Source organism: Clarias gariepinus, chromosome 21, assembly GCF_024256425.1.
Source record: "Clarias gariepinus isolate MV-2021 ecotype Netherlands chromosome 21, CGAR_prim_01v2, whole genome shotgun sequence".
Classification (NCBI taxonomy): domain Eukaryota; kingdom Metazoa; phylum Chordata; class Actinopteri; order Siluriformes; family Clariidae; genus Clarias; species Clarias gariepinus.
In genome coordinates this window covers 21,872,728-22,128,321 of record NC_071120.1, presented here as the reverse complement: position 1 = coordinate 22,128,321, position 255,594 = coordinate 21,872,728, and the positions used below count along the sequence as shown (strand labels likewise).

Sequence of the window (255,594 nt, the reverse complement as noted above, 5' to 3'; positions counted from 1 at the left end):
CCGCGCTCGGCGGTACCGTTTGGCTTTGTGCGTTTGCTGGCTTTTACTGTTAAGTGGCGCTATATAACTACAGACTGACGCCTCATGCCTTAGTTCATTCTCTGCTGGATTAATGAGACACAGAGTTTTAGAACTGCACGTAGTAGCGGATAAAATCAAGTAAAACATTGTAGTTAAACAAATTTATAATCACAGAACTAAAATGACGATACGAATGTAGAATTTAAATTAAATTAAATCTTATTAGGATCAAATTTAAACGAAAATAAATGTTAATACAGTGAGCCTTTGGATTTTATCACGTGTAATTAGAAAAGACGCGTGTAGGGTTTTGTGTCCTCTTATATCTTGTGTTCTTTAAATTTATAGTAGATTTATTAACTAAAATAAATGACCATAAAGATTATAACATTGTCAGGACGTTCTACTGCGTCAGCTGATGTCGGTCATTCAGCCCCGCTTGTGTTTGTGCGTTATTATAAGAATGAAATGCAGTAGACTGTTATGATCTGTAACGGATTCGACCCATGTTGCACGGGCGGCACCATAAAGCACGGACACGAGGCGAGGTCTTACGGGAAAAGGGTAATTTATTTAGGTAAAATGGAGAAGGAAAGTGTTGAAGGAGGGAGAAAGGAAAGAATGGGATAAAGGTTGTGCATGTGCAGTTCCGGGGGCTGTGCCACACTGGCATGCGGGCACACAGCTGACGATAAGTGTTGGTGCGAGTGGCAGAACTGAGCACGCGGAGGCAGCGCTCCTGCACGCTCCCTCGTGACGGCGCTTCTCCCGCTGTCGATGGCCGGCGCGAGTTCTCGCTGACGCAAAAACCTAACCACACTTTTCCTCTTCGGCAGCGGGGCTGCGAGGGCGGGCACGGTGCGGGAGTGAAGATGCCGCGGGAGCTCGCGCAGATCTTTCTCGCGGAGATCAAAGGGCGGAATTCTAGTGTCCTTGTTTAAAGCGCCTGGGGCGCGTCACATCTCCCCACTGACATGCTTCTTTCATATTCTCCATTACATCACGTACTTCCCAGACCTCAGACAAACCTCCGCGCCTTACTTTTATAATGCGGAGCAAGCCCGAGATCATATTAACGTTAATTATCGCCAGCCGGCACAAATAGGCGGCTCCCGTCCCTTTGCCGCCTATTCAGGGAGCCTACGGAGTGAGGGAGTAGTTATAGTAGATTTGGGCGTACACCCATCACACGCGCACGCCGTGGCAGATCATCATAATTGTCTTTAACTTGTATTTCATAAGGTTTTCCGAGTGGTGGTACAGCGCAACGGGGGTCATTATTTACTATTAAACATTAAACGAATTTACAAAACTTTATGCGTGCGATTAAGCGCTGATTCTACGTAGAAAAGTAAAGAAGAGGATCCTGATGCTCAACATTCCGGAGACCAAACCCCATTTAAATTAAATTAACAAATATTGCATGTAAATAACAATAGCCCACGTTTAAAAAAGCATTTTTATTTAGATTATAAAAAAATAATCCTGCATCTGTTTTAGGTGTTCCAGCTGCCACTGTTCTAAAATTCAAATTAAATCAAATCTTATTAGGATCAAATTTAAGCACAATAAATGTTAACACAGTGAGCCTTTTGATTTTATCACTTGTAATTAGAAAAAAAGCGTGTATGGATTTGTGTCATCTTATTTCTTGTGTTCTCTAAATTTATAGTAGATTTATTAACTGAAATAAATGACCATAAAATTAAAACAGTGTTAGGACGTTCTACTGCGTCAGCAGATGTCGGTCTTTCAGCCCCGCTTGTGTTTTTGCGTTATTATAAGAATGAAATGCAGTAGACTGTTATGATTTGTAAAACGGGTTCGACCCATGTTACTCAAACAACTCAGTTCAGGTGTAAGTAAATGGATAGAAAGTAAATGTCTGTGCTGTTTGGGGGACGGACGTGCTAATGATTTGGTCGGCTCTGTGTGTGTGTGTGTGAGAGAGAGAGAGGGGTGTCGCGGTCGTTTTCAGTGAAACAAAGGCTCAGCTGAAAAATGTTAGGCACATCAGTCACTTAACCCCCAATAAAAGGTATTTGAGTGTTATGATAGTTGTAATATAACAGATGCGCAATACTATGCAAGAATACTAAACCTAAACCAGGCACGGAGATTAATGAACCAATATAGCCCCCATACCCGTTTAAAAAAAAAAAAAAAAAAGAATATTATTGTGTATAGACTGATTAAAAACAATGCAATTTATGCTATCATAAGGAAAATAACAAGTTCTTCCATTCCAATGATTAAAAAAGGTAACAATGTCAACTTTAGAATCTAGAATCCAGGAGATTAAAATTACACAAATTTAAATCACTGAAAGTCTCCAGAAGAGCCTCAGATTCAAGAGGTTTTTAAAGTGGGGAGAAGTGCATTTCAGTTCCTCTGAATGTATAGGTGAGAACAGCCGATTCACACCTGGGGAGGGTGAATAATTTGTATTTGAATGTTGTCTGGCATTGTAAAGCACTATAGTGACACTAAAAGAACAACCCAGGATTAATAGGAATTCTTATACTGCATAAACATTATTTAGCACAAAAAAATTCCTCGCGCTCGGGAAAACTATGCGTGCGGTTGAGCGCTGGTTAGACTATAGGAAATTAAATCGGAGGGTTTTTATTTAGACTATTAAAAAAATAACCTGCGTCTATTTTTAGGCGTGCCAGCTGCCACTTTTTAGTTAGAAGTTTTCAATACAAAGCTTATAATGCCCACATGACATGACGGAATAAGGCACGGCTGGTGATGATTGGGGTTTGTTGGGTTACAGTGGATTTTACTACGCGGTGTGAGTGCAATGGCCATCCGTCTGCTCGCGCTGACTCTGCTCTCCGCGGATGGACGTACCGCCCCCCTCCCACCTCTCGCTCCTTTGAAGTCCACGGGGCGCGTTCCATTTGCCCTGCTTGCATGCCGCACTTCCGCGTTGTTGCACGCGCGCTGCATACACAGAGCGTAGTAAAATCCACTGTAGCCCAACAAACCCCGAGTATTTTATAGCGCGGGGTGCAAGCCCGGGCAACGATAGCAACGATAGCTCACCAGTCATGTGTAATTCTGCGGTCCCGCTGCTTCGCATGTCTGAAGGGGAGGCCGCCTAACTAGTGAGCGAGGAGCGATATTGATTTGGGCGCACGCCGTGACAGGCTGAAAAAACTGCTGTCAGATTAATGTGCAAAAACTATATAATAAAACTATATAAGACTACATGCCTTTATAAGACTTAACTTTTATTTAAGCGCACTCACAATAACGAAAAAACGTTGTGATTTTGTAAGTGTTGTAAGCTGTGCTGCTCTGTATTGTTTTTGGTGAACTTGAGCGCGTCAGAAAATGAACGCAAACGTTTTTTTTTAATGGTCAGAGTCAGTCTGCTTGCTGTTTTCCCGACGCGTTCATAATCATTAGTCTACTTCTGCCGGTGCGCTCTGGAAAACTCCATGCATGCAGCTGAGCGCTGATTAAAACTATGGAGTAAATTAAAGAGGAGAATCACGATGCCGAGTCGAAGTCCTGAGCCCAAACCTCATTTAAATTAAATTAACAAATATTATAAGTAAAAAAAACAATAGTTTATAAATTCTTTCCGACATGAGTTGGTCCGGTGTTATGCGCAGAGCGCCGGGAGATTTCCTGAAGCTCAGAATTCACTGGGCATGTTTTCTAAATAGCCGCTATCTTTAATAACTGATGGAGGTTTTGAGCTGTATACACACGCATTCCTGCCTAAACAACTCTTAAAACTACACCTGTAACACAATAAACAGTAATATTTCAAACATTCTGCAGGCTGATATTTGGAGAAAGGAAAGAATAATGAATAAACCAGTTGTTGGGTCAAAATAACCCAACCAGGTGTTCATTTGTAAACTACATCTCATATGAGCCAACATGAGCAACCCAACAATGTGTTTAAAGTACCTGAAATAATCCAGAACTTAAATAACAATAAACAGATACAGAGATACGCTGTCACTGTTGTATTTACGGCAACGAGCGAAAATGTCACTTTGCGCCACCTGGCGGCCATTTTACGAATAACTTTGAAATGCAGCTGATTTATTTTGGCCGCTGACGTTTTTACGCGGCGGTGAGCGCGACGGTAATAACCATTCCAATTGATCAACTACTGTATGTTTGATTATCTTGTATAGTGAGAAGACACTGCTTGTTTTGGTAAATAAAAAGCATTGTGTCTCATTGGAACTTGGGGTCCATGATTCACATCGCCTTGTCAAACCTCTACAACCCACAAAAGGGATAACCTTGTATCAAGAACATAAGAAGGCCGCAATTTGTCCCACAGAGTGCCGCTGAATACTGCAAGCACATTTTAGAATTTAAATAAATGTGTTGTGCTTCACAGAATATCCGCCAGATGGCGCATGGAAGGACTTTATCTAAAAGCCAGACCAAATTACTCCTTCATTGCTTTCAGTTCAGGCTGTTAAAATGCGTATACTGTAGATACATAGGTCACATTTTAAAAGTATCTGATAAATTACAAACTGCATGTAATGTAAAATATAAATAAAACGATATTAAACACAAATATATGATATGGTAGTATGGACACTGAAAGAGCACAACTATTAATTTATTGTGTATATTTAACTTCATTCAGTTGTTTTAAGTTATATGAAAAATAACGTGCCAACCGGTTAATAATTATTTCCTGTTAAAATTAAAAATTGCCCATGCGTGCCTGCAAAAGGCGTAGTGCAACAACGAATTGTGTACAGTATAATAATGTAGTGTTTTTACCGCTAGAAGGATCTTGGAGAGACGAGTTGGCTTGATTGCTGCCCAATGCAATGGCTGGGAGAACTTTATTCATCACAGTCACAATACAGCATGGGAAACACATTCACTCGAGAACATGACCTAATTCAGCCTTAGCATGAACCGGAGCACATTCAACAGGTCACACACATTTAACACGCACAAACATGGCCGAAGCCACTAGCCCAAACAACCTTCCCCAACAGGGTGAACACATAGAAACCCCCCCGCAAGGCATGATGGTCGTCAGGCGCTGCCCCGCCTACACCACACTGCCTCCACCCGAGCTGTGACCGTCCCCAGTCACTATGACTCTCTCAGTCTCGGAGACGTGAAGGCGGTCGGCACTGGTGTTGTGAACGCCGGAGTCCTTTTGAGGCAGTCTGCAAACGCGCTCGCAAGAACGGTTGCGGGAGACGGCTTCCCCTTAGCGCCCCCCAGAGCTAGTTTAATGGCTGCTGGGGTACGCTGTCCCTCAGGCCTGAGAACGTTGCAATGGCAGTCCTGAGGTCCCGTGCCTCGGCATCGCCGCGAGACCTTGGAGACTTGTTCGTTGTTTAACTGTGACGGGTAGCCCTGTCCCCGGCAAATGTCATGAAATATCTATTCATAATAATTGTTTATAATAATGTTTTATTTATGTTTAATATATGTTCATAATAATGAAATGAGATGTCCTAAATCGTGCTTTAAAATTTCTCATACAAAATTTGTTATATAGTTTGTACTGTCTTGGACAGAACAATGAAAGACACGGCAATGCCTTGGTTTAAATTGTCTTAAAATGTATCTAATTTCCTGATAGTAGCCTATCTGTTAGTCTATCTGTTGGTGTTACCCATGTGAATGTCATAATATGTCAAAAACAACATACATGAATGAAGAAATCTATATTTTAAAGTAAATATTCTTATATGCAGTTTTTGCTTTGAGGATGCTGATGGAAAATACAGAGAAGGTAATAGGGAATTGCATTGTGTCTTTAGAGAAAGCGTATGACAGGGTGCTGAGAGAGAAGCTGTGGTGTAGGTGTGACAGAAGAGTTCAAGGTGGAGGTGGGATACATCAAGGATCGGTTCTGAGCCCCTACTTATTTGATATGGCGATGGACAGGATGACATATGAGGTTAGACAGGAGTCTCCATGAACAATGATGTTTGTAAATGACATTGTGTTTTGTAGCAATAATACATGTGTGTGAATGAGAAGAACTTAAGTGGAACGGTAAGGCTACAGGGAGCAGAGGTAAAAAAAGGGGCAGGACTTTAAGTACTGGCGGAGAGGCGAGTACAGGCAGGTTGGAATGGGTGGAAAAAAGTGTCAGGTGTGTTATGTGACAAAAGAGTATCATCGAGAGTGAAAGAAAAGGGGTTCAAGACAGTAGTAAGACCAGCGATGCTTTATGGCTTAGAGACAGGGCACTAAAGAAAAGACAGGAGACATTGTTGGATGTAACAGAGATGAAGATGTTGAGGTTCTTTTTGGGAGTGACAAGAATAGATAGGATCAAGAATGAGTTAATTAGGGGGACAACCCATGTTAGATGTTTTGGAGATCCCCCTGGACGAATGAGCCCTGATTCCTAGAGTTGAAGTGTGACCACGCGCCTCGTAGGCTAGGTCAATAGCATCTCTCTTGAAAGAAGTAACTATAAGAAAAACCATCTTAAGGGTCAGAAGCCAAACAGGCGCTGACTCTAGGGGTTTGGAAGGGGTGTCTGCTTTGTTGCATGAAGAGACAAGTCTGTGGCTCGGCGTAATTCCAAGAATGCCCTTTTCCTAAGAGCCCCGCCAGTGCTCAAGTCTTTCAGCAGGTCGGCCTGGTAAGCCTGCCAAACCGCCATGGTGTGCAGTGCAGCACCAGCTTGACCTGCTGCCTGAAAAGCTTTTCCCCCCAGGGAAGATGAAAGTCTACACGGTTGGAAGGAAGTGTCGGCTTTTTCAGAGGGGATGATGTCCCAGATAGAAGCATCTCTTCTATCTGGGGCATCATCATATAACCCCGCGTTTCCGCATGAACGATATTTGAATAAATCAAGGTCGATGGCACGAAAACACGGAATGAATATGGCTTGTTCTATGAAAGGGTTAACCCGTCATGGAGGTCGCTAAAGAAGGGGAGAGAGCGTCGTTGAGGCTCTGCCCCAGCCACCTGACAGAAACGTGTTGTCTAATTTCGAGTGCTTTCGGTTTAAATTTCTATCTCCGCGGACACGAGAGAGGATGACTCTTCTGTCTATTCACAAGAAGCGCTGAAGCACGCTTGAGAAGTGGACGGAAAATTTTCCCGATCCGGCTAGAGCGTGAGAGAAAGGAGGGGAGACTCCAGATCTGATCTACGCCAGATCTACGCGTGATCCTCAGGAATGCGCCGCAGCTCGGGGCTTCTCTTTAAACAAGGCGAGCTGCGTGCTAAGCACTTTAATTGAGAGAAGGTCACAAGTTTTCCCCAAACACTCGAAGCACGAAGTGTGGAGATCACCCTCTAAAAGAGGTTTATCACACGGAGGGACGCATCTAGCCTGAAACTCTGCCATATTGGTGAGTTAAACACTTTCTTAATTTTGCTCGTTCACACACACACACACAAACAAACACAACAAAGCAGTCCTTAAGACAAAAAGAACTGAGGAATGTTTCCGGTTTACTCCTATTTATAACTGGCAGGTGCACTTCATCAGATGACGTCACCTGACCGAGGTTTTCTAAGCCAAAATTTGGCATGTTTGATACACACATCCTTCACAACCGGCAACACAAAAGATGTTCCCATAGCGTTTTCAGGCAGCATCGAGTGTAGCTTTTAAAAGGGAACTGAACTACTGCTCATCCCATGTGATTCAGCCCCCAGTTAGGATCTTATGAGCTCCAAGGACAACAATTGGATTACTTTTCTAGTCACTGCTCACAGCCTTGGGGTAACTCTGGACAACCACCTGTCATTTTCCCCACACATAGCTAACCTTACTTAGCCTTGTTGATTTGTTCTTTACAACATCAAAAGAATTCATTCTTCTTTCTCCACACAGGCATCTCAGGTGCTTATTCAGTCTCTTGTTATTTCACGACTGGACTACTGCAACTCACTCCTGGCAAATCTGCCTCTGTGCATCATACATCTCATGCAGCTGATCCATAATGTAGCTGCTAATCTTATTTTTAATCTTCCCAAATTCTCCCACACCACCCCACTTCTCTGCTCCCTGCACTGACTTACTATAGCTGCCCGCATTACATTTTAAAATATTAATGCTTGCATATAAAGGTTAAAATGGCCTTGCACCCACTTACTTCAAAATTTAAATCACACCCTGTGCTGCACCACATTCCCTATGATCCTGCCATCTGGTCCTACCATCTCTCAGGGATCAAGGAAGACATGCATCTAGACTCTTTCTGGTTTCGCACCTAGGTGATGGAATTAACTTCCTCTAGATGTCCATACAGCTGAATCACTGGCAATCAAGCAATAATTAAAGACCTATCTGTTTTTTAGATATATGGGTTAATCCCAAATAAAAATAAATAAATAAACATTCCCAACAATATTTGACAGATGCTACGTAGTTAGTAACATAGTAACCAGTATAAGGATTTATTTAATGGCATACAGTAAGTGTCAAATTTTTCTGGATAAAAACATCTGCCAAATGCCCAAATGTAAAACTCGTAATTAACCAGGTGTGCGCAGTCCTCTATAACTTGGGAACATGGTTGGTAACCTGTAGAACAGTCTCAATTAATTGACCAACTCATTTTAACTTTAGATTTTGTCCCAGTTGAAATCAACACAGTTGAGAACCTCTGGAGGTTTGTGGAATGTCTTCTTTGAAGTGTTCAAGCAACTTATTCCAGCCATTTAGCCCGGTTTTAATTAAACCTTTTGACCATTTCATCCAGTTTAAATTGATTAATTACATTTATTTAACCCCCAATAATTCATACAGTTTGCGACATGACACTTTCATGTCAATAGGTTGTGACATTAAAGTAGTGCCCTGATCAGTTAACTTCTTCAGGATCCCGATTTGGGAGATAACTCAAAAGAATACTTCTGTATAACTGCTGAGATGTTGCAAGGTGGCACTGCTACTAGATATTTTACTAGTCCACTAAAACAATACCACCATGTACTTCATTTAATGGCCTCACAAGGATAAAGCCAATTATTTTAATTGGAGACCTCGATTAAAGCACTTTCCTGAAACTTTTTGGTTTTACTGGTTCCTGACTTGGTTTGATACAACCTACTCATTCTTAATAACATGACATTATAGAAAAATACGACATAACATTGAACTGGATTTGCTGATTAGTAATTATTTTTTAACTTGGTGAAAGGTATTCCTCAGGTTCCTTTTGCTTAATTGCTGCCACAAAAAATTTCAGAGGAAAATCCCCACAAGGAAGGGCATTAAACTTCCTGCCCTCTGTGTTCCCCAGAAGCACAGTTGACATCAATGGCAATGGCATTATCTCCTAATTACTGTATCTCAAATACTCATCGTCCTTTTGATCCATCCTACGGTGATTGCAATTCAGCTGCTGCAACTCAGTAAGCTGCACAAAGGCCTTGGGATCATCTGTGAGATCATCTGTAAAATCATCTTGGAATATGTCTATCAGGGAAAAGAAAATCCACTGATGGAAAAACGTGCTCATTTAGTATATTTAGGTAGTCAGCTGGCATAATTTTTGGGGGCACATAGACCTAAACTAAATCAACCCCAGATCATAACATTACCCTCGCAGGCTTGTAGGGTAGGCACTAGGCATGATGGACGCATCACTCAATTAACTAATTTTATCCTGATCTGCCCATCACTCTCTTGAACAGGCTAAATCTTCCAATGCTCAGTAGTCTAGTCTTTATGCTCTTTAGCTAATTGAAGCCCTTTATTTAAGTAGCTTTACTGATAAATGTTTTCCCTAAGGCTACACAGCTGTTTAATTCAAATCCCTTGAGTTCTATTTTAATTGTCCATGTGGAAATAATGTTATTTTCCATATTAAACATCTATTTTCACAAATTGTTTAATTGTTTAAATGATCTCCGGTCATGATTATTCAAATTTTTTTTCAACCATATTATATCCTTCTAGGTTTGAATGATTAGACAGTTGGACAGTTCTTAACCCAATTTTACATTAGTTTCTGCAATCAGTTTTTTTTTTTTTTTTTTGCTTGATGCAGGTCAATAATTTGACAGGTTTTTGGTGATAGCCTAGCAACACATCTTGAGTTTGTTGACTGAAAGATGTCATGCTCTTATATACTTAAATCCAGCTCATATTTCAGATGGACTTTGGCAGTTCTCGACATCACAGACCACCACAATTTACTCAAAATAATACTCTTCTATTTAAATATGTCACTGTGCTGGCAAAAGCTGTACGCTAAATGTATGATGCATTAAAGCTTACAAAAATTTGATAGAAACATGTATGAATTACATGTTAGAAACAAGTCACATTTGTACTCACTAATTTGACACACACTAAGCATCTATCGATACTTAACATTTAAATCCCATTCACAAGGATCTTTTTTTCCCAAGTTTGGTCCATTTCTGAAGCTATAACACTTGCACATGTGATATAAAACATATCGATGTAAGCACGTGTGCCATCAATATGATACGATATTTTGCAAATATTTTGCAGTAATAAGCTATGTACTGTAAGTGCAGTTTCATGTATTTTTTGCAGAATAAATAAAACAGTCTATAGCAACATTTACAATAGCATTGATCACTGACATTTTATACAATCAATATGGAAAGAAGTTAAGAATGAGTAGAAGAAATTAAAAAAAACAAATAAATGAGCAATTCTGTCTCACCAGTATTGGCAATTTCACATGATCTGCTTTTATGCAGGAACAGACATTTACAATACAATATCAGTATATTAACCAAGTAACAGTAAAATCACATAGACATGCTGTAGGAATTAAGATATGATATGTAAAAGTTATAATGTAAAAAAACATGGATAAAATATTGTATGTATGTATGTATGTATGTATGTATAATGTATACATTTGCAAAACTTAAAAAATTTGTTAGTTGTGCAGGCAAAAGCAATGTTTAGGGTGTAAAGATACTTAAAGTCAGTGATGAAAAACAGTTCAAAAGGAAGACACGCAAACCCCTTGAAGTTACAAAAATAACAGTTGCCTGCACTAAGCAAAATTAAAATGAATAAAAAAATTTAATACAGCAAGTCACTGTCAGCCAGCAAGAATCTTTCTCAAACCTCTATATCACGAAAGGACTAAGCATCTTCTGTTCCAGCTGTTTCCTGTCGTACAGCCCGGGCAGAAAAGGCGTAGAGAAAGGGGTTCACGCAACTGTTAACGAAAGTCAGAGCTGCCATAATTTTTACTACAGAGGCTGCAGATTTTAACAGACTGTCATTCCCATGCAGCACAGCAGCGATGAGCACAATGTTTGAGATTTGTAATGGGATCCAAAAAATGAAGAAACATGCAACAATTCTGATCACCAGCTTTGTCAATGAGCGACTGTTAAAAAAAGCTGTGTTATTAACTCCCCGGTAAAGATGGACGTAGAAGTAAGTCAGTGTGGTGAAAAAAAACACAAATAGTACAATCTCCCAGATCAAAGTAGCTACTTTTTCAGCATTATTCCGATAGTGTGGAATGCACTGAAGCTGTCTATTTTTGTCTTTAATGATGCGCTGTACAAGAACATAGCAAGATAATACTCCACTTAGGATCCAAAGACTACTTAAAAGAAACTTCTTTCCTTTTTTGCCAAGCTTGTTCCATTTCTCAGGATGTAGCACTTGTATGTATCGCTGCACACTCATCAAAATCATACACAGTGAGCTACAGTAGACACAGAGGTATACCAAATAGGAGAGCAGTTTACACAGGACCAAGCCAAAGACCCAACCATGCAGAAATGCCCAAATCCAAAGTGGCACAGAAAGCAGAGTGAGCAGATCTGATATGGCCAGGCTTAGCATCAGCCTCGGGGTGAAACTGCCTCCCTTCAGCCATCCAGTAAGATGTATAATTGCTGCTATGTTAGCAGGGACTCCCAGTATGAAACAAATTCCCAGTATACTACTCCTGATCAGGTATTCAGCTGAGACAGGAGTGGTGAGTGAACTGTTGGATAAGTTGAACTGCTGCATGGTTAGAAACATCTGCTGTATAGCTGGGTGTAGGTGACAGTATATGTGGCTTCTTTGCGGAAGTGATCTGTGGCTACACCTCTGTAGTTAAATATAGCATTACAGGCACCAGAGCTACACTGACGTAATTGAAATCTAATAAGGCATTAACCAGTACAGACTGGCTTCAGTTGATATTATATCTATTTAACTTTTAAAAGTGTTGTCAATGTCACTTAATACTACTATAAATTAATTACAATATTAACAAGAATCAAATAATTCATGGTTTATGCACCTATCAACTGTATTACCACACAAAATCTTATGCCCAGAATGGTGCCACCAGGGCAGGAACATGACCCTGCAAAACCTTTTGCACCAGGATATTGACAGCGGATCCTTTGGGTGCTGTGGGTTGTGCAGTGGGGCACCTGACTTGATTTGTTCAGTGTAGCCCATATGTGCTCGATCGGATTAGGATTGGGGGAATTTATAGACCAGGTCGGCAGGATGGAGCCCTTCGTCTGCTGAGCCCATGACAGCAGGCTGTGGTAAACTGGGTGTTCTGGTGTCTTTCTCTTTTGAGCATTGGATTTTCTGTAGAATTAGACTGGATTGGCTGGCCTTTGTTCCTGCAGGAAAAGTTGTCCTTGGGCTTGTGCCCTAGTACTCTCAGGATGTACGTAGCTGCTATTTCAGCCTGCCATGTTCCGACTGATGGGGTAACGGTGGGAAAGCACCCTTTAGTTGCCCGTTTCATTTGTGGAGCTAAACAGTTGAGGCCACCCACTAGAGCCACTGTCCCGTCATGGGATTTATCTGTCGTGCTCGAAGGTCCAATTGACACCTCTTTCGAACCTTTAGAGTCAGCGCCTGTCAGGTTTCTGACCCTTAAGATGGTTTTTCTGATGGCCATTACCTCTCTGAAGAGAGTTGGAGATCTGCACGCCTTGTCAGTCTCCCCATCCTGCCTAGACTTTGCCCCTGGGCTAGTCAGGGCCATTCTGCATCCTCACCAGAACTATCTTCGAAAGTTCCATTCTCAACCATGCACCCTGTTGTTCTTGAAGCCTTCTGTCCTCCGCCTTTTACAGCTCCGGAGCAGGAGAGACTTCACTTACTGTGTCCAGTACGTGCTCTTCAGATTTACGTCCACCGCACCTGCCAGTGGCGTAAGTCAGAGCAGCTCTTTATATACTACACAGACTCTGTCACACTGGATGACGGATACTATTGCCCTCTCCTATGAGGCACGTGCGCTCACTTCGCCTCTAGGAATTAGGGCTCATTCAACCAGGGGGATTGCCTCATCTATCGCTCTGGCGAGAGGCATTCCCCTGCAGCAAGTGTGCGACGTGGCAGGTTGGTCCTCTCCGAACACATTTGTTAGATTTTATAGCCTGGATGTGCCTGCTACTCCGGGCTCACGGGTCCTCGAGTCAGCTTGCCAGAGATAGTTCTGAGATCTCCTCTGTCCTTGTGCGCACACGCTACACAACCAGGGGCTCCAGACACTTGCAGTGCGGCGGCGTTGGTATTCTCGTTCCCATAGCGTTTACATGCAGCATCGAGTGTAGCCTTTGAAAGGGAATGTCTCAGGTAACTTTGCTGTAACCCTGTTCCCAGAAAAGGCGGTAACGAGATGCTGCACTCCAATGCCGCACTGCCCACGTGACCGGATGTCCCTTTAGACAAAATCTCTTAGAAGATGGAAAGATAGTCCTCTCTCTACCAAGTTTGTTAGAGTGTAACAACATTCCTGACAATAGAGCAGAGATTCCCCACACCTAAAGCTGCTCTCCATCACTCACATCTAAAGCCTATAGCGTCATTCATACCAGAACTAGTGCCAGATGTTCCAATCATGATTCTTCTGGGTCGTGACATTATCAGAGTACATAAAGTACGCAGACAGGTAAATGGTCCTCATGACGCTCCTTATGCACAAAAGCTTGACCTGGGATGGGTAATAGTTGGCAAGGTTTGTCTGACTGGTCTCCACAAATTTACATTTGCCAGCACATTCATCACTAACACAAAAAAACAACGCCCTTCCATCTTTGATTCCTGTCCATATGTTTTTCCTGTAAAGTAGAAAAGCAGTAATGGTCAGAGAAAGAACAAGGGAATGTGTTCTATGGAACAACTTGTCCATAATCAAAAGAAGATCATTTTGGCCAAGAAGAGTTTAGGGTTACATGTGATGATAACAAAGTGGCTCCATCTATTAATGACTTGTCGTTCCTTCAGATTATGGAAGAAGAGCTGGAGAAAGACAAAAGCAACAGCTGGGTAGTTCCATTGCCTTTCAAAACTCCAAGGAGCAGACTTCCTAACAACAGATGTCAAGCCATGAGACGTAGTCTAGAGCGAAACCCAGAAATGAAACAGCACTTTTTTACATTCATGAGCCAAGTCTTTCATAACAATCATGCGAAAGATGCTTCCCCTCTGAAGGAAGGAGAAGAGCGCTGGTATTTGCCCCTCTTTGGGCTATATTACCCAAAAAAACCCAGGAAGAAAAGAGTGGTTTTTGACTCCAGTGCTCACCATGAGGATGTCTCACTGAATGATGTTCTTTTATCGGGCCCAGACATGAACAACACCCTTCTAGGGGTGCTAATGCGATTCCGCAAGGAAGCAGTGGCCATAATAGCTGACACTGAACAAATGTTCTATTGTTTCTTAGTAAAGGCAATTTACAAAGGTTCCTGTGGTTTCGCAATAATGATCCATCTGCAGACATTATTGAGTATCGCATACAAGTTTATGTATTTGGCAACAGTCCTTCCCCTGCTGTTGCCATTTATTGTCTCCGACAATCTGTCAAAAAGGGGCACCTGGATGTTAAGTATTTAACATGTGAACCGTGACTTTTATGTCGACAATGGATTGAAGTATCTTCCTACAGCAAAGAAAGCAGTAGACCTGCTCAAAAACACACAGAGGACACTCGCAGGTTCCAACTTACGGCTTCACAAGATAGCTTCAAACAGCACAGAAGTGCTAAAGGCCTTCCTATCTTAAGATCACGCCGGTGATCTTAAAGATTTGGATCTTGGCTCTGACATGCTTCCAATACAGCGTAGTCTTAGACTGAATTGGTGTCTGAAATCTGACACATTTTTTTTAAAATAGATACTGAACCAAAACCCTTTACTCGTTGGGGTGTTCTATCCACCGTCAATAGCATCTTTGATCCCCTTGGCTTTGTTGCCCCAGTCACAAGCCAGGGCAAATCGATTGTAAGAGAGCTTAATAACCAAAATGATGACTGGGATGCCCCTCTTCCCAAAGTAATAAAGGAAAGATGGGACATGTGGCGACATTCACTTAAGGCTTTAAGTAATCTCCACATTCCGAGATGCTACACAAATAGATCACCTTGAACAGCTACAAAAAGGGAGCTGATCCTCTTTTCTGATGCGTCAACAAAAGCAATAGCTGCAGTTGCCTACCTTAAATTGACAGATTTGTGTGGAATCAGTCATGTTGGGTTTATCATGGGTAAGGCAAAACTCAGCTCAGAGCAAACAGTCCCCCGTCTAGAGTTGTGTGCTGCAGTTTTGGCAGCATTTTTAATAGATGTTTTCGGCCCATGGACTGTGATGGCACGAAAAACTAGAGGTGGTCATGCACAAAGCAAAAGGTGGGCAGTAATGTTCACTTGTCTGAGTGTGGGAGCGGAGCACATTGAGCTTATTGAGTCTTTAGATACATCTAGCTTTATTAATGCATTGCAGTGTTTTCTTGCCATTCAAGGGCCTGTGTGGCTCATCCGCTCAGACAGTAGAACCAATTTTGTCAGTGCTTGCAGGGAGCTCAAGATTTCTTCCAACAGTGACAATACCTCTGTTAACAAGTTCCTTTTGGACCAGGGTTGTGTCTGGCAGTTTAACCCGCCTCATGCGTCTTACATGGGTGGGTCCTGGGAGAGAATGATTTGTCTTTCTAGAAGGATACTGGATGCAATGTTTCGGCAGCATGGGCCTTCACCACTGACACATGAGATGCTCTCTACCTTAATGGCAGAAGTTGCTGCTATAATTAATTCCAGACCTCTTGTCCCAGTGTCATCTAACCCAAATGATCCATTCATACTAACACCCAATGCACTCTTAACCCAAAAGGTCACAATTGCTCCTGTCCCAGCAGGTGATTCGGTCAATACTCTTCATAACTGACAGTGGCGCGGAGTACAACACTTGGCACAAACCTTTTGGGACAAATAGAAAAAGCAGTATCTATCACTTCTGCAACCAAAAAGAAAGTGGACCTCAAGTAAGCCTAATCTTGAACCAGGAAGTGTTGTGCTTTTGAAGGATGAACATCAAAAAAGGAATGAATGGCCAATAGGAAGTGTCACCCAAGTCTTTTCAAGCAAGGACGACAAGGTCCGAATGGTAAAAGTCAAGGTCTTTAAAAAGGATGATCCTAAGTTTTTCATACGGCATATTGCTAAGACAATCCTTCTCACTCTAGAGAAACTTGACTAGGTCAGTTCAAATTATCTGTGGGTAGTGGCATCTTATCTACGCCAGACGGGGAGTGTGATGGAACAAGTTTAATGTGAAAAGATTTTATGTTGTGTTTAATTTGATGAGGGTTTTAAATGTTCATTAAGTACAAACAATTAATGGTAGAATTTTTCTTATTGATTTTATTAATGGGTTACAACCCGATCTGGTGGCAAGTTCAGCGTTACTTTTAAACCGCTTTTTCAGGTGTTTATGTGATTCAGGAAAAAAAAAAGAAAGTGTTTCATGGGGGCATCGAGAACTATGGCTCTCTTAATCTCCGTGCATCTTTGTAATCTTTAACATTGCAACAGCATCGCTCGTACGTTTTACTTTATTTACAATAATGTTCATTATATTTGTGTATAAATTTTATCTGTTGTGGTTAAAGTTAATTGATTAGCCATTCTAATTAAGCTGTAGTATTGGCCACGTTGTGTGTTGGCATCACATAGCTGTGCTGTATATTTGAATATAGAAAGGATGGTTGTTTCCAAGTATGATGTAAGGTTATGACTGTTAATTTGTTTCTGGACATTATTATTTAATGTGTTCATTTATTTATTTGTAGTTTTACTCCATACCCAAGACTATTAAACCTGTGCACAATCAAACTTCTTGTCTTCAGTTTTGTGTGAGGGAGAGGAGTTTATCTGACTGTCAATACGAACACCAAAGCTTTGTTTAGGACATTACAATTTCTTTTTTTTTTCGTTTGATTTAAAGAGAACTTTTTTGTTATTTTTGGGTTTTTATATATTCCTTTTGGTTTGGATTAATTTGGATGCATTTTTTTAATTGTATTATGGAATAATTTGTTGTGTTGTTTTGGTCCACCTTAGGCACTGTTGGGCCGGGAGGCTAGCTAGCTAGCTTCAAGTACTGATGGTGGTATAATCATGTGGAGTGCAGTGCTGTTTGGATTCATGTTTCACCTTGTGTTTTTTTTTTTTGTGTTTCTTTATTTTGTGTAGTATACAGAGTGCCCTGTGTGAACTGTATTGTGCTTGATTGTGACTTGATACTTGGCACTGAGTAATTTAATTATTTATTGTGAGAACTGAAATAAAGTTTTGTACATTTCCACGTGTCTCTATGGGTTACTTCCCCGTTTAATTTCGGGGTGGCATAATTGGTTGTAAAATAGTTTACATCATTTCCCCTTCCCTCAACATTGCCACATTTGGTTCTTTTGAGTGAAGTGTGGTTTAATGCATTCTTTGCTGAATACATAAAACTTGATAACTGATATTTTAGACAATCAACATGGAATGAAGGATAGAATGAATAATTTTTTTAAAACAATTGTTTCTCAATGATATCGGCAAATTAAGATTAACTGCTTTTATGCAGAAACACTTACACATTTATAATACCATTTATTACAGTATTATTATTATTATTATTATTATTATTATTATTATTATTTATTCAAGTAACAGTAAAACTACATAAACATAGGAAGTAAGTTGATGTATAAAGGTTATAGTGTAGAAAATATACAGTAGGTCAGATGTATGTATGTATGTACATACTGTTTTATCCTGCAAAATTTACACTTTTACATTTTTATGCTAATTGTTATGTTGATTGGAAATGTAATCATAGGTCCTGTGGTTGGTAGGCAAAAACTATTTAGTTAAAACAGTAGTAGTTAAAAGAGTAGTTAAAAATGGGGAAGTAATACGAAACCTGTATACATGTTACGAATACAACAATAATAATAATAGTCTACACTAATATGTTAAAATGATATGCAATTCCATTTAAAATGCAGAAAGTCACTGGCAGTCAGCAAGAATCTCTCTCAAACCTGAAACCTTAAAATTATGAAAGGACTAAGCATTTTCTGTTCCTGCTGTTTGCTGTCGTAGAGCCCGAGCAGAGAAGGCATACAGAAAGGGGTTGACACAACTGTTAATGAAAGTCAGAGCTGCCATAATTTTTCCTGCAGATTCAACAGATTGTAACAGACTTTCATTCCTAAGTAACACAGCGGTGACAATCACAATGTTGGAGATTTGTAACGGGATCCAAAAAATAAAGAAACATGCAACAATTCTGGTCACCAGCTTTGTTAATGAGCGACTGCTAAAGAAAGCTGTGTTATTAACTCCCCGGTAAAGATGAAAGTAGAAGTAAGTCAGTGTTGGAAACATAAGTAAGAATAGTATAATCTCCCAGATTAAAGTACCCACTCTTTCCACATCATTCCTATAGTGTAGACTGCACTGAAGCTGTCCTCTTTCATCCTTGCTTACGATGCGCTGTACAAGACCATAGCAAGAGAATATTCCACTTAGGATCCAAATAGCACTCAAAAGAATTATCTTTCCCTTTCTGCCAAGCTTGTTCCATTTGTCAGGATGCAGCACTTGTATGTATCGTTGTACACTCATCAAAACCACACACAGTGTGCTACAGTAGACACAGAAGTACACAAAGTAGGAGAGAAGCTTACACAGGACCACGCCAAAAGCCCAACCATGTAGATAAGCCCAGATCCAAACTGGCAGAGAAAGCAGAGTGAGCAGATCTGATATGGCCAGGCTTAGCATCAGTCTCGGGGTGAAACTGCCTTCCTTCAGCCATCCAGTGAGACGTATTATTACCATTATGTTAGCAGGGACTCCCAGTATGAAGAAAACTGCCATCACGCTACCTCTGATCAGGTATTCAGCTGAGACAGGAGTTGTAAGTGAACTGTTTGATAAGTTGAACTGCTGCATGGTTAGACGTACTTGCTGTATAGCTGGATGTAAGGATATACCATCTTTTAAGCAGAAGTTACAGTATATGTGGTAACCTCTGTAGTTAAATATAGTTTTACTGGCATCAGAGCTACACTTACTTGCAAAACACTGTAATATAGCATTACTGGCACTAGAGCTACACTTCTAACTGTATTCATTTGAAATGATCTCTTTAACCTTTAATTAATGTCAATTAACATTAATTTAATTCCAGGGATTTAATCATTCATGGTTTATGCACCTATCAGCCTTAACAGAAGAAACCAAAATGGTTTAGGTTTCCTTGTGGCACCGGGGTGGAACTGGCCCCTCAGGGCAAGCCTCCATAAGACCTGGGTTGTGCTGTGGTGTCTGGGATAAGAATATTGGCAGCAGATGGTTTTGGTGCTGTGAGGTCCGGGGTTGGTCTCCGTGGATCAGACTTGTTTGTTGTGACATGGATGCTTGGATGCTTAATTTGATTGGGATCTGGGCAGTTTGCAAGCTCTGCCTGTATCCTTAGGCCCTCTTAATGGAAAGCATTGAATTTTTGTCAGCGATCTGTGTTATGGCCTTTCTGGGGAATCGGACTAGATAGGATGACCTTTGCTCCATGCAGGAATGGGTGAGCCTTGGGTGCCCATAATCCTATCATCAGTTTACTGATAGGGTTTAATATGATGTTGGCTCACCCTTTGCAGCTATACTGTAAATATATTTTGTAATATTTACAGTATATGCATATAACCTGATGAATGGAACTTCCAATTTACTTTTTCAAAATTATTTGGACATTTGTACATTCTTAGGGTCGCGTGTGTGTTATAGCATAGATGACCCTATGTACACTGTGACAAATAAATGGTAGTCTTGTAAAAAGTAGGTAATTTCTGCATTAATAGCCTATTTTTGGAAGCTTGATCTGTGGAGGTTTTTGCTCCAAGCAAGTTGCTAAGGGATGTTGTTTTAGTACAACATTAGAGCAAAAATAGACATGAAAACTCTTTTCAGTGACAAGAGTACAGCTGCTATCTCAAAGTGCTAATTAATTTAGTTTTTTCCAGTTTTATCATTATTTCATAACTGAATAGCCAAATAATCCATCACAAGACAGTAGCTAATCCATTTAGTAGCAGGCGATCCATTAGCAAAGAATGAATGCAAGAAGGGCAAGAAATAAAAAAATGAAAAGAAAGACTAACTACATAACTAGTTTAAATCATGTAAAAACACATTACTAAATGAAAAACAAAGAGGATGTGGTTTGAGGTAAGAATAGGGAGTCAGCATGTAACACATAATTTCTTAAGATCATCACCCACCTCCACATGTTCCACACAAACACACAAATAATATGTACTTCTTTAATAAACTAGAAATGAAGCAATTTAATTGTAACAAGCCAGTGCGACCAATACAACCATACATCCCGTTCCAAACACCAAGGGGAGTAACATAGAGATGGCTCCAATTTATTGCCATAACAGATTCTCCTTTCCCAATCCTACAGACAGGGTGTTGTTTACACCATTCATTGCACACTGTGGATATGATATTATACATAGTACTCTAAGGTTTATGCACAGCTACTTGGCCATGGAAACCAATTTCATGAAACCCTTGACAAAGAGTTGACTTGTGCTGACTATGCCTCCAGGAGCAGCTTGAAACTTAAGAGTTCCCACCAAGGACACGTGATGCCTACACAAACTTTTGGCATGTATGGTTCCGAAAGAAATAATTAGCACAAAATATTTCATTAATCTGTTGATCATATATGCACTATAGGGGAACAAACTATAGACCATTACTGTTGTTCTTACAAAATTGATTCTTTGATTCATGTCATCGTACCTTTCCATTACCCATATTTTCATTAGTAGAAATTTGACTATCTTTCCTATCTTTATATCATATTATTTTAAAAACTAAACTGCAATAATAAACAGAATTATGTGCAAATCATTTCCAGATGTAATGGTGACAAAAACCAAACTGGGTACTTGCGAAGATTCCATCTAGCTGCTGATCAGACTTGCTGTCTTGGTGGGACAAGTTGCAAACCATTAGTTCTTACAAAACTGTTTCAGTTTGTTAATTTAAAAGAAAATCCTTTGATTTAATGCTCAACACATAACACAATATCTCAACTAGCATGAAGCATCAGGCTTTATCTTGCACATCAAGAAAACACATTGTTATTTGTTTATATCCTTTAAGCGTAGTGACAATGATTGACTTGCACTTGCATAGTATGTTACAAAGATATTTGAAAGTCACACAACTTCACTAAACTCTTACAGATCTCTACATGATGTAGGAATTAAGCATCTTCTTTTGTATCCTTGTGTTGTTGTACATGTAGAGCCCGAGCAGAAAAGGCATAAAGGAAGGGATTCACACAGCTATTAATAAAAATCAACGCTGTAGTAATATTCTCAACAGATTCTGCAGATTTTATAAAACTGTTATTCGTCAACAACATAGTGATGATCACAATGTTGGAGATTTGAAACGGGATCCAAAAAATAAAGAAACATGCCACAATTCTAATTACCAGTTTTGTCAATGAGCGACTGCTGAAGAAAGCTGAGTTATTAACTCCCTGGTAAAGATGAAAGTAGAAGTAAGTCAGTGTGGGGAACAAAAGTACAAATAGTATAATCTCCCAGGTTAAAGTACCCACTCTTTCCACATCATTCCTATAGTCTAGACTGCACTGAAGCCGTCCTACATTGTTTTGGCTTACAGTGCGCTGTACGGGAGCATAGCAAGATAATACTCCACTTAGGATCCACATACCACCCAAAAGGATCTTCTTTCCTTTTCTGCCAAGCTTGTTCCATTTATCAGGATGCAGCACTTGTGTGTATCGCTGGGCACTCATCAAAATTACACACAGTATGCTGCAGTAGACACCTAAGCTTTGCAAATAAAAGAGAAGCTTACACAGGACTAAGCCAAAGATCCAGTCATTCAGAAGAGACCAAATCCACACCGGCAGAGAAAGCAGCGAGAGCAGATCTGATATGGCCAGGCTTAGCATCAGCCTCGGAGTGAAACTGCCTTCCTTTAGCCATCCAGCAAGACGTATAATTACTGCTATGTTAGCAGGGACTCCCAGTATGAAGCAAACTGCCATCACACTACTGGCAATCAGGTATTCAGTTGAGACAGTGAGTGAGCCGTTTGATGAGTTGTTGTGCTCCATTCTTGAATGCTGTGGTTGAGCTGTAAGGAAATTCGAGCTAATAAACCAAGCAGAAGTACAGTATAAGTATATGTGGTGTCTGTTGTAAGAAATGGTGGCATTTGTTTGTCAAAATGAAAAGATGTTTCCTGGATGTCATGGTACAGTAGTAATAAGTCATCCAAGGTATTGTGCAGTGCTTCATGCGTCTATTTAGGATTTATCAATGTGTCAATGTTAAGTTCAAATTAGAGTAAATTATTGCTTGATCACCAAACTTTGGTTACATAGGCAGTACTGGAACACAAAATTGCTTGGAAACTGGTAAAATTAGAACCTGCCATATTTACTGGACAAGTCTTCAGGTATCAGCATCTCAGCTGGGATCATCCACTTCCTAAAGATCGAAGGAACCTAACGCAAACATAATAACGCTAAATATAGGTTAATTATATGAGGTTCATGTTGTTTCAGTAATTTTTTTAAGGAGACTGAATTTTATTAGAGACTGATTTCTCTCTGCTCTTTTTTTCTAGTAAGGTAACCCCAGGAAGAAGACACTGTCTCTCCAGACACTGTCTTTCCATGAAGTGATGAATTTAGGCAATGTGGGAAAATCCAACATGGTAATGCCTGTTTCATGTGATATTAACAGTCCAAGCTCATACACTCATATGTATAAAAGATTTACTTATTGGTCGATACTACACTATATGGCCAAAAATATGTAGGCACATGACCATTTATACATATAGTTGGCCATATGTATTTGGCAAACAAATCCCATTTTAATACCATGGGCATAACATCTTGCTACCACAAGAGGTGATCCTTGTTAGGTAGTTGGTGAAGTACTTTTGTTTGGCCTGGGTCCACCATAACCTTGTCCCAGATGTCTCTTTAAAATTATACAGCATTTATTTCTGTACATATTTTTGTGCACAATATATCACATTTAGGGCTTGGATCTCCTGTACAGGTCTCATTCCTCTCATGCCTAAAGTACCATCAAACATATTTGCATAACTCTAACTCTATGATGAAAGTTAACATGCCAGTAAGTTTTGGTTCAGTTACAAAAGTTCAGGTACACCGGTAGCATTGGAGGACAAAGGCCTTGCAGCTCGAGGGTTAAGGGTCTGATGCACACCTTAGTTCTGTGTTCATGGAGTTTGAATGTTCTTTCCCTGCTTGGTGGGTTTCCTCCAGGTACCCCAGTTTCCTCCTACCTCTCAAAGGCATGCATATTAGACTAACTAGTGTTTCCAAATTCCCAGTAGTGTGAGTGTGATGGAATGGCACCCTGTCCAGTGTGTACTATACCCTGCCTTATGCCCCAAGTTCTTTGGAAAAGGCTGCAGGCCTCTTAACCCTAATTAAGAGTTCTTTTCTAATCACCCAGTGGAAACAACTGTTAGTCATGTAGCAACTGTAGCAGGCTCAAAGGGAAGTTATGTGATGCAATCCCTGCAATAACATCATGTTTTTGGAGCACTTGTTGACGTCTTAGATCCAAGTGAATGACCATACAGTACTACAAGGATAACGCATTGGTGAAAAGTTACAAAGTAAAAAACATAGCTTTTTTCTGTCGTGCACATGAAATGAGCAAGAAATGAGCTTTTCATGTAAGGCAAGAAAAATGCAGTGTTCATCTCCTCTTGAACTCAGAAAGAGAAGAAGTCCTCCTGTTCTACGACTGTTCAGCTAACCTCAAGCAAACCTCATTTAAATCGAGTTTATTTCCGAGCTGGATGCTTGAACAAGGCCCTTTACCCACAACTGTTCAGTCATATAAATGAGATAAAAAATGTCACTCTGGATAAGGATGTAGGTCACATAATGTAGATGCAAACTTTTGATTCTGAAAGAAATCAGGCAAGCAACCTGGTTATGTTCCTTTGCTGTTAAACAGTACAGCCTCAAAGGTACCACGAAGTTGATTGAAGCTGAAGTAAGGGGAAAGGAAAAGGAAGAAATAAAATAAGGAAATAAAGAAACAATTTTTGTCACTGATATTGGCAAATTAACCACACCCGCTTTTATTGAAATGATACAGAAAATATCAGTTTGGTATGACTTATCACATCTTGTATGTTTTCATTTGTAAAGCATAAATGAGTATCTTTAAAGTGAAAAAAAGTAAACAGAGTTGTGTGCAGTTATTTTTATATAGGTAGAAAAAAATTTAAAAAATAATTATCAGATGTGAAATTTACAGTGACAAACCATAGTCCAAAAAAAAAGGAAGTAAGAATTTGTTGTTTGTGTTTTGAAAATTTAAGCATTTAAGCATCAAAACGAATTTTTCCACTCAAATCTTAACAAAATCACTTTCACTTACTTATTCACTTACTCACTCACTCATCGTTTATACTGCTTACTCTTTACAGGGTCACGGGAAGCCTGGATCTTATCCCAGTGGACTTTATGCACAAGGCAGAATACACGCTAGACAGGGTACCAATCCATCACAATAAGTATGCATACAGTGCACTCACTCACACCCTACTGACTTTGGGAACCACAAAAACTGGAATACCCGGAAGAAACCCAAGAAGCATGGGGAGAAAATGAAAGGCACAAGGCCATAGTGTTAACCAGTATGCTAACGTGCATATAGTATAGTGTTTGCATGGCATACTGTATAGTATTTTGGTTTTATTATTATGTTAGCATATTTTTGAGTCCATTTACTTAAAACATATTTACTCATTTTACTAACTTGCTAATAACACCCAAAACTCACATACGATAAAATGATAGGCCCAGGAGAGTGAGGTGCTTTCTCACATCAGATTATGGTGAGAAGATAGTCAACCTTGGCCCAGATTAGAAAACACGAACAATAAACAAGGGGCAAAACACGAATAACGAACAAGGGGCTTTCTCAAAGGTGCTTCCCATTAAGGAGACATACTGCTGGTCAAGGATAGAGATGCAGGGCAATAAATGGGCTTTTGTGTAGCGCTCATTATCTCTTATCAGAAGGTGGATAACACCACAACAAACTCCTGGCAAATGCAAAATGCAGTTTAATGCACTGCATGTATACAATACATACATACAGATGCATTGGAGAAAACATACCACACAAATTTGGTATATTAACACAAATTTAATAATTATAACAAACAAAGATATATAAGAGATGCATTAGACTTAATACTGTATACTGTAATACAGACGATGAGCATACAAATGGATGAGCACCAGAAAATAAAAGCTTAGTAAACAAGTCAGCGAAGAGACGTGTTGCCTCTAAGCAAAAACTCAGTGTGGGGAATATGGATAGTAGAAATTTAATAGCAAAGAAGAGATGTACTAGTACATACTAGTACTAGAGCTTGTGAGAGGAAAGGGAATAGAGCAGATCAGCCTGTGTGTGTTAGTGTTATGAGTATGTAAGGAAACAGAGCAGAACATACCCATTGTGCTCCTCACTGTGGGAACACACCTGCTGATGAAGTAATGGCTGATAAAGATATAAGGGGTACGTGTGATGGGAATTTTTATTTAATTTGTAATTAAAAAATGTGTTTAAGTACCTTTTCAGACTGTTAGTTCTTACAAAACTGTTCCAGTTTGTTGATTCAAGGGGAAATCCTAGTAAAAAAGAATTGCCACAATATTTCAACCAGTATAGGGTACCAGAATTTATTCTATATTAACATCATATTAACATTATCCAAACTGTGTTATATGTTTGACACAACAAAACTCCCTCAAGCCTCAACATAGAACAGAATCAGTTTCTGCTCTTCCTGTGTGTTGCTCTATCAGTACAGGAAGGGGTTTGAACCTATTTTAATGCAAAGCAGAGTTATTTTGTAACCAGTTTCTAGTGAAGTGATCTTCACACATTTCCAGGCAACACAACAAGCAGAAAACGATACACAGTGGTACGCTGACTCACTAAGATGAGAACATGTGGAAGACACACAAAGTCTAAACGTACTTTTTCACCATCAGTCTCACCAGATAGCACGCTATATGTACTGTAGAGTTAAATATAAAGCGTATATGCACTCACATGGCCACTTAAACACATAAACATAACCTGTAGACATGCTCATTCGAGGAGTTACCCAGTCAGTCAAATGTGGCAAAAGTGCAATATATAAAATCAGGTCAAGAGATTCAATTAATATTCACATCAAACATCAGAATCGGGTATGGTATGATCTTGGTGACCTTAACTTCGGCATGGTTGTTGATTAAAGGGATGAATTGAGTAGTTCAGGAATTGATGAGGGGTAGCTCAGTGGTTAAGGCATTGGACTACGGTTCGGAAGATCCCAAGTTCAAACCCCACAACCACCAAGTTGCCACTGTTCGGCCCTTGAGCAAGGCCCTTATCAACTGCTCAGATGTGTAATAAAATAAAAATGTTAGTCGCTCTGGATAAGAGCGTCTGCCAAATGCCTAAATGTAATGTAAATGATGATCTAACAGGACTTTATGTAGAATGATGCAAAAAAAATGCAATGAAGACTAGTTTGTGGGAGGAAACAGACAAGAAGAATTCAGACAAGAACAACCAGACAGATTCAAGTTGACAAGAATGCTATGGTAACTCATTTAATAACTCTTTACAATGATGGTGAGCAGAAAAGCATTACAGAATGCACATCATGTCAAATCCTCAGGTAGATGGCCTACAACAAGTTCCACTCCTTTCAACCAAGAAATCTGAAGCTACATTAGATAAAACACTAGACAGTTGATGTTTAGATGCAGTCAGGTTAAAATAATACATTTTATGCAGGCATCACTTTGTTAAGTTTATAACACTTTAATTTAACCTTATTTAAAATTCTGTCCTGGTTTTCACTGTCCACTTAACCAGTATTAGCTCATTTGTTTTTCAGACAGCCGCAGGAGAAAAAATTAAACTCGAATGCCAGAGCCCACTCACCTTCCTGCACAGGGGGCTTTTTAATTTCTAACCATTAAACAAAGAAATATATAAAAACTATAAATTGTATGTGCCATAAAAATTTCATTAGCAATGAAGTATGTACACTCTCTAAAAGCAGCAAGTTATTATTAGTCTTTTTTTTTTTTGAGTGGGGGTATCCATTGCCAAATATACAGTATTTTGCAAGTTCCATTAACAAAGTGGAATGTGAAACAAATCTTTAACCTTCCTCAAGTGTCCTAATGGTGATGAGCTCCCCTTAAATGTATTAAAATGATTTCCTTATCTGCTTTAAGTAAAGGTGGTTGAAGTTTAATGATCACAGGAACTTTATGAGACTAGGAAATGATTACATGGGAGGTGAGACGGACAGAAGGATATGGAGAAAAAAAAAGCATTACTGATGAGGCAAGAGTTAATGAAACAGAAAAAAAAAGTGAGAGCAAGAATGATTCGATGGCAGGTAATGTGGAGGTGTTTAATCAGATTGGTGAGACCCATTACATTGAATCAGGTTTCAGCCTTGATAATGCTGTGGTTGATTAGTATGTTGCTCTGATTTTAACTTGCTCTGAAAATACAATATTCCCAAAAACAGCAACCCCATTTTAATCTCTCATCTGAATGCTGAAAAGAAAAAAAACAACCACCATGTTAATACCTATTAGGTCTTCGCATTTGCTTGTTTATATATTGTATGGATCCAGTCTAGATTGCAACTTAACCCAACGCAGTTCTGGATAATGGAAAGACTGTACGTAGTGGCGAAATGTAAAGTTTCAGAAGAACCAGCAACAAAAAAAAAAAAACAATCCTTAAAAACAATGTTCACTCAGAAAGACATTTACCACACACTACTTTTACAAGTACATTTATGCATTTGGCATGTAATACCTAAGAAACAGATCAGGTCATTAGTCTTTGCTTAAAGATTATCAGTGATGCTCTATAAGAACATCTAAAGGAAGTTCATTCCATCACCTAAGTGCCAGAACAGAAAATAGTCTAGATGCATGCCTCGCTCGATCCCTGGGAGATCATGAGACCAGTCGTGCAGAAGAATTATATGGAACCTGGTGCAGTGCTGGGTGTAATAAGCAGTGTTGTACAAAGTGTACAAAGTAACGTTTTAGAGTACTTGAATTACTTTTTTGATGTAACGAGTAATCTAACGCGTTAGGTCCGCGATTTAAGTACTCAGTTATTTTTTCAAAAATGTAATCCGTTATTCAGACAATTTATGTAATCCGTGAGCCAGACAGCAATCATTCCCAATCTATTAGTGTGTGTGTGAAAGTCGTCCCACAAGCCCCGACCCCAATAACCCGCCCCTCTCTGTTATTCCTCTGTTAAACGCGCGGAAAGATGGAAACCTAATTACAGCGGCAAAACTCGCTGTAAATCATGATAAACCTTAATTAGGGCCACCGCGCAAAACTGCGCAAAATTATTAGTAGTTAACAGATTATGGAACAAACTTCGCGGAGTGATGATGGTAGAATAATTATGAAGGTCTTGACTAAAACAACATGCATGAGGAATCACAAAGGAGTTTTCATTTTCTGCCATGGAAAAGTACCTCAACACTGGTGATAAGTGCTTTGAGGTAAATGGGTGAGGGGCTGTTAAATCTAATGCGGGCAGCACTACTGTACTTCTCTGTCACAAGATCAATACTCGTGCAAATTATGAATTTAACAAATTAGTATTTCTATTTGTACATTTACTAGACACTATCCGATAGATATACAAAGAAATCAAATAGCCAAATTACCTCAAATATTGAAACACATGCGTGACTCAGACAAACATTCCATGTGCTACTATTCTTAAGCACCGACAGTTGAATGTGCCTGACATTAAAAAAAAACACAGTAGAGTGAGTGAGTAGAAAAGTGTGAGAAAATGCCAAACTGATAAGACCAGACAAAAATCTGTCACATTCCTGTATGCTTGACAAGCTGTGTGACTAGTCAGTAGTGACATTAAAGGTAGGAATTTTGAGTTTAAGAATAAGTAGTGCCATTTCATCTCAGACCAAACTCATGGCACAATCTATGGGTCACCTAGACTCATACATTCTTTGTTTGCTGCTTCAAGGGGCTGTCAGCTACCAGAGGCAATGGAGGGGAAAAAACAGTAGTATTTCAGATAGTAAGAGAAGCAGGCTAAATGTAGGAAACTACAGTATGCGGCAAAATATACAGTACTGAAATAAAAAGATGAACAATATTACCTTGTTGTCACCTGTGGGTTTATTTCTCCTAAAAAAAAACTAACATACACACTAATAGCGTGTTGATTTATCACGGTATGCATGATGTAAACGTTTAAAGCGTGTGTGTTCACGCAGATTCTCAAACATATCCAGGAACAAGGGTTGCTTTAGACTCCTGCAAAAGGAGAAGATTTGCAAAAGTAATGTTAATATAGTACACTACCAGAGTGGTGAAACTTTGAAATTCTAAAAAATTCAATAGTGGCATACTTGAGTCACTTGGTGCCTTCTCTCAGAATTCCTCTGCCACCTTTTTCAAATTTGGTCCCCAATCACCACCACTTCCATTCTACTCAACTAAGAATACTTTTTCTTCCATCAAGAGACCCTAGTGGGAACAAGTGCGGCTGGAGCTACTGTATGGCTTATCAACAAACACACATGTGCGTTCGAAATGCATGAGTTTCAGTACAGTACATCTTGGTGCATACCGTATTCGTATTGTATTCGGATATCTATGCATTTTAGTAATTTGTCCTGAAAAAGTGTAATATGGATACATTTTCTGTCTTACATATTTTGTCAATACCATTACAATGTAAAGCACCAGTCACCTTTTATCCAACTGTTATTTTTAAAGGTAATTGAGGGCAACAGTGGCTTGGTAGTTAAGTTGTTAGACTGGAGACCAGGAGGTCCTTGGTCTGAGCCCCGACATCGCTGGTTCACCACTCTATCACCCTTGAGCAAGGTCCCTCAGCCCCAAGTGCTCAGACACAATTGGCCGTCGAGCCTGGCAGCCTGACCCTGTAAATAACTGCCACCAACACAGTGGATCTGTTGCTCAATGTGCCGGATGGCATGTCCATCCATCCATTAGGAAATAAGGTAACAACAACAACAGTTGTTTGGGAACCTCATTTTAAGACATGAAGGTCAGCTGCTCTGGAATAGTTCTTACAAGAACAGTATTGTCAAGGGCATTTGCAAATCAATCAAGCATCATGATGAATCTGGCTCTCATGAAGACCTTCCCAGGAAAGCAAGACCAAAAGTTACCTCTGCTGCAGAGACGTTGTTCATTTAGCCTCAAAAGTTATCAATGAACAGCATCTCAGATTAGAGATGTTATAAAGCCTTTACAGAGCATCAGTAGCAGACATCTCAATATCAATTGTTCAAAGGAGATTCTTGCATATTTTGAATGTCTTCGGCATTTAAAAAAAAAAAAAAATTATTATTAGAAGGTGTGTCTAAACCTTGACTGGTAGTGTAGCCCAAAAAGTTTAACCTGTAAAAGTTTGTTAATTAAAGTGATCTTTGCTATTACTTATTCACTAGTCAACAAAAATACTTGTTGACTAGTAAAAGAAAAAAAAATCCTAGATTTAGGGAATCAAGAAATAGTTTTTTTTTTGTTTTGTTTTTTTTTCAAAAGACAAATGTGATACTGAGAATCTGTACAAATTGCTTGATTTCTAATAACCTTTTCTTCTTTATTTACCTGAAGTATGTTGCTAAAAGATTCAATTCTTTTTTAGGCAGATTTGCAGTATAAATTCAGCCATGCCACTCTCCACTTTCTCTGATGTGATATTTTTAAAAACTTGCTGATGAGGATGAATGTGCGGCTTCCTGTTAGTTGCTGATGGGGTTGTTATAAGTGTGTATTTAGTTTCCTGTGGTCAGATTAACTGCTTCAGAAAAGAAACCCTTTAGGTGTCATTTGTCACTTTTTCTGAGCACAATCTTTGCCCTGATGTGAACTTGTGGTTGTCTGTTGATTGTTTGGGGGGTTAGGGTTAGGTTTGCAGGGCACACACACGTACACACATGAATCAGGCAATTTGGGAACACCCATTAGTCTAACCAGCATGTTTTACAGGGAGGAAATCGGAGTACATGGAGGAAACCCACCGAGCACAGGGAGAACATAACTCCATGCATCTAAGGTGGGAATCGAACCCGAAACCTGGAGGTGCAAGGCAACAGTGCTAACCACTAAGCCACCATGCCGCTTTTATTATTATTATTATTATTGTTGTTGTTGTTGTTTATATTTTTTAATCGTCACAAACAAGCTTTACAAAAATCTACATATTAATTTAAATACCTATAAAGCAAGCAAACTGTGACGGTGGCAAAAACAAAGTGTACTGAATGTGTTGAAGCACATTTAGTCTGAGTATATTGTGAATCAGAGTCCTAGAATGAGCACAGAACAGGTTGCAATTCTATTGTATTCAGTTGAAATTATCCACAGAAGCACGGGTCAGCCTTGGGGTTATAAGTGTTTTCTGCATTTTAAATATTTTGTGGTTTGATAAAGCCCTTTCAGGATATCATCAATTACAATTTTAGATTAGCCTTTAGGTATTGCAAAAGCTGAGTCATGTTTTCAATCTTTTGATACACTTCAAAAACAAGCATGATTGTCCTCAGTGTAGAAAAGAAGCTAGAAGCTAATAAGCTCTTAGAAAATAATAGAGATATAACCACCTGGAGGCAGAATGCAATTTCGCAGAATGACCTACCGATATATATTTATTAACAGAAATAACAGATCAGTCTGCACGCAACTTCCTGGAGGCTGCATGAAACTGTGTGTGTGTGTGTGTGTGCATGCGTGCTTGCGTGCTTGTGTGTGTTATAGGTTTCACATGTTCCCCAAGCTGTTTTTAGAAACCTCCGTGAACGGTGACGCATGAGAGACACATCACAGCCCACCTTTCATCAAAAAATATCATTTTCTAAAAATAAGCTGGAGGCCTGCAGCGATGTTCTGAGACTACCTGTGATCTCTTTAAAGCTCTCATTCTTTGTGGATGCAGGTGGTGAAGGAGCGCTTGAAGGTCATGGCGATATTCTTGATAACCTACGTCAAGGCTGAGAACACTAGTGAGACGACTGGGTAAGGGGTCTATCATAACCTGCTGTAGAAATAGCTATACTTTATTATTTAAAGGCTGAAATACTTAAGAAAGCGCGATTTGCTTGGTATTAAAAGCGAGCAGAACAGACGAGGGAAATGTAACCGGAAAAAATAAATCTCATAAGAATGCGAGACGTTGATTTAAGCAGTTGTTCCGCCTGCAAAAGAACAGAGTTTTTATTTTTATATAGGTCAGGTTCGAACAATATCAAAATTGATTTGGACGGAGGTAGGTGAGTAAGTGTGTGTGTGAGTGTGTGTCTGTTACTTGCTCTGGCTGAGTCCAAGGAAATTGTAGAAGGTCAAAAAGCTACTGGAAACCAATTACTTTGGAAATTATGAGGAAATTTATCAAAATCCTATGGCACGTGTCAGCACAGTCTTCGAAAGTAATGCAGATCTAATTTACAGAACTGCCTGTTCCAATAAAGCAATATCGTAGAGCAAGCCATGGAGCAAATACTGTATGTAAAGACATTATGTGCTATAAATAAGAAAAACACTATTTTACGGCTTAGGGAACAGAAAGAACACAAAACACCTAACGTAAGTCATTTTCTTGATTTAAGTGAAACTATTATAGGATTTAAAAAAGGTGTCCCAGCAATTGATCATTACTCAATCCCATGAGCAGGTAACTAACCATAGCCAATGCACCTACTAGTACGTGTTTGTAAAGTGAGAGAAAACCAAAAAAGAAGCCCACATGTACACGGGGGAAACAATATTGTAAGTCCACATAGTAACCCAGTCTTAGGATGTCTCTGGAGCTGTAAGGAGGCCACAGTCATTTACTATTTTTATTTTTATAGTAAGAGTGGAGGATGTAGTCTGAAAGATTTTTGTCCTTTGAATAGGGTTGGAAGATGTTGAGTGCTACTACTTTCTGCTTTAATTTACTAGCTTGCTTGCCTAGTTTTCTTTTTTTCATATGCATCATCCATCCATCCATACATACATACATACATCCATACATACATACATACATACAGTACATGCGTACATACAGTACATCCTTTTATCCAACCATAAGTCCATCCTATTTTTTCCAATTCCATCCATTCATCCATCCATCCATTTCATCCCATCCCATCCTGTCCCTTTTTGCATCTGTCATTTCATCCATCCAAACATTCATTTCCATCCTAATTATTTTCCATTCATCCTGTTCTATGCATGCAACAATTTCCTACCAACCCATCCAATCTCAATCCTATGAGCCATCCCATCTTACCCAAATTTTAATCCATCTACCTCCAGGAAGTGTTTTAGTCTGCTAAAGGCCACCATGAGCATGTGTGTTGGGAGTGTTGGGAGTGTTACCCAACGCCTGAACTGTTTATTTGTCATGAATAATCTGCCAACAAACCAAAAACAGTTCTGGGATAAATGTGCATATTAATGAAATCTTTTTTTTTTCTTTTTCTTAATGAACTTAAACTGCTTTATTAACCAGACAACCTGATCTTCATGTCATTTTACAAGAAATAGTTGCTGGTGCCTAATCATGTTCATTGACTTAGTGAGATCTTATCCTTTCCCAGAGGAGAAGGAATGTAATTAAATTACATGGGTTCAACAAGATGACCTTAATTTTTTTATTATCCGGCAACATCTTTTCATATTCTCCTCACTACATCTAGTCATGTTCTTGAACTATATGCTCTAACTTAGCTTTCCAAAACTCACATAGTCTATGCATTCTTTCATTTTTTTCTCATTTTCTCAACTCCAAGTCTATCCATCCATTATCTACTGTATACCATGTCCTCCTGTGAAGGGTCACAGCAAGCCTAGAGCATATCCCAGAGGCATACTGTATAAGCATATTGTGGCGTGGGCGGGGCGGTGGCTGACGACCAGCATGCCTTGCGGGGATGTCGGTGTGTGTTCACCATGATGGGGAAAGGTGTTTGGGTTGGTGGCTTCGGCCCTGTTTGTGTGTGTAGGGTGTGACGTGTGAAATGAGCTCCAGTTCAAGCTAGGCGTAAAAACGCTACATTGGTGTCAGAAGTGGGATGGAGAATAACGGGTTCGAGCGCACAAAGGAGGACCTTCTAAAAAGTCCAAGCGGGCCGCCGAGTAGCGGAGCGACTACTCGCGCAGAAGAAGCGTTTTCCTGGCGGAGCTAGCGCGAGCACACCACGTCAACCAACGCGGAGCGGGAAGCAGAAAATCCCGGCGCTGGATCTCGGGGCGGAGGCTGGCGCTACGCAAGAGCCGGAGCAAGATACAGCTCCGTGCGCTGTTAGCCGGCAAAGCGAACTGCCGCTGCGCGAGGCCGAGCGCGCTGAGCCCATATTGGCGGCACATCGCGGCGGAAGAGCCGAGCGACCGCCTGCAGCTCAGTGGCGCTCGGTTCGTGAACCTAGCCGGGGACAGGGCTACCCGTCGCGGCTAGGCAACGAGCAGCTCTCCGACGTTTCGCGGCGAGGCGACGGCGCGGGTGACCGTAAGGAGGCGCTGCGCGAGGTCGAGCGCGCTGAGCCCATAATGGCGGCACATCACGGCGAAAGAGCCGAGCGACCGCCCGCAGCTCAGTGGCGCTTGGTAGGTGAACCTAGCCGGGGACAGGGCTACCCGTCGCGGCTAGGCCTCGACACCGCTTCCGAGATTCCGCGACGACGCCGAGGCCAGGGACCGCCAGACTACCACTGCAATGTTCTCAGGCCTGAGGGACAGCCGGACTACCGCTTTCACGTTCTCAGGCCTGAGGGACAGCGTACACCAGCAGCCGCTAACCTAGCGCCGGGTGGACGGTTGGGGAGCCCCGCGGGGCTTTACATCGACTGTGTGCCGGACGGCGTCTTACTGCGGGCGCTCGTGGACACCGGCTCCACTGTTTCCCACGGGTTGTGGAACTGTAAACCGCTCATCGCCAGGCAGAAGGGGCGAATGAGCGTGGACACTCACGGCCAGCTCGGCTCTCCGATGTCATCTACCGGGAGCGTTTGACAGGGCGGGCACGAGTTTTGCCCCACCGGGACCGTCTTGCGCCTCCACAGCCGCACGCCGGGGAACCATCGAACTCTGGAGGCCGGACCGCCTCAGGACTACATTCGCGTTCACCCCTCACCTGCCAAAGGACGCCGGCGTTCCCACCGCCAGCGCCGACCGCCTCCACGCCTCCGAAACGGAGTTCGTCATGGTGACCAGGGACGGTCACAGCTCGGGTGGGGGCAGTGTGGCGTGGGCGGGGCGGTGGCTGACGACCAGCATGCCTTGCGGGGATGTCGGTGTGTGTTCACCATGATGGGAAAGGTGTTTGGGTTGGTGGCTTCGGCCCTGTTTGTGTGTGTAGGGTGTGACGTGTGAAATGTGCTCCAGTTCAAGCTAGTGCTGAATTGGATGTAGGCGCCTGAGTGAAGGTGCTGCTCATGCCTTACATGCTGTGTGCTTAATAAAGTACTCCCAGCCATTGCATTGGGTAGCAAATAAGCTCACTCGTCTCTCCAGCATTCTTCCCGGCGTAAAAACGCTACAATATCTTATTATTTTTGCCCCTGTCAATTATGAAGAACTTAATCTGTACATGTGCACTTTTGAAAAAAAAAAATAAATCCCCAAAACCTTATGTTGTTTCAATTGCAAAGCCAGCCTTCTACAGCCTGCAAACAGGTTTAAAATCCATTCTCCATAAGTATACAAAATACAACACCCGGGACATGGGAAAATAACCAGGGAGGTTGGATGGGGTTAGGGGCGCTGGTGATATAACAAACCATTATTTATAGAGTAGATTATTTATATAGCTTGGCTATGAACAATGATTTCCTCACCATTATCACTTTTGCTCTGTCTTGAACTTGCATCACCATATAAACAATTGTTATAATGTCTATTTTTTTTTAGGTTGTCCTTTTTGCAAGCCACTTTTTGTTCTTACTCTAGAAATCATAATAATTTAAAATAAGGGAATTATTATCAGATCAGCTGTTATAGAAATTCAATCAACACCCTCTATCCAGTCCAACAGGGCTCTGATCTTTTAGGATCGAAATTTATTATTCACATTGGTTTCCTAAGATGAGCAAGTGTCTGAGCTGATCTTTTTGAAGGTCAGGTTTGTTTGCCAAGTGCTTGTAGATGCACAGGGGGAGAAAAATCAAGCAGAGGTGGCAACAGGATGCAGGATTTTACAATGAAAGCTTGATTTAGCTATTTTTACTTAATTTGGCTCATGGCGCGTACCTTTTTGCCCCTGTCACGTCACTCTCAGCCGTCAGTCAAAAGTGCCACCTCCTGGGTTTTAATTAACTCGCTCCAGGAAAATAGGATTAATAATTACCTATCTAAAGTGCCCCAGTGCCCTCACTGCATGCCAGTACACCAGGGCACAATTATCAGCCATGACTGGGGACCCCAGTCATTTCCCCACCTCATTTAAAAGTGCAGTTTATTAAAAACAACTCATGTATAAACAAGTGACAAATTAAAGAAAAAACTAACATAACATGTGGCCACCACAAGCCATTAGTCACAGCTTCAGTTCTCTGGAATAAACACTTAAGGAATAAACATAAAAAATATATATTTAATCCTTCCTCAGTTGGGGCTTTGATGATGATGCAGAAGAGAGTTGTCTAACAAATTACTGTAAAATCTCACAAGAGTGTTCACTCGGGTTGAAATCCGAGTGTGAAACCACAGCATGTTAGGCGTTCAAGTCAAAAAGTCAAAAAGTTGCAGTTTCTGAAATATTCCTATATCTAATACAAGAACCATGCCATGATAAACAGCTACAGTAATAAAATAAATAAACCATGATTTTAGAAAGGATTTCAGTCCTATTTATACCATATTAGTGTTTAATAGCATTCATAGAATTCTGAAAAGACTTACTATAAATAAATAAAAAATTCTGAATGTACAGTACATTTAATTTTACAAAAAAAAAAGTGCAAAGATAATTGAATCTTATAGTCCCCCCAAGCCTAAGATAATACATCTGAGTCCTGTGTAATGCAGATCAGTGCAGTCACCTATTTGTCCTTTGCACCTTGCACGTGAAAAAACATGAGCAATTACTCAAAGTGTCAGCTGGCTCTGACGTAGGATGGTGCTACTACACAGGGCACCGAGGGAATTCACTTTTAACCGTACCCTGTCCTACATACCTGAGCTTGGTGTGGTTGCCCTAGAAAAAAAAAAGGGAGGCTGACAGAAGCAGGAAGTGGAGCAAGGGTAGATAGGGACTGGGTGTGATTAAGGTAATACAGGAGTGTGCAGTAGGGAAAAAATGTAAGAGGAAGGTTATGATGAGAAATGAATAACTTTGCAGAGGCGAGAAATGGCTCACTTTCTTTCTCAAGTGATGAAATTTAATCTATAAATGTAATAAAGAAAATGTAGTTATATGATATTAGACACCATGCACCAGATAGAGACATCATCCACAATGCTTTATGTCAACGTGTCAAGTGTTTATTTTTACATCCAAACACGTTTGTGCCATTCGTTGTCTCCCTCTTGTCGATCTCTATTCATGTCTGGCTCCTGCACCATATTGATCTGGATCTTAAGCTGACAGTTTATGTTCCAGTTCCTGACAGACATCTGCCCTAAACTCATTTCTTTAAATGCTCAGCTATTCTTTCATGGGTTAAAAGCATCTTCCACAGAGATTTCATCCACATCAGTGGCCACATTCAGCACTCAGTGTTTGTTGTCCTACATTCCAACATTCTTGAAAACAGCCTTTTTTTTTCCCCTCAGTGGTTTGATCTTCCATCCACATGAGAACACCACCACTAAAAAGGTTCCTCAGGTGGCTAAGGCTCTAGGTTGTTGATTTGGGGATATACGGATCCAGGATCAAACCCTGCCATTGTAAGAATGGCAGGTTTCATGGTAAAAAAAAAATGGGAGGTTTGTGTCAGGAAGGTCATCTGGAATAAAAGCTGTGCCAAGTTGCGTATGGATGGTCCGCCGTGACGACCCCTTAATGTAAACAGCTGAAAAATGAGTTGTTGTAATTGTAAGTTTAATTATAGTGTAAAGTGTGTATAGTGTATAGTTGATCCTTAACCGTACGTAGAGTTTCAGTTGCACCACAGGCACCTATGGTACTGTAGCGCATGAAAAACGTCATAGTGTAAAACAATCTCACAAAGAGTGATATTTTTTCACCTTCACCAGCCAATCAGAAACAAAGCCCCACACAGACAGGAAAAAGCACATCCAAAACCAGGATTACTGTAATATCCATCTTATCTTTCGGTGTTATACCAAAGGGTTTCAGGTCAAATAGGTCAAACAGGAACTGAAATGAAGAAATGAAACTGATTTAGCATATACAGGAGACAAGTGCAGGACATGATGAGACACTTAGCGGTTGTAAAACGTTTTATCATACGTCTATGATTGACGATTACAGCCGAGGTGGTTCGGAGCCGACTGCAGTCGTTCCCATGAACATGCAGCTAGTGGAATGCCTGGTCCTTAAAACTCAACAGACAACTTGTCGCCAACTTCCGGAAAAGGTGTATCTGTCTGTGGGAACCGTACACACAATGATTCATGAATATTACTTGCACATTACAGAAATTCGTCTGGGAGTTACTTTCACATCCCCTGTATAGTCCTTACCTCGCTTCAAGCCATTTCTACTATACTGTACATGTATGGGCCATAAAAGGAGTTTCTAGGAGGTTAACACTGGAATAGGTGCATTAGTGTAACAGAGGATTATATAGAGAAATAAATGTAGTTCTACTCTCATAAATGTGTTTTGTTATTCCACACAATCAAAAGTAAAAAAAATAATAATAATAATAATAAATCCTTCTCAACAGTGAATTCCCCAAAGACTCTAGTTATTAACCAAGTGAACCAGTGTAAGGATATATGTACAGTAAAGATGGAAACTAGAGGGTCTGCTTAATTCCTAAATGAAAAGTCCCAGTTTCACTTGAATGCCTCCCAAATTATATTATAACTGTAGATAAATAAATTAAAAAAGGATAGTGCTTTACAATAAATTAGAGACTTGTATTTTACATGGTTACACTTCTGTTAGATGATGTGGCTTTGAGTCTCATGTCTCAGTTACATGTTATAACTCAAGGCTACTATGTAAATTTTTCATATTTAACATCATTCGTAAACATAAACAACTTGTCAATGATTAAATATACAGGTCACAGCATCACATTAATCTTTGGGGAAAAAAAGCATAAAACTGTATTTAAAATTGGACGTGTTGGTTTCAGGGTTTGTATTCGTCTAATGATTGATTTCTCTCATTTGACCTCTGCTTTTCTCACCCTGACCTCTTGAGCTTTCCCTGGAGCCTTCAATCAGTCAAATGCTGTGCTGTGGAGCGTTGTCTCGGGTGAGTAAGTAGTCATCCTCCTGGCCTGGAAAATTTAAAAGGAAAAGGAAGAGAATATAAGAGAAAATATAAGAAAAGAATGATAGGAGGTGATTAGAAGGTTGTTGTCTAGAATGCTTCTAAATGGATGACTGAAAAGCCTTTTGAACACAAGTAAAACTGCCTAATTATCTTTACATGCCAGAAGACTTAAGTACTTTTTAAAAGGAATAAGATTTTCACTTTCAGCAGACAACATATGGTTCTGTCTGATTCGAATGTGATACAGTAAGTTACATACTGTATATAGGATGGTTTGCACAATATAGGCATTGTTGTCGGACCAAAGAAAAATCTCTATGATTAGTAAATGCTTGTTACAAGTAATAAGGTAGAATAAGTTGAACTTGAATAGTAAATTATTGTGAACAGGTTGACAGCAGAACATGATAAACAGCATTTTTGGACTATTACTCATTTTGGCAAATTCTGATACAATACGTTGTTTAGAACAAAATCATTCATATATAACGGTATTTTATGATGTTGCTTTAAACTTCCATTTTTTAAAACTAAGCACAACATAAAGCTGCTTGATTTCCGAGCAAAAGTCTGCACATTGTGACAAACCAATCACTTTGCTTCTTTCCATCACTTGACCAGGGAAGCAAAGTTGCTTCTTGGGCAAAACAGTTGATGTTGTAAATTAAATGTGTTCAATGTTTTTTTGGAAAATGGTGAACCAAAGAAAAGGACTTTGACATTTCACTACTGTCACTGTAACCAAACTAGCAATTCGGTGGTTGCTCTTTGTTGGTCACACCATACTGTGTGTAAACCATTTGTCTTAAATCCAAATTGATGTGCATTTAAGGACATTGCGATAGGTCTTGGTGGGTATACATTTTCTTGCTCTGCATACCAACCGACCATATAGTTTGTCACCTGCAATACAAGTAAAATGTAAGTCATGTGGGGCAAATTTCACAACCATTATTCTGTGCAAAAATGCATTCCAAAGGTCAGATAAAACTCATATGAAGCTTCTGCCCACGTAGCTAAATCGAGTTAATTTCTCTCAAAGTTACAGTGTATTAGTAAAAATGCAACTCACTTCTAGCCATACAGCTAGTTTTAGTTTGCCATATGGCTAATACCAGTTAGTTCAGTGAAAAGAAAATAGTTACATTTGTACTAAATACACTATATTTAATGTATTAATGACACACTTGTAATTCCTAGATTCCATTATAATATTCCGCTCTAGCCTTAACAACTTTAACCGCTATACAATACAGTATAAGTACATATGTAAGCATTATGAAAACACCTGGAGTTACAAAGCCTTCTCCTAGACAATCTGGTCTCTCACTGGAGGTACATATTTCATGCAATCTCTGTCTTCTTTCAGCTCCTCCACAGTATCCAACTTGACCTATCTTGGTGGTCCCTGTGGGCCTGAGCTCTGTGTGCTCTCACTTAGTTCATTGAAATGAAAAAACCTGAGAACATCCAGACATACTCTAAAAAATGTCTGGGGAACGGTTTTGTATCGAGCAATGGATTTCAGACCTGGTGAAATATTCTTCCTCAGTCACAATCGCTGCTTATATTAATTGCATCGCTGTGCCACGTAAAAACATCAACTCAACTCAACTTTATTTGTATAGCACTTTAACAACAAGAATGCCCCAAAGTAATAATAAAAATGAAACGTTTATAAAATAATAAAAAAGAGGAACATAATTAAAATCACATCACACACATATCTAAGCAAAACAATATGTAAAATCAATATCTCATGTCGGTTTAAATGCCAGAGAAAACATGTAAGTTTATCAACGTTTATCTGATGATTTGAGAGACCTGGGTGGGGCCATAGGGCTGGAGCAGGTCCGAGAGGTAGGGAGAAGCAAGGCCATGTATACATTTAAACGTGACCAAGAGAATTTTACAATTAATTCGGTACTGTACCTGGAGCCAATGAAGAGAAGCCAGAACTGGAGAGATATGTTCTCTTTTACGCGTAGATGTTAATAGTCGAGCAGCAGAGTTTTGGATCAGCTGTAGCCGATGTAATGCTGTCTGAGAAACCCCAAAATACATAGCATTACAATAATCATTGTGACTGGTGATGAAGGCGTGGATGGCTATTTTGAACAGCCCAAAGGACAAAAAAGGTTTAAGTTTTGTCAATTGCCTTAACTGAAAGAAACTGGACCGAACCACAGCACTTATCTGTTTGTCAAATTTAAGGCCATGATCAAATATAACCCCTATATTTGACGCTGTAGGTTTCACATACTTCTCCAAATCTCCAAAAATCCAGAGGTGGAACTTTACCCCTGGCACCAGGACCAAATACCAAAACCTCCGTCTTTTTATCATTAAAATAAAAAACAATTTGGGCTAACCATGCCTTTATATCATCTAGACATGATAACAGCGCCTTGACAGAGTAGCCTTCCTTCTGTTTTAACGGGAGATAAATTTGACTGTCATCTGCATAGCAGTGAATTTCTCAGAATATAGCCGAGCGGCAACAAATACAACGAGAAAAGAAGGGGTCCAAGGATAGGCCCTTGTGGGACCCCATATGTAAGACGAGCCTTCAAGAGGAAGGCACTATCTGTTCTCTTATACGGAACATACACTCACCTAAAGGATTATTAGAAACACTATATTAATACGGTGTTTGACCCCCTTTCGCCTTCAGAACTGCCTTAATTCTAGGTGGTATTTATTCAACTGAAAGGTGCTGAAAGCATTCTTTAGAAATGTTGGCCCATATTAATAGGATAGCATCTTGCAGTTGATGGAGATTTGTGGGATGCACATTCAGGGCACAAAGCTCCCATTCCACCACATCCCAAAGATGCTTTATTGGTTTAAGATCTGGTTACTGTGGGGGCCATTTTAGTACAGTGAACTGGTTGTCATGTTGAGCTTTGTGACATGGTGCATTATCCTGCTGGAAGTAGCCATCAGGGGATGGGTACATGGTGGTCATAAAGGGATGGACATGGTCAGAAACAGTGCTCAGGTAGCCCATGGCATTTAAACAATGCCCAATTGGCACTAAGAAGCCTAAAGTGTGCCGAGAAAACATCCACCAGCCTGCACAGTGGTAACAAGGCATGATGGATCCATGTTCTCATTCTGTTTACGCCAAATTCTGACTCTACCATTTGAATGTCTCATCAGAAATTGAGACTCATCAGACCAGGCAACATTTTTCCAGTCTTCAACTGTCAACAATTTTGGTGAGCTCGTGCAAATTGTAGCCTCTTTTTCCTATTTGTAGTGGAGATGAGTGGTACCCGGTGGGGTCTTCTGCTGTAGCCCATACGGCTTCACAAATGCTTTGCTGCATACCTCGGTTGTAACGAGTGGTTATTTCAGTCAAAATTGCTCTTCTATCAGCTTGAATCAGTCGGCCAATTCTCCTCTGACCTCTAGAATCAACAAGGCATTTTCGCCCACAGGACTGCTGCATACTGGATGTTTTTCCCTTTTTACACCATTTTTTGTAGACCCCAGTAACTGAGCAGATTGTGAAATACTCAGACCGGCCCGTCTGGCACCAACAACCATGCTACGCTCAAAATTGTTTAAATCACTTTTCTTCCCCATTCTGACACTTAGTTTGGAGTTCAGGAGATTGTCTTAACCAGGACCACACCCCTAAATGCACTGAAGCAACTGCCATGTGATTGGTTAATTCAATAATTGCATTAATGAGAAATTGAACAGGTGTTCCTAATAATCCTTTAGGTGACTGTATATGAGCTCTTAGATAATCTCAAATGACCAATGATGAATTTTACCACCTGCTGAGTATTAAGCATAATTGCATGACTAGCCTTTCTTTTCTTTTCTTTTTTTTGATACTTGAGTAAATTTGAAAGAGAGGACTTTAGAACATTTACTTAAATACAGAATTAAATAGAGGGCTTCTGGTTTTAATTGAGTAATATTTTTAGTGATACCGCAGCTAAAGCGTTTGTTGTATGAAGTGCACCAAGTCATCATAGATAAAGCTTATTGATAGCGAGCCCTCGAGTTCTCCAGACTCTAGTAAAAACACCACTTTAAAAAGACACTCCCAATTAATAGCACCACTAAAAGGGTCATTACAATATGTCCTAGAGCTTTTGAACTTTAAGGCCATAAATTTAGTAAAAGCTGTAGGGTGTGTGTGTCTAAACTGATTAAGATCAGGCTTAGATAATGCATCTTCAGTCATGGAGAAAAGGCTTAAGTAAAACTCCATCACTGTCGAAAAAGACTAATTGCACATTGATTCACATTTACAAAGCATGCTGGTGGCACAGAAAACCACTCCACTTGCGGTGATGTGTGAAACAATGCTTGCTACCCTCTTTTCCGCACTGTGCCTTTGTGAACTGATATTGAGTAGTGTTTTTGTAAGGTTTAACAACACACAGGGACATTATGTACCACGCAATATATTAGCGCAAAACATAACATTTACCGTCCCAGAAGTACATTAATGTTAAGATTATTGCACAAAGCAATACAAGCTTTAACGTTTAATGATATGTTATGAGGCTTTTGGGTAAGTAACAAGCACCGGTGACTCATGTTCCCTGGTTAGTCATGCTGTGGATGTGTGCTCTGTGCAGTCCTTACTGTTCTGCTGAACTCATACTAGAGCTCCAGGGCTTTTAGTTTCTGCTGTCTCTGCTTCACCAACTACTCACTCTTGGCTTTCTAAAAGAGCAGCCGTCCCCAGGTGGCTTTCGGAGATGCCAGACATTTCTCCTACTCCTGTAATGATTAGGATTACTGTTACTATGACCACCACACATGGATTATTTCGGTCCAAAATGCAATGCACTTCAATCATTGGGTCAACAGACTGAGTCAACAGTCTTAATAGCTGTTTATTGAGGATGCATGATTAGGTCAGCTTAGAGACTCTCCAAAGGTTAGCCAGGTTATTGATCAGTTTGATCACACAACTGGAGGACTGTTATTTCTCTGGAGAACCTTTCAATCAGGATTTTAAGAACTTTGTAATTCAAGTTAAAGCTTCAAATGAACTTGCACAATTTAATTAATTAACAGCTGATGATGACAAGATAATAAGAATAATTCATTATTTAATGCAGTCAACTTGCTATACAGGGATCAATTATCACCATGAAGTCATTTTCGGCATCGAGTCAAAAAGTGCCTGTATGATTGCTGTACAGAAGATGGTTTCTTGACTCTTACTGCCTTCTTTACCATTGTCCAACAGTTTGCTACCGGGTTTAGGTCTGAAGAAGACCCAGGCCATGGCTCTGGAAGCTGAATTCCATCATAGAACTAATTAGTGAAATCACCTGTTTTCATGCACAAGAAGAACTGTATGCCATATACTGTTTTAATACTATTAGCCAGTATTAAGTGTTAAGAATTAAGGCAATGAAAGTGAGGGTTTATTGAAGATTAATATATGTATTCTTCGAAAACTGCTTATAACTGCTGTAGTGTAATAACAATACAATAACTTGTTTTGTTACCTGTGGTGGGTATAAATAAATAGAAAGTTTTGCTATCCAATAAATCATAATAATAATAATAATAATAATAATAATAATAATAATCCAATAGCATGTCCTGCTGTATTTTATTCCTTACTGTATATATCTACATATTGTTTATCTTTTTCTGGACTACAGCAGGATTTCTCTGCTCAGCTACAAAATAACTTCCTTTTTTCCCCTCAGTGCCACAAAATACACACTGTTCATCCTGCCTTTCATCGTGTTCGTTCATGTCTTTTCTGGTCCCTTTAAAATATAAAGAAATTCTTTACATCACCTTTGGTTCTGCTCACCTCCTGTGAAGTGCTGTTCACTTTCATAATATGCATGGTGCTTTGCTTCTCTCCTTCTTCTAGCCAGCAAAGCCTCCAAGTCCCATTCTTTTTGCGCCTGTGTTACATTCTGTTCTTTCTCCATGACATGCTGGTCTATCATCAGCATCTTCTCCATTTGCATCAAACAAGACTGCAAAAGAAGAAGCAGAGTCATGGAAAGCAAGTCGTTGTTTTTATATTATAAGTTGACTAGGCTTGACGTCTATGAGGGGTTGTTCAGGTCAAAACGGGACTTTTGTTTCCGTGTGCAGAATAAAAGAACACAGTTATGTTTTTTAGTTCTTTATTTATTTATAATTACAGTTCCTGTAAGTTTTATTTGTTAATGATTGCTTGTACATTGTACAATGGTGGCTAAAAGAGTCTCATCACCATACTGCTTTAGTAAATCTGTCAAATTTGACTGTTACAGTGGTGTTTTTCAAAAGAGCTAAGGCATGATGTACCATCCAGGTCAGTTGTGAAGCTTTCCCAGTTCCTGTGCCATGTCCGTCACCTACAAAAACAGAAGATTACACAAGTGTATACTATTTATACTGAATGTTTCCTCAGCTCTTCAAATGATTACCACAGATCCTTTAGATGAGACAATTATTTTAAGCACACTAGCCTGCTACAGATGTTCATGCAGCCTGAGGTTGTATTTTTGTATTTTTAAATCTTTTAGATTTTTCAAGTTAATTTTCTTAAAGGATGTTCATCACATGGCTCACCCTCTGGCATTAATAAACAAATACAAAACGCTGATGTTTAAATGAAAGTATGTACCATCTTATGGTGGAATAGGATGATAATAGTACAGAATAAAAATCCCATAGAGTTTAAATTAAATAAAGAGTAAATTCAGGAATTTTAATATTTTGTTTAGTGCAAAAGATAAAAAAAGGATATTTTTACAAAAATTTATAAAGAAATAAAATACACAAACACACAAGTTTTTAAAAGAACACTTTTAATGTTTTTTCTTCATGGAGCCAATTCCCACCCATCTCTCTATTAGGCCATTCTCCTATTAAGGTGACAATTTCCCAGCAAGGAGGAGAAAAGACTAGCACGTGCTTCCTCCAGCATGACAAGACACCAGCTGACCCCATCTTTTCAAACTGCTGCTCACGCAACATTGGGGACGTCCAAGCACACTCGAAGGACATCGCTATCTGCCCGCTCTGCTTGTGTGAGCTCACACAGCCCCAGAATGGCTAATGCCAACATGATTTATGTGAGCGTGTACCCAATCTTCTCTCTAGACTCTTGGCTTAAATAACTTTCCAGATCTGAGAAAAAAAAAGTAATTTATGGCATCTTGCAGTTATAAAACAGATTTGTAAATTTGTAACAGTCAGAAGGTACATGTAAAAAAGACTGAGTAAATTAGTACAACCCAAAGTTGGTCAGTCTAAAAAAAGAGATTTGAAATCATGGCTCGAAAGGCTATAAGGATATACACTCACAGGTCACTTTATTAGTTATACCTGTTCAACTGCTTGTTGACATAAATATCCAATCAGTCAATCACATCCCATCAATAATGTATTTAGGGACGTAGCTAGGTCAAGATGATCTGCTAAAGTTTAAACGCATCAAGAAAGGTGATTTTAGTGACTTGGTTGTTGGTACCAGATGGGCTGATTTAAGTATTTCCAAACCTGCTGATCTACTGGTATTTTCATACATAACCATATCTAGGGTTGATGGAGAATGTTCTGAAAAAGAGGAAATATCCAATAAGTGGCAGTTCTCCAGGTAAAAATGATATGTTGATGCCAGAGATCAGGAGGGAATGGACCGAGCTAACAGAAAGACAACAGTATCTCCAATAAGATCTTGTTACAACCAAGATATGCTGAAGAGCATCTCTGGATACAAACATGTCAAACTTTAAAGCAGATTGGCTACAGCAACAGCAGATCAAACAGGGTGCCACACTGTAAAAAACTACCTATAGAATCTACCCAAAAAATGTGAGGTAACAATTTGCATTTAATTTGTTTGGGTACATTTCACCTCATATTTTTCGTAAAAAGTACCAAAATAAATTAGCTATAACATGCCAATTAAAAATTAGGTAAAGCCTACTCATTGCATCACATGATGAATTACTTACTAAAATTAAGTAACATTATGTTTATGCAATGAGTAGGCTTTACCTATTTTAAATTGGCATGTTATAGCTAATTTATTTTGGTACTTTTTACGAAAAATATGAGGTGAAATGTACCCAAACAAATTAAATGCAAATTGTTACCTCACATTTTTTGGGTAGATTCTATAGGTAGTTTATGACTAACTAGCCATAATTTTATCAGAAAAGTTTAACTTCATTTAAAAAGTTCACCCGACACAGTAGATTATGATTATATATATTTTTTTTTTATTAAATAATCAAATAACAAAGAATCGAGGTCCAAAACTATATTTTATAAAAATAGCAGAATAAGAGAATAACACTGAATAACCGTACTTGTGTAACTGTCCCCAACATAAAGCAAGGAAGCACTCTATTCCATTCAGTGTGGAGTTTAGCTGAGTTTACCTAAACAGTCAAAGGCAGACAAATGCACCTCATGCAGACAAATGAGTCCAATTCATATGGCAGGAAAATCCAAATCCTACGGACAGACACATGCACACTTGTATAAACATTTAAAGTTGTAGTATGTCATTTAACATAGGATTATAACAATTCTTTATTATTAACACATATATGGCATTGACCTAATTATAGCTCATAAAAGCACATCTTAAAGTCAGTTATATTCATGTTACAAAAGGAAAATGTTGTGTGACTACCCTAATTTTAAGTAGTTTGTATCAAACGTTTTCATTTTAATGAAGAAATGGATTAAAGACATAATTTAGAAAACAAGTGTTCTAAATTTCAACACTATGTTAAACTTAATATCAACAACACCACTGTTAGCATCATATACTGGACAATTGTAGTTTTAATTTATGCACGCTTGCTGAAGTAAAAATTTAACTACAATTAAGTTAATATGTCTATCATTTTTCCAACACAAAAATAACATTTGTTTGAGTGACAAACATTCTTAAACACAACTTTAATATCAGGCAAGTGCATATTTTAAATGCTGTAGCTAAAGCTTAACTCCAAACTGGTAAAACAAACTTCTTGTTTTACCAGCAAAAAACACAAATACTTATATTTAAACGTTATCTTTCTGTAATTAAAGTTATTTCTATCTTTTTCGTTAACTTTATCTGTTGGCCTAGACTTTGGATAAGACATCCAGTAGTTAGCTATAAGAGTTGGCTATCTTACTAGCTAATGTTTCAGTAACTTAAAACGGATTGTGCTTTATTACTTTACAGGCATAAAATACGAGACAATATTATATTCCCGGTAAAACGTTTGAAATTGTGTTGTTTTTTTTTTGTACCACCAATACCTAACTAATGCGGGGAAAAATACTTTTTCTCCTGTACATTAACATTAGCTAAGCTAGCTTGTTATGACAAATGTTTGCCTAAACAAAGCTACAAATGTGAACTTCTCATCGAACATACAACAATGACCACAAATCTTATAAAAGATAAGAATAAATGTTACCCTTTGCTTTCATAATATGATAATTAGACAGTATGTCACAAACCTATCTTACCTTCAGCCCAGAAGCTTGAAAAATGAACATGTGCCTTAAATAGCTCATGCTTACAACAGAGCCAATGTTTTGGGGTATATATTACAATGTTTTTTTAGGTTGCAGTTATTACTATAAATAATTAGGTACTGTGGGTGAATTTTACTCATTATTATATAAATAAACTTGATGACAAAAATAATAGGTAAATGGTAGACTATTTGCAAGGGTAGTATTTACCACCCACCAAAATCATTTTTTACAGTGCAGTCTTGTCAAATAAGAATAGCTGAGGCTACAATTCACATGAACTCACCAAAACTGAATAAAAAACGGTTTGAAAAATATTGCCTGGTCTGATGAGTCTCAATTTCTGCTGCAAAATTTGAAAGGTAGAAATTTGCCATAAACAACATCAATGGTTTAGGCTGGTGGTGGCGTAATGAAGTAAAGGAAGGTTGTTGTATTGTTGCTGACCACATCGATCCATTTATGACCTACAGGATAGATAGTATACCATGCCAAATCAAAGCTTATCCCAAACTGGTTACTTGAACATAACAATGACCTTACTGTACTCAAATGGCCTCCATAGTCACCAGATTGTAACAAATCTGCAGAAACGTTGAGATGCTATTGTGTAAATATGTGCAACAAATAATTAGGGCGGTTTCAAAGACAATAAGTACTATCAAGGTGTATCTAATAAAAAGGCACTTGTTAAATAGTTAGTGATCAGTGTTGCTCAGTTCACATGGCACTGGTGTTAATGTAAAGGTGGCACAGTGGTGCATATGCTTGCATGGCCACCTCAAAGACATTTATACAAGTAAAGCTTATCTCTATTAATATCATAACATACACTGTTTATGCATTTTAAATAATGATAAAGGAAGGCACAAATTCTTTTGTCAATTAACATTTTTCTTGATTTTGCCCAAAGAGTGCATAAACCTTTTTTTCTTGACTGTACACAGTGTGAATCATTATAATGAATGTGCAAACAAGCATAGCGGATCTTTGGCAGCAGGCAGCTGTGGTTTGTAAAAATGAAACATTACGGAATGTACAGTACAGCCAGTTGGATCAGAAGAAATCTGCTGGCAACATGTACTAAAACTAAAAACCTTTTGGCAATTGGCAGCTGTGATGAAGGTGGGAATAGAGTTTGGGGTGAAGCTAAGTTCGCACACCAACTGTGCTGAGCTTTAGCACTGCAAACATTAGCAGCCCTCTGGGTTAAACTGTTTCTGTCCATGGCACTAACATCCGAGCTAAACTTCCTCTGTCCATGGTACTGAAATCAATTTGAGTTTACACACACTACCACTCAAAATACTGAAGGCATCCAAAATATGCAATAATCTCCTTTGAACAGGTGATATTGAGATGTATCTGCTAATCATCATCTGTAAAGCCTTTATAATGGCTCTAATGTGTGGTGCTCTTTGTTAACTAAGTAATTTTTGAGGTTGGTAACTTTAAATGAACTTCTCCTATTCCGGTCTATTTTGGTCTTGCTTTCCTGGGATGGTCTTCATGAGAGCCAGTTTCATCATGGTGCTTGATGGGTTTTGCTAATGAAAAAAATGACAATACTGTAAACTTTGCAAGAACTATTCCAGAAAGACTGACCTTCGTGTCTTTAAATAACAACTGACTGTTTGACCTATTTCCATTTGTGGTATTTTATATTTTTGAAATCCAGAGTATTGTTGTAGAATGTAGAAAATAAATCACTAAATACAAAAAGTTAAATACAAGGAGATCCCAAACTTTTGAGTGATTCCGGTTGACCTGAGCCCAGAGTGCAATGTCAGCAAGCATAGTCACTAAAACAAGTTCAATGGTGTTGTGCATGTGCACATAAAGATATTCATGGGCATGAAGCTGTAAAGCAAACGTATAGAAAACCTGTCACCAGTTAAAACACTTCCTTTCTTTAGTTGCTGTGTGTCACAATCACCAGAATCTACACTTATTTCACATTGACAGCCACTATAATGGAGAGCAAAAATGACGTTTGATTTTGCACTTCATTGATTCACAGTAGTTATATTACTCATTTACTCATTTTAGTATTGACGAATACTAAAAAAAACAACCTGTTTTCATTCATGGTCGGAAAAATAGTATTGATGCATTCCTAACTGCATTCAACAACCTCAAACAAGATACGGAAAAATCCAGCGTATTGTTTGTGTATTTTAATAATTTTTTAATTGTCAGGTCACATTAGTTTGAAGTAGTTCAACAGAACCATATATCTGAAATAAAATGCCCTGTATTAACAACAGAGTTGGATCCAGGTAGATGATATAGCATTCCTCATGTGATAAATAATACAGAAACAGTCTTCATTATCATGAATGTAAGTCACACACTACATTATTAAATTACAATCAATACCTACAGGCTCAATAAACAAACAAACACAAAGAGCTAAAATATACAAAAATTGCATTGATTGGCTTGCATTATAAATACAACCAGAAATGAGAAACCAGAGCACAAAGGCTTGTGCAATATGTACCTGTGTGTACAGCAGCTTATCCAGAAGTAACATGTTTAGAATTAAGGGAATACACAAGAGTTTATCAGCCTAATCGGTATCCACTGGATCTGTACAGTATGTGCAACCACCACGGAAAAGGAATTGAATTCAACACATTTGCCTGTATGAGAAAAACAAGACAAAAGGCTTGTTTCGTGCAAAACTCACTTAGAATGGAAGACTAATTGCTCAAGCTGATCTACTCTAAAATTAGTTCTTGAAAAGGAGAACATGGAAGCCTAAACACAGAGGTAGCTTAAGTGGTAGATTAAGATGTTGGATTTACTGATCAGAAGGTCAATAATCTGCCACAATTGGGCCTTTAATCCTCAACTGATTAGATGTATAATGAGACAAGCGTAAGTTGCTCTGGATAAGGGCATCTGCTTATAGCCATAAATATAGATTTGAACAAAAGTTAAACTTTTGTTTTTTAATCATTTTTTCTTGTTTTCAGTGCAGAGAATTGTGTTGATTTTTTTTATTGCCTCTACTAACAGCACATACTGTATGCTACAGAGAAGTTGGATAGAGAATAGGATGAAAATTGCTGGAGTATCCCTTTGATCTATAGAAGGCACACAGTTCCAAAACTGAAGGTATTGGCTTACGTAACATAACCACAGTGGTGTGAGGTATTTGAAGTGGTAACAGCGCCACCTGCTGACTAATATACGTAATTGTGTGATTTGCCTTCCCTTTATAGAACATTCAATTATGTAGCAGGTGTTTAAAATCAGAAGTGGAGATGCTTTCAGACAGTCAGGAGAATAACAAAGTACTTTTGTTCAAGTAGAAATATAAATGGAGGACTTTGAATTTTACCTGAGTAATATTTTAGCTGGGATTTGTACACTTTTCACACCACTGCTCAAGATGCTTTGAATACTGAAAGAATTACATTACCTTCCTTTTTTCTTTGTAAAAGTAAATAAATTGACCATATGTCCTTCTTCGATTTAACAAATGTTAAACCTAAAGGTACGTACAAAATTCAGTGATATATCCCTCAGGGTCAGGGTCTAAACCTCAGGATACTAATTTGATTCATAAGGCAACAAGTTGATATTTCACAATACAATTCAATACAAATCTATTATGATATGAATTTGATTCATAAGGCAATAACTAATACTCAACCATAACCCTGAATCTGCTACAATATGATAAGATGTAATTGACAAAGCAAGTATTTGATATTTAATGACACTACAATACCCCTGAACCGTCTATTATGGTTCATAAGGCAATTATCTACGGTTTCTGACAAGACCACTGATTCTGCTAAACTGCAATAAAATTACTTCCATAATCCAACAACTCAGTATTTGATAATACTGCTGAATATGTTTTACAACGTAATATGACTATGATTAATGAAACAACAATTCAATATTTGAAAACTGAATCTGCTAACATACGATTCTTAGAAGGATCAGCTGAATTTCTGATGATACTGTTGAATCTGCTGTGACATGATCCAGTTTGATTTAGCTGCCTCTGATCAATATTTAACCAAATAACACAGCTAGACTTACTGTCCAGCTGTGATTTTCACAAACCTCACAAGCAAGAGGTCATATAACAGTATTTGGGATACAGGCAGATCCCCTTAAAAGCCTATTTATATCAGTTTAAAACCATCCATTATTTTTTAGACACCGTCAATAATAATCATGTAGAATCAATAATGTTCAGTTTATAATCAGTTTCTTAATAGATTTCAATCATTGCCTTTTCAATCAATGCGTTCACATTCAGGTCATGTGATCATTACACCCTTTAGTGTCCTCACTCTCTTCTTCAATGCGCATCATGGCTTGTGTGATTGGCGTTGCGCTGCCGCCTTCTTCTTCTCACCGGTTTCATTTCTTCATCCTGTGTTAAATCTCAGATTGTTAAAAGAAAAAAAAAAAAAATCTTTTAACAATCCAGACTTTACTCAAGTCGTCTTACCGAATCGGCGGTGTCACCCGTCTCGTCTGTATTCTCATCCTCTTCCTCCGTGTGCTCGTGCTCACTGCTGGCGTTGGAGATGTCGAAATCGGACAGCATCCTGTCCTCATCGTAGTCCGTGTGATATTCAGATTCATCTGTGTGATTCAGAGGCTGGGGTGAGGACAATGTGTGGAAATAACGTACAATGGAAAGTACGCTCTAAATACAGTTCTCACCATCCATGATGGCCTGCTTCACCGGCTCTATCCGGGACACGATCTCAGCCAGGTCGGTGAACGAGGCATTCGGACAGGTCACCACCTGAAACACAGGTCAGGGACTTTATTCATTCTTTACTTATCTTTAGTAAGGAAACAAATGATTGGGTTAAGAGCAATCATTTCAGAACAACTCCACGTATAACTCAATGAAGGGTTATCAAGAATTCCTGCGTGGTGTTTAATGTGCAAAAATCTTCTAATCTAATTACATAATGTCAATCTAATGTCAATATTGCCAAAAGTATTCGCTCGCCCGCCTTCACATGCATATGAACCTTGGTAACATTCCATTCTTAATCCATAGTGTTATGGAGTTGCAGCTACAACAGCTTCAACTCTTCTGGGAAGGATTTGCACAAGGTTTAGGAGTTTGTTTATGGGAATATTTTTCCAGAAGTGCATTTGTGAGGTCAGACACTGATGTTGAACGAGAAGTCCTGACTAGCAGTCTCCACTCTAATTAATCCCAAAGATGTTCTATCGGGTTGAGCTCAGAACTCTCTGCGCTGTGCAGGCCGGTCAAGTTCTTCCACACCAAACTTGCTTATCCATGTATTTATGGACCTTGCTTTGTGCACTGGTGCGCAGTCATGTGAAACTGGTGTGGGGCTGTTCTTCAGGAGTTAGATCCGGCCCCATACTTACAGTGGAAGGAACTCTTAATGCTTCAGCATACCAAAACATTTTGGACAATTTCATGATCCCAACTTTGGGGGAACGGCCCCTTCCTGTTCCAACATGACTGAACATCAGTGCCTCACAAATGCGCTTCTGGAACATCATATTAAACCATATTGATTAAGAATTAGATGTTACCCAGGTTTATATGTATGTTAAGGCAGGCGAGGGAATACTTTTGGTAGTAAAGTATAGGTGGCCAAAAGTATTAGGACAACACATCTTTTTGACTTTATGCTCAGACGGATCCAGCAGGTACCAATCGCTGTAAAGAATTTCGTTGTATCGAATAACAAATTATTCTCATTATCATGTCATTATTAAAAACATTTTTATATGTTATTAAAACACTGAATTTCACTTTTGTCTTAATACTTTTGGTCCCCACTGAACAGGAAAGTCCAAAAATCAGGACTACCAAATCTTTAATATTATTATTATAATGATGATGATGATTATTATTATTGTTATTGTGACAAATTAAATAATCTTGTTGTTTTTTTAAATAACAAAATTGAACAATAATTCTTATGACTGTTCAGTGGTCAACGCATCTGTGTTGTATAGTAATTTATACCACAGCATGGCTGAGTTCATGATTACTGAATAACAGCTCGGCTCAGACAGCAGTTCTGACTGAACCAGGAACAATAGGTTAATATTAATGTCCTCATTCTGATATGCTATTGTTTCTATGGTAACAGCTCAACACTGGGACTTGTATAGTGATTGCTCCACATAATTTAAAACCAACAATAAACAGATTTGAGAGAAAAAGCATGGTTTAAAAAGGCAATCTTGTGAGGGTTTAACGTTTTAACCGTTTAAATATGGAAAGAGTTTTCATAAAGGAGTGTTTTGTAATAGTCACACTGCTTTGCCTGCATGTGAGGGGAGTTGACACTTTGCAGTTCAAGTAAAATGGCAAGCTAGTTTTTTGTTTTTGTGAGAGCGAGAACATGAGAGAGAGAGAGAGAGAGAGAAAATGAGTTAGCAAGCAAGAGTTAGATAAAAAGAAGGACAGACAGACAGACATGCATGTATATCTGTGTGTGTGTGTGTGTGTGTGGTGTGTGTATGAGAAAGAGAGACGGAGAGAGACTGGTGAGGGAAAGACAGTTGACTGTAACATTCGTGAGAAACAAACTTTGAACACACACACTGCAGTGGTATAAGTGGAACAACATACCAGCCGTGTGGTTAAATAAAAATAATGCACATTGGAGTCGTGCCACATCATCACACCCCCAGGCAGCATTAATTCTGTATAACTGCGTGGTGTGTCGTGTTATCCCTTATTTAATAATATATTAACACTCAATAAAGACACTTCTTAGTACTGGACTTTGAACCCCTCTCCATCTAAAGCTCCTTAGTGAGACTTGATCTTCCACTCACGTTGGTGCCCTTGCTTTTGTGGAACTCCTCCTGGTGTCGATCTTTCAGCATTTTCTCCACCACGCCACTGCGGCACCACAGGTCAAACACCGTCTTCCCGTGCTGATAGCCCACATCCTGCCGAGACAGAGTAAGACAGAGACTCTTCGAATAAGTCATTAGCAAGCATGGATTCAGCCTGGCTGGTAAGGATAGCTAAGCTAATGTTAGATTACATCTTAAAGTTATCACTACATGCAAAATAAACCTCATCAGTTAATACATTTTTAATTGGGTGAATTCTTTATGGCAATTAATCGATTAATGAATAATCTTCAATATTCTTTAGGTTAGGCATTTTCTCCTTCTCTGTTTAATAGCCAGCTAATGATGTACTGGAGGTTTAGTGTACATGAAGAGAAAGAATAGTAGATCTGGATTTGTAAGACGTAATGTCCTATGCCACCATTAAAGGGATACTTTGAGATTTTAAATTTTTCAAGCCCGTCTTAAATCAAATTTAAGGTGCATACAAGTACATTAAAAAAGACCTTGATCATTATTAATTTTCCTGCTTCGGACACCGGCTGTGAAAGTTGTCACCCGAAACGCGAGTAAAATTTAGGTAAATGGGGCCAATGGGGCGGTCAAAAACGCATTCTTTTTATTATGTTCAGCATTCAAAAAATGATGGTGTGTTCAGTACAAAATAGTTCCGGTTAGCCATACAGCTAGTTCCCAGGAGAGAAAAGATTTCAATTTGTACTAAATATCATATGACTTTAAAATGCACTAGTTCCATTTATCACAATAGGACTGCAGAAGCTTCATGAGTCTCAGCTGAACTTTTTTTTTTTTTGCACATAACATGAGTTGTGCAATTCGGCTCCGACTATTAAAATTGAGCAGAGCAGGAAAATGACCCAATCCTGTAGTAATGTCCTTTTGTGCACATCAATTCTGATTGAGGACAGACAACCAACAAATCACAATCATTCCTTTAAGAGTGTGTTCATTAGTAATTTTTAAATGTCCACGTCAATTAACCTCAGGTACATTTTAAAATTGATGGTGACTGGTGGATTAACCTTCGATCATAATCTGTCATCCACTCAAAATATAGGCATGCATTACAGATCTCTATACTTAAGTTTCCTCACAGATTGTACCTTATCACATATCCTCACGCCGTTCAAATGAATTCCTGGTTACAAAGGTCAAATAGGCGAGGAAAGGTTACTCACAGCGATCTCGTCGAACTTGCCGAAGTCCAGAGTTCCGTAGCGGTCGATAGCAGGCCGGATGTACTCGCAGTAGTCGCTGTCTTTTACCAATTCCAGCTGACGCACGCAGCACACGTACGCCAGCCGCGTCTGGATCTCTGCCATGTTCAGCACCTGCAGGGTCATTCATCATGGTTACAAATTGCATGCAATAAGGTAGCACATTTTTCATATTACTGTACGCACCGTGCCTTCAGGCCAGAGTGAAAATATATATATATATAACAAAGCAATAAAGGCAGAGTTTGCTTTTAATGTGAAAATTTAAACCAGATGGTAATTTTAGCTTCAGGAAAAAAATATATATTTTCACTACTACATTCAAATGGTGCTGGCTTGTTCCTGATGTAGGCCCGACACTGCATTATTTATTCCACCAGCTTCCTCCAGGAGCCTAACCTTCACTTTCTCTGCTAGAGGGTTCAGACGTTTCCATAGCAGCCACCACCCGGATAGAGAGTCTCCGTAGTTGGTCAGGTTGGTCTCATCCTGACTGCCCACGTCAATCGCAATCACTACTTTGGCACCCATCGAGCGAGCTACGTCAGCTGGGAAACACAGGAACATGCAGGATTTATGCAGTACATCATAAACCCACAGCTATTAAAACACACATGACAGCTAAATACCATCCTACCAGGCAGGTTATTGATATAACCACCATCCATGAGTAAATGTCCATCTTTTGGGTCACATAGTGGAGGCAAGTAGCCCGAGAGGGACATGCTGGCACGCACGTACCTCCACAGAGAGCCTAGTTAAAAAAAGAATGAAAATTTTAAATGAACATTCGGTTCATCGACAGCCCACAGAAGGACAGGAATAGAAAAACAGAAAAATCTGGCGCTGACCGTCAGTGTGCACTCTCATAGCAGAGGCGGTGATATCTGTAGTGATGTTAAAGTATGGAATCCAGAGGTCCTGTCAGAGGGGAAAAAAACACATACACACAGAAGCTTTAAAAAAATTTAATATGGGCAAACGAATAATGATTACATAGCTGCATGACTAATCCCAGCTCCGATAACGAGCTGATGAGATTTCTCACAAGAAAAATCCAATCAAGATGCCGAAACAGGAGAGAGACCACGAGAACGCTCACAGGACATCAATATCTTTCAAACTCAGCCAGCACGAAGATGCAAAAACAAATGTTATTACAGTCCTTTGTGATATAATTAACATTATAATACTGTAAAGCATGTACAAATCACTTAGTGAGCTATTTAACAAGCTCACTAATATCACTCAATCATTGTCCACATGACTTTATCCTGTATACAGGGTCACGGGGGGTCTGGAGCCTATCCCAAAAGACTTGGGGCACAAGGATACACCGTAGATACACCCTGGATGGGGTGCCAATCCATCACAGAGCACACACATACTCAAACGCTCATTCACACACTACGGGTGATTTGAAAATTGGAACTACACAGACCTCGAGGCGGGAATCGAACCCAGAACCTGGAGGTGCAAGGCGACAGTGATAACGGTTAAGCCACCGTGCCGCCCTCACTAAAATCATGGGCCAGAAAATGTAAACTCAAGAATTAAATATGGAAACTACTTAGGCTAAATATTTGTGTAATGAAAGGCCTCAGTCTTAAGACTTTTCTTTGTTAGTAAACTTGAATTTACAGCTGTACTTCTGACTTTTGTGAAGAATCCTTGCAAAAATATACATTTTTTTATTACCATATCAAGAATTAGACACATTTTAATACATTTAATGTGGAGCATCCACGATTAGGCCTTGTTTAGACTGCTAGCCAACACAAATCTCATTTGGTACATCCAGATCGGTTTAGGATCAGATCACAGTCATGTAGTCTGAACAGTAATATACACAAAAAATTTACACCCTAAATACTAAGGTAGTTTAAAGATGCATCTAAGTCTGGATCAGGCTTCAACCTATCCATCATTCACACCTTGCAACAAGTCTTACAACTAAATTATTGCTTATTGTGTATACAGTATGTATACACATTACAGACAAATTTCATATTTTTAAATTTGTCATTTATTAATTTTAAATTACATTGTTGTAGAAAGTTAATCTGCGATGTTTTACGACTTTTTTCTGCTTTTGGCCCTATTACTGCTAAGCATGTAAAAACCGTGTCCTTGAATATTCCATGAGGCTAATTTCACCGTTCTTCAAGAAGAGTAGCTGGCTTAACCACACTATGGAAATGGAGTACAGTAGTCCCTGGACAGAGGGAGATGCATCAGGACAGCCAAAGCTTGAGGCAATGACCAGAACAAGGGCAATGCATGAGGGAACGTCGTGCTGCACGAGAGCCTCTGCGGCGTCACTACAGCAACCGATCCAGATACTGTAGGTCGACGTTGTGTCAGATTTGGGGCGTCCATACTGATTTAATAACAGTGTGGACGGTCAGTCCTAATGACCAGACGTGTGAAAAGATCTGATCTGCCTGCGGTCTGAACAAGGCCTTAGTACTTACAGTAGATCTATTAATCCCAAAGGAAACTGCAGTTATTATATCCTAATAAAGTGACTAACCAGTAATTTTCCCTCAGTGATTTGATGGAACTACAGTCAGGGCTGCTGTTACAGAAGATAAATAAACACCTCTGACCAATGAGAAACGAAATGTGAATTCAACAGTGGCATTGTATAAGATTACCTTAACCCCTGTGTCCTCATTTTAGGACATCACATCACATCCTCTATCCTAGACTGTGGCTATATCCTTAGAAACTCCTCATATAAGGACGATGAGGTTAAAAATCTTTTGCTAAACTTCTCGTAGCTTGAAAGCCTTGATCAAGGTACTAATGAGCAGAAACAGCGAGGAGAAGTTAGAAGGCACACGACGCTTAATTGCTGCGCTCAGGATACAGGAACAAACCTCAAAAGTAATAAAGCTCAAAATAAATACAATACACAAAGGTAGTCATTATTATGGTAGTATTTTCTGATCGCAACTGACTAGTAGCATTTATTTATTTAAATTCTGGTAAAGTACATTACTTGAAAAAGTCTTGAGCCACCTATCATTTCTTCATATTAAATTACATTAAATGATGTAGATTCAATTAAAGAAATGGAAACAAACGGCTTACTGTGACAGGCTGTAACATGCCTATGATACCATCTAAAAACTGGCTGTTTATGTAACAACCTCAGCAGCGACCTCATTTCCCCTCTCGTCTGTTCCAAGCACTCGGCATTCAGCAGTCAAAAACATTCCACTGAAACTGTTCAGGTACTCTGGACTGAAAATGAGGGCTGATAATCTTGGAGTTTTTAGTTAAATACATAAAAAAGAAAAAAAGAATTTGTCCTCTTATTTATATATTTTATATATATCTTTTACATCAGTTTCAGTTTTAAATTTCAATTTTTATTGTTTCACTGTCATATGCACATTAAAGAAACATGTTTCCCCAAACAATGAAATTCTTCCTTTGCTTTGCCCAATAAATGCCACAAAAAATACAATAATAAAACAGAATATAATAAAATAAATATATAAAAAAGAATGTTTGAAAAAACGTGCATAAAAAATAAATAAATAAATGTACATTAAACAGTTTTAAAAATGCAGAATATGAAAATATGAAAAATATAAAAATATATACTGTAAACAGTTAACAGAGTGTGCAAATTCCACAGTCTGTAATATGTTTGAGTAAGTCTGCAGTGTGTGTGCAACCTGCAATGGGTATGCAAATTGTGCAAATGATTGTTTAAGAGCAGTGTTGGGGGATGTTACTTATTAAAATAACTAATTACATTACAAAATTACTGTCATTAAAAAGTAATCAGCTACATTACATCGTTACTTTCTGATAAAAGTAATGTAGGGACTAACAGGCCACCTCGAAGGGAGCCGCTGAACGAAGAAGAGACAGTCCACGACATCAGCAACTAAGGAAAGAAACGGTTACACGTCTCCAACAGAGGTGGTGTAAATCCCCATGCAATCCCTTTGCACAAGAGAGAAGCAGTTTCACAACTTCAACCAAACGGTGTAGATCCCTTTGAATAAGGAAGTTTTACAACCCCCTGGCAGTTGCTGACCCCCCCAGAATGCGTTTCCTCAGGGCCCCAGAACAGAGAACATACAACGCTTTAGGGACACGTACAAATATACAAATATAAAATTATATATGTGTGCATATAGAATGTATGATGTCTTTGTGTCGTGTTCAACATGTTTTTTTTAAACTTAAGCAGTGTAATTAACAGGTATAACCCTTGCTATAGATAAAGGTATGAATGGATATGCAAGACATGGGATGTTTGGTATCAAATAAAAGCTCTGTTTATTTAACGTTGATGTGCATGAAATCTTAGTCATATGAACCAAACTCATGATAAGACACTTTACCTAAATTACTAAAACTCCACTGAGATGGCCTCCTACGTGACAGACCAAACCACAGGTTAAATGTATGCACGAAAAGGAGGAACCATGTGGGCGTGGCTACGCCTACAACCACCTCTGATTGGGGTGATTGCCGTGAGATTAAAAACCTAAAGTCTGAGCAACACATTAGGTTCAACAAAAACCGAGATTCGTCATGGGCATCTGAAGGTAACCAGCAAGCTCGACCTTCTGCCCCTGGGGGCGCAAGACCGCCTCTGCAGGCCCCATCCACTGTTCTAGAACTCTCAACGAGACTTCGTGCCAGAACTCCACTTTCTTCATTGCAAGTCCCGCAATGAAGAAACCCTCAGAAGAAGTTCCAGAGCGCTGCCATCGGTAACCAGGCAACCAACGTCTCACCGAAGGGCTTTCCCGAAAAACGTCAGCTCAACAACCGCGCATCAACCAATCAGCCATGCCGTGATTCCCTTCGCTGGAGGCGAACCACCGGAAGAGAACGAAACGTAACGCAAGTAAAGAAACAAAGCTTCATACCTTGCTGAAAATTGGTGCTCGATTCATAACTAAACAGTAAGATTAAACCCAAGGCTCTGCTCTTTTGGTGACTCAGGTCTAGTAAACTACTATTACTAAAAGAACTCCATGATCCCTCTGAACTGTTTGTGTGTGTGTGTGCGTGTGTGTAATTAAGTAGCGTAGTTTCATGTATCGTAGATTAGTCAGATAAATTCCTGTTTCCCAATAAAGAACTGTAGTCTTACCTTGTCTGCGTTACCTTGCTCATAAATTGGTTAATACCTGATTATGTGTTATTATCGTCGGCTGCGACATAAACAAAATTGGTAAAATACACTAAATCGTGCTAAACGCTGGACGGATAGATGATTAAGTGTATGAATTTATAACTGTATAAATTTTGTTCAGTTCAATCAAATTAACCCGAATCGTTAAAGATTCGATTTACCTCTGACCCAGGGTTGAAACCCTACAGTAACTCGTTTGAGTACTTTTCCATTGCAGAAAATGAAAACTCTTTTGTGATTCCTCATGCATGTTGTTTTAGTCAAGATCTTCATAATTATTCTATCATCATCACTCAGTGAAGTTTGGCTCATAATCTGTTAATTATTAATACCCCTATCTCACCTACGTAAGTACGGTTCATCATGATTCACCGCGGGTTTTGGCGCTGTAATTACGTTTCCATCTTTCCGCGCCTCGCTGAAGCTCGCAGACCTTGCAAAACTTCGCGGAACGTTGGGCGGTCACATCGCAGTGGCTCACGGTGAATAACACAGGGGGCCGGGTTATCAGAGGCCGGGCTTGTAGGACCACTTTCACACACGCACACTAACGGAATCACTGCTGTATGGCTCACAGATTACATAGATTTTCTAAATAACGGATTACATTTTTGAAAAACTAACTAAATAACTGAGTACTTAAATGGTAATGGTAATTGTTACTATTTAATATTTTTTATATTTGAATTAAATAATACTGCAGAATGATTATTTTCTCCATATGAAAAGACTTTTTTTTTTAAAGGACAGAGCTCAGCTCAGAGAAAGCCATACTTAGCATCTTCTAAACATAAATCAAAGACAGACCTTGATCTACAGCACCATTTCCCACCTCAATTTGTCTGTCCTTGAACAACCCACTGATGCTGGAGTTAAACGATGCTCCGGTAAACATTGAGGTCACTGGGTATGTCAGGTCCAGAATCTTCTTAAACATCTTCCCAAAGTCCTGGAAAGCAGACGAGAAAGGATTCATTAAAAAACAAGATGGTTTAAATCAGTATTGCTGAAACGTGTAGTTTGTAGTTCTCACCAAGGCCCATTCGCGTGCTCTGACTTTCATCCGGCTGTAGCTCCTCTCCTCGGCAAACAGCGCCCCCATCAGGGAGCCGACGGAAGTGCCGCCGACCAGATCGACAGGGATCCCTGCTTCACACAGAGCCCGGATGACGCCCACCTGTGAACAGCCTCTGTAAGGTGGAGAAGGCAGATCAGCTGAAAGGAGTCATAATATTGCAACGATAACACGCTCAGCTGGTTACTCATAGATCACATCATAGCTAATGACCGAAGCTTAAAGTGTAACCTTTATATCATCTGTAACTATACCCACCTTTAAACATATCCAGAATCTGACAGGTAAAAAGAACAGACAAACACACACTATCAGGAAAAGTTAAACACACATGCATATAGAAATAGGTTGCAAAACTACACATAGGGCAGAAAGTTAAAAAAAAAAAATATTTCATTGGTCAAGATGACTATTTCTTCCTCCTGTGTGCACAGCAACAGCTTCTCATCATTAGCATTCCCTCCACTTTTTTTTTTTTTTTTTTTACTGACCAAAGAGACCACGGTTCTGCCCACTTGTTTTCTGTTGACTCACAAGTCTGTACCTCTGGGAATTCACAGGTCAAAGATTACATGAATAAAATTGGCACGAAGCGAAACCGGTTTGAGAAGCGAATACGGAGTCTTTCACGTCCCACGTCCTTTCCGCGCGGCTATTCTGCTTGGGGAAAACATTTTCTTGTGTTTTTCTTTTTATTTCCACAACTGAATTCAAATTTTGGCATTTTAACCTTTACCTCTACTACAGTATACCTGTTCAGCATGTTTGCAATAAGTGGTTGCACAGTAATTGCATGAATGCTGAACAGCTGAACAGGTATACTGTAGTAGAGGTAAAAAAAAAAAAAAAAATGCAAAAATTTGAAAAGCATCTCAGAACCTTGAGGTTTGATGGAAAGCAGTGCAACCTGGTGAGTCCGTATCCGCTGTTATAGCTCATAAGACTTACAGGTTTGACCCGTTTTGTTCTCTGAGATGCTTTTCTACTCTGCGTGGTTGTAAATAGTGGTTATTTACGTTACTGTAACCTTCTTGTCCTGACATTGCTCTCTGACCTTTGATCAATAAGTCATTTCCTCAGGCAGAGCCAACACCTGCTGGTGTCTTTCTCTCTCTCTTTTTATTTTATTTATTACACCATTACGTGCAAACTGTAGAGACTGTTCTGTCCCAGGTGAAAAAAAAATCCCAGGAGATCAGCAGTTGTAAATCGTATCTAGTTATGGCCAAATATCGGCACCTCTGAATTTAATTTGTGTTCTATACGACACGGGGCGTATGGCAAAGCTCAAATTAAAAGCATAACGAGACTAGTGGGAGGGATATCCTGAAAAGTCATGACATGAATATGATGGTGCTGGGAGCAGGTGCTGAGCGGGTGAGCAGAAATGAAGACATGACGTGTGTGTGTGTGTGTGTGGTACCTAGCACCTCCTCCCCCGAGCACCAGGGCTATAGCGTTGCCTGTCAGCGCTCGAGCCAGGCGAGAGAAATCAGAGTGGCGGTCTGGGGGCTTCTCAAACACACGCTGATACAGCTCTCTCTGAAAAAAGATGAAAACACAAGATGAAAAAGTGCAATCAAATGGTTTTGCTGGCATTGCATGAGATTCGCAAATAAATTAATGGTCAGATTAGCATAAACCAGCTGAGAGTCTCAGATCAGGGTCTAGCATTAGCAGTGAGAGTGTTGGCTTTGGCACCAGTTTGGGCAGGCTCCGGCGGCTGAAAACCCTGCGAGGGCATGACAGGTGCAGGTGTCTGGAGATCCAGCTGCGCATGTTGAGCCACTCGGCTGTTCCTCGAGGTGGAGGTCCGTCCTCCCGATGCAGGAGCACCAGCTGCTTCTGAGCCCGGACCGCACTGCCCTCCAACATCTGCTCCAGCTGCAGCCGACAAACAGATACGTGTAAATGTTCGTAAGATCAGTGCTATTGAATTCTGGGTACTGATTGTTCAATATCTGAGGTGTTTATTCACTTCCTATAACAGCAACTCGGACAGGAGTCGTGTGTTATATGTTATTGTTTTTATAGAAATAACTTGATGGACTACAAAGTTCATTTAAAACGTGAAGGTAATTTTCTCCAGCATCAGTTCCTTTTCTGTTTGAAAATTGTTACAACTCTTGACACTTTTCATAAGGAGATGTGTAATAATAAAGATGGATTTTGATTTCTATTCTCGCGGTGGTAAAATGTTGCCATTCCTCTATAATCCTGCAGTTGGTATCCTGTTAACTATTCACACACTAGCAGGCAACACAGCATCTTGTGGTAAAAGCAACTTATTTGCTAATAACCTACTAAACTGGGATAGTATACAAATCAAATCAAATCAGTAATACAAATCGAATCAGCTCCTAGGTATCACTACATCATATCATAGCGAGTGGTGCTTGGTGATTCTTATTCCTAGGTATAAACCTTTCGTTTTTCTGAAGGAGTCTCCAGTGTCAGCACTGTAAGTTTGCGACATGAGAACTTCTTCAGGACAGAGTTTATTGGTAAAATGACAAGCTTAAAATCAAGAGGGAATTCCCTTTTTACAGCTGCTGTTGCGTAAGTGATAACAAGGACTATACCTTGTTTTATAAACCTCCTGCAACGTTAATGGGCAGATATTTTTCACTTTTTACTCAGATATTCAGGCGAGTCCCCAATGTGTGTATACAAACAAATAACATGAGGAAAAATACTTTATGATGTTTCCATTTTTGTACTGGCCAATTGGATTTTCCCTCTAATGTGACCTCATATAAGGAAAAATGGATTTTTGAAAAATGTTGTGCTATTCTTTATTCAATTTATAAATCATACATAATCAAAATTACAATATATATATTTCACAAATTTCAGCGGTAGACACAAAGTAAAACAGTTCTAAGTATGCTGTAACTGTAAAAGAATCTTACTACTTAGTACTTAGTCTGCTCTGTGCCAGTCACACCACCCCACTGTTGATTATTTGCCTTTCACAGCTTGTGCTCAAGTGTTCTTAACTCCCAGCAATGCTGCAATCACAGTCTTTCTGATTTTGAGGATATTTTTCACACTTAACACAAATACACAAGTCTGCACCAAGACACACACCTCATGCCTTTGTCTTAATAATGCTGGAACTTCTTTACCCTGTCACTCTACAATTTTAATAATTTTCCTGCAATGCTCCAAAGTGTAATTAAGACTTAAAAAAAAAAAAAAAAAAAAAAAAAGGTCTTTGACACAAATTACAGATCTCAAGATATCAAGAAATCTCAGAAGTTCGGCTCCAGCTGTACTCCCTGTCTGTGATTTCCCCTATTTAGACATCAAGTTAGAAAGGCAAAGTGTCTACTGCGGTGTGAGGGAAATCATATTACAATTATACAAATGACCTGGTTTATTATGGCCAGGTCTAATAGCACACTTCAGCAATTAGACCTGGCCATAATAAACCTGATCTAATTGCTAACGTGTTCTATTTAGAGAACTGACAGTGAATGTTAATTGTGTGTGCATTGTGTGCCTAATGAACATTCATTGTCAGGTCTCTAAATAGAACATTTTAGCAATTAGATCTGGTTTCTTATGGCCAGGGTTAATTTCTAACTTGTTCTATTTGGAAACTGACAGTGAATGTTTATCGGGCACACAATGCACACACAATGGGTCTCATGTATCAGTCTTTTAATCAAGATTCTATTTAGTTCTGCAAGCACGAATAAACAAAAAAATAGGTAATTTATTGCGTGTGTTTAAAAATGCCAATTACCTGGAAATTAGCATGTGTGTTTATGACAAGGCTGATTTATAATTAGTGACGCTCACAAATGTCCATAAAGGCAAGCTAAAAACTACAAATTGATGACTACAAGGTAAAACATTTTTTGACATGTGCAAAGCGGTTCTTCCTACTGTGAGCAGGCATTTAATCCACCAAAAATAGAACAGAAGAAGAAGTATTTTTTTCCAACTTTCAGGTCGATCTTTTCTGACAAATGCTACCTTCTGCATTATGATTGGTTACAAGCACACAGTCTCATCTATGATTGGTAAGATGTAAAAAACAAATCAGTGCCCCTTTCCATAGCCAAAGACAGAGTGGATGAAAGTCAGTAAAGTAAGTGTTCCGACTAAAGTGGTTACTCTTTTACTCACTCATCTTCTATACCGCTTTATCCTGTATTCAGTGTCTTAGGGCACGAGGCAGGGTACACCCTGGAGAGGGTGCCAATCCATTGCAGGGCGCGCGCACAAACACACACACACACACACACACACACACACACACGCACTCATTCAAACACTATGGGCAATTTGAAAACGGCAATTAGCCTAATCTGCAGTTCTTCGAACTGTTGGAGGAAACCAGAGTACCCAGAGGAAACCCACCAAGCACAGGGAAAACATGCAAACTCCATGCACACAGAGATGGGAATCGAGTCTGGTTGGAAAATCGAACCTGCACCCTGGAGGTGCAAGGCGACGGTGTTAACCACTACAGCACTGAGGTGGTTACATGATGGTCAACAATAATATGGTATAGGTAAACCAGTGGCGGCTGCTCTAGGACTACAAGGGAAGCTCCGCTTCCTCTACTATGCTTCGCTCATATATGCACTGTCGTATTTATATTGGTTTTAATAAAAGTGCGCTAGAACGCGTTCAACTTTATGACTAGCTCGTTCAGAATCAGGTATTTATTGTAGATTGTTTGACACGATTTTTTTGTCATACATTTCTGTGCAGCACAGCGTGTTAAACCCTCCTGAAGCCCAGCTTCACTTGAGCTCTATGGACAAGCACAGAGGAGCTTTTTTCACTGCAGAAAAGCTGGCTTCTCTGGGAGTGAATGGAGCAGTGGGCGGGCCAAGACGCTGGGCTGCTGCATGATGATTAGAGGAGCTGTTTAAAGGGCGGAACCCTTTTTTTGATTGAAAACATGTCATAAGTATACATCAGCGCTACATAGACTTAAGTTCAGTCCCATGCGGATTTGCAGGTGAAGTGGTACGACGAACTGTTGCACTATGTATTGTTCGATGGTTATATAAACCATTTTTGTTTGTACAAATCATTCTTTAAATAAAAAAAAAAACATATTATAGCGTTCTTGACGCTTTGACATATTATAGCGTTCTTGGTCTTTTCAGCTCTCCTGGTATGACAAGGTGAACTGGCTGTCTGGAAGTGCTGTGACAAAGAAAATGTACTGTTGGCCATGCCTCTTGACGAAACCTTCTCAGGGAAAGGGAATGTGTTTGGTCAAACGTGTGTTTTGGGGATCTGGGATATATATATATATATAAATAAATCAATTAAGCATCAAGTGCAGTGTACTGTATATGCACTTTGTATATGCGCTATAAAGTGCGAGTACCTCTCCTACAGTGGGCTCCTGCTCTCCCAGGCCCACAATAAGGATACAATCAGCCTGACGTATACAGCGCTGAGTCCACGGTGTCAGCGTGCTGTCAGATTGGTACACAACAATCCTGTGGATGTCCTCCTGCTGACCCAGCCAACTGGACAGCCGATACTCGTGAACACTGGACATAAGACAGGACAGAACAAGTCACAAAGTAATTTGAAAAAAAAAAGGGCTGTCCTACATAGACATTTGATAAATAACCAGGCTGACCTGTCAAGTGCTGCGGCACCCAAGCGCTGTTTGATGATGTCACTAGTCAGGAGTAAAGTAGGGCCTGGGACATAGATGAGACCATGAACATACCCTTATCCTTACAAGCACCATTACAAATGTGAAAACAGGATGGACACATGCATGTGAGATGAAGTTACCAATAGCACTGAGAGCGTGCTGCAGCTCCAGAGCAAAGGATGTCATAGGCACATCTTCAGAAACAGGCAGGATGGACACAGTAGACAGGTTGGAGACGGGATTACCTGCATCCCACTTACTGCCAGAGGAGGGCAGGCCCAGGCCATGAGCTAGGGGTAAGAGGTACAGTCAGGAAAGGAAAAAGAATAAGAGAAGAATAATACAATAAAATATTAGTTGTTATTAGTTTATGGATATTTAGTGATGTATTTCACTACCATATATCAATTATAATTACAGGTAGTCCCCAACTTATCAACAAGTTCCGTTTGTAAGTCGGATTTGTTCTTATGTCTGACAAACTGAGTCTTTTGTGCCAATGACACAAATATACAATGTAAAGCATAGCAATCCGCTTGATTAAATCACACACACACACGCACACACACACACACACACACACACACACACACACACACACACACACACATACACACATGCATACCATATACCAGACTTTCAACATTTTATACATTCAGTTACACAAAATATTGTATATAATTCTAAATATTACTAGTTGGTGGCCTTCCACGATTTGTTCATGTAAAACTATAGTCCATATGCGTCGTATATGTGGAAATTCGTAACTCGGATGTTCATAAGTTGGGGACTACCTGTATTAGAAATAGTAGTGATAGCAGTAGAATAAGTATGAGTAGCACAGCGGGCATTTAAAGGGAAAATACCAAAAGGGCAAAAGTGACAGTTTGGGTCTAATGAAACAGATCACAGCAATGTATTCCAATGTCATGAGGGACACACACAGTAACAGTTTACCTGAAAGAAAAGTCTAAAAACTCCTAAGTAAAAATGTTTACTGTTCTGAGATCTGTAATATGTGCTGTACAGTAAAAAGATGATTACTTACATGCATATCATCACAATGAAGTGAATTAGCCATATGAACTGAGACATAATGACTTTAATCTAAATGACGTTAGTGTTGATAATATTTCCATACTTATATTTAATTTATGAAATAATTATATAAAACAATAGTGTTAGTATTAAGGAAATCATCTCTCACATATTATGGCTAATTAACTTCATTGTACTGCTACAATTTACGCTATTTGCTATGTAAACAAACACGTGCACACGGGTGCGCGCACACACACAGGCACATACATATACTAGGGTTGGGGTTATTTTCAATACTGTAAGAATCATGCCAATTCAAAAGGCTGATAAGTTAAAAAAAGCGGTTGGGCCCTAAAAATTACAGTTCATTATTTGATCATAAATACACTCAAATATCAAACATCTGTGACACAAGTTCACGCTTATTACATCATAGCAACAATACAACATAACATATAACTATATAATAACAGTATTAGCAACAGCATTAGTAGAAGTAAAAATAGTAGTAATAATAGTAACAGTAGGAATAAAAAATAGTAGTGCTAACAGTAAGTCCTCTACATACGAACATCTTTCGAAGATAGGAACATGCCTACACGCATGTTTAATCACAGAAGTTAGATCACATGTGCAACGTGCATCCTAGGATGTCTGGAAGCAAATGCAAAGCAGTGGCGATGAAGTTTGCGCTGCTACAAAGCGCCAAGCAATAACAATGGAGACAAAAGTGCAAATAATTGAAAGAATTGAGCAAGGTGAAAAGATGGCTCGTCCATTTAATGTGAATCGTTTAACCACCAGCAGGATTCTAAAGAACAAGATCATGGATCATGTCAGTTTTATACTGTGTATAGCCAATTGTGTTGATAATCCTAGTACATAGACAATGTTTGTTGGACTTACGAACAAATTGGTCTTATGAACAAACTCTCGAAAAAGAACCAGTTCATATGTCATTGAATTATTGTATTAGACGTAGCAGCAGCAGAAGTACTAACAGTAGTCGTAGATAGAAACATCCTGATATATTGAATGTGATACATTAAGTTACAATATATTAACAATTAAATTGATAAACTTGTTTCATCAATAATACAGCATGTTTTCAGACTAAAGTGAAAGGTAAAATACACCTGTTACTCCCTGCAGTTCCTTACACACCTGATAACGGTGCATTGACTTGTTGCATATTTCCCAGGATCTTCTGGCCGAGCAGGTGAATCAGTCTAGTCACAACCTGTTTAAAAAGAAAAGAACAGCACGGTAAATAAAGCTTTGTACGGATTTCCCTGTGTCTGAGATCACCGCGTTATTACTGCTGTTGCTGGAACCTGAGGGTATTGTCTTTTGATGGAGATCAGCGCTCCTTCAGGGAGCTTGGCCAGCTCGGAGTCCCTCACTGCGTGAACTGTGGTGGCTCGGTTCATGTGGGTCAGCGCTTCCACCTAGGAAGGTATTCAGACAGTCATAAGGCTCGGTGGCACGGTATTAGCTTCTTTAATGATTACCAGCAAGATGACTCTTACCACGCCGATGAGGTCGCCTCTACCGTACTCTCCAGCCAGCTCTTTCTTCTTGTCCTCCCTCATGATGACGGAGCGCAGACGACCGCTCAGCACGATAAAGGTGCTGTCTGACTTGTCACCCTGCCTGAAAGGAATAGTTAATCAATAGTTAATAGATAGTGATGTCAAAAGCAAACAAAACAGATAAGGAAAAAAATGTGGCTTTGTAAGTTCGGTCATCATTTCATACTCCTGGGCAGTTTATTCTGATTTATTGAGAGCCAGATAGATAAAGCTTATTACAGTTGAGTGAATAAACAGAGAGAGAGAGTGTACCTATAGACGGCCCGTCCAGCCTCCACCGCCATCCAGTCGATCGCAAAATCAATCTGTCTGACGAAGGGTGAGACTCTGCGCACCACTGTGTGAGCCACGTTCAACACCACCTGTGGCTCCTCACGCATGATCCTGTGTGCGTCAAACATCCAACAATCCATAACACACACTTTATAAAAAAGGACAGATTATTTTTTTTTAGCCAATCCACCTGTGAGACAACCCGGGATGTGACCTGCAAATGTAAAACAAACAACAAGCATTGCACTGCGGTATTTATTCTAGTAAATTCAATTCTGCCATTGTAAACCAAATGCTGTTTAACACGAAACATAAAATGTCAGCTCAATGTAAAAGTCTAAACTCTCAGTAATTCTTCACCTATACTGCTATCCATCTGAATGTGTTTGTCAGATGCAGCCATATGACCTCCAGGAAAAATCAATGGATGACATTTTTCTTATATTAATCACCCGTGACCTTTGGCAGAACAGTTGAAACCAATATCTCCTGAACTATTACTCACATCAGCACGTCACTGCATGTTAATATCTCCCAGGAAGATACCTAGCGGGCGTCTTATTTATGAGTGACTCACTATCTGGTTCCAGGAGTGTATCATTGGTAGAAAGGTCTCCTGGTGGTAAACAAAGAGCCTAAAGATGTCATTTAAAAATTGGTTGCTTTGGGCTAATTTCTCCAAAGATTCTCACTTCTACCAAGATGTCGATCCTTGTTGTGATGAATTTAAAAGGCTTCCATCATTTATCTACAGGGGTTGATGAATAAAACTGAAACATCTGGTTTTAGACCACAATAATTCATTAGTATTGTGTAGGGCCTCCTTTTGCGGCCAATACAGCATCAATTTGTCTTGGGAATGACAGGTACAAGTCCTGCACAGTGGCCAGAGGGATTTTGAGCCATTCTTCTTGCAGAATAGTGGCCAGGTCACTACTGGTGGAGAAAAACATTTCCTGACTCGCTCCTCCAAAACACCCCAAAGTGGCTCAATAATATTTAGATCTGGTGACTGTGCAGGCCATGGGAGATGTTCAACTTCACTTTCATGTTTATCAAAATACTCTGTCCCAATCCTGCTGTGTGTATTAGTGCATTATTAAGCAATTTCCTGCGGGATCAAAAAAGTTTTCTGATTCTGATTATCATCCTGATACACGGCACCGCCTTCAGGATACAATGTTTAAACCATTGGGTGCACATGATCCCCCAGAATGGTTCGGTACTCCTTGGCAGTGACGCGCCCATCTAGCACAAGTAATGGGCCTAGGGAATGCAATGATATTCCAGCCCAAACCATCACCGATCCACCTCCATGATTCACTCTGGGAATGTAACAGTCTTTTTAACAGTTTTTTGGATACAATCCGGTTTAGCACCCGGACATCTCTTTCAAACAGCTTCCTCTTGCGTCCACAGTTACTCCTATTGGATGTGGTTTGTCCTTCTTGACGGTATGCTGACATTACCCTGGATACCGTGGCTCTTGATACATCACAAAGACTTGCTGCCTTGGTCACAGATGCACCAGCGAGACGCGCACCAACAATTTGTCCTCTTTCAAACTCTGATATGTCACCCATAATGTTGCCTGCATTGCAATATTTTAAGCAAATCTGTGCTATTATTTTGCTTAAAAATTAAACCTTCACACTCTGCTCTTACTGGTGGATTGTGCAATCAATGAAGATTGGCCACCGGGCTGGTCAAATTTAGCCATGAAACCTCCAACACTAATTTGGCCAGTGTTTTAGTTTTTTAGTCCAACTCCTGTATATTGGACATGCCCTTATTTGGAAAAATGTTGGAGAAATGTCCTTCAAACCCTGTCTCATATGTTGAATTACGATCTGGAACCGAATCCCCAGTTGCCCTTTTAGGCATCACTGGATGGATGCAGGTGATCTGCATCATCAAAATGGGGAGCCCAGAAAACTCCATTGTCTGTATACACCTATCTTACACTTTTAAATTACAGATGTAACCTTTAAACTCGGAACACAGCCCTATATATCGATAGGAAAACATTCAAGACAAATGTATAAATCCATAAAACCTTAGCAGACAGCCTGGATTTCGTTAGGGGGGTCTAATTACAGGTTTGGATGCATGCTGTTGCCATGGAGAAATCTTTAAATACCTCCAGAATTATTTCATGCACAAGCGCTTTTTACAATATAAGTGACAGGTTGGAGACAGAAGTGTAAAAACCATGGCTAATTTTCCCAAAGATAAGATGTTATCATATAGGGCGCTAGCAGAGATATATGCAAAAGTGGGTTAATGTATATATGTGTGTGGTTACTTACTCATAAAAGTGTGTTTTAGAGATGGACAGGAAGCTGCAGTCACGAAGAGCACGCACGCTGAAGATGAGTGGCTCTCCGGTGAGCACGGCCAGGTGACCCACCAGCTCACCCGGGTGAGTCACGAACAGACACGAGTCCTCATCTCTGTCGATCATCCGCTGGTATACGTGCAGCGTGCCAGAGATCACAAACTGCATGCTCACGTCCTGACATATGAGAAACGCAAATTCACAGAGTGTGAAATGTTACAAAGCCAAATGTCTGACTCGAAAATTAAAGCCGTCCAGATATGGAACAACGAGCAGCCCCAAAGTGTATACTATAAACCACATATTTCACCAAAGGAGTCTGTATTTCAGTACATCCCAATATTATATTAATTAATACCGACGAAGGGGTGTTTAAGTCAAACTGGGACTTTTGATGAAACCTGTTGTGAATAAAGGCGTAAATCAGAGCGACATTCACAGAAGTAAAGTGATGAGACTCTTAGCTGCAGTAAAACATTTGACCATCCCGGACACTCACACTGTAGCGCCTGATCCTTGAAAACTGACAGATTATTTGTCGCCTACTTGCACAAGAGATGCACTGTCTGTGAGAAATGTACACGCCATCATTCACCAACACTTCTTGCACACTACAGGAACTAAGCTGGGAGTTATTGCCACATCCCCCATATAGTCCTGACCTCACACCAAACCCATATCCACATTCTTGGGCCATTAAAGGAGTTCCTGGGAGGCCAGGCTTTCAGATGTAAAACAGGCAATTTCATCATACTAAGAAAACTTTCTACCTTGATGGAATCCAAGCATTAGTGAAGCACTGGGATAAGTGGATTAGTGTAGCAGGGGGTTATATAGAGAAATAAAATAGTTTTTATTCTCATAACTGTGTTCTGTTGTTCTTTACAATAACAAGGCCCTTTATGACTTGAACATCACTTGTCTAATTATAAAGTTAAATTTTATAACATCTATAACAGGTAATAAGTAGAGGTAATTGCCATGCAATAAACGTTCAAAGAATCTACAGGAAAATCTAATAATTCAGATGTGAATTGTTTATTAAAATCGATGACATTTTAATAAGAACAATCAGAATGAATCATAATCATTGGCAGCAGTTGATCTTCTGTTTAGAATATCATTACACACCTGGTCTCCTTGGCTTGCTACCACACTTCCAGCCTTTACTTGTCTCAGAGTTACTCTGCCTTCCAGAAGACTTGGGTCCTGGAGGACGAAGGCAAATAAAATCAATATTATTATTATAAAGCCTCTGGCATGATGACTCCACACTCACAGGACTGTATTTGTTTAATTCTCCCATGCATGACGAAGCCGTGCCTGGAGCTGAATGATCTTCAGCAGGTCTTTCTTGGCAGCCTGGAAGATAGCGTTGACTTTGTTGTGGTGGACGTGGCCAGACTGCCCCCCGGTGTCAGAGTAGAGGTACACGGCAGAGGGAGCAGGCTGCATGGTCACGGTCTTCTTCAAAATTGACTTAACAACATAGTACAGAAAGATCACTTTAATGAAAACACATTTATAAATTGTGTAAAGTTGTGAGGCTGTAAATGATATATGTACCAGTACCTTATATGGGTTCGAAGAGAGTTCAGGTTTCTGGACAGTCACTTCCTCAAAGGAAGCATTAAAATCGCTGTCCCCTCCTGAAGAAAGGACACAACAACATTCTAAAGAATGATATGTTTACACTCGGATTAACAGCATTAGTCATGTTGACCACTGCCACATTTTCACATACAATAAAACTGTAAAGTTGGTATAAATATTTGCAAAAAAATTAGGGGGAAGTAATATGAGTAATCAAGATGGTTTTTGGAATTTTTGTCTGTTTGTTTGTGCATGCATCACGTAAAAACTACTGAACGAATTTTAATGGGGTTTTCACAGATGTATTTGGCTGAGCTTAAGGTAACACATAGGCTTTGTTTCATCGCAATCAGCCCACATGAAGAGAAGATATCCTACTTGATTTGAAATTAAAATGGAAAATGCCCTTATGTAAAAAATCATTAACCTTGAAAAAAAATTAGTTAATTACAAAATTCAACAGCGATGTACATGGTTTAATACACGCTTCAGAGTGCAATTGAAATTTACTTAATATACGCGATCTTCATTCCGCGCACTTCATGATAACACGTAAAAAAAAAAATTATTTATTCCAAAATTAAAGAGATGGCGCTGTACATTTTTAATAAACGTGCTTATGAGTGTGTGATTAAATTCCATGCGAACAAAGTCGTGGGCACATCTTAAAACGTTTTAAAATAAGACAGGAAATATTTGCTCATCAGTTATGTTGACTGGTTTTGTCTTTTATCAGGTTTATTTATTCGTAAATCAAGAGAAAAGTAAATCAGTAACTATGTTCGAAAACCAAGTCAAATGTAGAACTATTTCAAAAGTTCACTCACTAATTTTTCCATTCGTGCTGTTGGCTTAGGGTCTGAGGTGGGAGGTGACTGAGTACATTTACTTTGCTACTGTACTTAAGTACATATTTAACGTATCTGCACTTTACTTGAGCAGTTTTATTATCTACTTATTTATCTTTTTACTTTTACTTTACTCAAAAGTACTTTGAATTTTAATTAGGACTTCTACTTTAACTTGAGTAATATTTGCCCTAAAGAATCTCTACTTTTACTGAAGTACAGGACTTGCCCACTTCCGGCCCAGGTGGCAATCAACCTACCTGAAAATGAGCTTTCTATGGGAGTAGACATGGAACGGGATTTCCTGAACGCTGCCGAGGAACTGTGCTCCATCGGCCTGGGTCTCCCATCACCTGAAAAGTCCAGATTCAAAATTACACATTATTTAACTGAGGCTTGGGCCATTCCTAGATGTGGCACTTCCTGGGATTTTCTGTCGGATAAGAAAAAAGTAAGATTTACCAAAACTACAGACTTCTACGTTTCACAGTTCTGAATAAGACATTCTAACTGATGTGAAGAAGCAACAGACAAAAAAATTTAAAACATTAGATGGATAGATTGATATTATCATTTGTTCATATTGCATTTACATTTAGGCATTTGGCAGATGCTCTTATCCAGAGCGACTTACAAAAAGTGCTTTAAAGGTTACATCTTTACATCTTTAATATTGGACATTTAATTGCCCCTATGGAAAAATCTGTTTTTTATGTTACACAATACCTGAATAGTAAAAACACTAACCTCTAAAATTACGATATATAACACAACTGTAAGACATGGTGATACAAACCACAATAACGTTATGGTATAGAATGTTATAGAAAGTAAAAAGTAAAAAAAATTTAAAAAGGCAAAAAAGTTATATAAGACTAACAAACTCCAGATCACTAATTCACCCATTGTCTCCATTCATTCATACATTTACTTATTCTCTTTAAGCTTTATTCTGGTTAGGGTTAACAAACCCTGCTCTAAGCACCTGCCCGTCACAGGGCACCAGTTTTAATAAACTTCTAAAGTAAAAACAATGCTCTAGAGAAAATGGTATTGTTAGGTGGCATGACTTGACATATAATACATTTTTGATACCTTTCCACAAAACAATAAGGAAAAAATTGCTCCTGGCTGGCTCGCCTTGCTTTTCACTTTTAAGCATATTTGCACTGCACAAGACACTTTTAATATGTGGATTGCACAACCCTGGGCATTACCATTCTTTTATTACCATTAATTCTAACTCCATTCCACAAAAAAATTACATAAATATATACCTACTCGTACAGCTGCTCTTATTGTTCCATATTTCTTCATATATTTTCTATATTGTGTATTTTTGTTGTACAGTTATTTTATTTTTAACTTTAATTTTTATATTTTATTTTATTCTTTCCTAGTTAAATTTTTCCTTTATTTTAATTTTCATATTTATTTTCTATTCCTATTCATAGTCTTTTATTTTTAGGTCACGAGCAGTTGTCTAAGCATTTTACTGCATATCGTACTGTGTATGACTGTGTATGACTGTGTATGTGACAAATAAAATTTGAATTTGAATTTGAGAAAACAAACCTGCATCCTTTTGATTCTCTGTGCTTCCCTGAAAAAGATTCTCAGCTGTAGTTTCCTCTCCGGGGTTTGAGTGTCTGCGATGGCTTCGGCCAGGACTTCCGTCACCCAGCACCCTGGCTACGTTCTCCAAAGGAACGGCCTGACTCACCTGAGACACACATTACACATCTGAGTGTTAGATAGTAAAGATGCTGACCTTTTACCAACAAGCATAGCAGGTTGTTAAAAAGTCAGAAAAAAAACATAATTAATTAAAATGTTTTTGCTATAACTTTCGGTTTAGCATGTTTTCGCATGCATGTCGAGTGTAACAGTAAGGCCCTGACCGTGTTAAACAGCTCGGTGGTCAGACCCAGATAGTTGTGCAAGGCAAGAAAGGTCACTCTCTGCAGACGCACCATCATGATCTGCACAATAAGAATCAACAAACAACATACAGTAAAAAAGCTGTTTAATAAATGACTTTAAATGCATTTTGCTTAATAGATATCTGAATTAGAGCGCCACTGTTTAATTACCGAGTATTATCCATTTAAGCTTTACTTACTTTAATGACTATTGGTACATTTTTAACAAAAGAAATCTTCTAAATGAAACTATCTACTAGTTCTTAGAAATATGAAAATATGTTATTCCTCAATCAAGTCAATTAACCTTCAGCACAAGTTACAGCCTCACTATGGGAGTTCCTCAGGGGTTAGTTGGAGGTCCATCCTTTTTCTCATTGTATACTATATTACTGCTTAGCGATTGGTTGATAAACCTTTAAATATGTCTTTAAATCTTCTGAACATCTTCTGTACCACTCTATCCCGGTCACGGTCATGGTATATCCTAGAAGGGACATACTCTGAATAAGATGCCAAAGCATCATGCACGCAAAAATCACATTCACCTCTCAGACGTTAGGGTTAAGATTTCCCCTTTTGCTATGTTTTTGTAAGTGGGAGAAACAAAAAGAACCCCACAGAGGGAGGGCAGAAGAGGAACCTATGAAACCTGTAGTGCAGATCAAACCAGAGGCTCTAGAGCTGTTGAGTGGCAAAGCGACACACTATACCACAACACCATCCTTAACCAAAAAATTAAACAGCATTTCATTTGCTGTGCGAAATAATCAGTACCTGAATGACTCGGACCAGAGTTTCGGGATATTTCTCAAACACTGACTGAAAGGCTGAAGCAGGGAGACGGAGTATGGTGGATGGAGCCGCAGCACGGGCTGACACGGTCTTATACGGGGCTGGATATCCCTATACAGGACAAACACATGGCATGAAGCATCATAGTAGTAGTTCAAAGAGTAGTCTTATTGAGTCGACTAAAATATATGAGCGAGTTCTGAAGAATCTTACAGTGATGACGTCCAGGATACTAAGCAGACTGTGAACACTGTCACCAGGGAAAACATGCTTTACCACCAGCTCCGTGCCATCCTGAGAGGAAAGAGGTAAACATCTTAGGGCAAAATGCCAACATTCGTCACTGTATGCTTATTTACCTAGAAGTGTAAGTGTTTATAGGCCTTGTCTAAAGTTTCATACTAGGGATGTACACGAAGTATAGGGAACCAATGCTCAATAGTTTATTTCTAACCCATTACAAATGTTCTTATAGAATGAAATAATCAGAGTATCTAATAATAAGAGTATCTTAAATCAAAATTGAGCTGCAGATATTACAATAAGTCCTGGTTATAAGGTTATTAGTTTTTCTGCTCTGGTCACTGACAGCGAAATATGTCAAATAAAACACGCGTACAAAAGGCCAAAACATGGTATTGGTGCTAAAAATTGTCTTACCTAGGTGAGTTTTCAGATAAGAAGACATAACATAATTTTTCATAATATTTAATGCTTCTTAACCCCTGATCCATGTATTGTTTTTTGTATATATGCATGCACATTTTAAATTTTATCAGATAATAAGAAACACATTTGCTTAATATAATTTTATGCCCTTTTATGTCCGTAGCGTCCGGAACTTTTTTAAATTAAAAATTTTTAAAGATCTTAACTGTCGTTTAAATAAAACTCGGGCAATTTGGATTTTATGTGAAGTGAAGTGTATTATTCTAAAATGCAAAATTGTTAAGATATTGCAACATGAATTTGACATGGGTACAGATTTTTTACGCTTTTACCAAAAAACTATTTAAGCAACAATTTTTACAGGTTGGATGCTTCCAAAAGCGTTGCAAATTTTTTTTCTCAATACTTGTAAATTAATAATTAGCATTTTAAATGCTAAATTTAAAGGGAAACAATAAATGGCCATTTTTATGGCACGTAAAAAAATCATCTCTCCAAAACAGCTGAAGTTAGCAAGGTGAAATCTTTAGAGAAGCAAGATTGGTCACTTCCATGTTACATACATTTCAGACATTTTTTTTTCGATTTTCTCTATTATATGTAAAGCATAAACAAATTAAATCAGCACCAACACTGTGTTTTAGCCAAAACTATTTTTTTCCCCGGAACATAGCCTTATGATTAAAATAAAGTTACATTTGTATTAAATACAATGTAACTTTAAAAATTACCAACCCAATTTAGCTCAGCGGGACTGCAAAAGCTTAAAAAGCTGAACTTTAGAATGCATTTTTGCATGGAACGAGAGTTGTGGAATTTGACCCCGATTATTTACGTTGGTAATCGTGTTCCAAATTTGACATAGTCGGCGTGGAAAGCAGAAAAATTTATAAAGACCAAGGCTCAATGTAAATTACTTATCTGTACAAGTTAGTTTTAAGATGAACTTGAGAAAACAGATAAAATCCCTTTAAGTTGTTCAGTATATCCATGTTTTAACTTCTATCACTTGTTTTTTTTGTGAAAAATGGTGTTAGTTCTTTGAACTTATAGTTTTTCATATCTTAATATACCTCAAACTCTCTGAGGGATGCACACACACATAGATGGTAAATGATCACAGTAAAAGACTCTCACATGACCCAGTACTTACGATCTGATTAACACAGAGGTCCAGTCGGCCGTTCTGCACCACAAAGATGCTGTCGTCTGTGTCTCCAGGTCGGAAAAGTCCTTCTCCCTGCTGCAGCTCCACAAACACCATGTGACGGCACAACTCCAGGAACAGGGGCTTCTCAAAGTGACCAAGAACCCTGAGCACAGCAGAGGACCACAAACAACACAGCTTTACTAAGACGAGGCGAGGAATTTGAGTTTCTTTAAAGGCAGCTGAGGTTACACTGCCAGGCTGGTCACTGGAAATTCTGGAATTCACTTTAAAAAAATGACCAGTTTACAAATACAGATTTGGCAATTAGAAAACTATTATAATTCTTGGAAAGTCTCCAAGGGAACCGACCTGACGTTCTTTAGCATGTACAGGACCTCAGAAGGCAGGCGGGAATTCTGAACGTCAAACTCGGTCAAATCTGCCTCCAGAACCGACGGAGGTGGCTCTTTGGGCTCGAGAGTCGGAGGCTCCCGTCGAAAACGCAATATCCTTACGTGACAAAATGAAGGAAGCAAGTATGACAAAGTATGTCGTAAATTGTCTAATAGTAATAACTAATAATAACTCTACGGCAGCTGGTAGGGTTTATGTACTTGCGGGCAATTGAAAGAACTTTGGGCCTCTTTCTGGTTCGTTTTTGAGACACCGGACCTGTGTTACCCGGGGAGGACAACGTCTTCACCTAAAGCAGAAAAACGACCCATTTGTGTACGACAAGGTCAAATTATTAGAGTTTAAAACACACAGTGTTGGTTGTTAACGAGGATTTAGGAGATATGATAAAACTGTATAAAAGGATGTATTAGAAAAACATCAACTCTCACTTCACGTGACACAATTTTTAAAAGGAAAGCATGTATCAGTTGTTGGTATTCAGAACTATTCCTCCTTTTCCTTGTCAAAAATGACGCTCGTTCAAGTCAAACCGGGACTTGATATGCTTTGTTAATGAGGGTGTAAAACTGATTAATATTTACAGAAGATTTCAAGCACAGTACTTTGATGAGACTCTTAGCCATGGTAATACATTTGAATGGTGCAAGAACTTCCGTGGACGACGATCACTGCTGAGGTGGCCCGGGGCCCACTGCCGTTGTTCATGTGAACTTTCAGCATAAGTGGAACGCCTGATCCTTGAAAATCAAACGGGGAACTGTACAAACAATCATTCACCAACACCACTTGAACATTACAGGAAGTCGGCTGGGAGTTGTAGCTACATCCCTGTACAGTCATGACCTCGCTCCAACCCATTTCCAAATGTTTGGATCATTAAAGGAGTTCCTGGGGGGCCAGCGTTTCAGACCTGGCTCTGGCATACTGAGAAAACCTTCTACCAGGATGGTATCCAAGCACTAGCGATACACTAGGATAAGCGCATTAGTGTAGCAGGGGATTATATAGAGAAATAAAGTGAATCTGCGTTATTAAAAGTCCCGGTTTGATTTGAACGCCCTTCATGCTTTCGATTTTTACATGCTGAATCAAAACTCTTTAAATAGACAGTTTGTATACTACTTTAATATTGTAATTGCACTTTTTATAGCACCATTTCTGTACTTTAAACCTGCAAGTATTTTAAATGATAGAAAATATACTTTCGACATATCAGGCAGATAAAAAATTCACAAAAATATAAGTCCTTATTAGAGGCAATGTCTCCAAGAAGGTGTACCTTTCTCATGATTTTTCGCCCGTAAAACATGACTTTATCCCTTTTTCTGAAGCGATACTTGGGGGCTTCGTTTTGCTCCTCTGTAAAACAGTGAAACAGGTATCCGCAGCAGGTAAACTAAAACATTTATTGGTACAATCGGACATTGTAAATGTCTCCCCATAACAGACACTATTAGGAAAGAGTTGCCAAGACTATTGCTATAAAGGGGTTTCATAAATCCTGTAACAGTACGAAGATAAACAGAACATATGAGCAGCTGCTCAACTTTATGTACAGACTTATTACTGAGTAATAAACGCTTAAGATTAAAGATCGGCAAACGTACTTGCTTTGTATCTTCTGTACAGCAGAAATATGACAACACTAATGAGTGAGACAGCAGCTGCCACTCCGATCAGCACACCAGTCCACTGAAACATCAGAAACATACAGCGGGACATCACACGCTGTCAATTTCAAACAGCTGACAGTGATTTCAATCAATGTGACGTCTTACCATACTGGTGTGCATCTGTTCCTGCATGAAGTGCAGCAGCCGAGCCCTAATCTCATCTCTGGAGGGCAGAACCGCCTAATGAACAGAACCCTCAGTGTTATCAGAGCCATAAAAGAAAACACACACATTCGCTTGAAAGTAAACATTAGTAAGATATTACTTTATGTACTGGGGAAAGAAAACAGAGTCTGTTTATGGGAAATTTACTAATTAAAATCTAGGGCTTATTGTTATGTAAGGAATAAAAATATTGCGGTATGGATTCGGAAATTAATCAGTGATGAGGTGGTACATAAGGGACTATGACGAGAAATCTTCTAAAGAGCACTTTTAAGAAGAAAACTGGAGTTTGAAGATAAGCCCCCTTTGTTTGGTGTTTTTAGATCTTTTTGTCAGGTGTCACTATGGTATCCTCAAGTATAGTCACAAGCATTTCATAAGCGTCAAGGGCTTTTATTGACAACTACTATACGTTTATGCAAAGTCAATATTTGCAGTGTTGATCTTTTTTTTTCCCCCAAGACCTTTGCAATTCCCCCTGGCATGCTGTCAATCAACTTCTCCCAACCATCCAAGACCAGTTTGGTGACGAACAATGTATGATGGAGCGTCTTGCCATAAAGCAAAAAGTGATAATTAAGCGGCTCCCGGAACACAACTCCAAAATGTTGGATCCATGATCGAGAATCTACCCAAGCCTCAATCCCATTGGTTAATCCTCAGGACAAACAAAAACCCACAAACTCCAAGCATTGATTATGCAAGAATAGGCTGCCATCAGTCAAGATGTGGCCCAGAAGTTGATTGACAGCATGCCAAGGCGAATTGTCCTCAAACAGAAGGGTCAATACTGAAAATATTGACTCTTTGCATGAACTTAATGTAATTGTCAATAAACCCTCTGACACGTATGCAATGCTTGTAATTATATTCCAGACAGCTCTTCAAAAAGATCTAAAAACAACAAAGCAGCAGACTTTATAAAAATTTATCTTTGTGTCATTCTCAAAATTTTGACCACTGCTGTACTCCTGGAGATTCCCAGAACTCTCCAATCCTCACCTCAATCTTTCCAGTCTCGTCTAAAGCTACCATATTATTGGACAAGTATATTATTTCCGTTAATTATTCACAAAAACATCTAAATACATTTCCCACGTAATGACCTCTCAGCACTAGCAGAGTCACTCCTCAAAGTCCCAGAGCTCTCCTGGTTTTCTCCAGTCTCATGGATGCAGGAAAGTTCTCTGCTGTGTGCCTGTTAACCTCCTATGCAGCATTAGGGTCGTTCTCTTCTGCCCCATTTAGGATCTCGCCAAGCTCTCCTCATGGTCACAGGCCTCTGGTTTTACTACACCTGGCCTCTCCTCATTCCGACCCGAACGCTCCTCATTCTCACCGTTTGCAATACCATGAGATCGACGGATGTTCCTCTCGTCACCAGACACTCACCAAGAACTCCTTGTTCTAGTCAAAGCTCTCATCAAATCCTGACATTCACTTCTTATAGGCCACAGAATCATATTTTTTTCCTCCAAAATTACTCTCTATGAGATTTATTATGGATTCCTGTATTCATGAAAGAGGCTTTATCACAACAAAGATGGGAAGTTTTCTATAAAAGTGCACCCTGGAGTACTTCATTTCACTTGTACCACAGTGATTTACAAGTGTTTTTTTTTTTTTTTAAGTTTTTTTTTTAAAGACTAACTACTTCTTCTTTCAGATGGACCATGTGCCTCCATCTAACTATTTTCTCTCATACATCATTCCTTTGTCAATCCAACCTCTTGCATGTTCTCCCTCATCACACCCATGAACCTCCTCTTGGGCCTTCCTTATTTCCTACTGCCTGGCAGCTCAATCTCTAATCTATTCTCCTCCTGATATGCTCATTTCCCCTCTCTCACTAACACTACACTGACTAACATCATGTTTTTGTAGGAACACTATAGACACCATTACAAAGTAACCTTAAAGTCTTCCTTTTCAGAAGGCAACTGCCCCATTAACTGCCCTTAGACTTCCATTGTAACTGAGTTTTGAGTTTTCTAGTCTTTTTTGAATAATTGCTAAACACATTAGAAGCAAAAAAATTAAAACCTACAATAGAGCATAATTTTACCTTCCCAGGTTCTGTGAAGGAGTGTAATAAATTTAAATATAAAGTGAAAAATTCTTACTGGATAAATACTGCAACTCTCTTCTTCTTTCCCGTCCATCACTATCAAGGAAAGAAGATTGAATTCAGTGTGCACGTTATATATATATATATATATATATATATATATATATATATATATATTTAGTGAACATATATTTAGTAAAAAAAATAATAATAATAAAAAAAAATTGTATTGGGGCTGTTAAATGTTCCTAAGAGGCTTGCATAAGTATTTACCCCTTAAATACCCTGTTTTTCCACATTTAACTGTTTCAGGGGTATTTCTTTAAAGTTCATCTACTGTATACACATTTAAAATGAATTTGACAATTTGTCATGAATCTTTACACATTAATGAAACAACGGCCCATAATAGTTAATTGACTAAATTACAAAAAAGCGACGTCAAGCGGTTGCACGGTATCTATTTTAAAATCTACAGTAAAAACCAGATCTACTGTACGTTTAATAGAGAAAGTCAGAACATTTCTACATGCACACACAAGCAATAGAGGCCGCGGTACAATCCCCTGGACGCAGTGTTATGATCCGGGGTTGCTTCAGTTGGTCAGGTCTAGACTTTTTAAAGAGATTATTAGGTCAGCTATTGTCCCGAATGTACTGAATGACCAAGTTATCACATCTATACAGTAGCACAACCTATTCCAGGATTTGAACAAGAGTGAAAGAAGTGTTCTTGAAGCATAAGAAAACTATTTTCTCACATGAACTTGACACCACATTGTGTACTATAATCAAAGGTTTTTTGTTTTGTTTTTCTGGGCTAGGAAGTGTATATCGAATCTGATCCAATACTGATGAGGTCTCTTAGGCCACTGTCTGATCGTTGAACCGCATTAAAGTTTGGATAAAGAAACTTAGAATACAACATATTAGAGACGGGAGAATTTTTTTTATTCAGTTATAAACCATGACTCTTTTGTGTGGTGGTTCACGTTTCACCACACTGACTCCAATGACCTGAATTGGCTGGTTTGCATTGGTTCGATTGACCGAGACCAACGATGGCCGATTAGAAACTTCAGACTGGCGCAACATAAAGGTATTTTTATCGTGTTACATGATTAAAAATCATGCACGTTAAAAAGCATCCGATCTGCCTTTCTCTCCAAATTCTAAGCGATTTAGTCTCAAACCCACTCAATTCACAAGCTTACACCAGTCTCAAAACACTAACCTTTGAAGTTGAGTTTTAAGACTTCCGTTTCTTTATAATCCTCGGCATACTTTTAACTATTTTCATTCCGTGTGGTAGTGAAGGGTTAATAGCTAGGTTTGTTTAGAAATAATAATTATGGCAGATGACAGAGATACGTCCTGATCAGTTAGATGTTAAACTTTTGCATTTGAATTTAGTTGGTATTGTTTAAATGCTGCACTCGTGAGAAAGCTAATGATATAATTTTACGTAAACTTTAAGGGTTTAAAATTTTACTACAATTGGGGGAAATCTAATATCGAATCGGGAGATTTATAAAATAGTGATACTTATAAAATCGCATTTTATAATTTTAATCAAATCAGCACTGAGGTATTGTGATAATATGGTATCAGTTGCTGACTGGTGATTCCCATCACCATAACATACAGTATTTTGTACTAAACATCAACCTAAAAATTGTAGATTCAATAAATGACAAGGACCTGAAACACTTTTTTTTTATTTTTTTTATAATTAAATATTTTTTAAACAGCTCAATGTTCAACACCTCATTACTGAAAGAGGATGTCAGTCCTCCATGATCTGGCCTGTTTATGTTGAGTGTAAGAGGACCCTCAGAACTACAGTGTGTGTGTGTGTGTGTGTGGGTGTTTGTTTGTTTCAGGGGTCAAAGTGATGTCAAACAAACTCGACCTTGTAAGAACAGACTACAGGACAGCTCAGATGTTTAGCACACACACACACCTTGTAACTTTGTGATGTGTTTATTAACATGACACACAAACACATAACCACATAAACATGCCCCGCACGCGCTCACAACACACCCTAAAACAAAAAGCACGAGCAACAACAAATACACTGCAGTATTGTAGAAATCACTAGCATTCGAGTTGCACATCAATTTCCGAAAACAGCATTAAAATCTATAAAAGATTTAAACAGATTACTTACTGAACACTGTTTCCAAACCCCCCACCCTCCCTTACTGCAATCAAAGCACGCTGTAAGATTTGTTATTTTCTTTTTCCCCAACCGTTTCCATCAAATCCCGTCCCCTCTTAAACGATTGGTTACTACTTCAAAAATGCAGCTTTTAACTGGCTAACAGCGTTGGTGTATAATCTAACAACCAATCAACGTGTAGAAGGCGGGACTTGCCAGAATATAGGTGGGGAAAAATCTTAGTATGCGATGTTTCGATTCGGTTGTTAAAAAGACATTTTAACCAATCAGCAGCGAGCTCTTTGGAAGACCAAGGAAAGAAAAAAGCCCTTTCCGGAAGTGTAAACAGCAAAGCATCGTTTAGGATACACGCTTTTCAAGGTGAGTGTGGTGCAAAATTTACCATAATGCGATATTTTGCGTATTATTTTTTTATTTTAATTGTGTTTTTATTTACGTAACGTTTGCATGCTCATTTATGGCGCGTGGAAGGATTGGTGTTAAAGATTTATGGTCTTTTTGCACGCTAACATGCTAAGTCATTACATGTCTCGCGAGAAAGGTACAGGGTGTATTTATGAAATTATTCTGAATTAAAAATTGCTTAAGGCAAAACTGAACAGGTGATTAAATTCAGTTTCTTCTGTAATATATGAGTTAATATGTGAAGAAAATGTCTGTGAATGCAGACATTTTTGTTCTGAATTATTATTATTTTTTTTTAATAGTCTATAATGGATAACCATGCTCAGAGATTTACTATCTGAAGTACCTGTCGTTGATGGGAAAAGAGTTTGTAGAAATAGTTTGAAGGATTAATTTAAAAATAAGCTGATCAGCTTTAATCATTGATATTATTATTATTATTATTATTATTATTATTGTGGTTGAAGGCCACACACATGTCTGCCTGCCACAAAGATGAACCACTTAATTAAAAAAAAAAAATGTAATTTTACTATATTACCATATTACCATTATATGGTATTTGTTTCCACTGGATTGTTGAGTAAATGTTATAAAATTGTACAAAGTGCATCTATTCAGGAGACTATTTTATCTTATTACAATTAAGCCTTGGTTATGTTAAGTTGTACTTCTTTCATCATCAGCCAAATACACTCTCTGTTCGGTAATTGGAGAGTGATTCACGAATGAGAAATCAAAAAGTGGATCAGATAAAGATAAGTTTTGTAAACTTAAACGACTCAAGCGCGTTAAAACCTCACTTATACCAGTTCAGCGGTGAAAATATTAACTAATCCCAGTAAAAATAAGTGTAAATCCCAGTCAAAATATACACATTTCTAATATCTATTGGTGCAGGTAGATATTAGTGCACGTTGTTTATTAGGAGCTTATTTTAAAGTATATTATTAAATTTAGAACATAAACTGGTTATAACATCGCTTTTACTCAACATTTTGATTTCACTTAAGGTGCAGGTTAAACTTTAGGCAGATATCTAAGTACTGCAAAAGATTTATTAAATTATGTCCAGGTAGTTCGTGTGATGCTGTGACAAAATCTGGCTGATGTACAGACAGAATTTTTCGGAGACTGGTTTAAGGTTCTCCAATGTATGAAACATTGCTCTGACCAATGTACAGACAAAACATTTATATTTATATAGATACGTTGTCATTCTGTTGAGTGGGTGGAGCTTAACTGCTTTCTAATTCTAGATTTAAAAATCATGAAAGCATCTTTTCATTACATTTACAGAATTTGTGTTAATAATTAATAATGTGTTGTCTCCCAAACCCCAGGTACAGCTGGGGAGGTGAATAAAGAAAATGGGGCTGCTTTCAGCCCTGACCCGAGCACTGGTCCGGGGAGCAGACCGCACGGCCGAGTTCACCAGCAAACGCGGCCCCAGGACCTTCTACAAAAGCCGAGGAGCCATGCCAGCCGGAGTGCTCACCTCCAGCAGGAAGTTCATCCCCATACGGGAAATGACCCCCGAGTTCGTAGTGCCCAATCTGGAGGGTTTTAAGCTGAAGGCGTACGTGTCGTACCGGAGCCCGCCGGGGACAGAGCAGCCAGTCACTGCTGAGAGCCTCTTCAACCAGGTTGTAGCGCCGCAAATCCAGAGAGACTTCGAAGCTGGAACGTTTGACCCACAGCAGCTGGAAAAATACGGCTTGGAGAAGACGCAGGACGGGAAGCTGTTCAAATTGTTTCCCAAAAACTATGTACGTTAAATGTATCGCAGCAGTGATGAATGGACTGTGATGGAAACGTGCTTTGGAGTTTATGTATTGAACCACAATTTGTATATTAAAAATAAATTTGATTTCATAATGCAGATCATAATTCGAGATTGGTGCTTGTCCAATAAATAAACATGGCAGTTTTCCCATAGGCCCCTTACAGGTGACAACCAGTAGCTTCATCACTAGAAAATCTGAGAAGAGCTTGCAAGGAGAGTGGAAAAAAAAATCCCATTTACAACCATACTTACAAAATCACCTTGCAAAATATTCTTTTGTCACCAAAACAGCTCTGAACCATCAAGGCATAAACTCTATGAGACATCTGAAGGTGTTCTGTGGTGTCTGGCACTAAATTGTTAGCAGCAGATTATTTTAAGTTCTGTAAGTTGTTACAGTAGTTTGGGCTTTCATGGATCATACTTGATTATTCAGCATGTTGCATGGATGCTTGATCATATTGAGATATAGGGAGTTTGAAGGCCAAGTTAACACCTTGAACACCTTGAGTACAGGGTACTTGGCCATGTTAAGTGCGATTCCAAACCTCGGAGCGAAAGAGCTCAATTCGAAGGAAACTGTAAAAGTTGAGTATGGGTTTTCACTTTACTGAAAGTGGACATAAAAAAATTCCCATCAATCATTGTGCCTCACTGTGGTGTGAAAAGAAAAAAAAAGGAAGAAAAGGGATTATATATTTAACGTTATAGAGGAAGACATATTAATATGACACAATAATTGAACTTACTTATTAATCCGAACTACTATATAGGGTGTTAATCTGTAAAAAAAATATATATATATATTTCTCCATACATCTTGTTCATTAATAAAATGATTTTTTTTTCACATTTATACACCTTTCAATAGTATACATTTTTTAATGGTATGTTTTTAGTTTAAATAAATATTGTGACATATCTACAGCAGCAGGTATCCGAGGTGTTAATGTTAATATTATAATATTATAAAGAAGGACGTAACGTCTGTGCACAGGGAGTTCAGTTAAGTGTGATTTTAAATCGCATGGAGTTCAAAGGGAACTGCGAACATTGTAGGGAACAAATAAACAACAGATATTCACTTTACTGGAAATGGGAATAAAAAAATTCCCATCAGTCATTGCATCTCGCTGGAGCGTAAAAAAAATGGAGCTTGAAAAAGGATTTATACATTTATTATCCAGAATGACGTCATATTAAAAGTTTACATTTTACTTAAATCAGGAAATCCTTAGTATTATATAGGCTAGTAATCAGTAAAAAAAAAAAAACTGTACACCTTTAATTAATTATATTTAATCAATAATTTATTTATCAGTTATACACGTTTCAACAGTATGTTTTATAATGTTATCAGATTTTGTTTCAATAATTATTCAATAATTAATGTCTGTAGTGCAAAATTTTCAAGGCTGCAGCCACAGGTATCCGGGGAGCTTATGTTACCATGGTAACGCACAGAGGAAGTGACGTCAGCGCTGGTGACTTCTCAGGGTGTTCCAAATGGTGGAATTTTGTCAAGAGAAGTTCCCTGCACTGACATTCCCCGCAAACTTTGCAGGGAGTAGGGAGCAGCACCCTGTGAAGTACACTTCGAAATGGAACGCAGCTATAATTTTGTGAAGGGAAGGTCCCTCCACTGATATTCCCTGCAGAAGGTGTAGGATGCAGCGTTTGAAGCATCATGTGGAGTGAAATGCAGGAATCTCATTTAATAATGTATGGAGAGATAAAAATGGCACTAATAAAAAGTGGAATCCACTAACACTGAAAAACACAAGATACACATGCAGTGTATATATTTGTCATTTATTGATATTTGTACAAATTATACACGTTTTTTTTCTTGTGCATAGCTGATATAAAAGTATGTAAATCTTCCCTGTGGCAGAAAAGAATCTTTCGACCAAAAAGATCTTTTGACCCAACCTAAAAAAGACCCATCTTTGTATTTTTATTAGCTCCCAGAACACCGTTTGTTCTTCCAGTTAGTCGCGTATCCATCCAAAGAAGAACATTTAAGAAGACGGAGTAGGTCCGGTCTCTCCTGATTGCGTCTCGGTCTCTGGACTCCAGTCCCATCTCCAAACGTGCAGCATGTGGTCGTAGAAGGAGCAGGACGCCAGCAGGCAGGATAAAGATGTAGAGTCGTCTCCGATGCTGGGAACAGGAGGTGGAGCCGAGACCACGGTGGTGCTATCGGGGACGTAGCGTCCGCACTCGTCCTCCATTGAGGTGTCGAAGCTGTTAGTTGGGGATTCGTACTGGATCCTGAGGTGGCCTTTGTGTGAGGTGGGTTCAGCCAGGTTGACGGGTGCTGGTGTCGGTTCTGTAGGAGGCGGAGGGGCGCTCAGGGGGAGCCGCGACCAGTCAGCGCCGTATGCTAACGAATTGTGGAGGATGTAGGACGCCAGGATAGAGCATGGACTTTCGTTTACGTCTGGAGAGATAAGAACAAAGTACACGTAAAACTGGGGAATACGACTTTTTCTATTTTCAATAGAATTGACTTGATACCATGTTTCCTGTCTTTAGTAAAAGCCTGTTTTAATGTTACAGCTTGAGAAGCGAACGCGGCGTCCCCCGAAACGAACACACGCTGTTCTGCTTACCGGCGGCGTGCTGGCAGTGAAGAATGTGAAAGTCGTTGTGCATGCACGCAGCTAGCAGCAGGTGTTCGTGAACAGGATGCCACTTGAGTCTCCACACTCCTCCACCCACCGGCGTTTCACTCAGAGGCTGTCGCATGTTCCTTCCATCCCATATTAACACGCTTTCATCATAACTTAGGCAAACAGGAAAGAAAAAATAATTATGTCATATGATTTGCAGTGTGGGCCGTCTTTATTCTCCTCTTCATTTACTCTACTGGATACGGACCAGAAATTGAAATTGCTTTACCTGCCTGTCGCTAAGATGTGCTCTCGATGAGGGCTGCTGTGGATGCTACACACTCCCATCGAGTGCCTAAGGTAAGGATACGGGACAATCGATCAGACAGGATAATGTGATCGATTAAAAAATAATAATAGTAATAAATGATGACATGGTGAAAGTTTGAACTTTGTATCTGCAGTGAAATGAGTTACCTTTTGCTGGTGAATGTGGGGGACGAGGGACCCATCCGCAGATCCCAGCCCTTTAGCTTGCAGTCATCGCCACCTGGGACATCACATTGTGTTTAAACTTTATTTTGTTAAATAGGATGTGATTTTATTTTATGTATATTTGTAATGATCAAGGCCCGTGTTTACAAATCTTTTTAAGCCTAAAAGTTGCTCCTAGTGATGAAATTCTTCGAAAATTCTCAGAATTATAACATTCCCGCTTAAATTTAGGACTAAATCTTAGTAAAGATAAAAATGATTCACAAAAGATCATAGACCTAAAAAATGCTTTTAAGGTAAAAATTTAAGTTAAGAGTAAAGAGGAGGACTTTTAAGAGGCTTTAAGAAAAAATATTCTCCAAACACTAAAAGTAAACACTGCTCTTCTGTCCAATTTGTTTTTTTTTCTCTTGGATTGGTGGCTACATCCCATCCAAAAGTGTAACTTAAGTAGACTGTCCTGTCTACTTAACTGTCCTGTCTACTTTAATCATGTAAATTAGTAAACGCTGAGCCATTTTGCTTCCATCAATCTGAGAGTATTACAAGTAATAAAATCTGTATGGTAAATAAATGTCAGAACTTTAATATAGTAACTACTGTATGAAAATTGGTTGCTCCAAAAGTGGACACATATTCAACATTTTACTCTTTTAATTAACTTTAAAATATTTAGTCAATAAAAGAAACTTTGCATAAAGTAGCCTGTATTCATGATAATACAATTTCCTTATATACAAACATTATGATTTCACTGTCTGTTCTTCTACCATATATTACAGATTTTTTTATCAACCAATCACAGTCCATGAATTGTTGCGTCATGCCTAGCAACGGGGTCAACCACACTAAGATAAAGCTTTTTGACTAGTGTTGCTATGAAAAGTTTCCTAAATCACTTTTAGTCTAGGACTCCCAGCTAAGATAAGAGCTTTCTGAAAGAATTCTACAAAGCTTTTTGAATAGGGCCCAGGTGTTCCACTTGCTGCGGTAGGATCATCCTAGCCTTTTTTTAAATATACACCCAATTTAAATGTTTTACTGCAGTTTACTAAGTGTCTCATCTCCATTCTGTGCTTGAAGAACCAATTTTACTGATGAAATTTTATCCCAAGTCCCGGTTTGACCTGAACGCCCCTCTTATTATTTAAAAGGAAAAGTTATAAAGTCATCTTCAAAGCAAGTTTTTACACTGGTACGTGGTGTATATAAACCGAAACATGACAAACACACAAGAAAACCAACTCATGTCTAACCGGAATAAACCAGCTGTGTATCCCAGTAACTGAACGCCGAAATCCAGGCCTCAAAGTCATGAGCCTTCCACTGAGACACGGCGCTTAGGGTATCCTCAGCCAGAGACAACACTGTAAGAGTGCCGGTCGAGTCGCTGGTCACCACCCGGGGATCGGTGCTGTGGACAAACACAGCAAATTATTTCAACCTGCTATCGTGTGTGTGAGAGCTCTTGCAGGTGATGTCAGACCTGCATTAAAAACCAAACCTGCATTTTGTCTGGCAGCCTGTCTGCAGTGTTATAATTTCAGACAGTTGTTATTTACAGGAAATGCCACCATATAGAGTACGAGGTCAAAAAGACATCGAAGACAAAAAGATTTGAGGTTAGCAGAAGTTTCCGTCATTGGAAAGATCCTTACACTGGGTTACTAACTAGTACCATTAAACACTGGTGCGATGTTTTGCTTGTTTGTTTGTTTGTTTTTTGTGGGTGGAGGGAAGTTAACCCAAATATTGTAGTAACAGATATAAGTCGTCATTTAAAGATTGCCAGAGACTAAACTGTATGGACATCTAGAGGGAGTTCATTCCTTGTGTTAGGAGTGAATTATGTGACAGGTTTGTTTTAAATTCCAACGAAAGTCTTTCGATCAAACCCTTATATATCAATTGTGGATATTTATAAAACTGTGATAGTAACAGAATCACAATACGAATGAAATCGCAACCTAGGTATCATGAAACATCGTATCGGTTGGTCCCTGGACTATGGTGGCCGAGAAGTGCAAAACAAAATAACAACACAGAAAACAAAATAACAACACAGGAAACAAAATAAAAACAAAAAAAACAAATCAGAAAACACAACAACATATTTAGATACAAAATACCAAATAAGAAAACAGTACTGCAGCCACACAGACATTTAGATGTATTTTCATTTAAGGATTCCTTTCAGTATTTTAGTATTATAAAGCACTTTGGTCAACTAAGTTGTGTTAAATGTGCTTTAAAAATTATTCTGACTTCACCCTATAATACTTCTTGTATGTCTTGTTGTTGTTTTCTCATTTTGTATTTTGTTTCTGGAAATTTTTATATTCGTTTATATTTTCTGATTTGTTATATTGTATTTGGTTTAGTTACTTTGTTTTCGGTTTTGTTATTTTAATTTTGTTATTTAGTTTTTAGTTTTGTTTTAATTTTGTTTTTAAATTTGTTATTTTGTTTTCGGTTTTGTTATTTAATTTTGTTATTTTGTTTTTAGTTTTGTTTTTTCATTTTGTTTTTAAATTTGTTATTTTGTTTTCGGTTTTGTTATTTTGATTTTGTTATTTTGTTTTTAGTCTTGTTTTCATTTTGTTTTTAAATTTGTTATTTTGTTTTCGGTTTTGTTATTTTGGTTTGCATTTCTCGGCCACCGTACTGGAGACTCCCGTCCTTAACAGACGGCAGGTGAACAGAAAGCTAGAGAGGGAAAAACAGGTTAAAACCTAATGTTTTTAATAACAGAATGTAATTCTGTATTATATTGTATATATTTTGTTTCATAGTCTGCTTAGTCTTATTTTTTATTTTATACATACTTATTCTTTTAGTCTTCTTCTTCCTAAATAATTTTTTTTTAATTTCTTAAAAATCTGCACAGTCTGGAGTTTGCTGCAACTGAATTTCCCTACTGTTGTACTACAACCATGTACAGTATGTTCAAATAAAATTCTTGAATCTTTAGGATTAAATCATACCTGATGGGAGAGCTGTAAATATTACCAGATCATAAATATATAAAGATCAGCTAGGGCTTTATAAACATCAGTAACATCCGATAACTTAAGTTTCTCAACACTTTTCGTCTCTCGTCATGTGTTCAATAAAAGAATGAAATTAAAAAGTTGAATAAAAGTACGTGATTTATTATCATTATTTGGCTTGGCGATATCATCTCTAGGACGAATAACTGCCAGACGAAATTGGGAAAGTTTTGATTGTGGATCTGCAAGAGCTTTATAGTTAAGGTTTATCTTTGAAAGCACAGAGTGTCCTACCTGTCCCCTCTCCCTGTTGACCAGTCCAGGGACAGCGCTAATCTGTCAGGACCCAGCTCCGTGCTCGAGACACGCCCCAAAGCACAGCTGCCTTCCTACACAACAGTGATGTCAGATACACAGGTGAGTGGAAACAGCAATTATTTCTTACATTAAGTCTCTAAGAATTAGAGTACAGTAAGGCTTAAGTGTCACCGGTGCGTCTTTAAGTTGGTGCAGTTGGATTTCTCCGCATGCTGTGGCCATTCCCAGCAGGGGGCGCTCAAACAACTCTGTGTGACACCTGAGGGAGGAAGTTGATTAAAGATGTGTTCAGCTTAACTTAGTAAACTTTTGTTTATACATGAAATAAGATGCACGATTTTATTCAGGTGTGCGAAACTACAAAATAAATATTATGCAAAAATTTTCTGCCACTGGTTAATTCCTACAAATATCATATTTCATCATCAACTGCTGTCCTGCATGAACCCTAATTTCAAAGTTTTCTCAGCGCACCAGAGCCACGATCAGACTGCCTGCTTCATATCTGAAACGCTGGCCTCCCAGGAACTCCTTAAATGATCTGAATGTGGAAATCATTAAGAGCAAGGTCAGGACTGTACGCAGGATGTGGCAATAACTTCCAGCTGAGTTCCTACATTGTGCAAGCGGTGTTGGTGAATGATTGTGTGTACAGTTCCCACAGACATGCGAGGTTGCCTACAAGTTATCTGTTGATTTTTGAATGATCAGGCATTACACTCGCTGAATGTTCACGACTGCAGCAGGCTCCAGGATCGTCATTCACAGACGTGATGCTTTCTTTAATGTTTTCACCATCCGATTGTTCAGTTTTATGCCTTCCTTCACTAGAGGGCAGTGTTAATCAAACAGTTAACTCTCTGGGTTACTGATTGGAAGGTGAGTTCAAGCCAAGTTGTCACTGTTGTGGCCCTGAGCGAGGCTCTTAACCCTACCGGCTCCAGGGGCGCTGTATCCTTTCTGACCCTGCGCTCTGAATCCAGGTTCCTAACTGGGACATGCAGGTAAAACAAACAAAAACTCATTATGTACATGTTCATATCTAAACCCACTTTTTTTTTTTTTTTTTCTTCTTCCCTACTAGGCAAATTCACTTACCTGCAGAACACCAAATGTGTTAACTCCCTGTGTGTATGCGTGTTTTTACAAAGACAATGCAATCATGTAATGCAGAATATTTTATAAATCAAGTTACTTTTATATAAAAGTAACATGGAGCCCTGTATATTAGGTTATGTGTGAAAAAGTAGGAAGAATGTCTTTCAGTGCAAATGGAATGAAATATTTCACTTCTGATTTTATAAACATACACCACCAGGCATAACAATATGACCAACCGATCTTGTATAGGTCCCTCCCCTTGTGTCACCAAAACATCAATAACCTGGTGTGGGTGTGTGTCTCTGACACCTTTCTCTGGGGGCCAGTGAGCTACAGTCGGTCTTATGTTGGATTAGACCACAATACATATATCAGACTTCACTTCAAAAATATTACCAATTTGATCATATTTTTTGCATGTAAAAACAATTTTTTAAGTTTTTTTAGAAGAGACATGTAAATTAAGTAAAGTGAAAAAATAAAAAGACATTAAACCTCTCTTAACTTTTATTTATGATTTATGATTTATATCATGATTTCCTCTTGCCATATGGAAACACTACTCTTACCAATTTGAAAATCATCATTTTTGCATATAAAAAAATAGGTAAAAAGAAGTAACATATGAAATGATAAAATGTGAAATAATCAGGCATTAAAATTCTCTTTCTCTCGTAAAGTCTGATTCCTCTTTGCCAATGGAAGACGAGGAGGAGAGGGGTTAGTGTTTGTGTTCTTCCATTAAAAAGTCTGGCAGATATTCGGGAGATCTCTCTGTTTTGGGGCGCTTTGCAAGGCCACTAGGACCTGGTTGTGGGTCACTATTGCGATTGAACCCATCTATAGTTTGCTGATTTTCACGGCGTCTTAACACCTTCCTGTAATGGCCCATGACGATGTCATTAAACATTTCAATTGCATGACTGGCCAAGCCCTTGTCTGGATGATATCTCTCACTTACACTACGCAGTTTCTCCCATGTTTTGCACATTTCCCTGATTTCTTCAGAAGACAATTCCTCCTCTTTCTCCTGCTGCTCCTCCCCTACAGAGACCTCTTCAGCTGTCTGCTGTTGCTCCTCACGGATGGCTTCGAGTTCCTCTGTTGTCAGCTCCTCCCTGTGCTCCTCCACCAGCTCGTCCACATCACCCCAATCCACCTCCAAGCCCATGGTGCTGCCAAGGTTCACGATCTCCTCCACTACTGTTACTCTTGGCTCAGATTCGAACCAATCAAAGTCTCTATCGAGAACACATTCTGGCCACAATTTCCCCCAGGCGGAATTTAAAGTCCGCCTTGCCACTCCCTGCCAGGACTTGTCAATCAAAGTCACACACGTGTAGATATTAAAATGTTCTTTTAAAAAGTCTCTCAGGGTAAGCTGAGTCGCATTGGTCACTTCGAAACATTTTTGAAACAGTTCCCTTGTGTAAATCTTTTTAAAGTTCGCAATCACCTGCTGATCTAGGGGCTGGAGAAGACGGGTGGTGTTTGGAGGAAGGAATTTGACAGTAATGAAGCTGAACTCCTTCGGTAATAGTTCCTCGAAGTCTGTAGGATGGGCAGGGGCATGATCCATCAAAAAAACTGCCTTAAGTGGCAAATTTTTTTCCATTAAATATTCCTTGATAGCAGGGCCTGCAGTCTCGGTGATCCATTCAACAAATAAGAGTCTCGTGACCCAAGCACTGGAATTAGACCTCCACATCATGTTCAGCTTGCTCTTTATTACCTTGTACTGTTTGAAAACAGAAGGGTAAACAAGCAATGGCTTGATTTTTAAATCCCCACTGGCATTTGCACAAAGCAACAAAGTTAGCTTGTCATTCATAGGCTTATGTCCGAGCAGTTTCATCTCCTCCTCTGCGATGTAGGTGCGTTTCGGCATTCTCTTCCAAAAAAGCCCCGTTTCCTCACAATTAAAAACTTGCTGGGGCATGAATTTCTCGCTTTCGGTGAAGTCTTTAAACTCTTGAACAAATTTCTCCACTGCTTCTGTGTCGGAGGAGGCTGCTGCTTCCACGTGCCTTCCAACTCTATGGATGCCAGATCTTCTTTTAAACTTTTCGCACCACCCTCTACTCGCCTTAAAAGATTCGATATCGTCTTGACTCGTTCCAGGGGTCCTCTCCGACAAGTCTGCATGCAACATTCTTGCCTTGTCGCAGATCATTTCCTCCGAGACTCTGTCACCGACGATCATTTTCTCGTTTATCCAAATAAGCAACAATTTCTCAACGTCCTCTAATATTTTAGATCTTTGCCTTGAAAGCACGGTTACGCCTTTCGCTACGTCAGCACTCAAAATCTTGTCCTTTTCTTTGAAGACTGTGCTGATGGTGGACGCCGGCCGGCCGTACTCTCTAGCGAGATCGCTCGTGCTTGCACCGGCTGCTTTCTTAGCGATGATTTCTTTTTTAATTTCCACTGAAAGCGGCTCCCTTTTTTTCTTAATACCGTCCTTGTTCGCTTTCTTCGGACTCATGGTGCTATATCCTCAGTAAATCTTGCACAGAAACTTTTTTTCCCAGACACAAACAAGATTTGAACAGCTCCTGGATGTAGGTTCAACCGGTTCACTCATTTGTATGCTGAGGCAAATTTCTTGCAAAGTTTCAGTTCTTAAGGTGAAATTTGCAAGGCAGGGCATTTGTATGCCGAAGACACCATATCACTGAAGTGTTGGCCCAATACTTTTTTCCATGTAGTGTACCCACCCAATTCCAGCTGCCACTGGCCAAATTGTGACGGTTAGTCGACAGGGTCAGAGCTACTCCAAAACTGCAGCTCTTATGGGATGTTCCTGGTCTGCAGTGGTCAGGACATACCCAAAGTGATTCAGAGGAGGAAAACAGGTGAACTGGTGACAGGGTCATGGGTGGCCAGAGATCACTGATGGAAGTGAAGGCTGGCCCGTGCAGTCCGATCCAATAGAAGCGCTAGTGTAGATCAAATTGAGGAAAAGGTTAATGCCGGTTGTGACAGAAAGGTGTCAGAACATATGTTTTGGTGGCAAAAGGAGGGACCTTCTCAATATTAAGCAGGTGGTCATAATGGAAAATCTTTTAAAAGTTTAGTAGGGGAAAAAAACATAATCTGATGATGTGAAGGATCCTCACAGTTTATCCCACACATACCATTTGAGATCCAGTATAGCTGGAGTGTCGATGCGCTGGATCTCAGTCAGCGGAGGGCTAAAACACTGCTGCTGGTCAAACTGGAACAGGTAGAGCCGACCAGTTCTGCTGGTGTTCTGTGTTAAAGAGAAGGGACAGGTTGAGCAGCAGGGTAATGAAGCTGAACCTTTAATGTCTAACTCACCTTCTCATCGTCTTTCTGAAGCTGGTAGGTGCCACAGGCTAAGATATGAGCGTAGTGAGGCAGGGGACACCACTCCACCGTGTCTGCGCTCAGCTCCGTGTCAAACACCTGCAGGTTCCGGGTTCTGGAGGAACCCATCTCAACAGGTTCTGCATGCTACACAGCCGCACGCGCTTACTGAGCTGCTCTACGCATGCGCAAACATGGTGGCGGAAGGGAAGGGTGAACTCAGGTCACGTGAGTACAGTTCAACACGTCGGTAAATAAATAAATGTAACCCTGTATTTCATTTTAGTATTTATTTGTTTTGAAAATGACACTTTAATTTATATTTCTAATTTGGTTTCAACAAGTTTCATTATATATCAGTCGAGTTTTTACTGTTATGAAGCGGTATATTTTCTGACTTGTTTGTTGTTTGTGCCATAATAGTTCAATTGAAAAACGATTTTTTTAAAATAAAAAAACGAACAGAGGATGAAGTTATCAGCGCGCGAATATTTATTTCATTTCATAGTTAAATGTTAGTATTACATTTCAACGTAAAGACGTTTACAGTGTTTACAAATCATTTCTACTTCCGGTAACTATTCCCGTTGGCATTTTATAAAAATTCCATTCCCTGCCCAGGTATTGATACTTAGGCAAAAAGGGAAAAAAAAACCCTTTCAGGAAATTATATTTTGGATTTTTTTCCCCCCGTTTCTATAGCAATATATTTACCGGCAAAATGTACTTCCGGGTCACGTGACTAGTGGGCGTGTTTAAAAAAGTCAGTGCAGGGTTACCAATCCATGTTTTGTTTATCGCGGTGTATTTCTTGTTGTTCCGCTGTTTTGACATGGACCAGGTTGTTCCTCAGTCCAAAAGTGTTCTTTGCATCCTGACAGATAAGAAAGATCACTCTAAATATGTGTGTTTTACACAAAAGGAGCCTGCAGGGATAGTGATTGGGTGAGTTGATAATGCAGTACTAACAATAAATACACTGTCTTAAGACTAGATATGTAGATATGTTTTTATTATTATTATTTTTATTAAGTACGTTTAACCGTTGTGCTGTGATTTTTTTCCTAGACTGAGTAATGGTGAATCTGTTTGGAAAGCAGATTTGTCAGAAGAAACCCTCTCACAACTTGTAAGTTCCTCTAAATCACTGGTTCACAGTAGACTTTTATTTTTATTTTTATGAACATCAACTAATACTGTGTATTGATTTAATCAGAATAATAAACTTGTTTAAACACAGAGAACCATTTACCAACATACTTGATTTTTCCCACCTGTCATGCGGAAGGCCTGGGTTCAATTCCCACTTAATGCCCAGATGCAGTGCCGGTCCCAAGCCCAGATAAAATGGGGGGATTGTGTCAGGAAGGGCATCCGGTGTAAAACCTGTGCCAAGTTGTGTGTGGATTGGATGATCCACTGGGGTGATTGGAGCAGCCGAAAGACTAACAACAGCAACATGCTGTACCATCATACAGTGGATGACATATTTGCTTACATACGTTGTTTTTTGTCTGACTAGATATTATAAAGAAACATCCAGAAAACCTGACACTTTAAATGTCTTTTTAATATTTTTTTTTTAAATCATTATTTGAATCTTTGAGGGTGCGCAAACTTATGCACTCAGCTGTGTTTATTTATTCAAATTGGTAGATTTTTTTTTTTTGAACGTGCCACCCACAAAACTCCGGCCATAATTTGTGTATTGTGTATTAGATTTTGGATTTTATTAAAAGCAGTTTTCCTGGTTTTAATAAGGTGGACTTAATGTAACATATTTTTAATGATTAGAATGTTGTTAAACCCTTTTCACTTATGTGGCCACATGTATACTGTAAATCTACACTACCTAGCCAAAAAACAAGTCAAATGGTCAAAATCCTGGCCTGGTAAAATGACTGGAATTGGATTAAAAAATATGCAACACATTATTAACTATTAACTTCACAGGTGAAATGTTGTCAGAAAAAAAATGTGAATTAGCAGGATTAGAGATCACTTAAACCCTTGGTAAATTGCACTGTAAAAAATAAACAGTTAGAACTCTTATTTTGAATAGTGAAAGTAAGGGCATTTCCAGACACTCTCAGGATGTGAACTCACAGGACTGGAACTAAACAGCTGAGTCCATAAGAAAACCACTTGTGAGCAAGACTAATCTGGAGGGGAAAAAAACCTTCAGTTTTCTAGAGAGCATAAAGATGAGCTTTGGACCAATTGAAAAAATGTCATGTAGTCTGATGAATCCAGACTGACCCTATTCAGGAGCGATGAATGTGTCAGTATAAAAAGGGGAAGTGCATGCAGCGATGATCATGCAAATTGTTCACTGTACAAGTCTCTAGAGACATATCTTAGAATTCAGATTGTAAAAGAGTGATTCAGGGAGCAAAATGAATAATTTTCACACACAAACTGTACACCACATTGTATGCTGTAATCAAAGTCGAAGGCAGTGAAACGAAACATTAGTATGCATTTTTGTTTTCTTTTATTTATTTTTTTGGCCAGACAAAGTGTCTAACGAATAATAACTAAAATATAACCATACTAATAACCATAGCCTAGCATGTGTTAACTATAATAACAACCTCTTGTTTATGTGGCATGTGTCTGTAGGGGTTCCTGGACCACCATCGCTCATGATATTGAGAATACTTAAACTATTTTGCTTTAAAATTGTGAAGAATATAATCTCTTCTTCTTCTTTTTTTTTTCAGAAAAAGAAACTATCATTGAAATCAACAGAAGACTATGCCTTGAAACTAAAGTAAGGTTAATTTTTATTAACACAAGCACTATAATAATTGCATGATTAATAATATATTAATAGGTTATTATTTTATTTTTTACACACTCTTGATTTTTCTCATATGTCTGTTGGATTTAGGAACGCGTGCCGGAGCGGCAGTGCATTTGTCTCCCTACAGGAGGATAACACTGTGCTTCACCTCAGCTCTGAGCCTTCAGACCTTACTGTGTCTTTGTCCAAGCTCACAGATCATGAGGGAAGGACGGAGCTCAAAGATCTGCTTTTTAAGATGGCTGACAGTCTAATGCAACAGGATAATAAAGGTATGTATATAAAGCTGCTTTGGAGCTCTTATCTTTATAGACACTACAGAAAACAGGGCTTACGGCTTTGTATTTCCTTCAACTCAGATTATTTGCTAATCCTAGTAATCCCAATTGGGCTGGTATAGTTTAATAAAAATACACAAGAAGTTGATTAGCAGAGCTGGATTGAGTAGTACATTGTCTAAGGCAGAGCATACAAATCAAGTGTTGTCATCAAACCATTTAAATCTAAAGACCAGGTTTTCTTCCCTAATAGGATCCACGTCTTCAAGTCCTTTTAAGACCCAACAGAAGAGGAGCACAGGTACGTTGAAGCGTCATCCTGCATCCTTCTGTTTTTAGGTGTTTAACAAGTTGGCTACATGATAAATAATGACAGTTTTTTTTTTTTAGGATTTGAGCCCAGGAGACAGCCAACGGGCCCAACGATAGCAGCAAAGAAACGTCTCCCAGGAGATTCACTCATAAACCCAGGAACAAAACGGTGACTGACTTTAACAAATGCATATGAACATAGGTATTTTAAGTGTTTAAATGTAGGCATTGCTAAATGGCAGGCCAGGATTGAGTAACAGTTCTATTCAGACCCTGATGCTTTACTGATAAATGAGAATAAATAATATACCAGTAGTCTAGAGCTTTTTTCTCGAGGTGGGTGTGGCTGTACACCTCACTCAACAGAGCCAATCAATGAGAAGTATGCTCTGCCTTGGGCTTACTCCAAAAAAAGGAAAGTAGACTATGAAAACTGGACCTTTTAAAATGAATGAACAGATCGATGTGTGTTCATTCCTCCTGCGGGACGTTTAAAACCAGTCTGTCTCCATTTGTCTTTTAAAAAACCATGGCACTAATAAAAGCAGTATTGTGAAGCATCACTATGAGACAAAACACGGGCTGTTAGAGCAAACATATCCGCAAGCTATGGGCATGTAAAATACCTGAACGTAGAGCCCGTTATGACAGAGTTCTTTTATATCAATTTACAGCCCAGCAGCGTGCAAATGATTCATTAAAGATTGATAAAAAATTGTTGTACCTATTTCATATAAATACAAGGAAATATACACGGCCATGAAAGCTCGAACTGTCCTCATGTCATCAACAATAATTAAACAATAACAATAATTAAACAATAATAAAAAATATATATATACACTTTTTACCTTTATACCCTTTTTTTCCCCCAAGGAAGCGCTCTGCTACAGGAGTGGCTTTTGACGACGGAGACGACGCATGAACCTCCTGATCCCGATCCTGACATAACGCTACATGTTCCTGTTTTTAACCCTACAACTCAATCAGTGCAATTCCTACAAGCTTGACAGTTTTTATCAAATGAAATCATCATGACTCGGCATTATTTTTAAAAGTGTATGATTTTAAACCTTTTAAACCTTATCTGAAATAAAAATAATTTTTTTTTTAAATTTGTAATGTTTTTTTTGTGTTGCATTTTTCAAAAGACAAAGAAACCACAATTCGACTTTTATTTAATTTTTTTATTATTTCCTGTTCATATTAAAAACACCCGAACAGCTCATCACAAGAATAAGGAAACAATAATAATCAGAAACGAGCTTTAAAGGCGAGTCAGCAGTCTGTTACAAGGAATCCAAACGACGAATTACATCCATGAATACGCACTTAATTAAACGACGCCTGAAAGTGTTTACTCCCAAGTTAAAAACCAAACCTCGGACCCAAACCGCTTCGTTCCGTCTCTCGTTGTTTTGCTGGTGTCTTAATAGTCATATGGTGAAGTGAAGTAGGATTAATCAACACGTTTGAACATGTGACTCTTATTTACAACAACAGTAGCAAAGATGCATTTAACTCACATTTATTCCTACGTCCAAAAATATGCTTTGTTTTTGTTTGTTTTTTTGTTATTTTTTCCCCTTTGGTCGTATCACATGAAAAATAAAACACAGGGCTCACTCATCCTTATGTACATCTCCCTAGTCATGCCTTCGATTTCTTTCCGTATTTATGCTTAAAATAGAGGATATTATGTATTTCAATTTTTTTTTTTTTTTTCACAGACTGGAGTTATGCTAAAGCGAGCGCACTGGACAGAGTTAAACACTCAACATATGCATACTTTTGTACAGCTTCCAGTGACTACAACCCTGCACACATCAATAGCACATTGTTGTTGTTGGTGGTTTTTTATGTCTTTAGCACACAATACAATGCGAAATGATTTACGTGAAGGAAAAAAAAAAACAACATTCTTAAGTATTCTACATAAATGCAACCTGAAATCGATCTTTTTATATTTTTTATTTATTTATTTATTAAATAAGAGTGAATGAATGACGAGTTCACCTTTGGCTTCACAGTGAATGCAAAACAGCTCATGATTTCTGTCTTTCTAACATACGCTTCACTTATTATAAGTAAGAATAATGCGGCTTTACATCATCGCGATGGCTGTCGTCGCCTGTAACTACATCACGCAAACGAGAATCTACAAAGTGCTCCATTTGATTCAGGACGCTTCCACCGATCTGTGCAAAACAATATCTGCATGCCGTTTACATTCACTAAATATTCCACGCTTAAATTCATACCGATGTCCGGGCCAGTTTAATGTCTGACCTCAAACTGGTTTACCGATTGACGTCTCCCGTGAAATAAAGGTGCATTTTTTTATTATGTCAGGAATTGTATCGATTTTTCACGACACAATTTATGCCTTAAAAACATTTCAATCAATAAAATATAGGACGTACCACAGGCTTGACTATATAGCATGCTCTCAAGGCAGGTTCGACGTATCAACAAAGATTAGATCTGCTTTAACTAAAGAAGAAAATATATGTGTATATATATCGTTATAATCAGTGTTCGGCTGCAAAACAAATCGGTCATAAAAATAACACGATATATAGGTGGAACCCCGAGCGGTTGTAGTTTATCAGGGATGATATGTTATTTCATGACATCAACAGCTGTCAGAACAGAGCCTTTTATTTATTAGTCTGTTTAATCCTGTGTTTTGAAAAGAACCAAAACAAAAAAATCTGTCAGTGTAATCAACTGTTTTTTTTTTTTTTTATATAAATTTTTTTAACCCGTCCCGATTGAGGGATTGAACTATTTCTGCAAAATGCCAAACCCGCTCTGGAGCAGCACCGTGTCCGAGGCTGTGATCAGGAACCCTGTAGTCTGAAGTCTTGAGTCAGCCTAAGCGCTCGCTCCACCAGCACAGCGCACACGGAGAAACAGGTCAGCGCGGCTCTTCTTAAGGCCAGACAGAGATGGACCCACTGAGAAAGCAGCTTAGGAGCATCCTCCGATGGTCAGACAATAGTCTTTACTTGAGGCTGTGTTTTCGTGTTTCTGTGACGGAGGTTGCTGTTTCAGCAAAGAGTATCTGTGTTAAAGGACAACTGCACCTAAAGCATTAAAAAAATAAAAGGCAAGAAAAAGCAAAGTGAGACAGCAGAATACGATAAACGCCATTTTTATACAGCGGCATACGAATGTAATCCTTTCCGGAGGCGAGTTCTCAATTTTGTCTTGCGAAACGCCTTTTTCCATAGGAAATAATGTAAATGCAGATAATGTGTTCCAGCCATCCAAACAATATTACCAATATTACCACATTTAACACTATAATCATACATTTTTGCATATAAAAACAATCAAAACATTTAGAAAAAGACATGTAAATGCAATAAAATATGAAATAAATAGACATTAAACTTCACTTATCCTTAATTCATGATTCCTCTTGGCAACGACTGATTTAAAAACGCGGCTCCCTTTTCTACTTGTTGCCGTCCTTGCTAACATTCTTGAGACCCATAGTTCTATGTCTTCACTGAATTTTGCACAAAATGCAAAAGTCCCATTCGCATCACCACTATTACTCTCACCTACTCACTCACTCATCATCGTTACCGCTTAATCCTGTATTCAGGGTCACGGGGGGCCTGGAGCCTAGGGCACTTAGGAGACTTAGGGCACGAGGCGGGGTACACCCTGGACAGTGTGCCAATCTATCGCACGGCACACACATGTGAATGAAGTTTTTGCAAATGATGTAAAAACCGCTTCAATTTTTATTTTGGGATTCGATTCCATGGAGTTTGCATGGGTTTCCTCCGGGTACTCTGGTTTCCTCCCACAGTTTAAAGACATAATCAAATTGGTGTTTTCACATTGCCCATTATGTGTAAGTGAGAACGTGTGTGTGTGTGTGTGTCCTGTGATGGACTGGCACCCTGTCCAGGTTGTACCCCACCTAGTGCCCCTAGTCCCCCAGGATGGGCTCCAGGCCCCCTGCGACCCTCTACAGGATAAGCGGGATGGAGATTGAGTGAGTAAGAGAGTGAGTATAAATCCTCTCTGTGATTCATATAATGAGAATGTGTTGAGGTGAAGAAAATATTGCATGGAGTCTATCTCACCCTCTCTTCCTCAAAACTGATGAGTCCTTCATCATCATCACTCTCCAGCTCCTCAGGCTCCTCGCTAACCAGGGCGCTCAGTTCAGTGTTGGCGGTCCGCGGCAGCAGGATTCTCAGGAGACGCTGCAGGGGCGACTCGCTGCTTTTCTTCGGCGAGTTCTCCTGCTGCTCCAGGTTGTCACTTTGCTTTTTGGCAAAGTTCACAAAAACCTATAAAATGATGGAATTTATTGAGCGGTCATTTTAATCCTGATGACCTGCTGCACAAGTACTCAGGGTTTGGACAATATGTTCTATAACAGGATGATTGAATGGTAGTTTTACAGAAGATGCTTACGTTATCCAGGGTGGTCTGGCTGACGGAGTAATCCTCGATACTCAGCACCTCCACCACCTGCTCCATCTTACTGAACACCTGGGCCAGGGAGATATTCTCTGACTTCAGCTGGTACTGGATCTTAGTGTGGTGTCTCTCCTGTGAGGTGGAAAAACCTTTTAGTGCAAACTAATCAGATATACACTTAGGGCATGTTTTTGCTTTAATTCATGCTACGTAGGATTATTAATGACAAACATCTGAACAGCAGTGAACACTGAACAACTGTGAAAAAAACAGTAATTTTGTATTAACTTACAGTATCAAATTCAGCAGAAGTAACGTCTTTTATAGCGAGCTGTACTTACACACCAGACCGACACACAGGGCCCTTTCTAGCCAAAGTGTATATGTTTATATGCAAGCCACCAGGGGGCACACAAAAATACAAAATTTAAACAAATACATGAAATAAAATAAATAACAAGGATGGAAACTGGGTATTATTATTATTATTATTATTATTATAATTGTCGTTGCTGTTGTTCTTTTTGTTTAAATGTTCATCTGGGTTATTCCTTTATCTAACAGTTGGATAACAGTTGTTCAGGGCCACCAGGGGGTGCTATAGGAATGCAATGGATGGATGGATGGATGGATGGATGGATAGATAGATAGATAGATAGATAGATAGATAGATAGATCGATCATCTCCTAATTATTCAGGCATTCAAGGGGCGTTCAAGTCAATCCAAGACTTTATTTCTCTATACATCCCCTACTACACTAATGCACTTATCCCAGTGTTTCACTAGCGCTTAGATACCATCAAGAAAGAAGGTTTTCTCAGTATGCCAGAGCCGTGCTCAGACTGTTTGCTTTATATCTGAAAGACCGGCCTCCCAGGAACTCCTTTTATGATCCAAACATGTGAAAATGGCTTAGAGTGAGGTCAGGACTGTACTGTATGTGGGATGTGGCAATAACTTCCAGCTGAACTCCTGTAATGCGGAAGGGGTGTTGGTGAATGATTGTGTGTAGAGTTCACACACACAGATGCATCTCTTCTGTCATCAGCGGACGTACGGCCTCATTTAAAATATTTGCTTTATTGGAATGTTTTACTGCAGCTAAGCCTTGAACGCCCTTCAATTTATTATTACTACTAGGAGGATGTCGATTGGGACATTTAATCGCTAAGAAACAGCTCGGTCGAAGTATCCATCTGTTTGAGAAATCAAAATCGTACAAATCTATTGATGATGATAATTCTGTTTCAAGTGGTTGTTTACACAATGACTTTAACGCTGAAAACTAAAAGGTCTGCAAATCCTGATTGTTAATCCATCTTACTTTAGTATTATTGCTGAGCTGAAATAAAAAATCGGAAATTTAATAAAAGAAAAAGATTTTCCCCACCCACGTTCCTTCCACGGCCAGTTTACATCGTGACACCAGTGTGGTGTGAAATAAAGAGCTCGGAACAAACAGCAGACAGTATGTATTAATAGTAGCACTACTGCACACTTAAAAATCTGTAATGAGTCAAACAAAAAAACAATGAACTGCTTGCCTTTAAGATGGCCTCTGGGAAGTTTCTGTTAAAGAAGCGGATCACTTCCTTCACACTAGCGGTCGTCTTGGTGCGCACCGTGATCATGTACCCGTCCCCGAACCTGTGGATGCGACATTGAAAGGCTCATACACTCATACTGGAAACAAAACTACTGCAAAGCAGGTGTACCCCGCCTCGTGCCCTAAGTCCCGGATACAGCAGTATAGACGATGAGTGAGTGAGTGTTTGGTTAAGTACAAGTGGGTGCAAAAGTTTGTACACCTTTACTTTAAAATGAGACAAACCTCCTGTACAAGGTTTAATGGAAGTTAAGTTTCACCAACGTACCTTCATTATTATTATCATAATAAAAAATTTAAAAAAGGTTTAAAAAAATAAAAATAAATGTGGATTTTTATTAAACTTGGCTCATCTATTTTAAAGTCGATGCCGGTTTGAAGCTCCACTACATAAAATGGTCTTCTTGACCATGATGTAATTACTAATGCCATTCAGTCATGTTGGTCATGCTTACCTAAGTTTTTTAATATACCTGGACCTGATCTACACCAGGAAAACAGGAAACGCTCTGACATAATATTGTTTTAAAGAAGACACCACATTTCCCCTGCACAGACTTAAAGGGCGTACGAACTTTTGCACTCTATGTCACTCACCTGTTCTTGAGATGCTGTATGCTCCCCAGGCACTTAAACCTTCCATTAACCATGATTCCCAGTCGGGTACACAACGCCTCACACTCCTCCATGCTGAAAAGCAAAACACAGGCGTTAATTAAAAACAAACAAACAAACAAACAGGATCATCTCCGTCGTCAGCATCTTCGTCACCTGTGTGATGTCAGCACCACCGATCGTCCCGTCTTGATGATGTCGAGGATAAGGTTCCAGAGGAAGCGGCGAGCTTTCGGGTCCATGCCGGTCGTGGGTTCGTCCTGCGGGGACACAGCAGAGGACACCATCAGGGACAGAGCTTGCTTACGTTAAAAGATAAGGATTACATGTGTAGACGGTAGTGGAGCTCTGACCAGGAAAATCAGCGACGGGTATCCGATGAGAGCGATGGCCGTGGACAGCTTGCGCTTGTTCCCGCCGCTGTAGGTGCCAGCCGGCTTGTCCGCGTATTTCGAGAGCTGGAGCTTCTCCAAGGCCCACTGCACCACCTGAGGGGTGAGACAGAGAGGAACGCAGAGGAGAATGTTAATGGCGGAATCAGATAAGAAGGAATTACCGCGATTGATTAGGATTAAGCCTAAATTGCAGCTGAAACAGTTGTTAAAGGAAGTAATTGTTTTTTCTTTTTTTCCCGGAGTGGCTTTGCTTCTTTAACCAAGTTGTTGAAACAAATCTAAAGCAGCAAGAAGCACTAAGTGAACTATTTGCAATTTCCTGGGTTTCCGCATATATTGTGATATTTTGAAATGTGACATGACCATCCCCTATATGGGACACTGGTTTATTATAGAAGAGAAACAAATTAAGGATTAATCCAATATTAAGAAGGATTTCATTCTTGAAATAAACCCTCTCGTACCCGGTCCTCGTCCTTCCACGGTATACCCCTGAGGCGTGTGTACAGCTCCAGGTGCTCTCGTGCAGTCAGGTCCTCGAACAGAGCGTCGAACTGAGGACAGTAACCGATACTCTGCTGCACTCGCAAAAGATCCTTCAGTATGCTGCGGAAAGAAATAGGTTTAACCAGATTATTTCCTCAACATGATAAAAAGTACAACATGATCCAAGCATAAATCCTCATCATAATTTGATAATTTAATTTCTGTATTACTTAACAGAAATATACCGTACGTTATTTACTGATAAGTTGTATGTGCTGATGAGATAAACTGTAATACTGTGCTGGAAAATCTTTCCCTTATCCGTTATAATCTTATTTACCATGCACCAAATCTTATTTATCATATCTAATAACCTGTGTCCTTCGATAAACGCCTCTCCTCCGGTCGTGCTTTCGTCTCCGGTCAACATTTTAAAAGTGGTCGTCTTTCCTGCACCGTTGACCCCCAGGAGGCCGAAACACTCTCCAGGCCGGACGCCCAGACACAAGCGGTCCACCGCCAGGATGCGCCCCATCTTACGAGACTTGTACACCTTAAAAAATGTTATTTATACAGATAAGTGTGACATCAGGGTTGACTAATAATAACTTATATATATATATATATATTTTTTTTTTTTAATGAATTACCTTAGTTAGATTCTCGATCTTTAGCATATCGTTTACGGCGTCTCCTCTGAGCACTCTCCGTCTCTCGCGGGCCACATCGACGTCGTCGTCTTCGATAGGCTGACTGTTCACAGGCGCCCTCCTGTGCAAAAAACGAAGGGAAACAATATATAACAATATTTATACCAGTGGTTCCCAAACATTTTCTGTCATTCCCCACTTAAGAGGGTGGTTGAATTTTCAAGCCCCACTTGTCAACAAAATGATAATGAAATCGGCCAAGTTTACTCTTTATTGAAATATCAATTTCTAAACCAATAAGATCAAATAACACCAAGTTCAAAACAGATAAACTACACGTGTAATTGTTATAACAGGCTTACTTCGTCATTTATGCAAGTGGCTTATTAACGTGACTGGGGTGTGTTGTCTCTAAGTGTCTTCCTAAGACCTGTTGGGTCTTGTGCTGTCTGCTGCCAGCGGTTTAAGACACAAAACACACACGGGTCTCTCCTCTGCCCCCACCATCCCCACCATGAAATCAAGCGCGACATACAGTAGGCTTCATCATGTTTTCCTTTCGGCTGGCTTTTTGGTTGATTAGGCTGAATCACCTGCTTTTCTGTGGTCCATGTAACAAATGTATCCATTGACGTTATTATGCTCACTACATACAGTACGCTACTGACCCAGTTTGTGTCCGCGGTAAAGTTAGTTTGATATTCGCATTAAACACCCAAACATTATACACCCACCTTAAAAATATACATGTTTAAAAGCATAAACACCATTATTCTCTACGGTGCAACGAATGATTTAGGGATCATCGCAAAATGCCGCACACCAACAAAAAGCATAGAACGATATTGATCTTCCCTTCTGTTCAGCGCCTGAAGGATCAAAAAGCAACTTTGTTGCCGCACTGGAAACTAGAAATGCCAGACTAGTACTGCCTGATAAAATATAAATTTTTAACAAAAAAACAGAAACATCAGCATGCACATTGTAATAAATGAAATTACGTATATAATACCGAATGTTTCCTTATATATCGTTCCTCTGCAATTAACATGCCGACGTTAAACCGTTATTGTTGCACTATGGTCTCTGATGTTCTTTTAATTTACTTGCATTAATGATTTACTTCTAGCCTCCGAGTGGCGCAGTGGTAAAGTGCTCGCCCTATCATCGAGGGATCGCTGGTTCGATCGCTGGGTGATGCTGTAACCACTCGAGCCGGAGGTTGTCTGGCTCACGCTGTCTCTAAAAAGAGCTGATTGGCCGAGCTTTCTCAGAGGGGAAAGATGAGAGGTACTTCGTGCTCCCACATTAATCACGGCTCTACAGCCAATCAGGGGCGTCTGTGAGCTCACGCAAACGGAAGGAGTGTGTTACGCCCCCCTAAAACACACCCCAACGGTGTGTGAGCAAGCAGTTCGAAAAGATGCGGTCGGTGGCGTCACGTGGGTCGGAGAAACACGTAATAGTCTTCAGCCCTAACGACTGAGTGGTAGTAGTAGCCTTAATGTGGGAACCCCCTAGTGACGAGGGGGAATTGGACATGACTTAATTAGGGAGAAAATCGGGAACCCCAACCCCCACGTCTGTATTCCCTATTAGTGAGAAACACAGATTTATAGAAAGTGACCCGTATAAAAATGTTTTTATCCCGTTTAGTTCGAAAGTTGTAGCCGCTAACACTCACTGAGCTTTACGGAGGAAGTTGTACTGGCACAGGATGGTGATAAGAAAGCCGACAAATCCCTCAATGGTCATGGCCACCAGTCCACGTGTCACGATGTCCCACTCAAATGGAGACTTCACCTTATCAAACTGACCTGCAGGACACAGGTTTGGTCATTGCAGGGAGACAAGCAATATCAAAGCACGCTGTTTCTAAGCCTGAAAAAAAAAAAAAGACCCCACAGAAGAACATACCTATCTTGGCATAGTACTCGTTAATGTATTCGTTGTAGGCCATCTCCATTAGCCCGTGACCCAGGTTATAGTTAGGGAAGATGAGGAAGGCTGACTTTAGATAGCTGTTCACCAGCTTTAGGTCCTAGGAATGGATCAAAATAGAATATTACTATTAATCATGATATGTATACACCGTGACATGATTTCAAATACAGTAATGTGAATAGTTTATATGTTGTTAATATAAAAATTATAGGAATTTGTAAAGCTATGGACAAACGTGTTTATAATCATATTACTGTCCATGCCATGCCATTATAAAAAAAAAAAAAATAGCAAAGTCTGACCACAGATTTAAGAACTTCAGAGTGCTGTGGTATTTACACAACAGTTACTTCAGACCGAGCAATCTGATTGGACAAGAGGCACTTCATGAGTGCTGATAATACACAGTAACAGCACTGGGATATTTCACTCTGAGTCAAATATGTTCTAATAACCATTGATTAAACTAACTGTCAGTTGTCAGCATGGGCGAAAGTAGGTCTATTCGGTCCGCCATACTGAGGAAAGAGCAGCCGCCTACCAGATCTGATATTGTTATGCCATCTAGAACAACACTTTGTTGCTTTTAAGCGGTTCGACTTGCCTCCGTGTTGTTTTACTCATGCCTAGGGCGAGCTACAAAGTTAACTAGCCAGTAAAACGAGGCTGAATCCCAAATTCCTCTCCAATCCCTAATCAAGGGCACTACTTGGTGTGTTTGACAAGTGATGGTGCACCCTATGTAGCACACTAGCTTCCCATTTAACGCTATTTGGGATTCAACCCCGGACATCACGGAGGTGATATTCTGAATGAGAACAAGTGAAAATAAAGTGAAACTTATGAGATTTACAGGACAGTCCACCACTTCCATGTTTTATTCTACTCAGCTTAAGGCTAAATAGTACTTTCACCCGTTATTTACACTAACTGTCGGGCGCCAGCTCCGGTAGCCGCGTGTGTTGGTGGGGCTGATAAACAATCAAATCCTAATCTGTTGATGATAAACTGTGTTTGCGGAACTGTTGTATAAAAGAAATTTCACACCTAGATGTAAAGTTGTGCTTCCGTAGTGGCTACGACTGAATCACAGCCGTGCTGATATCCAGCACAACAGCACTCGCTCCAGGGTGATATTGCTTAAGTACATCACAAATGTTTTATTTGTTTCTAGTTATCTTTTTACAATTGTAACTTTAAACTTCAAGTGTTTATTCTAAACAATAAAAGATGGTACATTTTAAACATGAAAAACATTTTCTTAAAATAGATAACTTGTTTTTTTTAATCTGGATAGACTGTCCCAGTATTCTTCTTTTAACTCTTAATGCTCCTGTGTGTATGTACCTTGTCATGTTCAAACAGCTGGAGAAGGAAAGTGGCCACAGTGGCTGTGATTCCTATAAAGAGGTTAATAACGATGAGGAAAACATAGGCTGTGCTGGGAACCTCGAACCAGAACGATGCTGGATACATGATGGGGGTTATGGACCAGCTGGAGAAAATAAAATGATACCAGAAAAACAGAACACTACAGTATTATTACTGATCCAAAGTGATTAACGAACACCAGCTTCAGATATTTCTAAATATGTACAATAAGAAATGAGAACCTACAGTAGCACAAATATTTTTTATAGTGCGATATAGTGGCTGAAAAACTTCACAAAATTATAATTCAATATAGATTAATAATGTTACTTTATCATTCTGGTCTAGTCTGTTTTGCACTTATATTCTTATACATTCTATACATCTAAATGTGTTTCTCTAGCTATCAAAGCAAAGTGTGTTTATCATAATTATGGTATGAGTGTAAAAAGTCATTTTATTTCTCTATATAATCTCTGACTTAAAGGAAATATCCTAAGAACAAAGGCTTTAATGTTATGATAACTTGTGATAAAAAGGAGCATCACTTAAATTTCAAATCATTTAATGTGTTCATAAAATTACTGATAAAAAAAAAAATCCTACAATTATTATTACTTATAATTTGATTTATGCTTTTGCACTTAAAAAGGATGTTTAGTTAATTATTTTAATAATCAGACCTAGACTTAGGGGGAACAAAATCGGCTTGATTTCATACAAATATAAATTGTATTAAAATACGTTATTCCCTGGAAATCTGTTCAAGCAACTCGTTGTTGTTGTTTTTTTTTCAAATTTTGGCCATAGTTCCAGTAATGAAAATATCACCATGTATAAGGACATATTACGATAAACAGAATGAGCAGCTCACCTCTCATATCTTCTGGTCCGAATCGTTCATTCTTTTGAATCTATTGCACTGAATAGCATCTATGTAAGTCACATGACAAAAGAACGAACGATTCGGACAGAAAAGACTCAGAGGTAACTACTCATTTCTGTTTCCTGTACATAACCTTCGGATGATTTGCGCATGCGCGCCCAGTAGAAAATGAACGAATCACTCTCCGAGACTACTCGTTCTTCTGAGTCACGTTGAAGACTCGTTCAAAAATAAATAATCGTTAATGAACGACCCATAATTATTGTACAGTCTGCAATATGTATGATGGGTGCATCGCTTTCCGCGCTTCCTTTCTTACCCTGGCGCGCTCATTGCTCTAGAATAGGGACAATCTGGACTTATCAGACCACATGACCTTTCACAAATTAAATGTATGCAACCACTCATCTAGGTATTTATCCAAATTCTTCTTCATCTTGACTCAAATATTTAGTGTTATGTGATGTCATGCACTAATCGTACATACCCATACAGCAGAAAGAGTGCCACCACTGCTGGGAAATTTTTGGGCGATGTGTACGCAGGCAAGTCAAACACAAACAGGATGAGAACGCAGCATGTAGCTGGGACCAGGTAATTCAGCTGACAGTGAAGACAGAGAGAAAGAGAAAGATCATTTAGACTCCAGCAGCACACTCAGCTTGAAAAAGAGGAACGTACGACTCTGCACCCGTCCTACATCTCACCATGTCCCAAATGTAATTGGCAAGCCAGTAGATGACGGGGTCACAGCCGCTTACAAACTGCAGGTGCTTGGCCTTGGTGGACTTCTCAGCCACCAGAAAGACCACAAAGCTGGCTGGGACGAAGGACATAGCTACGATGATGAAGATGGCAATGACCACGTCGGTGCCTTGGAGCCTGAAGTCAAGAAGAGAAAAAAAAAGGAAAGTGTAAAGAATTAGCTGAGAGGGATTAGAAATGAAAGAAAGTATTAGAAAAGGAATAGGGTGAAAAAAAACCTTACAGGTAATCCAGAGAAAGACTGGCACTGGTTCTGTTCATGGGGTGATTAGTCACTGTGATACCTGAACAGATGCACAAACAAACACCATCATGAATACACTGTAAAACTTACACATCTGTATTGGATATTTTATTCTAAACTGCCAATGTAATTTTTCTGAATTAATGAAGTCGTGCTTATTCTCTTTCTTTTTTTCGTTTTAGTAACACATGAAGAAAGAATCTATCTCATTGTTTCTTGATAAGAAGTCCTTTAAGTGACGGTATTTTGATTATTTTAAACATCGCAATTTTTGTGTCTTTGGAGAGAATGGACATAATTAACACCAACAACCTACTGACTTGATTCCGTGTTGCCAACCCCTCAGCAGGGAAAGTCGCTAATGGCGGTCCTAAAAGTCGCTAAATGACGTAATCGCTTAATTTGCATAATTGTCAATTTTCTTGAAATTGTAATGGACGGTGTAGGAAAAAAGAAATAACGTTCCAGGAGAAATAAAAAGTGAATAAAAGACACTTTAAATATGTTTAGAACTGTAAATGAGCTATTTTTAGTTGATTCTTTGTCAATTAGATTTGGTTTTAGGGACACACACACACACACACACACAGTGGACGAGGTGCATAACTGATTGAGAGAGTGCGAGATGACAGATTTATTTTAGAGTAACAGTGAAGAAACCTTTACATTCACATCCTGCGGCAACTTTGCGCGTACGCATTTTATCTGCAATGTGGACACGGCAGCTCCCCCTGCTTGTTGAGGACAGTAACTGCAGAACAGATACGTGCTTTTACGTCTGATTCTCCAAACGTTCTCCAATAACACTAGAAAAAGTCGCTAGATTTGTCGCTAGTCGTTTCTTGACAAGGTGCAGAGAGGTTTTGGAAAGTCGCCAGATTTAGCGAGAAAGTCGCCAAGTTGGCGACACTGACTTGAGTCTTCACTACTGCTTTGTGGAAAATCGATTCTGTTATGAATTGAGATTCTTTTGTGTGCCGATTCATGACACCAAAATCGATTTTTAAATGATTTGTTAAATTTATAATAGAGATGCACCGGTCGATCAGCCAGTGACCGGAATTGGCTGTTTTTCAGCCAACAGATCAGCCATGACTGATCACGCTGGACATAACCGATGAGTGCACGAGTTTCCAAATAAAGCAACACAAATGCATTTATGATGGCGTTACACTCGAGACCACATGTTAAAAAGCCTCCAATCGGCTTTTTCCTCCATTAGTCTCAAACGCGGAAAGCGGTAAAACGTCGCCATTTCTTTATGATCCTACATGTGGTACACTCTGAACTATTCACACACCCGAATCTCGCGTGGTAGGGAGTGAATTATTTGCCAAGTTTGTTTGGAAAATAATGATAATGACCGATGATGAAGATGTACAGTACTTTAAATCATTTATTACTGTTTAAATGCTGCATTTGTTTTTTAAGGGAGAAAACTAATATAAAGAATGTGCTACATTTAACTCCTCATGTTCAGTTCAGCTGTAAAGCTGTTGAATTAAGCCAAAGTATAAAACATTCTAGTTATAATTAAACTAAGCTCAAGGGCTTACAACTGCAACAAAATTGGGGGGAAAAAAAATTATTTTAAATCGAGATATTTATAAAATTGTGATACTGTGATACAGAACTGCAATAGTAATCTAATCTTGACCTAGGTATTGTGATAGTATCGTATCAGGGTGGTAGGAGAAGAAGTAAATGCCTTTATTTGATTAAGATCCAGAGCAAAGGAGTTGTTAGTAGCAATGTGTAAGAAAAAACAGAGCATGGATGAGATTAGTCCTGCTAATCCCGTTCATATACAGATGGACCCTGATGTACTTTTAGTAGCTGTGTTTCATTCTCTGATGACAGCCTGCCATCAAAGTGCTCTTAGAATAAAGGCTGTTTTGGCACAACTTAAAAATTTTTTTTTACCTCTTACCATTTTTTTCTATCATAGTAGACCAAACGTCTAACACTTTTAAAAGCACATACATCAAAGCGAGAGACTGTAGCCATGAGTCTAAAAAGTTAAAAGATGGAAAAGGCACAGAAATGTACAAGTACTTGAGTCAAAATAAAGACACCCCAAGCGAAATTAGACATTCTCCATTTACATTTGTACTTGAGTGAAAGTCCAAAAGTACTTACGTTTAAATTTACTCAAGTATAAAAAGTACAGAGCTTTACAGTAGCCTTTAAGTAAAATAACACAACAGTCTTCTCCTCTGATTTCAAACACCTGCTACATAATTAAGCGTTTCACAGGGAGAAGGCAAATCACACAATGGCATATAATAATCATCAGGTGGCGATATTAACGCTTTCAAATACTGTGGCTGAGTAATGAAAAAAAACACAAATATGGTGAAGTCGAAAGTACAGATGATGTTTGTTGTAGGATGTGGTGGAGTAAAAGTAAAAAGTATCCAGCGATAAAACTAAAGTACAGATACATGAAAACTGTATTTTGTGGTATTTTGTATAAACGCATGAAAAAAATACATGTTTTAGGTATATTTCTGTCTAACTTTGACCCTAGCATCTTCATAACTATTATTCTATTTATGATTATATTATTAACTATTGATTGCAGTATGGTACTGTATGGTATGACATATTACTTTACAAAAGCACCAGATCCTTATGGCTTTAAAGCTATTTAAGGCCAATACTCCAACCTGAGGTTTTTTACCGTAAGCTGCAGGGTTGCCCTTGCTAAGGGGCAGGTTAGCACGCAGGATGGCATTGTTCAGCACGTTCAGGTATGTGGGCATGCTGTGGTAGCCTTTATTGTTATACAGCACCTGCAGAGACAGGGATAAAACAGAAACCCTGCTGATCAGACCGAACATGACCTTTGAGAGATCTTTATAAGAAATGCACGCTGGCTCACCTGGGCCGATCGGCGCACCGCTATCTTGCGCGCCATGAGCGACCCCTTTTTTCCAAAGGATGCTGGGACTGATTTCTGGATGTTTCCAACAGTGATGCCTCCATATCTGAGAAAACAAAACAATAATAAAAAAAAACATGTCTAAGTAGAGTCTGGTTTTGCAACAGAACTGTCAATAATGCCTGAAAATTAATAGTTTTTCACATTTTACTAAAAAACAAAAAAGTAAAGTGATAAACCGTAGCCAAAATCAAAACGCTTAAAAGGAATGCTCTTAATCGATTAAAATTTTTTTATCTAATTAATCACAGTAATAATCTGCGATTAATCATGATTAATCACAATTTTAAAATACTCAGATTAACTTGTTGGAATCAAGAAATGCATGACAAACCCGACAGATTTTAGCAATTTTAGAATATCTCAAACATTAACATTTAACAAATTAAAATCCTTTGAATGGCAGTGGATGCAGTTGCTCTGTAGTATGGGGTGTGGCAATCCACCGACAGCGAGGCTCAAACCCAGATCCTCCGATCCAAAAACCAACAACCCAGAGCCTTAGCCGCCTGATCCACCACTTCCACGTCTTATACTAAATGTATTCATGTAAAAAGTTTCCCTTGAGGGTAGCTTGCACACACAACGCTGGTTTTATCCAAACTTCCATCTGGAAGCTTTTCAAAATAAAACTTTATCTTTAAATATTATCTGCATTAAATGCCCCATCACACACACAATCGGATAATTGCACTGCGAATATGGGAAGCCATTAGGGTCCCACTTAGTCATATGATTAACTTATCATAGTAAATAGTAAAGCGTTCAAACTTCCAGATTATATCACATGCGTTAACGAGTTTTGATGTTTCATTTTGATGTTCTTTGCTCTTCACCTGTGCAGTCTCATGCGGTCGGAGGTATAGAGAAGATACTCAGACACGTTGCGGCCCGTGATGTCCACTAGAATATCTCCCGTGACCACTTTTGTGAGGGGCGGTCGTCCGCCCACGCCGCTGGGACACGTGAAACCCGTTCCCTGCATGGAGCAAATGCAACGCACCGGCTCTCGGATGGATAGTGGAAGTGGAGGAGGAGACGTCACCATTTCTGTTGAATCAACACACTCAGTCATTACTACACGCAAAAACATAATCCACACAGGTACTTTGTTGTTACTTTGATGTTTATATCATAATTGGAAAAGATTCTCATACAGTCTTGCTTATATGATTTATGATACTATATGACAGACAAGTGTCAATGTCTATATAAAGACAGAGTGTCTTCATCTGTATCACTGATTGGTGTGTTTTACAGCTTCAGTCACTATAACGAGCCTCACCGTGGGCAGTGGTGGGCGGAGCTGCCGTATAGTTCCACAAAGCATCATCAAAGCGTGGCTCCGGGTAATCCGATGGTGCAGGAGAGGGTGGAGGCGGGACAAAGTTAGACAGCGGTACCCCCTGGGTGAACGAGTCCAGGCACATGGGGTCGAAGTAGCGTGCGGCAAGTGTCTTGGCATTGTTGGCATAAGGGTTGAGGCTCTGCGCCAGCTGGTCCAGTGTACTATTAAAGGGGGTTTTGAGCACGCAGGTTGCACCCACGCCTGATGGCAAGCGCAGCGTATTTATGATCTTTTGAGGGCTGGCGTCTGGGGACAGCTTGCTCCTGTAACAGCAGGGCAGAACAAATGATTATACAGAGAACATCTGCAGCCTCATGGTGTTTAAATCCAGCTGTTCCAGTGTTCAGTGTGTTACTATGGGTCAGTAATAAGTGAGCACAGATTAAAGATACAAAATATAGTAGAAACTAACAATAAACATTAAGCAGGGTGAAGTTTTTTGCTTTTACTACATTTTCTAAATCCTGATGCTGGCCAGAATGTTGTGGAAAGTGAGGAAGCGTCGTAGTCGTGCCAGGCAACTTTAACAACCTGATACAATATTGGATATAAGAGTATGAATTTCAAAGTAGCATCATTCATCTTTATAATCCTTCTCCTCATTTTACAGCCATTATAGGCGAAATATGCAGTATAAAACGTATGATAAAATTATAATAATATAGTAGTTCTGTCGCTTATGATTTGCTCAAAGTATGAAGAATAAACTGTTTACGATGAGCGTTTATGTTCCCGAGTTACACCTGTACTGTAGCCGGTCCTCGTTGGCGAAGGGGATGAAGTTTCCTCTGGGCTGGGTGTAGTTATGGTACTGAGACGGGGACAGGATCAGAGGAGGCAGATCACCTGGAGAGGCAATTACAGTCTGGGTTAGTTTTTTAAAGCAGGATTATGGCAAGTGACACACTCCTTAATGAAAGCAGCGTTCGAGTCAAACCGGGATCTGCAATGTCCTGGTTTGACTTGTTTTTTATATTCTGCATTCCAAAAAGTCCCGGTTTGACCTGAACGCCCCTTGTATATTCTGTTACCCTAGCGATCTAAATCAGTTATTAAAGCTGACAGAGTATTAAGTGTTCCATTGTGTATTATGTAGTATAATAATGTTGTTTTTTTGACACACCTCCATCCTGTTCAGTCTTACCTATCTCAGGCACGGACAGAGCGACGGTCATCGCCACACAAACAAAGAAGGCAGGCAGAAGGATCTGCGAGAACAGGACCTTGGTGTTCCTCTTGGCACAGTGGAACCTCTTGACAATGAGGCCGTGAAATTGGCGAAAGCGTAGCCACCAGCCCTCCAGCTTGAAGCTGCCCTGACCCTCCAGGACATGCGGCTCTGAGGAGCTCGGCTCCTCTTCCTCATCTGAAGAAAAAAAAGGTAAAAAGTAAAGGTTCACATCAAAGCCTCTATGATATGCATGACAGGAGGTCAATATCAATATTTCAAAAATGAAGACAATGTTAAAGAATAATTCATTCATTAATCATTTATATCGCTAATCCTGTATACAGGGTATTTTGTTTTTCCAAATCCAAAAACATGCAGATAAAGCACCCCTAAGCATCAATATGTTTGCTTATGATGTCCTATGACGGACTGGTGTCGTACGCTCCGTAATCTCCAGGATGAATGCTCGTTAGAAACTAAAATAGCCAGTTCACCTATTAAGTGATTATTTGGTGTGTTTGGATTTTCAGATGTCAGCTAGAACAAAAGATATTATTACTTTTATAATATGTAAAATTTTATCAAATACCGGAATATGGTAATGACGTCGCAGAAATGTAGAAAATTCTCAAAGTGAGTATATATACACTACCGTTCAAAAGTTTGGGGTCACTTTCTAACTCCATGATGGTTCCTGATTTTTATTTCTTCTACATTGTAAAGGAATGCTGAAGGCGCCAAAAAATGCATTAATCTCCTTTAAACAGTTAATGCTGAGACGTTTCTGCTACTTCTGCTCTGTAAAGACTTCATAACGCCTCTAATCTGAGGTGCTGTTAATTGGTCATTTTTCAGGCTGATAACTCTAAATGAACTTCTCGTCTGGGGCAGAGGTAGGTTTTGGTCTCGCCCTCCTGGGATGGCCTTCATGAGAGACAGTTTCATTATGGTGCTTGACGGATTTTGCAAATGCACTTGACAATACTGTTCTTGCAAGAACTATTACAGAAAGGCTGACCTCTGTGTCTTAAAATAACAACTTACTGTTGTTTTTCTTGTTGTTACATAATTACTTAATTTCATATGTGTTATTTTACAGTTTTGAAATCCCCAGTATTGTTGTAGAATGTAGAAAATAAATCACTAAACAAAAACAAAGAAATTTGCAAGTGACCCCAAACTTTTGTATGTATATATATATATATACTGTATATATATTTTTTTTGGCATATAAACACCCAAAAACAATAATAAAAACACATAATCGTGTGTATCTGTGCTATAATGTGACCCTTTATTTTTAGCTCAGTCATGTTTGTATAGTTCGTCATATTGCCTAAAATAAAATAAAAAAGATGTCACTTTGTACTGCACAATCCTGCACTCTTTATATGTTTGTTGAAAAAAAAACAGCAAAACTAATGATGGCTAAAATACTCTAAGGGATGCTCTAAATGAAATGCTCTAAAATTCTAAGCGCTAAATAAAAGCCAGTCATTTATTTCTTTGTGAGTACACTTTGTTACGGTGGCCGAGAAGTTCTAAACAACAACAAAAAAAATTAAACAGAATTTTTTTTTTAAACCCGAAAACAAAATAAAATAAATTTAAATGTCAATGAGGCCACAGTACTTCCTGTATATTTTGAGTGACAAATGTCTCGTCCAATCAGCGGTTAGAATTTTATTTGCAAACTATACCTACCTTCTCTGATTTGACTGAATTGTATTGTTTTCTCATTTGTTATTTTTTTTCTGTTTTGTTATTTCGTTTTTTTTTGGTTTTCTGTTATTTTGTTTTTGAATCTGTTATTTTGTTTGGGGTTTGTTATTTTGAATTTGGTATTTTGGTTTTGTTATTTTGTTTTTAGTTTTGTTATCTTATTTTTAGTTTTGTTACTTTGTTTTTGAATTTGTTCATTTGTTTTCGGTTTTGTTATTTTGTTTTTGAATTTGCTATTTTGTTTTCGGTTTTGTTATTTTGTTTTTAATTGGTTAATTTGTTTCCGCTTTTGTTATTTTGTTTTCAGTTTTATTATTTTGTTTTGCACTTCTCGGCCACAGTACTTTGTCCATAATGCACACTGCCCTTTTAACGACAAGGAAGTATTTAAGCCCATGTTAACTACTGCCGCACTGTAAACTAATGATCAATTTTTATATTATATTATAACAATTATAACAATACTTAAATCATTATTCTATTATTAATATTACAAGAACATGCCCACCTCTAAGGCTGGCTGAGTCCAGGTCCTGGGTATTGTTAAACAGCGGGTAATATTCACCGTAGAAATCAGAGTACGGTCCTCCCTCGTCACCTCTCACAGAACCCACGGAGGAATTTGACTGCAGCGAGGCCTGACTGGAGCTTAACCTCGAGCTCATCACCATATTGCTCATCTCCACTTCGGGCCGGGTCACATCACCAGGCAGAGTTCCATCACACTGCTGCGAGGACAAAAGAGAGGAAGACTTCCCTACTGACGCCCCGCCTGGGGAGCTCTTCATATCTATAAGAGAAAGGAGAAGACAGGAAGGGGAAAAGATCAGAAAAGTGACTCATACACAGTATATGAAGACGAGAGGGAGATAAACTTTCAGCTTACAGACTTCACTAAGTAACAAAGAGACACGATTTTGGGGGGATTTTCTTCTATATAAAATGTTGCCTAGAACGGCCAAGTGCATTTCGATGTCTGGTATGAGCATTTACTGAATCTCTTCACCAGTGTATGTTTGTATAGCGTTTCTACGAGGTGGATATCAAGATTTGCTAGCTAAGTTCATAGTGTCTATAAGATCTTTCACTCGCCTGCGTCACTGTTCTCAAGCGACAAGTCCTCTTCTGACACTTTTAAAAAGACCTCCTCCAGCGTGGTGTCCATCACTCCAAAGCTGGTGAGAGCCAGACTATCCAAACTCTGTTCCAGAGCCTTGCAGAAAGAAAAAAAAAACTATGAGTACTGTTCATACACCAAAGAGTCCAACTTTAAAACTAACCATTTTTAATAGTTCTGAATGAAATTAGAAGCATATGTGTAGGTTATTATTTTATTTTTACCTGAAACAGTCTTTCGAAGCAGCCTTTCCTGACAGCCTCAGATGGCAGGATGTAGGACAGCTCGGTGTTGGAGTCAGACATCAGCAGGCAGGAGGCTACATACTGTCGGATAAACTGAGTGACTCTGGTCTCTGAGCACAGGGACAGGGATGAGGAAGGGGGCATACTCGACTGATCTGTGAACAAACAAAGACAAGAATTTTAAGATGGAATGTGCAAGCCGAAAGAAAAAATGGTGAAGAATATATCTTTACGACACACGCTCTAGGTGACGGCCATATCGGCTTATTGGTGCATGGATTTCTTCAACTTTAAATGGGACCTATTATGCAAAGTTCACTTTTTAGTCATTTTTAGACATTTAGATGGATCTCCAGTGTGTGTGCAAACCAAAAAAATAATGTGAAATGTTTATATCCTCTTTCCATTTTTGCATTGTCCAGTTAAATGTTTCCTCTACTGTGACCTCATATAAGAACATATCATAATATCATAATGGATGTGTCCAAATACAAACAATCCTTTAGGGTGTGTTCACACTTGTAGTCCGGGTCTATTGGTTCAGACCAAAGCACAAAACGATACATTAGTTTCGGTTCGTCTACCGTTCACACTGGTGTTTTCACCATCGGACCAAAACACAAAAACGAAGGCATGTGGATTATATATGGTGGTATCTTCACCAGCTGAAATGTTATAAAGGGTTTGTTTACTAAATATAAAATTTTACACTGGAAACTACACGAGCATGGCTGCAGATGGTGAATAAAACAGTCCGTAAAAAAGTGCGTCTAAAGTTTTAACTTTGCGACTAGTTTTTATCCTGACGTTCACCAATGGCGACCGTCTCCCATAAATAAATGAATTAATTAATAAATAAGAATTAAAAAAATAAAATAAAAGAGAAACAGCAATCTTTAATCATTCAATAGACCCTCTCCTCTCCTGCATCTGCCTTGCTCCTGCAGTCTGTGCGCTGTCCATAGTGAATGTCCTTGGATGCTCATTAAATTTAACAATGTTAAATTTATGAATGAGGGTAGGTAATTCTTTTTTCTCCTTTTTCAATCTTGGCAGCTTCCAAAACTCATCCAGCACAGTGCTAAATAAAGCTCGTGACGTCGCCTGGACTTTAATCACTCCCTGCAGTCCGAACACGAGCTCTACATCGGAGGTCACTGATACACACTCGACCAGTGAAAGGTCTCAGGTACAGTCGTCTAGTGAACCACATTAGGGTTTGTTTCAGTCTAATCAAACATATCATGTGTTAGTGACTTCATAAACTAAAAATTTGTTCAACGAGGGTGATTAACTGTTCTCTGCCTGTAGAATCTATTTAAGAAAAGACATCTTTTTGGACACAAACTCCTTGCTTTTCAATACACTTTGTCCATCTGTCAACAAGCTTTCGTATCACCTCATTGAATTTTTTTTTTTTAATGTTAAGTTGACCTGCGAACCACGAATGCACCGCTGTCTTCACTTCTTCATCAGAAGTGAATCTTCGTCCTCGGAGAGCTGCTTTCAGAGGACCAAACAGGGGAAAGTTAGATAGAGTGAGATCAGGACTATAAGGAGGATGCTTTAACACTTCAAACCAAGTGTCGACAGTGAGGGAATGTGCAATCGTAATGCGACGCCCATGGATAGCAGTCCACTGCGTTCAATCCGAAGTTCAATCTGAAGGCGTCCGCTCGAGAATAATCATCTCACTGTAACGAGCGTTGTTCAATGTTGAACCTTTTTTCTGATTATGTTCCAATCCTGGCTTCTTAAGAAACTCAGAAAACTGTAAGCATTGATGAATTTTCAAGCTGATGGATGGCGTTTGAACTTTTTTTCGATTGACGATTAAGAATGTTTTAGTTTACATACTCTGCTGTTTATTCTTAGGCTCGTGGTGATGAATCCATGTCTCATCACTAGTAAAGATTCTCTTTAAGACTCTTTCAGTTTTCTTAGAGTATCAGTCCAAATTTTGTTCGCAGATATCCAAAGGCTTTGTCCATACTAAATAACGGCACCATGGACAAATTTAAACGGGTACAAATCACAAGTGGGACATCCATTTTTGTTCGCACTATAGTTACAAATGAACTGATGTAACACTTTCACTCCTGCATGAAGTGACTGGGGAGCACTGTTGGGTGTAAAGCGTTACAAAGTAAAAGTACTTGGATTACTTTTTTGATGTAACGAGTAATCCAACGCGTTAGGTCCGCCTCAGGTCCATACTCAGCTATTTGCTTTTTTTTTTTTTTTATCTGTTATTAGACAATTAGTGTGTGTGTGAAAGTCGTCCTACAAGCCCCACCCCCGATAACCGCCCCCCTCTGTTATTCCTGCTGTTACACCCCTATCTCACCTATGCGATTTGACTATGCAAGGATCGACACGCGGAAAGATGGAAACGTAATCACAGCCCTTAAACTCGCGGTGAATCATGATGAACTGTAGTTACTGCCATCGTGCAAAACCGCGTAGGTGAGATAGGGTTATTAGTAGCTAACAGATTATGAGCTAAACTTCACTGAGTGATGATGGTAGAATAGTTATAAAGGTCTTGACTGAAACAACATGCATGAGGAATCACAAAGGGGTTTTCATTTTCTGCAATGGAAAAGTACTCAAACTATTCTGATAAACTTTTATCAGAAGGTAACGCTGTAATGTAACTGATTACTTTTTAGTGACAGTAATTTTGTAATGTAATAACTTTAAAAAGTAAGGTCCCCCAACACTGGTGGGGAGACAGTAGTGTTTAAACGGAAAGTGCACAAGTTTTAATATAATTTTGCACATAATTTTTGTCTCACCCTTGTATACATCTTACTTACTTGTATATTCAAACGTTATGGAAAAATAAAGCATTGCACCTTTAAAGACCGACTGCGGCTTGGATTAAATTAAGTTTGAAAAGTCGAACAAGGTAATAAATACAGTATAAGAGCTTGATGATAAATTTAATCATTTGATTCATGAGGTTCTCTAGAGTAAACTTTAAAAACCAGTGATCTCCTGCTCTAATACTGACAGAGAATAAGACAGAGAAAGGGGTCGTCTGGGTAGAAGAGAATACATTTTTATGTAATACAAGATGTGCATGCATTCTATACTGTAAGAGTAACCCAGGCAATGTGATTCATGTTATGTTAAATAAGTGACCTAAATTGTATTTGCATAACAACTTCTTTTCTATTTTGTGCAAGCTGAATAAATTCACGGAAAGAGACTAATACTAATAATATGCTTTGCAAGAGTATAAAACTGGAAACCTATTTCTTAGGCGCAGCTGACAAACACCAGGAAATAATGGTGAAGAAAAGGGGGAAAAAAAGGCTAAAAAAAACACTTTCGATGTGTGTCAAAGCATCAGCCTGCTGAGGAAACACGCAGCCCCAGATATACTGTAATCATCACCTGCAGGATTGGAGTCACTTTGCTTTTTCACTAGTGTGAGTTTATATCCGTCTCCGTAGGTGCTCTTGAGGAAGAGAGGTGAGCCGCAGCACTTGAGCTTCCCGTGGGAGATAATGGCGATGCGGTCGCCTAGGAGGTCAGCCTCGTCCATGTGGTGTGTGGAGAGGAGGATGGTCCGGCCTGCATATATACGCACACACACACACACACACACACATACTCGGTTAGATGAACTCATTTAATACTTGAGTCTTTATTCTAAAAATAAATAAACAGACTATTAATACTGTATCATTTGTTGCCAAGCTGCATTATTTTTTAACACCAGATGCATTAAATCTTCTTAACCCTCCCAATCTGCTCTTATCCAGGTGAGCTGTATGATGAATCCCACCTGACCTTATACTGGAGATGCATAGGATGAGAATAGGATCAGCAAACAAATAACAAAAAGAAATAAAAAAAGGTTACGATATAAAAGTTTTTAAAAAAAATCTTATAATGCTTGTTGCATGAGACCCATTGTCCTTTAAATAAAATAAAAAAAGTACTGGAGAATTCTGTGGTATAGAATAATCACCAACTGTCACTGATTATTTTCCTACAGTACAACAGCACACCCGCCTTGCACCTCCAGGTTCTGGGTTCGATTCCCACCTAAGGGTCTGTTTCCTGTTCGGCAAAAATACTGCACCTGATATCAGTGAGTTGTGTGTACATAAACCTAATTTCTAATCCCTAAGATAAAGTGACGATCAGCGTGGAAGCCATTGCTTAATACAATGCTGTGTTGCACTGCAGCAGTGCTCGTTCTTTAACCTTGCTTGTATTTGAGGATGAGGTCCCATATGGCACGACGTGCGTACGGGTCCACGCCGGCTGTGGGCTCGTCCAGAATCACGGCCCGGGACCCGCCCACAAAGGCTATAGCCACCGACAGCTTCCTCTTCATTCCTCCTGAAAGCGTCTGCACCAGACAGTGGCGTTTATTAGACAACTCCAGGTCCTCAATCATCCTGTGCGGGGAAGAGGGGAAAAAAAAATCCTTAACACCTGTGATTCGAAACAAATATCAAGCAGCAGGTCCGTGAAGAAACTGTCATCATCTCACCCTCCTTAATTTGCATCACGGTTTCTATGGCAACAGCAGCATGTGCTCTTGTTTTGTTGCTTGTCTTTGCTTTGGGCCAGTGATGGTTTAATTTATTTACTGGATTCATAGGTTTTTAGTTTTCATTTTTTTATAAGTCCATATACTGTATTTCCCAGCTACGATTTGAGACATTTTGAGATTTAAAGAGCGGTTATATATACAGTGCCAGTAAAAAGATTTCAGACCTTTTTAAGATTTCCATATTTTATGTTTTATATTCATCTTGAAATTGTTTTAATTCCATTTTTTTCTTTATGAATTCTCTAGGAAAAACATCATTGGATGAATGGATGGATGGATGGACGGATGGATGGATAGATGGATGGCTTTATTAATCCCAAAGGGAATTTTAAAAAATTTCGTGAAATTGTTATACCCAATTAAACCACCTTTGATAGCAATGATAGCCTCAAGTCTGTTTGTAAATGATGGAAGTTTCCTCTATTCTTCTCAGCAGAATCGTTCAAGCTCAACCAGGGTGGATGGCCACAGCCATTTTTAGGTCTCTCTGTTGATGTTCTATTGAGTCCAGATTCTGGCTGGGCCATTCCAGGGCATTCACAGAGTTTATTCTTGCCTGTTTGCTCTGGTTTGTTGTCTTTTTTTAAATTGAAAACCATCACCCCAGTCTGGTCTTCTAATTGGTTGAGTGCTGCAGCGATGGTTGTCCTTCTGTAAGACTCTTTCATCTCCACAGGGGAACTTAGGATCTCATTTGGGTTCGGACAAAATGTGGAAAATTTGAAAGGGTCTGAAAACTTTATGTCGGGACTCTACATAAAAATTTTGGGTCAAGTATTGTTAAGGGAAAAAAAAATGGAAAATGACCGAATAAAACCTGTGTCTCATATGATGCACCATGGCCATCCCTACATTAAGTGTAACAATAAGATATACAAGAAATATTAGCTTTCAGCCTTCACAGCGCCATCTGGTGATTCCATTCCTACTATTGAGAAAAGAGAGAGCTGTGACTAACACGTACGGAACACGATGAACATTTCATGCTCCACATTTCTGCAGTCTCAGTACAGCACTGAAGAATTAAGAGTACACCATGTCTCACAGAATTTGCAAGGGTAACACACACACACACACACACACACACTACACAACCTAAAATGTTACAGGATTTGAGACACTGCCTTGGTGCTCCAATAAAAATGAGGAACAGTACATTTAGGAATCATTATAGAAGAATTTGGAATTTGGTCAAATTCTAACAAGATAACACGCCAAGCGATGACATGCTAGCTTGCCAGTTAGCTACCAAAGCTTATATTTTTTTAGATAATTCGAAAAAGACTAGGTGAGGGCACTCACTTATCCATCTCTTTTTGAATGTCCTCTTCAGCCATGCCCTTCAGGCGCGAGTAAAACCACAGGTGCTCTTCTACAGTCAGCTTGTCGAAGAGGACATTGTGCTGCGGGCACATGCCCAGGTTCTGCCGGATGCGCTCCATCTCCGTGCGGATATCGTGGCCGTATATAGTGGCTGAGCCCGAGGTGGGGGGGAACAGCCCGGTAAGGATTGACCTGGAGATCAAACACGATACAGCAATGACATTTTGCTGGATCTCGAAGATTCCTAAAGGAATTACCTGAGCTATAGAATTTTCCAAAAAAATGACTGAATGGAATCCTGTGTTTGGTTCTAGTCTCTGCCTTTTTTCTAGATATAAAAATGTGTGCCTCCATGTTCTAGGTTCGAGTCCCGCCACAAGTCTATGTGTATGGAGTTCGCGTGTTCTCCCCATGCTTGGTAGGTTTCCTCCGGGTGCTCCGGTTTCCTCCCACAGTCCTAAGACATGCAGATTAGGCTAATTGGCGTTCCTAAATCACCCATAGTGTGTGAGTGAGAACATGGGCGTGTGAATATGCCTCGTGTCCTAAGTCTTCTGGGATACGCTCCAGGCTCTCTGCAACCCTGTATACAGGATAAAGTGGTACAGGCACTTATATAGGTATAGATAGGCTTTATGTATTGTCGGACACAAGCTGATTCACCTTGGAGGAGGATGTTGGGAACAGAATGCTGGCAATTAAGGACAGTGCTTGTTATCCTCTCAATAAAACAACAGATGAGTTCTTCAGCATTCTCATTCATCCCCGCTGAACGACATAGGAAATCGTTCCTGCCCAGCGTCATCAGACTCTAAAACTCATCTGCTTATGTCAGACCCACTGAGCTAAACTGGGTCATTTCTGAGTCACAGTGATTTTACTCTTGTATGTTTTACTGTTTTTATCATTACTAATGCTATATACAGTACATAGATATCGTCTTATTGTCCATCCCAGGAGACCTACAGCATGAGGTGGGGTACACCCTGGACGGGGTGCCGATCCATCGCATGGCACAAACACATACACACATTCTCACACACTCATGTACCCACTATGGGCAATCTGGATACACCAATTAGCCTAACCGGGATGTCTTTGGACTGTGGGAGAAAACCGGAGTACCCGGAGGAAACCCACCAAGCACAGGGAGAACATGCAAACTCCATCCACACGGACCCTGTGGCGGGAACCAAACCCAGACCCTAGAGGTGCTAGGCGTCAGTGCTAACCACTAAGCAACCGTGCCACTATATATATATATATATATATATATATATATATATATATATATATATATAATTTCTTTTTAATTTCTGTATCCTTGTTTTTGTATATTGTAGCTACAGACACTGTTACCCAGTTGATAGCTAGTCAGATATTTAGGCTAGCTAACTAGCAGTTGCATGTTTATATGCCATTAATAAAATATTTCTATGATATCTATTACTGTAAACCTTCCTAAGACGTCCATTAAAGAAGAGTTTTTCAGTCAAGCAAAACCAGATAACAGTGCACATATACACAGTTCTCTCTTACATAGTGGTGGTCTTGCCAGCTCCGTTGTGTCCCAAGAAGGAGACAACCTGGTTTTCGTGCAGATTTAAGCTCAGCTTGTTGAGAGCCATCTTGCTGCCCGTCTTGTAGACCTTGGTGAGTTTGTCTATGCACACCACCAGCGGTAAGTGACTGGGTTCCTCTTCTATTCCACGGGTTTCCTCTGGGGGAAATAGACAGGTCTGAAACTCGGACTCGAGAACAAGACCAGAGTTCTACAGTCATTATTGAAGTTCCATAAACCGATCTGATATTAGTACCTGAGCGTCTATGCTCCATGGCGCAGGCCTGATCCTCCTCCATCACGCTGAGCCTGGCACTGCTGCTCCACGGCCACTCCCAGGTCTCAATCCGTCCACTGCCTAGCCAGTAGGACTTCTGCAGGGGGAAGTACCAAGGGCGGGGCAGCCCGTACATTCCTGGACGATGAGAAAAGTATCATGGAAAATGAGACAGATGGAGTTTAGAGACTAGAAAGTGGCAATGATGTTTATGGCAAATGAGTGCCCGGCCCTACAAACAAAATAATTAAAAAAATCTAATGAAGCTGTGCCATGGCTCACCTGGATGCACAGCCTCTATGTACCAAGTGAGCACGCCGTACACAATGGCGTCGATGGTCAGCATGACCATGGACAAGAGGAGGTTAAAATCATCGCCCTCTACCGGTGACTGGTTGATGGTGCGCCACTGGATGCCCACACCGGCCACCTCGTACAAAGCGAAGTACTTTGAACCGAGGCCAAAAGCGGTGGTGGACATCAGAGACTGTAGGAAAAGAGGAAGTCGCATTGGGGCAGAGAGACAGATGGCACCATGGATTATACCGCCGGGTTCAAAATGCATTTCATCCTGAAATAATACCATGTACGTCAAAGGTGTCCTACCGCAATGCACTTCTCGAAGGCTGTGATCTTGTCATGGGCCACCTCTTCTCGGATCGCCACATACATGTAGGGAACGTAACTCAGGAAATAGATAATTCCACCACAAGCTGAGGCCAGTTTGGCTTTGGAGTAGATCACTGACACTAGAAAACTAGAAGGCAGAAAAGGCAAGAAAAGACTACTAAGAAGAAAAAACGATGTTGTTAGCTACAACAGGATTGTTTATGTTGTTAGAGCACATTACCAGAACATGATGGTGGCGATGGCGTATACAGTGAGGAAGAGCCAGATGATGAAGGGGTCGCTATGGAGGAGCACTCGGCCGTATTTTAATATGGCCGTCAGGGCCGTCACTGAGATAGAGAGCTGCACAATGCCAGTAATGAACCAGGCCACCCAGTGCACAGCATTATTTAAGCCCATCATCTTCATCACCTAAAATCAATCATCATCATTGTCAGAATTGGTCATAAACATATAGATAAATAATCAATATTTATACAATCTTTTAAAAAATGATGTGAAATGATGAATCCACAACCACTAATCTTTTACGGCCAAAACTGAGTATTAGTGCTGAATTTTTTTTTATGCTATACATATAATATAATAACATACTGTACTGACCAATCTTTCTTCCCTAAAGATCTTGCTGCTAACTTCAGCCAAAATTTGCCATTTTTCAGCATTATCAAAACAATAATGATTTAAAATCCTGAAATTAAAAATGCTAAAATTGGTATAAGCTTCTAGAAGCATACGACCTATAAAAATTGTTGCTTAAATTAAAGCAGTCAGAGAAAATGTAAGAATTTTCCCCCCAAAAAAATCTGTAGTGTCCGTAACCATATGAAATTCATGTTGCGATATCTTATCAATTTTGCATTTTAGATTGATATACTTTTTCAGGTTTATGTCTTTTCATGTGAAATCTAAATTGGCCAAGTTTCATATGAATGACAATTAAGATCGTTGAAAGATTCAAATTTTTAAAAAGTTACAGACACTACACCTACATGAGCCACTTTTTAGCACCAATACCATGTTTTGGCCGTTACGAAAAACAACAATTTATTTATTGTAGGTCATTAGGTACAGATACAAATCTTATTAGTAGGACTTAATCTACTACTTAAGCTTTTACACAGCTGATTACCCATTCAAATTCGCTCACATCAGCTGAATTTTAATGGCCAAAAGTATGTGGACACTTCACATACAGTACATTTGTTAACAATCCGGTTCGAGATATAACCACCTATTGCTGTTACAGTATAACGATGTGCATTTTTCTAGGAAAGCTTTCCACTACAAATTTCGAGTTTGGTTTCAGCCACAAGAGGATGAGTGCAGGCGGCATTCCAGTTCATCGCAAAAGATGTTCATGCAGGTTTAGGTCAAGGCTTTGTGAAGAACACTTAAGTTCTTCCACTCCAACGTTGGCAAAACATGTCTTCATGGAGCACACTTTGTGCAAAGGACGACTGACATCCTGGAACCGGCTTTGGTTCTTTGGTTCCCTTAAAAGAGGACATTGTCTACATTGTCTACAACAAATAAGACATCTTAAACAATTGTGCGCTTCTAACTTTGTGCTAACAGTTTGTGGGAAGACCCAGGAATGGATATGATGGCCATGCTATATGGGCTATAAAGCTTGGATATCTAAAAGAAAAGAAATGCACCAGTCTAGATAATGTTGGCTAGGCCACGATGTCACATTGATAGCTACTCGAATAACAGATTTTATCTGTAGTATCAGCGAACGTGATTACAACAAATAAGCACACATTGCTTTCACACAAAGCTATCTGCGAGCGTGTAACAGGAAGTGATAGTTTATAAAAAAACCCTCATGCATTAAAGCGCTTCTATTCCTTAAGCGACGAGATGCGCACCTCCTTTCTCCTCAACAAAAAGGCCTTACTTCAAAGTCTCGCAGCTCACCTCTTTGAGTCGATGCTCCTTCTCGGCCACAATGTGTTGGATCATCATGGCCACTGAATAAACCCAGGAGATGACCATGCACAGGGGCATCATGTGCTCAATCACAAACAGAAAACTGCATACAGAGACGTAGAGCGGATAAAGACACACAAGGTACTGTACAGGTGGACATTTTAGGTTTAGATCACCATGATAACAAATGTGTAACTGCTATGAAAAGTGTGAGCACAATTAAAAATCTAATGACGCCTATCATTAGGGAAAAAATGAAAATAAGGACAGACTCACTCGTCTCTGGTGTAGCAGGGGTAGGGGAACATCTGCACGTAATTGCCGGGCTCCACAACGTCGTGACCAACAAATGTATTAATGATTGCTCTCTCCATCATGTCTATGAGAACGCAGCACAGCGGAGTTAATTGAACATCCAAGAGTAAATTAGTGCAAAAGTAGCTTGTATTATAGAATTAAACGACAAGTTTCTTTACACTCAAATTAGAACTAAACGCAATTAGAAAAAAAGTTTTCCAAGAATCTTTCCAGATTGGACTTGGTTCTCCATAATAAAGCAGGCACTGGGACACCGCTGAAAGCAGAAATACAGTATGCTCTAGATTCAACCTAGAAGATCTATTCTACTGGGAAGAACCCGTGACTGTATTATTTATCTTCAACTCTTTGGTGTAAACCCTTATTCTCTTGGTACGAAGGGCCTTCAAATCAAACCGGGACTTGCTGAATAAATGTAGGTGTCAAACTTTCGACATTCACCAAAGACATTGTGAAACATTTTAATGGTGCAAGGGCTCGAAGCCCATTGCAGTCATTCTGATGAACATTCAAGGAGTTCCTGGGAGGCCAGGGTTTCAGAGGTGATGCAGGAGGTCCGATCAGGGCTCCGGCGCACTGAGAGAGCTTTCCACCTTGATGGTATCCATGCACTAGTCAAATGCTGTAATAAGTGCATTAATGTAGCAGGAATTTGATAGTTTTTACTCTTATAACTGTGTTCTGTTATTTTGCACAATCAAAAAATCCAGTTTGATTTGGAGACTCCTCGTAATACCCGTGTGTTTGTTTCTCCTGGCAAAATCTTATCAGGTGTATCATGTTTCATTGCATCCAAGCAACTGTTTCTGTGCTTATATTATGTGGTTGTTTTTTTATGATTATTGATTTTATGATCATTTCAATATTAGATATTTCTTGACTGCCTGTGCACATCATATTAAGGACACACTTATTCAACCCCATCAAAATCCATGTTACTGTTCATACTTCGTCAAACTAGATTATAAACATCATAAGCAAATCTGCTGAAAAACTGGGTATGATTTAACGAATTACGATTTACGAAAAGAAAAAAAAAAAAGTCCAGTCCTTGTTTTAATCTCACGGATGGAGTGTGAAACTAAAGAATCAAGCGTCAAATCCCAAACCACATTTTAAAGTGAAAAACTGAAACTTCCCTCATTCACAAAGCATCTTTACTTATTTATCCTGTACGCAGAGTGCCAATTATCTCATGGCGCACACACAATGACACACTCGTTCACACACTACAGGCAATTTGGAAATCCACCAAGAACATGCAAACTCTATACACAGCGACCCAAGACGGGAATCGAACACAGATTCTGTAAGGAACAGTGCTAACCACTAAGCCACCGTGCCCACCACTGCGAAACTTGTGTGAGATTATTCCTTTAAAACCATTAAATAGAGGTCTTAAAAGAGACATCTGCCCCAAACCAGCTGACATTGTATCCAGCAACTTGGTTCTCCATAATAGAACGTAAGGATCTATTGTGTAAAAGTTAGGGCTTAGGTAGCTCAGAGGCCTAAGGGACTGAGTTACTGATCTGAAGGTTGGCGGTTCGAGCCCCAGCTCCACATGGTTGCCATTGTTGGGCCCCTGAACAAGGCCTGTGACTGTAGTGGCCCTGCATGGGTGCCGATCGATTGCATTGCACACACACACTTACACACTTATTCGCACACACTAAGCACCAGCCTAATCTGCATGTATACTTTGGACTTTGGGATGAAACCGGAGTGCCCGGGGGAAACCCACCAAGCACAGGAAGAACATGCAAACTCCATGCACACAGACCCCGAGGTGGGAATCGAACCCAGACCCTGAAGGTGCAAGGCGACTGCTAAGCACTAAGCCGGCGTGCTGCCTTAATGATGTTTCAGTTTTATTAATTTTTTTAAATCAGTTACATATCACTTAATGAGATAAGTGCAAACGGTGAAATCTTTTAACAGAATTGAAAAGGTTTTAATCCTAAGTATTATTTTAAAGCACATTAATGTACACTAAATGAACTGGTTACACCTGTTTTGATAGAAAAACATGCACTTATTTTACTGCTGGCTTATTTAACTTTAAGGGTAGCAGAGAAATCCTGGTGTCACAATAAGCCTGAGGGCTCCCTTTATTTTATTTTGTCACGGAAACTGCATTTTAGTATTCTAAAAATAGAATTTCGACAGTTTCCCGAGGCTCCCCTTGCAAACAAACTCCATATCTTTGCAATCAGACATGACACCGTAATAAACCTGGTATCATGTGGACCTTATTGAACCAGGAACCTGCGAATGTGCATAACCTAAATCAATCGATATCTGATTTGATATGACGGGTCACAAATACCACCATATCATAACGTCCGGCAGTCCTCGAAGGTGTTGTAAAGAACAGCTGGAGCTCGCTAAAAATCAGTAAGATGCAACGACTGGAGTTTTTTTTTTTTTTTTTTTTAGCCCATTATCTAGTTGCTCCTCATGTGTAAAATCCATGGGGGTAAATTTAGCCGGTGATTCATCTTTATTTTGCTTGGAGGTGTTATCTGTTGCAAGCATCCTGTATAACTGCCAGAGAAAATGGCGAATGTTGTGGATCTGAAAGAGCTCCATTGGAGTGGAAAAAGATGAGCTCGTCTTGTCTGTTTCAAGCTCCTATACAAAACATGATGCGATGTTAAAAGTCGCTGAGGCACCACTCTTAGCTTAACCAGGTAAGCAGTTTACCAGGACACGCTCCATTCTGAATAAAACAAAAGACTAAATGTTATATCTTCCTGACAGTCCGCTCCTCCGCGGGCATTACGTGAGCAGATGATTTATTGCTTAACTTATGGTTTTGTACAGGCCTTTGCTTCAGTACAAATTGCAGAACCGATGTGAAAAGTCTGCAAGAAAATATTCAGTCCTTTGCCAATAAAAAAATCACCAAGCTTACAATGTCTTCTTTAGCAACAAAAAGCAAGACAAGGCAATTTGCTTGAGATGTCAGGTGCCTGATATAGTTAAGGCCAGTCAGTGTATTGTATGATTGTTAAAAGAAGTTATATCTCTACCTTGGATCCACACGAAGCCATAGAGGAAGTAGAACTTCCCGCCGGTGTTGGGTCCAGGGCGCCAGTAAGCCCGGCGTATCTCGTTCGTTTTTTCAGTGAAGCTGGAGTTCTGTCTGATCTTATACTGTACATGAGGAGGCAGGGAGCCGTCCTTATTGGTCTCGAAAATGACGCCTGTACAGGGAGGACATTCAATATACAGTACATTCATACTATTGCAATCGAGTATGAGCAATAGAGAGTGAAAAAAAAATTTCACTCACTCGCAAATACGGAGACGTTATCATGGTAGGCCTGGTTCAGAGTGTAGTTTACGATGCTCTCTTCATCCGGGAAGCCTTTGAATATATCCACACTCACCTAAAACATAAACGATATTCCGATAAACTGTAATGTAACATCGGAACTTTTTCTGTCACAGGAAAACGCTATTAAACAATGTCATTACTTCATGAATAAAAACACGTTATAGCTTGGGTGTTGTTCGTCCCATCGATCGGTCGCCACAGCCATTCAATCCGCACACAACTTGGCACAGGTTTTTATGCCAGATACCCTTCCTGACACAACCCGCCCATTTTATACATGCTTGGGAGCGGTACTTTACCCAGTGGCTGGGAACTGAACCCAGACCCTTCCACATGGCAGGTGAGAAACCTACCACTGAGCCACCGATGCCCTCACTGCTTATAGCTTTCGTGTAAAAGGATAAAACCTTCAAGATTTAGTGGATGTTCTGGATTATGTCAGAAATAAAACATGGCAGTCTGTGCTGTAGCAGGAAAATAATCAATCATTGGGTAGTGTAATAAAACTCGATTGAATTTTACTTGAATTTACCCCGACATCCTGAATGCTTTACTCCTCTTACACTTTTTGCAAAATGAACAGTTTTTATTCATGAAGGAATGACAGAATTTTCTTTTATGTTGTGAAACATCTGGGAAAAAAAACAAAAACAAGTTGGGGCCTAAACTGTATTATTGCATAAAAGTAATAAGATGCTTGAATGAGACCTTTGACATGAACTGAATCCAGCCGCAGGCGGCGTTGTCGATGGTGTCGAGCTGCTCCAGCAGAGTGCTGATGTTCGGCAGCGTGAAATTCTCCTGCATCAGACTTTCTAACAGCTCACTATCCGAAGTGTTTAGCAACTCCGGGTGCCTCCGCAGTTCAGAGGTCAACTACGGAGACAAAACACACAGGCACAAGCATAACAATGCATATGAACTGTTTGACCGCAAAACTGTTTTAAACTCGCTAATTCTTTTCCTCGAGCACACAAAAATGTCTGTAGCAAAACTTTTCATTTGAAAACCACTACGTATCCTTCTTTTAGACGCTTTAAACTTAGGCGAAGTCATGTGATCAGTAATTTAAAACTACCTTTTGGGTAAAACAGCAGCTGCGGTAAGTGAACTAGTGTTCAGTTGGTTTTTGGAGAATGTTGAATCCAAGAAAAAGGACATTTGCACTCTGTTATTGCCACTGCAGTTACCCCAGCATGAGTAAAATACAGGTATGTTTAGACTTAGGACATTACAGTATGTCATTTGGAGCACAATATTGTACACTTAATAAAACTAGGTGTAACCTTCTAATTTCACTTTCAGAAAGAGTTCACTTAACTATCACTGATTTTGCTGCAGACAGGAGCCATAATACAGTATGTCTTACGGTTATATGCTATAAATAAGCAAAGGATAAGGCTACAACACCCTAAAGATGCTCAAGTTACAAGGAATTAAAATGCATGTGTTGGTTATAGGAAGCTGTTGCATTTGCTATGTCTATCAATTTGCTGCATCTTGTTGTTCAGTCAGGATTTCTAAACTTCAGCAGAACCTTACAGGACCATGGATATACATAAAATCAGCCAATGCTCCAACAAATATTTAAATATTGCATACTTGTACATAGTGCATAATGTAGTATAATACTGTGCAATTCAAACTGAAATACTGAATTTTTGGCATTGTTTGTGGTGTTTCTCATGATCTTTAACATTATGACAATTAAAAAGTTTTCCGTGCAACAAAACTAACTAATTTCCTTTGTTCCAATTTGCTTCCCCTAACTCAGTCAAAGCATGAGATCAAAGCAAGGGTTCAATGCATGAGATCAAAGCATGAGATCAAAGCATGAGTTTGATAGTCAAAGCATGAGTTTGATATTTTGTAATAAAACTAAAAATCATAAAACTATATAAATATTTTTATACTAAATTGCATACTTAAATAACCACAAATACCAGGACAGGCTGACTTATCCATGTTGACAACCCTGTGGGAGGTGGACTTAATCTTGTTTTGCAAAATAGCAGGAAATTAAGCAAACGTTTTACATTTTTCTTCTCCCAAATATTCAAAAACTGATTTCTCATTAAGCTGTCAAACTCTTCATAGACAGCCATCTATCTACACTATATTGCCAAAAGTATTCGCTCAACTGCCTCCAATGCGTATGAACTTGAGTAACATCCAATTCTTTATTCCGTAGGGTTTAATATGATGTTGGCCCACCCTTTGCTGCTATAACAGCTTCAACTCTTCTGGAAAGGCGGTTAAGTCATGCTGGAACTGGTATCGGGTTGTTTTTTAGAAGTTGGGCTCTGCCCCTTACTCCCAGTAAAAGGAACTTTTAATTTTGGACAATTTCATGTACCCAACTTTGTGGAACCAGTTTGGGGACGACCCCTTCCTGTTCCAACATGATTGCGCACCAGTGGACAAGGCAAGGTCCATTGACTGGAGGTACTTGACTGGCCTGACCTCAACCTGATAGAACACCTTTGGGATGAATTAAAGTGGAGACTTTGAGCCAGGCCTTCTTGTCTCGTCATCACTGTCTGACCTCACAAATAAGCTTCTGGAAGAATGGTCAAAAATTCCCATAAACACACTCTTAAACCTTGTGGAAAGCCTTTCTAGAAGAGTTGAGAAGCTGTTACAGCTGCAAAGGGGGCGGGGCCAACATCTTATTAAACCCTACAGATCAAGAATTGGATGTAATTTTAATGATAATTTGCATTAAAACAATACATGATGATGACTGTATTCAAAACATGGCTGGAAATTGATACTTAAAAAAAAAAGCAAGCAACATTACACCAATGATATCTATGTTCTGAGATAAAGATGCCTAATTACTTGACTTTGCATGATAAAAATTTCCTCTCAAAGAGAGAATTACAGCTTGTTAAATCCTTCATGGTCATTATTGTTAACACCCACATCCCGTTATGTAATTGGACAGCTTGTAAAAAGTGTGAAAATGAGACTCTTAAATAGGTTTTTGTCGTTCCACAGGGTATTCCAACATCCCTAGCCAAGCTAGAAACATTTTCTATTGCTCTAAATGACTGAAGTTATCAAAATTCAAAAGTTTGCAGTTGGAAAATGACCTAATTTTGTACACTTTTGGTGCCTTACCTGTTGCAGCCATGCTAGGTGATTGTGCAGTTTGCCTTCCTCCAGGAAAGGTCTGAGCTCAGCTGAAATGTTGAGCCATACTTTAGCATAATGAGTCACATTGCCCACAAAGGCAAATGTCTCATTGGCCTAGAAAACAAGAGTCACATACAGTACCTTCATCATCACTGTCCATCCTTCAGACAACCCTAAAAACAAATCTGCTAGAAACACGCTAAACATCTTTAATGTCTAGTTAAACGCTGCTATCAGAAGGGCGAGAGGCATACACTCTTCCTCAAGGCTGTGAGATTTACTTGCCTTCTGAATGACCTTATCCACCTGTGAACCTATGGGAGAGTAGAGAATCTTGGGATTTGTAGTCATAAGGTGGACGAGAAGCCCTAAATTCCGCTGCTCTTTGCTGGTAAAGCCAAGCGAGCTCATGTTGCCTTGCTTCAAAGCTTCTGGCTCAATAATCCTAGTGAAAAAAATGACGATTTGTTGAACTCAGAAAAAAGCTCCGCAAGTAAAGATGATTGTATTAATGTATACCCATACAAACCTGTTATTTCCACATAGAATGGGCTGCAACCCAGCCCACAGCTGCACAAAAGCAGAGAACTGAGAGTGAGGGTTATCTGCCGGAGTGTCCTTTCCTTCAGCAGGGTTTTCAGTGGTGTTGGTACCCCAGCTGGTGGTGTTAGAGTTCCAAGTGGCATTGTTAGCTGAAGAAGAAGTCTGGTGCCCTGCACATGCCCCTTTGGGCAGCAACTTGGCCAAGCCTGAGAGCAGGTCCACATCTTTAAGCAGCTTCTCCACCTCAGTCAGCTCCTTCAGAAGAGCACCCAGGTGGGATTGAAATGGCAGCGCTGAAGCATTGGACTGTTCCAATATTAACTGTGGAGAGAGGGAGAAGGATGGTGTTCAATGTAGGAGACAAACGCAATGAATTTGACACATGAATCAAAATGATCAAAGAATAGGTGGCTGAGTAATTTAATGAATGATAATTGGATGGATGAATGGAAGAGTAATTAATAGATGGATGGATGTGTGGATATTTGTATAATGGTTGATTGATGGATGAAAGATAGGCGGGTAAATAAAAAGTCAAGTATGTTGGTGGAATGATTGCATGGATGAATGTAAGAGATGAAAAAATAAATTTTTCACTAGATGGATGGATGCATGGATGTATATATGTATGTAAGGATGGATGGATGGATGGATGGATCGAAGAGAGAAGGTTGCGTTGGTGAATGGATTGGTACTAGCATAGGTACTGGAGATAAATAAACACTGTGGATTAGATGATAAATAGGTATATGGATGGATAAATAAATAGAAAAATAGATAGATGAATACTGAGATAGATAGGTATAAATATAAATGGATGGTTTGTTGGGTGAACATGTTAATAAACAGATGGTAAATAGAAATGTGGATTAGATAAATGATTAATGAATGGTTAGATGTCTGGGTAAGTGAATGACAGATAAATGGAAGGATGAATGGTATATGGATGGATAGATGAATGGAAGATTGGTAGAATGGTTGATTAATGGATGGAAGACAGATGGGTCAATAAGTTGTCAAGTATGTTGGTGGATGAGCATGCGCATGTATGGATTGATGTGGGGAATGAAAAAATAGATTTATTACTAAATGGATGGATGGATGGATGGATGGATGGATGGATGGATGAGAGGAAAGTTGTATAGGTGAATGGAGTGATACATGGGTGGGGAGATGAATAGACACCACAGTTTATGGATTAGCTGGAAAATTGATATATGGATGGATGGTAGGATGGATGGATGGATAGTTGGGTGGATGGATGAAGACTGAGATAGATGGTTTGTTGGATGAACAAATTGATAAACAGATGCGTACATGAGTAGATACAAAAAGAGAGAGAAATTGTGAAGCAAACAAACAGATAGTTTGATAAGATGAATGGAACAAACTGATTGATGAATCAGTCCATCCTAATTGCCATTGTACATATGTTCATTACTCTTCATACTGTACCTTCTCAATGATTTTCTGTGTGTCGATCTGATCCCTCAGCTCCTGGCTGATCTGTGCAAAACGCTCCGCTTTCTGCCCCACATCTCCTCCACACACGGCCGTCTGATAGGCTCGTAACACTGACTGCTGCTTCTCAGGCACCGATAGGATCCTGTTGAGCTCACTGTCCTTGCCCTCCCCACATGTAAGTACCTGCAGGACACCACCGGTCAGCAAAACTCCCTGGGAGAAAGAAGAGTTGATGACATAGTTGCCAGGAACAGATCTAGTTAAAGTGACAAACAGACAGAGGAGGAATAAAGCTGGATAGACATAGAGTGGCTTGGGCAAAGTGACCCAGCTAATAAGGTACAAGCTTGTCAAGACTGTCAGTATGATGGAACGATAAAAGTGAAAAGGCACATCATTAGGTGTTGGTGAACAAATGTAAAAAATTGAACTCTTGAGCACTAAACGAGCATGACTGACCTCCATCAACTGCAGTTCCTGTGGATCAAATTTGTTTGTCTCCCCTCCACCTCCAGCAATACCCAGAGCCTGGGAAAGCAGCTGGAGAAGGGCGTGTTTATCAGCTGCTTTAGTCGGGTCTCGCAGCGCTTTGTGCAGCAGACCCCCTTCCAGACTCCTCCAACCTCCAAGCAGCTGCTCCTGGAGACACAAAGCATGGTTTAGTGACCCTTGCAAGGCTTCCTGGAGTAGATTTAGTTATGAGTGTATATTCCGTTCTTACTATCTAACCATACCAACCATACAGGAGGTGATATTTGAGCCCCTGATTTATTTGCATATGTATTCTTGGGGCATTTTCGGCACCTATGGAATGCGCTGGTCCAGAACGTACTGTATGTGTCACAACATACCTCCAGTTGTAAGACCTTCTCTCCAGGGCTGCGAGCACCACGGTGACCTTCGGGCCAGCCTCCACTTCCTGCACTTGCTTTGGGATATGTGCCAAAAATGAGGTTGTACACCTGCATCAAGCAAACAAACACACATACAGTGTGACTCCATATTGTCTAATATCAACCTCCTCTTATTGGATACAAAGACTTTTTGGCCACAGGCTTCGGAACACTGACAATGCAGATTTTGGTTTCCTGCACTTTGGTGTGATAAATTTCCTGGCAAAAATGAAAATTTATACCTGATACAACAAAATGACCATTGTGTCAAAGCCAAACATAATGACCAGGGTATAGATTCCTGTCATTAAAAGTTCTTCGTGAGTTTCGTATGACACCACTTGAGTGGTAAGTAACACAATGGTCTAGCGTGCTCGAGGAGAGAGACCTAAGAGAGAGGTCTAGGCCTGGTTATCTGCCAAGTCAGTAAATGGCAAATTTCTGTAAAAGAAGCCAGATCTTGATTGTGTTTATTGATGATTCAACCCAGACTGGATGTCTGGAATGTGACAGACATCTGCCAATGACTATCGATGGCATCTAAAGGAATGGAAAGGAAATTATATTAATAGAAATAAAGAGTAAGAAACGCAGGAAAGGTACAGTGACTACACTTGGACAGACAGCTTGAGAATTATTGGGAAAAATTGTTAAACTTTAATTTCAGAAAAAGACAGAAATCTAATATTTATTGAAGCGTTTTTATTTTAAGACAAGGGTGACCAAAGTCTGGGCACAGGGCCCAATGCTGCTTGGAAAGATATTAATTTGCCCACAGCTACTCTTTTAGAATTTATTATTCTAACACTCACTTACTCCCTCATTCATTCTCTGTACTGCTTTTATTGTGCAGGGAATTGGGAGGCCTGGAGCCAATTCCAGGGAACTCGGGGCATGAGGCAGGGTATAGAGTCCTGACCTTCGCCCGATGGAAAATCTTTGGGATGTGCTTCTGAAAGAATGGTCAAAAATTCCGGTAAACACAACCTTTAAACATTGTGGAAAGCCTTCCCAGAAGATTTGAAACTGTTATATTGTAGCTGTAGCGGGTGGTCCAACATCATATTAAGCTCTAGGGATTAAGAATTGGATGTTACTCAAGTCCATATGCATGTGAAGAAAGGTGAGCAAATACATTTGGCAATACAGTGGAACCTCGGATTGCGAATAATATTTTTGGGTTGTGGATCAAATCGTCAGAGTTTTCATTATTTCTTATGGGGAAAATTCACTTTGATATACGAGTGATTTGATATACAAGCACACTTCTAAAATGAATTATGCTCGCAATCCAAGCTTTGACTGTATACTGTATGTTGGTTGGCACGGTGGCTTAGTGGTTTGCACTTTCGCCTTGCCCTTCCAGAGTCTGGGTTCGATTTCCACCATGGGTCAGTGTGCATGGAGTTTGCACGTTCTCCCTGTGCTCGGTGGGTTTCCTCCAGATGCTTCAGTTTCTTCCCACAATTTAAAGACATGCAGATTAGGCATAATTTCTGTTCTTAAATTGCCTGCAGTGTGTGAATGTTGACCAGAAGTCCTACAAAGGGTCTTAAAAATGGGAATATTACAATAGTCACTATTGGTCGCCACGGTCCCTAGTTGGACTACAGAAGTTCGGATGGATGATACAATAATGTTGGCTTGTCCAGTTATTTTTGGTCTGTAAAAAAGGGGCCTGAAAGTTTGCAGTTTTTTACTCATATCTGCTCTTTATTTTATTAAACCTTGGAATAAACGATAGACACTATGCTAAACAGATTTATGGCTAGTTAAATCTGACCTACACTGTGGTATTTTGATAAATCCTAATCTGGCCCCCAAAATAAGACACACATATCAAAACTCCAGAATTTGCTGCTTCACTGGTGTGTAACTGTTACACAAAGACCTAAATGCTTAATCATTTGGTAACATATGGAAGATCTATGTGGAAGAGTACACACAGGAAATTAAATGAAAGATTGCTGACCTTCACTCGTCATTATCCACTGTTAGAGCAATGATTAAGAAACAACCTGAGCTTTAATGAACCTGCCTGGACTTTTTCCAAGATCACAAAGTTGCAGAAGATTGTAAGACTTCAGGCTCATCAACTTTACGAAGCGATTAGACTTCAAATCCATACCAGCAAAGTGAATTAAAACAAGAATTAAAGAAAGACTTTCCTTTCTTTGGGAACTGTGTACCTTTCTGGGCGCTGTTCTTAAAAGTGAAATATGGTCAGAAGAGACGCATATAGGACACCAAACTATCAGCATGGCTTTGTCATACATAAGGAGTGAAAGTCATAGATTACAGAAGCAGACTCAGTGCTCTTATGTTGGCTAAGAAAGGTTACATAAAGGTACAAAATCTCTAAAATGGGTTCGCCAAGAATTCTGAAGCTGACTAGCACCTACATGTATTGCTTTTTTCTAACAAGTACACCTACCATACATATACACCTTTCAGTTAGGTATACCACTGCATCTACAGTAGGCTACCAAAGAAAATAAACCCCAAAACTTTGCACAGTCTGATATTTCTTTTGACCGCTTTCAGCTAATGTGGTGTCTAGTTCATGTCTGAAAATTATTCCTCATGCTCCCAAAACCAATCAATTTTTTTTTTTGTAAATGACATTATATTGTAGCAACTCAAAAAAAAAAATATGTACACAAAGGTTTTCTTTCCAAAAAGTTTATTCCCAAATAGTCCCAAAAAGTTCCCCCAAATGTTTGTTATTAAATTAATGTTACAAATCAAAAAACAGATATGGTCTTCTGACCATATTTCACTTTTACGAACAGATTTTTGTCTCCACACACATTGGAGACTAAGCGCTTCATTCACATGCAAGATTTATGCAAACGACTCTATTCAGATGTAAGTAAATGCTAATTGATGTTTTGCTTGGGACAAGTGATGTGCCGATGTATGTTCCTGTCCAACAAGACAGAAAGGGCTTAAATGATTGAACAAAAAAAAAAAGTTATTTTAGAATATTTTCACGTAAATGCACATAAGAATCTTTCCCTGAAAAAAATGACTGGTCGCATGAATCCACACAAACCGCTTCGTTTATTTTTAATAATAATAATCATCATGCTTCTTTGCTATTTGTGTCCAGCATTGAATAATTATTTGACCACAAACGGCTGGAATGTTATTGTAAATTTGTGATTGGAATAAAGCTGTTCGCTTAAAAAAAAAAAAGGTAGCATTTATTAAGCAAGTATATATTTGTTCTACTGTATGTCATTTTTCCTGCGTACTGATTTTACATTTTGTCTGCAAAAGTTCTCCCTCTTTGTGATCGGAGTATATTATGACTAAAATAAGGCTGCTCATATCTGCATCGTTTTAATCAAAGGGGAGATGAAAAGTGCAAAGTGGAAGTGTTATGTATTTCACTCATAATTCTACTGGTGATTATATTTTTCTTATTTATATACAGTATACAGTATATATTTTTTATGATGCAACTTCACCAAGCGTTTAAGTGATTTCCGGTTATTTTTTTAGACCACATAGTTTTAATAATAAGTTGGACAGTTCTTAACCCGACTACAGTAATTTTCAAATTCCGTTAGTTGTTTTCTTTGCTCGGTAATGCCAACTTTTGTATCCAGGCACTGTACTTTGAAGAAGTGCTATGAATATACTAAGAAACTTTGAAAAACTATATGTCAGGTTGAATGCATGACACTATAGTACTATGAAAATACTAAGTACTATGAAAAAGTTATGCATTAAGTGGCATTTTACATGGAATCCTAGATGACTTGCTCAAAAGTGGGCCAAAATACCAACTTGACCCTAGAAATATTTCGAACCCACAGTTTTACAATTTTTCTTCTTAACAATGGTGTGAAAGTATTAGGCATTCAGTAAAAACCGGTTTGAATTTTAAATTTTGATCTTTTACTGACCTAGTGATATGCTGTACAATATTCTATTGTGATATGCAATAATAAGTGTTCTATTGTAGGCTCACTCACTTATCATTTATACCACTTCATCCTGTGTACAGGGTTGCAGGGGCCTGGAGCCTATCCCAGGAGACTTAGGGCACTTAGTGACACGCTCTACAGTGTCACTAAGTGCCCTAATTGGCATTTTGGGAACGTCAATTAGCCTAATCTGCATGTTTATGGACTGTGGGAAGGAAACCCACCAAGCACAGGGAGAACATGAAAACTCGTGACCCAGACCCGAGGTGGGAATCAAACCCGCACCCTGGAGGTGCAAGACGACTCCTTTATGATATTCATAAGACAATATTTCCAACTTACGATGGGTTTATCCGGACGTAACCCCATCAAACAGTAGGTCGAGAAGCATCAGTATATAAATAAATACTGCAAGTCCAAAACATTTTTCACTTTCTACTCTGGAAACAAATTGTGTAGGTTTAATTTTTTGCCTCCAGGTTATTTTTATTCTAGGAGGACTCTATGTGGAGGAGTTGCTTGAATTGTGCTGATGTTACAGCATAGGTGCTCCTGACATTCCCAGTATAGCAGCAAGTTAACAGCCTGGCACTTAATCGGCAAAGAGCTGAAGTTCACAGCATTTGCCTGTGCCATTTGCGCTCTTCTGTTCTGCTGTCAAAAACACAATGGGTGATGCAAACGAGAGGCTGTGACTTCTCTTAAAGAGAGCAGGGTAAAATGTGAATGCTGTGTCCTGAACCCTTAAAACCCAGAACCTATATAGCCATTTGTGTTGTACAGTACTATGTTTTCATGAATATATACAGGCTTTATGTAGAGCGTCTTATATCCATTTTCTTGCAGCACAACCTAAGCAATATGATGAAATTCATTTTATTCCAACTATTTAAACATGACTGAGAAAATAAAGGGTCACATACAGTTTGAACTCCATACACACAGAACGGACTCGGGTTGCCAGCTCGATGCCCGCTTGTCATGCACACACTACAGGCAATTTTGGAACGCCAATTAGCCTAACCTGCATGTCTTTAGACTGTGGGAGGAAATGGGAATACCCGGAGGAAACCCACCAAGCACAGAAAGAACATGCAAACTCCATGCACTCAGACCTAAGGCGGGAATCAAACCCCAACCCTGAAGGTGCAAAATGACAATGCTGGCCAAAGCCCCCGTGCCGGTACATGTATATATACATTCTTTACTTATTGACCTCCACAGTCCCTAGTCTGACCCCAGAGGTTCCTACACGGATAGATAGATATATGATTCATTTTTTTGACCAATGTTGTGTTTCCGCTCAAGATGTAAGGGTCAAAGAGGAGTGTGATGAATTTGGCACGAGTTACAAACCTCTTTCAGGTTGACAGGGGATGAGAGAAGCAGGTCGGCCGTGTCGTTGTTCAGAGAGAGATTTCGGATGAGGAACTGCTGGAAGTGAGTGGAATTCCTTATGACGCTGCCTAAAGTGAAGACTAGAACCGGGGACAGCAGAACATTATACAGGCTGTTCAGCTCAACACATAGTAAATACAGTACACACTGTGAACTGATGAACTGCTGGACTGATGTGAGACTGTGTGTGCAGTATGTATCTCCACACCGTGGCTGGTGTTGAAGCTGCTCTCTATGGGACTCTGGGCTGAGCTGATACTGTCCAGGTGGTGCTGCAGTGACTCCAGCTCCTCCCCGAGAGTCGGCCCGTCCGAGGCGAACAAGCGATCCTGCTCCATCACCTCCCCGATCCGCTCCAACAACTGAGTCACGCTGAAAAGGCATTTCAACAAACAAGGCGTTAATCGAAATTACCTAGTAAAGTAAACAGAAAAGGCCAGAGAGTGGGAGAAAGTGTAAAAAAATATAAAAAAAAAATAAAGCCTAAGGGAATGAGATAGGTAGTTAGCCAATATATCTTAGAGAGAGGTTCATTATGCAGGCTCAGTGCTTATACACACACGATTACAGGTGCTAATGAGGACTGCTGTTAGGTGCTACAGACACAGTGGTAGTCCTCAGAGGTGGAAGAGAGACAAACAGAGATACAGTGATAAAGTATTAAGGCTTTGACTCACGTCGAGTTTTTGTACTGCAGGAAGCCGAACTCGTCTCGCTGGCCATCCGGACACAAGGACTGCATGATGGGTATGATGCCCGCCGAGGTCAGGGGGGCGGCGCTGTAGAAAGCTGATCGGGTCCCCCCCCGAAAAGAGGAAAACAGCCGCAGCGGGGAATGGATGAGAACGGCGATGGCGGGTCCAGTGGAGGAGGTGGTTAGTAGGGTTTAATTAATAGAGATGTAAAAGTTGGAAAGGACGAAGAGAGAGAGAGAGTTTGGGTGGGTTAGAGAGAAGTTATTGCAAATAAGCAGGAAGTGGCAGAGAAGAAAATGGTGTAAGGAGGGAGAGATGGGAGAGGGACAATGGACGGATCGGGCGGAAGGGATGAGAAACCAAAACAAACCAAAGGAAAGCACAACAAGAGAAAGAGTGAGGGAACGGTCATACAGTAGCTCAGAAAAAAAAGAGTCAGGAGGTCAGGGAAGGTTTCAGAAGTCAGGTCAGATTGCATTAGGTTAACTAGCTTTAAAGACACGTACTGTACACATGAGCTCGCTTTCACTGGAACACGGAAATACTAGGCTTGGTATGTTTCCCACGCACTACACTCTACATATAGACAGTGTAAAAAGCTCCAGCACACACTGAATCGGCAGTTTATTGAGTATGTCCTATCTACACACACTGGCCATTCTTTACAATAAATCTACTGTATAGGTCACTTTGTATGTGTGTAATTACTGTTTCCTCACTGTTGCAGATTATATTGGGTTATGAACCTGTGTATTAATGTACAGTATATACATAATTACACAATCCGTTGTGCTGAGAAAGAGCCATCACTCACTAGGGTGGTCCATTTTCTTTGATTAAAAGGGAGGAACAGAACATAATGAAAAGGGGTGTAAAAGGAGAATAATTAACGACATGGTGATTACGGTGTGGTGCAGTCTAGTTACAGATACCACCACGAGTAAGATGCTTTTTCCAATAATTGTACATCGTTACACTGTTATTACCATAATGATTTTGCAAAACTGACCTTTTTTATTTATTAAAGGAACATGTCAAGCCTTTGATTTATTTGTATTTGTGTTCTTTTACATTATAGAAGATTTACACATGATCAGCCCTACTCGTAACCATAATATTGATTATCACTTACATACAGTATCAGTTAAAGCGACAGGATCATGGGCACTCAAGACTCATGTTGTGTGATCCCGTGTTAAAAGCCTCCGATCTGCCTTTTTCTCCAACCTCTGTTAAAGGATTAATCTCAAACCCCCTCATTACACTATTCTCAAAACACTGTGAGCGCTAATCAGTCACAAATCGCGAGGCCGTTAGAAGCCGCGTGTGCCAGCATGCTCGCGGCCACTCAACCCGCGCGCTTACTGTCAAGTCATATTTTCAGACTTTGGAGACTTTTTGAGGCGGTAAAATGTCACCCATTTTTTTTCTTTTTTTATAATGCCGCACTCTGAACTATTTACATGTTTAGCGCTTGTGTTAGGAGAAATAATTCAAAATAGTAATTATGGCAGATGACTGAGATGTGCGCTACTCAGTTAAATGTTAAACTCTTGTATTTGAAGTTATTTGTATTGTTTAAATGCAACGCTTGTTTTTTAAGTGAGAAAATTTATATTACAAGGAATGGGCTACATTAAATTAACTATTAAACTTTTTCTAAAGGTTTAAAAATTGTGACAAAATCGGGGGGGGGGATGTAATCTTAAATTGGGATATTTATAAAATCCTGATAGTTATAAAATCGATTTACTTGAATCGACATCAGGTGATTCCCTTCCCCACCGCCGATGGACAAGAGTTCAAGGTTGTAAATCCAAATTCAAACAAGTATGATCCACGGAGGTCCCATCTTACAATTTACAACACTTAAAGGATGCGCTGCTAACATCCTGGTGCCAGATACCACAGCAGACTGTACCTCCATAGGTCTTGTCGAGCCATGTCTCAAAGGGGTAGAAGCTGTTTTGGCGGTACAAGGGAAACCTATTAAATACTGGACTTAATGTTTTGGGGTTTTAATTTTATAGCTGATTGGTGTAACAATCCCCCCCCCCATCTCCACCCCCAATAAGTTTCTCTTTTTTTGCTATCTTATATTAGATAAGGCCTATAAAAAATGCTGCTTATAAAATATTTGCAAGTAAAAACCACAAAGCCTAAAGGCAAGTTGGAAAACCAGACTGCCTCCAACAATGCTATATAAGATTGTACTCATACCATATTAACAATTACGCATATTTTTCATGAAATTTGTTTAAGCAGACAGTGTATAAACAAAAGGTTTGTTTAAGCAAATAATGTATTAAAAAATGTCCAGCATTCAACAGCACTGTAGTTTAATTTTGTCCCTACAAAGTGACCTACATGGTGATGAAACTATTTGTATATTAAATGGAATATTTGTATTAATGTTTGTATGTACAGTATCTGACTCTAACCTCAACTTAAGAAGCATCGCTTTAACCCAAACATTCTAAAAATTCAATTATCCACAATTGGACGCAATTGAGAAATAGGATTTATGGATAAAGCAATCCCGTGCCCTACACTGATCCTGTAATTACCAAGCCGGTCTGATTATTTAATAAAAAATGGCTCTGGGAAATGTGAACTTCTATACCAACGCCATGGCCATTTCACTCCCAGCCCGAGCTGCTGGTCATCTTGGCATCTCCCTCAGGGTATCAATGCAAGACTTTTGGCACAGACAGCGGCGTATAGAAAGTTAAATGTAATCTGCTGACTCGGTTTTTCTTAAGTGTTTGGATACTGCAGCAGACAGCCTGCGGAGCTGGCATCTACTCCTGCTCGTTCTCTCTCTCTCCTCTCCTTCCTCTCTCCACTAATAAGTCACCTCCTTCCGGCGTTCTGGAATTAGATGGCGCGCGCTCGCTGTCAGCACCTGCCCATGCAGTAAAATCTCTCTGTTTACACAAGCGGGTGTCATATTTCTCCTGTTCCAGTGACGGCTGGGTTAGAGAGACGCGCTATTCAGGTCTAATACACTGCTGTCTGACATCTGCTTCCTCTCTGGCCGAGGATTAAAACAGCAAACACGGTCAGAGGAAAAGCCCGGTCACCAGATAATTCCATTAAGCAGGTTAAACCGTAGTGTGTGAAAAGAGATTAAAGATTTCAAGATTTAAAGGACTAGTTTGGTCAAAAAAAAAAAGCAAACTATTTCCCACTCTTACCCCTGGGTTTGCCAAGGTTTTTTCCCTTTTTTTATTTTTATTTTATGTTTGCAGTGAGGTAATACATTCTCTCTGGCTAAATTTTGGATTAAAAGCAATACATTTTTCTTTGCCAAACTTTTCCTTTAATATATCTTCTTTGTATAAGTAGCAGTATTAGAGATAAGTAACAACGCTGACATGTTAATGTACACAAAGACATCTGCGGACATTAAGCGTCTCTGAACCATTTTAATAACTCACTCATTCGTTAACCCATACATTATGTGTGAACCCTAGAAGTGTGTGCTGGTGTCTGTTGATGCCTGCTCAGCGTCCAGTTCTGTAATGTTGTCCTCTCGTTCCTTACCTTCATACCGATATAAGAAACAGGATCTGCAGCACATTCCACTCCAGTAAGCACCCCCCTCCACACACACACATGGACATGCACTGCTACATACACACATTAGAGCCCACACCAAGTCACACACAGTTAGGAAACAGAGAGGCTAGAAGCAACACAGATGGCATGGCACACACAAAGTTTCATAAAGACCAGAAACACTGGATTTAAAAAAAACATTACTTAGACTTACACACTGGTCCAGCATGCAGTGAACATGTACCATGGAAAAAAAGGTAGAACAATTCAGAGAGAGAGAGAAAAAGAGAGAGAGAGAGATAGAGAGAAGAAAGGACAGATGATAGAAAGGAACAAAAAATATAAGAAAAAGACAAAAAGATGGTCTTTGATTTCATTCAGCATTGGAAACAAAAAGGACACAATGGTGATGGTGATTAATGAGGACGCGCTCTAAAACGGAACTACTGAGCCAGAAGCCGAAACGTCTTTGCAATCGACAATAGATTAGCAAAGTTCCCCAATGATGCTATGTGGCCACATACAAAAAGACAGTAATATGTTTATCTACGAGAGGCGTTCAAGTCAAACCAGGACTTTTGATTGTGCAGGACATCGTGCCAAGCAAAAACTCTACAACTCTACGCTGGAGTCACGATCGGACTGCGTGCTTCACGTCTGAAACGGTGGCCTCACAAGAACTCCTTTGATGGACCGAATGGCTTGGAGTTAGGTCAGGACTGTACGGGGCATGTGGCAATAACTGTGCAAGTGGTGTTGGTGAATGATTATGTGTACATTTTCCCACAGACAGATGAATCTCTCCTGCGAGTTGGTGAGTTGGCGAATTATCTGTCGTTTATCAAGGCGTTCTACTCGCTGAATGTTTACAGGAACGACTGCAGTGGGCTCGGCTGGGATCGTACACGCTTCTTTAAAACGTTTGCAACATTCAAATGTTTTACTACAGCTAACACGCTCATCACCGTAGTGCGCTTGAAGTCTTCTGTAAATGTCAATAAGTTTCACATCTTCATTCGAGAGAAATTTCACTGAGAAAAAGTCCTGGTTTGACTTGAATGTCCCTCCTGGTATCCATCAATGGCTAAAAATACTGTACAACTCATTCATCACACAATCGGAGACAAGCACTCTCCAGTCTCTCACTTGCTGACTGCTGGCATAGGAATATTGAGAGTGCTGGGAGGCATCTTAACTTTTTCTCACCAATAATTTGCCCTTTTACCTGAGAACAACTGCTAGTAACGTGGAAAAAGGGATTATTCAGTGAAAAAAAATGAACTACAAGATATACCTGGTGTTACCATTGCTGATAAACAAGTGGAAAATGTGCAAATATATTTTTCCCCTCTCCAAGCTACACTATATGGACAAAAGTATTTGGCCAAACCTGTTAATTATTGAATTTAGGTGTTTTATTTAGGCCCCCTTATCTCCAGTAAAGCCGATCTTAATGCTTTAGCACACCAAGACATCTTGGACGATGCAATGCTTCCAACTTTTGGGTTAGGCTCTTTTCTATTCCAACATGACTGTGTCCCAGTGCACTAAGCAAGGACTATAAAGACATGGTTCATGGTTGTGGAAGAACTTGACTGGCCTGGACAGAACTCTGTGACCTCAACCCCCTGGAGCCCCTATGGAATGAACTAGAACGGAGATTGTGAGCCGGGCCTTCTCGACCAACATCAGTGCCTGACCTCATGAATGCTCTACAGAATGAATGGCCACGAATTCCCACAGAAACTCTCTAAAATCTTGTGAACAGCATTCCAAGAAGAGTGGAAGCTGGTATAGCTACAAATGGGCAACCAACTCCATATTGGAGTATATGTATTTGAATACAATGTAGGTTTGGCCAAATACTTAAGTCCATATGGTGCATCTCTATTCACTCAGTTTGTCGCCATTTTCTCTCCCCATATTGTTTTTCCTCCTCTAGCCTCACACTTGCCCTCATCCATCTTACCTTCTTTGACAGGGATGGCTGGCTTTTTCTGCCTCAGACCCAGCAAGATGAAGAAAAGGACCAGAGGGATGAAGATCTCAAACGCCAGCACCCACTGTGAACACACACAAACAAGGCAGAGAATATGGCTCGTCAATATGCATTTTGTGTAAAAACAAGTGGAAAAAAGTTATGTGGAAAAACTGTGTTAACATGGACAGCCTGAGGAAATAATGTACTCCCTGAACCAAGAATATTAAAGTAACTTATTGTGCTTTTGTAACAGTGCTCTAGCTTTGGTAGCTAAGCTGATGTTTGCTAACTTGCTAATATCCTGATCATGTTTACAGCTGTACCAGAGAAAACAGGATATGAAATAAACATTTCTTTGTATTAATTAGAACTTATTATTGTAATGGTCAAATACTAAAGGCTTTGTGAGAGGAAAAAGAAAACATGGCTAAACTGTAGCTAGCATAACAAAAAGCAGCTTCACAAGAATTAGGCTAACATGTAGGCTAACATTAGGCTAACATGTATATCTTCCATTAAAAAGATATAAAGCTCTCAGCACTTCTCAAAAAAACATTTAAGTATTTAAAATTTTTAGTTTTAAGGTTTTAGTAGTTTTTATTTACTCTGTCAATCTATATTATACTATAGCCTATTATAACTTGAATTTGGTGTTCAAGACAGTAGTGAGACCAGCGTTGCTCCACAGCTTAGAGACAGTGGCACTGAAGAAAAGACAGAAGGCAGAGCTGGAGGTAACAGAGCTGAAGATGCTGAGGTTCACTTTGGGAGTGACAAGGATGGACAGGATCGAGAATAAGTTAAGAGGGACAACCCATGTTAGATGTTTTGGAGATAAAGTCAGAGAGGAGAGATTGTGAATAAATCGGTAGAAGGATGCTGAGGTTGTAACTGCCAGGCAGGAGGTCTAGAGGAAGACCAAAGAAGAGATTTATAGATGGAGTGAGAGAGGACATTAAGTAAGTTGGTTGGTAAGGGCTATTTAAATATACTGTATCAATGCAAATGATGTTTAAGTCAAACCGGGACTTTTGATTCCGCAGAATAACAGAACATAGTTACAAGATTAAAAACTAATTTTATTTCCCTATATAATCCCCTGCTACACTAATGCACTTTAATTCACTTATGGACACCATCAAAGTAAAAAGTTTTCTCAGTACACCAAAGCCATGATCAATCCTGGCCTCCCAAGAACTGCTTTAATGTTCCAAACATGTTGAAATGGCTTGGAGTGAGGTCAAGGCTATAAAAGGATATGGAAATAACTCCCAGCTGAGTTTCTGTAATGTGCAAGTGGTCATGGTGAATGATGGTGGTGTACAGTTCCCACAGACAGATGCATCTCTTTCACATGTTGGCGAGAAGGTATCTGTCGGGTTTCAAAAATCGGACGTTCCACCGCTGAACGTTCACGAGAATGACTGCAGGGGGCTTCAGCCTTTTTTAAAACAGTTGCACTATTTAATTTTTTCCTCCGGCTAAGAGTCTCATTAGTGTGCTGTGTTTTTTTGTAAATTGGCTTTAGCCTGGATTCATAAGAAATTTTACCCTTTGACTTGACCACCCTTTGTATAACATATAGATATATGACAAATATAAATTATTATTATTAAAGATGGGCCCCTAAGTGAACCCCCTTAAAGTGCTATGGCTTCTTCAAGGCAAAGAGACTAGCATATTAGGTTTTTTAAGGGGCGCAGAAACTCTAGCAGCACCCTTGCCTACAATAACAGATTAAGAATAATCACTGTTCACAACTGTGGTGATCAGAGAAGCAGCTCGGAATGTCCCAAACACCTCAGCACTTGAGGTGCTGTTAGGCGACACAACAGCAGAGACCACATCCGACAGCTTTCACTACTTTAAGCAAGCTGAAGACATGCAAATGGCAAGGTCAGAATTTGAATCTCTGTGTTCATTTTGTCAACTATTTTCAATTTTAGTCTTAGTCCCGGCATAAATGTTCCTGTTAGTTTTTAGTATTCATATTTCTCTTTAGTTAATTTTTAGTCGACTAAAAGTCATAGATATAAATGAATTTCCACAACTGGACTATTGTAGGGACACTGTAGCTCCTATGGGTTACAATCATTTGCTAACCTATTAGCTTAATGTGTTTGGCGACTACACTATAAAATAAAATAAAATACATCACAACATAATTATGTTAACGTGTGGTAACATCATTAACACAAAGTGGCTGTAAAACTGGGTGATTATTATGCTATGCCTTGAGGCGTCTCTCCAGATTTGTGGTACTTTTTTCCAGTAATTGTGTGCCCCCACTGTTTCCCCTCCAATATTACGACACATCCACCTATTTCTCTGGATCAATATGTAGAATACGGTCCCAGATTATTGTCTCTTCTCTTTCGCTCGAGTAATACTGCTGTGATGACGAAGAGTTGAAGATGACTGAGCTTGTAACATCCCGTCACATCAAATATATCACCGTGACCCGGGAGACACTGCTGTTTGTGCCATAAGGAATGAACTCCATAACGCAGCGGATTGTGACAAAAATGATATCTTTACCAAATTTTATCTTGATTAAAACCAGGTTTTAATGGAGCAGAAGGGCCTTTCTCAAGACGGAGATGAGCCTCGAACCGCCAACCTTCCGATCCTTGACTCAGAGCCGCTACTCCTCCTTAATCGTCTTGCTCTTGCCCAGTCAGATAAGTAATCATGTATGATTCGTCTGTATATGTACAGTATACTATGGGAACTTCAAAGTGTAAACTGGACAGAAAAAAAAGAAAGAAAACACCGCGCATGCTTCGATCTCACTTAAAACAGGTGTTTAAAAAGAAAGAACCAATGTGCTAAGACAACAGCCAATCGCTAGGCTGTTAAACATTATGTAGGTCAACCGAGTCAATTTGGCTGAGCCAGTAAAATCCTCCGGATGTCGTGAAGGTCACCTACTACACCAGACAGACAACGTCTGCTGCCAAATACGCAGCCAAATGGCTGGAGGCTGTTACTCAAAAGTGTCCTGTTACACAGGCATACGGATGCAGAAGTGAGCTACACGGAGGAGAAAAGAAAACGTACACAAACATGAGCACGCACACGCACACACACACATACACACACACACATACACACCACAGCAGGTGGCTTATGTGAGTCAGTGGGTTGGATAAAGCATGCAAATATATGCTTACAATGTCAGTGTCACCTTAAAGAACATGCTCCACCATTACAGCACATTTACTTACACACAGACTTTATAGAGTACTGAGTTTTACTATTCATGAGCATTAGTTGCAGTGTAACAGGGACACTCTGTCCTGAATCAAAGTCTGGAAGTGCTTAGTGATTTCGGTGAATTGTTTGAGGTGTAATTTCAGAGCTAGGCCTAAATTCGTCACAGAGGAGTGAAGAGGTGTAGAGATGATGATGATGATGATGATGATGATAGATTTAGGTAAAATTAGGTTAAAGCTTCGGATAAGCTACAGCTCTGCTATCTCCAAGGGAAACAGGAAACACCCACGATGCACATTCGAGCCGATCGTCGGAAATTCATCGAAAGCCGAGTAAGCCGCTACACGCCGTCACGCCGCTGATGGTCTTTCAAAAAACCTTAAGCACCAATTACACAACCGTATCTGTCTGGTCTCGGGATGTTTTTTCTTAAGCTGTCGAAAGAAACGAAATAAAGGGGACGGCGAGACAGAAGACGTGTTCGCTCGGCCCTCGGTCACGTCTGTCCCCTCACAATAATTCCATCTCTGTCCCAAGGTCATGATGAACAAAAGTCCATTCTGCACGCATCTCTCCCGATACACAAAGCCACGACTGAGAAACTCCACAAAGGTTCGGTTATACCAGCGAACAGTGAGTACACACACAGTCGAAAAAATCGGGCGTCCTCAGAGAGCGCTTGTCTCTTTTTAAATTCCTAAAGCTTATTGATTTCAAAGTTGTAGAAAGGGCAAAGAGAAATGTTTGATTTGAATATTAAACAGCTCCTGCGTTCGAGTCACCGAGTGTGAAAATGCCTCGTCGGTTTTTCTGTCGCTGAATTTGCATGTCGGAGGCTGAGCTTCCATTATTTATAGGTGGGACGATGCATCTAAGTGTAGGCTGTCTGTTTAATGCTGTCTTTTAGGCAGAGAGAAGAGAGGTAGTGCAAAACACACAAACACACACACACACACACACACACACACACACATATTGACAGTACTTACACAAGCCATATTAGAGTTCAAGGCCAAACCCGAGCAAGACAAAAATAGCAGCCTTAAACAAACACAGATGAGGATCAGATCACGATCCCAAGTTTGCAAAAAAAATAATAATAAGCGGTGCATGAGAAACGATCGCAACATTTTCCCAGCTACTGTATGTTTAATGAAATTTAAGCGATGAGATTGGGTTATGTTAGGATACTGAATATGTAGTTAAAAAACGTATACAGTAACGTTTTACACTAAAAACGAATACTCGATTCTGATTTGTCAGAACGGCTCAGACCACTTGTAAATCAAGGGCATTAGCAAAAGTAATGGCAACCAATGCACATGGTCGTAGAATAACTCTTCCCCTATGCAAAGGTACTACGCAACATAGTCTCCATCAAAAGCCGTGCATTTGTGCCATCGTTGAACCCCAAACTCAAATCTTCTGAAAAAAATCCCCTTTGGTGCAGTTGTTGTCTCCCACTGCCACCATGGATGAGAGCGATGTGCACAGATGGATGAAGAAGTTTTAAAAAAGCCTTAGCCGACTAAGGGTCTAGGTTGTTGGCTTGGGGATCAAGGGGCCTGTGTTTGGGTCTCGCCATCAGTGGCTTGCCACAGCCCATACTATCCAGCCACTGCATGCAGTGTCGGTCCAAAGCCCGGATAAAATAGGAGGGTTGTGGCAGGAAGGGCATCTGACATAGAAGCTGTTCCAAGTTGTGTGGCGACCCCTTGAGAGAAGCAGCTGAAAGAAAGCTTTATCTAATTTAAGGCAGTGGTTAGCACTGTGTCCTCGCACCTTAATGTAATGGAGCTTATCCTAGGGGATTTGGGACACAAGTTACAGTAGGATGCACCCTGGGGTGCATAAGCACACATACTGTACTCACACACTACAGGCAATTTGGAAACGCCTAATCTGCATGTTTTTGGATTGTGGGAGGCAAACTGACCCGAGGTGCGAATCGAACCCTCAACCATGGAGGTGCAAGGCCAAAGTGCTAACCACTACACCACAGTATAGATAAAACGTCAATCAAATGCACTTTCAATATTATACTGTATGCCTCAAATATGGTAGCGACTTACAGTACAATTATCTCATTTGTACAACTGAGCAGTTAAAGGTTCATGCCCTTGCTCAAAGGCCCATGTGGCAGCGCTGGGATCTGAGCTCACAACCCTTTGATCCACTGAGCTACACTGGTTCCATGCAGTGACAACCCAAATCTAATATCACCCTGGGAATAATGTAACTTTAAAAAATAATGTGAAAACACAATCCCAAATTATGTGAATTTTTTGGGGGAAATGTTTTGTGCTTGGTTAAGAAAATCTGAGATTTATTTGCTTTAGAGGACTTTTCAACAACCACACACACACACACGAAAACAAAAATCAGTATTGACTTTTTCCTGCCGTTCCCTCCCAGGAAGACCCTAATGGATGGAAACGTTGTAATCCAATAACGCATCAACAGGAGCTGAAAACGACACTTTGCATCTATTACAGCACTGTAGCACTACTGTACTGTACATATCGCTGAAACTCTATAACTCGAGGTATCAAGACATTCATCCGGTTGTTTGTACAGTACAGTACGTGGGTGTGTTGGGGATGCGTGGATATGTGTGTGTGTGTGTGTGTGTGTCTGTTTGTATACCTGATTATCACTGGCAGCCAAGTGAGTGTTGCAAATAAATGATGTGTAGCTGCGTTAGTCACACGCATGCTGTAGGTCAGCGGCTCCCAAAGGACTCGGCCTGCATTGATTTCTTCTTCATCCCCTAAATAACTAGCGAGATTTCCCCGAGGGTTCCCCTTGATTTACACTCTAGCAAACATAGTAACTCTCACAGCAGGTTCCCAGGGCAGGCCCTAACCAGACGAGTCCATCAGCGTTTTCCTTTTATATCCTGATAGATTGATATTATAGTACTGTACAGATATACTGTAGACGTCCGGTATCTAAGCTATAATGTAAATCCAGGACGACAGATGTGCTAAATATTCCTCACCCTACCCGAGTCAATATGGGCCGTAAAGAAGGTTATGTTATTCAGAATTCTCTCTGGCCATTATGAGACCAAACTGAAATATACTGTGAGAATATCATAATATAATAAATAAGATATTCACTCACGTACGACTTTATACCAGACCCCATGTAAAACTGCTCATTCATGCATGCCATTATCCAATCAGACAGTTATGAAGCAGCACCGCAATACATAATGAGGAATAAAATGTGATATCGGTGACTTTGACCATGACGTTGTTGTTGTTCTTGTGAGACGGGCTGGTCTTTTACACACACAATTCTCAAGTTACACAGAATGGTGTGAAAACAAAAACTCCTCAGGTGGAAAAGATAGGTCAGAAGACGATGGATAGATTCATTTGACAGGACGGGAGAGCGATGATAACTCCAATTAGCAACCCTACTGAGCAAAAAACCTATTTTAGAAGATCCAACATTGCCTAAAAGAGCAGAAAAACACATTTGGTTCTTCTCCTAATAATGGGAAAATCAAGAGCAAGAAACTGAGATTAGAGTGGGCAAAGATCGACCAAAACTCAACTTGTTGTTTATGTTGTTAAAATAAATAAATGTTTATGTAATTCAAATAAATTTGCCTGTGTAAAATTCAGCAATAAAGTAGCAAATTATAATTTGAAAGGTCAATGTTTACATTACTGAATCCCATTGTTTATAAACTTACACAAACATAAAGGCTCTCAATAGATACAAAGTTTCGTTGTTTTTTTTTTGTGAGCTGACAAATTTCCTAAATGTCGCATGTTCCCTCAAACAATCTATATAAAGAACGAAAATGTTTTGTCTGTACACTGGTCAGAACTCGCTCTTTCAGTTATATCTTTACATTCTATATTACTGTCACAAGTAAAAGACACAGAAACGACGGCCATACACCTACAAGGTGCCAAACACAAACAAAAGCACAACACAGCATGGTTTACTCGAACAAAAAGGTACGTACACTATGAAAACTGAACCTTGCGCCATAAATTAAATCAGAATGTAGAGTAGAAGAGAAGTTTTGAGCAGTTATACAGTATTCCAGATGCTGATGAGCTTATTAACCTTTTACCTATTTCTACAATCTCTTTAACCATCTTCGATGGGTACTAACGCTAGTTTACAAATAAATCCATCAGTTTTCAGCTTACAGAATGAGTTTATAGCCCAAGATATTTAGGGAGAACACCACCCTGTTCTGCATATGTGATACACAAGACTGGCTTATCACCATCTTTCCAACATGAGCAGAAAGACGATTATGGTCATGCTTTTTGCATATGCAGGGTTCAGTTTGTTTGCCACATTATTTGCAGTATGAAAATTAGGTTTGATAAGGATTTGGACTGGCACAAAAGTCCCTAGATGCTTTATATGACCAAGTTAAAATTCTGTAGAACATTAAAGTTGAGTCCTAATTCATATCTACAGAATTCTAAGAGCATAGTAAAGCTTATATCTCAAAGCAGAAGTTCTGTTACAGGTCTATAGAATTTTATAAAATGAATAAAAAAATGTATAGATCATGCCTCCAAAACGTTATTTACAATTCTATGGCAGGGCTATAGAGTTTTATAGAATTGACTAAAGTTCTACAGAACATCCATCTCAAAGCAGATGTTGTGTAGAGTCCTATTACATGTCTATGGAGCTTAAAAGAACTGCAGAGAATTTCCAAAAGAACAAGTACCTTTAAGCAAAAGGTTTATAGAATCCTATCTCATATCTATAGAGTTTATAGAATTGCAGAGAATTTCTAAAGACTATGTATCTCTTATTCAATGCATTGAAATTCTATATGGTTCTATACAGTAGGTCATTCATCTCAAAACGGAAGCGCAGGAAGTTTTATAGAACTGGTTTTAAAAAATCTATAGAATATGTATCTCAAAACAGAAGGTCTATAGATTCCTGTTGGATGTCTATTAAGTTGCATAAAATTCCTTAATATATATTCTAAAGAATACTTATTTCAAAGCAATCTCTTTAAAATTCTATAGAGTTCTATAGAAGTGATGATAAATCATATAGAACATTCAAAACAGAAGCTCTATAAAGTCCTACTGCAGGACTATAGAGTTATAAAGAAATGATTAAAATTCGATAGAATGTATCTCAAATCAGATTCTATAGAACTGCATAAAATTTCTATTAAAAAACATCTCTAAGCAAATGTTCTATAGAATCGCATTCAAAGTCTATAGAGGTCTATAGTAATTATATAATTCTATAGAACATTCAGTTACAAACTGTAGCTATATAGAGTCCTATTGCAGGACTACAGAATTTTATTGAACCGATTCAAAAAAAATTCAATAAAGCATGCACCTCAAAACAAACATTTTATATATAACTCCTGCAGGAATATAGAGTTCAATAGAACTGCATGGAATTCCTAAAAAACATACTGTATAGAACTCTCTAAGCAAAAGTTCCTATTGGAGTCCCATTGAAAATTCTATGGAGTTCATCTCAAAAAAGTAGCTCTATAGAGTCCGATTGCAGGACTATATTATTTTATAGAATTGAATACAAAATTCTAGAGAACATACAGTATATCTCAAAGCAGACGGTCTAAAGGGTCATATTGCAGGTTTATGGCATTCTACAGAACTGTATAATGAATTTCTAAAGAACATGTATCTCTAAGCAAGGGTTCTATGCAGTATAGTCCTGTTGAATTTCTATAAAGTTCTATTTAAAAAATCTATGGCTTTGGTTATGGCTTTTTAGCAGCACAGTGGTGTCATTGAGCTTCAACCTCATCATTTTCCTTTAATAATGTGAAACCTCAGACAGCTCCGCATTACTAGACGGCAGTGCTGCAATGCTCAATGCATACTGACTGCAAACCCTACAATTTCTTTTTTTTATTATCCAAACAAGAAGTAGAAGCTCTAAAAAACTTCTGAAACAGACTTTGATCTCGCTTCATAATGCCTCCACCACTTTTAATCAGGAGCAATCATGGCACATTGCAGCCCTGGAGACCTTCTGTACAGGAAAGACATCAAAGCACGAATTACTGAAAAGGGCTTCTTTTTATCTTCTCCAAAAAAAAAACACACAAAAAAAACCGAGAAAGACATTGTCTTTGTTACTACAACTCCTTACATGATTAGAAATATAATCAGGCACAAAATGGTGATTAAGGAGATGATTAATGGGAAAAGTGTAATGATGTCTCGGAGTTGATGCAAATGGCTCGCCAACAGGTTGAGAGAGAGGGAGATTATTATAGCGTTGAATATGCGATGTCTGTAACCTAACCTGTTTGGTTATCTACCTCTTATCTACAGTATCATCGGTCTCCATTGTACAAAGGAAGACTTTCAGGAGTATAAGTTTTAAACGCATTTCCGTGCATTGTTCCATCATTCTGTCATCCATCAGTATGTAGAGGTTATCACTGTGTACGCTGGCATCTCACAGTGATATCAACGTTGAGAAGGTCACTTTTACAGAAGCTTTATCAGGAATCTGTAAAAAGCGAACTCTATAATTAGATAAACCATAATCTGGGCTTGACACAGGATTAGCATTCACAAAATCTTGCTTTGTAGGATGCTCTGACCAAAGCTTGCTCTTTTCTATACAACGTCATAGACATGAGTTTCAATGCGATGGATCTCTGCCTTCGGTGCATCCCAGACAGACTGGAGGTGGACTGGAGTTAAGACAAAGACATACGGTATATTTAAGTAAGAACTCATACTACTGTACTCCATGGTCAATCTGCAGATCTCCTACGCAAAAATGCTCGCTGGAAAACAATGTATTGAGCGTAATGTCATGTAAGGATGATAAAATAATTGTATCACCCAAGCTGGGCTACTGAACTTAAAACCTTTACATGATGCATTGCAAACCACCACATGGCGTCGTCCCTGCTTCATGCCGATTCCCACGTGCATTACTTGGTGACACGTTCTCCCATCGGTTAATCTGAGTGTGTTGTGCGAGAGACCCAGAGAGAATTGGTTCGTGTTTGAACACTAATTGTGTGGTGGGTTGATTTTCCACCAGGACTCGGCCTGTCGCGTGTTAATCCCGCAATGCTCAGGTGGGAGTCACTTAGCAACTTTACCGAGAACTGTAACCAAGCAAACGTTGTAAATAACCTCATCATCATAATCAACATCATTAGATTGTGTTTATAAGCAGGCGAAATTCTTTAGACTACCCACATGCTAGAGAAAGAGAAAGAAAATCTAATCACTTAAAAATCTTTTTTTTTTTTTTTTTTGTGGTGATTCATTTATCGCCGCATTGACTCAAAAATAGATTTTTTTATTATTTATAAAATTTCATAATAAAGTTGCCCCAGTCATTTTCTTCAAACTCTGTAAGAAAATTAGTATTGAGTCTTGAATTAGTCACGAAATAGACCTTCTGCTCACTCATTACACAGTCTTACACAGGTCTAAAAAGACCACAATTGTTAATTTAGCTGCGTGTGCCTGCGTTTTAAGCTCCACGCGGCCACATGCTCACAATTGCTCAACACATGCTCAAGACTTTGAAGGCATTTGAGGCGGTAAAACATTGCTGTTTCTTTATTATCCTACAGTTGGTACAATCTGTATTCTATTCACATGTTTGCATACCTTGTGGTAGAAGTGAATTATTTGTTTTTTTTTGTTTTGTTTTTTTACAATTAAGAATTATATGAGCAGATAGACTGCTTTTTTTGTTTAAAAGTTTTAAGTCAAATGTTAAACTTTTGTATTTAAAGATAAATTGCATTGTTTAAATGATGCGCTTGGTTTTTAAGTGGGAAAAGAAATGTTATAAGAAATGGGCTACATTTAATTAATTACGTTCAATTCAGTTGAGAAGCTAAGGTGTAAAACTTTCGCGTGATGACAACCGTTTTTTAAAGGGTCAAGGTCTTAAACGAAATCAATATACAGTATATAAAAACGTAATGTAGTAATACCTCTGCATACATCCGTTCCAGGGGCGAGTTTTTACTGCAAAAGTTCGTATTGTGAAGCGCATTTTCCCATAGGAAATGATGTAAATGCAGATAATCCGTTCCAGCCAACCCAACAATATTTCAAATTTTACGAAAACAATGCAAACATTTATAAAAGACATGAAGTAAAATACGAAAAAGATAGACATTTATCCTCATTAACCTTAATTCATAATTTCTCTTGGCACCAGTTGCTTTAAAAAAACTAAACTAAAAGTGTCTCCCTTTTCCTCTCGCTACAGTCCCTAATAACATTCTCACCCATGGTGCTAAGTCTTTACCAAATTTGCACAATATGAAGAAAAATAAATAAATGATGTAAACGTGATTTGCTTGGCTTTTAATTGATGCAAACAAGTTTTGAACGGTTCCCAGACGCACGGCCAAGTATCGTGATGATCCTGTCGTATTGGGTGGTGACTGGTGATTACCGCCTGCATTACCTACTGTGCCGAATTTATTATAATTATAAAACTGCACCTGTAATATGTCTAAAGAAATGCAACAGGCATTTGGATCCACTTGGCCAATTTGTCTAGAGCGCAATTACACAGATGGCAGCATTAGAAGAATGACTCATCTAACTTAAAAGTTAATTAACCTACGTGTTCTTTCAGTGACTAATTCATCCGGCTGTAATGAGTGTGAATAAAGAGTCATTATGTGTGAACCTATTATCTATAAAAAGCACGTGAAATCAGGAGTCAGAGTTACAGTGGCACTGAGAGCAGATATGTACGTGAATATGGTTAAGTTTGCATGCCCTTGTGCCATACTTGCCTGTATATACTGTATATTACCAGCATGGAAGGACAGATAGTCAGATTGATAAACAGAATAAAGAGGGACAACGGGTCATTGCTCTGCTATCAGTGTTTTACATTCAACACTGCCACACTAATCTCTTTAAAATTTAAAAGAACATTCTGTAGAGAGAAGAAAAAAAATCCGGCCAGCATTGTTGTAGGGGTGTGAATCTGACTTCTGGTGTTTGTGTTTGAAGCTTGCATGTTCTTCCTGCACTTGGTGGGTTTCCTGCAGGGACCTTTGATTTATCATACAGAAGTTGTAAGGTAATCTCCCCTAGTGCATGAGTGGGTGTGTATAGGTTGGTGTCAGAACACACATGTATAAGTGTGTAAGTGTTATTAAATTGTAATCACTATTAACAAAGCAAACATAATTATGCATTTGCTTCTCTCTTGCAAACTCTCAGATCCTCACAGGACTCGAAATGAGTGCTTTATTAAAGGCACCTAGAAAGGTAGTGTAAATCTGATAAGTTTATTCATAAAAGACTCATAAGTACTATTCAGGTAGGGTTGTAATGACTGCGTAAGTGCTCTTGCTAGCCAATTCCTACACAATAACATAGCTTTGTTATACACCAATTCTCCTGGATTAGTACAGAACAGCCGAGATGTTCATGCCCGGCATTATGACACTACAAAAACACTCCAAAGCACGACAAAATGGCAAAATTCCAGACTGAAGAGGTTAAATGGCCATCATGCATACAGTAGACAGAGCACCATGAGCATTGGTGGCTCAGTAGTAGGTTTCTCGCTTGCTACTGTACACGGAACGCCCGAGCATGATTCCCAACCAATGCCCAAACCAAGCCTGGATTACAATGGGATGGTTGCACCAGGAAGGTCATCCGGCGTTGAAAACCTGAGCCAAGTTGTTTATGGATCAGGTGGTCTGCTCTGGCAACCCTTTGACAGGAGCAGCCAAAAGACCAACAACAAGTTAGTAAACATACCACCATATTTTAAATACCTGTAGAAAATACTAAGAGACCCTCTCTCACTCACTCACTCATTGTCTAAACCACTTTATCCTGTATACAGCGTCGCAGGAAGCCTGGCGCCTATCTGGGGAGACTTAGGGCCTACAGGGAGTCGGGGTACACCCTGGACAAGGTGCCAATCTATTGCAGGGCACACACACACGCATTATTTACACACTACAGGGCAATTTGGGAACACCTGCTTGTATTTGGACTGTTGAAGGAAACCGGAGCACCCGGAGGACGTGCAAACTCCATGCATACAGACCCGAGGCGGGAATTGAACCTGGATCCGGTGGCTAAACACTAAGCCATCGTGCCGCCTACTAACAGATCCGTTTTTTATACTAAAATTTACTAAAAGACAGGAAAACCAAACCTAGACGTTTAAAAGGCAAAATATCGAGTGTCCCCACAGACAGGAGATGGGCGTCAGTCATTCTTCCCTCTACCACCCCGCTGTTTTTCAGGATCACGCAGAATCAATCATACACACATACAGTACACACATACACAGTGCAGCACATAAGGCCCCTGAGATGTGCTAAATTCCTGGAGATTTCAACCACTCCTTGCAGTATCTCTGACAGTCCATCATCTCCTTCTCTTCCTGTTTTCCCTTCCGGCCATACCCTTCACTCTCCATCATTCCTGTCACACTGGCCGCTCTGCCATTTCAGTCTTGCACGTTCCTAGGAAATGCGATAATGTGGTGTATTAAGCCCTAATAACGGTGATCATATCTCATTCCGAGCTGCCAGTCAGGATGGTGTCTGGGCTCGGCTGCCGAGCGAGACGTGTTCGATGTGGCGGGATTGGGCGAACATGTATGCGGTAAACAGGCCTGGCTCGGCTCTCTTCCAGCCTTTTGTACAAACAGACTGTAATTTGGGACGGTTTGTTGAGTGACATGAGTGCGGACACAAAACAAACAAGCGCGGATCAACCAAGAGTCATGAGAAACCCATTACACGCCAAAGCACGAGCTGTGCTTTGTGTCTAAATAGTAGATAGCTCTTGATCGCTTATTCTCGTTAAATTCCTAATGGTAGGTTACAGCGCTAGCAGACATCGCCTGACGGGATTATATACGAGACATGTCTCGAATCTTAAAAGCAAAAGGGAGCAAAAGACAGGCAAAACATGAGAAAGGGAAGAAAAGTCTATATTTGTGAAGAAACAGGTGGCAGATGTTAACCATTTCAGTGAAGCAAGTGCAGCGCTATTGGGATGTCAAGGCAAAATCAGCGAGATAAAGGAAGAAAAATAACCTTCCCACAGAAAGATAACAGGACGCAAATTGATTCCAAGTTGCCTACGATTTCAGATGTGAGTGGGTTTCACTCCCATATTGTGCCTCTTACCCATCTAGGTTTGTTTTTCCTGTCTCTTAGCTTATTTTAGTATAAAAATGATCTCTTAGTAGGCGGCACCGTGGTTTAGTGGTAAACCATCGGATCTAGGTTCGATGCCCGCCTCGGGTCTGTGAGCTTGCATGTTCTCCAAGTGCTTGAAGGGTTTCCTCTGGGTACTTTGGTTTTCTCCCACAGTCCAAACACATGCAGATTAGGCTAATTGGTGTTCCCAAATTGCCCGTAATGTGGGATGAGCACGTATGTGTACATGCTCATCACACACTATGGGCACTGCCCTGCGATGGACTGGCACCCTGTCCAGGGTTTCCAAAAACACTGTGCCATAAGTCTCCTGGAATAGGCTCTGGCCCCCCTTGACCCTACAGTACATTCAGGATAAAGCGGTATGGACGATGAGTGTGTGAGTTTATACTACAGGTTAATTCTTTGTTCACAGGTCCTGGGATGCAATCAGTGATTAATCACTGAACGTCCGTCTCTGCAAAAACAACTGAGATAATGCAGAACAGAAAAAAAAAACATAGGGAGAGAGAGGGAGAGCAATGATGACTGACAGAATCCAGGCACACATGCACACACACATACACCCCGCTGCTCCGCCTTCACACAGTGCAATCAATTTGTTGCCCGCCTTAGCAGGGACGCAAACAAAGCAGGCTTAGTCACCGGCCGCTTAATTAGAGAAGATGCACAGATGAAGGTCGATGTAATCAGCTGAAGGAGGCAGGAGGAATAAACAGCTGTATGCAGAAGACTGACAGCGCAAACGAGCAGAGATCAAAATGACAGAGATGGACAAGTGAGAATCTGACGAAATCAAGTGGTATCAGAGAGAGACAGACACAGCCAGCCACTGAAGAAAGGAACGAAGACAGACGGGCAGTGGTAACAGACAGGCAGCGTGAACTGACAGGCATGACACAGGAGACAAAGAGAGATAGCAGAAAGAGACATATGGGCACAACAGTGAGACAGGCAGCATGGAGAGACAGACTAGCACCAGTGAGATAAGGGCACAGCGTGGTAAATTTGTGCCGCACACTCCTATGTGTGTGCTGAGCGATAATAAAGACAACACAAGGAGAAATAAAGTCCATCTCCATGTGTCTCTCCATGGCGCTCTTTATTTAGCTTTTTGTTGGGTTTTGTTGGGGTTTTTTCTCGCTCATTCACCAATTTTTGTGTCGTTCAGCTTCTCAGTCCTGTTCCGCTCCCCTCTTGTTCTCGCTCTCCATACAGACAGCGCCTTACATAAGTATTCACACCCACCTTGAACTTTTCAACATTTTTGTCAATGATGATACAATCAGGAGTTTAAATGCACTTAAGACGTTTTATCTTTTGATTGAATAAGTGCTCAATTCATCCTTGGATCAATATTTTGTAAAAAGAAAAAATCTGGCCTTTATTTGGCTTCTTTTTTTTTTTTTAGCCCATTCCAGTTTCCCAACCGTGTATTTTTAATTTACAGCATTTAACAATGCAGTGGCAACTTGGTGGTGGTGGTAGTGGTGGGGTGCTAGGTTTAAACCTGAGACCTTCCTGGGACACTTTAACCACTGAGCTACCCATGCACCAAGCACTGCTGACGAGAACCAATCTCATAGCATAATGCTACCACCACCATGCTACATTGTTAAGATGGTTCTCTCTGAGCACTGCATTTTTGGTTTTCCACCAAGTTACACTTAGTGCCCCAGCCAAATGGTTCAATTTTGCTCCTTTCGTGAGATCAAAAGACCTTGTTCTACACCTTGCTTTATTTAAAAGTCACACACACACACACACACACACACAATCAGGCCTTCCGGTGTGTTTAACCTGATCCCTGATCTCACACTCTCTTTGTCCTCACTCCTTCTGAGCGATAAGAAGATAATCCCTCTATCGAGGCCATCTCAGAGAAGAATTCTCGCGGAGGTCATGTTCACCTCGGCCATCGCTCCTCCTCAGGATGTCCTCGCTCCTCACCCAGGTTGTAAAATAACCCACACAGAAACCTCTCGCAATTCATTCATGAAATACAGGTTGTGTGAGGAGGATGGAAACTGGTCCAGTCTTGCATGGCCTAATATCTAATTCACACTGCATTTCACACTTATGAAAAGGTCGAAAGAAACACAGCACAGGCAGAAAAAACTCAGACAGAAATCTCACCTGTTTAAATAGTGGACTCATGTACTGCCGAACTTGGCTATTCTTTAAACAGGGATATCTACTTACAGTACACTGATCAGCCTGATAATTAAACCCATCTAGATTTTGGGTTCCCCATGGCTCCACACGGTCTCTTGGGTTGTGCTGTATGTGTGGATCCTTCAGGTGCTGTGGATCGAACTTATTTGGCCGGTGAATCCCACGCGTGCTAGATTGAATTGGGATCAGGGGAATTTGGAGGCTTGGGCTCATTGCGTGTTAGGCCCGATGCATGGCAGGCTTGTGGTGAATTGGGTGTTTTGAAGCCTTTCTACCATGCCCAGCATTTTTTGCCCATTTTACCCCTGTTGGATTTTCTGTGGGATCAGACTGAATGGGCCGGCCTTTGGTCCCAGGCGGCATAAATGAGCATTGGATACTCATGATCACCAGTACTGGAATATAATCGATAAGCAATGTTCAATCAATTCACCTGTCGGTGGTTTTAATGTCATGACAAAAAGACAGACAGATTTTTTTTTTTTTTGGTAAAAATTATATTTAAAAATGTGATGATAAAAAAGTTCTGCTTCCCTAAACAACAATTGTTTTTGATTGCCAATGCTTTAAATACGTCTAAAGTAATCTTCTTGGACTACTGTATATTCAGAGAAAGAAAGGACAGAAGGCATTCAATCTCGTCCAAATTGAGGGGTAATATAAAGGCTGCCTGCTGAGATATATTCATCTGGCTGATTTTTTTATGAAGTCTGCATACTTACTCATATTGTTAACTGCCATATATACTGTATATATCCATAATTGTGTGCATTATGCCCAGTACAGTCCAGCCACACTGAAAACAGCAATTTCTTCAAAGCACGTCTCCAATCATTTTGTTTATACCGATGCACCAGGAAATCCAGATGTTTGCTTCCTGTCTGGATATACCAACATTAATTTTAATTATCATCACATCATAGTTTTTCCATATTCATCCACATGAGCAAGCTTTTCATATTATCCAGCTTCAACAGATGCTCCCGCAAGAGCATAAACATACAGGTCATCCAGGGTAAAAGGGGCAGTACACTCTGTTCTAATAGGAACAGACAGCCATTGCATCACCACACACACACACACACACACACACACACACACAAAACAGCATTAGCCAGTCGGTAATGGATGTAGCTTTTATGACAATATGAGCATCTCCTAATAGTCATGAAGTCACTCTAGAGTCATCTAAGCATTTTCAGAGCTGAAGCAAACCACTTTGCGCACTGGCACAGTGAGGCTCGCTTTACTGCCATGAGAGTTTAAGATCCTGAAGCTTGTGGCCAGATAAATGTGATCATGCCTTATTAGCGGTGATCATGCCTACTTATGTCTGGGTTTGTTTTTGTTTTGTTTTTCAAAGTTGAACCTGCACCACTTTATCACATATAAAAGCAGTGAGTTTGCTTCAACACAATCTCCTGGTTTGATAGGGATAACTCCCAGTGTGAGCGCTCATATCATCTAATGAAAAAGAGATGGAAAAGAAGAGAAAAAAAAAAACAGTTTTATAAGCGGAGATGATCCTGATGGGCATTCCCTCGCGCCCTACTCAAATCCGGCCCTAGGCATAAACACGAGAGTGATTGTACCGTTTTATTGCAAGCACTGCAGCGCAAGAGTCCCAACGAAATTTCTCTCTGAGAATAAAAAGAAAAGCTGAGTCTAATGGCTAATTGGTAGGCTGGCACTGCCAAGCAGCGCTGCCCTACTGAAATACCCAGGGAAGCATTGGCGGTCTTCAGATGTGCAGGCTTTTTGGCGTTCGTCTCCGTGAGAAAGTATCCGCAGCCCGCGGAATGCAGATCCAGGATGAAGGAATTAATTATTAACACCCTCACACAAAGTCTCATTTATCCACACCTACCTGTCTTCGCCTCACCTGATCACTTTCTTTCAGCAGAAGCTTTAGCCTGACTGGCGGCTATTAAACTGGCATACCGACCGTCATAATAGATGTTTTATTGTGTTAGTGGCAGGACAATAAAGATCTGTTCTCGCTCTTTTCACTCTCTCTCTCCTTCCTCCCTCTGGATCAGGCAGTCGACACGAGCCAGCAGTGACTCGGTCAAGCGTGACGGAGATTGAGATCATTTTTCAGGCGCGGCCTGAAATAACCGCGTGTAGCATCTGCAAAAGATGACGCAAGCTTGCTAAAGAAAAAGATACCTGTTGAATTCTTGTTGAGTTTTTTTTAGAACAGCAGTTTGGACAACAGGTTTGGATGCAAAGTTATAATAATGCACTCTAGTTCTAATCTGTACATATAGCAACAATTACCCTGAGAATTGTTTTTAAAAAGTGGTTCCAAATAAAGACGATTTGGAACGCCAATTACCCTAATCTTCATGTCTTTGGACTGTGGGAGGAAACCGGAGTACCCGAAGGAAACCCACCAAACATGGGGAGAACATGCAAACCCCATGCACACAGACCCGAGATGGGAATCAATCCCGAAACCTGGAGGTGCAAGGCTAACCACTACGGCACAGTTAGAGCCATGTGTTTAAACCAAATGTGTATCAATGAAACAGTGCCATGTTTTAGTAAAAGAACACAACAGACATCAAACAAATCACTGGGCGTGGCCTAATATTTAAATAAGCATGAATGATTGATATTTCTCAATATCTGCTCAAGAAGAACTATGCTCCAAGTTACCTCATGCATATTTTACCTGTAATTCTATCCATCCATCCTTCCTGTCAAGCCATCCTTGAAGGGATCCTAACTTTTTTTCTACCAGCACACACACACTACGGGCAATCTGGAAATGCCAATCAAGCCTATAAAGCCTGTCTTTGGACTGTGGGGGAAACCAGAGCACCGATAGCACAGATAACCCATCCTCATTTGGGTGAATTATGATTGGAACCATCCAATTAACACTAAAAGCACATTCATTCATCATCTTATCATGTAGGGCCACAGGGGCCCGGAGCCTATCCCAGGAGACTTTGGCACAAGGTGGGGTACACCATGGACAGAGTGCCAATCCGTTGCAGAGCACACACACACTACGAGAAATCAGGTAACTTAATCTTCATGTCTTTGGACTGTGGGAGGAAACCGGAGTACCCCGAGGAAACCCTCCAAGCACAGGGAGAACATGAAAGAACACCAACTTGAGGTGGGAATCGAACCCTCAACCCTGGAGATAAGCAGATAAATAATACTGTTCAAATCTAGAACTTCTGTTTCTTACGTATTATTACGAGATATTTAATAAAATGTCAACAATTTTCGAATAAAATGTTACGTAAATGCTTTTACATATGACCTATTCCTAAGACTGTATTGTATATGGCCTGGACTTCTTGGTTCTAGATGCAATACTGCTATACCAGGACCATTAAACTGCATTAAAATGCATCACCGTGACTTCAAACTGATAAAAAATCATTTTCAGTTCCTCATCCTTCAAAGCAAGTGGCCAACTATGTGTCTATTTGAGCCTGTGTCAGTTTCATGAATTTGTCAGTTTGGTTTTCTTTTTTTTTTCTTCTTTCAACTGTGTTTGCAACTTGTTGGTGCTCATTTACACGCTCATTCATTCTTTATACCGCTTATCCGGTACAGGATCATGTGAAGCCTGGAGCCTATCCCAGGGGAGTCGGGGCATGATGCAGGGTACATGCTGGACAGGGTGGCAGTCCATCACAGCTCACACATATACCACAGGTCCATCACAGCTCACACATATACCACATTTGGAAATGCTATTTAGAGTAATCTGCATGGCTTTGGGCTGTGGGAGAAAACCGGAAAGGCATGACTCAAACCCTCGACCCTGAAGGTACGAGGACAGAAACTCAAACCACTATGCCACCGTGCTGCTACGCTGGTTTAGTATTATTTTTGAAAATATTTTACACTCCTCTTTCACCTTTTTTTTCTCTTCCCTAGAATGATCTTACAATCAGTGAGCACATGGTTAAAGTGGTGAGAACAGTGATCTTGGCGACCAGATTGAGATTAACCACGTATCTCTCAGATGGAGCAGTACTGGTAAACTGTAAATGTGAAAAAAATGGATTGCTTCTGAGCTTTGTTTTATATCGAAGCACTTTGAGATTGCATCACTACTGGCTGATTCTCTTGTATTTGGAAACTTTTACTAATCCATTTTTTTTTGTCGCATTTTTCATTCACTCACTACGAATTAATCTATTTCCCCAAGTGTGCTTGGGATTATGGCACTTATCCATTCTCTGTCCTTAACTGCTGGAACACATTTACTATGTGCTTGAGTTTGGAGTGTCCTGATAAGATTACACTTCTCTAACCTAAAGCTACACTACATGGCTAATCTCATTATTGCTCTTGTGGCTGAATGGGCACAAATTCCCGCAGCCAAAATCCTAGTGGAAAGCCTTCGTAAGAAAAGTGCATACATTATTCTAATTGAGCAGATCATGCATTGCAAAATGAACCCAAATACAGTACAAGTACAGAAGTGGGGCAGTTCTTTAGATTCCTGTTGAGAACATGTGCATCAGGAAGCTTCATCAGGAAGCTAGTGGGCGGGGTTGCCAGGCTTCAATAAAAAAAATGAGACCACAATCTAAAACCACATGAAACTTGAACACATGTAAACAAGTTAACATTGCACCAGAAAGCACACTCAGCACTACATGCTATGCAGAAAAAAGCATACAAAACATTAATATAGATAGAAATATTTGCAGAACTAAACAAATGTAGATGCAAATATTGGTCTTGTGGTACACATAGTGGGGTTTTATATGCGTCATTATAATAAAAACCAACAAAGTGAGTCTCTTATGTACAGTAATCTTATCACTCAATTGAATACAAACCTAGTTAATGTAGACGAAGAAGTACTGTGCGAAGGTCCTAATTTAGTTATATTATGTTATATTAAATGATAAAATTAAAGAAATTGGAACAAATGTTTTACCGCAAAACTGCAAAATGCCTGAAGACACAATTTAAAAATCAATTGTTTATGTACCAAGTTCAGCAGTAACCTCATTTCTCCTCTCGTCTGTTCCAACCACTCAGCATTCAGCATCACCAGTATACTACTTTTACATTTAGGCATTTGGCAGACGACCCTTTTTATACATCTGAGCAGTTGAGAGGTAAGGGCCTTGCTTAAGGGCCCATCACAGACAACTTGGTGGTCGTAGGATTTGAACCTAGGACCTTTCGAATCGTTAAATCGCTTTTCGAATGCCTTAACCACTGAGCTACACCTGACCCTCGCCTGGTCATCTCTCATCATCATGCCTTAGGTTAGATGTTTTTTTATGCTTGAATGATTCATAGGTCACTGTGTGGCTTAACAAACAAAAAACATTCCTCTGAAACTGCTCAGGTATGGGGGTTAACCTGCAAACAGGTGCTAAAACTTCTCAAAAATGAGAGCTAAACAAAAAAGTCCTTCAGGAAGCCTGGAGAACTATTTCTCATACATTAAAAACATTAAAAATGCAAAAAAATCTGGTTCTTTTGAAGCAAAATTAGATTAGATTGGAATTAGATTCTGTCAGCTCAGTGAAATTATTGTTATAGATCAATTCTTTTGCATTTCCATAGAGCTTCATTAGTTATAAATTGAACGACATGTAAAACATCTAAGAATAATTCATTTCATTGGACCTCAGCCAAAACCAGGATGGTACGGTGGCTTAGTGATTAGCGCTGTCGCTTTGCAAAAGGAATCAAACCCAGATCCTCCTGGTTCTGGGTTTGATTCCTGCCTGTCTATATGCATGGAGTTTGCATGTTCTCCCCGTGCTTGGTTGGTTTCCTGCGGGTACTCCGGTTTCCTCCCACGGTCCAAAGACATGCAGCTTACTGTAGGCTAACTGGCGTTCCTAAATTCACCCATATTGTATGAACAAGCATGTGTGTGTGCCCTGCGATGGATTGGCGCCTCATCCAGGGTGTACCCGCCTCGTGGATAGGGTCCAGCCCCCCTGCAACCCTTTATACAGGATAAAGCGGTATAGGCCATGAGTGAGAGTGAGTTAGCCAAAATCAGCTATTGGGATTCAATCTTAACTCAAATGTCAAAAGTCTTTCACAGTTCTTGACTGAATGCTAATTAAAAGTTGACACTTCAGTCAAGTCCATAATTAAAAAGCAAATAAAGATGCGTCCTTGTTTGGTTTTGTTGGATGATGTCCATTTGCAGACTGTACAGAGACTGAAGACTTTCATATTGACAGCTACAGGAATGTCAGAAAAAAAAAACTGCTGATCCCAACTTTAAAGACTTGCTGAAAAGGATCAGCATGGAGCTGTCGAGAATTAAAGCGCAGATTCGTTTCAGTGAGTATGTTGAGGCTCAGTAGAGGGGAAAACCGTACTTATTGCTGTCACAGCAGGAAAAAAAGAGTATAATTAAGGTGAAAGCGATATAGAATTTAAATGTACAAAATTTAAGTGGTGTGATGGGTAACTAAGCGATTTTTCATCATGGTAAATATAAGCATGGCGAGGGATTAAAACTATAGACATCCCATATAAATAAAGATGTTTTTAGTGTCAAGGAGGGGCATTCCATCCAGGATGTACTGTATTCCCTGCTCACCCCTGTTCCTGGGATAAACTTGTGACCCTGACCAGGATAGTACTTACCAAAGATAAATAAGTAACTTAAAACTGAGACATGCATGTATAAGTGTTCTATACGACATGGAAACAACTTCCACTTAAATGTCAATGCAAACAGTGAAGCATTTAAAAAACTGCTTTTTAAAAAAGATCTGCACTAAAACGAAGTGTCGACAGTGTGTGCTGAAGAGTTCGGAACGTGCATCGCCATGCGAGATCACGTTCCCCTCAGATAGCTGTCCTCTGTTTTTAATCCGAAGTTTAGGCTTCAGCTCTTCAATAAGTGTCTCATTCAAACAATTTATCCTTTTTAATTAGTCTTTCTTGATCTGAATGTCCTCATATGAGGACATGGACTTTTCCTCCAGCTACATATCCTTGTGAGATGGCATACGAGGACATTTACATTACAGCATTTGTGCAGACACACTTATCCAAAGTGACTAACATTATTATCTCATGGTACATCTGAGCAGTTGAGGGTTAAGGCACGTTGAACCAGTGGCACCTTGGTGGTGTTGGGGTTTGAACCTGGGACCTTCCGATCATTAGTCCAACATCTTAACCACTAAGCTACCCCTGTCCTGTTTGATATTGGACAGTGATGGGAAAATGCCATGCACACCCCTGCTGTGGATCGTCTGGTGACTGACTGTTGAACACTTTGACACATCACCGGCAGTGTGGAGAGAGAGCTTGTGTTCCCCAAATTACCAGGCCTCAAAGGTCCTTAAAGTTCATTAATTGCATACGTCACATACACACGTGCCCACACACACAGTATTAATGACAAATTTGCAGTTAATGTGCAGAAACCTTTCTCTCACAGCTAACAGGTGGCTCACGCAGCAGGACCGCTAGATGAGCCATCCATGCAGACAAACAGCAACCCCAGCCCACACCGTGGAATTGATATTCCATCACGACTCACGCAAACACACAGAAAACGATCGATACGTATCTGCTTGATGAACTGCTTGCCATCCCGTTCATGGTTGTCCATGCACGACAGTGAGGGATGGAAGAGGAACTGAGAGAGGAGCTGAAACATTGTGAGTATGTGTGTTAATCATTCGCCCGCTTTTAACGCCAGGCTCTCGTTTAGCAGCGTTATGAGACAACTTTCCTTGGGAGGATTACAGTTCGAAAGAGCCAACTCATCTCCAAACCCAGTACGTCATTCAATTACAGCAAACACACAGCGGGCGGCCAAAGGCCAGGCTTTTATAGCTGATCCCGTAGCCAAATGAAAGCATCATTTAAAATCCTCTACTCATGCTCTCTCACTCCCTCTCTTCTTCTATATATCTCCATGGTTCACTTGCACATCTAATTTTCTTTCGCACTCACTACTCTCAGTATCCTTACAGCCTCTTCTCCTCTTCATTTAATTGTGTTGTCCTTTGCCCTTATGTCCTTATCCCTATGCTATTCAGTGAGCTAATGGATCCAGATTTGACTCAGACTCCATATATACCACCCCGCATCTCCCGCCTGCGCACCATGATCACTCTCTCCCCCCGTTTAGCTCCCGAACCCCATCTCAATCTTCATGCAAATTTCATTTGGCCTTTCTCTCAGGAATTAAGGAGAGCTTTCAATAATTCAGCATGTTGGATGAGGACACCTCCCCCCTGTGCGAAGCGTCACTATACTAACTTTATATCTCACCCTCATTAATCATTATACAGTACGTGCTCTAAAAATAGATCGAAGCCGTCTACCGGTTGCTGGCTAAAGAAAGAAACCGGTACAGATATTTAAAGATGTTTCAAATATTTAGCTAATTCGCTTGTCATAGATGATATGATTACAATGATGGCCAAAAGTATTAGGACAACATATGAAATGTATTATACACTAGTTCTCCCTGTGCACTAATAAGTCACTAATTATTTTGCGTCAATCTGGCTGTAGAGTTGTGTTAATTAGCCTCCAAAACTGCAGCTCTTGTGGGATGTTCCCGGTCTGCAGTGTTCAGTACCTACCAAAAGTGATCGAAGGAAGGAAAACTGGTGAACTGGCGTCAGGGTCATGGGTGGCCAAGGCTCTCTGATGCACGTGGGGACTGAGGTTTGGCTCGTAAGGTCCAGAACCAATAGAAGCGCTAGTGTTGATCAAACTGATGAAAATACTGGTTGTGCTAGAAAGGTGTCAGAACATGCAGTGCATCACTGTTATGGGGGCGAAAAGGGGACCTACTCAATGTTAGGCAGGCGGTCATAATGTTATGGCTGATGTGTGTATATTGATTGATGTATAGCAATTTCACTGCATCAAATAACAAATTATTCTTATTATCTTGATTGTTGTTACTTAAAAAGTTTGAGAATGTCATTAAAACTTTATTTTAGGGGTAGTGTTTAACACTGTGGCCTCGCACCTACAGGGGCGAGGGTTTGATTCCCGCCTCGGGTCTGTGCGTAAAGCGCCTTATCCCCATGTTTGGTGGGTTTCTTCTAGGTACTCAGATTTCCTTATGCAGGTTAGGTTAACTGGCCTTCTCAAATTGCCTATAATGTGTGTGTGTGTGTGCCATGTGACAGATTGGCACTCTGTCCCAAGTGTACCCTGCTTCATGCCCCAAGTCTCCTGGGATAGGCTGCAGGCCTGCCACACCCCTGTACAGGAAAACCGGTTTAGACAATGAATAAAATAAAACTTTGAATTTCATATTTGCCTCAATACATTTGGCCAACAACAACAGACAGCAGCAACAACAGGAAGTGTTTTCTGGCCTGCTCAGCTGGCTAATGGTTTCAGTATTGTGAAATCTATGGAGCTAGTTTTAGTCGATTCACTAAGCGCATTCAGTCTGTTCATTTCACACAACATACTGTATAAACAACAATAAATTGTATTTATTACGCTTGAGGATCCCAAGTAAACCGCTTACATGTACCACAACCTCAACCCGACAGGAAACTACAGCACAGAGAGTATTAGCACAAGTCAGTGAAGCATGTTAGCCAGGAACGGTAGCGACTGTATCCTGAACAGAACTTAATACTAATGGTCTCCATCTGAACAAAAACACTTATTAACCAGACAGAAGGATCAGGAATTCATGTCACACATCATTTAACTTTGAAAATCTCAGTTTAAAATGCTTGTTAAAATGTAAAGTTACAGCCATCTGTGGGGGGAAAGAAACACTTCCAGTGTAATTCAAGCTGAAGGGAAAGACCGGATGGCAAAACATTACCTCAGACTGCTACCAAGACAAAAACTCAGATGATAACTAAAAGTGAAACAGTAATTTGAAACTAAAGTAGATATTTGAATATGTTTTAATGTCTGAATGATTAGCTTGTATTTGTTTTAGTTTTTTTTTTATTCCTTACCGGCTAACTGGCTGTTTAGCATAACATTAGCATTACAAATTCTGTTACATATGTATATCATGTCTGTATTATCATGTACATAACCATTCAATATTTCCAAACATTTACTATTAAATTTAAATAAATAAATAACATTATAGAAAATAAAAAATTCATGTAAAGAAAGCAGCATACAGTATTAGATTTCAATTTTCAAGCAAATCGTTTCACACCAAATATTGACTGTGTGTATTTTATTATCTTTATATGTTTGTCGATTTTTTTTTTATATATATATATATATATATATATATATATATATATATAATTTTTGCTTATATCATTGTTTTGTATGTTCCCAAGACTTTTGCACAGTCCTGGAAGTAAAACAGCTGTTAGGTTTTACTGAGCGTTCTGGAGAATATGAGTTCTTCTGGTAACTTTGTCACAGTCGCTCAGTTCGCAAAACCCAGGAGCGCACATTAGTTTTTTTTTGTTTGTTTTGTTTGTTTGTTTCCATCTGAAAACTGGTTTGTCATGTACAGTAATACGTCATGTAAAATGTTAAAAAGTTATGCTTGGAAATAGTAAAAGGTTTTGTACATAATAATGTTGACATTCGGCGTAGTGGTTAGCATTGTCGCCCTGCATCTCCGGGTTCCAGGTTCGACTCTCGTCTTGGGTTTCCCCCAGGTACTTCGGTTTCCTCCCACAGATCCAAAGATATGCAGATTAAGTTTATTGGCATTCACAAATTACAAATAAAGATGAAGTTAAAATGAGAATAAGTAAAAACAATGGTCAGATTGGCCTTCACGTCCCTAGTTGGACTGCAGAGGTTCCTGGGATGGATGGAAATTTTGTACTAAAGATAATATGCTATAAGCTAGCCTGCATCAGATGTACAGTAAATGCTTTAAATGCAACTTGGGTGCCTGAATATGCACATTATGTACATATGGCTTATATCACAAATATTATCCTGATGCTCACAAAACAACCAAGCATGAGCAAGGTCATAGTGACCGCCGTCCTCTTTCCATGACAATATAAAATTAGATACTAAAAAGAAATACTGTAATTTTACAGTAAATGTTCAAATCATCATTCTTTTCTAAAATTTCTTAACCCAAAAAAAACAGACACTTTTTAAATATTACCCCCTCTCAGTAATTTAATGCATTTGTTGACAGCTTTTTCACTCAAGGCAGGTTCCTCAGGTTCAGATGCAGCGCCTGTGTGTTTATAACTTGGCGAAACCACACTCTAAGGCAGTAAATAATTCTCTTGGATCCGCTGTAATAATTTTCAGAAATGCAGCCCATCAAATTTTCACTTTTTTGGCTGGCGAACGTGCCTGATATAAAAGATCAAAGAAAAAAAGAAAAAAGGTACATATGGACCCAGGAACCTGCACTGCAGACCAGGAAATACAGTTTCTATTCTATCCCACCTGTTGCCATGGTGTTTAAAGGGACTAATGTGACACTGCGAGTCACATGACCTTGGGTGACATCATACTTGGAGGTTGAAGAGTCTTTTATATCTGTATGTTTAAAGGGTGTGAGAGTAAATACCAATTTTTTGTAATATCACAGCAAGGATTATGAAAAATGTGCACACACACGCCTACATCAACCCTTACATTTAGCATGCATAATTCAGAATGCTGACATTCAACACTCTCGCAGTCTCCCTAGATATCTGCTGTGACTGCATCTTGATCCTGCTCAACCTCGCTCTCGCTCTCACTCTAGTCTCCATAGATACACAGACACAGCCCTGCCTCAGCGAGTCATTCAGAGACTGCATGCTAACACAGGAATTGGGTCAGCTCGAGCTCGAATTCGGCATAAGGCAACGACAGACGGTGTCACACGACACAATAATGGTTTCCAAACATCCAGCTATCATTAATCTCCATTGTGATATACACCGAACAGCCATAATATTAAAACCAGCTGCGTAATATTGTCTATTTTCTTTCTGTACTGCCGAACGGGTCTGACCCTTCAAGGCATGGACTCCAAAAGACCTCTGAATGTTTTGTTTTAAAATTTCCTTTTTTTTTTTAGTTTTCAGTAATCTCTTGGGCGGCACTGTGGTAGTGGTTAGCACTGTTGCCTTGCACCTCCAGGGTCTGGGTTCAATTCCCGGCCAGGCTCGATTCCAGTCTCTGTGTGCATGGAGTTTGCATGTTCTCCCCGTGCTTGGTGGGTTTCCTCCAGGTACTCCGGTTTCCTCCCACAGTCCAAAGTAAGTTAAGTTAATTGGTGTCAAAATTGCCCATAGTGTGAATGAGTGTATGTCTGTGTGCCCTGCGATGGATTGGCACCCTGTCCAGGGTGTACCCCGTCTCGTGCCCTAAGCCTCCTCGGATAGGCTCCAAGCTCCCCGCGCCCCTGAATACAGGATTAAGCAGTAATGACGATGAGTGAGTGAGTAATCTCTTATCGTTGGTTTCCTTTCCTGTGTGCACCTGTTCTGAAATCAGTCCTACACTGGATATTTATACCCTGTAATGTTCATTCCTCGTTGCATGGTTTTCAGTTTGTGATCGCGCCCTACTGCAGCTTACTTTCAGTTCCTGTTTTCTTTAGATTTTTTTAATGTCTGCATGTTATTGTATTTGAGTTTTCTGCTTTCATTTGGGATACTGCGCTACACTTTAATTCAAGGATCTTTTATAATAAAAGAAATGTTACATTCATCCTGCCTCTAACTGAGTGTTATTTTTTCTTTTTCCCTTTTATGCTGTTTGCCACAGACAAATACGTGCAAGTTCCTGAATTCAGGTCATCTAGAGGCCAGAGAGTTAACACAGAGATCAGACTTAATAAATAAGGAATAAATTAATATGATTTACTATTTTTGCAATCTAATTAATGGGTTTTATGAGATGTATAAAGGAAACTGACGTGTCATAATGACAGATAAATTTATATTTAAATCATATAAAAACAAGCTTTCCAGGAATTTATGACTACACCCACTACAGACTGGTCACTTGATCCAAAAACATGTGAGATTGGGTGAGAGGGTCCATGAACCTTCAAAAGATAACTGATATAGACAATGAATAAATGGATGAATTGATATCAAGGCTACTTAAAGATGATTTCTCAAAAAATAATATGTGAAAAAAATCAATGATGTGATTGTCATTTCTTGCCTTCATAAAGAATCTACCCAAGTAGTAAACAGTGCCAATCTGCCAGTCCTGGTATTCGATATCAACCTTCTACAATTGAGCCAACAATGAAGCAATTTATTGATTGCGCAATTCGAATGTGCCTATGCCTACAAAATTATACAACAAGCAAAGCAGTTGAGGTTTAAATATGTGTCAGTGTCACTGGAGTGTCACTGGCTTAAAATAATCCCCTCTCTGATTAACAGTCAGACATTACTGCAGTAAAACCGGCACTATAAAGGTATCATCAGCAATGCAAATGATAGCATCGCCAGATCGCCTGTACCTGAGGAAGTGAGTAAATTTATAGCTCATTACCTAATCCTACAACCATGACATCTTTTTAAGAGATGGAAAAATATGGATCAAACACTTGATGCAAGAAGTAAGATATCATTAATATTCATTTAATGAAAGCCAGAGATTCACACTAGTGAACACTAGGGGTGGGACTCACCAGGGGCCACCCGATACGATCTTATCATCATTTGTACTGCGATTCTGTAAGTATCAATATTTTATAAATATCATGATTTTTTGTTTGTTGAGATTTTGTTACAATTCTAAATAAACTTAGCAAATAATTCACTTCTGCCACACATCATGATGTGCCCCCTGCAAACATGTGAATAGTTTAGAGCACACCACCTGTAGGATTACAGAGGAACAGCAACAATTTACAACCTCAAATGCAAACATACAGTACTGTACAAAAGTCTTAGGCACTATATTATCTTTATTACACATTTTGTGATATATCTTTATCATGTCTGTATTATTATGTACAAAACAATGAAACAAAAATTAATAATGCTACTAAATAAAACAAATAACAGAAAAGTATTTGCATGCACAGAAAGTGACATATCACATGATGGAGCAGTTTTCAGATGGGAAAAACCCTAACGTTCATAAGCACCTGGGTTTTACATGAAAGTACAGTAGAATGGAACTAGTGTGACAAAGTTCTCCAGCACGCTCAGCTGTTTTACTTATAAAACTGCACAAATCTGTTTTAAGCAAAGAGTTTTCACACCAAATATTGACTGTTATTTATGTTTTTTACACTTTTTATTGTTACTTTATTGTATAGAAGTTTGCACGGTCCTGGAAGTAAAACATTTTTTAGGTTTGTGTGCTGGAGAATATGAGTTCTTCCAGTAACGTACTCCTCACACGTACTTCTTTGTATTTTCATGCAAAACCCAGAAACATTAGTTTCCATTTGAAAACTGGTCTGTCTTGTAAAATGTCACTTTGAGGATAGGATCGGTGGTTAAGGTTTTGGAATACTGAGCGGAATACTGCTGCGGTTCAAACCCCAGCTCCATCAAGCTGCCACTACTGGGCCCTTGAGCAAGGCCCTTAACCCTTAACTGCTCAGATATGATAAGATAAGAAACATAAGTCACCTGGATAAGGGGGTTTACCAAATGCCATAAATGTGAATTTTTGCTGCAAGCAAAGATAATCAGCCCAAGCACCTGCGCCATCGCCAGCTGTGCACCAGCTTTGAGCATGTTAAGACCTTCAAAGAGCCCCAGTTGCTGATGTCCCTCAATGTGGGGTGCTTGGGCCAGTCATCGTTTGTCTAAGATGTGTAGTATGTGTAGAATATATATATATATATATATATATATATATATATATAGTGTGTGTGTGTGTGTTGGATGTATAATGTGAGTCCGTTGTGGGCGTTAACCCAAAATATCTGACTTCACATTGAGTGAAGCTCATAACATCCATAGTGAAACTTGTTCAGCTCAATGAGATCTAGAAGTACACATTTATGACATCAGCAGTATTACAACAGCATTATCAGAGCAATGGCGATGATGTCATAATGCTTAGAAGAACAAGTAGGCCCATGCATATTTATGACATCAGCACTATTAAAACATCAGAGCGATGGCGATGACGTCATAGCACTTGCATAAATCGGCACACAAAGGGTTCTTGATAGGTTATGTTTTCCTCCTACAAACGTTATTAAATGTTATACATTTTCATATATAGAAGATGTTGATCATTTTCTGTAACATTCATGTGCATTACAAAAAAGCTCAGACAACTCACACCCTCGTCGTCTTTAATTCCTCACCTAATACATGCCAGTAAAAGCTTTAGATTTGTTTCCTGTTAATCACAAGCGAAAGTTAGAACTGTATGACTAATGCATCCCACACCATTCGTAACACAGGTAACACATTTCAGATATGTGATGCCACCATGTAATTATGTATAGCACCAGGCTGTATTTACAGAATGCATGATTTCTTTTGCTGTAAAAATGAGTGTATATAATGGCATTGCAATATTGGTCCCACAGAGTTTCTAATACTCAAGGGATTCGGGCAAACGATACTCCATCGATTTAAATCAACGTGAGCTAATTTTGGATTTATTAACCCTGTCTGAACTGCACGAGAATAGTGAATGTCTTGAGTATCCAGAGCACTTTAATGATGCTGCTATAAACAGCTGCTAAGTTTTGCTGATGCACCGTTTCCCAATACCATCAATCTACCCCTGAACTCCTGAGCTCGTCTGATTAAACCGGCTCTGTGACGTAGCTGTATCTAATCTTACACGGGCGATCCTTTCCTCCAGGGATCCTGAAATACAATCGAACAGGACTTGTTGTTGCTAAAAATAGCTCACAGTCAGGGCCGTGGTATACGCTCACTGGGCTGTTCGGGCGCCGGGTATGAATGAAGTAAATGAATAAATAGGCATAATTATAACAGATTAACGAATTGTGACTTTCATAGTTTTTCCCCTCAGCGTGAAAGATTCATGCACTATGCATAGAGAATCAGCCTGAGTTATAAACAGCCTCAGTATTCAGGCATGTGAATGATTCAGCACGTTCCATCTTATATTGTTTACAACGTGATTCACGTCTAGTTTGCGATCCTGCCGTGAACATTAAATTTCAATATCAATTTGTGCACATCAGTAGCTCGAGTTACGCTCACGCTCATCCCACCCTGCTGGCACGCCATCAGCCTGCCTGATCTCTATGCCTCGAATTCAAGAGCTAAGGTCACGCAAACAATCATTTGCAGGAATGAAATGATTCTTTATTTATCTACATTCCATTTGAATGTTGTTCTTTATATGAGCATCACTACACTACATGCTCGCATTCTTACTGGAAACTATGCATGCATTATGTAATTGCAAAGTCTTATTTGGCCCTATAGATAGGGTTTAAATCATGTTTCACTCTACAGCTAAACTCTTGATCGATTGCGGTTTATATAATAAACATAACATACTGTTTAATGCGTACACATGATCAGGCATAATATTACAACAAAAAAACATTTACACGTAGTATTGTGTAGGTTTCCTTTGTGCCATCTGGGCGGCTCCGTGCCCTCTGGGCATTACTCCACAAAACCTCTGGGGGTGAACTGTGGTACAACGGACCCTTTGGGTGCTGTGGGTTGTGGGTTGGGCTCTCCGTGGATCAAAATTGCTTGTCCGGTGCATCCCATGGGTGCGCAATGGAACTGGGATCTGGGGATTTTTTTGTCTGCTTGGCCCCTCGTGTACTTGCTATGGTGCACTGGATGTTCTGCTATCATTAAGCCAGTATTCAGCAAATACAGTATGTGCTACACTGGCTTTCAAGCAGGATCGGGCCAGACGGCCTGGCCTTTGCTACCAACAAGCATAATTGTGCCTTGATCATCATGCCTTTGATCCTGTCACCAGTTTACTGGTATATAATTGATAATCAATGTTAATGTGCTAATGTTACAGCTACCCTCTGAATGCTGTTCCATTAAATTACCAGTTAAAGAACAGCAAACCTAGATGTTCTATTTTTCAATGCAATCCAATAAGCTAATTCGATCCTGCCATTTTCACAGCGCAACGAGTCGCCTTTATGTGAGTTTCGGATGCAAATCCATGCAAATGTGACAGGTGTCACATGCCGACATGCACTAAACTAAGACGTATTGTGCTCCGAAAGATGAGCTGCTCGACTCTATTAACAACCCGGCATTTCCCAACCTCCTTGTGCATTCCTACTTAAACCAACGATAGATATTTCAACACCTATTTCCTGACATCCAATGATGTCACCCCGTACTGTACAGCTTGCACATTCCGCTTCGACGTACTGATGACTGCATATGCACTTTGTTGTTGTTTTAGAGGAACATCACATCAGCCTGTTGCATTATAGACACTGGACCAAAGCATGAGGATTACACTATACTGTGATCCTGTTTGTGGAGACACTTAAAAGAAATAAAGAAAAGATCATCATGGATGGGCTTTGGTTTATGCATCTCTAGATCAGGGACTAGACTATGGGAGTTGCTCCAGTGCAACCTGTTAATGACTGGCTGGGTTGAAGAAACATCACATATACACACATACACACACAAACACATAGTGTCCAGTGATCTGATAACACACGTCAAGTTTCAATCATGCACCTTTTTGGAGATGCTCAGTCTAGGTGTGTTAATGATTATGATGATGATGATGATTAATATGAATATTATTATAAGGCTGAAAATGATACAGAATAAACACTCACCGGCCCTCTGCGCTTTAATGAGACGTTTTTCCATAGCAGAAGGTGAAGCTGATGAAGGAAACCCATGTCTGATGCTGTTGGAGAGAAGATCAGATGGCCCGATCAGACATCAGAGCGATGACAGAGATGACAACTCGGGTAGCAGCAGTCTTTCACCTGACCGATCATCGGTTCCGCTATAACGCATGAAATTTCCTGCTTTCTGCTGAATCGCCATGTACAGAAAGCACGGCTTCACCCTCGGCGACACCTCGCGCTCGAAGCCCGGCTCCCTGACGCTCGTGCAGCTCTGTCGGCGCGCGCTCCGGACTCGAAGGCAGGTTCATAAACGCGTCTCAGATCGAACCCGACTCCTGAAAACAGTTCGTCAGCGCGCGCGGACGCGTCCACCGGATAACTAAAGAACGATTCGTCAGTTCAGGAATCATTCTGTGTGAACGAGTCCGTCGAACCGAGTCAGTGAATCGATTCACAAGCTCCATGGTTGTTGAGGCAAAAAAAAGTATACTTGTATAAATATTAAAATAGTAAATTTATATATGTTATAAATCTGAAATTTTTTTATAATAATATATTATTTTTTATAGTATAATAATATAATATACATCATGCTATTTTGCTTTTTCTGAAGTGTGTATAAATTAGGCTGACTCTGTTTGTATATATACACATAAAACATATTGTGTGTGTGTGTGTGTGAGAGAGAGAGAGAGTGTGTGTACATATACACTGTGATATATATATCCTGAAGTGTGTATACATTTTTGTCTGACTCTAAGTGTGTGTGTGTGTGTGTGTGTGTGTGTGTGTGTATACTTAGGATGTCACCTGTGCTACAAGTCCAGTTATGAAATTTTCTCACATCTGTTGGTGGTACAACTCAGCCATAAATCACAGTGTGGAGTCAGAAGATTAGACGTAAGGTCATCAACTTTCTGCCATTATCTAAAGACCTCCAAACTACATGTGGCCTTCAAGAACAGTGCAAGAAGCAGCTGCATCACCAAGTGCAATGCAAAGCATCGGATGCAGTGGTGTAAACACGTTGCCATTGGAGACGTGTTCTCCGAAGTGACGAATCATGCTTCTCTGTCTGGCAATCCAATGGCTGATTCTGGGTTTGGCGGTTGCCAGGAGAACGGTACTTGTCGGACTGCGTTATGCCAAGTGTAAAGTTTGGTGGAGGGGGATTATGATACTATAAGTTTGTTTTTCAGGAGTCAGGCTCAGTTCCAGTGAAAGGAACTCTTAATGCTTTAGCATACCAAGACATTTTAGACAATTTCATACTCTATACTTTCTAAAATGCTGATCCTATAATCCAATATAGAGTCACAGGAATGCTAGGAAGCTTTGGGATCCTGGACATGGGGGCAAGCCATCACATTGAACATATGCACACACCACACACTCACACATTACAAACAATTTGGGAATTCAATTTAACATAATCGAAGGAAACCGGAGTACCCGGAGGGAACCCACCAAGCAAGGGGAGAACAAGCACCATACAGTACGCACACACATATATATTTCCTTATTTTAATTCATACTAATCTGTTTATATTAAATTAAAATAAATTATGTAGATTAAATTAAGGAAATGAGTTTTACTCCGACAGGCTGCAAAATGCCTAGAGATGGAATTTTCAAAGATTGGTTGTTTTTGTAACAACCTCAGAAGCAACCTCATTTCCTCTCTCATCAGTTTCAACCACTCAGCATTCAATATCACGAGTATACTAATGACCGGCCTGATAATCTGTCATCATCTGCACCTGTTTCTCACTGGTTCATGCCTAAAGTTAGATGATTTCATGCTTGAATGATTCATAGGTCACTGTGTGGCTTAACAAACAAAAACATTCCTCTGAAACTAGTTTGGTTCAGGGACTGGACTTGAAAATGAGCAGTGCTTCAGGAAGCCTGGAGCACTATTCCTCATGACTGCATTAAAAATACAATAACGTCTGGTTCTTTGGAAGCAAACTATGAAGAAATGAGGGGTGGCTTAAGATTTTTGCACAGTACTGTGTACAGTATATAGCGAATTAAAAATGAATAAGATGTCTACTTTTGTAAACTTGGCTTATTATTAGGCTATATCATATGTGTATATGTTGACAGATATGTGAGAAGTAAATTGCTTAAGACCAAAATATATTTATTAGCAACAACTTGCCAAGGTATAGAATGACAGGGTTATCCTCAACAGATCTTCAAACAGCGCAAAGATGTAGGCTGTTGACCAGGTTCATGCTTTATCCTATTCTTAAATATTATTTTATTTTATATTATATTATATTATATTATATTATATTATATTATATTATATTATATTATATTATATTATATTATATTATATTATATTAATGGTTGAAAGGGGTATTTCAGGATTTTCAGCTATTTTTCTCTGCGATAGATCTTCTCTGGCCTCTGGCCTCTTTAAAAATCCTATATTTCTTTAAGAACTGTCTATATACAGTGGGTGCCCAGAAGTCTAGGAGCACTAGTAAAAATAATATTTATTGTGCATATTCTTTTCTATATCAATACAACAATATTTGTTTCATGACAATATTTATTATTGAGATAAAGTCACGTACAGTAAGGTCAAGTTTCTTAGTATATGGAATGTCCTTTTTTTGCTTCAATGACAGTGTGCGCTCAGGCTGGCATGGACTCCACAAGTTTGTGCAAACCTCTTATGTGTAATTTATTTTAGATAATATTGGAAGAAAGGTGTAAGAGAAATCTGACCCTTTATACAAAGCAGTTAACATGCTCACTATTACACACTAGCTTACATTTAAATAGGGGCATAAAAATAGTGGACAATCATGAATGTGTAAACATATTAGGATGTTTATATAAGGAACGTCTGTATTCCAGCCAGGGGAGGCCAATGTTGACCATTGTATTAATTCCCATTTTGTACTAGCGCGGAAGGACCGCCAGGCAATATTCACACACTATGGGCAATTTGGAAACACCAGTTAGCCTAATCTGCATGTTTTTGGATTGTGGGAAGAAACCGGAAACCCACCAAGCACGGGGACATGGGAATGCAAACTCCATGCACACATCCCCTCATGGGAAGTGAACCAAGGACCTGGGTGTGGAAGGCTAACCGCTAAGCCACTGTGCCGCCATTGTAGATACATATACTGTATATATACACACACACACACACACACACACACACACACTTCAGGAAGAGAAAACCTTTTACAAATATTTTAATAATAAATGTATTGCTACACACAAACACACACACACACACACACATATATATATATATATATATATATATATATATATATATATATATATATATATATATATATATATTTATCGCCCTAGCCACATCAGCAGTCCTCATGCCTCCCTGCAGCATGCCTAATGCATGTTCACGCAGATGAGCAGGGACCCTGGGCATCTTTCTTTGGGTGTTTTTTCACAGTCGGTAGACAAGTCTCTTTAATGTCCTGCGTTTATAGAACTGTGACCTTAAATGCCTACTTTCTGTAAGCTGTTAAGGTCTTCAAATTCAAATTTTATTTGTCACATACACAGTCATACACAGTACGAAATGTAGTGAAATGTGAAATGCTTAACGTCTTAACGACCATTCCACAGGTGCATGTTAATTAATTGATTATGGTTAATTGAACATGCATGGAAAACATTGTTTAAACCCTTTACAATGAAGATCTGTAAAGTTATTTGGATTTTTACATTATTGTTGAAATACACAGTCCTGAAAAAGGGACGTTTCTTTTTTTTGCTAAGGGTATATATATTGTATATATATATATATATATATATATATATTTTTTTTTTTTTTTTTTTTTACTCAGCAGCAGCTAATTACCCATAAAACATTCTGATATTTAGAGGGCTCTGTGTGAAACTCCCTTACAGCAGTGTGAAATCAACCTGCACAAGCTGTGGAAAGTGAATCAGATGTATCAAAACTAGAGTCACTTGATTCATTTGGTTTCGTTTCCGAATAAGTAGAGAACCACAGCGCCTCCAGTGGTGGAAAGAGACTGAACCCTCAGCATCAACCTAAAAAAAAATGTTTTTGGTTTCCTGTAAAATACAAAGAGCTACAGAGATATTGTGCCTAAATAAAAAGATTATAATTTAAATTTCTTTCTAAGTCATACTAAAACACATACATAAAGTCATGCTAGATTTTACAGTATACAGTATAAAGTATAAAATATACAGTAAGTCCCCAGCTTACAAACGAGTTCCGTTCAGTTGTTCAGTGTATGTTCGTAAGTCGAATTTTATAAGGACAGACGTTTTCTATCATGGTGCTCCTGGACTGATTCATTGAAACCAGTGAGGGCGACTCATTTCTCCCGCACCCCACATGCACACACATACAATATACCAGACTTTGGACATTTTATACATTCACTTACACACTAAAAATTTTGTATATAATTGTAAATATTGGTATCTGGTGCACTGCAGTGTCTATCCTTTGTACAATACACGTGAGCTCCTTCCGCGATTTTTTTGCATTATGAATGTTCATACAGTAAATCCATGGTCTGTTGTATCTGAGGTAATTTGTAACTCGAATGTTCGTACTGTAAGTTGGGGACATATTTTATATGCACAATTAAATTCTTTTTTTTTTATATAATAAAAATAAAGACCTCATTATAATAAGGCGGCATGTGGAGTAGTGCATCCTGGCAGGTTTCTTGAGTAACACTTTTTCGTTTAACCTTTACTTAAGATATTATTGCATTTTTGACAAATGCAAAGGGAATCTCTTTCTATACTTTTTCATATTAGCTTGTCCTGCTTACAGTATATCAACTTTTCACAACTCTCCTTACACATCATCTCTTTCTAAGTCTCTCATTCCATGGAGAAGATTCTGTTCCAGAGAGATAAGAGAAAAGGTATTTTTAGACACATTAAGATTTTTTTCTGAAATTCTAAATATTTCTCAATAACTTTAAAATTAATGGTTTAACACTCAGAAGCAAAAATGATTCAATATGAAACTGCCTTCAGGCCCGTCTGCTCATCTCTCTGATGGCAGTTAAGTGTGGCACTAATGCAATGCAAGAATGAAAGTAAAATTAAACTCAGATGCAAATTACATTCACTTCCGTGTAAAGATTCCTGCATGTTGTTAATGAAAAGCAATAAAAGTTTGTGTAGGTCATTTTGCTTTCCTTCTCTACTATGATTGCTTTTTTATGGCTTTAACGGAATCACACAGTGAAATGGCATGGAGTGCATCAAAAGATGGATTTCTAAAAAAAAAAAAAAAAAAAAAAAAAAAAGGACTAATAGCACTCACTATATATATTAGGCTTATTGGAAGTTGAGATCTTGCAACGAGTGCCTTAAAGGTGCATGAACCATGGACCAGTAGTTTGAGGAAACATACTGTATGTCACGACCAAGACATGAAATATAACTTATATAAATTTACAGGTAGTCAGTTGGTTATGTTCACTCTCAGAGTCACCTGGCTGCTAGGTTTTCAGAGTAATGCAAATGCATTTTTGGCAATTGTTTATTTATTTATTTATTTTTTCAATTTAAAGTTTGGCCAATTTTAAATCATCCTCAATATACAGTATAAATTCCTGTTGCCATTTATCATAAACATTTCACACTACAGTAATGTGCGTGTAGTAATTTGTTCATCGTAAGTAGTATAAACAGGGACGGCAAGTCCAGATGTGAGAAGTCCATTACTGGATAGGATTGCCTGGGCCAGATGTTGTATGGATATTAAGGGAGGATTTTAGAGCTCTAAACCATAAGCTAGGGGGTTGCAACAAAACCGAAGCAAGGGAGTTTGTTGGTCGAGGCTGGCGGTGTGTGTAATGGATTTTACAGTATATTCATCCGAAGAGATTCATAAATAAATCCAAGCAAAGGATAGAGATGTTAAAGAAGTGATCATTTAATGTGGTGTTACATTTGGCAGATAATATGCACCAATCACGCATAACAATAACACTGATTATCAATTATATACCACTAAACTGGTGACAGGATCACAGGCATCCACGGCTCTTTTATGCCTGTCTAGTCGGATCCCACAGTAAACGCCAAATGTAGCACAAATTGATGAAAAAAAGTTATTGCCAGCAAATATAGAAATGTATCAGAACACCCAGTGCATCACAGCTTGCTCCATATAGGGCTTTTCAGGCAGATCAAGAGATCAAGGCTATTGATCTTGGCTTCCAAATTCCCCAGACCTCAATCTGAGGAATATGTCCTGGGACGAACTAGTCTGATCCATGGAGGCCCAACTTAATGTTATAGCTGATCAGTGTATCTTCTTTGTCTTTCGGCTGTTCCCTTTCAGGGGTCGCCACAGCGAATCATCTGCCTCCATCTAACCCTATCCTCTGCATCCTCTTCTCTCACACCAACTAACTTCATGTCCTCTCTCACTGCATCCATAAATCTCCTCTTTGGTCTTCCTCTAGACCTCCTGCCTGGCAGTTCCAACCTCAGCATCCTTCTACCGATATATTCACCATCTCTCCTCTGAACATGCCCAAACCACCTCAATCTGGCCTCTCTGACTTTATCTCCAAAACATCTAACGTGGGTTGTCCCTCTGATAAACTCATTCTTAATCCTATCCATCCTTGTCACTCCCAAAGAGAACCTTAACATCTTCAGCTCTGCTACCTCCAACTCTGCCTCCTGTCTTTTCTTCAGCGCCACTGTCTCTAAGCCGTAGAGCATCGCTGGTCTCACCACTGTCCTGTACACCTTTCCTTTCATTCTCGCTGATACTCTTTTATCGCACAACACACCTGACACTTTTCTCCACCCATTCCAACCTGCCTGTACCCGCCTCTTCACCTCCTTTCCACACTCTCCGTTGCTCTGGACCGTTGACCCCAAGTACTTAAAATCCTGCACCTTCTTTACCTCTGCTCCCTGTAGCCTCACCGATCCTCCTGGGTCCCTCTCATTCACACACATGTATTCCGTCTTGCTGCGGCTAACCTTCATTCCTCTGCTTTCCAGAGCATACCTCCACCTCTCCAAATTTTCCTCCACCTGTTCCCTGCTCTCGCTACAGAGCACAATGTCATCTGCAAACATCATAGTCCATGGGGACTCCTGTCTTACCTCATCTGTCATCCTGTCCATCACCAGAGCAAACAAAAAGGGGCTTAGAGCCGATCCTTGATGCAGACCCACCTCCACCTTAAACTCTTCTGTCACACCTACAGCACATCTTACCACTGTCTTACAGCTCTCATACATGTCCTGCACCACTCTAACATACTTCTCTGCCACTCCAGACTTCCTCATACAATACCACAGCTCCTCTCTTGGCACCCTGTCATACGCTTTCTCTAAATCTAAAAAGACACAATGCAACTCCCTGTTACCTTCTCTGTACTTCTCTGCCAGCATCCTCAAAGCAAATACTGCATCTGATGTACTCTTTCTAGGCATAAAACCATATTGCTGCTCACAAATGCTCACTTCTACCCTTAACCTAGCTTCCACTACTCTTTCCCACAGCTTCATTGTCTGGCTCATTAGCTTTATACCTCTATAATTGCCACAGCTTTGCACATCTCCCTTGTTCTTAAAAATTGGCACCAATACACTTCTCCTCCATTCCTCTGGAATTCTCTCACTCTCCAAGATCTTGTTAAACAAACTTGTCAAAAACTCTACTGCCACCTCTCCTAAGCACTTCCATACCTCCACAGGTATGTCATCAGGACCAACAGCCTTTCCACTCTTCATCCTCTTCAACGCCCTTCTCACCTCACTTCTACCAATATTTGCTACTTCCTGTTCCACAACAGTCACCTCTTCTACTCTTTGTTCTCTTTCGTTTTCCTCATTCATCAACTCCTTAAAGTACTCCTTCCATCTTCCCATCACCCTTCTGGCATCTGTCAGTACATTTCCATCTCTATCTTTAATCACTCTAACCTGCTGCACATCCTTCCCATCTCTATCTCTCTGCCTTGCCAACCTGTACAGATCCCCCTCTTCCTCCTTACTGTCTAGCCTAGCATACAAGTCCTCATATGCTCCTTGTTTGGCCTTTGCCACCTCTACCTTCACCTTACTCTGCATCTCCCTGTACTCCTGTCTACTCTCTTCAGTCCTCTCAGTGTCCCACTTCTTCTTAGCTAGCCTCTTTCCCTGTATACACTCCTGGACTTCCTCATTCCACCACCAAGTCTCCTTGTCCACTTTCCCCTTACCTGATGATACTCCAAGTACCCTCCTACCTGTCTCCCTGATCACATTGGCTGTAGTTGTCCAGTCAACTGAAAGCACTTCCTGACCACCCATAGCCTGTCTCAACTCCTCCCTAAAGACTTCACCACATTCTTCCTTTCTCAGCTTCCACCACTTTGTCCTCTGCTCTGCCTTTGTCCTCTTCGCCTTCCTCACCACCAGGGTTATTTTACACACCACCATTCTGTGTTGTCTGGCTACACTCTCCCCTACCAACACTTTGCAGTCACTGATCTCTTTCAGGTTACAACGTCGACACAAGATGTAGTCGACCTGAGTGCTTCTGCCCCCACTCTTATATGTCACCCTATGTTCCTGCCTCTTCTGGAAGAAAGTATTTACTACTGCCATTTCCATCCTCTTTGCAAAGTCCACCACCATCTGTCCTTCTACATTCCTGTCCTGAAGACCAAACCTGCCCATCACATTTTCATCACCCCTGTTCCCTTCCCCAACATGTCCATTGAAGTCTGCACCAATCACCACTCTTTCACCTCTGGGGATGCTCTGCATCACTTCATCTAACTCACTCCAGAATTTCTCCTTCTCTTTTAACTCACATCCTACCTGTGGGGCATAACCACTAACAACATTTAACATCACGCCTTCAATTTCCAGCTTCAGACTCATCACCCTATCTGATACTCTCTTCACCTCTAGAACATTCCTTACAAACTCCTCTTTCAGAATAACTCCTACTCCATTTCTTTTCCTATCCACACCATGGTAAAACAATTTGAACCCTGATCCTAAGCTTCTAGCCTTGCTACCTTTCCACCTGGTCTCCTGTACACACAGTATATCCACCTTTCTTCTCTGCATCATATCAACTAACTCTCTTCCCTTCCCTGTCATGGTCCCAACATTCAAAGTCCCTACTATCACTCCTAAACTCTTGCCTTTCCTCTTCTCTCTCTTCTTACGAACACGCCTTCCTCCTCTCCTTCTTCGACCAAGTGTATACGGTAGCTTAACAGTAAACATGTTTTGTTTACTGCAAGATTTTGTAATATGATGTGATCTTTCCCATGCCTATTTCTCTATGCCTAAAAAACAACGACCTCATTACGCTTCCTGATTCCTTATATGGTAATACAGGAAGTGTAGCCATGTGCAGACGAATATATATACTGTATATCAGCTCATGTCTGGTGGAACCCTTTTGTTTAACCAGAAAATGCTAATGTGTTTCCTTCTCCAGCTATCTCTGATATACGTGGCACAAGACACCAGGCCAAAAGCTTAAATATGCTCTCTTTGCTTATAATAAACAGAAGTATCAGATACATCAGGTGTGTTTATCCTTCTCCTAGTTCGGCCGCGGGCTGGATTGCGTATCGAATTGTGGCAGATACATCAAGCAATAATTCTTTTTATTTTTATTCATGGTAAAAAATTATTATTAACATTCACCATCTAGCTTTACTAGCAGAGTCCAAGACAGTGATCCTTAAATGCTTTTCCTTCATATTGTAAATTGAATCAGAGATCATAAAAAATAATTTTAAATAATAATAATTCATACACAGTACGATATGCAGTGACAAATGAATTCATTATTACAAGATTATCTCACATTGTACTGTATACTGTTCTTATCTTTATTACTAGCTGCTAATAAGACTGCAGGGAAAAAATGTCCATTATTGTTTCATTGGTATTTTATTCTCAGTTTATGCATGTGCACGTATATTTATAGGAGCATTGCTCAGTGACACCCCCTGACAGCTATCTAGACTTGCTATTTGTTTTCTCTTATTCCCATTTTTCTACCCTCAGTACGCCATCTAGTGTCTCACTTTAGTAAACCATCTGCTCATCAGTCCCTACACTGCCTGGACAAAAAGCCACACACTCTAAGATTTTATTTAGTCACCTTTAGCTTTGATTACAGCACACAATGTGATGGCCAGGTTATGTGTGAAAATGATTCCTTATGATTCTCTTTCACAATTTGAGGCCTGGAATATGCCTGTTCCATCAGGGAAGAAAAAAACTCTATAGATGTGATAACCTGGTCATTCGGTACATTCAGGTCGTCAGATGGCTTCATTTTAGATCTGACACCAGATCATAACACTGCCTACAGAGACTTGTACAGTGAGCACTATGCATTATGGGTGCATCGTTTCATGTTCTTACAGAACGCTCTGGAATAGGGTCAATCGAACCTCATCAGGTCACATGACCTTTTTCATTGCTTTAAAGTGTAATAGCAAATTAAAGCCTTTTTTTCTGATTAGTCTCACTAACAAGTGGTTTTCTCATGGCTACACAGATGCTTAGTCCCAATCCTGTGTGATTTCATTACTATTAAATATAGCTTTGGTTTTTACTGTTGATTTTTTTTATCATGCAAATTCACAAAATGTTTAAGTAATCTTCATTTATCATTCGTCAACAAATGTACCATGGAAGGATTCCTCAGCCAAATACACCCGAATCGGTATCAATCTGGAAGTATCCTAGCTTGGTGGAATTTGATATATATGCTCAGTGGTACTTGTAGATATTCCTGAAAATCAGTGGTGTATGCAGGAGTTTTCTAGTACTGATACACCTCTTTTCAGTCCCCTCCCCCCGGTTTTATCCATGTTCCTGTGTTTTATTTCTTTTATACCTTGGCAATTTGCCAACATTGCAGTTTAAGGCAAGTTTGCTATTAATTTTATAACGGCTTTGGATTTAATATTTGCATATGCATTACAAAAAATAAACACACATTGATATTAGGCTAATAAACGAATTGATACGCATTACAGAAAAATTGTTTGGCATAGGATATTTTATGAATTAACAATCAAGCAACCATGTGTAGCTCCAAAGTTTTCATATAGTTATTAATCAATATGTCACACTCAGTTCTGTTACAATAAACCTAAAAGTGCACATGCAGCAAATTACTTTAATGCTTTTGATACTGGACTCAAAAAAAGGGACTCTTTGTTGCATAACAGTTGTTCACACAATTTAATTTGTCTACTTCTATAATAGACAAATTAAAATAAATAAATAAATAAATAAATAAACATATATACATACTTTAGAGCTATGACTGTTAAGTCATGAAAGATCTTATTTCAAACGTTTTTATTGTAATGTGTATAATTTTTTTTATTAGCCTAATGTCAATGTTTATTTTTTGTAATGCATATGCAAATATTAAATCCAAAGGCTTTATAAAATGAATTGCTGTGGGGGGAAATGTAATTATATATATATATATATATATATATATATATATATATATATATATATATATATATATATATATATATATATATATATATATAATAAATGTATATAATATATATAATAAATGTATACTTGTAAATTTAATAATTTGGAAAAAATCACGCATTGGACAGATGTTTGTAATGTTCTTTGTTTATTCATACAAAATCACAAAAAATTTAGAGTGTAAAACTTGCAATGACTCCTATAAACTATCTCAAGGGAAAACAGTTAATTAAATTTTAGAACAAAATCATAAAATAGAACATAAAACTGATAGCTTAACTTTAGAAAATTCGTCACACTTTATTAAATCCGGCACTGTATGTTAGGGCAGTTTGCAGTTTGAAGGACTTCTGATCACTGCTGTGACGAATGTGGTTGTACAGTAAAGTAAAGTGAAGTGCAGTTCTTCCTGTGAGTTCGGTTTCTGCTTTTCCGTCCCTAATTTTCATCTAAAGGGAACTCTGGCTTCACTTTATTTATTTATCCAAAATACATGCATACATCACAGACAGTATATTCCAGTAGTTATATATGTTAACTATTGTTTGTATCACTGACACATTACTATAATTACTGCTGCCTAACTATTTAACTCCAAAGCGTAATTGCTAGTGGCACCATGCCTCTATTAGTCTCTCTGTCATGTTGATACCTAACACTGCTGACTTTGTTGTGGGACTAAAAGGAAAGCCATTCGAATGTTTATCCATAAAGCAAAATGTAAAGTGTACTCAGAGTGCTTTGCTTTTACAGTAAACAAATAATATAGTGTGCTCTCTCTCTCTCGCTCAAATGCCTTCCATCGCTGTGTGCTATATGGTTAAAAGTGCAATTGTATAGCAAGGACATTTAATCCACCCATACAGCACACTGTTATAAAAGGGGTTTATTGACAGTCATACTATCCAGTATCACCTAAATCGTCTCTCTGAAGGTTTGTTCCTCATGTGGTCTCAGGGAGATTTTCAACCACCTCCGCCTTGTGCATTAGTGAGAAATGCATAAATCAGTGAAAATGAAAATTCTTAAAATGATTAATTTATTTCCCAAATTTATATTTCTCCAATGCTGCTTTGTAAAGGTGTCACTAATGCCCTGAGTTTCTTGGGCTAGGATCCAGTTTGGAAATGCCAATTAGTCTAAGCTGCATGTCTTATGTCTACTGCTTCCAGTACATCAACTTATTCTTGGACAAAATGTTCACTTAGTAACCATGACCCTGTTGCCGATTTAACATATTTCCTTTAGTAGCTTTATGTTACCAATAGGTTATACAACATATGTATATCAAAATTAAATCATAATATTTCTATAAATACGGTAAATGGCTCAGCGCAATTCTATGCAGGCAAATTACATCCTGATGTGTCTGAAAAATGGTTAAATATTCAACTTCCAATGTCAAACCACCCTCACTGCAGTCCACCAGAAACACTGAAACTGACCAAGTGTGAAAACAGTCTCTAATAATAATTAGTTTGGTTCTACTTTCAGGTTCGTTTTCATAGTTTTTTTTTTTTTTAATCAGTTTTAGTGGAATTTATTATCCAACCAAAAGCCTCAGATCTCAGTTCTGAAATGTGCTGCCCAGTGAAACATGATCATATAATTTTTGAGGTCAAAATAATGATCAGATGCAAATGTGCACACAAAAATAACACAACTCAGCAATTTAAAACAACCAGCTCAGCATCGTGACATGGGAGTGAAAGAGCTCATGGAGGACAGGTAAGCAGTTAAGGATGAGGAGGAGTAAGAGAGTGTATATATAGACACACATTACATTTTAAAACTCAGGTACAAAATCCAATGTTTTTTGACATTTTTTTCCTAGTGAGAAATATCTAAACGGTATTAAATATAATACATGAATTTCATTCCAAACTTCATGTTTCACTCATACTGCTGCTGTCATTCCCACATGCCATATGTTTACCCTTTTATAGTTTTAGATTTAGATATTCCTTAGTATACTGTAATTACACTGCACATTCTGAGTAATTTATATATTTTATATATTACTATTTTAATTTCATTTTATTGTAACTTGTACGATTGTAAATTGTATATTTCATACCAAATTTTAACATTTTCAATTTTTCTTTTCTTTAAGTAAAATCTTTCTATCTTTCCATTTTAGGTCACGAAAAGTCATATAGGCATGTCACTATAGGCTGTTTGTGACAAATAAACAGTTAAAATTAAAATACAGTATTGTGCAAAAGACAGATGCAAAAAATGCTTGAAAAATAAGTAAGAAAAATTTGAGCACTAGAATGCTAACCAGTAAGCCACCGTGCCACCTCAAGCTTTTATGTTAATGATAAAACCAAATAATAATCATAGGTGTGACAATACTTTGTTTAAAATAAACGTCTGCTTTTTTTTTTTATGCATGCAAAACCCATATTTTTTTTTGTCTGGAAAGTTGTCTTTTACTAAATACGTATGTCGCTTTCAGAAATGTTCCTGTAGGATAAAATCTTTGCTGCAATACTAATGTTTGGAAATCAGAAATATTTTTGTACTTAATAATGAAGTCATAAAATAATGTAGGTGTAACAAAATACAAGCAAACTTTGCACATGTGATCAATACGATTGTATTTCTAGGATTATTTTTAGCATAGTCTATATTTTTGGCATATTTTTAGCAATCTGAAAAGAAAGAAAAAGTCATTTTATCTTTGACTGAATATCTCACTTACTCATTTATCGTCTATAACGTTTTATCCTGTATTTAGGGTCATGAAGGGAGGGTATTCCAAGAGACTTAGGGCATGAGGCGGGGTACACCCTCGGGGACAGGGTGCCAATCCATCGCCGGGCACACGTTCATTCACACACTATGGGCATTTTGGGGACGCCAATGAGCGTAATCTGCAGGTCTTTGGGAGGAAACCCACCAAGCACATGCAAACTCCATGCACACTGAGATTTACATTTAGGCATTTGGCAGACGCTCTTATCCAGAGTGACTTACCAAAATTTATCTCATTACACATCTGAGCAGTTGAGGGTTAAGGGCCTTGCTCAAGGGCCCAACAATGGTTGTGGGGTTTGAACCTGGGATTTTCTGAACCGTAATCCAATGCCTTGACCACTAAGCTACCTCCGGCCCTTAGATGGGAATCGAACCCAGCCAAAGTACTAACCACAGTGCTAACCACTACACCACCATGCTGCGACTAAATATCTGTACTTTTTTTATTGTTACTCTTTCTATACTATTAGGTTTATTTTTATTTTAGTTATTTATTTTACTTTATTTCTACTCCTGTTATTTTCATGTCCCCTACTTCTAAGCAATTGGCAATACAGTAATGGGTCACGTGACGACGTGGGGTTCCTAGTTACTCCTTGCATGAGTGTGTAGAGTGCAGTAGAGGGCCTGATGATTCCTCACATCGATCCGAGTGTGAATCTGTTCTACACGGAGAGCAGCACTAGGTGGAGCAGTGTGATCTCGGCTCTCGACTCTCCTGTTTCAGGTGTAGCTGTTTGATCCCTTCCGGTCTCCGTACAGGAATTTCATCGGCATGACGTCACCGCGAGTCTGAACGCCAGTCGGGCTGGATGGAGAGCTGAGTCCCGTGTCTGTCCTCGGCACTTCTCGCGTTTGTTTGAGTGTGTCTCCGGCGTCGGGGATGTGCTCCGAGAACACCACGACCAGCATGTGAGCTCCTGTTGGAGGAGAAACTGCGAGTAAATGGACGAACACGAAGGTAAAAGAAATGGATTTTAAAAAAGCATCCGAGTTTAATCAGGGGAGCCGCGCGCTCGCGAGTTCACAAACCCTCTGATGTCCCTTTAAGTCGCTGTGTTTTTGTTATTGTTGTGTAAACATACTTGATGTGTTTGTATCTGTTGTGGCTTTTGTTTTTAAATGGTGCATCACGGACAGCTTTGATGTGATTCAAACAGACTCGCACTGATACAATTCGAATCTGATCAATCACTGTTCGTGGTTATGACGTCACTACTCCTGCTGGCTTTTGTCTGTTAAGTATATTTATTGTATATTCAGCATTTTTCAAGTTGCCATTCAAAACCCCTCACTGCAACCCTTTATTATCCAAATCAGACTGTGTTTGCATTTAGTCAGCACAGTGTCCTGTACCTTTCCTCATGGACAAGGTCAAGCTGGTAGCTTTTATTGTGTATTATAATTTATTTGTCCGGGTTCAAATCCCACCTCGTATCTGTGTGCATGGAGTTTGCATGATCTCCCAATGCTTGGAGGGTTTCCTAATTGGTGTTGCCCGTAGAGTGTGTGTGTGTGTGTGTGCCCTGCGATGGATTGGCACCCTGTCCAGGTTGTACGCTGCCTCGTGCCCTAAGCGATATAGACGATGAGTGAGTGAATAATTTTTTTTTCTTTTTACAAAGGTGCATATTATTTTTACATTACTTTAGAATGAATAACTATTCTTTATTTGTCATTTGTGCACCTTAAAAACCTTTCTCTGAGAAAGTTAGATGTTAAAGGTCCAAAGAGTGCCGATAGGTGTGGCCGATACAAGGAAGCATCATATCATGATAGACGAAGATGTTTCTGCGTTATATGATATGTATCATGCTGGGGTGGTAACAAGTTGGCAGCGGAATATTAGTTGAACAAAATAATAATAATAATAATAAAAGTTTATATACTGTGTGTATATATATTATTGCATGTGAAAATGACTTCTTATAAAGATAGTAACGAATTAGTTAAAAAAATTGTAGCATCTGATAATAAGATTGTTTAATCACTATTAAAAGCACCGAAAAAAAATTCTGATCAGATTATAATATTGATTATCTCATGTTATACTCCCAAGCTCGATCTACATCCCTGGTGTACAAAGAGTATGCATCATTTTTTCTGAGAGTGTGTGTGCGCATGTGTGTGTATATATAGCCTATTTGTACATTGTAATGTATATAGACAATAAGCTGTGACTTCTGTTGGACAAAGGAAATGGTCTTTCAAAACAAGGGAGAAGGCAGGAAATGCAAGTGAATAGAAATAGATGCTTTAGTAAAGATGTGCATGCTTTTTTTTCCCGCCCTCTTAGTCACCTAAAAATAACCCGAGACACTAACCAGAATCAGACTTTACACTACCTCATTTTATCAGGCATTTAATAGCATGAGTAACTTGCTTAGATGGAAAAAAAATAGACGATTTGTAGGTGAGTTTTTTAAAAATATATATATTCACTTGAATCAGTTTAAAACATTTTTTTATTCTTTTATTTATTGGAAAAGGTGTCACACTGTTGTTTAAAAAAATATTTTACGATTATGTATTCTGTTTGGATTTGAGACGGAATATGAGTAAAAGTGATGATTCGTCGTGATCTCATACAGGCCTGAGACCATAATCTGACTGAAATAAAAGTAGCCATTAATTTACAGGTTGTATATTAAACTGCCATGGGAAAAGTGATGTCTCAGCGGTTAACGCTTTGTGTGACTGATTGGAAGCTTATGAGCTCAAATCCCATTGTCGCAGTGCTGTCTTTTAAAGTTAATTGCTTTTTTAGCTAAAATGTTCAAATGTAACGAACAGGTTCATATCAAATGCGTTCGTAACCCAATGCCCTGATGTATACCCCAGATCCGGGTGAGAGCGTGTGCGCTGGATGCCGAGGCAGGATTCAGGATGCTTTTCACGTCAAGCTGCACAAAGACTTCTGGCACAACGCTTGTTTCCGGTAAGTCGTTTTAATCTACATTATGATTTTTTTTTACATAAAGATTTAAAGGGAAGTCGTGTCAGGGATTGTTCACTAAACAATACACATACACGTTGGTCTTTAACGCTGGCCACATGTGTAAAACCCATAGAGTCGCTGGAATCTGAGGCATTCCCTCAGAACGAAATGCCAAAGGAGCTTGTTTACTTTTGGCGCACTTAAAGCGTGACGCAACGATCGATCTGGAAACGGAAAAAATGACCGTAATACCATACGATACGGCGAGGGCTGCCAAGTTGGCAGTTGTAAATTTTGCTCCCTCACCCCCACACCAGTCCGGGCAGGGAGAAATGTGGCTTTATTTCCATTTCATGCTAATTTCAGTGCCAGTATAGAAGGCGAGTCTGAGCTGTTTTGCTGCATTTTTGCATTCAGGTTCTGAGGGAGCGTCAGTCTGGTTAAGATTGGGAGTAACCGGGGCCTGGAAGCTCCATTCAGTCACGTATTACGCCTAAATCCTTTTATACCTTCTCGAATAGTTGGCCGCGGCGTATCAAAACAAAACATTTGATTTCTATCGATGTTTAGATTTTGGTCATGTCTTCTAATGAGATCACACTCTCATTTCTTCCAGGTCGACATCATCAGCCTGCTTGTGTTTGAGTTATAAAGATTTGTATTAAACTTGTTTATTAGTAAAATATGATATAAGAACTCAAATCACAGAGCCATTGGTAATGCATGATGTTTCTGAAAATTCACAACCCCATTATGTCTAAAGGTAGAATTCAGTGCTGATACAGCAGCGATGTGTGTGTGTGTGTGGCTCCTGGACAATGCTGATTCACACTACCTCACTGTTTCCCGTCACACGCTTTGTCCATCTCTCTCTCTCTCTCTCTCTCTCTCTCTCTCTCTCCACGTTTCTGTTTACAGGTTTAATGATTTATAGGTTTGAGTAATTTTTTTTAGCACATTGTTCTGACTAATTAGGGTCAAAGTCTTCTCTGAAGTTAAAATAAATAAACTCAGCAGCAGTACACTGAAGTAGGAGCATGAAGGAAAAGGAATTCTGGGTCATCAAATCTAATTCACTTGTTTTTTTTTTTTAAAAAAGAGAAAAAAAAGAAAAAGCAGGCCAAAGTACAAGAGTGTGTTTTGTACATATGGTCATGACTAATCAGAGGAATCAGTTACAGATGATGTGTGCTCCGTTGTATTGGGTCGAACTACAGAAGTAACAAACGTATTAGACACACAGACACACATCATGTGAAAGGGGCTTTTCTTGCACAGTTAATGATGTTCTTTGATGACGGTATTGGGTAGCTGTGTGCCATTACATTACTGTATGTACATCATCGGTTCGACCGTAATCAGATATTGTTAAAGTGTCTGTGACGTGCACGTGCAGAAGCAAATGCAGGTTTCTTACACGTGGAAAAGTGGAAAATGTTTGAACAATCCAACAGCCTGTGTGCTGTCTGAGTAATAGATACTGTAGATAGATAGATAGATACTTACTCATGCTTTCTCTCTCCCTTTCTTTCTATTACTTTCTTTTTCTTTCTTACTCACTTTCTTTTTCTTTCTCTCTTTATTTCTTTCTCTTTTTTCTTTCTTATTTTTCTTTATCAATCTTTTTTCACTTTTTTCTTTCTCTTTCTCTCTCACTTTATTTTTCTTTATCAATCTTTTTAATCTTTCTTTTTTCTCCCTCCTTTTTTTCTTTCTTTCTCTCCCTCCCTTATATTCTTCGCTTCCTTCTTACTCTGTTTTTTCTTCCTTATTTCTTTCTTTCTTTCCTTTCCTCCTTCCTTTCTTTATCCCGAAGGAAATTCCAGTATCTGGTATAGCACAAATATTTAATTCTTTAAAAAAATATAAATAAATAACCTCAGAAGGTGCATCAGCCTGTAGCATGTAACATCGAGGAACTTGCTCAGTTATGTAGAACGTGATTTTTTAGACTCCTGTCCAAGTTCCAGAGAAAGGACATAGCTCTGGCTGTTAGACTGGCTCACACTTGAGGACAAACCCGAAGAACCTGCAGAGAATTCTAAACAGGGCTGAGAACTGGAGTAAAGTAGATGTCAATCAAAAGGTAACATAAGTTCATCTCAGTCTGCAATTACATCTAATTGAAGCCTGCGTAAAGGCAGAAACCAACAGTGTACAGTACTTCAGACTGGAAAATCTTTTTTCTTCCACGGAGTTTATTGAGATTTTTTACGACGGATTAAGCATTTCTTTTGCACATGATTAAATAATTTCAAGATCCTGTTGCAGAGCCCTGGCTTTCTAGGTTAAGTGTAATAAAATATGAATTGCTACGAAGTTCTTGTTTTCTTGGTATTCATATTGTCACTTTTTATTTTTTGTTGCAAAAACTAAAGCTATTGCATTATATATAAAAAAAAAAAAAAACAGCACAAACTGTATATATTACAATGGCCGTTCAAGTCAAAGCGGGACTTTTTGTGAGTGTTCCCGTGAATTAGGGTGTGAAACCGATTGACATTTACAGAAGACTTAAAGCACAGTACAGTGATGAGACTCTTAGTTCCAGTAAAACAGGCCTGTCCTCGCTCTAAGCCATTTCCACAGGTTTGGGCTGTTAAAGGAGTTCCTGGCAGGCCAGCGTTTTATACCTGAAGCATGGATAAGTGTATTAGTGTAACAGGGGATTATATAGAGAAGTAAAGGCAGTTTTTACTTTCATAACTGTGTTCTGTCGTTCTGCACAAACAAAAGTCCCAGTTTGACTTATACGTCGTAATTTTACATGTCTCTATATAAAATGACCTTATTCAAACACATAACATGAGAAAATCCAGGCTTGTTCGTAAACAAGGCTCCTTTAAGGATGCACATGGTTCAGTTAGTTAAGTTCAGCCTTTATTCATCACAGTGAAATACTTAATTCTTCGCATATCCCAGCTTCTTATTAGTAAGCAGGGGTCAGAGCACAGGGTCAGCCACTATATGGCGCAGACAGGGTTGAGGGCCTTGCTCAAGGGCCCAACAGTGGCAGCCTGGTAGAGCTAGGGCTCGAACCTCAGACCTTATCAGTAAATCGAGGTCTTAACACACTGAGCCACCACTGCCCAAATGGGCTCGAACCCGGATCCTCGGATCCAAAGATCAACAACCTCGAGTCTTAGCCACCTGAGCCACCACTCGAGGGACCGCTCTCCACAGCGCTGTGCAGACCACTTGGACATTCCTAGACGGCGATTAATCGTCCTCCAGACACACAATGGCTCATCAGTGCCCCAGCTAATGTCCCTTTGTGATTAGAGGAAAAGAGTGAAACCTCAGGCCTCTGCGTCTGCTTTTTAAGAGAGATTATGGGAGGGACAGGAATGCTCCCTGCGTGCTCGCTAATTGTGTTTGGTTTCCCCTTTTCATATAGGTTTGCTTTTCAGTCAGGACGTCATGTTGTGGGCAGGAGTTTGTCTTCCCATTCTGACAGCAGCAGTTTGTGGTTTAGAGTGCCGTATTGAGACTTTATTTAGTCTTGTGTACATAGCCATTGTGTGGTCTTCACAGTCGGTCTTGGTGGCAGGATGTGTACATGAACGGACATGGGGATAGTGACATCGTCAACCCGGCAGACCTCACATACTGTCCTGTACATGCGAGGGTTCTAATTGTAATGCCTTGCATGGTCTTAGCAGGAAGATATCAGAAATTTAGGAAAGAAAATCACACCATCTGCAGTCAGCGTCGATTAACATTATGACAATATTACCGTATGGGTTAGAGATCCTGGCTGACGTGTTCTTTAGGAAATTTCTTAGTGCTCCGTTCTAGTGAGCAGTCACAGGATTGTTTTAACTGAGAAAGGCACACACAGTTCTCCTTCACATTAGTCCAAGTTAATGACCCGTAGCAGGCAGCTTTACTTATTACTTTTACTTTTTTTTCATACAAATCCTGGAAACGCAGCGGGATAAGATGACAAAAAAATATGCATCAGAATAATAATAATAATAATAAATAGAATGAATGAATGAATAAATAAATTAGCTATAGAGTAAATCAGTTTATTTTTCTAGCCTTTTCAGGCACGAGACGTCACTAGAGCTGAACTGAAAAAACTAATTATAATAAACATGAAAAAGTATAATTATGCAAGATTCATTTTTAGCAGTTTTTAGATTTTCAATTCGGTCTCCAGAGTGTGCAAACAACAACTACGAAGAAGAAGAAAAAAATATATATATTTTGCATTGGCCTGGGTTTAAACAAGCCAGCTAAATTTCCCACCTAATACCATATTTACATTTACGTCGTGTTACGTCACCCTGCTCCAGAGCGACTTGTGTTTATCTTATTACACAAGGGTTAAGGGCCTTGCTTAAGGGTCCTACAGTGGCAGCTTGGTGGATTCTGTAACCGTCCGATCAGTAGTCCAACACCTTAACAACTGAGATATCCCTTATGTGACCTCATATAAGATCCCCCCCCTCAACCCCCCCCCCCCGACTTGGTGATGGTGGGGCGTGTCTTATTTACATAGACATTTACATAGACAATGGAACGGCGCATTTGGAAAGGGAGTAAAATAAAGGGTTTTTTTTTGGTGTGATGGAGTGCATTATGGGTGTGGGTGTGTTAAGTCCAGTGTTAAATTATTATTATTATTTTTTATATAAAGGATTAATTGCTTTTATACCACAATAATGTCAATGATTGCAATTTTAATTGAATAAGTGTCAGTACCTTATAGGTTTTAAAGTTCATGAAACAGGTGTATTTATGGTATCACTTTCTTAATGGCATATGCTGTGTAAACAGTGGCTTCCTGACATTCTCTTGAAATTGATAAGACAGAAAGAAATGCAGCTGTGGAATTGAAAGAACTCAAGATATTGAATGCTGCTGAAAAATAAGCTTAGCTATGAGCAGTTACCGGCTCCTTAAACACATAGTAATAATCAGTACCAATGCTACAATCATATAAAAGCTGTTTGTGATAAAATAACAACTGCGAACTAATGTTATAGAAAATGAATCTCCTGACCAATCAGAATTGAGCATTCAAAAGCGGTAATTCCCTGCGGTGTAAAATGCGCTTCGGCAGGTTCTAGAGCGCTTTATTTATTTATAATTTTTTTTATTAAAAACTACTGAAGATATCTGATATGGATTAAAATGCTGTGTAACTTGTGTTGAGTTGTTTTTAAAATCTTATATGAAGCAATTTTTTCCCGCCAATTTGCTGTGCCACCCTCCAGTCCAGTAGGTGGTGGTATTGCGCAGTTCACCCTACAAGCTTTATGGTAGAAGAAGTGGTGAATGGAGATGATTTAAGTTTTCTACAGAGACTGTGGTGTATTGTTAAGGAATTCGTTAATTTTTGAGAATTTAACATTGGACAACTGTAACTGCACAATAATTGAATTGATCAACAAAAGATTGCTTAAATTGCATAATTAATTAAATCACACAGCTCTAACGGTTTCTATAATTACTGTGTGTCTATATAAATGAGGATGGGTTCCCTGTTGAGTCTGGTTCCTCTCAAGGTTTCTTCCTGCTGCCATCTCGGGGAGTTTTTCCCTGCCACCTCCGCCCTCGGCTTGCTCATCAGGGACAATCTCACACTCTCATTATTATCTTATCACAGTTTTTCTCACTCATACACACTTCTTTCTAAATTTACTTTTTATTTTCTTTCCTTTTCGAGACAATGACCATTGTTAAAAGCGCTATATAAATAAAAATGAATTGAATTGAAAATACTGTATATGTGTGTGTATACAGTATATCACACACTGGATGTGCCTGTGACTTTGTTCGTATAGAATTTAATCACACACATATACAATATATATATAAATTAAAATTTGAAAGTAGGATATCATCTCTTCCTGTGGTCTGATTGCAATGAAGCCTACATGTACCTCAAGCCGTAACATCACAGCACAAAACATTATGCTCAGTATAGTGTAGATTCCCCTTGTGCTACGTGATCAGTTCCGGCCCCTCGGGGCATGACTCCACAAGAACTCCGAGGATAAGTTGTGCATCTGGGCGAACAAATCCGCTCCATGAGGCCCCATCCCGCAAACCACAGCCTCCAGAGGATCCGCTGTGTCTAGCACCAGGATGTTGGCAGCGGATCCTTTGGATGCTGTGGTTTGCGCAATGGGGTCTACATGGAGCAGATTTGTTTGTCTGGTGCATCCTTTGGGTGCTTAATCAGTTTGGAGGCCAGCCGGGTCTGTGGCTGTAGGCTCTTTATCTGCTGGGCTCGGGGTGAGATGGGCTGTGGTGTTCTGGTGCCTTTGTTTCCATGGATATGGTCACCTTTTTGGACTACTTACTACATGGACTTACTTAGTAATGCAGTTCTTCATGTGGAGAGGTAAAATTGCCTAATCAATAAATAAGATGTAGGCATGGCGATTAAGATCCAGATTTGATTAAGTGTTAGGCAAACATGTTATTTGTGTGAAAAACGAAAGGACTATTTGTTCTGTATTGTTTGCCATGTAGTGTTGCAACGCATGAACGCCTTTGTGTCTTTCTCCTAAGCATTGCTTCTCTCTCTCTCTCTCTCTCTCTCTCTGGGTGTGAACGCCCAAGTGGCGATTTGCTGCTGGTGCAAAACAGAAGGAAAGTTGCTGACAAAGATTAAGGTTGGCATTTTGAATAAGCAGCCAAGCTTTACAGCGGGTTGTTTTGCATGCCATGTTCCAATGCGGGAATCATCAGACGCCCCAGCTGTGTCGACACGCTGACAATAAATCAGGACCTTTCAGTCGCGTCTGGCTTTAAGGTGAAAGTTTATCACGAATGCGTGTGTGTGTACACCTGGAACACCTCTGAGACAGACCCAGAATATTTGTTCAGAGACGTCACCGAGCGTAAGATTGTGATTGTGTGTGAGAAAGCGATTAACACATCCTCTTAAATACACACGCATTCCCAGATGTTGCCATGACATCACTGTAGACACAGGTTGCCAAAACACAAATTGATTAATCCTGTTGACTCGCAGTTCGGTCGAATAATTAATCTCCAGAATTTTGAACAATTAACGTCTTAGGCTGGCTATGTTAATACAAATTGTGTAGATATTGTGTTTGCGTTTCTGTCTCAGCCGAGCCAATAATAGGATTCCAAATCCTCACTTAATGTTTTAAAGAATTGTTTGTTTGTAAAATAACACATTGAGTAATGAAGCACTTTTCGAATAAAACTGTTGAGGGCTGAGAGATTATCTGTCGAAGTTTGAACAAATAAACAGCCGATTTACTTTTAAAACTGCGCAACAGGATGCCTGAGATGACCGGATCATTTTTTTATGTCATGGGTAAAATCACAGAAGTCAATCAAGCAAGTTGAGATGACAAATCTGAGACCTGATCTGTAATGTTCTTAGGTAAATAAAGACCATAAAGCTCTAAAAAGAACTACTAAAATGTAAAATAATGGGCAGTGAGATGGCTCAAAAGGTTAAGGCTCTGGGTCACTGATCAGGGGGGATTTTTCTCCTTATCTGACCTCATATAAGAAGATGCCCTCCCCTGGCTTGTTGCTCAGCTCCACTGCTGGCTAGTTGCGTGTGTTTCAGCAGTAGGTTATTTACATAGGCAGTGAAAATAAGTTTGGAGTAAAACTAAGGGATTTTTCATTATGAAAATGATGATGGGCGATTTCAGCTGGTGCATTAACAGAAACACTCTGGGAGACATCTGACACGCATGCTAACTTGTTAAAGATACAGTAAAATAGAGGACGGTTTAAAGATCGACACAGACCATACATGGTTCTCAAACTGTATTTTAAGTATTTAAGTATATTTATCAAGTTGTTATAACAAGTACTATGTGTTGTATAAACATTAAAATAATTAAAACACAGACGAGGCTGATCCCGGGTGCACGCCCATCTTTGACAGACGCTAATGAATATTAATGAGCATGCAAATGATGTGAAAAGGTGTTGAAACAAACAAAATGTTGGAAAACCAAACAAGTAAAGGTTTTTTTGTGCTCTGTGTCCGCCATGATGGGTGTTTTAAAGAAAACCATAATGAGATGTCAGGTCACGTGATCTCAGTGCCATGGAAGAGAGGTTGGACCTAATTAGCATACTAAAAGTACAGGCTGCGGAAAACAATTTCAATTTTTTTTTAGGCAATAATGGTATCACTCGCCATTTTTATGAATATTCTTATTTATTGGGTACTTATGCACTCTGAATCAACCCTCAAATAATTTGGATATTATACTTCTGCAGCATCCTAACTGTGTTCTCTTCTATGTTGAAAAATCATTTGTTCCATTGAATCAGGGTTTTGTTCTCACTGCTACAACTTTGGATGTCCATCATACACTCATTTACACCATGGGACATTATACACATTAGGCCCTGGTGTAATTTCCAAGAAAACCTGACCCCAAAGTCTGGTTAATTTTGATCAGTGAGTACACAATCAATCCATGTGACGGGTCCGCTTGAAGAGGTGGCCTCGGGCGCACGGTACAGCGTACTTGGCCACAGATTAAATCAGCTATGGAAGCCAATAATGCCCAAGCTAAATTGCTGTTTAGGTAGGACATTCCATATGTGCATGGCACGAGCCAAACTAAGAAGGAGCCACCTGTTGTATCGGAGAGTGCAAATGTGCACTCTTACCCGAGAACTGTCAACCAAAAACATTGTGAATGTTAGCTAGCGGGGGGTTGGGGGGGGGGGATGAGAGGGGTGAGCAATCGTTCTTAGGCATGGTACAAATCAATCATGCTTAATGTAAAAAACGCCCGTGCTCCTAGCAGCGTTTTGGAGTAACCCGAGCTCACGATTAAACCGTACCCGGGACGTTATAGCTTTGAAGTGGCAACTACTGTACATCAACATTCTGTAACAAAAGAAAAGCAAAATCAATAGTGAAGTTTGCTCATGCAGAACGTGTTTATCTGATCACACACTCGGCCTCATTGTGCAGAGCTGCAGTGATCTCCACATTCCTCGATACGGAGGCACTCATCAGGCGATCAGCCAGAACCCATACGCTTACTGGACAATCCCACAGCTGCTCAGGCTGCGTCTGACTAATATGATTTTAATCAAAGCAGACTTTTATTTTCCAGCCCGCTTCTCTGCCACTGAATGCAGCACGATCATTTACAACACTTTTTATCATTTATAATGGTTTCTCTTTTTTTAATTTCCCAGTCCATGTCCATTTCTTCTTTGAACACTATGTTCCAGACACTTTGAATTTCCTCTTCCAGATGAATCACAGATCGGCGATGTTAAACGTGGAATTCCGTTCGCGCATTCCCGAATTACTCATGTAAAAACTCATGGAAATCGGTCCAAATCTACAAATAGAGCTTTAAAATGTCTGGAATTAAAGATTACATATATCAGGAGCAAAAAAAAAGAAAGAAAGAAAGAAAGAAAGCTGTGCACCGGAGTGAGTCGTTTCCTGTTCGCAGGCCAGCTCTCACAGCACAACAAGGCGTAATCAAGAAGATGGATTGCACTTAAGTTGTGAAAGCTGTCTGGCTTTTTCGGCCCAGAGCTTCGCTACTTCTTCCTTTTTTCCTTTTTCCTTGACCGAATTTTTTTCCCCCCTAGCAGTTAAGAGTTAGCAGCGTTTCTGACTGACGTGTCTATTTTTCTAACAGTGACTCTGAACATTTTCATTGTTATTGTTCTGCAGCAGCAGTTCACGCGGAGTAAAAAGTGTTCTTTGGCTCCAGGTGTTTCCAGTTCCCTTGGAATGCGAAGAATTTCGGTTTCAGAAAGCTTGAACCGTGTTGTATTGTTCGCTGTTGGAGCCGACCTGATCGTCCGCGAGGCGGAGCAGGGTAATCGTATGCAGGTTAGAGACGGGAGACGTCCCAGCAGACGGACGATACACATCAGCGATCCGCAGCAGCGAGAAGAAAACGGATAATTGCGTCCGACCGTCCGTGTTTTGCGTTAGTCGAGTCGATTAGATGCAGATGCTGACAAATTATAAGCAAGTCTCCAAAGGTCAAAAAGAGATTTTTTTTGGCTCTTTTGTACACTTCCGCTAAATATTATTATTTCCCCTGAAGGCAGCCCTTCTAAGATTCTCGCATAGTGAGCGCTCGCACACCAATTTGTGACGGAGCAAGCTGTCGCATGTTCGAAAGGCGCCTCGTTCTTTCCGTGCTAGCTAGACAAATGTTCTTCTTTAATAACAGAGCTAAGGTGCCCTGTGCCGTTCAACTAGTTAGTCTCCTTTAATTAAGTCAGATTTGTCCCTGGGAGCAATGTCAAAGCTAAAAGGAACATTACGGTGTTCCGACATCGCCTCACAGTCGTGGGATTCCCTGAGGGAGAAACTGTGCCTTTTTTTTCGGACCGGGTTTGGCTTATGGCCCAAATTCCTTCTTTTTTTTTTTTCCACTCCAACATGCCACAGACTTCATTCAGTGTGGCCCCTGTGTTTCGCAGGGTGGGTGGGCAAGCAAAAGTGTGTGTGTGTGTGTGTGAGAGGGAAAGCACCCCCCCATCCACACACACACACACACGTCTCCTCACATGGCTGATTCTTTGAGTCTGAAAACACCAGAATATTTTAGTCTGTTCTCACAATCACCTCATGTGATTTCACCGTAGTGTGTTAGTCAGTTTCTCCTTAAGAATGTGTAGAATAACTTCTCAGGTCACCCTTCAATCAGACCTAGCATGACTTTTGCTGGAACTGAACTGTTAGTTTTACCCTAGTTTACACCCTCAAATTTAGTGGATGTGTGGGGGGAGGGTAGATCAGGGAAGAACGCTTGAGATGATAAAGGATATTCGTTTTTTTAGAGAAGGGGGGAGGGGGTACTTGATTCCATGACGCATTGCAATTTTATTGTGTCAATTCATGTCGACTGAAATCGATAAAAAAAATATATAAAAAAAAATATTTTAATTTATGTTTGTATTTAAGGTGGAAATATTCTGCACTTCCTCTGTAATCCTGCAGGTGGTGTGATCTAAACTATTCACTAAGTGGCAGGCAATTATTTGCTGTTAGTTGAAAATTCTAACTAAATAAAAAAAAAAAAAAAAATATATATATATATATATATATATATATATATATATATATATCCTGATAGTGACAGAGTTCACATTTACATTACATTTGGGCCCTTATCCAGAGTGACTTACGTTTTATTTGATCTCATCAGGTACAGGTTAAGGGCCTTGCTCAAGGGCCCAACAGTGGGGTTTAAACCTGGGAGCTTCCAAACCGTAGGCTAATGCCTTAACTACTAAGCTACCCCCGATGCTGTTTTGTCTGGTTAAGTGGTCCGGGTTCCATTTCCACCTCGGGTCTGTGTGCATGAAGTTTGCATGTTCATGTGTATGTGTGTGTGCGATCCTGCGATGAATTGGCACGTTGTCCAGGGTGTCCCCGGTTTGCGCCCTTCCAGGCCCCCCCGAGCCCCCCCGAGCCCCTATATACAGGATAAAGTGGTATAGACGATAAGTGAGTGGGTGATACTGACAGAATGGCAATACGAATCCAATCTGTACAGATCTTTTCTACATCCCTTTCTCTTTGCAACAGAATTAAATCTTGTTAAGCCTGCTATGTAGATCAGGAAATGATGCATAAGGAACTATGCACAAAACATAGACTCAGGATTGATTGGATATAATCGATAGAAGTACGTGGACAAGTGTTCATGAAGCATACATGAACATGATGAACATCCCATTCCCCTTTGCTGTTATAATCGTCAGTTTTCGGCAAAGCTTTGTCTAGACTTTGGTTTTTGATCACGTGGATGTGTGTTCATTCATCCACAAGAGCATCAGTGAGGTCAGGCTCTGATGATGGATGTGGAGGCCTGGTGCTTTCACATTCATCCTAAATGTTTTCAGTGTGATTGAGGTCAGGGCTCGGTGAGAGACACTCTCACACACTCTCCCGCTGTAACCTTGGCAACCCTTGTCTTTATGAAAGGTCATTCATAGAAAGCAGCGTCATGCCAGAACCAGTTTGGCTCCTTTCATTTCAGTGAAGGGAAAATGTTTGGATATGGGTATGATGGTCACATGTTCTGAGAACTTTTAGCTGTGTATTTCAGATTGGGGAATAATGGAGGGGATGATCATCTGGAATGAAGGGTATGTTGATAAAGGGGGTGTTGATTAGGGAATGATGTGGGGGCAGGGTGGGGTTTAATGCTGTTAGAAAATGATGTTGGGGAAGTGGAGAGTATGAGAGTAGATCAAGGATTGATACAGGGGATGTTTATTATGGAACGATGCTGGGGTAGATCTGGCATTGATGCACGACATGTTAATTAGGGAATACTGATGGGTCAGATTGGAGAATAATGCAAGGGATGTTGATCAGGGAATTACGTGGAGGGAGTAGATCAGGGTTTGATGAAGGGGATGTTGATCAGGGAATACGGGTTAGACTGGGGATTAATGCAGGGTTTGTTGATTCGGGAAGGATGTGAAGGGAAATAGATCAGGGATTGATGCGAGGGATGTTGATCAAGGGTTAAGGCTGGAGTGTACAGGTATATTAGGGGAAAAAAACAACGTATACTTCTTTTCGCTTTCTTGAAATCGACAACTAACCTTGCTATAATTGGCGTGTTTCCCGTTTGTGTCCTCAGGTGCTCCGAGTGCTGTGAATTCCTGACCAACTGGTACTATGAGCGTGAGGGAAATCTCTACTGTGGAAAACACTACTGGGAGAAATTCGGAGAGCTGTGTCATGGCTGCTCATTGCTAATGACCGGACCCGCTATGGTAAGAGAAATCTGGATGTTCTCACGTTTTGATCACGTGATGTTTATTTTGTGGCCATCACTTTGGAACAGTGTTTCTCTCCGGTCGCATGTCATTTCATCGATTACAAGGGATGAAATAGATTTTTGGTGTTTGCTGCAAATACCGTCCTTATTCCAGAGATAATAGGACGTCACTGTTGTCATTTAAGCCTTCGTGTAGGTAATAAGCAAGAGGAGATGACAGCTTCATTGAGTTGATTTAGTCAAGTTTTAGCTGGTTTTAGAGGTGACTGATCCTCTCTCGATAGATGGACTGTATTTGGACGTCTCTGCTTATCCTCACTAATCCTTAGCGGGGTTTTGAAAATGCTTTTCTTATGACCTGCATGAGGGATTAGTTCACTCCTGCTCATCCTCCTGTTTTCATTGGGGATCTCTTTTGCTGTTTGTCCTAGCATTCTATTTTTTTTACATTATGATTATATTGCTTTTATTTCATTCATTATACTTTTCTTTAAGTGTTGCCATAGTTCGTTGTTGTTGTTTCCTATTATTATACAGTATGTCAGTATTTATCATGAACGCTTGTGTGTGTATGTCCTGTGTGTATAGGCTCTGTTGCTATGACGATGCAGAAGTCTGCCATTGTTGTGTTAGGTGCTTCCTGTAACATTCCTCTAACTGGGCTCCTTTTAACAGGCTCACCAATGTGCACGACACTTAAACCAATGCAGGAAATGATAACGTACGCGATAATGCACGTGATGTAAAAGTCGCAGCACCTGGTAGAAGAAAGAAAGTCTGCGTCGCAAAAAGTTTGGCTTCATCCACCCTGGACAGGGCATTCATTATAGTATAGTAATTACACAGTCGTAGTATGTAGTCATGGCTCCTGAGCTCTCCAAAGCGCAGGCAGGGGGCAAACCGTTCGCCAACATAAAATCATTTAGCGTGTTGATTTAGCTCTGTTCCGTATCGTTGTTTAGATTTTCCTCCCGTCTCTCAGGCTCTGTGACGCGTATTATGAACGCTTAAATGAAAACAGGCCAGAACAACAGCTCCTATCCTCCTCTTGTGTGTGTGTGTGTGTGTGTGTGTGTGTGTTTTAACCCTGCTAGTACAGGCTTCCATTTTAAAGCAGTTCGTTTACATCTACCTGTAAATTCCGCCCCGGGTCTAGAACTGCCCCTTTCGCCGCTGGCAGATCAGCGCTAGAAGGAATCAAGGACACGAAAACCTCACCAGTGTTTGTTTTCCAGGCTTAGACCATGAGCTCATTCCCTACGCTCTGGTTGAACGCGATCCGAAGGCTGGAATGGTCTCAGCGTGTCTTTGCTTTGTCATCATGCCTCTGGAATGTGCATGGGCTTTCAATGGACTGCTTTGTAATCATAACACAAATGTTAGCCCTAACCCAAAAATCCCGAATAAGCGCAATGTTCATGAGCAGCACCGTGACACACGCAGACAAGGCAGCGGTCACACAAACATTTTTCACTGAGCCAGAGTGGTGAAAGCACATCAAGGGAAGCGGAGAGGGGGGGGGTACATGCATAATAAGGCTCTTCTGTACAGGCCTGCATTGAAATGGCAATTTATTTCTTTTTTAAGGTGTAAAAACATGAATTTGTCCCTTTAGACGGAGGAAAAGACTGTGTACCTGCTGCTCACAGTAACACTGTTTTGTTCATGTAGGTGCTTGTCTGTGTGTGTGTGTGTGTTCATGTGGAAAGGAGTCGTCATGGTGGCAACGCCACACCATAGAGGGACAGCAATTTGTCAATGAATTCCAATTTTCATCCGTCTGTTTTTACAAGTCCCTGTGTACGCCGTTACTCTGGAAACTATAAGGGTATTAGAACTTGGCGCGTCAATATAGAGTATCAGGACGAAGAAATCCACAGGCACCGCGGTATAAATATATAACTATCGTTCTAATAATACTCCAAAGTTCGAAATTAATCTTCAGAACCCAGCCAAGCTCTTATTTACGGGAACAGCACTTTCTCCCACTCATCAGTCATTCTTTCTTTAATCTACGGGTCTAAAAAGGAGGGAGGGAGGAGCTGCTGCAGCGCAGTGCTGGGAAATCCACACTCTCTCACACACACACACACACACAGTCACTGTTACGAATCCTATAGGAATGAAAGGGTCTGAGACGTCGTACATAATCAGAGTCATAGTATCAGCTGCGTCTAAATCAGTGTGTCTCAATCAGTACCGGTGTATAATCACATCTCCAGATGCTCTTGTCTTGTGTTCTTCGGGACGTTCAAATATCTCAGCAGGACCAGGATCTAGTTTTCGGTTTTAAGAGACAGAAAGCCGAAACAGCTCCATTTCAGAGAGACTGACTGATGGATGACTCTAATCATCTGGGCTAATCTGGTTTTTGTGGTTTTGAATAAATCAAATCTCAGAGCGGGTTTTGGCCCGGGACATCGCACGCTCCTTTCATGTCCATCCAGATGGATAAAGATACCAAAAGTTACACGCGAGAATGTCAGACGGGCCCTTGTGCAATAAAAATAGCATCTTCTTTTTATTACCTGTGATAGAATCTTGTTATTGCGCTCAACAGATACAGCAGGTAATAGTTCGCCGTTTGGAGAGACACTATGATTTCATCCCGCTGAGCGTTCCGGAGCGTGTGCGGTCGACGCGCGTGCACGTGTGAGCAGTAAACATACCGCTAGCTGTCAGTCTGGCCTTAAGCCCTTATGAATCCGGGTTACTGTTATTGACAGAAGAAAGGCAGAATAGCAGCGTGCGTGTGTCTCGTTTCCTGTGTATAGTATCAGGTATTCGTTTTCCTGTCTTCTACCCGGGGTGTGTGTGTGTGTGTGTGTGTGTGTGTGTGTATATATGTGTATGTGTGTGTCCCAGACATGCGTGCGTGAGATTATTCCCGGGGCAAACATGAATAAACAGGCGTGTTCCTTTTGTCTGCACATCCTTTTCCTTTCCATAAAACTTGCAGAGACTATAGGTAGCATGTCGTGGCCGTCTATTAAAGGTCTTAAAGGATGAACGCTCAGCCTGTTTGTCAGTGTTCGCCGTAGAGCCGTACGACGTGCCTCATTTTTACGAGTCCTTTGGGTGTTCCTGAGCGATGAAGGAAGTATTTTAAACAAATTAATGCAGACAAAAGTGTTTGAGACAGTAATAAAATAATAATAATAATAATAAAACACATGTAAATTGGGGTTATAGGAAAGTAATTAATGAAGGAGGACGTGCTGTGGTAAATGTATGTATTTTTTTTTTTTTTGTGATTAACTTGAATTTGAAGTTACTTTTCTCAAGTGTTGGCTTTTTGTTCTACATTGACATGTGACGTTACAGGACGTTCTGTTATTGCGTCTGTTTGTTTGTGTGTATATATGAATTTCCTCCCTTCTGGATTTTTGCCTTGAGAATTGAAATATTGCAAGAAATTTGTATCGGCATATGAAGGACCCAAACCCAGTGCTAGCTAAGTCGCGCGGACGTCCGCTTAAAACTTGTTTGCTTCAACCGCGAATTGGTTTTTGTTTTGCATTTTGTGCAAGATTTAGTGAAGATATAGCACCATGGTTCCCAAGAATGTTGGGCAAGGACGATAGCGAGAAGAAAAAACAAGTCACTTTCAGTTCCGTTTAAAAAGCAGCCAATGCCAAGAGCAATCATACATTAAGGTTAAGTGAGGTTTAATGTCTGTCTATTTATTTCATATTTTACTTCATTTACATGTCTTTTTTTTATGTTTTTGATTTGTTTTTATGTGAAAAGATAATTATAATTATAGTGTTACAACCCAACATATTAAGCCCGGTATCATGTAAGTAGATTCCCCTTGTGCCACCAAAATGGCACATGACTCCACAAGACCTCCAGAGGAGCGCTGTGGTGTCTGGCACTGGGACGTTAGCAGCGGATCCTTTGGGTGCTCTGGGTTGCAGGGTGTGTCCACCATGGATCAGACTTGTTTATCCAACACATTCCATGGATACTCAGTCAGATTGAGTTCTGGGGAATTTTGCAACCAGATCAACAACCTTGAACTCTTTGCCAGCTAAGCCCCATACATAGCAGGCTGTGATGCGTTGGGTGTTCTGATACCTTTCTATCATGGCCAACATGCACAACATACATTGGATTTTTTGAGGGTTCGGACTGGACGGGCCTCCCCTTTGCTCCCCACAGGCATAAGTGAACATGATCCTGTCACCAGTTTACTGGCATATAACTGATAATCAGTGTTATTTAATTTACCTTGTGGTGGTATTAATGTTGTGGCTGATCACTATATGTGTGTATATAATAGCTGTGAACAGGTGTCCTCCTTTATCAGGGTGGGCAGACTACTTCTTTAAATGTTAATTAAATGTTTCGTTATAGAAAATGTCAAACGGTCAAGATCATGATTAGACTTTTTTCATGTTAAATACCAGCATTAAATAAATATTAGTAGATTACTTAAGATTATGAAGATTTTTTTTTACCGTAAATGTCCCTTTGAGTGAGCTGTTAGAAACTGTATAGAATAGAAACCATAAAAATCTTTGTATATGCATAATATAATTTCTTTAATGCATAATTCTTTTAATGCACAAGATTTTATGCATTAATAGGAAACTGTAAGTGAATTACAGCTGATGCTACTGTCTGAGCAGCTGTTAAGGATAATTAATCAACATCTAAATTTGAACACTTAAGATTTCCAATTAAAAGTTGTATGAAAAGAATTTGTTGTCATTGGACTGAACTGAATATTGAGGATTTTGGGTTTAAATAAAGAAAAACTTTCAGCTAAAGGAACAATAAAACAACAAGGGAAGAGTGATAATGCTGATAATACGCTGCGTGTGTGTGTGTGTGTGTGTGTGTGTGTGTGTGGGATAGAGGCAGGGAGGATCTGATTGCATCACTGACAGCAGGCAGGTTCAGACACAAGCAGGTGAGAGCGGTAAAAATACAATCAGTCTCGCGTGCGGAAAACAACCTCAAACCACCGAGGACGTGACAGCGACAGGGCGGCGTGTAACGCGCGGGAGCCGTAGAGGGTGTACCAGGAATCTAAAGCTGTTTTCCTGCTGTGAAATGACACTGATCAGACCCTGGGCTGTGTTTCTCAGGTGGCCGGAGAGTACAAGTATCACCCCGAGTGTTTCGTGTGCCTGAGGTGTAGGGTGGTGATCGAGGAGCGGGATACGTACGCCCTGGTGGAGCGCTTCAAACTCTACTGGTGAGAAAACGCTGATCTCTACAAACATTATCTCTGTCTCTGTTTACGCCTTTATCTCATATTGGTAATCAAACTGTTCTGGGTTTCCCCAGCTGAAAAAAATCTGTGTGTGCACTTTAACAGGAAAATAATCAACAACGGGTGAAGTGGTGAAATGTATTTCGAAATGAAGTTTCCACCCTTAAATTGATTGATTTCCCATAAAAGCATGCCTTGTCATGTTTAACAAAAGAAATAACTGAATTTGTTGAACTGCAAGAAGAATTAAAAAATAAGACATGATTTACTCTTTTTTTTTTTCTTTTCTTTTTTTTATAATGCTGTGAAATATCCATTAAAACATCTCAGTGCCTGTAATAATTGTCATTGTAATCAGCTTGTCTTGAATTTACTAAGTCAGGAAAAAAATAAGGCTTGTTACTATGAAGTGTGGAAAAACTTAACATTGCACACACATTGAGTTGTATTCAGCCAAGAGCAATAATAATAATAATAATAAATAAAATCCTAAAACTGAAATACAAGGGTGTCCAAATCAAACCAGGACTTTTGATTGCGCGGAAAAACGTCCTTTATGTATAATCCCATGCTACACTGCACTAATGCACTTATCTCATTTTTTCACTAGTGCTTGGATATTATTAAGGTAGAAATTTTACATGGGACACCGGAGCTTCATGTCTGAATCACTGGCCTCCCAGGAACTCCTTTAATGGTCTAATGCCATTCTTTCAATCCTTTAATGCATTTCACTACATTTCGTACTGTGTATGTTTGTGTATGTGACAAATAAAATTTGAATTTGAAATTTGAATTTGAATGTGGAAATCACATTTGAGCGAGGTCAGATTTGTCCCGGTTTGACTTGAACGCCCCATGACTGATTTGCACCTTCTGACCGAGCAGATTCAAGAATTCATAAGCTCTGGTGTTAGATTAAAAAATTATAATAATTATAATATCACACTGGCCAGTGGAAGGTCAATATGTCAATTCTTCGACTTATTGATAATTTCAAGCCCCAGTTCTTAGAAGTTGCCACTGTCGGGCTCCTCAAGCAAGGCTGACTCTGTGCTCTGACCCAAGCTTCGTATCAAAAGCTGGGATATGCAAAGAATAAAGAATTTTACTGAGCGGTAATGTGTATGTGGCAAATACAGTTTTAGTTTAAACATTTTAGTCAATCAACAGCAAGATTTTCCAAAACGATTCAGTGTTTAAGAAGGACAATGAAGTAAATAGGATAAACATGGCTAAATCCATTATGGCTTAATCCAATCATCTGTTGTTACTGTGAGTAAGAGTGGAGTCAGGCAGCGTTCTTCTATCTAAATCTGTTTGTGTTTGCGTAGCGGTAAATGCTATAAGCAGGAGATCCTGGCACCGATGTTGGAAAGGCGCTGCACGGCAGACTCGTCTCCAGACACGCTGCCTCACACAGTCACGCTGGTGTCCATGCCGGCGGCTGCTAACGGGAAACGAGGCTTCAGCGTCAGCGTGCTCCGGGACTGCAGCAGCACTACGGCCAGCGTGCACGTCAAAGAGTGAGTGAAGACCTGAGGAACATCCACGCCCGCATGTTTAATCATGTTAGAAGGCGACAATTCGATAAGTTTTAGGGTCTAGTACAAACCCAGCGTCTACTTCTTGAAGTTTGTCTGTGCTATCTATATGTGTAAAACTAATCCAATTGTTTGGTGTTGCTATTAATTTGTCCTGGAGTTTTCTTGCTTTTGATTCAGTTTTTTTTTTTTTTCTGAGTGAGTTCTTATCCAGTCAATCACTATAGGAGTCAATAGCCCCAGCACTGTTTTGGCTCTTTCCATAGACACACACTAGTAAACACTCTGAGTAATATATTGCGTAAAAGTAATTATTGTTTTTGTGGTCATGCTCAAGAATATTTTTGAACTTTTACCAACAATCCTAGTTCAGCAACACGCTTGAACAACTGCTAGTGGGATAGTCACGGTGCTGTTGTGGTAGTAAATGACAGACTTGCCAAGCCAGTCCTGGTGGCTTTAATTAATTAGTTAGTCAGAGCTCTCACACTGATGTATGTGGGTGCATTTAAAGACATTGCTCCAATCATAGGGTACGAGGGATGCTGATCAGCCCAGAGGTTCGAAACGCCATCCATGTCGGAGACCGCATCCTGGAGATCAACGGGCTTCCAGTAGGAACGCTGATGGAGGAAGAGGCAAGTGTGCATGTCGAGTTGTTTTTAGGGTACTTTGTCTTAGAATACAAACAGGAATGAGTCTCAAGGTAAAAATCAGTACCTGGGGATATTTTATGTATGATGAGCTAGGTTTACATTATAGCATTAGTGTAAAGAAAAAAAACTCTTATTGACTCCAAAAGTCTCTCCAGTTTAACTTCTCAGGAAGAATTCTTATTAGTGCCCAAGCACTGTGACGTCACAGAGACATCATGGCTGTTACATCAGCGTCAGTGCTACAATAGTGCTGACGTCATAGCATGTAAAGCGTCCTCCTGTTTTTCTACGGATTAATTTTTTCCAGCATCGGGAGCTTTTTGGGAGACTTAAACTCAAGAAGTCATGAAAATCTGCAGACAGGTTGGAATCTGCTGCCATTATGATGCCTGAGGGTTAAAATTTCGCACGAGATTTTGCTGCATAGCTCTCTAAGTTCGCTGTCCAAAAAGACGTGCGTGTACTAATTAACATGGGGACAAATTGGCCTAAGATTGTGTATAAATGAATAAAATGTACACAAAAAAATGTGGTTTTGTAAACTTAAATAGATTTAATAGTGCGTTTTTTTTATGTGAGAAAACGATTCCAAAAAAACCAAAAAAAAAAACTAATAATACGAAGCGCGATTTTACGCTTGGGGTTTTTCCGTTACGAATAGATAACCGTGACTGTCAAAAATACGACACAGACTCGCAGGCATTATGTATCGAGCAGAAGATACATCGATTTCACAAACTGCTCATGTGTTCGTAATATAGTAAGAAACTTGTATTGCAAACAACGTGAGATGAGCTATTTACCGGATTTCGTCCCGTCTCTGTTGGACTCTCCTAGTCTGCCATTTTGCCGCTTCCAAGTCAAACACTGTACGAACGCACGCGCAGTCTGAGAAATCGGTGCATTTTCTGCTCGATTCATAAATTCTGCGAGCCTGTGACGTATTTTTGACAGTCACGGTTAGTGATGGGAAGTTTGAATCATTTTTGTGACTCGGTTCTTTGAATCTCGTTTATCAAAATGAACGAATCTTTTTTTTTTTGTCATTTAGTTCATTTCGTTCTTTTGATAATAAAATAAAATGTTTCATTTTTTATAAAAAAGACCCCCAATACGTCTACATAAGAAAACTCGTTGAGAACTGCATAGCGTCTATGGGAGTCACGTGACAAAAGAACGAACGACTCGCAGTAGAATTGATGAACGAATCGCTCAATTCTGTTTCCTGTACATAACCCACAGGGGTTTTGCGATGATTTGCGCATGCGCGCCCAGTAGAAAATGAGCAGATCACTCTCCGAGACTACTCGTTCTGCTGAGTCACGTTAAAGATTCGTTCAAAAAGAACAAATCGTTCATGAATGACCCATCACTAGTCACGGTTATCGATTCGTATTCATAATGTAGAAATTATTTTGCAAAATCACGCTTTATATTATTATTATTAATATTAACAATTATTATTTTACTTTTTTTTTTCTTTTATTGGAATTGTAGTCTCACATAAGAACACGCACTATATGTTTTATGTAAGATTTGACTTGTACGAGAGTTTATAAAACCACATTTTTGTGTAGATCAGAAATTTATACCTGTGCAGACTTGTGTGATTTGTTTTATGTATTATAAAACAAATCGAATAAAACGAATATTTAAATTCTGAGCGTTGGATTTAAGTTTTTGATTGTTGTTCTAGGTCGAAGATCTCATCCACAGAACCAGTCAGACGCTGCAGCTGCTGATAGAGTATGACCCGGTCAGACAAAGACTGGACCGACTTCGCCTGGGCTCACCCAGCAATCGCCTGGGCGTTCCCGCTGCGTCACGTCTGCGTCTGTCCTCCCCGACCGACGGAGTGATCGAGAGGACAGATAATGACGAAGGGACGTTAAAGAGGAGATCTCTCAGGTTTGTCATTCAGAGTGATCTTATATTTATACTATGATGACTTTAAATTATTATATCAGAACTTTTGTATTGTTGTTCAAGTCAAACTGGGATTGGTGAATGAAATCGTAAAAGAGATTGACATTTACAGTACGGTGACAAAACTCGCTAAGCTGCATTAAAACATGAACGGTGCAGATAGTACTCGGATAAGTGCATTAGTGAAGCAGGGGATTATATAAAGAAATAAAGGGAGTTTTCAATCTTATAACTGCGTTGTTATTCTGCACAAATCAAAAGTCACGGTTTGACTTGAACACCACTCATATTCAATACAATGCATTTAAGGATTATTCTAATTATTAAATCATTACTGCTGTAGTGTTTTAACAGAATGGTCTCCTGTATTCCAGGCGCAGTAACAGTACCTGTAAGTCCCCAGGGCCCTGTTCTCCTAAGGAGCACCCGTTTCTGTCACGGGACATCAGCCGCTCCGAATCACTTCGGGCCTCCTCTAGTTGCTCACATCGCATTTTCCGACCATGCGACCTCATCCACGGAGAGGTGCTCGGCAAGGGCTTCTTCGGCCAGGCCATCAAGGTCCGTCCGCACTTTATTTTACACTGCCGGGGTTTCCATAAAAAAAATTTCCATTGCAGGCAATATAATGATCCTCTTTAAACCAAAAAAAGTTAGGGGCATGGCATTATTTTGTCGCCATGTCTTTAAGTGGTTATTTGTTATGCTGTAAAGGAAGAAAAAAATGGTACCAGATTCCCGTCATCTGGTTCATTGTTCTTGGTTTGATAGAATAGGTGTTAGCGGTACAGCTCAGTTGTGGTGGTGTGTGGTTTCCTGAATGTGTTTAACGTCTCAGGATTTTATCATTGTGTTTTTGTCCTGCACTCTTTTTTTTTTAATGGAATTTTACTATTTAAGGAATTCCATTGTTGGAATTCCATTACAAATAATTGTAGTTATATGTCATTTGTTTAAATAGGCATACAGTGCCCAGCAAAAGTATTCATACCCCTTGAACTTTTCCACGTTTTGTCACGTTACAACCACAAATGTAAATGTATTTTATTGGGATCTTATGTAACAGACCAATACAAAGTGGCACATAATTGTAAAGCGGAAAATGATGAATAAAAATCTAAAAGGTGCGAGGGGCATTTGTATTCAGCCCCCTATTCCGATACCCCTAACCAAAATCTAGTGGAATGCAGTTGCATTTAGAAGTCGACTAATTAGTAAATAGAGTCCACCAGTGTGAAATTTTATTTCAATAAGAATACAGTTGTTCTGTGAAGCCCTCAGAGGTTTATTAGAGAACATAACCGAACAAACAGCGTCATGAAGCTCAACAGGTCAGTCATAAAGTTGTGAAGTTTAAAGCAGACTTAGGTTATAAAAAATATATATATATATCCCAAGCTTTGAACATTTCACGGAGCACTGTTTAATCCATCAATAATCCACCTTACCTTGCAAACCTACCAAGACATGGCCGTCACCACGTCACCACCTGACACGCCAGGCAAGGAAAGCATTAATCACACTTCACGATCATGTCCCGCTTTGTGTTGGTCTATCACATGAAATCCCAATAAAATATATTTCCATTTGTGGTTGTAATGTAACAATGTGAAAAAGTCCAAAATTAGGTATACCAGGATGCATTTGAGCAAATTCTCAAATGTTCCTTATGTTTTGTTGATTTTCTTATAAAACTTTTTTGAACAGGTCACCCATAAGGCCACAGGAGAAGTGATGGTCATGAAAGAGCTGATCCGGTGCGATGAAGAGACGCAGAAAACCTTCCTAAAAGAGGTGAAGTTCTGTCCTTCACCACACAGCATTTCATAATACAGTGGTTTAGGATAAGATCTGTCTTGATGAATTTCATTTCCTCATTTTTTATTGCTTTGGTTTTCTTCAAGGTCGCGAAGCGTAAAGCTTATTAATGATAAAAATGTTTTTCTTTTTTTTAATCTAGGTCAAAGTGATGAGAAGTTTGGATCATCCTAACGTCCTGAAGTTCATCGGCGTGCTGTATAAAGACAAGCGGCTCAACCTAATCACGGAGTTCATCGAGGGTGGAACCTTGAAGGACTTCATTAGAGATGTGGTATGTTCCGATGGATTATTCTCTCTCTCTCTCTCTCTCTCTCTCTCTCTACACGCATTTATATTTTCCATGAGCGACTCTCGTAGTAAGTGCATAAAGCCAGGATTTTAACCAGACAGTGTCTGAGACTGGTTGTCATGTCCTGAGGTAAACTGAACAGATGGAGAGATACAGTGGTCCAGTGCACATGAACTGAAGGAACAGGGAGACAGGCACTGGGGGGGAAGGGGGGTGCATGCATTGGGAGAGAAGGGAAGGAATGCAGGGAGAGAGCGAGAGAGAGAAAGAAAGTGTTTCCAGGTGAGAGGGTTCAAAGTAAAGGTTGTTTAGCTGGCCTCCCCCTGTGATCCCTCTCGGCTGGTTTCGTCTCCGTACCAGCACATGGCCAGCAGATGATAGCCGGAGATCAGCTGCGGCACTTTGAATAAGACAGGTTGTTGTTTTTTTAAGTGCTGAAAGGAGACTGGAATAGAATAAAAGTTTTTCCCCTACATATTGCACATCGTCTCGAAGGCTGCTTTATTTAATGACATCACTGCCTCCCTATGAGCACATATGAGGATGTACCTTTCTTGTCATATACTGTAGATCCAGTTCATAAGGAATATACAGTAATTTAATGGTTGGCAGTAAAGTTATTAGTGCAACCTTGTGTATCATTGTCCGTGTCCCATGTTACTTTAGGAGTCTGTGAGGAAGCATCACATGTTTACACTGGTATTGTCTTTTCTGTCTCTCTAATTCCTTAGGACCCGTTCCCGTGGAGGCAGAGGGTTAGCTTCGCCAAGGGCATTGCTTCAGGAATGGTGCGTACCAAACTCCTTTACTTGCATGTAAAACCAGCAGCTCTTTGACATTGATAGATGCATGCATGAGCCTGACGTTTCTTACGACCGGATAAAGCTGACTGTAATTCATGAAACTGGATTCAGCCCAGCCTGCACTGGCATTTATGTGAGGACCTTGAAAGTCCTAAAAAAAAAAAGGCTTTTATGTTTTGAGCATATTATTATAAATACATCTCAGATCTGATCATGCGCGAGAGTGTTTTTTTTTTTTTTTTTAGGACAAAAACTGTATTAAAGGGAAAGTTTTTTTTTTTTTTCAAGTCTGTCTTAAATTAAAACCGTGAAGTTTGTCACCTGGAACGCGAGTCCAATGAACAGTGAGTAATTAGGATCAAATTCCACAACCAGCATCCTGTGCAACAATGCCTTTCAAAGTTTAACTGAGACGATCGAGTTGGTATCTTTCTACGTACTGTAACTAGGAACCAATTTGCACTAAATCGTGGGGATGGGAATGTCCAGATATGATACCCAGGTGCCAGTTTGATTTGTATTATTATTATAATTTTCTAAATATCCTAATTAAATCAAAAAAATTATATTTTTATAGATTTTTTTTTTTTTTTACGATTCAATTTACAAATGCATTTTTGCACGGAACGAGGGTTGTGGAATTTGACCCTGATTACTTACATTGTACAGCACTTGTGTCTCCGGTGACAAACTTCACGATCAGTTGGAACGACCACGCCCTGTTGTAATATGCACATTAATTTTAACTTAAAACAGACCTGAAAAACTCAAACTTTCACTTTAAACGGCTTCTAAGATGAAGCAATTAAGATGAACTTAAACAGACTTCAGTTTGTTAAGATCATAAACGCTGTCAGTCTCCTGCGTCTTCCCTTCACTCTTCGTCAGTTCCTTTTCCAAGGATTTTGAGGATCAGGACGCTAAATGTTGCTTTTCAGTATTTCGAGAGAGTTATAATATTGACAGCTGAGTACACCACACACTACTTTAAAGCAGTTTTTTTTTCTCCACATAGTGTGTGGTGTACTTTGGACGGATACACTTGCACAAAAGTTTCCCGAAAGGATTAAGCACATTTTAACTAAGGTTAAAAAAAAATCAGTGTACTAATAAAGATGACTTTTTAAAACACCGTTTCCTCATTTCTATTGTTTACCTTTACGTTCCTTTTTTTTTTGTTGTGTCTGCTGAGAGAAAACTCCTCGTGTTCTGTCAGTAGTAAAGAATACATAGCCTTGGTCCAACCACCTGAACACACACACAGTTATATACATTCCAGTCAGGGTCATATAAAGAAACTACAGGGTCCCTAACATAGTTAAATACGCTGCCGTACAAAAGTCTTATAGCTATAAATAAACTTTGCTAACCTTGTTCCATTCCAGCAGTTCTTTTTGTTTTCCAACCCTCCTGCTCTGTTTCTTTTCAGTCATATCTGCACTCGATGAGCATCATCCACAGAGATCTGAACTCGCACAACTGCCTGGTAAAACTGGTACGTGAGCTTTTATACCGAGTTTAATATATATATGTATATACACACACACACACACACACACACACACACACACACACACGATAATCAGTCTAAATTCACTGACAGGTAAAGCTCAAACAGTTCTATGTTACTGATCAGAAGGTCAGGGGTTCAAGCCCCAGCACCGCCAAAGGTGCCACTGTTGAGTTCTTTATAGAGCCCTATCTGCTCCAGGGGCGCCGTATCCGTATCCTGGCTGACCCTGCGCTCTGACCTTAGATTTCTTACTGGGATATGCACAAAAAAATATATATATAAGTTTTAAATAGCACTGGATATCTCATTACAGCGGCACGTTTCAAGAAGTGAGATATAACACCGTGTTCTCGAAGTTGATGTGCTGAAAGCAGGAAAAATGGGCAAACTTAAAGATCTGAAAGACTTTAAGAAGCACTAGAAGGCTGGGTTGGAGTATCTCCAAAACAGCACGTCTTGTAGGTTGTTCCTGGTATGCATCTACAAAACAATGGTCCACCTAGTGAACAGGTTTCCAGGGTACATCAGGGTACACGCAAGGGATGTAAAAGCTAGCCCGTCTGGATTGATCACTGGATTGCTTTAATGTTACGGTTAGTTTGCACTATTTTGGTCCGACACTGCCCTTGAGTGCAATAGTTGTGTCTCAAGTAAGACAGATAGCCTTGACGGTCTTAAAGCCTTGTTTTCGTTCTAGCGATGAGGGAGGAGCAGTTTAGTCTTCCTGTCAAGACAGGCCAAGTATCTGTGGAGATGAATAACAAAAACATGTGTCGCAAGACCCTTTAGCATGAAAGAGAAGAAGGTTGTGTGCGGAGAGATGTATACAGATGTATATAGAGCGATGTGTAGGTCGGTAGGTAGATATGTGCGTGCACGCTGAAAAATCCAGTTTAGTCGCTACAAACTGTGCAAGCAGAGTCAGACTTTGCCAGCTGGTTTCTAAGTGCAGGTAAAAAGAAAACAGTATTATTGTGAAGGATTTATGAATTTCTGTTCCTGGTGCTTCAATGTGGAACTTTTTTTTTAAAAAGCATCTCAAATATTCATAGTAAAGTTTACATAACTAATAATCAAGAAGCTTGAAAATAACTTTGCCAGCTGACGAAGATGATCTACCAGTTTGACCAGCTTGGGTTGTGTTTTGGCAGTTGGTAGCTGGTCAGCCCGGGCAGGTGATAAAAAGGCACATTAAGTCACCCTCTTTATCCCAAGCTTCTGGAACGTGCCTAATGAAAAAACTTATCATGGGAAACTTAACACTAAAGGGGAATTTCTGTTTCTATCAGTCGTATTTTTGGACTTGGAGCAAGCCTGGAGCATTTAGTTGCTTGTGTCCCCATGTCGGTTTCATTGAGCTGTAACCCGTTTTTCAAATTCTTCATTCATCAATGAGTGAGATTCGCTTCCAGTTAAAACTTCAAATCAAAATTTGGGATGAATGTACAAATTTGCAGATTTAAAAAAAGATACAATTAAATGTATAAAATACACTATATTGACAAAAGTATTAACTCGCCTGCCTTCACACGCATATGAACTTGAGCAACATCCAGTTCTTAATCCATAGGCTTTAATATGATGTTGGCCCCGCCTCCTTTGCAGCTATAACAGCTTCAACTCTTCTGGGAAGGCTTTCCACAAGGTTTAGGAGTGTGTTTATGGAATTTTTTGACCGTTTTTCTAGAAGCGCATTTGTGAGGTCAGACTGTGATGTTGGACGAGAAGACCTGGCTCGCAGTCTCCGCTTTAATTCATCCCAAAGGTGTTGAGGTCAGGTGCGCAGTCATGTTGGAACAGGAAGGGGTCGTCCCCAAACTGTTCCCACAAAGTTTGGAGCATAAAATCGTCCAAAATGTCTTTCTTTCACTGGAAGTAAGGGAATGAGACCAACTCCTGAAAAACAATATGATACCAGTTCCGGCATGACTGCACACCAGTGCACAAAGCAGGGTCCAGCTGCAAAGGGGCCAACATCATATTAAACCCTATGGATTAAGACTTGGATGTTACTGAAGTTCATATACATGTAAAGAGCAGGTGAGCGAGTACGTTTGACAACATGGTGTATATAAATTACACAGGATGAGCAGAATGTGCAGAACATAAGAGTATAAAAGGGTAAAGATAAATGCTATGCCAATCGAAAAATAGTGGGCTTCATTAAGGTTGGTGGAACAATACATTTAGTTGTCAAAGAGTTCAGAATCTTTAGTGGCACCCCTGAGCTTGGTGCAATAACATTAATAATTAATAACAAACTATTTGTCTATCATTCAATTACTTATATATATTTGAATCCTATAGAACTAATGCGGCATAGTGGTTAGCACTGTGTCCCTACACTCCAGGGTCGAGGGTTCGAATGAATGAATGAATAAATGAATCTAATTAACTCTGCTTGTTTCGACACCAGGACAACACGGTGGTCGTGGCGGACTTCGGTCTGTCCCGTCTCGTCATGGAGGACAAAGTGAAGCAGCCCTCTCCTGACAAACCCACCAACAAGAAAAGGATATTCCGTCGCATCGACCGCAAGAAACGCTACACGGTGGTGGGCAACCCGTACTGGATGGCTCCGGAAATGCTGAACGGTGAGAAGAATATTAGAGTATCGATAACGACCCCTACACACTTCGTATGTGTGTATGGGTTGTTTTATGTTTGTCTAAAAAAAAAAAAACACGTAAAAGCGTAATATGTTTGTCTAAAAAAAAAAAAAAAAGTATAATAGCAAATGTAACACAGTACACAAGCAAGTGCAGATGAGTAACCTGTTATTAAAGGAGGACTCATGAAACTAATCTCGAACCACTGCAGGTGTAATGTCCGTGTGAGATCACTGTAGACGAGAATTTTGACGTTTCTTTGTATGCTGATAAAACCGAAGGCTTGTTTCCTCAAAAAGCTGACTTCTAATGGAAATCTAAGGGCAGATGTTTTTACAAACTGTGATTCAAAACCTTCCCTTTCCTCACTAAAAGTTTAAAATATCCTGATTTACAGCTTCATATGACTGAAGAGTTGAAAGAATCGTCCTATAAAACGTCCTGTTTTTCAACAGCGGCCCTCAGCCTTCCATTACAAGTACGTTGTAGGGAAACAGGTTTTCGCAGTACAGAAGAACGCTGAGCTCTCTTGCTCATTGTGTTCTCATGTTCACTACAGATGTGGTGTATGGATATGTTTTTTTTTTTTACGGGATTATTCCTTTAAGTGTTCGGATTTACAGTAAACCATTAATCCGACTTAAAGCTTAAACATGACTCGTCCTTTTTCTTTATGTCGAACAGGGAAACGCTACGACGAGAAGGTGGACGTGTTCTCTTTCGGCATTTTACTCTGCGAGGTGTGTTTCACCACAACCCGTCTAACCTTTCTTTTTCTTACACAAACACACACACACACTGCCTAAAACCAAATTTACAATCCTGTCATTATCCTGTAAAGATTTATGCAAATCCAAGAGCTAAAACCAAATTTCTGCCATTTATTTGCATGGCTTCTGCTCATTTTTCTACGGCTCCAGATCATCGGGCAGGTGTACGCCGATCCCGAGTGTCTGCCCCGCACACTGGACTTCGGCCTCAACGTGGGCAAGTTTACAGAGAAGTTCCTACCTGAAGACTGTCCTCCTGCTTTCTTCCCGTTAGCCGTGGCCTGCTGTGACCTCGCTCCTGACAGCCGGTATGTGTCTCAGTGCTAAGCCTGTACCATGATATCTGAATTTAAATCTACAGCCTTTTTTTAGCACCCCATATCCTGCCAGTTCTTGTTTTTGCAGTGTTTTGACTTTAGCTGTAATAGAGGTGAAGAGATGTAAACAAGTGATACACATGGCTGAATGCCAGCCAGCCTGCTTTTTTTTCTCTCCTCTTTTCTGCAGAGTCTGAACGCTTGCTGAATTTCAAAAAGCTTTGCAAAGCAGTTCAGCACGGGGAATTCCTGTTTTTTCCCCGCTTGCCCTTTTATTATGTAGTCCGCAGGGTCAGGGATGAAACATATTAGGGCATGCTGTCAGAGGAAAGTAATCATCACGGAGTGCTGTGGTGTGACCAAAAGTTTACATAATAATGTTTTTTATTCTTAATTTATGACAGCATTTTGAGAATGAGAATTTATTATTATTATTATTATTAGAATTATTATTAATAATACAATTAAAGCTATATGTTCAACCGTTTATAGTTATATGTAATGTTGTGGAATGCCCAAAAGACACAATACAAATATATATATATATATATATATACATACAATCTATAAATTGTCGTTCCATTTAATAAGTAATGTAGTTAATAATACAAAAACTTTACCATATACACCTTTATATTTATAGTTACTATAGATATAGTTTATCTATACATTTTGAATACCTTTTTATTAGCCCTTGACTTGTTATAGCATCTGACATATCCTACGGGTAAGTTGTTACCGTAAAAACAATAATACATTAGAACAAGAACATTAATATAAACCAAGGGATTATGTTTCTGAAATACCAGTTCAATGCTGCAGTGCCAAAATATGCAGTTCCTCGATTGGCCACTGGGGGCCGACTGCTAAAGTGAGTCAATTCCCATAGCAGTCCATGTTAAACTTTACAACAGAAGTAAACATGTTTACAGTCTGGTACAAAAACAGTTTTTGTCTCCATAGCCAGATTTCCCATTCATGACAACTGTATGGGGATGAATTTGTATGTAACTCAGCAGCTAAAATTATATGGAGCCACTACAATTATGCCTAGTTGGTGGTGTGGCTACTTTGAGTGACAGCTGAACTGCAAATGGGAACCTGCTGCTACGCACCACTTTATCTAACCAGCCAAGTGCAATCGTTGTAATTTAACTTCAATTTAAAGTTAAACTTACCACAAGTAATGTAGGAGTTGACACTGGACGATGCGTATGGTAGTTCAATCAAATGCAAAGTACCGTAGCATATAAATTAACATTAGCCACTATAGAATTTTAACTGGGTGAAAGCTAAGCTAGCTAGCTGGTGGTAAGTAGGCATGTTCCACCCAACACCCAGACACTTAGTCACTGCGCCCATACGTCTGTTTATGAATTCTCAGCTCCCGGCACACCTGATTTAACTAATTGACTAATTAAGAGGGTTTCCTTAATTGAAAGGAGGGAGAACAGTAAAATATGCATTGCCTTAAAGCCAGCACTATTTCTTTTTATTGATAAGTTTTACGCTGTTGTTCTTTCATCTTTTTCGCTTAATAACTATGTATGTATATTTGAATAAAAGATGCAAAGCACTAATTGAACCTCTCTCTCTCTCTCACACCCATCCAGGCCGGCCTTCCAAAAGCTGGAGGACTGTTTTGCGGCCTTGGCTCTGAACCTGGAGCTCGGCATCCCTCTCCCGGCAGAACTCGATGAGCTACAGCAGAGAGTTTCAAAGTTAAACGGGACCAAAAGCGACGATCTGTCTCCAAAACCCAGCTCATCTCCGGAACGCTGCAGCCTGGAAAGCGACGGCACGTAGCGGAGCAAAACTCGAAAAAAATAAAAAAAAAGCCCAAGTTGGGTGGGTCTGCGTACAGACTGCATGTAGCCGTGACCAATTCATTGTTTTTCACACAGACAAGTTTACATAAACGGATATGCTGGATTCTGGGCACTTGGTGTGTTTTACAGTGCGTTCACACTGGGGTGTTCGTTTGCGTTGAGTCAGAATTTAGAGGGCATTTTAGAGTTGATGGATCTTTCCTTGAGATCTAATGAGGGAAGCACATTTCATGACTCAAGCAGGTTTTATGTTTTTCTTTCAAGGAGTACAGATTAATCTGGGATACTTTTGACGTCTCTGTTCCTATTTATATCTTTACTGAATCTATTAAACAAACCGAAATGACATGCAGCTGCTAGGATCAGAATAAAACTATAAAAACAAGGGTCTTACTATGACTTCTGTTGCATATCTGTGAGCGTGCGTCGATCTTCCTTCGAGTTAAATTGGTAGGAACTTGTTTCCAGAGAGTCTGTCAATCACTCGGACGACTTTGTAGCGTGCCTTTAGACCTCCTGGGTGCAGGATGTTTCAACAAGGTAGTTAATGAGTACTGAAAAAAGCACTTGGGCTGGTTAGAAAGGCAACATTCCAGATGGTGAGGATTACTGAACCCTGCTGCCCCCTAGTGGTTGATTACATTAACGTGTCTATTTTCAAGACAAATTACCAGGACAAAAAAATAAATTAATTAGATCTGCTAAATGTTTTTAATCTAGTTTCGGCCAGCATAAGTTGCCTTTTTCAGTTTAAATTTCCACCACAAAAGATAACTTCTAAATGATTAGTGAGTATTTAGCCTGGACAAGTTGTTACGGATTATTATTATTTTTTTTTGTACAGTTTTTTTTTTCAAAGCAGCTGCCAGTTTGGTAGCAACATAAATGTAATAACTGGAGATATGATTTTTGGTTGTTAAGTTTTGATGATAATTATTTGAGAATGTTTGTGTCAGAATTGTATAGCAGTTGTAATTGTGTATTGTGGGATAACTTCGATTTGATGATTGTATTTTGTAGAATGTAAAAAGTCCATAGCTTTTCTCCTTCACATCGTCTTTCAAAAGGTACTTGATGTGTGAACATCATAACCACTGATACTTGTTTTTCCTGTGCTCCTGACTCTAATGTTTCATGAATAAATTAATTCATTCATTACCTGTTGGCTTGTTGTTTATTTGGCATTAAAACCATTTAAGGCTATTACTTTTTAAAACTTTAAAAAGAGAACTGACAAGGAACAAAACTGCATATCAAGTTCATTTATTATTATAATTATTATTATTATTACTTTCTTCTTCTTCTTAGCAGTGAAAATCTGCCAAACATTAAAAATAAGATCTCTCAAAACAATATGAAGGTTGTGTCCTAGTACAGCAAGAAGACATTTAAAAAAAAAGAATACAGACTCCAGGTCATAAGAAAATGAACAGAAACCAAAATAACTAACTGATTCCCCTGGGAACGTAGATCCACATACCGTCCCAGATTCATATTAAAAAAAGAAAGAAAAAAACTTATCCAACATTTCAGGCTTTTTTTTCCCCCACTCATGATGGATTTACCCGAACAAATGTGAGCCAGCTTTCATCTGTCAATATCAAATATCAAATCTGTTTTCTGACTGGATCACACACACACACGGACGTTTTTTTCCCATTCGCACCTCTCTGTGCAAATACGCTACTCAAATCCCTTTTTATTTTCACATCCTGAGCAGGAAAGATTAAGATCAGTCAAGAGGAATAAAAGAACGCTGACTTCTAGTCTCCTAAGCCTGATCTCTCGCTCGAGTTCCGTACATTTTGTTACGAAACCTGGCCAAGTTCCTTCCGTCTCTCATACGAGATTTCCGGTTAATTCTTGAGAGATGGAATGGAACGTTTTTCAATTCAGTGCTCGTTTTTTGTCACAGTGTTCAAATGGTGAGGAAATGCTGCGAGCCAATCAGACCGCTTGCCTTCATGATCCTGAAGCTTGGGGACGGAAACGTGTACAAAAAGTCCTCAGAGGGTCAGTGTCCCAAAGGCTGCGTTCACATTACCTGTGACTCAAATCCGATTTTTTTCCTTCTACCCTAATGTGAGTCCATCTATCTGTCCTTTTATCTAGGAACCTCTGTAGTCCAACTAGAGACCCTGGAGGGCAATGGTGACCATTATATTGTTTCCCATTTTTAAGACCATCAACATTCACACACTATGGGCAACTTGGGAGCATCAATTAGTTTAACCTGCATGTCTTAGACTGTGGGAGGAAACCGGAGAACCCAAAGGAAACCCATCAAAGCACGGGGCGAACATACACGTAGACCTGAGGTGGGAATCGAACCCGGACCCTGGAGGTGCAAGGCGACAGTGCTAAGCCACTAAGCACAAATCTGACGTTTTTCAGATCGGATCTGATTCGCATTCGTATGTGGTTCCGATGCGTGGCCATGTGACTTGAATGAGAACGGAATAAACGCGACTTTGATTTTAGAGCCTTACTAGCAATAGCGTCTCGAACACCTAAAGCAAGGCGCCTGGCTCTCTTCCTTCCTCTGGCCAACTGCTCGCCGTCCTCCAGAGCAAAATAACAAGCATATTTTTTGCTAAAATCACATCCAAATGAGTGTTTGCACAAACCCATGGTGTTTTCATACAGTCTACGGTTTTGACCCAGAGCACATCGGGACATATCGATGTGAGCGCGCGTGCCATTTCAGAGGACAGACGCGTCACAATGGTACAATGAGGTCTGGAGTAATGTGAACACAGCCATAGGTGGAGGAGCATGTCTGGGGCGAAAAAATAAATAAAAAATCTGTTAACGTTTTCTCCTCTACACCAATTTGCAGAACTATAGCTATAGTCTATTTAAAAATAACATGCAGTCCAGAAAAATCAGACTTGGCAGTTTGTCATTTGTAAACCAGACGAAGAATTTAAGATCTGAATCAGATTTGAGGCGCTGTCTGGATCGTTTCTTTTTTGTTGTTGCCTGTCTCAAACGTTTAACACTTGAATCTGTGCTCAAGGACAGTCTAACAGCACACGAGCAGAGTTAGAGCGCGTCCCTCCCTAACCTGATCCACAACATGCTTTCAGGCGCAGCTAATCTTCGCGTCTGGCTTTCTCGGGAATGTGTTTGTATACATACCCCCAAATAGTAACACTACAAAAAAAAATCCTCTGAGAGAATAACATAAAACAGTTCTGACTGAATGCATTAAGGCAGTCTACATGTGCGTGTGTGTGTGTGTGTGTGTGAAAGAGATCTGTCCAAGCTGAATATACTGTACTGTAGATCCACTTTCAAATACCGAGCGCTAAAACTCTGTAGCGTTAAACGCTACGGACGGAAAAAGTGTCTGCGCTTTTTTTGAACGTTTTCCCTCAACTAACATCAGAAAAACAGAAAAAAGAACACAATTCCCAATGAGCACTTCAATTAAGCCCTGTTATACACGCACTACACACAGCTTCATTTCCAAATTGTGCATAAGACTTGTTTGTTAGCGGCGCACCATGCAGACCCGGTCATCCTACTCTCAAAGATTTGAACAAGATTCGCCTTGGGAAAGAAAATGGAAAAAAATCCTGACATGCACTTTTATACAACTCCTCCCTCAGTCCTTCGCATGCGTCTGACTGTGATGTGTCTTGGTGCGTCCTCCGCTCCGCAACATGGCTGTTGAAGAGACGAGGATGCTAGGAGTCTGTGAAGAGCTTTCCCCTTCTCTCATAAAGCAGGAGACGAACAGAGAGGGTGTGTAGTGTTGGGTGGTGCAGATGCTCCTGTCCTGTCTAGGGTTCCGCGGTGGAAAGCGTCAAGCTCCAGGGGTGCCCGCGGAGTCGATAAGGGGGTCGCTGCCCTCGACGGCGCCTCGCGGAGGCGCTTGCTCGGCCGGTTCGGCCGCCACCACGACGGTGTTCTCGTCCACCAGCTCACACGTGGGATTGGCGAAGGCGGAGAGAGGGAGCGTGATGCGGTGCATCTCTCGCTCGTACACGCGCTGATCGTGCTGCTTCTTCAGGTCGCGACCGCTGTGAATGATGCAAAAGGAAAAGTTAGATTGTCATTTGGTAACAAACCCAGGAAACAAACGAAACTCTCGCCTTAAGTGACCAAGCTAGCCAAAATTACGATAACGCACGATGATACTCATGATAAGTGCTTTTCTAAGGCATCTTCAATGGTTATCAATATTTTAGATTCTGGGCGGCTTTTTAGCTCCAAGTTCCTCTTTATGTGTATATACCGTAAAAAAATCTAATCTTTAACCTCTTCTTACTTGTTTAGTCCATTGTTTAAGGGAAGTGTCAGTTTGTTTTTTGGCTTGAAGGATTACACGGAACGGAACTTGTATTTTAGCTTTAATCAAACAACATCCCACAAGAGGGAGTGCTGTTGTGATGAATATCGGCACGGCTATGACACGAGGTCGCAGCTGGATCACATCCGTGATCACAAAATCAGAGTAGGGATGGGAATCACCAGAGATCAGCTGATACAATATTATCACAAACACCTACTGTAGGTCATGCCTCCATATTTAATATCACGATTTTATTAATATCCCAATTTGATTTTTTATTTTTCAATTTTAGATTTTGTTACACATCTAAACAAACTTCGCAAAACATTTCACCACTACTACACATGATGTTGTGCTGCCTGCAAATGTGTGAGTAGCTTAGAGTGCGCCACCTGTAGGATTATAGCGGAACTGCGACATTTTACCACCTTGAATGCAAACATATATATTAGTTAAAAATTAATTTTAAAAAAATGAAGCAAGTGTGGCGATAGATGAATTGCACGAACAAACTGGAATTCTGTTATTATTCTGCCTCTTATTAGAAGAAATTTAAAGTGATGCGTATATTTAAATGCCCCAGTGTCATTATACTCTATATTAGCACTCATGGAATGCTTCTTTGCTTACCAACTTTCTAACAGTTGTATAATATGGACCATTACTCAGTGATAAGATGGAGAATACAGTAGATACACTCCTCCCCTAGCCTTCTATTTGGACTGCAGCCCTCCCTCTCTTCAACCTTTCTTCTTTTGTCCCCGTCCACTTCTCATGCCCTGGTCCTCAAAGTGTTACGCTTTTCTTCACGTTAACCGAACAATGAGCTTGAATTCGTTCATTCATTCATTCGGGGCACTGACAGGACCCGTTCGAGCGAGGTCTGGAATTAACTCCAAGCTCTGCGGTGCGCAAACTCCTGATGTAGTAATTGAATTAACTGCTCTATTTATTACTGTATGAAAGAAATCATGCTGCTATAATGAATGGTGACCGCTTATATAAGAATGTCTGTGTATCTGTGCGAGTAAGCCTGTTCGATTTTTCTTTGTTGATGCTGAGGCTCTTCACCAGATGAGCATTAACGACAGAGATAACGAGTGAGATCATCACAGCTCGTGCATAGCTTTTGGGGAGAACGGTCACGTGTCCATCCATAACCAACTGCTTTCTGTTCTTTTTTTATTCGGTTCTATATGCATAGTCTTTCTGCTCTTATTGAAAAGTGCAATGAATTTGTGCATTTAAAATTTTTAAGTAGTATTAATATAGACAATAGTATGACTTTAAATACATGTGTAAATTACTGATCGTTCAAGAAAAACTTGGTTTAGTACTATTCAAGGGGTGTTCAAGTCAACCCGGTACTATTGATTGTGCAGACGAGTAAAAGCTCGCTTTATTTCTCTATATAATCCCCAGCGACACTAATGCACTTATCCCAGTGTCTCTCTAGTGCTTGGATACCATCAAGTTTTCTCAGTACACTGGAGCCGTGATCAGACTGCCTGCTTTACATCTTGCCTCCCAGGAACTCCTTTATTGTACCAGACATGTGCAAATGGCTTTGAGCCATTGAGGTCAGGACTGTACGAGAGATGTCGCAATAACTTCCAGCCGAGTTCCTGTAACGTGAAAGTGATAGAGTGGGCAGTATGAGGTCATGCACCGTCCTACAAAGACAAGGTTGTCCTGGTTATTCCATTTTTATAAAAAGAAAAACAGTCCGATCATGGTTCTATCTTGATGGTTTCCAAGCACTAGTGAAACACTGGGATAAGTGCATTAGTGTAGCAGGAGATTATATAGAGAAATAAAGGAAGTTTTTACTCTAGTTGTGTATCTGTGGTCTGTTGTTCTGCACCGTCAAAAGCCTCTTTGTTATATTATACTGTACATTGCAGATATTATGATATACTAGTAGATTTCAAACTTTACTGGTTTCAGTCAATTTCTGTCAAAATTCCATCGGCAAACTTAATCGGCCAGAAAAACACAAAGTTTATTCCACAACTTCCAGATGCTCTTAATCACCCCTTACACACGAAAAACAAGATTTCATAAGATTCTCGGTCCTGCTCACGAAATGAATGACAACATAAACGAACGATTAACTGACAGATTACTCATAAGCAGCCAGGAGATTTCCACATTAATTATACTCAGTTCTACCAAATGACTTGCAGCATGCGCGGCCTTGCTTCGTTTCTTCAAGCCCTCGTCCTTGCAAGCCTTGCCTCGTCCATGTCCTTGTTTTGATCTCATACTCTGTTCTGTTCTGTTCGGACCCTAATTCTTTGGTGCGGTGTGTTCGTTCCCATGTCTGCATACAGTATGTGCGTGTGCGTGTGTGTGTGTGTGTGTGTACTAACCGCTTGTAAAAGTAGCCCAGTGTAATTCCTACGCCCAGGACGATGAGGATGGTCATCATGGCGATGGCTAGGACATAACCTGAAGGAGAACATACAGTAGCAGATTATTAACATCGGGCTCTGGGAGAAGCTAAACAAGGAGTTTACAGTCTTTTTTTTTTTTTTTTTTTATGCACAAGACCTACCCATAATCCCTAGGTCTTTCTTCTTCTTGGGTCCTGTCCGGACCCGCTGACTGACCCCGACCACCGGCTGCACGGCAGCGCCGCCTTCTACAGGCTTCTCCTTCTTAGCCGTCGTTTCCTCTGCCGCGGAGGCACCCGTGACGCAGGTCACCGCTCCCGTGCAGTTCTCATCTGTGGATTACAAAGTCATTTGCCTGAATGCACATGCAGACAGGGTTTAAGGAGCAAAGTGAGTTTAGAAATATATTATTCAAATCCACCGACAGCACAAAGCAGGAAAACTATTTGCTTCTATTTGTAAAGATCAAGCTACATAACATTGCGCGCTTACAAATCCTTATAACAGTCCTCATAACATAACTGAATGTCAAGAATGATAAACGTTAAAAAAATGTGATCAATTCTTTACATTTTCTTTCAATTTACATTATGAACATAGACACTTCTGGCATGGTATCCTGCATGGCATGCGGCGACAAGAAAAATATTAACCGGGTCTTCAATCATAAGCATTCTGGACTAGTTAATGCAATATTGTCTCAAGAATAAGGTATGTAACTGTGTCCTAAAAGTTTATTTAAAAGAGAAGAAAAAGAAGAAACGTTATTTAATACTTATTTCATAGCAGGAATTTTTGGTTGCCAAAACGTTGTGGTGATACGTGTCTAATTTAAGAACATTAACGACATCATTGGTATTAGGTTGGTTTTGAAAGTTGGATTTACATTAATGGAATAATGTCAGAACAATGAACAAATGCCCCTAATACAATACTACTACCAGGCTGATACAGCCTGAGCCAGAGAATGAAAGATACTGTACCAACACATGACATGAGATACATACGTTGTGTGTATGCGGGAGGCTCTGATTGGAATTCTACACCATGTTGTAAAGGTGACGTTGTGGGAATGGATGTTAATCGACATAAATTCTCAAAATAAAGGTTGCGTTTTAGTTGTTTCTGCAGGTTGTTTTTGCAACATTGTGTTTGGGTCATTCATTCATCATTCAACAAGTGAACAAGTCTAACTTTCAAAAACCATGTTTTTCGAAATTGTCATGATTCTTGGCCGAGTTAGCACTTGCAATGTAGGATTCAGACAAAATTACTACATTTCGGACCTCTGAGTGGCGCAGTGGTAAAGTGCTCGCCCTATCATCCTGAGATTGCGAGTTTGATTCCCGGGTGATGCTGTAACCTCTCGCAGTCGGAGGTCCAGAGAGAGCTGAGAGAACCGAGCTCTCTCAGAGGGGAGGGATGAGAGGTACTTCGTGCTCACACATTAATCACGGCTCTAGAGCCAATCAGGGGCGTCTGTGAGCTCACACAAGCGGAAGGAGCAGATAGCACTGTCCTCCGAGACAGCGGAGAGCGCTGTCCTCCTAACGGTGCGCGAGCGAGCAGTTCGAAAAGACGCGGTCGGCTGGCGTCACGTGGTTCACGTGATAGTCTTCGACCCTCCCGACTGAGTGGTACTAGTAGCCTTAATGTGGGAGCCCCCTAGTGACGGGGAGGAACTGGACACGACTAAATTAGGGAGTAAACAAATAAATATCACTACATTTCTAGTCTACAGTGAGCTCCAAAGTTTGTGCGTCCAAACTTTTGACTGGTACTGTGAACCAAATCATTATCCTTTACACTAATGTGCTTATTATCACAATCCCAATACAACTCCGATGTTATTTTGTCCTTATCATGTAGCACGTTCTGTGGGTTTGTTCTCATTCCTGGTCTTGAGTTGTGTCTTGTCTGGTCACAGAGACAAAGCTTAGGTTGAGTTCTACTGATTGCGCAGCTTTGGCATGACAACAGCTGCGATAAGCCTCCATTAGCAGACAGACTGAGCAAACACAGAGCTCTTTCGCATTCATTTACTTTCGAGCCATTTGCTAGAGAAAACAGATTTTACTTAGAAAAAAAAAAAAAAGAGCAGCGCTACACTTGACATGCTGTAATGGGTTCATGGGAGGGAGAGATCCTGAGCCGAGAACAACAACTGCTGTTCCAGTCGCCCGTTCGCTTCAGTTTTTTTCCATCACCTCCCCTGAGCTCCACCCCGATTATTAAAAAAGTTGTTTACCAACGGTCTTGACTTTAAACGGTTCACAGAAATGACAAACCAATCAGGGGTTGTTACTGTGGAAAGCATTTTCACATAACACCCACAATCCAAGACAAGTAGAGTTGCCTGACAAGGTTCCGTATGTACCTGTTTGACTTGATCTGCCTGATCACACGCTCACAGACCGTACAGCAACACCTTCAGGAAGGACTTCAAGACGGAGGAGTTAAAAACACTTTCTGCCTTTCCTTACACTGATTAATGTTAATCTCAGACTTGTTAGTAAACCCTACAGAACAAGCACTACATGATGGCCAAATATGGGGCAGACACAACATGATTTAGCGAAGCAGCCAAATGTACACTTGGCAGACTCGCACCTTAGTGTGGAGAGTGTACACTCACTGGGGAAAATTATTTGCACTACATTGAAAAGCAAAGGACAGCAAGATAAATGAGCAGGCATTCCTCAGGCCAGCGGACATGGTGCGAAATGCCTAAGAACTTTTTTGCTCAATAACACACCCCACACAACCTCTAAAATACAAGGGCTAAAAACAAGGGCTATAAAGGAGAGCTAAAATCAAGCACAAAAAAAGAGAGACCTAAAAAAACCAGGGCTAAAAACTATAGCTAAAAACAAAGGCTAAACCAAGAGCAAAAAAAAAAAAAAAAAAAAAGAGCTAAAAACAAGAGCTAAAAAATGTTCAATAAATGCAATGACTGAAAACTAGGGCTAAAAACAAAAGATAATAAAGAAAAGCTTAAATCAAGAACTTAAAGGAGATAAAAATGAGAGCTAATAGCAAGGGCTAAAAACAAAAGCTAAACAATGAGAGCTAAAAAAAACAAGGGATAAGAACTAGAAACAAATACAAAGGTTAAAAAAGAGCTAAAATTAAGCATTAAGAAACAAGATATAAAAACAAGTGCTAAAAAATGAGAACTAAAAAAACAAGGGTTAAAAACAATAAGAACTAAAATTATGGGTTGTAAAAACAAGAAAACAATGGCTAAAACAAGGGCTAAAAATTTGAGCTAAAATGCTACAACCAAAAAGCAAGAACTGAACAATCAGAGCTAAAATACAAGAGGGGAAAAAACAAGAGCTAAAACGACGCACTAAAAAAACAAGAGATAAAAAATTAAAGCTAAAAAACAAGAAAACAAGGGCTAAAGAACGAGAACTTCGAATGAGGGATAAAAAAAAAAAAAACTAAGCTAAAAACGAGGAGTAAAATCAAGCCCTAAAATGGGGGCAAAATAAAAATAAAAACAAGGGCTAAAAATAAGATCTCCCCCAACCCTAAAAAACCCCCACAGAAATCACCAAGTTCTCCATCCTTAGACTGGAAAATGTACATTAGCACCTATGCACCTCTGACTGGCACTGGAAACTCCTTCCTTAACTCATTATACACAGTGTTACGTGAACAATATCTCCAAAGAACAAAGAAACAGATGATGTCTGTATTAATAGCTTGTTTGTGGACGCTGCGTTCTGCATTTCAATAGACGCATACAGTAGCGGCATCTTGCCGAACTTAAGTGTTTCGCTAAAAATACATGATCTACTGATTATGTCTGTATATTAGTACTTTAGATCAGTTATGAGCAGGTTTAATAAGATGTCTACCTTGGCATGACTCAATAGCACATGTTTCTCTCTGGAGTTGTCCATCTGCTCCGGAAACATAGCACCAGGGCTCATCTGAGTCATCAGGATTACGGCAATAGTTGTGGTCCCCTACACCTAAAGAGAAACGCAACACATAAACCAAAAGAGATTTAATTGAATGGAAGATTCTAAAAAATAATGCTATTCAAAGGCAGAAGAGTAATAAAGTTTTTTGTTGTTGTTGTTTTTCTCCAAGTCATGTCCAAGTGCATAGGGAAGAAATCCAGGGCACTTGTGAAATACCAAGATGATAATTTTAGCGTCCTGGACTTGTCACATGGCTGGCACTGCTACAAAATAATGCAACCGGTTACAGCTCTGTTAAACATATGCTGTTCTTGCTTCATATAATCATTCTACTGTTTTTTTCCTAATGTGTCTCCTAGGAAAAAAATCCCATCTTTTAAAATAAGGGAAACTTCAAAACGTTTTGTCCCAGATTGATAAAAAAAAAAAAAAGTGTTCCCTTTATAAAAATACCCTTGAGTGTGGCTCATCGGTGAAGACATCACGTCTCACGTCTCAAGTAAACTGTTGATTAAGTCTGTACTAAGACAAGTGAATTCACATACTTTCAGTATAACTATTAAGAGGTCCTCCAAACCATATTCACAATTGGAGGCCAATTCTCAAGCATCTGGCATGAGTTCCTAATCTTTGTCCTTTTATCATGTCAAAGGAAATGACTGTTTTATTACTAGAAGGAGTATATTGTTTATTCAACCATGACTTTGTTCTTGATAAAATATTTACATCATATTTAAACGTTCAGTATAAGATAGAAAGTCATACAAGCAGGCATTCAAGAAAAGCAATGTTTGTACAGTACAGTATTAAATATACTGTATATACACACAATTATGTTTACTGTGTGCCTGCTTTTAATAAGTGGAAGGCTAATATTGACAGTGAGCTCAGATACAAATAATCCCAACGCCATGACTAGAAGCATGTTAAAGGAGCATGAAATATAAAATTGCTGAGCAAACACTAAGCCTGCAGCAATACTTCTACGTGGCCACCGTCATATGCTTCCTTTTGCACCAATGAACAAATGAACACTGCGCTGTGTAGTTTGTGTGTGGTGATAGATCTCACCATGTATAGTCATGCATAGTGTGCAGAGTCTCTCCCCTGTGTCCCGGGCTGGGTGTAATGTTTAGTGCGTAGTGTGTCTCCTCAGCATCCAGGTCTGGATGGAATGTGTAATGTGTAGTGTTGGATTTTGAAGTGTCTCCTCAGCATTCAGGTTGTGTAGTGCATAGTTTGCAGTAAATATTGTGTATTGCTAGATTTTTGTCTCTTGCTCTTTAACCCATGTCCATGTTAGAGTGCAGTGAGTAGTGTGTAATGTGTAGTGTGCAGTTTGCTGTGTGTAGTGTTAGATTTCAAACTCTGTCTCCTCTGTGTCCAAGTCTGGCTACAGTGTGTAATGTGTATTGTCTCTTCATTGTCCAAGTCTGGCTACAATGTGTAATGTGTAGTGTCTCCTTAGTGTCCAATGTGTAATGTCTCCTCAGTATCCAAGTCTGTCTACAGTGTGTAATGTGTAGTGTCTCTTCAGTTTGCAATGTGTAATGTCTCCTCAGTATCCAAGTCTGTCTACAGTGTGTAATGTGTACTGTCCCTTTAGTGTCTCTCTTTAGTGTCTAAGTCTGGCTACATTGTACAACGTGTAATGTATAGTGTCTCCTTATTGTCCAATGTGTAATGTCTCCTAAATGTCCAAGTCAGGCTACAATGTGTAATGTGTAGTGTCTCGTCAGTGTCCAATGTGTAATGTGTAGTGTCTCGTCAGTGTCCAATGTGTAATGTGTAGTGTCTCGTCAGTGTCCAATATGTAATGTGTAGTGTCTCGTCAGTGTCCAATGTGTAATGTGTAGTGTCTCGTCAGTGTCTAATGTGTAATGTCTCGTCAGTGTCCAATGTCCAATGTGTAGTGTCTTGTCAGTGTCCAATGTCCAATGTGTAGTGTCCCGTCAGGATCCAATGTGTAATATGTAGTGTCTCGTTAGTGACAAAGTCTGGCTACAGTGTGTAATGTGTAATGTCTCCTCAATGTTCAGGTCTAAATACAGTGTGTAATGTGTAGTGTCTCTTCAGTGTCCAATGTGTAATGTCTCCTCAGTATCCAAGTCTGGCTACAGTGTCCAATGTGTAATGTGTGGTGTCCCTTTAGTGTTCAGGTCTAAATACAGTGTGTAATGTGTAGTGTCTCTTCAGTGTCCAGTTCTGTGTAGTCTGTAATGTGTAGTGTTAGATTTCATGTCCAAGTCTGAGTTCAGTGTGTAGTACAGATACTGGACTTCTCCTCTCTGTTTTTGTCTCTTAAACCTGTGTCCCCATCTGGGACCAATGTTTTATATATAGTTAGCATTGTTTATTTCTCTCTCACTCTTATTCCTTTCTCCTGTCCTGTGGCGAGGTCTGGGTGCGTGTGTGGTTTTAGGTTTACAGTTTGTAGCGTCAGATTACCGACATCCTCTCACCTGCAGCCAGGTCTGGGTACTGTCTGACGTCATAGTCCCGGGTCGTGCTGTTCCAGTTCAGGCAGAGAGTATCTGTGAAGGATTTCTGCTGCTCGCCCCGATACCGCACGCCGTTGCCCCTTATGCACTCTGCGAAGATCAATATCAGAAAGATCAGTAAGAGAAAAATCAATACACTCATTTCTTACAGAGCAGCAGGGACCTCTGGAGTGCTCAGGAAGTCACGTGGTTTGGCAGGGTTAAATGGCTAGGGTGTTTACTTCATAGGTTCTTTTTTTTAAACAAAACAAGCATTCAACACGTTTACACACAAAACAACACACAACACACACACTGAGGTTACATGTCATGTGAGTGATCTGAGCTGCTTTTATTGCTTTAATAAAAAAAAAAGTTTAGTGTAAATTTGGTGCAATCTGAAAATATTAATAAATCTACAATAAAGCATGCATGTCAGACTAGAATGAACGCATGTGAATAAACAGACTGTGTTTCTTGTGTATTGCACAAAAACAAACTTTCTTGCACAAACTCAACAAAGAAGAAAAGGTCTCCTACCTTCAAAAAGAGAAGAGGGACAGGATCCCGAGACAAGGCACAGCAAAAAGACAAAGTGCACAAGACAAGCCATTTTAAATCAACCTGCTAACAGCTGGAGTTCATGATGAATCGAGGTTTTAAAAAAAACAACAACAACAGTGTGAAACGATCTGGATCTGTAGAAGATGATGCACGCTGATTAATAAACCTCTCCCTGATCTGCGCAGCGCTTTTTGTTTTCGTTAAAGGCAGTTAATATGCAGCGTTCACAGGCGCACTCGGTTTACTGGATTGTAGTTAGGAGCGCGTGAACCGCCCCCCAGTATTAAATCGTCTCCAAGTGCGAAAAACACAGTTTGTGTTCTCTTTTAATGCTTATTTCTGTCAGTGATAACTGTACAAAAGACAAATGTATGTAAATGTCAAGGTAAATGTACACAAAACAACAACCGCGACATCTCATTCACGTATACGCTC

General features: G+C 39.7%; 10 protein-coding genes across 12 annotated transcripts; 3 read left to right on the top strand and 7 right to left on the bottom strand.

The window, feature by feature from the left end:
• Positions 1 to 11,056: 11,056 nt before the first annotated feature.
• LOC128509610 (leukotriene B4 receptor 1-like) lies at positions 11,057 to 11,992 on the bottom strand. Its single transcript, XM_053481406.1, has one exon. It carries the CDS (start codon positions 11,984 to 11,986, stop codon positions 11,087 to 11,089), a length of 900 nt encoding a protein of 299 aa, XP_053337381.1. The 5' UTR covers positions 11,987 to 11,992; the 3' UTR covers positions 11,057 to 11,086.
• A 6,101-nt stretch (positions 11,993 to 18,093) lies between these two features.
• On the bottom strand, positions 18,094 to 19,208 carry LOC128509641 (leukotriene B4 receptor 1-like). The gene has a single exon (XM_053481455.1). It carries the CDS (start codon positions 19,200 to 19,202, stop codon positions 18,312 to 18,314), a length of 891 nt encoding a protein of 296 aa, XP_053337430.1. The 5' UTR covers positions 19,203 to 19,208; the 3' UTR covers positions 18,094 to 18,311.
• A 2,320-nt stretch (positions 19,209 to 21,528) lies between these two features.
• LOC128509647 (C5a anaphylatoxin chemotactic receptor 1-like) lies at positions 21,529 to 22,431 on the bottom strand. The gene has a single exon (XM_053481464.1). The coding sequence runs from the start codon at positions 22,414 to 22,416 to the stop codon at positions 21,529 to 21,531; it is 888 nt and encodes a 295-aa protein (XP_053337439.1). The 5' UTR covers positions 22,417 to 22,431.
• A 29,716-nt stretch (positions 22,432 to 52,147) lies between these two features.
• Positions 52,148 to 88,030, bottom strand: pnpla7b (patatin-like phospholipase domain containing 7b). Its single transcript, XM_053480976.1, has 36 exons — positions 87,985 to 88,030; positions 85,867 to 85,907; positions 83,684 to 83,758; positions 83,513 to 83,597; positions 83,185 to 83,264; positions 82,103 to 82,191; positions 81,858 to 81,998; positions 81,492 to 81,651; positions 79,883 to 79,963; positions 79,652 to 79,780; positions 78,854 to 78,934; positions 78,528 to 78,675; positions 77,213 to 77,305; positions 76,084 to 76,160; positions 75,835 to 75,990; positions 75,643 to 75,720; positions 74,483 to 74,688; positions 72,153 to 72,284; positions 71,838 to 71,961; positions 71,643 to 71,756; positions 71,473 to 71,548; positions 69,408 to 69,557; positions 69,247 to 69,310; positions 68,986 to 69,154; positions 65,328 to 65,510; positions 65,050 to 65,168; positions 63,585 to 63,741; positions 63,384 to 63,500; positions 58,233 to 58,302; positions 58,019 to 58,135; positions 57,781 to 57,929; positions 57,343 to 57,495; positions 56,120 to 56,236; positions 53,999 to 54,083; positions 53,781 to 53,917; positions 52,148 to 53,702 (listed from the first exon to the last, which is right to left on the bottom strand). Coding segments are annotated over exons 1-36 (4,029 nt in total). The 5' UTR covers positions 87,986 to 88,030; the 3' UTR covers positions 52,148 to 53,627.
• Positions 88,031 to 88,283: 253 nt separating this feature from the next.
• Positions 88,284 to 90,283, top strand: mrpl41 (mitochondrial ribosomal protein L41). Its single transcript, XM_053481270.1, has 2 exons — positions 88,284 to 88,356; positions 89,745 to 90,283. The coding sequence occupies exon 2, from the start codon at positions 89,772 to 89,774 to the stop codon at positions 90,177 to 90,179; it is 408 nt and encodes a 135-aa protein (XP_053337245.1). The 5' UTR covers positions 88,284 to 88,356; positions 89,745 to 89,771; the 3' UTR covers positions 90,180 to 90,283.
• Positions 90,284 to 91,980: 1,697 nt separating this feature from the next.
• Positions 91,981 to 101,299, bottom strand: dph7 (diphthamide biosynthesis 7). 3 transcript variants are annotated; one of them, XM_053480888.1, is made up of 9 exons: positions 101,028 to 101,299; positions 100,844 to 100,959; positions 96,777 to 96,864; positions 96,582 to 96,676; positions 94,554 to 94,711; positions 93,280 to 93,352; positions 93,092 to 93,157; positions 92,803 to 92,975; positions 91,981 to 92,630 (listed from the first exon to the last, which is right to left on the bottom strand). In XM_053480888.1, the coding sequence occupies exons 1-9, from the start codon at positions 101,163 to 101,165 to the stop codon at positions 92,209 to 92,211; spliced, it is 1,329 nt and encodes a 442-aa protein (XP_053336863.1). In that variant the 5' UTR covers positions 101,166 to 101,299; the 3' UTR covers positions 91,981 to 92,208. The 3 variants fall into 3 exon arrangements, with proteins under 3 accessions (XP_053336863.1, XP_053336862.1, XP_053336861.1); XM_053480887.1 differs by lacking the exons at positions 91,981 to 92,630; positions 92,803 to 92,975; positions 93,092 to 93,157; ... (2 more) ...; positions 96,582 to 96,676; positions 96,777 to 96,864 and adding an exon at positions 98,110 to 100,645 and having other exon boundaries at positions 101,028 to 101,047; XM_053480886.1 differs by lacking the exons at positions 91,981 to 92,630; positions 92,803 to 92,975; positions 93,092 to 93,157; ... (2 more) ...; positions 96,582 to 96,676; positions 96,777 to 96,864 and adding an exon at positions 98,110 to 100,645 and having other exon boundaries at positions 100,844 to 101,170.
• Positions 101,300 to 101,753: 454 nt separating this feature from the next.
• On the top strand, positions 101,754 to 105,534 carry paxx (PAXX non-homologous end joining factor). Its single transcript, XM_053480889.1, has 7 exons — positions 101,754 to 101,981; positions 102,105 to 102,165; positions 103,760 to 103,809; positions 103,930 to 104,114; positions 104,374 to 104,421; positions 104,511 to 104,601; positions 105,309 to 105,534. The coding sequence occupies exons 1-7, from the start codon at positions 101,869 to 101,871 to the stop codon at positions 105,355 to 105,357; spliced, it is 597 nt and encodes a 198-aa protein (XP_053336864.1). The 5' UTR covers positions 101,754 to 101,868; the 3' UTR covers positions 105,358 to 105,534.
• A 424-nt stretch (positions 105,535 to 105,958) lies between these two features.
• On the bottom strand, positions 105,959 to 192,634 carry abca2 (ATP-binding cassette, sub-family A (ABC1), member 2). Its single transcript, XM_053480884.1, has 50 exons — positions 192,364 to 192,634; positions 192,208 to 192,281; positions 157,952 to 158,045; positions 152,404 to 152,515; positions 151,935 to 152,098; positions 151,685 to 151,806; positions 146,352 to 146,462; positions 145,960 to 146,139; positions 145,492 to 145,713; positions 144,023 to 144,357; positions 143,779 to 143,938; positions 143,479 to 143,607; positions 141,064 to 141,231; positions 140,311 to 140,407; positions 140,048 to 140,221; positions 136,971 to 137,073; positions 136,683 to 136,797; positions 134,980 to 135,170; positions 134,736 to 134,886; positions 134,412 to 134,616; positions 134,109 to 134,267; positions 133,831 to 134,011; positions 132,271 to 132,483; positions 130,614 to 130,810; positions 129,795 to 129,974; positions 126,372 to 126,547; positions 126,123 to 126,243; positions 125,539 to 125,820; positions 123,282 to 123,503; positions 122,881 to 122,983; positions 122,075 to 122,400; positions 121,626 to 121,839; positions 120,730 to 120,835; positions 120,529 to 120,640; positions 117,825 to 117,885; positions 117,544 to 117,718; positions 117,324 to 117,439; positions 115,927 to 116,074; positions 114,553 to 114,676; positions 114,320 to 114,452; positions 112,636 to 112,756; positions 112,360 to 112,538; positions 111,964 to 112,105; positions 111,458 to 111,592; positions 111,261 to 111,364; positions 111,087 to 111,179; positions 110,428 to 110,530; positions 108,876 to 109,013; positions 108,539 to 108,748; positions 105,959 to 107,521 (listed from the first exon to the last, which is right to left on the bottom strand). Exons 1-50 carry the CDS (start codon positions 192,422 to 192,424, stop codon positions 107,486 to 107,488), a joined length of 7,578 nt encoding a protein of 2,525 aa, XP_053336859.1. The 5' UTR covers positions 192,425 to 192,634; the 3' UTR covers positions 105,959 to 107,485.
• A 14,667-nt stretch (positions 192,635 to 207,301) lies between these two features.
• On the top strand, positions 207,302 to 242,642 carry limk2 (LIM domain kinase 2). Its single transcript, XM_053480885.1, has 16 exons — positions 207,302 to 207,454; positions 209,335 to 209,431; positions 222,043 to 222,178; positions 227,280 to 227,389; positions 228,742 to 228,933; positions 229,484 to 229,589; positions 231,304 to 231,515; positions 231,908 to 232,094; positions 233,241 to 233,327; positions 233,494 to 233,625; positions 234,375 to 234,431; positions 235,876 to 235,941; positions 238,376 to 238,553; positions 239,253 to 239,308; positions 239,489 to 239,646; positions 241,269 to 242,642. Exons 1-16 carry the CDS (start codon positions 207,439 to 207,441, stop codon positions 241,459 to 241,461), a joined length of 1,983 nt encoding a protein of 660 aa, XP_053336860.1. The 5' UTR covers positions 207,302 to 207,438; the 3' UTR covers positions 241,462 to 242,642.
• Positions 242,643 to 243,862: 1,220 nt separating this feature from the next.
• pik3ip1 (phosphoinositide-3-kinase interacting protein 1) lies at positions 243,863 to 255,353 on the bottom strand. Its single transcript, XM_053481433.1, has 6 exons — positions 255,136 to 255,353; positions 254,578 to 254,706; positions 252,047 to 252,163; positions 248,342 to 248,512; positions 248,157 to 248,235; positions 243,863 to 245,512 (listed from the first exon to the last, which is right to left on the bottom strand). The coding sequence occupies exons 1-6, from the start codon at positions 255,206 to 255,208 to the stop codon at positions 245,296 to 245,298; spliced, it is 786 nt and encodes a 261-aa protein (XP_053337408.1). The 5' UTR covers positions 255,209 to 255,353; the 3' UTR covers positions 243,863 to 245,295.
• Positions 255,354 to 255,594: the final 241 nt, after the last annotated feature.

Bases quoted from the DNA above. Each gene is read 5' to 3' on its own strand.
- pnpla7b (XM_053480976.1), bottom strand. The intron at 71,549-71,642 runs GTTCCAGCAACA...CTTTTTAAACAG, and splicing joins TCAAAAGACAATACCCTCAG to GTTGTGACTAGACTGATTCA. The intron at 65,169-65,327 runs GTGCCAAAGCCA...ATCTTTTTTCAG, and splicing joins GCCGGAGCCTGCCCAAACTG to AGAGAGCTGTATCAGCGTGT.
- dph7 (XM_053480886.1), bottom strand. From the start codon at position 100,191: ATGAGTCCGAAGAAAGCGAACAAGGACGGTATTAAGAAAAAAAGGGAG.
- LOC128509647 (XM_053481464.1), bottom strand. From the start codon at position 22,416: ATGGAGCACAACAACTCATCAAACGGCTCACTCACTGTCTCAACTGAA.
- LOC128509610 (XM_053481406.1), bottom strand. From the start codon at position 11,986: ATGTTTCTAACCATGCAGCAGTTCAACTTATCCAACAGTTCACTCACC.
- pik3ip1 (XM_053481433.1), bottom strand. From the start codon at position 255,208: ATGGCTTGTCTTGTGCACTTTGTCTTTTTGCTGTGCCTTGTCTCGGGA. The intron at 254,707-255,135 runs GTAGGAGACCTT...TGATCTTCGCAG, and splicing joins TCCCTCTTCTCTTTTTGAAG to AGTGCATAAGGGGCAACGGC. The intron at 252,164-254,577 runs GTGAGAGGATGT...GTTTCTCTTTAG, and splicing joins GTACCCAGACCTGGCTGCAG to GTGTAGGGGACCACAACTAT.
- abca2 (XM_053480884.1), bottom strand. From the start codon at position 192,424: ATGGCGATTCAGCAGAAAGCAGGAAATTTCATGCGTTATAGCGGAACC. The intron at 145,714-145,959 runs GTCAGTCATGCT...TCTTTCTCCCAG, and splicing joins AGGAACTGCAGTTGATGGAG to GGAGTTTTGCTGACCGGTGG. The intron at 123,504-125,538 runs GTGGGCATGTTC...TTTTTTCTTCAG, and splicing joins GGACTCAGCCAGCCTTAGAG to ATGAGGAAGAGGAGCCGAGC.
- mrpl41 (XM_053481270.1), top strand. From the start codon at position 89,772: ATGGGGCTGCTTTCAGCCCTGACCCGAGCACTGGTCCGGGGAGCAGAC.
- LOC128509641 (XM_053481455.1), bottom strand. From the start codon at position 19,202: ATGCAGCAGTTCAACTTATCAAACAGTTCACTTACAACTCCTGTCTCA.
- paxx (XM_053480889.1), top strand. From the start codon at position 101,869: ATGGACCAGGTTGTTCCTCAGTCCAAAAGTGTTCTTTGCATCCTGACA. The intron at 101,982-102,104 runs GTGAGTTGATAA...TTTTTTTCCTAG, and splicing joins CCTGCAGGGATAGTGATTGG to ACTGAGTAATGGTGAATCTG. The intron at 103,810-103,929 runs GTAAGGTTAATT...TGTTGGATTTAG, and splicing joins GACTATGCCTTGAAACTAAA to GAACGCGTGCCGGAGCGGCA.
- limk2 (XM_053480885.1), top strand. The intron at 222,179-227,279 runs GTAAGAGAAATC...TGTGTTTCTCAG, and splicing joins TAATGACCGGACCCGCTATG to GTGGCCGGAGAGTACAAGTA. The intron at 235,942-238,375 runs GTACGTGAGCTT...TTTCGACACCAG, and splicing joins ACAACTGCCTGGTAAAACTG to GACAACACGGTGGTCGTGGC.